The sequence below is a fragment of the Oncorhynchus gorbuscha genome, linkage group LG17 (assembly GCF_021184085.1).
Source record: "Oncorhynchus gorbuscha isolate QuinsamMale2020 ecotype Even-year linkage group LG17, OgorEven_v1.0, whole genome shotgun sequence".
In the NCBI taxonomy this organism is placed as follows: Eukaryota; Metazoa; Chordata; class Actinopteri; order Salmoniformes; family Salmonidae; genus Oncorhynchus; species Oncorhynchus gorbuscha.
In genome coordinates this window covers 44,110,534-44,359,351 of record NC_060189.1, presented here as the reverse complement: position 1 = coordinate 44,359,351, position 248,818 = coordinate 44,110,534, and the positions used below count along the sequence as shown (strand labels likewise).

Sequence of the window (248,818 nt, the reverse complement as noted above, 5' to 3'; positions counted from 1 at the left end):
ATGGTTTCTTTAGCTATCTATTGGCCAATCAAATAAATAAATATGTCCCCAAAAAAAGCCTCATTCAAAATGTACCGTTTCAACACCTACACTTATACCCACACCTATATTTCAACATCAATGAACACCTTAGTCACAGAAGCAGAACCGGTCCGATTGATGGCCAAAGTACTGGACGTGCTCCTCTTTGTGAGACGATCAAAATGCATTTTCATACACCTGGTCTCGTTACCCAGGTGGAACTTCATTAGGTAGTCATTTAAAAATAATGGCCAGCATGGAAGGAGCTGTTTGTTAGAAGTACAGGCCCTTATACTTCCTTACCTGGCGCTCATTATGGACAGACAGAGCGGAAGGAAGGAGAGGTGGAAAGAAAGACAAAGAGGGGAAGTAGGAGAGATGGGAAAATAAAAACACAAGAGGGAGAGAGAAACACAAGCGGGGAACTTTTTTTCATTTGCTTAAATCATACTTAATTAACATATATTAAGTATAATATAAATTATCTGAATTGGAACCATTTTTAATGCATTTAATGTCAATTGGATTTGTATTTTATTAGCATTTAAGTATATTAAATACTGTACATTTAAAATGATCTAAATTGGGACACTTTTTTGTACACAGCACTTGAAGCTAGAAACATACTGTTGCATTCGATACACCACTTTAACAAATCTGGACGCTAAGTATATTCTTAGTATATTCTTAGTATATTGGACAAAGAGCAAAACAAATAGACTTTGAATACACCTTAAGTACATTTGATGTAGGTTCTTATAAATGAGAAATATACTAAAATGGTATTTGAATTACTGTATTTTCTTTACAAAAAAAGTGTACTTATTTATGTTTTTCAAGGTTACTTTTGTCAGATCGTAACAACGATCTGACAACAAGAAACACTGGTTACAGAACATATAAAGGGAAGATAAGTGGTTCCAGCTGGCGTACATTTGAGACAATCAGGCTGTATTTTCTTTACAAAAAAAGTGTACTTAGATTGGGAACCACGAAAACACTGGTTACAGAACACACAAACATGGGAACCACGCCCACACAAACATGGGAGAGAGAGAGAGAGAGAGAGGGAGGCAGTGGATTCATGAACCGTGACAATACCCCCCCCTAGGAACGCCTCTTGGCGTTCCCAGGCGAATTTACCTGTCGATTGAAATCATCGATAAGGGAGTGATCCAGAATGTCCCTAGCAGGTACCCAACTTCTTTCCTCCGGGCCGTAACCCTCCCAGTCCACCAGGTACTGGAATCCGCGTCCCCTCCTTCTAGAGTCCAAAATACGATTGACAGAAAAGGTGGGTTCCCCATCAACAAGTCGTGGCGGCGGGGGAACCGGGACCGGCGGGTTAATGAGTGCCTGAAACACAGGTTTTATTTTAGACACATGAAAGGTAGGATGAATTCTCCTATATGCCGGAGGAAGCTTGAGCCGGACCGCCACCGGACTAATGATCCTGGTGACTCTGAACGGGCCGATAAATTTGGGGGCAAGCTTGTTCGAAACGGATCGGAGTGGAATGTTCTTAGTAGAAAGCCACACTCTTTGGCCAACGACGTATACCGGAGGCTTCGACCGGTGGCGATCGGCCTTAGCGTTGGTGCGCGCCCCCACCCGGAGAAGAGTCTCACGGGCTCTGCTCCATGCGTGACGGCACCTCTGGATGAAAGCGTGAGCGGAGGGAACAGTGACCTCGGACTCCGTACTGGGAAAGATAGGTGGCTGGTAACCTAAACTACACTCAAACAGAGAGAGACCCGTGGCTGCCACTGGCAACGAATTGTGAGCGTACTCAACCATAGAGAGTTGTTGACTCCAGGAAGAGGGATTCTTAGAAACCAAACATCGCAACACTCTCTCCAAATCTTGGTTGGCCCTCCCGGTTTGACCGTTGCTCTGGGGATGAAACCCTGAAGACAGGCTGACACTCGCTCCCAGTAACCTACAAAACTCTTGCCAAAACTAGGACACAAATTGGGGCCCCCTGTCAGAAACTACGTCCATCGGCAGGCCATGTAAGCGAAAGACGTGATCCACGACAGTTACCGCTGTCTCCTTGGCAGATGGTAATTTAGGCAAGGGAATAAAATGAGCCGCCTTCGAGAACCGGTCCACCACGGTCAAAACAACCGTCTTGCCCTGGGAGGGTGGAAGGCCGGTAACAAAATCTAGCGCGATGTGGGACCAGGGTCTCGAAGGGACCGACAGCGGTTGGAGTAACCCATCTGGGGGTCGATTAGAAGTCTTCCCAGTGGCACAAACCGAGCAAGCCAAGACGAAACTGTGAATGTCACGAGCCATCAGTGGCCACCAAAAGCGTTGCTTAACCAAAAGCTAGTGCGGCTGACTCCTGGATGACACGCTACGTTGGAGCAATGCCCCCACCGAATAACATCGGACCGACACCCCTCCGGCACAAACAACCGATTAGGCGGGCAACCGGGCGGAGGCGTTACCCCTTCTAAGGCCGTTTTGACCCTCGATTCAACCTCCCATGTGAGTGTGGAGACCACTAGGGTCCCGGGTAGGATGCACTCGGGAGTGGATGGGCATTCGGAATGGTCAAAAATGCGAGAAAGGGAATCGGGTTTGACATTCTTGGAACCCGGGCGATACGAGAGAGAGAAGTCAAAACGTCCGAAAAAGAGTGCCCACCGCGCCTGCCTGGAGTTGAGTCGCTTGGCAGTTCTGATATATTCCAAATTCTTGTGATCGGTCCAAACTATAAAAGGTACCCCCGACCCCTCTAACCAATGGCGCCACTCCTCCAAGGCTAACTTCACTGCCAACAACTCTCTGTTGCCAATGTCGTAGTTGCGTTCCGCAGATGATAACCGATGGGAAAGGAACGCGCAAGGGTGCATCTTGTCGTCAGAAGAGGAACGTTGGGAAAGAACCGCACCTACCCCCACCTCTGAAGCGTCCACCTCCACCACGAACTGACGCGAGGGATCGGGAGCTATGAGGATGGGAGCCGAAACAAAGCGGCTCTTGAGTTTGGCGAATGCAGCCTCGGCTGTATCGGACCACCTGAACGTCACTCTGGGGGAGGTTAAGGCGGTAAGAGGAGCGACTATCTGACTAAAGTTGCGAACGAAACGCCGGTAGAAATTGGCGAATCCGAGAAACCTCTGTAGGGCCTTACGGGAATCTGGGCTAGGCCAATCCACCACAGCCTTAACCTTGTCAGGATCCATGCGAATACCTTCAGTCGAGACGATGTAACGGATTGTGCATGAAAAATGCATTTCTACGCCTTGACAGAAAGTCCATTCTCCAACAACCTCTGAAGCACTCGTCTGACGTGCTGAACGTGTTCCTGGAGAGAAGAAGAAAAAATCAGTATGTCATCCAGGTAAACATATATGAACTGATCAATCATATCTCTCAGCACATCATTGACGAGTGCCTGGAAAAACGCTGGGGAGTTGGATAGCCCAAAAGGCATGACCAAATATTCGAAGTGCCCTCTGGGGGTGTTAAACGCGGTCTTCCATTCGTCCCCCCCCCTTATGCGAACCAAATGATATGCATTACTTAAATCCAACTTAGTGAACACGGATGCTCCCTGTAACCTTTCAAAGGCTGAGGACATCAACGGTAAGGGATAGGTATTCTTCACTGTGATGTTATTCAACCCACGGTAATCAACACAAGGACGCAGAGATCCGTCCTTCTTCCCCACAAAGAAGAACCCCGCCCCCGCTGGAGAAGAGGAAGGACGAATGAATCCAGATGCCAGAGAATCAGAGATGTATCTCTCCATAGCCTCCCTCTCCGGAACAGAGAGTGAATATAACTTGCCTTTAGGCGGAGACTCACCTGGCAATAATTCTATTGCACAGTCATAGGGACGATGCGGAGGAAGAGAAGCAGCACGGGACTTACTGAACACCTCCTTCAGGTCAAGGTATTCAACGGGCACGTTAGACAAATCCACTGCCTCATCTAGAAACACAGAATCAGACACAGACGAACAAGCAGACACTAAACAGGACTCAAGACACTTGTTACTCCACATGGATATAGATTTATGAACCCAGTCAACTCTGGGGTTGTGTTGGGTGAGCCAAGGGTGGCCGAGAACTAATGGTGCAAGGGATGAGTCCATGAGTAGAAATGATAGTGTCTCAGTGTGATTGCCAGAAGTGATGAGTGTGATAGGTTCAGTGGTGTGAGAAATGTTGGGGAGTTCTTGACCATTGAGAGCGTTGACAGATATCTTGTGCGTGAGTGAGTTGATAGGAATCTGGAGTTTGTGAGCGAACTTGGTGTCCATGAAATTACCCTCTGCTCCTGAGTCCAGTAAGGCTTGGGTGTCGTGCGTGTGGGTGGCCCATCTTAGTCTTACAGGGAGGAGAGTAGATGATGAGGTCTTCTCTGTGGTGACACCACCCGATAGTAGACTCATGCTTACTACCGGGGCCTGATCTTTTACCGGGCAGGAGTGGATAAAATGGCCCGCTCTACCACAGTAGAGACAGAGTCCTTGGGATCTCCGCCTCTCCCTCTCTTCCCGAGAGAGGCGAGCTCTCCCCAGCTGCATGGGTTCATGAGCGGAGGCTGAACTGGCCGTGTTCCCGCCGCTGGCATGCCAGCCCTCCGTGTCGTTATACGGTCTGTTAGGGCATGCTCGGCGGCCAATACGACTCAGACGAGCGTCGACCCTCAAGGCTAGTTCCACTAGTCCATTTAAACTCCTGGGAAGGTACAGAACATAAATCTCCTTCTGGATCCGGTCCTCCAGCCCATGCAGGAACATGTCCCACTGCGCCTCCTCGTTCCACTGACACTCTGTGGCCAGAGTGCGGAATTGGATGGAGTATTCCGATACGGAACGGTCTCCTTGTCGAAGGTCAGCGAGTAGTCTGGCCGCCTCTCTACCCGCCACGGCCCGATCGAAAACCCTTCTCATCTCCTCGGAGAGTGTCTGGAAAGAGGTGCAGCATGGGTCCTGGTTCGCCCACGCCGCCGTTCCCCAAAGAGCCGCTTTGCCTGATAGCAGTGTGAGTACGAATGCTACCTTAGACTGTTCACGGTTGAAGGTCCGTGGCTGCAACGAGAAATGCATGGAACATCTCGTAAGAAAAGCTCTGCAATAGAATAACCCTCTGGTGTCGGTAGCCGTGGCTCTAGCTGGAAATCCGGCTCTGGCGGGGCGGGTTGAACTGCCGGTGTAGGTGGCGCAGCGGAACCCCTCAGATGTTGTAATTGTTGGGTCAGCTGGGATACCTGCGTCGCAATGGCTTGTACTGCCCGACCTGTGCTGGAGACGTTCTCCTCTTGTTGATCCATTCTCGTGATACTGCGGGAAATGAATTCGGTCAGACTCGTTGAACTCGCTGCATCCATGGTCTGGTAAGATCGTTCTGTGACAATACAGAGGCGGATGCAAGATGCAAGCAACGATGGTTTAATGAATACAATTTACATCAGCAACAGGACAGACAGACTGTACTCAGACGGAATCCGACCCAGGGACTAGGACGCTTCTTCCGGATGATAGTGTGCTGAGAAATCCACGGGAGTGTGTCCGGATGGGAAGGAAGGAAGGAGCACAGCAGATAATCCACACAAGGGCGGCGAGAGATGAGCACTGACACACAACACAACCTCAGGGAAGTAACGACACAACACTGGTTACAGAACATATAAAGGGAAGATAAGTGGTTCCAGCTGGCGCAGACAATCAGGCCGAGATTGGGAACCACGCCCACACAAACATGGGAGAGACAGAGAGAGAGAGAGAGAGAGAGAGAGAGAGAGAGAGAGAGAGAGAGAGAGAGAGAGAGAGAGAGGGAGAGAGAGAGAGAGAGAGAGAGAGAGGGAGGTAGTGGATTCATGAACCGTGACAGATATGTGACACGTATTAATGCCAAAATAACATGCAAAACAGGCATGCTCCCCCCCAAAAAAAATTAATAAATGTTTTTTGAAATCTTTTTGCTAAAAATGTGGGGCTGAAAACAGGTGGGGCTCTGTCCTTTGACATTGCAGAGTATTTTGTGTTTACTGTTGACAACGAAAGACAATTAAATCAATTTATTCCCACTTTTTAACACAATAAAATGTGAAGAAATGCGAGGGGTATGAATTACTTTTGCAAGACACTGTACACTTGTAGTTTACATGATCACTGCAAAGCAGAGTTTCATAAAAAAAAAATGCTTTTTCCAAATCCAAGTGTATTTTTAATGAATACTAAATTACAAATAAAGCGATTGAAGTTGAAGACCAGTTTTAATGAGTGTGTTTAAATGTAATGATAGTGAACATATAGTATTTTATTATTTTATTTAACTAGACAAGTATAGTATTCTAAGACTGAAAAAACTTAACAGAAAGTACACTTTAACTTTTAAAAAGTGTGTTGAAGTGTAATGATATTATATTTACAGTATACATAAGATATACTCAAAAAATACATCTCGTATTTGAAGTATATTATTTACATTTTATTTATTTTTTACAGTTGAAGTCAGAATACATACACTTAGGTTGAAGTCATTAAAACTCGTTTTTCAACCACTCCACAAATGTCTTGTTAACAAACTATGGACATCTACTTCGTGCATGACACAAGCTTTGGATAAAAGCGTCTGCTAAATGGCATATATATATATAAGTCATTTTCCCAACAATTGTTTACAGACAGATTGTTTCACTTTTAATTCACTGTATCACAATTCCTGTGGGTCAGAAGTTTACATACACTAAGTTGACTGTGCCTTTAAACAGCTTGGAAAATTCCAGAAAATGATGTCATGGCTTTAGAAGCTGCTGATAGGCGAATTAACATAATTTGTGTCAATTGGAGGTGTACCTGTGGATGTATTTCAAGGCCTACTGTCAAACTCAGTGCCTCTTTGCTTGACATCATGGGAAAATCAAAAGAAATCAGCCAAGACCTCAGAAAAAATTTGGGAGCAATTTCTAAACGCCTGAAGGTACCACGTTCATCTGTACAAACAATAGTGCGCAAGTATAAACACCATGGGACCACGCAGCCGTCATACCGCTCAGGAAGGAGACGTGTTCTGTCTCTTAGAGATGATGCGAAAAGTTTGGTGCGAAAAGTGCAAATCAATCCCAGAACAGGAAAGGACCTTGTGAAGATGCTGGAGGAAACAGGTACAAAGTATCTATATCCACAGTAAAACGAGTCCTATATCGACATAACCTGAAAGACCGCTCAGCAAGGAAGAAACCACTGCTCCAAAACCGCCATAAATAAGCCAGACTACGGTTTGCAACTGCACATGGGGACAAAGATTGTACTTTTTGGAGAAATGTCCTCTGGTCTGATGAAACAAAAATAGAACTGTTTGGCCATAATGACCATCGTTATGTTTGGAGGAAAAAGGGGGAGGCTTGCAAGCCGAGGAACACCATACCAACTGTGAAGCATGGGAGTGACAGCATCATGTTGTGGGGGTGCTTTGCTGCAGGAGGGTCTGGTGCACGTCACAAAATAGATGGCATAATGAGGATGGAAAATTATGTGGATATATTGAAGCAACATCTCAAGACATCATTCAGGAAGTCGCAAATGAGTCTTCCAAATGGACAATGACCCCAAGCATACTTCCAAAGTTGTGGAAAAATGGCTTAAGGACAACAAAGTCAAGGTATTGGAGTGGCGATCACAAAGCCCTGACCTCAATCTTATTGAAAATTTGTGGGCAGAACTGAAAAAGTGTGGGCGAGCAAGGGGGAGATCATGACAGAAAGAGATGTGGAATGTGTAAGACTGCGAGATGTAGGGAGACCGAGGGAGGCCGAGAGAAGCAACGTGATGAGGGGTAAGTAGTAAACGAGAGGCCATCTTACAAAGACATCCTGGGGTCACACTATTCTAAAACGTCCTTACAGTGTCATCGTGTCGAGCAGAGCAGGACAATGACACTAAGATAGTGTCATTGCTCCAGAAGTAACTAAGGGCCTGGCACGAAAAAATTTAGTCCTGAAAAAGAGAGAAGAGGAAAAAGGGAAAGAAGAGGGATAAGTAAGTGAGGTGCGTTTTGACTCACCTCGTTTCAACGCACTCTTATGACGCTCACATAGCCTTAACCTCAACCTCTTTCTCACTGGTCTCTTTTTTTCTTCCCATTTTTATCGCCCATGATTATTTCGCTGTCAGCTTCTCGGTGCTGTCTCCTTACTGTTGTTAGCTTCATCCAATCAAATGCAAGTATACATTTCCAAATGGAGAACGACATAAAGACACTTCGTGGCATTGCATAATACCAGTTCAATGATTCTGAAACCATGTCATCTCTAAACCTCTGTGTTGCATTGCAAAGAGGGTCCAAACAAAGAACTAACATATTGCATCATCGCCTTGTACACTTTATGCAAATAGGGAGTCAACCAGTGGAAATGACTTCAGTGTGCTGCTAACAGCACTGCTTCCTCCACTATCCCTGCCTCTGCTCGTACCAACCAATTAAGCTATAAAAAAATAGTTTTAATTTGATAGTTCCTAGATGTGGAGTGAGCTTTCGGTAAGTTCTTAAAGCTAAAATCCATAGTTGCTACATCCATTTTTGAAATTTGAATCCATGATATTATACCCATTGATTCTTGAAGAATATAACGTATAAATGCTTCATGAGCTTAGATCGATTGTCAAACCCCATCAGAACCCTAAGTAGAAGCTTGTTTTACTCCATTGGTTATAAACACTGTAAATGTAAACAAACACTGTGTAGCCTCAAAACATGGTTACAACTATACTTGTGACATCATGGATGGTCAGTCCTTGCAGATTACCGACCATTTCGAATCCCACCATACCTTCTCCGCTATGCAATCTGGTTTCAGAGCTGGTTATGGGTGCACCTCAGCCACCCTCAAGGTCCTAAACGATATCTTAACCGCCATCGATAAGAAACAATATTGTGCAGCTGTCTTCATTGACCTGGCCAAGGCTTTCGACTCTGAAGCCTTGGTTTCTCAAATGATTGCCTCGCCTGGTTCACCAACTACTTCTCTGATAGAGTTCAGTGTGTCAAATCAGAGGGCCTGTTGTCCGGGCCTCTGGCAGTCTCTATGGGGGTGCCACAGGGTTCAATTCTTGGACCGACTCGCTTCTCTGTATACATCAATGATGTCGCTCTTGCTGCTGGTGAGTCTCTGATCCACCTCTACGCAGATGAGACCATTCTGTATACTTCTGGCCCTTCTTTGGACACTGTGTTAACAACCCTCCAGACGAGCTTCAATGCCATACAACTCTCCTTCTGTGGCCTTCAATTGCTCTTAAATACAAGTCAAACTAAATGCATGCTCTTCAACCCATCGCTGCTTGCACCTGCCTGCCTGTCCAACATCACTAGTCTGGACGGTTCTGACTTTGTATATGTGGACAACTACAAATACATAGGTGTCTGGTTAGACTGTAAACTCTCCTTCCAGACTCACATCAAACATCTCCAATCCAAAGTTAAATCTAGAATTGGCTTCCTATTTCACAACAAAGCATCCTTCACTCATGCTGCCAAACATACCCTTGTAAAACTGACCATCCTACTGATCCTCGACTTCGGCCATGTCATTTACAAAATAGCCTCCAATACACTACTCAATAAATTGGATGCAGTCTATCACAGTGCCATCCGTTTTGTCACCAAAGCCCCATATACTACCCACCACTGCGACCTGTACGCTCTCGTTGGCTGGTCCTCGCTTCATACTCGTCGCCAAACCCACTGGCTCCAGGTCATCTACAAGAACCTGCTAGGGAAAGTCCCCCCTTATCTCAGCTCGCTGGTCACCATAGCAGCACCCACCTGTAGCACGCACTCCAGCAGGTATATCTCTCTAGTCACCCCCGAAAACCAATTCTTCCTTTGGCCGCCTCTCCTTCCAGTTCTCTGCTGGCAATGACTGGAACGAACTACAAAAATCTCTGAAACTGGAAACACTTATCTCCCTCACTAACTCTAAGCACCAGCTGTCAGAGCAGCTCACAGATCACTGCACCTGTACATAGCCCATCTATAATTTAGCCCAAACAACTACCTCTCCTCCTACTGTATTTATTTATTTTGCTCCCCATTATTTCTATCTCTACTTTGCACATTCTTCCACTGCAAATCTACCATTCCAGTGTTTTACTTGCTATGTTGTATTTACTTCGCCACCATGGCCTTTTTTTGCCTTTACCTCCCTTATCTCACCTCACTTGCTCACATCGTATATAGACTTGTTTATACTGTATTATTGACTGTATACTTGTTTTACTCCATGTGTAACTCCCTGTTGTTGTATGTGTCGAACTGCTCGCTTTATCTTGGCCAGGTCGCAATTGGAAATGAGAACTTGTTATCAACTTGCCTACCTGGTTAAATAAAGGTGAAATAAAAACCATTTTTAAAAAATCCATAGCTCTGCCTATGAATTAGAGAGTGGTTACATTTCTCCAGTCCCATCCCTCAGCTTGTTAGCAAAACAGAGGCGGGGCGACGCTTTGTTATTGTTTCAATTAAGGACTCTGTTACGTGCGCAAACTGATAACCTCTTAGACGTCATCTTGCGTACTCTCCATCTCCCTCTCTCCTCATCTCTCCCTCTCTCCATCTCTCCATCTCTCCCTCTCCTCATCTCTCCATCTCTCCCCCTCTTTATCTCTCCCGCTCTCCATCTGACATACAGACAACACACCCCCTCATTTCTTTGTACCCCCAAAACGTCACAGACAGAAAGACATCACACATGCACTCACCAACACAAATAACCTGATATATCCTTGTCCCGTCTCCATTTGTAAGACAATATTTCACTTCATTCTGATTTTTTAGGAAAGCAAGCCAATATGACATAATTTTCCACAGAATTCTACACGGGTAAATTAGGGATTTTGTTATTCAGTGTGTGGATTAATTCTATTGATACCACATTGGAATTTCTGAAAGGAAATTTGGCATTTCTTCTCCTGATACGTCCGCATAAAACAGTTCACATGTGAAAAACGACACAATTCACTTATCAAATGTGAAAAACAATGAAAGACAAACACTATATAAAGTCATGGTGACAGTTTAATTAATGACAGTATAATATGTCTTAGCACCATTAACCAATGTAAACCATGAGTGCCTGGTAGACTTAAGGGAATTGCGTTTGACCTTAATGGATGGTGTTGTAACAGATACCTTTGAGAATGAGACATCAAAAGGTTCTTTCAGGACGTTGATGAAACCTATCCACAGCACAGCTGCAAGAGTATACAAACCCAGCAGAGCAAATACGGATAAACAGAGAGTAGCAGTCTTTCTTGAGCATATAAACCCACTCAGATAATATTGGCAAGGATATTGTCATGCAAAATTCAATTAGCTAAACCATTGAACAGCTCATTGTCTGTCGGAACTGTTGAAGAAGCGTAAAGTCGGTTAAATATGAAAATGAACACCGACCAGACAGGATACATGGTCGGCCCAAATTAGACCCTATTCCCTACATCCCTACATACATATTCCCTACATAGTGCCCTTAATGGTCCCCCGGTCAAAAGTACTGCACTACTAGGGGATAGAGAATAGGGTGCCATTTGGGATGCAAGCCGAGTCTCCTTGTCCTGATCCCTTATCTTTTAATTATCCATGCCATTGTACCCTTTCAAACTAGAGGAGGACAATATCCCTTTATCGCTGCAGCTTTGGTCAACCTTGCTGGGACTCACTGAGCAAGATGAGTCAGTGTAGAAGTCATACAGAAGCCAAAGTAAACTTGAGTGAAATTTAGACCTGAGGTCCGAGGTGTGGTGATGGTTCTCTTCTTTCACAAAGTCTCCACATGTTCTCAAACCTGAAGATGGTATTTTTATTGAAGATTGTATGGTTTGGCAGAACTATCATGTCCATCTTGGACTTGAGTCCATTTTGCTCCACGAAAGAAAAAAAAATCCATTGTCTCGTTTAAAATGTCTGTTGTGGTTGAGGAGGATGCCATTGCATTCCCTTGAGCAGCTCCTCAATCATTTGAGCTTCGTCTGGCCATGCACGCACCGCACACACACACACACACACACACACACCTTAATATCATATCTCGATCAGCCTCTTCTCCTCGTCAGGCTCTGTCTCCGCTGTGGGTGCTGGCTCCTCACTCTCTGCCTCCTGCCCTTCCGACTCTGTCCTTCCAGGCCGGTAGACAAAATGGTACTCCTTGCGAGGTTCACAGTGGTGGAAACTAGACTTGATGGTGAGGGGGGACTCCCCCGGGGCCAGGAGCTGGTAGTGGCCCTCAACTAGTACACTCAGGCTGTGGAATAGAATAGAATAAAATAGAATCGATACTTTATTGTCCATATTGTGAGAAAGGTAAATGTGTCTTTTGCCTACATCAACCATCCCAAAAGCATACACATACACTATTGACAGGCACAGTGTCAGCCGCAGAGCAGCATGCCTGGATGGAGACGTTTTTAGGGGTTAAATGCCTTGCTCAAGGGCACAACGGCAGGAGATTGTACCTGTAGAACTCTGGCTCCAGCACCTCGAACTTGTCAGCACACTGGGCACACAGGTCCTGGGCCGTGGTGGTGGGGAGAACCCCCAGGGTCTTAGTGTTAGACCCCGCCTCCAGGAACGACACATTGATGAAGTCCTGGAATGGGACCAGAGCAAAAAGCGGGAGGACATCAGATATCATAGGAAAATTGTTTTCGTAGTGACAATTACACAATTTCAAAGAATAATCATACAGTCATAACTATCCAATATCCCAATACTGCGGTGACATTTTGTATTGTTTTCATGTGGTGGTCCAAACTGACCTGTACAGATGAGCGTGACACCCGAGCCTTGTTCAGGGTGCGTCTCTTCTCCCAGCGGTGGATAGAGTCCTGGATCTCCAGACTGAGCTGCTGTGTCACCGCCTGCTTGTCATAGTTCTTTATGTGCTCCAAGGCTCCATACGTGGTCGTCAGGTAGTAGGAGCCTGGTGACACACACACAAAATATAGTCACCATTAACAGTGGTACTATCTGTGTGTTTGGGTACAGCAGTTGGTATGAGTGTGTCCGCATGTGTGCTTGCGCGTGGTCTGTGTGTGTATGTGATCTTGTCTGCACCTATGTGTGCGTGTGTATGGCATTTCGTTGCTCCCTACCTTCTCCTAGCTGCAGTGCAGGATCCATCAGCTCCATCATGTACTCTACGTCCAGTAGCAGGAAGGCCATGTTGCTCCTGGCCAGGACGTACATCAGCACTGGCAGGAAGTCATCTACACCAAAGGCTTTTCCTGTTGGCAAGTCAACCGCCATCCCAATCAGTTCACATGACAGTCAGGTATTTGTAAACGTTGGTGTCGTCAGGCAGTAATGATCGCTCATCATCAACTTCAATCTGCACTCTTATACTAGCCTTGATTTCCATGCTTCCTAACGTTCGTTTGGAGGTAGTCGAGGAAATAAGCAAGACTTGGAAGGATGGCATTGTGAGACTACTGTTACACTAGCAAACATGACAAAGATCATTATAATTGAACCACCTAAATCTACCCGGCAACAAAGACAGTGCCTCACCTGGGCAGCCTATAGACATGGACTCATAGATGATCTTGCAGGTCTTGAGGAGCAGATCAATCTTCTTCTGAGGGGAGTACTCAAGGTGGAGGGTCATCAGCTTCAGCTGGATCTAAGATAGATAGATAGATAGATAGATAGATAGATAGATAGATAGATAGATAGATAGATAGATAGATAGATAGATAGATAGATAGATAGATAGATAGATAGATAGATAGATAGATAGATAGATAGATAGATAGATAGATAGATAGATAGATAGATAGATAGATAGATAGATAGATAGATAGTATTCACCCCCCTTGGATTTTTGCACATTTTGTTATGTTACAAAGTGGGATTGAAATAGATTTTTAGCTGCAATATGTAACTTTTTGAGCTACCTGACCAAATGTACATAGAAATGTGTGTAATAGATATGTCATTCTGATTGAAAGCAAGTCTAAGAAGTGGTAGATCTGTTCTATGTGGGCTATTTTTATGCTTCCCTTTCTTAAGTTTAGTTTTTGCGGGGGGTTTTGTACACCAGCTTCAATATTTTGGTTATGGAATATATATTTCACAGCGGTTTAGATGGTACAATGATTCTCTACACATATACTGAAATTAAGAGAACTATTCACATTTTAGCCATGATCCCCAACACCTTGACAGAGCTTGAATTGTTTTGTTTAAGATTAATGGTCAAATGTTGCACAATCCAGGTGCGCAAAGCACTTAGGGACTTACCCAAGAAGACTCACGGCTGTAGTCACTGCCAAAGGTGATTCTACCATGTCTTGACTCAGGCGTGAATACTTATCTAATCAAGGTATATTCGTGTTTTAGTTTATATTCATAATTCATCTTCCACTTTGACTTTACAGAGTATTTTGTATAGATCACAATTAAATCTATTCGAATCCCACTTTGTAGCACAATAAAATGTGAAGAAATCCAAGGGGGGTGAATACTTATGATACCCAGTGTAGATTAGGTCCCAGAGGGGAAATCCACATCGGACAAAAACACACAAGACAAATAGTCAGGAGCCATAGAAAGTGATCAAAGGGTCCAAGCAACGCACTACACAGAGAATCATGTGCCGTTTCAGATGCAGCCCTGTCTACCTTCTCCATGACAGGGATCTCTGGAACGCTGGTGGTGACCCCCAGATCTGTGGTGGTGGTGCCCAGGACCACACTCTGGTTCTCCTTCAGCCTCTTCAGAGAGCCCCCCCTGGAGTGGATGTCCTTCAGGCCGGAGTAGACAGCCTCCCGCAGAGGCTTCAGCACAGCCTTACACAGAGCAGCCTCCATAATCACCTCTGGAGAGGTACAAGACCCAAAACAAACACAGGTTAGAAATAATTGGGGAGAGAGCATGTTGCGGCCACAGTTAGTCTTCTGTGCAGTGCAAATAGTAAAGGAGGAAACTTGAATGTGGCTACTCAATGCTGCTGGTTAATATACTCTCTACGCAAATACGGAAGCCGATTAATTCAAGTGTTTTTGGAACTATTGTCATTTTGCCTGCAATTTTGCCTGCAATTTGCATACTGCAGTTCTTTATGGGGGGGGGGGGGGGGATCTATCCAAATGGTTATTAATTCAGTATGAATATTACCCTCCCTTTAATATATATTGTATTCTGTATGTACACTGTGTAAGAAAACCTGACATTCAGCATTTCATGCTGGAGGCAAAATAAGTTGTATCTCAAAGGGGACTTCTTGTTTAACTGGCAACCCAGTTAGGCCATCAAATGTCAACGGTGACAACGCTCACTAACAACGATGTCTTCTGTCCCTGTTGTAATTTGATAGGTGCCACTACAGAGTCTAATTTACCACGCACAAAGAGAAGACTGGTAATGACAACTGCCTCCTGTTTGACAGGGAATAATGGTAACATAATGGGAACATTTTTGTCAAAAATCTTCAAATGAACATACCCACCATGTCCAGTGTCCAACAGGACAATTAAAGTAAGGAACAAGTGGAACTTTAACCGTGTAAGGAATGGAGGAATGGAGTGGAGTCATTCATCTGTATTGACAGATGCATGTTGAGGATATCGAGGGGAATTATGTAAGCAAGCAGGTACCTAGTTTGTCCTCTGTGTAGACGTTGGGCTCCAGGAGGTTCTGCAGCTCAGTGCTCTGGATGAGGTAACTCTTCAGCTGGGTTATCATCTGCCTGATCTCCTGCAGCAGCTCAGTGCTGGAGCTGTGCTTCCCCATGGTCTCCAGAATGTACACCCTGGGATGTGTATAAGACAGTAGTTTTGGAATTGTTAGTTAGATTACTTGTTGGTTATCACTGCATTGTCGGAACTAGAATAACAAATAACATTTGATTTGATTTGATTTGATTGGGGATAGATTCACTAATTAGTCGATCAAGGGTTTCTGAAGTGATCTTTATTTGATGCCAATTTAAGGGACATTTTCCGTGGCTGGACGGAGATAAGAGTTGAAATGAACAAAATTATGCTTTGAATGAAAATATGTTCGGTCCAAATCAGCCCATCAACTAAGAGATTCTAAAAAAAAATCTTGAGTTGAACTGGTCCGTACCTGTAATCCTTCACCAGGTTCCCGAAGTAGGAGTTCCCGTCCCGGGACAGTTCCACCATCCTCTTCTGCAGCTTGTGGTCAGCGCTCATGAAGTTGGTGAACACACTGGAGAAGTTGACCATGGAGAGGCGTTGCTTGGCACGGTCCAGCATGATGGTCGGGGTCCTTTTCATTGACACCTGGGGTTTGTTGGTTTTTCAATGATAAGTACTTTAATTTACAGGAAAATGTTGTGCAAAATTCTCATACAGTAAGACAGCAAAAGCAGCAAGTGAAGATTGTAGTTAGGATCATGTCAGTTACACAGCGGAGCTGCATAATAACGTTAAATGGGATTTCCTGGGGAAATAAAGGTTGAAAATAAATGAATGAAATGAATATATATACTTTGGTATTGTTGGTCCCAACGGCCCCTCCAGCCTGACTGGCCACCGTGTCGGCCTCCTCCTCTGTGCTGCTGGTAGAGTAAGAGTCATGGTCCAGTGCAGGGAGGGCCGCGCCACCATCAGGGGCGTACAGGGACACATCTGCCCCCCTGGCCTCCATCACCTCCCCCTCGGCGATGGAAATGGCCCTCCGGGCTGGCGAGGGGATGCTGGAGGTCTGGGGTGTGTCTGATGACGCATTGATTGAAAGAAGTCCTCCACCTATCACGTCTGGGGAGAGAGTTGTAGTGGGCGTGGCCTGGGAGGGCTTATTCTTTCTGGGAGGCGGGACTGGTGGTGCGGCCCTCTTCGTCAGAGGGGCTGGTGCAGCCACGCTAACAGCGTCACTGCTGTTTGAAGTCTCTGATGCCCCTTGCCTCTGCAGTGTCTCTGTCTCACCAGCATAGGGCTCCACTCTTAACTCCTTCTTCTCCTCTACCATGTTGGTGGTGCCGTCGATGCACACCAGTGAAGCAACGGGCACTGTGCCAACACTGCCCTCCTCCTTCATCTTCCTCTTTGAGGTTGTGGTGAGGCTCAGGGGGCCTCCTTCTGGCTGGGGCGGCTCCTGTCCTGGGGGTGGGGGACGCTTCTCTGAGGGCACCCGCCGTAGGGGCACAAGTGGTATCCTGTGTGGGGGTGGCCGGGGTGCTGGGTGCTGATGTCTAGCTGTTGCTCCGTGTGGTGACAGATGCTGTAGAGGCTGAGTAGCTGCTACTGAGTCAGTGGCTGTAACTGACACCTGAGACAGCTGAGAAGCAGCTCTCTCTCCCTCCCCACTGCCTTTGCTGCTGTTTCCTTCTCCTTTCTGCCCTAACTTGGTTGTAATTCTAAGAGGTGTGGGTGGTGAGCGTGGGGAGGGGGAATCAGACGTCCCTCTGTTCCCATGCTTAGCCCCCTGTGACAGTAACAATCCCTCAGGGGCATTAGGTGGTCGGGGTGGGGGGCGTTTGAATTTGGGGGGTACTTGGCCCTGCCCTTGGCCTGGGGTGTTCAGGCTCTGGGTCCTGAGGATGGGAGCAACGACGGGAGTGGAGGCCTCCAGGCTGCTGCAATACTCCTCAATGAAGACGGGGTTAACGTACCACAGCCGCTCGTTACCGGTCCCAGCAGACAGATGGATCTCACAGGAGGAGCTGTGACCCCGGCCCTGGTCTACTGGTGTGTCCCTTTGTCCTGGATCCTCAGAGGAACTGTTCAGCTGAGAGCCCCAGAAATCTGACAGGAGAAACATTCATGTTACTCTTATGTTCATGTTACTCTTATGTTCAAAATATGCTGAATCTTTGTTGAATCTGGAGGGTTGTGTTGTGTAGATATTAAAGGAGGAAGCTCGCCTCAATATATTCAGTACAGGACACTTCACTGTCTGAACATCCGCTCACTCACACATCAACACGGTTGTCACACTTCCTCTCTATTTCACCAAAAGGCTCCTACACTTTTATGTTTGCCTTACCGTGAGATAATGTGCCCCTACCCCATAGACACACCAAAGGAAGATACATTCAAAGTACCTGAGCCTAACTCTGATATCGTCTCTATATCTTCATACTTGGTTGCCTGGACGATGACCTCAGGCAACCTCAGAGTGAAGGGGAGAATATCCCTGGAAGAGAATTCATGATTATTCATTTAGAACAAGTGAATATGTTGAGTGCCAGGCTGTAGGATATGAAGTATCAGTCTTGTCTTACCGGCTGACACAGTAGAAGGAGATGAGTTTGAAGATGGTGTCAAAGACCAGGACAGACCCTTCCAGGTAGATCACTGTTACGGGATGGAAAGGGTGGTAATAATGCAAAACTGTATCAATATTGACACTGTATCAATACTGATATTAGATACTGATACTGTATCAATTCCGAAGCAACTGACAGTCATGTAGCAGGGACAGATTGGGGCATGCTCACATTATTTCTCTCTCTCTCTCTCTCTCTCTCTCTCTCTCTCTCTCTCTCTCTCTCTCTCTCTCTCTCTCTCTCTCTCTCTCTCTCTCTCTCTCTCTCTCTCTCTCTCTCTCTCTCTCTCTCTCTCTCTCTCTCTCTCTCTCTCTCTCTCTCTCTCTCTCTCTCTCTCTCTCTCTCTCTCTCTCTCTCTCTCTCTCTCTCTCTCTCTCTCTCTCTCTCTCTCTCTCTCTCTCTCTCTCTCTCTCTCTCTCTCTCTCTCTCTCTCTCTCTCTCTCTCTCTCTCATATCGTGCATAACCATACTATGGTAACTATCAATGTGCAAAGTGAAACTTAAACCCATCCAAGCCACAGACAATAACTATTTATAGAGGGGAGAAAACTTTGAAAGTTGACAGAGATGAGCAAAAGATAACAGCTTTGTTACAAGCACTTCCCAATCCTAGGCCAACACATTTACTGGACGTAGCTGCAAGGACATGCATACCAAGTACATTTCATGCACTCCTTGACAAATATAGATTCTGAACATGCAGATATTGTTATACTGGATACTTTACATATCTGGACATCTCACACACACACCTACCTGGACTCAGGGGTAGACGTAATATCGTAAACGTAAATCGGGGACATTCCAATTATACTGTATGTTGCATTTTGTATGGTATGTATTATGGATTAGGGTTAGGGGTTAGGGTCAGGGTTAGGGTTAGTTAAGTTTGGTATGGTTATATAAGACAGAAGGTTACGTAGAGCAAAAACTAAAGTAGGGTGGCCTGGCTTTATATTTACTATGTTGTCTAGTCTATGATACCAGGCTGCACACACACACACAAACACACACACACACACACCTCCCTACACTGCGGCCGGGTCTGGTGAGCTCAGAGTGTCAGGAAGTCCTGTACTGTCGACATACAGCCCAGAAGAGCAGGGGACAGGAAGTTAGTACCCTCCCCCTCCCCTCTCCACCACAGAAGTCACACATGTCACATAGAGCAGCTGTAATAATGTGTTCTGTGTGTGGATGGATGGGCAAGCATCATGTGTTCTGTGTGTGTGGATGGATGGATGGCCTAGCATCATGTGTTCTGTGTGTGTGGATGGATGGGCTAGCATCATGTGTTCTGTGTGTGTGTGGATGGATGGGCTAGCATCATGTGTTCTGTGTGTGTGTGGATGGATGGGCTAGCATCATGTGTTCTGTGTGTGTGTGGATGGATGGGGTAGCAGGACCAAGGGCTTTAACACTGATATTCCCCATATCTATTTACCACTGACTGTTCACTAGGGTTTGAGGACAGAACACAAACAGACATCCCCTTTGAGTGGGAAACTGTGAAGGCTTAGGGTTAGAACAAAGTTGTTACAAGGTGCATTACAACATTATAGACCATCTCTCGTTAGGATACTCACATGACTTCTCCTCTTTAACCAGAATGTCCTGGACCTGAAGCTCCCCCTGCTGGTTAGACACACGTACTGACAGAACCATGGCCTTCTGGTCCGGGCTTTTGCACACTAAAAAGATCTGGGTGCACAAAGTCACGCTATCAATATCATAAGGAAATATCTCGACAGTGATATTTGTTATGTCAGAAAACGATGTCTGGCCCTTCATGTGTTTGTGTGTGTGTATGTATTTGACGTCTATGTTTGCAAGTCTATGAAAGGGTGTTTGAGTAATAAATGAATCCAAATTTGAGGCTCATTATCCTCAGACAGTAACAACATGTGCCTGTGTGTTTGCGTAAATAGAATTTGTCTGTCACTCACCCCAGGAGTTTCTTTCTTCAGTATAAGTGAGGATTTCTCCTGGGCCATGGCTAACTGCAACCACACAGGACATGTTTTGATCAGCTTCTCCAGGATACTGATGCTAGGTGGTGGGGCTGTGGCTGTGGCTGTGGCTGTGGCTGGGGTTGGGGCTGGGGCTGAGGAGGGCTTAGCTGAAAGAGGGACTAGTGGGGTGGGGAGAGGGGGAGACGAGGGCTTGGTAGATGGAAGAGGGGGTCTGGCGAGAGCAGGGGAGGATGGCTTCGCTATCGAGTGAGGGTGAGGAACAGGGGGTCTCGGCTGGGATGGACCGGAGAGTTTTCGAGTTGCTGAGGGTCTAGGAAGAGGGGGGGAGGAGAACTTTGAGACAGGAGGAACAGGGGGAGAGGAGAAAGGAGATAAGGAGGGTTTTGAGAGAGGATGAATGGGTGGAGTGGGGGGAGGGGGTTTTGCTATAGGAGGTACACAGGCAGAGGAGAGAGGAAGTGAGGAGGGATTTGAGACTGGGTGAGAGGAAAGTGCTGGTACGGTTGGCTCTGAAGAAGAGAGCTCTGGGACTGAAGAGGACATATCTAAGGGGAGAGGAGGAGGAGAGACATCCAAGATATTAGGAAAGGGGATTGTAGAGGGTACTGAGACTTGAGGGGATATTGGTGTGGGGAGGAGTGAAGTGGATGCCTCTGCTAGGGGTTTGTGGAGTGGGGGGGGTACAGTCCTCTGGGACAGTGGCATGAGGGACATCAGTGGTGTCAGTGGAGCCAATGGTCAAGTCAATTTGAGGAGGGAGCGGTTCAGATGCTGAAAGAAGGGGTGGTGTGGATGAGGAGGGTGAGGAGGGAGTGAAGGGTTTAGGGGGAGGGGGTAGAGGAGTCTAAATGGAATGGTGGTGAGGGAGTGGGGTCAGCGGGTGAGACAGGGGGTGGGGGTGAGACAGGGGGAGAGGAGGGTTTAGAGTGGGGAGTCGGGGAGTCGGGGGAGTCATCAGGGGTGGTTCTGAGGAGAGGGGGGTCTAGGTGGAGGGAACGGTGCTGTTGACCCTGAGGATCAGTTAGGGGTGAGGGGGGGTCTAGGTGGGGAGCAAGACTCAGCATTCACCCTATGGAGAGAAGTGAGGGAGAGATTAGATTTCCTTACTAATGTCCCTTAGCCATGAGTAAAGTCTGTTTATATTACCCATGGCTGTGTATATCATGTACTCATTGGTGCAAAAAGTACCTACATGTAATTGTCATACTTGAGTGAAAGTAAATGTAATTGCTAAAATATACTTAAGTTTCAAAAGTAAAAGCATAAATATTTTTCAAGTTCCTTAAACAAGACGGCAACAATTTTTTTTTTTTTTACACTCAGACATCATTTACAAACGAAGCATGTGTGTTTAGTGAGTCCACCAGATCAGAGGCAGTAGGGATGACCAGGGATGTTCTCTTGATAAGTGTGTAAATTGGACCATTTCCCTTTCCTGCTAAGCATTCAAAATATAACGAGTACTTTGGATGTCAGGGAAAATGCATGGAGTAAAAAAGTACATTCATTTCTATAGGAAATGTTGTGAAAAATACAAAAAGTAAAAGTACAGATACCCAAAGAAACTACTTAAGTAGCACTTTAAAGTATTTTTCCTCAAGTACTTTACACCACCGCATGTACTGTATGTGCAGTACATAACGCACCTACGCCTGAAATACTTGGGAAATATCTGTGGCTAACAGTTCCAATGCAAAGAGGACCAAGAACAACGTTTATAGTCGGCTCAAATGTAGTGGAGAGATCATGAAAAAAAAAACATGTCAACCATGACTCATGCATGCCGTCTGCAATCCTCCTCTCCAGTTAGGAACATTTCCCCACATTCTCAGCAGATTCAGCCAATACATTTCCCCCCTGAAGCTGCCCTCTTCTCGTTTTCATCTGGATCCCCCACCCCAACCTCTTGGCAGGCAGCCCTAACTTAATTATACCCTAGAAAGATTTGTGCATGTATCAAATACTATTCGTACATCATATGTTTGCTTTAAAACAATCATGTGGCCAAGGGCGGGGCTATCTTTTGACGCAAGCTTTTCAAAAAAACTTTCGCAAAGTTAGGGTTGTTCAGCTAGAGGCACACAACCAAACCAGTCGCTGAATTCGTGTCTTCTCTTAGGTTCAGAAAAGAAAAGAGGGCGAGGCCTTGAGCCCCGAGTTGCATAGACTAAACGCCTGTCCATTTAGTTTGCCCTTGAAGAACAGATTGTTTCGACTACAGACCCTGCAGACCTTCTAGTTCTACAGCAGATTGTTTGTACATACCCAGCCAGCAAATGCTCCGGTTTCCTTAGCGAGAACAGCTGTTTTCATCATTATTTGTTTGGACGCCAAACCTATCCCTGCGTCAGTCACACACAACTCCACTGGAACAATCCATGTTGGTAGACTGAGAAGTCCTTCTCTCTTTCGCCAATATCCTTCTTCTAATCTTTTCTATTTCACACTGTGTTCCGACCCTAAATCTGTATTTCTCACACTCCAGTCCAGCACAGTTTGCAAGAAGTTAGGTGACAGGAAAAGTATTCCCCCTCTCTCTCTCTCTCTCTCTCTCTCTCTCTCTCTCTCTCTCTGTCCGTCTCTCTCTCTCCCGTCCAGTCCCCCCTCTTTCTGTGTGTCTCTACTTCCTGTCTCTGTGAACTGCAGTGCTGTCAGGAAGAGGCAGATCAGGGTGGTCAGCCTGCCCTCCCCCCTCCTCGGTCCTCTCCTCCACTGCTCTCTTAAACTCCTCCCCCCTTCACACAGCTATACTTCAGGTATGTAAGTTTTAGTTCTATACCTACCCTCTCTTCTCTCCTTGTCCCACTTCTCTCTCTCTCTCTCTCTCTCTCTCTCTCTCTCTCTCTCTCTCTCTCTCTCTCTCTCTCTCTCTCTCTCTCTCTCTCTCTCTCTCTCTCTCTCTCTCTCTCTCTCTCTCTCTCTCACACTCTCTCTCTCTCTCTCTCTCTCTCTCTCACTCTTAGTTCCTCAACAGTCACATCTGGCTTTTTCTTATTTTCTCTGTAAGGAGTTTGGAAACTAAAACTATAACACAGCGTTACGTCTTGATTGGGTTTAGCACAAAGAAGAAGGCGTGTTTTAGCTTAAACAGATCCAGATGCTGACCCCTTTAATCCCCCCTCAAACCCAGATCCAGACACAGGGAATGTAGGGTAGTATAGCATGTGGTCGGTTTCACAGCTGCAAGCACACACACTGCCATTCTCATTCCCCCCTTCTCTTATAACCTGGATCGAGACTTGAAACTATAGTGAAATGCAGGGTGTGCAGCGTTTCACTGCTAGTGCACAATGGCATTCCCCCTTCTCTATCTAGCCTGGAACCCAACTGAGTTCTTCCCTCTATTTACAGCGTTTCACTCTATGATAAAAACGAAGCAATTCAATGTACATCTTTTCTACTCCTCATCTCAATCCTTACTTCCGATCAAACACATGCAACATATTTCCGAGTTGCATATGCCTATGAACTGTAGCTCAGTTGGTAGAGCATGGCGCTTGTAACGCCAGGGTAGTGGGTTCGATCCCCGGGACCACCCATACGTAGAATGTATGCACACATGACTGTAAGTCGCTTTGGATAAAAGCGTCTGCTAAATGGCATATATTATTATTATTATTATAACTGCATACTGTATTGGGAAATCGGTGACTAAACAGATCCCTGGCCATAGATGTCTTGTGTTTGTAATGTAGACTACAGTTCATTTAAATCTTCGCCAAACGACGGTGTAGAACGTCTTGGCGTTTCAGCCAGTGCATTTGCTTTGATTGTTTTTGATTGAGCTGTCACTGAAAAATCTAACTGAGATCGGGAAACGAATGATTTTCCTCTTTTTCTTTATGTCACGCAAGAGCGTAGCCGAGCAGATGCTTCCTGTTAGCAGTGTGTGTGACCTCTTCTAGGCAGTGGGTTAGAGAGATAGGGGGGGGGGGGGGATGTACACACTCAAAGGTTAGAGACTGAACCACAGTGAGCTAGTGCACCATGTGTGATCATCACAGTATGCAAGTTCCCTCTTAAGTCCATCACTCTAAATTAAAGGGCAATTCCATGCCGGCATAGTCCAGAAATACTTTTGATATCACATACAATATTGTTCTGGCAAATCTCACATAATAATGGAATTGGGAGAAAGGGTGTTTAACATGCTTTTTACATTTGTATCACACCCATTTTTTTTTTTTAATCATGACGAAAGTTTAGGCTCTTTTTAGTTCTAAAAATGAAAAACAAACACAGCTGCCACAAATGTAACGCCTTTTGGAGGGTCCGTAGAGTGGGCCGTCAGCTATAGGTGTCACGGATCCCTCCGGAACTGTGTCATTACGCACACCTGGTCCCTAGTCCCATTGATTAGTAATTGTATAAGTGTGATATTTGTCCGTTGGTGCGTGTGAGTACCTGTGCTGTGTGTTTTGGGCTTTCGAGCCCTTGTGGATTGCGCAGATGATTACGGGTCTCGTCCCGTGCATTAATCACTCTGCACTGGTGTTTTTTATTCAAGGTACTCCTCACTCTTTTGTTTTGGTTTCAACAATGTGTTTTGTTACGTGTTTGTTTGGTCTTCGTCCCAGTGCCTTTACACGGCACGCCGTAATTTGGCCTGAGTAAAAAAAACTATTACGTATTCCTGCGCCTGTCTCCCGAATCTCTTCATACCAGCGTGACAATAGGAAAGATAAAACTTGGACACAAGACAGGATATGGAACTACAACAGGACGTGACTTTATTCCATGCTACCACCATCAATTAGTCAATTAGACACAGATTGTTTTATTTTTTTATTTTAATTTTACCTTTTTTTAACCAGGTAAGTCAGTTAAGAACACATTGTTATTTTCAATGACGGCCTGGGAACAGTGGGTTAACTGCCTGTTCAGAGGCAGAACGACAGATTTGTACCTTGTCAGCTCGGGGGTTTGAACTCGCAACCTTCCGGTTACTAGTCCAACGCTCTAACCACTAGGCTACCCTGCCGCCCCTAATTCCAGAGACAGGTCTGGAATTAGTCATCAATGATGAACATCCAAATATCATCCTTACTCCTGTTAGACTATGATCTGTGAACCGTACATGGAACAGACAACATCTTGGTGTCATTATAGTCCTTATAGTGTGCTCTAAAATAGACAATATGTCTATGTACTGGAGAAAATAAATTATCACTTTAATTTATTCAACATGAAAAATATTATCGTTAATTAATAACTCAAAAGTAGCCTTTTTAATTTTGCTTATTTTTTTAACAATAAACTCTTCAAACACATCACATTTACAGAGAGGGCTCTCTGTTACTTTTAAGGAAATTATCAATTTTATACATACAATTGAAGTGGGAAGTTTACATACAGTGGAGAGAACAAGTATTTGATACACTGCCGATTTTGCAGGTTGTCCTACTTACAAAGCATGTAGTGGTCTGTAAGTTTTATCACAGGTACACTTCAACTGTGAGAGACGGAATCTAAAACAAAAATCCAGAAAATCACATTGTATGATTTTTAAGTAATTAATTTGCATTTTATTGCATGACATAAGTATTTGATACATCAGAAAAGCAGAACTTAATATTTGGTACAGAGATCATACGTTTCCTGTAGTTCTTGACCAGGTTTGCACACACTGCAGCAGGGATTTTGGCCCACTCCTCCATACCGACCTTCTTCAGATCCTTCAGGTTTCGGGGCTGTTACTGGGCAATACGGACTTTCAGCTCCCTCCAAGGATTTTCTATTGGGTTCAGGTCTGGAGACTGGCTAGGCCACTCCAGGACCTTGAGATGCTTCTTAATAAGGAGCCACTCCTTAGTTGCCCTGGCTGTGTGTATCTGGTTGGTGTCATGCTGGAAGACCCAGCCACAACACATCTTCAATGCTCTTACTGGGGGAAGAAGGTTGTTGGCCAAGATCTCGCGATACATGGCCCACTTTGCAGAAAAGCATCCCCAAAGAATGATGTTTCCACCTCCATGCTTCACGGTTGGGATGGTGTTCTTGGGGTTGTACTCATCCTTCTTCTTCCTCCAAACACAGTGAGTGGAGTTTAGACCAAAAAGCTCTATTTTTGTCTCATCAGACCACATGACCTTCTCCCATTCCTCCTCTGGATCATCCAGATGGTCATTGGCAAACTTCAGATGGGCCTGGACATGCGCTGGCTTGAGCAGGGGGACCTTGCATGCGCTGCAGGATTTTACTAATGGTTTTCTTTGAGACTGTGGTCCCAGCTCTCTTCAAGTCATTGACCAGGTCCTGCCGTGTAGTTCTGGGCTGATCCCTCACCTTCCTCATGATCATTGATGCCCCTCGAGGTGAGATCTTGCATGGAGCCCCAGACCGAGGGTGATTGACCGTCATCTTGAACTTCTTCCATTTTCTAATAATTGCGCCAACAGTTGTTGCCTTTTCACCAAGCTGCTTGCCTATTGTCCTGTAGCCCATCCCAGCCTTGTGCAGGTCTACACATTTATCCCTGATGTCCTTACACAGCTCTCTGGTCTTGGCCATTGTGGAGAGGTTGGAGTCTGTTTGATTGAGTGTGTGGACAGGTGTCTTTTATAACGAGTTTAAACAGGTGCAGTTAATACAGGTAATGACTGGAGAACAGGTGGGCTTCTTAAATTAACAGGTCTGTGAGAGCCGGAATTCTTACTGTTTGGTAGGTGATCAAATACTTATGTCATGCAATAAAATGCAAATTATTTACTTGAAAATCATACAATGTGATTTTCTGGATTTTTGTTTTAGATTCCGTCTCTCACAGTTGAAGTGTACCTATGATAAAAAATTACAGACCTCTACATGCTTTGTAAGTAGGAAACCTGCCAAATCTACAGTGTATTAAATACTTGTTCTCCCCACTGTATACCTTAGCCAAATACATTTAAACTCAGTTTTTTCCCTGTCTTAGGTCAGTTAGGATAACCACTTTATTTTAAGAATATGAAATGTCAGAATAATAGTAGAGAGAATGATTTATTTCAGCGTTTATTTCTTTCATCACATTCCCAGTGTGTCAGGAGTTTACATACACTCAATTAGCATTTGGTAGCATTGTCTTTCAATTGTTTAACTTGGTTCAAACATTTTGGGTAGCCTTCCACAAGCTTCCCACAATAAGTTGGGTGAATTTTGGCCCATTCCTCCTGACAGACCTTGTGTAACTGAATCAGGTTTGGAGACCTCCTTGCTCGCACACGCTTTTTCAGTTCTGCCCACAAATTTTCAATAAGATTTAGGTCAGGGCTTTGTGATGGCCACTCCAATACCTTGACTTTGTTGTCCTTAAGCCCTTTTGCCTCAACTTTGGAAGTATGCTTGGGGTCATTGTCCATTTGGAAGACCCATTTGCGACCAAGCTTTAACTTCCTGACTGATGTTTTGAGATGTTGCTTCAATATATTCACATCACTTTTCTTCCTCATGATGCCATTTATTTTGTGTGCACCAGTCCCTCCTGCAGCAAAGCACCACCACAACATGATGCTGCCACCCCCGTGCTTCACAGTTGGAATGGTGTTCTTCAGCTTGCAAGCCACCCCCTTTTTCCTCCAAACATAATGATGGTAATTATGGCCAAACAGTTCTATTTTTGTTTCATCAGACTAGAGGATATTTCTCCAAAAAGTACGATCTTTGTCCCCATGTGCAGTTGCAAACCGTAGTCTGTATTCTTTATGGTGGTTTTGGAGCAGTGGCTTCTTCCTTGCTGAGAGGCCTTTCAGGTTATGTCGATATAGGACTTGTTTTACTGTGGATAAAGATACTTTTGTACCGGTTTCCTCCAGCATCTTCACAAGGTCCTTTGCTGTTGTTCTGGGATCGATTTGCACTTTTCGCACCAAATATGTTAATCTCTAGGAGACAGAACGTGTCTCCTTCCTGAGCGGTATGATGGTTGCGTGGTCCAATGGTGTTTATACTTGCGTACTATTGTTTGTACAGATGAACGTGGTACCTTCAGGCATTTGGAAATTGCTCCCAAGGATGAACCAGACTTGCGGAGGTCCACCATTTTTTCTGAGGTCTTGGCAGATTTCTTTTGATTTTCCCATGATGTCAAGCAAAGAGGCACTGAGTTTGAATGTAGGCCTTGAAATACAGGAACATCTCTAATTGACGCAAATGATGTCAATTAGCCAATCAGAAGCTTCGAAAGCTATGACATAATTTCCTGGAGTTTTCCAAGCTGTTTAAAGGCATAGTCAACTTAGTGCATGTAAACTTCTGACCCACTGGAATTGTGATACAGTGGGTTATAAATAAAATAATCTGTCTGTAAACAATTGTTGTAAAAATTACTTGTGTCATGCACAAAGTAATGTCCTAACCGACTTGCCAAAACTATAGTTTGTTAACAAGAAATATGTGGCGTGGCTGAAAAACGACTTTTAATGACTCCAACCTAAGTTTATGTAAACTTTCGACTTCAACTGTATATAATGTACGTTGACATTATAGGTCATTATAGGTCCAATCACAGTCCTTCTGTAGCATTGCACTTTCAGCAAATCACCAGCAGAGGGAATTCCCTTTTAAATGCATTTTCCCATTCACCGTGCTGGTGGTGCTCATAAAATGTATCAAAACTTCAAAAGTTGCAGAGCTCACTCTGACAAACCAGGAGAAATTGGGAGACAGGAGAACATTAGTTATAACCCTTTTAGTTACATTGTACTTGTAATGTAACATTCTTTAACAACTATCTCTGCAATTAGTGTTGTTACAACTTACCCAGTGTCAGGAATTGGCCAGGGTTGTTCCGGTTTTTGGTCACTAGATGCCCCCATTGTGCCTTTTGACCTTTTGTTTTCCCTTGATCCCCATTATTATTTGCACCTGTGCCTCGTTTCCCCTGATTGTATTTAAACCCTTTGTTTTCCTCTGTTCTTTTCTCTGTGTTTGTATGTTAGCACCCAGCCCTAGTACTCTGAGAACTCTTGTTGATCCCGGTGGACTCTCTTGTGGAATTCTGTTTTTTGTTCTTGTTTGTTTGTTTTTTGAGTATCTTTTGAGGCTTTTTGTGCTTTACCTTCCACCTTGTGGATTTACCTTTTTTGTCTTGGAGGATTACCTTTGTTCTGGTAAGATTCCTTTTGAGGTTGTGGAGTTACATGTTTTCCTGAAGAACTTCACTTTTTACTTCATTAAATACACCGTCTCAAGTACTGCTGTGTCTGCCTCATCGTCTGGGTTCTGCCGACTATTCGTGGCTCAGTTGGTTAAGTGACTGTTTCTCACTCCGGAGACCCGGGTTCGTAACCGGGTCCTGACACCCAGGAGCAAGCAACTTAACCCATATGTAAAAATAATAATAATAATAATCCCAGACATGCCGCTATGAAAATATTTTGCCATTTGTAACCCTAACATGTAATACATATTGCTGTTACCCCAAAGACCGAACACCCACATGCCAATACCTTTATATTGATACAATCATGTACCGATACACCCATATCCTACCCTTAAATGCCCTATTTCTTACTTATAGCACCCGGCTCTTTTGCCAATACACCACATCCCTCTTACTTGCCTATCTCAGCCCTGTTACCCACTTCCCATAGGCCTGTATTCCTCAAGTCACCAACAGTAACCCTGTATCCAGCTATTCACTGTACACCTCAACCCTGTTATTTGCATATCTTAATCCCATGAGCTCTGACCTGTATATGCTAATCATTTCATAGATAAACTCAGAGTACAGTGGTATAACACATGTGCCCCATCCTCATTTACTTTTTTCCTACCACAAACTTGTTGCCAGAAATTATTTGAATGGGCAAATATACAGTGATTGAGGTGAAATAAAATGATAATAAAAAATATGTAAATCTGGACCCATTACCTGTAGGAACGTTGTGTATCCCTACACCCCATTACTCATATAAACCAGATAAATCCATGGGCATACTCATATTAGACAGGTCCACCCCAGTGCTCAAGCCTTCATAAAAACCAGGTCTAAACTTGTTTACACCTGCACATCTAACCCAATATAGATTTTGATTTGATAACTGGTCTACTGCTATATGTCCTCCCAAATTGTCATAAAAATACGTGCATTTCAGCCCCAAAATTCATACAGCCATGGTCTACACCTGTACTTCAGCTCCAATTTACCAGGTTTACACCTGTGGTTATGTCTCAATACTCTGATAAACTAGGTCTACCCTTGTGACTATACAGAACAACTCACATAAAACCAGGTCTATGATTGTGCAAGAGTGACTAAATAAACCTATTGAAATTAAATATTTGTTATTACACTAATTCCATATACAGTCGTGGCCAAAAGTTTTGAGAATGACACAAATATTAATTTCTACAAAGTTTTCTGCTTCAGTGTCTTTAGATATTTTGGTCAGACGTTACTATGAAATACTGAAGTATAATTACAAGCATTTCATAAATGTCAAAGGCTTTTATTGACAATTAAGGTCTGGGGAGATTCCTGGCCATGGACCCAAAATGTCAATGTTTTGTTCCCCGAGCCACTTAGTTTTTGCCTTATGGCAAGGTGCTCCATCATGCTGGAAAAGGCATTGTTTGTCACCAAACTGTTCCTGGATGGTTGGGAGAAGTTGCTCTCAGAGGATGTGTTGGTACCATTCTTTATTCATGGCTGTGTTCTTAGGCAAAATTGTGAGTGAGCCCACTCCCTTGGCTGAGAAGCAACTCCACACATGAATGGTCTCAGGATGCTTTACTGTTGGCATGACACAGGACTGGTGGTAGCACTCACCTTGTCTTCTCCGGACAAGCTTTTTTCCGGATACCCCAAACAATCGGGAAGGGGATTCATCAGAGAAAATGACTTTACCCCAGTCCTCAGCAGTCCAATCCCTGTTTCTTTTGCAGAATATCAGTCTGTACCTGATGTATTTCCTGGAGAGAAGTGGCTTCTTTGCTGTCCTTCTTAACACCAGGCCATCCTCCAAAAGGCTTTGCCTCACTATGCGTGCAGATGCACTCACACCTGCCTGCTGCCATTCCTGAGCAAGCTCTGTACTGGTGGTGCCCCGATCCCGCAGCTGAATCAACTTTATGAGATGGTCCTGGCGCTTGGGCGCCCTGAAGCCTTCTTCACAACAATAGAACACCTCTCCTTGAATTTTTTGATGATCTGACAAATGGTTGATTTAGGTGCAATCTTACTGGCAGCAATATCCTTGCCTGTGAAGCCCTTTTTGTGCAAAGCATTGATGACGGCACGTGTTTCCTTGCAGGTAAGCATGGTTGACAGAGGAAAAACAATGATTCCAAGCACCATCCTCGTTTTGAAGCTTCCAGTCTGTTATTTCAACTCAATCAGCATGACAGAGTGATCTCCAGCCTTGTCCTCGTCAACACTCACACCTGTGGTCCTTTTGTGGAAGGGCTGAAATTCAGTAGAAATGTTTTTTGGTGATTGTCACGTCCTGACCTTAGTTCCTTTTTTATGTCTCTGTTTTAGTTTGGTCAGGGCGTGAGTTGAGGTGGGCATTCACTGTTTTTGTTCTAGGTTTTGTATTTCTTCTTTTGGCCTGGTATGGTTCCCAATCAGAGGCAGCTGTCAATAGTTGTCTCTGTTTGAGAACCATACTTAGGTAGCCTGTGTTCTCACTATGATTTGTGGGTAGTTTTGTGTTTTGTGTATTCACCTGACAGAACTGTTTAGTTTCTTCCTTTCACTTTGTTATTTTGTTTCGTGTGTTCAGTCTAATAAATTAACATTGACACTTACCACGCTGCATATTGGTCCGATCCTTCCTACTCCTCCTCAGACGATGAAAAGATTCGTTACTTTGCAATTAAAGCAATTCATCTGATCACTCTTCATAACATTCTGGAGTATATGCAAATTGCCATCATACAAACTGAGGTAGCAGACTTTGTGAAAATTAAGATTTGTGTCATTCTCAAAACTTTTGGCCACGACTGTACTGTATGGGTCTATACATGGCCAATTCTCCCTAAAATATTACTTTTTAAAGTCAAAACCATTGATTTAAACATATGTAAACGCTAAGGGATGGATTGAAATGTACATGATGGGTACCTGGAGAAAAATGGGGGAAGGTCATGCTTTTTCAATTTCAGTCAAGGGGAGTGTTAAGTATTTTTTAAATCTAGTCCCGGGGAGGGTCATGTAATTTGTAATGGATGAAATGTAAATATTTATCAGTGTTTTAGAATGTGTTGATTATTAGGCTATATAAGTGTTAAGTTCAAATCAAGACTCGAATTGAGGGGGTATGAGAGGGTAAGCTATAAGCCTACTTTTTATTAAAGAAAATGGCAAAAAGCACAGGCCTTTTTAGTTTAACATTTTGAAAACCATTAAACAGATCAGATTATATAAAGTGATCTAATAACAGCACTTTGGTCCACGATGATTTACGCTAGAAACAAAAGACCCGGGGAAGACTCCAAAGTATATGGGGATATCATTGTTTTGTTTCATTGACATTCAGAGGCTGAGCTTACAACCTTCTTTAGCCGAGGTGACTGGAAACATTGACTTTGCTTGGGAAGTAATCCAATTCTGTCACTATCAATTGATTAAGCCTTTCACTTTCTGTACAATGGAAGATGTTTAAACCCAGCCAGCTTTTAGGGTGACCTTCTCTCATTGGGTTAAGCCACGGAAGAATAGTAGCCAGCAGGTAAAGCTTATATTTGTCTGCGTCAGTAGGCCTAATCTGTCTGTGGTGGAAAGATAGGCCTAACTTTTGTTTGAAAGCACAATGCTCCGATTCCTAATGAAGTCTCAGGTTGAATTATTTGCAAAACAAGACACACTGATTTGGCAGTAAATAAATATGATAAGATGAACATCTAGGCCTATCTCTCTGTCCATTCTTATCCTGTAATTTTGGTAATATTTGTGGTATTAAAAAAAGATTCTGCTAATATGTCAAATGATGTAGAGGTGCATGAAATGTTTAAAAGGCTATTTTTTTTCTCTGGCCTGCAAACACGATGACAGATTCATGCAGTGCTTTTATTATAAAGATCTATCCACCACTACTCTTGTCCACGGTGGTCTGCGAGCCCACATCCTTCTAGCCTGCAGCCCTTCGCACTATCAAAATTCCTGCTTTGCCATGTAATGTTTTCAAGACGAAGAAGAGGTTATGAAACTGTACTACTAAGGCTCTGGTCTTTTCAATAAGTGAGGGTAAACGGTAGACATGTTCTCTGCTATCCACTTTATGTTTAAAGTATTATTGTGGGTATAGGGGAGGGTCACTTGTTTTTTCATGCGTTCAGGGAGGGTTTAGGTCAAATGTATTTTGCTTAAGGGAGGCCAACCATTTTTATTTTAAGGGGGTCCAATTTTCTCCGTGTAATCCTTACTATAAATAGCGTTCACTCACCATTGGATGAGGCCAAAATTATCTGTAAGATCATCTTGATCGAGTATAGTCATAACCCAACTCAACTTCAATCTAATGACAAAAGAATACATCTCCTATGATTAAATATACACTGAGTGTATAAAACATTAGGAACACCTAGACTTTCCATGACAGACTAACCAGGTGAATCCAGGTGAAAGCTACAGTACGGTCCCTTATGGATGTAACCTATTAAATTCACTTCAATCAGCGTAGCTAAATGGGAGGAGACAGGTTAAACAATGATTTTTAAACCTTAAGACAATTGAGACATGGATTGTGTATGTGTGCCATTCAGAGGAGGAATGGGCAAGACAAAGATTGTGCCTTTGGACAGGGTATGGTAGTAGGTGGCATACGCACCGATTTGAGTGTGTCAAGAACTGCAACGCTGCTGGGTTCTGTCCTGTGTGTATCAAGAATGGTCTGCCACCCAAAAGACATCCAGCCGACTTGACACAACTGTGGGAAGCATTGGAGTCAACATGGGCCAGCATCCCTGTGGAATGCTTTCGACATGGAGTCCATGCCCCGACAAATTGAGGCCATCCTGATGGCAAAGGGGGGGGTTGCAACTCAATATTAGGAAGGTGTTCCTAATGTTTTGTACACTCGGTGAATATAAAAAGTTGGAGCCACTGTATTTTCCCATAAGTCATAAATGTGACTGCTAAGGAATTTTCATATACAGTCTAGTGCCGACAAGTCATTCAAAATTAGCTAATAAAGTCGCTTACAAACATGGTCTATTTCTTAAGTCAGGCAGCTCGAAAATGCAGATGTTTCAGCGTAGCTCAGTGTAAGGGCAGCCGGCGGAATATACAGAGCGTAGGCTTTGGTAATATTCTCTAGTTGCGCCGTGATTGGCTCAGTGTTCTGTCACTCTCCAGAGATGTTCGATCGGGTTCAAGTCCAGGCTCTGGCTGGGCCACTAAGGGACATTCAGAGACTTATCCTGAAGATGGGTGTACTTCTGGAGGATTCTCCCATCTCCACAGAGGAACTATAGAGCTCTATCAGAGTGACCATCAGGTTCTTGGTCACCTCCCTTCTCCCCCGATTGCTCAGTTTGTCTGGGTGGCCAGCTCTAGGAAGTCTTGGTGGTTCCAAACATCTTCCATTTTAAGAATGATAGAGGCCACTGTGTTCTTGGTTACCTTCAGTGCTGCAGAAATGTTTTGGTACCCTTCCCCAGATCTGTGCCTATACACAATCCTGTTGGAGCTCTACTGACAATTCCTTCGACCTCATGGCTTGGTTTTTGGTCTGACATGCACTGTCAACTGTGGGACCATATATAGACAGGTTTGTGCCAAATCATGTCCAATTGATTGAATTTACTACAGTTTGACTCCAATCAAGTTGTAGAAACATCTCAAGGATGATCAATGGAAACAGGATGCACCTTAGCTCAATTTTCGAGTCTCATAGCAAAGGGTCTTAATACTTATGTAAATAAGTTATTTCTGTTTTGAATTTTTCTAAATTTGCAAAACATTCTAAAAACCTGTTTTAGAATAAGGCTGTAACGTAACAACATGTGGAAAAAGGATAAGGGGTCTGAATACTTTCCAAATGCACTGTACAATCACAAAGCCACCGGGATTATGCATTACCAGGACGTGACTCAGAGCATCAGCTGACCAGCTAGCAAGTGTCTTCATTGACATTTTCAACCTCTCCCTGCCCCAGTCTGTAATACCTACATAGTCCCTGTGCCCAAAAATGCCAAGGTACACGCTTAGTTCCTTCCCCCACTCCCTGTTCACCCACGACTGCGTGGCTATGCACGACTCCAACACCATCATTGTTTGCCGACGACATGATGGTGGTAGGCCATGAGAAAGACAAAGGAGCTAATTGTAGACTACAGGAAGAGGGCAGAGCAAACCCCATTCACATCGACTGGACTTTGGTGGAGAAGGTTGAGAGCTTTAAGTTCCTTGGTGTCCACATCACTAGGAACTATCATGGTCCAAACAAACCAACGCAGCGTTGAAGACAACGCCTCTTCCCCCTCAGGAGGCTGAAAATATTTGGCATGGATTCTCAGATCCTCAAAAAGATCTACAGCTGCACCATCAAGAGCATCATGTATCCACTGGACTCTAACCCCACACTCACACATACTACACTGACACTCCAACACACACATTCCTTCACACTCTTCACACATGCTGCTGCTACTCTCATTGTGGGTTAATGGCTCGTAAGTAAGCATTTCACAGTAAGATCAACACCTGTTGTATTCGGCACATGCGACAAATAAAATTTGATGTGATTTGATTTTTTATTGAGAGAGCGCTGCAGGCAGAGCAGGGATCTGAGTGAGTGATAGGAGAAGCACCAGCACGCGTGCACTTCATGACATGCTGTGTGAAAAAAAATGGCCTAGTTTTCAGTGTTCGTGCTACCCGGGATCCTTGGGACGTCCACCCAAAAAATAGATATGTTTTATTGTCACATACTCCAGATAGTACCGTTTTACGAAGCATGTTACAAATACAATTTGACTTGATGAGCTTGGCACCTTAAACATTGTAATGGGTGCTGGACAAAAGCTCTCATGGGATTACATCCTAACTTGATGTTGGTGGGCAAAGACTCTGCACCAAGACAGTGGGTGTTTCTCAATATGCATAATACCGTGCTCCACACTCGAATTCTCCGAGTACGTTCTTGTGAGGACGAGAGTGTGGAGAACGCATAAAACATTACATTTGAGATTACATCACTCTCCCTAGCTACTCTATTACCTCACGCTGCACCTCCCCGTTCACTGAACCTTCTTCCAGCTAGGACAATGGCAACAAAAGAGACTAAATAAGATATACACAAAGCAAACATTTGACTTCATAATTATCAGCTAGCTATATGTGAATTGAAATAATCTAGCTAGAAAGCTAGTTAAGCAGGAAAAAAATGACCTAAGACGCAAGGTAGATGCAACCGATTCTTTGTGGCTATGTAGCTACCTAACAGCAGTAGCTAGCCAGTTCACCTTATTGAATTACTATGGGCTTGCGATCTATACACACTACTGCGGGTATAGTAGGCAGGTTAACATGCCAAAATGAACACAGTATGTATTTATTAACATATCAAGATCAAATATTGTAATCAGGCTACATATGAGATGTGAATGGGCAACATTTCATTCCGAAGTCAGTTTATTTTTCTCTCGCTTCAGCTCAAATAGTGGCCACCATTGATTTCAATAAATTTTTCTTGTTTTTTTTACATGGTTGCATCATAGTTTTGTGCATACTTTCTGTTGAAGCTTGCATACTTTTATTTCCCTTTTGACCTACTTTTTTATGACATGATAGACAATCTGGGGAATCAAGTGTCAAACAAACATGAAGATGGCTAGAGGCAATCAAGATGGCGTGTCCTCGACAAGGGAGGACGGGACGTTACTGCAGCAACCAAGGGGGGGGGGAGCCACACGAGGCAATCACACTGTTATTGGAGACAAACACCAACCCGTTCCTGCTTGGTAGGCCTTCATCAGCCAAAAATGATACTGATTTTAGCCGGGGGGGGGGTACTGAAATATAAAAATCATAAATATAAAATATGTTTGGTATATAATCCACGTGTCATTGTAATCAAATATCAGAACAGTAGCTACAGATACCACTGTAAACAGTAGGCTACACAAATTTAGCTGTTAAGGTGTGATCCAACGCATGCGCAAATCGCCTTCCGCCACTTGTGGAATCATATGACAGGACATGCGCACCATCGACTCTCAGTCCATATCAATGAATTTCAGAAATTGTAAAGATCACGTACGGATAACCTGAAGAAGGAGATTTTTTCCCCACTTGGGAAGCGTAGCAGTAAGTAGCTTTCATCCAGAAGACAACTCATTGTCATTATGTGTTCATCCATCAAATTATCCACATTCGGGGAGTTTTACGCGACTTGTCTGTGTTGTGTGAGAGGAACTATAGCAAGCCTAGCTGGCTTCCACTGCTAGCGGATTTAACAATTACTAGTAGTATGCTGTGTTGGGCTAGCACAACATACTTAATTACAGGAAGACAATGCTTTTAGTGTGTCGGGACGAAGTTTAGAGCATTATAAGTTACTTGGAAAAACTGACACCAACCAGATTCCTGTTGGAACGTTCCACAAATTATACCCACCCAGCGAAGTTAGCAAAATAAAGTTGGTGACAGTTTTTCCAAGTAACTTTTAATACGTACCAAGGTTGCCAACAAACAACGCATACGAAACCTAGCTAACTAGCTGCCGAATAGGCATCAACTCACCGCGTAGTTTATTCTTAATGTTTGTCCATAGGCTACCAGAGTGAGAACAGGCATTTATCGGAATAAACGTGATGAGTGAAAAACGGAATGAGAAAGCCCACTCCCTACCCTGTATCTTATTCTGCCGCTATACAACTTTGTATGCGTTGTTTGTTACCAACCTTGTTAGTTACAACGTTTTTGGAACAGATTCATGTTGGAAGGTTCGACAAAATAATACCCACCCAACTTCGCTAGCTAGCTCACTTTTGCTAGAATACCTAACAACTCCTTTGGTGTTTGGGTGTCTGTTTGCATCACCTTGTTACAGTACAGCTGACCTAACTGTACTTGTCAGCTGATGACCAAGCACGCCCAGCTAGTTACACTAACTGCAGCTAACCCCAATGAACTCATACATGAATATCAGCACAGACACAGCAGTGGAATCACCCACATTGCTACAAGTTTGCAGATAAATGATTAACAGGTGTCATGATCATGAGGTTGTGTTTGAAATAGGGGTCGACTGATTATGATTTTTCAACTCCGATACTGATTATTGGAGGACCAAAACAAAGCCGATGCCAATTTTTATATTTATTTGTAATAATAATGACAATTACAACAATACTGAATGAACACTCATTTTAACTCAATATAATACATGAATAAAATCAATTTAGTCTCAAATACGGAAACATGTTCAATTTGCTTAAAATAATGCAAAAACACAGTGTTCGAGAAGGAAGTCAAAGTGCAACATTTGCCATGTAAAAAAAGAAGCTAATGTTTAAGTTCCTTGCTCAGAACATGAGAACATATGAAAGCTGATGGTTCCTTTTAACATGAGTCTTCAATATTCCAAGTTAAGTTTTAGGTTGTAGATGTTATAGGACTATTTCTCTCTCTACCATTTGTATTTCATATTCCTTTGAGTATTGGATGTTCTTATAGGCACTTTAGTATTGCCAGTCTAATCTTGGGAGTTAATAAGCTTGAAGTCATAAACAGCACTGTGCTTCAAGCATTGAGAAGAGCTGTTTGGATTAATGCTTACGAGCCTGCTGTTGCCTACCACCGCTCAGTCAGACTGCTCTATCAAATCATAGTCTTAATTATAATAAACACACAGAAATACGAGCCTTTGGTCAGTAATATGGTCAAATCCGGAAACGATTGTTTCGAAAACAAAACATTTGATTCTTTCAGTGAAAATACAGAACCGTTCCATATTTTATCTAACGGGTGGCAACCCTAAGTCTAAATATTGCTGTTACATTGCACAACCTTCAATGTTATGTCATAATTATGTAACATTCTGGCAAATTAATTAGTCTTTGTTAGGAAGAAATGGTATTCACATGGTTCGCAACGAGCCAAGCGGCCCAAACTCCTGCATATACCCTGACGCGAATGCGCTTTTTCTTAAATCATCACCCGTTTGTCGAAGTAGGCTGTGATTCGATGATAAATTAACAGGCACCAAATTGATTATATGCATCGCAGGACAAGCTAGTTAAAAGAGTAATAGCGTCAACCATGTGTAGTTAGTTTTTTTTATATACGTTAAGTTTAATGCTAGCTAGCAACTTACCTTGGCTCCTTGCTGCACTCACGTAACAGGTGGTCAGCCTGCCACGCAGTCTTCTTGTGGATTGCAATGTAATCAACCATAATCGGCGTCCAAAAATGCAGATTATCGATTGTTATGAAAACTTGAAGTCGGCCCTAATTAATCGGCCATGCCAATTTTAATCGTTCAACCTGTATTGCCATCAAATTATATGTTGACCAATGGATACCTACTGAATGTAACGTTTTAGCTAAGTGGATTGGTAGTTATATGTACTTGTTGAAAAATGAGCAATTTCTGATAATTACCATCTATAACTTTTACCTGTAAAGACTTGTATATTTGTTCTGATCTGGGATATGAAACCCACAGCTAAATCATTATACTCAGCAAAAATATAAACAACAATTTTACTGAGTTACAGTTCATATAAGTAAATCAGTCAATTTTAAGTAAATTATGCCCTAATCTATGGATTTCACATGACTGGACAGGGGTGAAGCCATGGGTGGGCCTTGGAGGGCATGGGTCCACCCACTGGGGAGCCAGGCCCAGCCAATCAGAATGGGGTTTTCCCCACAAAATGGCTTTATTACAGTGGTGGAAAAAGTACCAAAATATCATGCTTGAGTTAAAGTAAATCTTCCTTAAAAGAAATTCAAAGTCACCAATTAAAATACTACTTCAGTAAAAGTTTACAAGTATTTGTTTTTAAATATACTTAAGTATGAAAAGTAAATAATTTTCTAATTCCTTATATTAAGCAACCCAGATGGCACGATTTTCTTTTCTTTCATTGACAGATATCCCGGGGCACAATTCAACAGTCAGACATAATTTACAAACAAAGCATTTTTGTTTCGTGAGTCTGCCAGATCAGAGGCAGTAAGGATGACCAGTGATGTTCTATTTATGAGTGTGTGAATTTGAGAATTTTCCTGTCCTGCTAAGCATTCAAAATGTAACAAGTACTTTTGTGTGTCAGGGAAAATGTAAGGATTAAAAAGTACATTATATTATTTAGGAATGTAGTGGTGTAAATGTTGTCAAAAATATAAATAGTAAACTACAGATACCCCCAAAAACTACTTAAGTTGTACTTTAAAGTAGTTTTACTGAAGTACTTTACACCACTGCTTTATTACAGACACAAATACTCCTCAGCCTCTAGATATTCTTGCAGGTGATGAAGCTGGAGGTCCTGGGCTGGGGTAGTTACACGTGGTCTGCGGTTGTGAGGCTGGTTGGACATACTGCCAAATTATCTAAACCGACGTTGGAGGTGGCTTATGGTAGAGAAATGAACATTCAATTATCTGACAACAGTTCTGGTGGACATTACTGCAGTCAGCATCCCAATTGTGCGCTCCTTCAAAACTTGAGACATCTGTGGCATTGTTGTGACAAAACTGCACATTTTAAAGTGGTCTTTTATTGGCCTTGGCACAATGCACCTGTGTAATGATCATGCTGTTTAATCAGCTTCTTGATTTGCCACACCTGTCAGGTTAATGGATTATTTTAGCAAAGGGGAAATAATGACTAACCTATGTAAACAAATGTGTGCACAACATTTTAGAGAAATAAGCTTTCTGTGCATAAGGAACATTTCTGGGATTTTATTTCAGCTCATGAAACATGGGACCAACACTTTGCATTTTTATATTCTTGTTCAGTGTATTAGGCATTATAAGAAGGTGGTGAGAAATTGATAAACTTTTCTGTTCTGGTAATTATTACCTATCTTGTACTAGACATCTCAAATCACTTGGCAGACGAATGCATGGACAGGTAGTGCCATATGCTACCTCTGTGTGTAGCCATTGTCATCCTGTCTATTGCCATGTCAGCATGAACAACCTAAGTATGAAAGAAAAGAACAGGACGGAGGGATGTCATGTTGTAGATGTTGAAATCTAACCTGGAGGAACTGGTTTGAGCAGAAGAGCAGGAAATGTGTGTCCCTGTTGTGTTGTGGAGGCATGTATGGATCAGCAGGCTAGGTAAAACACTACAGTAGTTGGGCTGTATGGAGTGGAACGGTGGAAAGATGAATAGGTATGTACAGTAGATTATTGAATTGCAGTTAATCCTCATTGTTTTCATAATCATAAATGTGTGTGTGTGTGGTGTATTGCTGCTGGGTGTAGAGTGACAAAGTATTTTTATGGTGTGAAATTGAAGACCATTTGGTGGATCATAGGGTGATGTAGCAATAGCCTGTGTGTTAGGCTTACCATAAAGAATGAGCAGCAGGGTCGTTCCATGTCATTTCAGCAAGCCTTGACACCCACCATCCGGAAGCATTATTTTGTTGAAAAATAATTTGATCTCTGAGAAATTAAGGGAATTGATTGCACCCAAATTGGCCATTTTTAATTTATAGGATTCATATAATATTAAATCATTTTTCTAACAATGGGTAAGACATGAGGAATCAAACGTGGTTAAAGGTCATTCTACACTTCATATCCAAATAATCTATAAGTAACATTGATTGTTGAGTTACACAATACATTTCTAGATCCTTTTAGGATGATTTGGACATGAATCGTGATGATGCTAATATAGGTACCATTGACACACATGCTGAAAAGTTACCATTTGAAACAGTGGCCAGGTAATACAACCAACGCATGGGTTGCTGTCATACCAGAAGGGTATCCTACGGGTATACTACTCAGGGTTTTCTAAAGCTAACCAGCTTCAGTTAGCTTTACATTCCAGCTCACACTTCATCCGCACTACGACAATGGATATTGATTGTCCGCCTGCCTCTAAAATCTAGCAGGTTAGAGAGGGGAAAAAATAGGATTGACCTAAACATACAGTGGGGTCTGAAATCGACACCCATGATAAAGATCAAAAAGTGACTAAAATACTGAGATGTATTGTTTGCTCAGACAAATGGGGAGATTATATTAATTTGTGCTAATGGGATTGCTCAAAGAAAGATTTTTTTTCAGAAGAAAAGTGTACTTACTATGCCTGTGATATGTGGTTGTCCCACCTAGCTACCTTAAGATGAATGCACTAAGTAACTGTAAGTCGATCTGGATAAGAGCGTCTGCTAAATGACTCCAATGTAACTGCGCGTGCATGTCGCACATCCAATGGCAAACTCTTAATTGATACAACACTGAAACGTCAATGCATGGGTGAGTCAGTGCCACATTTGAATTTGTGCTGAAATCAAAATGAAGAAACCTTCATGACCTTTCACACAGGTTATAGTGTGAAATAGGCTTTTAGAAGTGCTGCCTTTAATTTATTACTAATCCTTAAAGGGATATTTCAGTATTTTGCCAATGAGGCCCTTAATGAACGCGTGGATAACATGTTCATGTCTCTGTGTCCAGTATGAAGGAAGTTAGAGGTAGTTTCACAAGCCAATGGTATCCAGCATCAAAAAATAATAATCACCTAATAGCAGGAACACCACCATCTAGTGGTCAGAACCTTGTAATATTAGGATGTAGAATGGGACATAAACCCAACTATTTATAATATAATAATAATAATATATGCCATTTAGCAGACGCTTTTAAATGACTAATTTCTCAGAACGGGGGGAGAGGACATCACCAAATTCACTGAGAGCACGTTACATAGGATGAAGAAACAATACTTCGAGACGCAGCTACACACTACTTGTCAAACAGAAAACTGATACTATATACTCATTGTCAATTTGAGTGCAATTAATTAGGTTTATTTCACAGATATTATATTTTAACAAAATAATGTTGCAGGAATGCTAATCTTATCTGTTTCTAACAGAAATGATTTCAGAAAAATCTGAGACTGTAGGTGTCAATCCTCTTTCTTGTGCTTTTTGAAGTGGAACGACCCAGCACTCTGAAGAGTGAGACATTTCCTGTCTGTCTGAAATGTGCTGATGTGTTCTTAAGTTTGAGATGGTATCTTTACAGGAATATAGCCTCTCGTTTTTTGAATCCAACTTGAAATTTAGAAGTTCAGCGTTTAGGCCAACAATATTTAGGGAAAGGCTATAGTGTGAAATAGGCTTTAAAAGTGCTGTATTTTCTTTTATTACTACTAATTAAAGTACTACTTTGGTTTGTTCTGAAATAGTTTGTTAGAAACTGGACAGTTTTCTCAATCTCTTAATTCAAAGACTCAATCATGGACACTCTTACTGACAGTTGTGGCTGCTTTGTGTAATGTGCTGTTGTCTGTGCCCAATAATGTTTGTACCATGTTTTGTGTTGCAACCATGTTGTTATGTTGTGTGGCTACTATGCTGTGTTGTCTTAGGTCTCTCTTTATGTAGTGTTGTCTCTCTTGTTGTGACGTGTGTATTGTCCTATATTTATATTGTATGTATTTTTAATGAGTTCTTAACTGACTTGCCTAGTTAAATAAAAGTACGCAGTTAGGCATGTGAAAAGCCAACCATCCCCTTTCCCTGTTTTTGTAGTGTGTGTGTGGGGAAGTTATAGTTCAGGGGTTATTGCAAAAACAGGAAATAGTTACTCTAAGCAGGTCCAAAGGAAAAGGGGGGAGCAGGAGAGGTAGAGCGAGCCCTAGATACTGAACTTCAACTAGACCCTCGATAGGCCTACATCTAGGCTATGCCTGCTGGTCCAAACTGTCAGTACCCCTCTGGTCCCAAAGCATCTTAATTGCAGCGATCTTCCATCAAAGAGCTGGTCAGCATTTCACACATGAACCTTGAACAGAACATACACTACATAACTAAAAGTATGTGAAGACCTGCTCGTCGAACATCTCATTCCATATATTTGTCGATCTCGACAAACTGTTTCTGTATGGACCTTGCTTTGTGCACGGGGGCATTGTCATGCTGAAACAGGAAGGGGCCTTCCCAAACTGTTGCCTCAAGGTTGGATGCACAGAATTGACAGATGATTTTTACGCGCTTTTCAGCACTTGCCGGTCCCGTTCTGTGAGCTTGTGTGGGCCTACCGCTTTCCGGCTGAGCCGTTGTTATGCCTAGAAGTTTCCACTTCACAGTAACAGCACTTACAGTTGACTGGGGCAGCTCTAGCAGGGCAGACATTTGACGAACTGACTTGTTGGAAAGGCGGCATCCTATGACAGTGCCACGTCAAGTCACTGAGCTCTTCTGTAAAACCATTCTACTGCCAATGTTTGTCTATGGAGATTGCATGGCGGTGTGCTCAATTTTTTTATATACCTGTCAGCAATGGGTGTGGCTGAAATGGCCAAATCCACTCATTTGAAGGGGTGTCCACACTATATACACACACAAGTATATCTTCTGCTGCTTTTCTCAAATGCAGTCCACAGGAATAGTGTTGTGATGTCATGTGAGCCATTAAACACTCTGGCTCCGTTCCAATATCTATATGCTAGTTTAGATATTGGAACACACGGGCACTAAAACATGTGACTAAAACCGTCTCTCTCTGTCATAACCCAGTGGAGAATCCAGTGCAGCTTGTCAACACCAAGTGTGACATCCAGTGCTAATGTGTTCCTGACTGTGGCTGCCACGTTACAGTGGTGCCAAACGCATGATCCTAATTTCCCTATCAAGCGCTCCTTATCACCAGCCTCCTCATTGTCAGCATGCTTTCTGCTTAACAACACCAGGCCCTAATGTCACTGACAAGGAACCTGCCTGCTGCTGTTTCCTTTTCCACATTCCAACATTGGGCTGGCAGGAAAATAATCTAATTTGTTTAATGTTTTGCATAATTTCCCTTTATGTAGGCCTAAGTCAAACAATGTTTTTTTATGTAGTTCCATAGTATGCCATTTCTGTCCGCAATCTTAAATGGGACCTTTTTAGACAACTTTTTAAAATGTATATCTGTGATCCTGATACAACCTTATGACCCCCCCCCCCATCTTTTTCTAACTCTCTCTCCTTCTCCACTCCCTGTCCTTTCCCACACTCCTTCCATCCCTCTCTCTCTCTCTCTCCCAGGCCTCAGAGTGTAGAGCTTGGTGTGACAGGAGGAACCTCCAACTTTGACAGCAGCAAAATGGCAGACATGTCAGTGGAAGAGATCACCATGAGGGCCAACCAAGTGACCGATGAGGTACAGCTGCCTTTCGTTTCCATGGGGACACCATAGAAATGCTGGGAATGGGGGTAGTAGGTGTTTACAATTAGCATACATTTTCCACTTCAATTTAACTAGGCTACTTAAAATTAAAATAATGATTGACCTTAGTAGGGAATCAACTAAATGTATTACATTAATTAATTTGTCCCAAGTTTATCATTAGACATGAACAGAATGCGTCCATGATTCATATTTCCTGCAGCCTTCTGAAGAGGCAACGAGAATGTCCTTGTGTGTGGTGTGCGCGGCTACCACTTTGTGTATCTGTTAGCGATGATGCTAATGAAAATGGTAGTGCCGAGCGATTTAGTGCTTTTTGAGGTAAGTTCGATTATTAAAAACTAATCACGGTTTAATTTCGGTTTCTATTATTTTTACATTAATTGCACTATGTATTATGTGGGTTGAATTCTGAAAAACAGAATAAAATAAGTTAATAAAAGTCCCATAATGGTAGTGACTGCCCATTTACTGCTCATCACTTATTAACCATCATTTATTCACATTACTTTAATAGAATATTTGTCAAAATTATTTGTTTAATTTGACATTATTTTATTCCAAGGCATCATCTCATCTCTAGAGAGCTGCTGTCTGACAAAAATCACAATTTCAGTAGTTCAAAGGGCATATGGCATACTTTTATGACTGCTAAATACCAACCATTAATCACTTAGTTGATTTATTTTCAGCTAGAGATACCTCACAAAGCAACTGCTTTCTATCTCTCTTGCGCGTCCTCTTCTCTCAGGCCGTGTCATGACTTGACAGTCCATATAGCTACAAAGTAGCCTATGTTGACCTGGCAGAATGATATCAGGATTGTTTTTCATTAATCCAGTGGGTATCTGTTTCGCAAACTCAACCATCACATGTGGCTTCAACTCAGCTTAACAGCAGCCTTTTGCTAGACCATGCACACTTGAATTAAAGGGTAACCACACCCCAAAATAAAAACGTATCAAAAAGGTGCATGTTGAAGATATTGGAAGAACTGTCCACATGTACTTTTCATCAGCCAACAAGATGAGTAGGCCTAACAAACAGCAAAATAAGTAGCCTATGTCAATCTACTATCCCCCATAGTACAAAAGTTAACCTACTGTATTCTGTGGGAGAAATAAATAACCAAACATAGTCTGGGAAAGTTGTGGGATGCGATAGATCCCAAATGAGTAAAACCACTAGCATCAAAACAACTTATTTAAACAATGTGGCTGACGCAACAGATCAGAACGTTTAGCTTAAAATGTTGATATGAACTATTAGGCAATTTTTTTTCACATTATGAGTTCACCAATACGCACACGGCAGTAGTCTATAAGTGTGAATGTTCCAAAATGCAATCAATTAGCTGAAAAACACCATTCTCAAAAGTGACTGCAAATGAGATTATACATGTAGTTATTTTATTATAAAGGTGCATTTTTACGGTGAAAATGAACTTCCCCAAACTTGAAACTCGCTATATATATATATATTCCAGTTAGGCTCTACACCCCTTGTAAAAAATGATTCATGTATTTTAAATTAAGATGTTATTTGGCCAGTTGTGATACAAAACATATAGGCCTATGGGTTAGGCTACATGAGGTGAGTGACTGATTGGAGAAAGTTGCAAAAATAATGAATGTGCTGTTTCTTTCCTTACGCCACACAATCTGGGCATCGTTCACAAGTGATAGGCTAATATTGTCACCCTTCAGACTATTCTTCATTTAATCTGGTCTTCACATACACCTAAATAATATAGGTGTGAAATTTGTTTTGATTTAGAATGGACCATTATCATGCAAATGTCTCAACTGGCAGTGGGGAAAAACACATGTCTTCTATACACTTAAATAGTGAATGGAGGACTGTTTTCCCGTGGTTTATTTTAATGCCAGCCAGGTAGGCTATACTCCTGTTTGTAAATATAAGCAATGTGCTTAATATTAGAAAAGTTGAAAAATAAATCTAGTAGGCCAAGCCTATAGAAAGCTCATGGGGTCCTCTTTCTTTAGCGGCCATCACTCTGTTTTTCTCCCGCATAGCCTATAGACATTTTGCAAAACATGGGCACTCATTAAGTGTTTGATTACATTTGCATTGATGTCAGAGGGATTAGAGGGACAATGGAGTGCTGAGTACCAGGCAGTTCGCAAGTTTGGTAGGCTACTAATGACCATCCGCAGCATCAGAGCTTGGAGAATGTCGAAATGTGTTGACCGCCGTCAACAAGTGTTTGCAACTCTTTGTGAATTGCAGTATGTCATTCATTAAAAATATATATTTTTAACTGACCCACGGATTATTCTTAAAGAATCCTGTAAGAGTCTGCCAACTTCCACAGGCTTCAAGCTTCCTGTTAAGAGGCATTTTCTCAGCTATCTGTAATACAGGTATGATTGAAGAATGAAGCGGGTGCTAATCAATGGCTTTGCTCCACAGAAAGCCGCAATTGACGACTCCATTGTCAATAGTAGACCCATATAATATCTTTGAAAATACCATACAAGTATCATGGGCTTTTAAAACAATTCAATCTGTTTTCTTTGATCATATTTTGGACCATATTTTCTCTCTATTGGCCGAGGTGAATCGTCCTCACTGCGCGAATAACATCTTTATCAAATGTTTTCATAATTTATCTGCAGATAATCACCAAAAAGCCTACCAGTGCAAATTATGGCGCCAAATGTACGGCTCTCTTACCGATTCGGTAGGCTACTGACGAGTCTCTCTCACTTTAACGTCACTGTCTGACAAGTCCTGATGGGACTTCCATGTTGAAAATACAAACATAATCTTTAGTTTACTTGTAACGCATCGGGACAACACAGTTTTGTCCATTTTACATGATTTCTGAATGGGAAGGATATGAGATTGGCTTTATTCAGTCAGTACGACACCATTTATAAACTAGTCAAGCTTGCTGTTTGTCAATCATAGCACAGTAAGCCTATGCGCCAGCACTTTGTGGCTGAAAATATGAAACGCGCTTACTTAGATTCTAGATTGCTAGAAGATGCATATCGTTCATTCTAGTGGGAGAGGGCTCGGGCATACTTTTTCTCTGACTTGCAAATTGTAAACAGAAAGTAGCCTAGTTAGTTTGTGGGAAAAGTACCCGACTGAAAATGATTGTGTAACTGGCTGTGTAGCCGACAGCCGGCGCTAGTGGAAAACACTGATCTAAGCAAAGTTATTCAGGTCCAGGTTAGTAAAACTGTTCTTTTAACACGACGCCAGGACAGCGGAGTCAATCACCGCCTTCCGGAGACACCTGAAACCCCACCTCTTTAAGGAATACCTAGGATAGGATAAAGTAATCCTTCTCACCCCCCTCAAAAGATTTAGATGCACTATTGTAAAGTGGCTGTTCCACTGGATGTCATAAGGTGAATGCACCAATTTGTAAGTCGCTCTGGATAAGAGCGTCTGCTAAATGACTTAAATGTTAATGTAAATGTAACACTATACTAAATAGTGTGGTCCTCTGACATTTTGATTCAAATCTTTATCTCGTCCTACCAACCTGAATTTCTCTCTCCGTCTTTCTCTCTCTCTCTCTCTCTCTCTCTCTCTCTCCTTGCTGCCTGACTGACAGACTGATACCTATGTGCTGGGTTTAGGACAACATGGCTTGGGGTAAACTGTCACAGTAACCTCTTACTGTACCACACACACACACACACACACACACACACAGTTTTGAGTGGTTCGGACAAAAGGTAAGCTTAGAAATGTGTCAGAGGTGAATAATTTAACTCTGTTAGCTTAAGCCATTTTAGTGAGGTGGCATGGTGTGGCCGCTCAAACTGCTGAAGTCGTCATACCCTGAGTCATCCTTTCTCCTAGTGCTCCTCTGCTGTAGGCTACACCTTTCAGTTTTTCACACTCAGTCCTATCCTGCCTCTCTTGTTGTTATTATTAGGTCCTCTATCTCACCTGACTGCATTCCATCATTACGCCATGTCACCTGCTGCTGCTGCTGTTTTGTGTATTGGTGTGCTGCTGGGAGGGAGAGGGTTCCTGCCTGATTTGAATGATTCTACCTCGTCCGACCAGGCACAGTAAAACTGGGCTCGTCACGGGGAATACCGTGTCTCTTCCTCGCCTAGCTGATTTTAAAATGAGGCCATTGTTGTATTTTAGACCAATAGAACCTAGCCTTTGTGTTTCCTAGACCTTGAGCATCTGCTCATGATTGCCTGTACCCCTAAAAGACACTGACTTCTGTCAGTCCAGCTGTCATGTTCATGCATTCGGAAGGAATTCAGACCCCTCGACTTTTCCCACATTCTTGTTACATTACAGCCTTATTCTAAAATGGATTAAGTTGTTTTATCCTACACACAATACTCCAAAATCGCAAAGCCAAAACAGGTTTTTAGAGATGTTTGCAAATGTATATGAAAAATTATGAAATATCACATTTACATAAGTATTCAGACCCTTTACTCCGTACTTTGTTGAAGCACCTTTGGCAGTGATAACGGCCTCAAGTCTTCTTGGGTATGACACTACATTCTTGGCACACCTGTATATGAGGAATTTCTCCCATTCTTCTCTGCAGATCCTCTCAAGCTCTGTCAGGTTGGGTGGGGAGTGTTGCTGCACAGTTATTTTCAGCTCAGGCTGGGCCACTCATGGACATTCAGAGACTTGTCCCAAAGCCGGTCCTGCTTTGTCTTAGCTGTGTGCTGAAGGTCGCTGTCCTGTTGGAGGGTGAACCTTTGCCCCCAGTCTGAGGTCCTGGGCTCTCTGGAGCAGGTTTTCATCAAGAATCTCTCTCTACTTTGCTCTGTTCATCTTTCCCTCGATCCTGAATGGTCTCCCAGTCCCTGCCGTTGAAGAACATCCCCACAGCATTATGCTGCCACCACCATGCTTCATTGTAGGGATGGTGCCAGGTTTCCTCCAGACGTGACGCTTGGCATTCAGTCCAAAGATTTAAATCTTGTTTCTCATGGTTTGACTGTCATGCTTTTTACTGAGAAGTGACTTCCGTCTGGCCGCTCTACCATAAAGGCCTGATTTGGTAGAGTGCTGCAAAGATGGAAGAACCTTCCAGAAGGACAACCATCTTGGTTACCTCCCTGACCAAGACTCTTCTCCCTCGTTTGTTCAATTTGGCCGAGCAGCCAGCTCTAGGAAGAGTTTTGGTGGTTCCAAACTGCTTCCATTTTATGAATGATAAAGGCCACTGTTTTTGGGGACCTTCAATGCTGCAGACATTTGTTGGTACCCTTGCCCGGGTCTGTGCCACGACACAATCCTGTCTCGGAGCTCTACGGACAATTCCTTTGAGCTCTTGGCTTGGTTTTTGCTGTCAAGTGTGGGACCATTATAAAGACAAGTGTGTGTGTGTGTGTGTGTGCCTTTCCGAATCATGTCCAATCAATTGAATTTACCACAGGTGGACTCCAATCAAGTTGTAGAAACATCTTGAGGATGATCAATGGAAACAGGATGCAGCTGAGCTCAATTTCGAGTCTCATAGCAAAGGGTCTGGATACTTATGTAAATATGAGGTATTTCTGTTTATTTGTAATACATTTGCAAAAATATTCCCTGTTTTCGCTGTGTCATTATGGAATATTGTGTGTAGATTGATTTAATCCATTTTAGAATAAGGCTGTAACATGGAAAAGGGGAAGCGGTCTGAATACTTTCTGAATATTGTATGTATTACTTCTAACATTACTGCTTTGTTCCTCTATTGTCCTCCCCCAGTCCTTGGAGAGCACCAGGCGGATGCTACAGATGGCTGAGGAGGTGAGAAAGATTATTGCCCTTAAGTTATCTAAACTGTGGTCTTTGAGTTCCTGATGTGGTGCTGAACTCTGGTCTTGTCTTGTGTCCACAGAGCAGGCAGACTGGTGTCAATACCATTGAAATGCTGGACCAACAGGGGGGTGAGTCAGAGACACATGGTTCACTTCCAAGTACCAGCTCTGGAACACCATCTTTTGTTAGAGGGCGATTCCACATCAGGAAGGCCCCCAAAAAATATTTTTGTTACAGTGGTTGCTCAACTAAAAGTTGAGATTATGCTGTGGGATTTAGAGGTAATGTGTGGTTTAGTACGGTACCCTGCGCCACTGCTTCAACCCCTGAGGGTTTTGTTGTTTTGTAGAAACACTAGAATATTAAGCTACACTTCTTCAAATCAATCCCATATACTAAGGTTTTAAATTCTCTAGTACAGACAATATTGAAGGCTATCAAATGCTTCTCAAAGATGCCCTCTGGTGGTTAAACTTGCATTAATGGCAACAATGGCTGACAATTAAATAACATGCCCATAGAATATTGCGGCAGCCCGCAAAGGTGTGCTGCGGTATGACAGTGGTTCTTCCTGTAAAAGTTGCATCTCAGATTGTTCTGGTAGTTCTCACATAGACATTTCACTGGGAGGAAGGATTTTTAAATATTCTTTTTACATTTATATCACAAACTATTTTGGGCCATTTTGGGGGTCAAATAATTCCAGATTAATTTTAAATGATTTTATGTAAAACCGAATTCAAATTTCAACAATCTTCAAATTCTGGAATTGGTAATTAGACTGACTTTTTAAATTGTAATTGTAAAACATTTTGTTTAATTTGAATTCAGTGTTTTTACATTTCCCAGTAAATGGAATTAATGCACATGGTATCAAACATTGGCTACAGGATTTGTATACAGTGGGTATCATAAGTATCCACCCCACTTTGATCAAAACATTTCTAATAAATGCATGCCAGTGGAATTGAAATGGATTTAGTTCTGATTTCTTCTCATTGATCTATTCAAAATACTCAAAAAAATAACATATAGCTGTTGTGGAAGTGTTCACCCCTTTTATTAAGGCACGGGTAAAATAGTTACGGAGTAAAAACTGGCTTTACATATCACATAAATTACATGAACCCTTCCTCTGTACATACATGTGTAAGGGCCCTCAGTCAAGTATTGCATTTTAAGCACAGACTCAACTACAAAGATCGGGGAGTGATTGGTAGAAGGGTAACAATAAATAAAATCTGACATTGAATATCTCTTTAAGCATGGTCAAGTTAATAATGATGCATTGGATGATGTATTAAACCACCCAGACACATCAAATTATAGTCTTTCTGAACTGAGCTGCAGAACAGGAAGGAAACTGCTCAAGTGGCGTCACCATGAGGCCTTTGGCCATTTTTAAAGCAGCTGCGGGCTTCAATGGCTATGAAGGGAGAAAACAACTGTGAATGGAGCAACACAATTGTACTTACTCCAGAATAATGACCTAAATGTGAAAAGAACAATTAAAGTATACAGAAGATATTCCAAAACATGGATCCTGTATGCAACAAAGGCACTACAGTAATACTGCATAAAAACACCACAAAGGAATACAATGTTTGGCCTAACCCCCCCCCCCGATACATGTTTCAATATTTTACTATAAATTGTTCCTTTTTGTATTATACTTATGCTAAAATGTTTATTCAATTCTACTGAGCCATTTAACTTTATTTGTCTTTATCTTTTATTTCTTATTGTCAAGAAGGAACCTGCGAGTAAGTATTTCATTGGACGGTGAATACCATGTGTATTCTGTACATACGACTAATAATAAAACATAACTTCAAACACAACACATCACTTGAGTATGTTTACATGCACACTAATAATTCGATATTAAACTGCTTATGGCAGTAGGCAGATTATGCAACAGTCGTGCAAACGCCTTACTTTGCCTACCTTTATCGGCGTACGGTCCAGATCGAAGGAAGCGTACGTCGGTTAAAACACCTGGTTTTCTGCGCCATCTCTCACGTTTATCAGGACATGTAAACGCCTTACTCGGCGTTCCAGCGGTGCGTTTGATCTGCACGTGTTCGAGAACCAGCCAAGTGAAGCCTCCCTTATTTTAAAAGAATAATGGGCAAATATGACACCATCCAGGTGTGCAAAGCTCTTCGTTACCTAAGACTCAGCTGTAATTATTTTTTTTTTTTTCATTTTGGTATTGTGTCGCTCAATGACAACAAAAAAATCACAATGAAATGAATTTTAATCCCACTTTGTAACGCAACAGAATGTGAACAAATCCCAGGGGTGGCGGAATGCTTCTGATACCCTCTGTAGCTATGCTGTCTGATACGCCTGAGGGAATTGAATTCTAATTGGGAATTGTTGGGGATAATATTAAATTACTGGAATGTACCTACAATTGGAATTGAGACGAACCTGGAATTTGAATTGAATTAAATTGAATTTACAGGGAGAGAGAATTTAATTAGACTTTAACATAAATATAATTATTTGTGCACTGTAAATTGACCACCACTAAGCCCAATAAGAAATTGTATTTTAAAAATAACAATTTCATACCTTGATTCCATTTAGATACAAACATATAACTTTTTTGGGGGGAATACTTGGGAACATTTTCTAAACTAATTTTCCTGGTGATTCTACTCTTTTTGAAATTATTTTTTGAATCTAAAAACAAAACATCCCTTTCGGGCAGGTTTTGCCCCGCGGGCCGCTTGTTTCCGACCCCTCATACTGTCTAAAATATGTCAAAACATTTACTAAATCAAAAAGGGTACTTTTTGAGATGGTCATGTTGAATAAATTGAATGTGTATTTCTAAATCTAGACATTCTCCATATTTTAGGGCACACTATAAGGAGTAGTTTTAAAAAGGGCCTAAAATGGCTACTTTCATCGTGATTTGTAAAAAGCATGTCAAACATCCTTCCTCCCCAAAGTCTCTACGTGAGAATTACCAGTGCAATATATTTCTGGTCCTTCCTGTTGTGGAATCGCCCCAGAGAAGACACTGTCATTGATCATCAAAACCATTTTTTTTAAACAACAAAAAACAAGCCAGGTTTTCATTTAAGTCATTTGTTTTTAATGTTGCATTTCCCTGAGCTGGATCTTTTTGACGTTCTGTTTGTGTAACAGAGCAACTGAAGCGTACGGAGGAGGGTATGGACCAGATCAACCAGGATATGAGACAGGCTGAGAAGAACCTGACTGACCTGTCCAAGTGCTGTGGCCTCTGTGTCTGCCCCTGTGACAGGTAGCAAACTGTAACCTAACCTTTCAGCTACCTAACCTCACTTCTGTCTGCTACGCTGGAAATGAGTCATTGTAACTTTGTGTACTGTACCTTCTGTAGTGATCGCTCTCACAGTTTCCTAGCATGTTTTAATCTATCTTCCCCTGAAGTTGTCCCCTGATTTGATTGGCGGACTGAATGACTTTTATTGATCTTGTCCATCAGGGTAACGTCCATAGAGCATGACTCTAAGTACAAGCGAACCTGGGGAATTGGTGATGGTGGCAGTGCAGGTGGAGGAGAGGGAGTGGACAGCTCTGTGGTGTCCACTCAACCGGCAGGGATCCGTAATGGACAGGCCAACCAGCAGCAGTCCATGGGGGGACCTTACGTCAAGAGGTGAGTGAAGCCAGTCAACCATATAATACACACCTAGTTAGAATTTATTAGCCGGTCCCAAGTCACTCTTGCTTCCTTTGCCCTTTTCAATGTTTGCAGATCTGTAAGGTGGCCGGCAACATGGTGGAAGGTCCATCGCTACATTGATTTTACTTATCTAGACCCTTCAGATCTGGTAAAACCGAAGGGTTTAGGGCTATCAAGCAAGCGCAAGAAGTCTCATGAAAATGCGTATGAGATTAGTAGATATTTATGTAACGTGTCCCTTTCTCTCCCCCAGGATAACCAACGATGCTCGGGAGGATGAGATGGAGGAGAATCTGGACCAGGTGGGCAGCATCATAGGCAACCTGAAGAACATGGCCATGGACATGGGCTCTGAGATAGACAAGCAGAACAAACATATCGACCGCATCACAGATAAGGTGGGTTGTCATCATAGACATTTTTACATTTAAGTCATTTAGCAGACGCTCTTATCCAGAGCGACTTACAAATTGGTGCATTCACCTTATGACATCCAGTGGAACAACCACTTTACAATAGTGCATCTAAATATTTTAAGGGGGGAGGGGGTGAGAAGGATTACTTTATCCTATCCTAGGTATTCCTTAAAGAGGTGGGGTTTCAGGTGTCTCCGGAAGGTGGTGATTGACTCCGCTGTCCTGGCGTCGTGAGGGAGTTTGTTCCACCATTGGGGAGCCAGAGCAGCGAACAGTTTTGACTGAGCTGAGCGGGAACTGTACTTCCTCAGTGGTAGGGAGGCGAGCAGGCCAGAGGTGGATGAACGCAGTGCCCTTATTTGGGTGTAGGGCCTGATAGCTGGGCTGTGTTATCCAATCCATACACTGCCTCACTCCTTACGCCTTTATTATACTGCGAGGCTCTCTTTCTGTGGGCTATCTTTTTTTTTTCTCACTAATTGGTCTTTGGACAAATCTGATCAGCTCTGAATAAAATCTGTGATTGAACAAAACACCGAACCGCTGTATAAACGCAGCCATGGATGTCACCAGTATGCTCTGGAGGTAACTTCAGTCATTTAAGTGTGAATTATTTGTAAAACAAAAAATTACAGTTTAGTCTTTCACCTTCCTGCACCTCAGATACCTTAGTCAAGTCTGTTGTATATTTCTCTAGTGTACCATGAGGCTGCCTAACGTTGGCCTCCACTGTCAAGGAAGTGCTACTGTTGCACTAAGTGATGGAAATGTAGACGTGTTCATCCACCTCTCACCTGGTGTCTGTACTGTCTCTCTCTCTCTCTCTCTCTCTCTCTCTCTCTCTCTCTCTCTCTCTCTCTCTCTCTCTCTCTCTCTCTCTCTCTCTCTCTCTCTCTCTCTCTCTCTCTCTCTCAGGCGGACATGAACAAAGCGCGTATCGACGAAGCCAACCAGCGAGCTAACAAGCTCATCAAGTAGACCTACCTGCTCTCCCTTCAGCATCCACTTTGACTCTCTGCCTCAGCTTGCATGTGCACACATGTACAGACTAGTGTTTAAATATACAATACATACTCACACGCACACCTTGAACAAAGATAATCAACCAGCACAAAAATCCATTGAACCACACTTGCCTTCTCTGTAATGATATATGTAAATATGCACACACACACTCTTATTGTGCCTTTTTATGACGAGATGAAAGTCTTCGCCCGGGGCCCAATCCCTAGTATGTGACCCGGTGAATCACTTCTCCAGGCGTTGTGAGATCTGTGCCCATATTTATAAAGCGTCACAGAGTAGGAGTCCTAATGTGGGAGACGTTGCGCAGGACGGGGGACCCGCTCCTAGATCAGCACTCCTACCCTGAAATGCTTTATTTATACAAGCCCTGATAATCTGCCGTGCGTTCTAGGAGTATAACGTGGAACGCCACCTGATTCACAGCCATATGCGTCAGTCGCCCCCCGGAGGTCTGAAGGTGTCACAGCGGCTGTAATCCGCTTCGGGGTTTGCAGGGCAAGGTAGTGAGAGACGACGCTTTAGGTCATGGGTGTCAAACAATTTTTTTTCCCCCGGGGGCCGCATTTGATCTTTAATGAGGTCCGGTTATATTTCCTCACCGTCAAAACGTGCTTTTGGCATTTTCGATGCTCCCTGACTGTCTAGCTTTCATTTTGGTGATTTATTGGCGAGCTGAACACTGTCAAGAAACTGTCTAAATGTAGGTCCATTTAATCTTTACAGTTTTGGTGTTTGTCATTATAAAGTATATGGAGTTTGCCCCCCCCCATCCAGCTGTATGTTTAACACCCCTGCTTTAAATCCTGTCATTTGGTTCCTGGCTCTTGTAATTATTGTAATTGTATCCAATTGTTATTGTTTGAAATTATGTGCCTATTTAATTATTTGAATAAAGTTAGCTTTTTTAAATCCCCCCCCCCCCATTTATCCCCTTTTTAATGCAATGGTTGATCTATTAAGTTCTATGCTGGAAGAATTGTAGCAATACCTCTTTCATCAAGAGTAACAACTAATATTAATGGAAGATCTTAGCATGGTTTGGCACTCAGGCTAGCAGAGTCTGTCTGTTTGTGCAAAACTCCTTGTCCCTCATTTGCTTTACAATGAGCAATGGAGTTGGTAACAGTACAAACATATCTGGGACCAGGCTAAACCTCTGCCACCAATGGATCAAGTGCTGTGCTTCATCTCAATGTTATTTCACTCATTTTCATTTGAACTGCCTCGTTGTCACCTGAGAGAGGCCTTACTGCCTGTTTCTTTGAAAGGGAAAAGTGGCTGTGTTGTAACAGCCTTGTCCCCAAAATGGCTCTTCTGTCAGTAACCTACTCATCCAGAAATGTCCCATCAGTTTCTTTCCTTACTTTCCCCTATAAATATTTGTAAGAAAATGTCAAACAAAATGTTATGTTCTTCTGCATTCAGGTATACTTTTGGTCAGTTATTGGTTTCCTACAGAGTGAACTAAACTGTTATCCAAGGCTGTATTTAAACCAAAGTGACACTGAAGGACTTCAGAGTGTCTTAATATTAGTCGATAATGCTACTGCTACATTATATTTCTGTCTTGATGCTGTTGGTTCAACACCAATGTGGGGTTACCGACTGTAATGTAAACTCAGCAACGGCCTCTTTAAGTTTGAATATGTCGAGGAACACCGCTTGTTCTGTCTGGATGATTGTTTAACATAAAAGTGCCTTTTTTGTTCTTTCTGTTCTGTTTAAAAGTTGTTATATTTGTATAATTCATTAAACTCTTCAGTAAAACCCTGTTGAGCTTTGAATTTACTCAAGCAAGGCACCCTTATGGCGGCTGACCCTGCTGCTCACCTTGCTCTCTACCCAGTGTGTGTGTTGCCTGGGGGGAACATACAGTAACTCCAAACTATCGGGTTATGAGTTTATTTTCAAGTTCACCTCTCAATGTAATAGACATTTTCTGTCAACATTTTGGGATATTTTACATAGCTTGTAGAGAGTAGAAAATGCTGATTAAAAAAAACCACTACACAGAGGACTGGAAGATAAAGACGTTGAGTTTAGTATGTGATGAGTAGATGTGAGGGTGGGAAAGTGTAATGGATGAAGGATCTAGAGGGCCAGTACATTAAAAGGCAATGTGTAGCAGGTTTGGGGTCAATTCGATTTAGAGTGATTACCCCTAAAAAGCAACTTCGCGTTTTGGACACAACCTATATAGCATCAATTTCAGTAAAACATTTATTCTAGTGTCAAAATTGATTACAATGTGACATGTACAGTGCATTCGTAAAGTATTCCGACCCCTTGACTTTTTCCACATTGTTACGTTACAGCCTTATTCTAAAATGGAGTAAATTTGTTTTTTTGACCTCAATCTACACAATACCCCATAATGACAAAGCAAAACAGGGACAATTCTTTGACCTCATGTTTTGGTTTTTGCTCTGACATGCACTGTCAACTGTGATACCTTTGCAAATGTATACAAAAATATATATTTACATAAGTATTCAGACCCTTTTCTCAGTACTTTGTTGAAGGACCTTTGGCAGGGATTACAGCATCGAGTCTTCTTGGGTATGACGCTACAAGTTTGGCACACCTGTATTAGTCGAATTTCTCTCATTCTTCTCTGCAGATCCTCTTAAGCTGTGCCAGGTTGGATGGGGAGTGCCGCTGCACAGCTATTTTCATGTCTCTCCAGAGGTGTTCCATCGAGTTCCAAGTCTGGGCTCTGGCAAGGACATTGAGACTTGTCCCAAAGCCACTCCTGTGTCATATTGGCAGTGTGCTTAGGGTCATTCTGATGGAAGTTGAACCTTTGCCCCGGTCCTGAGCACTCTTTTGATCAAGGATCTCTCTGTACTTTGCTCTTCATTTTTCCCTTGATCCTGACTCGTCTCCCAGTCCCTGCCTATGAAAAACATCCCCACAGCATGATGCCGCCACCACCTTGTTTCACCATCGGGATGGTGCCAGGTTTCCTCCAGACTTGACACTTGGCATTCAGTCCAGAGTTCAATCTTGGTTTCATCAGGCCAGAGAATATTTTGTCATGGTCAGAGTCATTTATGTGCCCTCCAAGCGGGCTGTCATTTGCCTTTTATTCAGGAGTGGCTGCTGTCTGGCCACTGTACCAGAAAGGCCTGATGGAGTGCTGCAGAGATGGTTGTCGTTCTGGAAGGTTCTCCCGTCTCCACAGAGGAACTCTGGCTCTCTGCTGGAGTGAACATCGGGTCTTCGTCTTGGTGGTTCCAAACTTCTTCCATTTTAATAATGATGGTGGCCACCGTTCTTGGGGACCTGTTTCAGAAATGTTTTTGGTACCCGTCCCCAGATCTGTGCCTCAACGCAATCCTGTCTCTGAGCTTTACGAACAATTCCTTCAACCTCTTGGCTTGATTTTTGTTCTGACAACTGTGGGCACCTTATGTAGACAGGTATGTGCCTTTTCTAAATCATGTCCAATCAATTGAATTTACCACAGGTGGACTCCAATCATGTTGTAGAAACATCTCAAGGATGATCCAATGGAAACAGGATGCACTTGAGCTCAATTTCGAGTCTCATAGCAAAGGGTCTGAATACTTTTGTAAATAAGGTGTCTGTTATGCAAATGTTTTATATAAAATGTTCTAAAAACCTGTTTTCACTTTGTCATTATAGGGTATTGTATGTTTATGTATATATGAATCATATATATATTTTTTAATCCATTTTAGAATAAGGGTGTAACTTAATGTGGGCAAAGTCAAGGGGTCTGAATATTTTGTGTAAATAGGTCATTTTGTTTTGGCATTCGATATCACACACCAGCAACCAACCAACCAGCACAAAGGAAGGGGGTATACCTGATACAAAGGAAAAACAAACTACACAAGCAATGTTGGACTGTCAGTCGTCAAATGTATGAGTATATTTTCCTAGTTCCATTATATACTGTACATGTATAGATTTAGGTGATGTAAAATAAAATATTTGAGAATGGATCCCTTTTTAAAATATGTATCATTAACTTTACTAATGTCATTGAGGGAAAAAAATGAAATTTGAATATTCTGATGGTCGATTTCAAATTAAATACATTTTTTTCTGGTTTTTCACATTGCACATCGTTGTCTTTACCCATCTTCAACGCTTTCTGTATTTCCATACATACATACATACATACATACATACATACATTCATTCATTCATTTTGACACATTCTTCCATTATGAATTTTCATACTGTGTGGGTTTTGGAAAAGCAATTTAGATTTGATTGACCCACAATTTTTATCCTCGATTTTCGACAGACTAAACAAGTATTTCTGTCTCCGATTTATGTAATTGAAGATGTTTTGAGTGAAACCAAACAAAGTGTGATAGAATCAGTTGCAGTCCAAAGTAAAAGACCAATCGGGCAGGCCAAGTTGGTCTCGTTTGAGTGTGAGTCCCAGATTCAATCGGATCAAGCGTTTACCGGCAATAGCAGACACTCGCATAGAGGATGTGGATTTGACAAATCTAACACAGTTCCATCACCTACACTGTCAAAACAACCGCTATGCGGAGGTTGGCTAAAGCAGAGCTGATTGAAGAGCCCGAATAATATCACGACACTATAGCACCATATTTAAAAAAAACATGCATCTTTAGATACAGTACCAGACAAAAGTTTGGACACACCTACTCATTCAAAGCTGGTTGAGAGAATTCCTTGAATGACTAGGTGTGTCCAAAATTTTGACTGGTACTGTATATAGATATGAGATTCGATACACAGGTGTTTTAGGTATAGGCTATTTCAAGTTCTCAGCAACAGAGATGGCCACAGTGCTATTCTGGTAAAAGTCATCTTTGAAAGTAATTGAGTTGATTAACATCAGGTAACATTATTGTCTTTCAATTGTGTTACTTTCATCACCTCAGCTAAAACAGTGTATATCATCCAATTTCGGTAATGTTATTTGGCTTTCACAGTGCATAGGACAATTAGTTTGCATACTTGCTGTTGTACTTGTCGTGCATGCAGGTATTGTACTGTGCAGCACTGTACAATGTTTCACTCTCTTTCAGGCAACACTAGGCCTATCATTTAATTAGCTAAAATAGCATTTACAAAGCTCTACAAAGAAAATAGCTACCATACCCAAACCTGATGATTTTATGATATGAGCTCCAAATTTACAAACATTCTTCGGTTGAGTGTCAAAAGAACATTCCTGTGCTTTTAATTAACTATTTAAATGTAGCATATTTTGTCAAAGAGAAAACAAAAAGAGAAAGAAAAAGGTGGACATTTGCGTTGATACACTGGCTTTAAATACACTCCGCAGCATGAGCGTCGGTTTAAATCTAAAAACTACAATATCTCGTGTATTTTATTGTAAAAAAAAAATCAATATTTTAAGGTGATAAAAATCTGTCTTACTGATTGTACACTACTTCTGCCCATGTGACGGAAATATCGTCAGTCAGTCCTCACTTCTTCTTTGCGAACCGACTGAATCCCTTCTTCTCCTTGTCTTTCTTGTCTTTCGCTGGCTCTGTGGTGGTGGTGGTGGTGGAGGAGGAAGGAGGGGGCAAGCTGTGGGCCCGGGCCCCTGCGGACCCTGAGGGTCCTACCTCTTCCTGCGCCAGGGGCTTCACTGCCTTCTCCATCGCCTGGGTCCAAAGATCCAGCTCCTTCTGAAATAACCATTTATGTTCAATATATTTCTTTGAATTTGGGTGTTGGGGTTAAGATTGCTACAAGATTATCGTTCACAATACATCGACAGATGTAACACAGCTGCACAGATACTTGTGATTTAATTCCAGAAAGAGCAGAAAGCTGATCTATTAGATGGTTCAACAGAGCTGTATTTTGCTGACTGATTGATTGACTGATATAGTATAACACGAGTATTTAGAAGTTCATGAAGAACTCACCTTTTCTTTACACTGGAACAAGTACTCACTACCATCGCCAAGCCTGGAAGAGAGACAGCCCAAAATGAACAACATTCAGTTCGGATTCAAACAAAAGGTGCAATTAACGGCGCGTGTGAATCACAGGTGGTTGGCGGCAACTTAATTGGGGAGGACGGTCTTGTGGTAATGGCTGGAGCGGAATGGGCGGAATGGTATCAAATACAGCAAACACATGGTTTCCAGGCGTTTTGATGCCATCCCATTCGCTCCGTTCCAGCCATTATTATGAGGTGTTCCTCCCCTCGGCAGCCTCCGCGGATGTGAACTATGTAAACTGAGAGACTCCGGGATCCTCGCCTCAGTTTGAATACATGCTTCTTCTTCTTGTAGTTGGTCAGGACTTCACAACTGGCGTTGCCGAGCGACAGAGGGTCCTCTCCGTGGTAGGTGGAGCCATGGCTGATGCTCTTGGCGTCCTTGTAGACAGACAGCTGACCAGGCTTCAGCACACAGTACAGGTTGTTCCAGGACCTGTGAGAGGACAGGAGCACAAACACATTTAGCTGGAGGAGACCTTAACCAAGAGACATAGGCATCCCAAGCTTACCCCAAACTATTTGAATGATCTTGCGGTAGAGCCATGAACTTGAATGATATTAATTTGAACTATACTTTATATCCTATCTACTGTAAGGCCTCGATTCAATCCGATCGAGCGCTAACCTGTGTTGGCAGATATCCGAATAGCGGATGTTTTGAGCTGCGGTATGAGCTGACAAATACACTATTTAGACAACAGTATGTAGACACCACTTCAAATTAGTGGATTTGGCTATTTCAGCCACACCCGTTGCTGACAGGTGTTAAAATCGATCACACAGACAGGGAATGTCCATAGACAAACATTGGCAGTAGAATGGCCTTACTGAAGAGCTCAGTGACTTTCAACCTGGCACCGTCATAGGATGCCACCTTTCCAACAAGTCAGTTTGCCATATTTCTGCCCTGCTAGAGCTGCCCCGGGCCAACTGTCAGCGCTGTTATTGTGAAGTGGAAACATCTAGGATCAACAACGGCTCAGTCGCGAAGTGGTAGGCCACAAAAGCTCACAGAACGGGAACGTCAAGTGCTGAAGCGCGTAAAAATTGTCTCACTACTGAACTGCCCCTAGAACATCAGCACAACAACTGTTCGCCGGGGGCTTCATGAGATGGGTTTCCATGGCCGAGCAGCTGCACACAAGCCTAAGATCACCATGTGCAATGCTAAGCATCGCCTGGAGTGGTGTAAAGCAAGCCGACATTGGACTCTGGAGCAGCGAAAACACGTTCTCTGGATTGATGAATCACGCATCACCATCTGGCAGTCCAACAGGAATCTGGGTTTGGCGGATGCAAGGACAATGCTACCTGCCCCAATGCATAATGCGAACTGTAAAGTTTGGTGGAGGAGGAATAATGGTCTGGGGCTGTTTTCATGTTTTGGGGAGGTCCCTTAGTTCCAGTGAAGGGAAATCGTAACGCTACGGCAAACAATAACATTCTAGACAATTCTGTGCTTCCAACTTTGTGGCAACAGTTTGGGGAAGGCCCTTTCCTGTTTCAGCATGACAATGCCCCGTGCAAGGTCCATACAGAAATTGCTAGGTCCATACAGAAATTGTTTGTTGAGACCGGTGTGGAAGAACTTGACGGAGGCCTGACCTCAACCCCATTGAACACCTTTGGGATAAATTGGAACGCCGACTGCGAGCCAGACCTAATCGCCCAACATCAGTGCCCGACCTCACTAATCTTGTTGTGGCTGAATGGAAGCAAGTCCCCGCAACAATGTTCCAGCATCTAGTGGAAAGCCTTCCCAGAAGAGTGGAGGCTCCATATTAATGCCCATGATTTTGGAATGAGATGCTCGACAACTTTTGGTCATGTGATGTATGTAGATGAGCGGCTGCTCTTGTATGTCACAAACCACTCCCTTCCTTATTATCACCACCAAGTTAGATGTTCAAAACGGCAATAGAAAGTTGACTCTTAAGGCATGTTTTCGTGTTCATTTGGACGGGGGATGTTTATCTGTCTAATTGAGGTGTAGACAATAGAATACGTGGCTGCATAGGATTTGTTCCGATTAGAAAGTTGGGTGGAATCATTGCATCCAATGGCAGTGCCCACAACAAGCTAAAGCAAGGAGCCACTCGTGGATTTGATGGTTCTAACACAGTTTTCCCTCTTACACCGCCAAAACAACCCCTGTGCGGGTGTCGGCTAGTGCGGATCTGATCAAATGTAGCCCGCAGTCGAGTGAGTGCAATGGTACCTTCTTATAATACCCCCCAAATGATAAAAAGAATGTTACACGTTATGTGGATAGTCCCATCTATAGATGCTCTACAGACTCACTAAGCTTTCCACTATCTACTCACCCTAGCTCGAACCCTAACCGTAACCCTTATCCTAACCCAAAACTTCACCGTAACCCTAACCATAGCCTCGGCAAGAAGTTGTTAATGAGCAGATAGTTTGTTGATTGTATGGCCTTCTGTAGAGCATCTACAGATAGAACATCTGGTCTATCCAAACAAAGTGTGACCTAAAAGAATAACTGAACTCTACGCAAATCATTTTCTTATCTACCTGTTAGAAGTCTTCTTCCCAGCAGCCTCCAGGTCGTGTTTGCGTCCCAGCATGCCCTCCTGCAGAACAGCCTTAGCACTGAGGGGTTCAGCGGGCAGGGTAGTGGCCCTGATCTCCACCTCCCTGAGGGTCTGTCCAGACACAGAGGCATCCAGCAGCTCCAGAGAGCTAGCCTCCTGCAAGCCAGCCTCCTGCAAGCCAGCCTCCTGCATCTCAGAGAGCAGGGGCATCGTGGAGTCACCTGCTGTCTCCTCCAACTGACCTGAACTTGCCTCCACCACTGCCCCAGACGCAGGCTGGGAAAGGAGTGAGGGAGGGAGGGAATATGATATATATATATCTTCTTTTTAATGTATAATCAATATAATATCCTTATATACAAATTGGGAATAATATTGTCAGAGATGGTCATTTTGTCAGCATACATTAGCTCAGTACGAACCAGTGTCTGCTCTTCAATGGTGTAGAGCTGAGAAGAGTCCTCAGCAAACCCAGTGTCTTCTCTCCTGCTCTCCATCTGTGAGCGCTGCTGCTCCTCTGTTACAATCTGCTGCATCTCCTGCTGCTGCTTCCTCAACTCCAACAGCTCCAACTGTGAGAGAGACACAGACATGGAATGTAGTCATTTTCACCCGCAAATAGAGGTAAGGCATAGATACACTGCACTTGTTTATATGAAAAAATGGAGACATCAGGAAAAAAAACCTGCTTAAGGAGACAAACACCCCCCCCCCCACCTCCCCTCCCAAACACACACACAATCCTATCCACAATATACCGTAGTAAGTCTCTCCAGTGCTGAGAAGCGCTCCTCCCAGGTGGCGGTGGACTTCTCAAAGGCTTCATGTCTCTTCAGCAGTTTCTCCACCTCGTCTACCGTCTGTCCCAAGTCCTTGCTGGACACGTATGGCTCCTGAGCCACTAGCCACGACTCGGCCACTGAGGCATCCCGTGCAAACTGGCACACCTCCAACACTGGGACATAACACAAGACGAGACCAATGTGTAAGTATGCTATATGGACCCAGGGCCTTGTGTTTTTGTGCTCACTCTGATCTATAATAGCGTATCAGGAAGGAGGGGAAAAGGGAGGGTTGTTGTTGTTGCTGTACTCACAGAGCCTGAGCCAGTCCCACCGGTCCTCCCATTTCATCATCATTTCCTTCCTCTTCTCCCTCTGCTGGCTCAGCTTAATACTTATCTGACAGAGAATGAGGATGACAGCAACAGGGATGGTCAGATGAATTCAGTTTTCAAATGAGGTAGAGTCACAAGGTACGGAAATAGCCACATATCTGAAAGAATTTAGTGTAGCCCCAGGCTCTTCCCCAATTCAACTTTACTTGATTGCTTGCATACGCTCTCCTCGCCTCCTTCTCAGAACACATTGGAGGAGAAGATCTGAGGGAAGGGAGAGGCGTGGAGATTTGATATAGAGCCCTGGTGTTCCTCACCTCAACAGAGTCTTTGTGTTTGCGAGCCAGCAGAGCTTTGCCGTGCTCCTCACATTCAGAGAACTTGGGTCCACGCTGGTTGATCTCTGACATAATCCCTTGGTGGTATTTCATCAGCAGCTCTACTGATGACACGTCTCTGAGGACAGAGAGGTAGAAACAACATGCGATCATCTAGCTTTTATCGCTCTATCCTCTATTCCTCCATCCCTCTCCCTTCCTTTCTCCCTTCATCCACTCTCCCCTCCGCTTCCCCAGTCCACTCTCCCCTCCGCTTCCCCAGTCCACTCTCCCCTCCGCTTCCCCAGTCCACTCTCCCCTCCGCTTCCCCAGTCCACTCTCCCCTCCGCTTCCCCAGTCCACTCTCCCCTCCGCTTCCCCAGTCCACTCTCCCCTCCGCTTCCCCAGTCCACTCTCCCCTCCGCTTCCCCAGTCCACTCTCCCCTCCGCTTCCCCAGTCCACTCTCCCCTCCGCTTCCCCAGTCCACTCTCCCCTCCGCTTCCCCAGTCCACTCTCCCCTCCGCTTCCCCAGTCCACTCTCCCCTCCGCTTCCCCAGTCCACTCTCCCCTCCGCTTCCCCAGTCCACTCTCCCCTCCGCTTCCCCAGTCCACTCTCCCCTCCGCTTCCCCAGTCCACTCTCCCCTCCGCTTCCCCAGTCCACTCTCCCCTCCGCTTCCCCAGTCCACTCTCCCCTCCGCTTCCCCAGTCCACTCTCCCCTCCGCTTCCCCAGTCCACTCTCCCCTCCGCTTCCCCAGTCCACTCTCCCCTCCGCTTCCCCAGTCCACTCTCCCCTCCGCTTCCCCAGTCCACTCTCCCCTCCGCTTCCCCAGTCCACTCTCCCTCCGCTTCCCCAGTCCACTCTCCCCTCCGTTTCCCCAGTCCACTCTCCCCTCCGTTTCCCCAGTCCACTCTCCCCTCCGTTTCCCCAGTCCACTCTCCCCTCCGTTTCCCCAGTCCACTCTCCCCTCCGTTTCCCCAGTCCACTCTCCCCTCCGTTTCCCCAGTCCACTCTCCCCTCCGTTTCCCCAGTCCACTCTCCCCTCCGTTTCCCCAGTCCACTCTCCCCTCCGTTTCCCCAGTCCACTCTCCCCTCCGTTTCCCCAGTCCACTCTCCCCTCCGTTTCCCCAGTCCACTCTCCCCTCCGATTCCCCAGTCCACTCTCTCCTCCGTTTCCTGTTGTCTAGTCATTTTGAAGATGTTTTTCTCTGCATATATTCCTTGTGACAATTAAACCCACAACTGTGGTTGCAAATACCTGGCTCCAACCAACAGAGCCATGGGATCCCCTTTCCTCCCCTGTCCTGTTCACCTTAAACTCAGAGCACAGAACAAAGTTTCGCCCGCACTAGCTAGCTAGCATTTATGTTAACAGTCCTGTCACATGAGATTACCGTGGTTTCTCCTGTGTCTCTATCTGTTGTATGGTGCTCTCCATCCAGGCCATGAGGTCTCGAACCATGGTGAAGAAGCGGAACTTATCAGCTGTCTCCTCCAGGCGTCTCCTGCGGCCGTCACAGGCATCCAGCAAGGCTTTCCAGGCCTCCACCACCTCCTTCTCCTGGGTCTGGATCTCCACAGCCTGGTCCCCAGCGTACTGGGCATGCAGACGGACCGCTGTCTCCTGGAATTGCTGCACCTGGTGGGGGAGGAGGAGGGTGGTTGCGGTGGTGAACTTAGATATAGAATCTCTATGGAGGTGATTATGAGAAAGAAACCCTTGTGAGAGCAAAAGTACAAGATGATGTTATAATACTGTTATTGCATCAAATGGTTATTTTATGGAATAGAATAGAACGCTCTCATCTGTGCATAGTCTTCTGAGTTGGGCCTCTGGGGGCTTAATGCTCACAGTGGATTTACAATGCCTTTGGTGATTTAACCTAAAGACCGCATTCCATAGTATGAGTTGGTGTTTGTGTACTGGTTGGTACCAGGGCAGAGATGGCTCAGGTGTGTATAATGATGAGGGGAACCTTGTTTTTGGGGCCAGACCCTGGTTTCCAAACAATTAGAACAGTCTTTACAGCAGATACTGTCTGCTGTGAATTATTAATTTCTTTCATACGAATCCTAACCTTGTGACCCATTCCACACATCTGTTGTTTGTCATGTAGACAAAGGGAGTGTATCTTGCCATTTAAAAGATCTTTGTATCCTTTGTGTCGGGGCTCTCAATGATTCATCTAAGAGTGGTTCGTCGAACAGCCATCGTAACTGCAGAGCACTCACATCATTCACTTGTGTGTGTGGTGTGACATGCTTACCTTACTAATATGTGAATAAAGATATAGTATAACTATATAAGTATAACTCTGACTTGCGTGATGAGTTTGTCTCTCCTCATTAGATAATACAGAAATGAACCACGACAGCCTCGATGTAGAAGACTTTCAATCCCATTTCACATATTTTCTTTATCGTCCTTCGAGACGGATTCGAGCGACTCCAATCACGACTGGCGTTCAGTGTTATTGCAATGTGTTGTTACAGGGAGGCCACCAAGGCATACAAAAACAAATGCTGTCTTACAACTACTCACCTTGAAATAACTTGAAATGTACATGGCTGTACACTAAGTCCTATCTCTAAATCAGCATAACACCTCTTAATATCTTAACGCTGTCTCTCCCATTGACCTCTCAACCAAACTCCAGGCTTCCCAGGTAGTAGAGGGTTAAGGTGTACCTGTTTTCCCAGGGCGCTGATGTCCCTCTCGAAGGCGGCGTGCATGCGGTGGAAGGTATCTGCCTTGCTGAAGTCTTCTCCCAGGTCAGCAGGAATCTCATTATGTTTCTCCTGGATCTGAGCCACCAGCTCCTTCCCATCATCGAAGTACCTGAGAACCACCAGGGCATTCACTGCTGAGCACTCACTGTACCACTACTGTAGTATACAACTGTAATCTGTCAGAAGTCAGATCTCAACCATCTATGAAAGGAAAAATGAAACGTCTTCACTGTCTAAAAAAAAAGACAAATTATTGTCTTGTGTTTGCCTTGTGTGTTTGTCTTGTTGTTTGAGCCTAGGCATACAAAGCCAAAAACAGTGAGGGGCATTCATGTGTCCAGACTCACTTGAGCAGGTCATATGAGGCTTGTAGGAGCTGAGCGCGGGTGTCTATGAGTTCCAGCAGGTCAGCCCAGCTCTCATTGACGCTGTCCTTCCACTCGGCCATGGCAGAAGCCTCTGTGTGGCCCGCCTCAATCAGTTCGTCTATGGTCTGATTCACATAGTCCACACGCTCCTGCCCCACCGTCCCTGTCTCCCGGGCAAAGTCACGGAACTTGTCCCTCAGGAGCTGGACGGTTTAGATTTGGGGAGGGAAAAGAAAAAGGAAATAGTTTCAAAAATACGAGAGCTCAATCATAGAATACTCCATGAGAATACAGAACATTACAGAGAGAACCAATACAAGGTGTGACTTCACATTCGTGCTTGGACCATTCTCCATCCCTTCAGCCGCCTAGAAAGTCCCATTAACCCGATCGCCCCCCCCCCCCTCCCTCCCTGGCCTCTGTATTCGGTATGTATTCCACCCTCACCGTGACATGGTCCAGGTCCTGTCCCATCTCCTGGGAGGAGGCCACCACATCCCTCTCAGCGATCAAGTGCTCCAGATCCTCCACCTCACGGCTCAGCAGGAAGTGATGATAGGCATGGTCCAGCTTCCTCCTGCGGTCCTCTGCCAGGTCCTTCAGACCAGCGTACTGCTTATCTACCTGGCCCTGACGACGGATGACAGACTCACTATCGGGAGGGAGGAAGGGAGAGGGAGAGAAAGAGCGAGTGACTGACAAGAGGAGACAAGTCACCATCATGCATCAAGATGTATCATAGCTGTCTGGGACCCAATCGTAACCACACCCATCACTCTCAATACTGTTACACAGTGAGGAACAAGAGATTAATCCTAAAAAGGGAGGATTCTCCACATGTATGCAACATAGTCTGAGGCCTACAGAGGAGGTAGTGATACTATACTGTAGTACTATACTGTACTATACTGTAGTACCCAAGGTAAGCTGACTGAACCCTAAATATCTAGGTTCCACTCACCCATCAGGGTGGTCCTCATTGAGCATCTTCTGTGCGCGGTCAGCCAGCTTCTGGATGGCGTCTGAGTAGTCATCTACAGCCTCCTTCATGATCAGGTGACGCTTCAACATCAACATGGCTCCCCGCTCATCCTAAGAGAGGTGGAGGGGGGAGAAATGAACACTTTAAAGCCACAATCTTTTATATGTTTTTTTTCAGCCAAACAGCATCCCCACTGCTTGGTTTACTATGAGGGATGAGATTGGACAAATATCACCACTCTCGATTCACCAGTGGAGCTATGGTTGCAAGGACTGACGGTCCATAAGATCAACTTGATAGTTGTAAATATATTTGGAGTACAATGCCTTGGCCTTCTCATCGGCAATCAATGTAGAGTTCCTGCTCTTCTATTCAAATCTCAGCCTCCTCCCCTCCTCTCTCATCTCTCCTCCCATTTCCTCTCCTCCCATTTCCTCTCCTCCCATTTCCTCTCCTCCCCTCAGTCTCCTTACCTTGGCTTTCTCATCAGTGATCATGTATAGCTCCTCCTCTCCTATCCAGGCCTCAGCTTCATCAGCGTCATTAAAGTACTGTTGGGCCAGGTTAGATCCGTTCAGCCTGTCTCTCCTCTTAGCCATCTCATCCTGCAGCCGAGACCACACCTCCTCCAGCTCCTTCACCTGGAATCAGGGACACAATACAGAACAAAAACAGTATCAGTAACAAACCTTTTTCAAAAACCAACCGTTGAAAACGAGCAAAAAATGGGAAAAGGTGGAAAGAACAGAGGGGGAGGAGACGGGACACGGGGTAGAAAACAAGAAGTGTGCACGGGCGTGTGCACGTGCAATCGTGAACATGTGCACACCTGCTGTCCAATATGCTCAGCCTCCGGCCCGCCCGCCTCTGTCGCGGCCGATGCCATCCTCCGGCCACGCTCCATCACCTCATCCACCCGGGGCTGGTGGCCCTCCATCTCCCTCTGTAATGTCTGGTTCTTCTTCAACAACATTTGGACCGCTTGGAGATTGTTGCCGTGTTCGTCTGACATCGCAAGGGGCAACCTCTCCTCGACCCAGAGCTGCGATAGAGAAGAGAAAAGAACAGAACGGTGAAACACAATGTTCATGTCAGCATTTCTCTGAGGAAGCATTCTGACACGTTTCAGGTGGAAACAACAGCGCCGTAGTGGCGATGATGATAATCTGAAAGGCATCCTCACAATCTCATCAGCCAGGTCCCTGTAGAACTGGTGCACGGACTTGGCTGCCTCCAGCTTGCCCCTGCGCTGGGACAGGGGGTTGAGGAGCTGCTGGAAGTCCATCTGGATAGCTTGCTGCTCAGTCTCAAGCTGGTCCTCCCTGCTCCCGGCTAGGCCTCCGTGCTTCTCGACAGCCTTCTGGAGCTCTTCCAGCTCCCGCGCACGGTCACGCACCTGGTTCTCTGTTTGCTAGAGGGGGGGGGGGGGGGGTTAAAGTAGTGGCTGGGTAGACTGGAGACAGAACTTTTTTTTTTCTCAACAAGAAGATTGGAACTCTCCGGCTTTTGGTCCGGAGTCTAAAGTGTTATTGTTTGATCAACCTCCGAAACTGGGGGAGGGACATTAGACAGACACACCCCTCCACACACACACACACCTGGTGCTTCTTGAGCAGGATGTTAGCATTTGTGAGGTCCTTGACCTCCTCGTCTCCTTGTAGCTCCTTCTGCAGCTCAGCCAGCCACTTCTTGATGTCGGCCTGACTCTGGTCAAACAGCTCGGAGCGGTTAGCATCAAACAACAGACGGGCCTTGTCCTCGGCAGTGGACTCCAGCTTGTCCCACAGCTCATGCAGCTTCGCCAGGCGCTCTGTCACGATGGGCTGGAACTCAGGTTTGGCATCCATCAGCTCCTGACCCTCCTGTGGATGAGAAGACGGGACGGCGTGAGAAAGGTCACAGGGGAAACGTTCATACTTGTTATATCATCCATCAGCGTCTGTGGCACATGTATGATAAGTAATATGGATGGGATGTGCACCAGGAATCATTCAAGTAGGCTATATGATTACTGGGATAGACTAGTGTCATGTCCAGTGGGTGTACGTGTACATTAAGCTGCCTCACGATCCACAAACAGAAGATCATGCCTTTTGGGACATTCTGGCTCGCTTTGTATATTACTATTTCAATCCAAAATAAGCATTTCAAGAGAACAGAAACAGAATCCAGTTCAGCTAGATACCTGTGCGAAGAGCAGGGTTGATGTTAAAAATGTCACATGGACAATATTCTTACTTATTACACCATGTGGCATATAGCAAGGATGTGACCACAAGGACACATAGAAACTGATACTGTAGTGGAGCGAGTGTACAGGCTCTGACAGCTCAGTGTAGCTACGTCACTTTGCACCTTGCACCTTGCGCGCGCGCACACACACACACACACACACACACACACACACACACACACACACACACACACACACACACACACACACACACACACACACACACACACACACACACACACACACACACACACACACACACACACACACGCATGCATCCACACGCATGCATTCACACACCTGGTCTATTTTGTTCAGCCAGTCTTTGTTGGAGGACAGCTCAGCCATGAAAGCCTGATGCTTCTTCCACTTGGTGTGAATGTTCCTGTCCCCGTCATACGACACGTCCTGAGCCGTCAACATCTTCTCGTTTATCCACAAAGTGAGCTGGAGAGAGGGAGAGGGTATGGAGAGGAGGGGGAGAGGAGGAGGATGGACAGAGGAATTGAGAGGGGGAGAGGAGAGGATGGAGGGGTGGGGAGATGGAGGTGAGAGGCATATTGAGAAAGGATATAGTTGAGAGGATGGAGAGAGGGAGTAGAGAGGGAGAGGATGGAACGAGGGAAATGGAGACGGAGAGGATGGGGAGAGGAAGTGGAGAGGGAGAGGATGGAACGGAGACGGAGAGGATGGGGAGAGGAAGTGGAGAGGGAGAGGATGGAACGAGGGAAATGGAGACGGAGAGGATGGGGAGAGGAAGTGGAGAGGGAGAGGATGGAACGGAGACGGAGAGGATGGGGAGAGGGAGTGGAGAGGGAGAGGATGGAACGGAGACGGAGAGGATGGGGAGAGGGAGTGGAGAGGATGGGGAGAGGGAGTGGAGAGGATAGAGAGAGGGAGTGGCGAGGTGGAGGATAGAGAGACGGAGATCAACACAGAGTCCGCACAGACAAGAACAGTAGTGAGTAGTAAGACAGGAACACATTTGCTGTATCATGTTACCAAAAAATGAATAAAATATCTTACATCCTGTGTGTTTTGCAGGAAGTGTTGAAGATCACGGTTATCCTTGAGTACCCCTGTAACCTCGTTGGCTTTGTCTCTGTTCTTGTGGTACCTGCAGATCGAAAACACACAGACACAACAGAACAACACGTTAGACTCAGTCCCATATCGCCAAGGTCGTGTTCATTAGGGCACGCAACGAAAAAATGTTCGAAAAGACAACTAAAACGAGCATCTCTTATTCGAGTCCCTTCCTGTTTCAGTCCATTTTTCTCAGTTTGGTGCCTAATGAACATGACCCAGGTCCCCACAACAGAGACTGATGGTAGGGTGTAAACAACACATGCAATCCCCTCTACTGAACCTTTCCAGTTCTAGCCCCATCGCCACACAGTAAAGAGTCTTCACTAAAGACCTTACTTCCACAGCCCCCCCCCACCCCTCCTGATCTCTCAGTATAGCTATCACTACCTCCTCTGGGTTGAAGAACACTCTCTCTGCGATCAATACCCATCCTAGCAGGCACCCGGTGCCCTCCAACCATCTCCCTCCCAGCAGAGTAGAGTGAAGCCGGATGGGATGATAATTGCGTGTGTTAATGGGAGAAGGAGCTCCCTCCCTCGCCTCTCCCCCCTCCACTAGAACAATGTTAAAACTAATTATGTATTGCTGACCTCGCTGACTCAGAATGGCAGGCTAATAGCAAGCTGAACTACTGTACAGTATGTCTACGTCCCAAATGGCACCCCATTCTCTTTACAGTGCACTAGTTTTAGCCAGGACACACAGGGCTCTACGTAGGAAGTACTGCACTATGAAGGGAATGGGGTGCTATTTGGGACACAGCCTATGTGTTTCATTCTCCTCAAAGTGGCAGAATAATAGCTAGCTGAACTACAGTACGTGATTAACACTCACTACTGAGGGAACAGACAAAACAAGTATAGGTCAATAGGTCAGATAAAGTAGAGATTTTCTCTGTGAAAGTTCATTACAATATGTACAGACAGATCCTCTAATAAACCCATGGCTGACATTAGAATTAATTGAATAAAAGAGAGCCATTTGTATTAATTTATAGTTCATAAACTTAAAACGTCTTTTCAAAGAAATCTGATGTCTTTTAGGTGTTTTTTAAATTTATTTTTATTTTAATTAAGCAAATATTAGAGCAGAACAAGATCCAAGACTAACCTGTCATGGATTAGGTCCATCTTATCTTGGACCCTGGGGGAGTAGAGGTTCCCCCTGTCAACCAATTTCTGTCCCCCCTCCAGCATGCTGGCGATCTTCTCTATGTTGGCGTCCATGGTGCAGACGAAGTCCTCGTGTCTCTTCAGGGCCTGCTCTGCTCCGTCCAGGGTGTCAGGCTTGTCCGTGTGGGCCAGAGTGTACTCCTGAAGTAAAGAAATAAAGAATCCACAACCATTACGTTTGGTGCTGACTAATAGACGATAAGCTACATCAATGTACTCTTGACCCACCACAGTCACAAACATAGCATTCAAATTGTCACTTTCTGCTTTACAGTTTTCGATTTTCATTGGGGTTTTTAACTCTATTCATATTCCATGTTTAAATGTTAAAACTTTATTTGCCATGTGTAATGAATACATCGAAAATCATACTCACTCCAGCATTCACAGTAAAACCCACAATAAAAACACAATACAAAGACAACAGGGAAATGGTATACTGTAGTAAAGGGGAAATCACAATATTATTGGTTTATCTTCATACGTATGTAAACTTTTATTTCACTAAGTTAGTAATTAGCTAGGTTTCCATCCAATTGGCGACAGATTTCCATGTGGATATTCTATAATCCACATAAAACAATATGCGTATTTTCCCACCAGAGATGTATTTCCATCAAATTGACTTGTGGACAAAACGGCTGTGGGTGATGACGTAGTGCACATAAAAAATAACTTTTGCAGTTCAATTTCCATGTACAGAATGAAATAAACAACTTAAACACATTTTCAACTCCACTGACGTCACATTGTTTTAAATATATATATATATATATATATATATATATATATATATATATATATATATATATATATATATATATATATATATACAGTGCCTTGCGAAAGTATTCGGCCCCCTTGAACTTTGCGACCTTTTGCCACATTTCAGGCTTCAAACATAAAGATATAAAACTGTATTTTTTGTGAAGAATCAACAACAAGTGGGACACAATCATGAAGTGGAACGACATTTATTGGATATTTCAAACTTTTTTAACAAATCAAAAACTGAAAAATTGGGCGTGCAAAATTATTCAGCCCCTTTACTTTCAGTGCAGCAAACTCTCTCCAGAAGTTCAGTGAGGATCTCTGAATGATCCAATGTTGACCTAAATGACTAATGATGATAAATACAATCCACCTGTGTGTAATCAAGTCTCTGTATAAATGCACCTGCACTGTGATAGTCTCAGAGGTCCGTTAAAAGCGCAGAGAGCATCATGAAGAACAAGGAACACACCAGGCAGGTCCGAGATACTGTTGTGAAGAAGTTTAAAGCCGGATTTGGATACAAAAAGATTTCCCAAGCCTTAAACATCCCAAGGAGCACTGTGCAAGCGATAATATTGAAATGGAAGGAGTATCAGACCACTGCAAATCTACCAAGACCTGGCCGTCCCTCTAAACTTTCAGCTCATACAAGGAGAAGACTAATCAGAGATGCAGCCAAGAGGCCCATGATCACTCTGGATGAACTGCAGAGATCTACAGCTGAGGTGGGAGACTCTGTCCATAGGACAACAATCAGTCGTATATTGCACAAATCTGGCCTTTATGGAAGAGTGGCAAGAAGAAAGCCATTTCTTAAATATATCCATAAAAAGTGTTGTTTAAAGTTTGCCACAAGCCACCTGGGAGAGACACCAAACATGTGGAAGAAGGTGCTCTGGTCAGATGAAACCAAAATTGAACTTTTTGGCAACAATGCAAAACGTTATGTTTGGCGTAAAAGCAACACAGCTCATTACCCTGAACACACCATCCCCACTGTCAAACATGGTGGTGGCAGCATCATGGTTTGGGCCTGCTTTTCTTCAGCAGGGACAGGGAAGATGGTTAAAATTGATGGGAAGATGGATGGAGCCAAATACAGGACCATTCTGGAAGAAAACCTGATGGAGTCTGCAAAAGACCTGAGACTGGGACAGAGATTTGTCTTCCAACAAGACAATGATCCAAAACATAAAGCAAAATCTACAATGGAATGGTTCAAAAATAAACATATCCAGGTGTTAGAATGGCCAAGTCAAAGTCCAGACCTGAATCCAATCGAGAATCTGTGGAAAGAACTGAAAACTGCTGTTCACAAATGCTCTCCATCCAACCTCACTGAGCTCGAGCTGTTTTGCAAGGAGGAATGGGATAAAATTTCAGTCTCTCGATGTGCAAAACTGATAGAGACATACCCCAAGCGACTTACAGCTGTAATCGCAGCAAAAGGTGGCACTACAAAGCATTAACTTAAGGGGGCTGAATAATTTTACACGCCCAATTTTTCAGTTTTTGATTTGTTAAAAAAGTTTGAAATATCCAATAAATGTCGTTCCACTTCATGATTGTGTCCCACTTGTTGTTGATTCTTCACATTTACATTACATTACATTTAAGTCATTTAGCAGACGCTCTTATCCAGAGCGACTTACAAATTGGTGCATTCACCTTATGACATCCAGTGGAACAGCCACTTTACAATAGTGCATCTAAATATTTTAAGGGGGGTAAAAGTAAAAGTAGCATGACTATACAACGCATTCAGAAAATATTCAGACCCCTTGACTTTTTCCACATTTTGTTACGTTACAGCTTTATTCCAAAACGGATCAAATTGTTTCCCCCCCCACATCAATCTACACACAATATCCCATAATGACAAAGCAAAACATGTTTTTAGAAATGTTGGCAAATTTATTCAAAATCAAAAACTTAAACATCACATTTACAGGCAGCGATTACAGCCTCGAGTCAAGCTGCAAGCTTGGCACACCTGTATTTGGGGAGTTTCTCCCATTCTTCTCTGCAAATCCTCTCAAGCTCTGTCAGGTTGTATGAGGAGTGTTACTGCACAGCTATTTTCAGCTCTCTCCATTCATATTTGATTGTGTTTAAGTCTGGGCTCTGGCTGGGCACCGCAAAGACATTCAGAGACTTGTCCTGAAGCCACTTCTGCATTGTCTTGGCTGAGTGCTTAGGGTCGTTGTCCTATTGGAAGGTGAACCTTTGCCCCAGTCTGAGGTCCTGGGCGCTCTGGAGCAAGTTTTCATCAAGGATCTCTCTGTATATTGCTCCATTCATATTTCCCTTGATCCTGACTAGTCTCCCAGTCCCTGCCACTGAAAAACATCCCCACAGCATGATGATTCTTCCACCATGCTTCACCGTAGGGATGGTGCCAGGCTTCCTCCAGATGTGACTCTTGGCATTCAGGCCAAAGAGTTCAATATTGGTTTCATCAGACCAAATAATCTTGTTTCTCATGGTCAGAAAGTCTTTAGGTGCCTTTTGGCAAACTCCAAGTGGGCTGTCATGTGCCATTTCCTGAAGAGTGGCTTCCGTCTGGCCACTCTACCATAAAGGCCTGATTTGGTAGAGTGCTGCAGAGATGGTTGTCCTTCTGGAAGATTTTCCAATCTCCACAGAGGAACTCTGGAGCTCTGTTAGAGTGCCCATTGGATTCTTGGTCACCTCCCTGACCAAGGCCCTTCTCCCTCGATTGCTCAGTTTGGCCGGTTGGCCAGCTCTAGAAAGAGTCTTGGTGGTTCCAAACTTCTTCCATTTAAGAATGATGGAGGCCACTGTGTTCTTGGGGACCTTCAATCCTGCAGAAATGTTTTGATACCCTTCCCCAGATCTGTGCCTTGACACAATCCTGTTTCAGAGCTCTACGGACAATTATATTCGACCTCATGGGTTGGTTTTTGCTCTGACATGCACTGCTAGCTGTGTGCTGTGTGCCTTTCCAAATCATGTCCAATCAATTGAATTTACCACAGGTGGACTCTAATCAAGGAGGATCAATGGAAACAGAATGCACCTGAGCTCAATTTCGAGTCTCAAAAGCAAAGTGTCTGAATACTTACTGTGTGAGTGTGTGGGTAAAGTGTGTGTGCATAGAGTCAGTGCAATAGAGTTAGTACGAAAAAGGGTCAATGCAGGTAGTCCAGGTAGCCATTTGATGGCAGGGAGCTCGGCCCCAGTGATGTACTGGGCCGTATGCACTACCCTATGCACTACCCTATCAATACCTGCGCATAAAAGCGTTTCCACCGCTATTTCTCACATAATTAATCTTACCAACACAAAATATCCCACGTCGTCTAGGGAAATGTTGTTTTGTCGACATTGGGAAAGTTTACCGAAAAATGTGCTGTTTCCATCAGGCTGTGACAGCCTATACTTTATTCACATAAAAAGGTTGGATGGAAACCTGGTTAAGAAAACAATTGTTTTCTTTCAATATAACAACCTGGTATCACAACGTTGGTTTATCTCACCTGGTTGTTGAGGATGGTCTCCACCTGCTTGGCGTCCCTCATGAACTGCTGGAATCCCAGGCCCTGGTCCAGGAAGCCCTTCCTGCTGTCCCACATCTTGTGGAGCTCGTCCCAGCCGCGGTCCAGACCCTTCAGCCTCTTGTCCAACTCCTGGTATTGAGGGTCATCCAGCTGGCCCTGGGTCACCGCCACACCCGTGTCCCTCACCTAACGTAATAATAATCATAATATGCCATTTAGCAGACATTTTTATCCAATCAACTTACAGTATATGTGGCTCCAGCAGGAATCCAACCCACGACCCTGGCATCACTAGCACCACGATCTTACTAACGGAGCCACACAGGATCACATATTTATGTCACTGCCTTGACAACTCTTTGTAAAACTATCCCCACTGTTCTTAACAAACGTTACAACTTGAAACTAACCTTGTAGTAGTCCTCCTCGTGTGTGCCCATGTCATCATGCACGGCGTCATGGAGACTCAGCAGCTGCTCTGCCTGGGGCAGAGTCTCAGGCATGTCCTCGGACGCCACGGACTTCTGGGTCTTGAAGAGCCAGGACTGGAAGTCATCCATGTCCTGCAGGAAGTTCTGCAGCTTGGACACCTCTCCCAGAGACTCCTACAATACAACTGTATTAGTCCATTTGTTATGGAGAAGTGCACCACAAAAATGTGTTTTCTGCTTGTTTCCCGACACAGACATAGACCCAGACACACACGCACAAAGATACGCACGCATGCACACACATACCTCCCGGTCCTTCAGGGTGGCCTTCAGGTTATCCCAGGCTGCGTCCAGCTCGGCTCGTCTAGCCAGGATGTCTGCAGCGTTGTCCGGGTGATCCTTGGCCAGCTGGTCCGCCTCACTCCGCAGGAAGGTGAGCTTGTCTCCGATGGCGGCAAGGTCGCGCTCCATGCCATAGAGCTTCCTCTGGATGGTCATGACAGCGTTCAGATCATTGCCCAGTTCCTGGGTGGATTCGATGACCCGGGTTTTGTCTCGAATCCAGGACTCTGTCTCGTCACACTCCAGGCCATAGTTGTGGTAGCTGAGAGCAGAGTCCACCTTCCGCTTCCTCTCCTCAAACATGGCCTTGAAGGCCTCCCACCTGGAAGAGAAGAGACAGACCAGAGGGTTAATACTAATGTTACTGTAGACTGTGGATCATAATGACGACATGTCCTTTTTGCTACGAGCATATACTACATCTACACATGAACATCACATCATCATGAGTCTCACCTCTTATTCAGTCTCGTCTGGCATTCCTTCACCTCTTTGGTACGAGGGTGCCTGCTGTCCTCAAGCTGCTTCACTGCTTTGTTGACATCATCAACCCGTGACTGGACGTTAGCCATGTCTGAAGAAAGTATACTCAACCTGGGAAGGAAAGAAATTGTAAGCACTAAATCAAACAGTATGTACCAGAGCAAGCAGGTTACATTCAGAGAAGCGGCCGATCCCCCGTCAGTCAGTCCCAACTGTAACCCGCATTTGCAGAGATCTGATACAGATGTGATTGGGGTCAGATTTATACAAATGTAAAAGTACTGTTTAACATTGCTGGTACCTCAACAATATGACATGACGTCATATCTGTGGTTTGTACCTGTTCTGCACCACCTCCAAATCCTCTAGTTTGTCAGGCACATCCAGCCCTACCAGCCAGGTCTCCTTCTCGCCCATCCACAGCTCACAGGCGTCTGTCTCGCTGAAGATGATGTACAGGGCCATGGCATCATCCAGCTTCTTCTGTCGCAGGTCGCACAGGGACATCAGCTCCATGTACAGGTCTCTGATTTCCGTCAGACGCCTCTGGATGTCCGGCGTGTTACGCAGCTCCTCGGGTAGCGCCGCCGCCTGGTCATAGGAAGTTCAGGTTTATTAGCCATATGGAATAAATACATTGGGGAAATCTGGGGAAATCATCAGAGCTCTTACAATTAAAACAGCATTAAAAACAGTAAGATTAATCTGGACGAATTTCAACAGATATACACATATGTGACAACTAGAGGTTAAATCATGATGCTAACATAATCTAGTAGATCCTAATTGTAAAGCTATGTAAAGTATAGTAACACAGGTTTTATAGGCAAGAACCAGCCATTTGGTCAGACAGTTATTTTACCTGTTTGGTCAGAGCGTCAATGGTGGCTCCGTTCTTGGCCACATCGTCCCTTAGGCCTCTGTGTCTCTTCAGCAGCCTCTGGGTGGTATACTCATCATGACCCACTTCATCACTGGTCATCTGCCTCTTGGCATCCAGCAGCCAGGCCTTCAGGTCATCAGCCTCTCCCTGGAACTGAAAGAACCTCTGGGTGTCCTGGAGGTTCCGCCTTCTGAACGCTGCCAGCTCCTCCAGCTGCTGCCACTGCCTCCTCACGTCCTCCATGCGATCCCCGACCTTACGGTAACATTTAAAAAAAATAATGACTTTATCGTCCCCATGGGCACATTGTATTTGTGGCCATGTGCATACATATATTAAAGACATATCATGTATAAACACATGATATAGTTACAAACAAAAGAAATACAGTCAACGTGGGGGGAAAAAAGCTACTTGTGGTGTGTCGAAGTGTCCAGCCTGGATTATTTTATCTCCTTCGTCCATGATCTCCCGCAAGTGGACACGGCGGGCCCCCAGCTCGTCCTCGAAGGCACTGTGTTTGCTCTGCAGAGTCAGCACACTGGTCAGGTCCTTGCCGTAGTCCAGCGAGGAGAAGATGTGCTCCTTCTCCTTGATCCAGCTCTCCAGCTCGGCCATCTAAGATAAAACAAGGTACACTTTGTAGTCATTCATCACAGAGACACTGAAATGTGCATTTTTCTTTATAATAAAAAAGCTGATATATTTTAGAGTCAATTATCACACAAAAAACCCTTGAGGAACACACATACAAACACCCACGGAGAGGTCGGAGGACATGGTCCGCCGCAGTGCGTCGCCCCTGCCGTAGGGCCTTGCTTAAGGGTAAGACCTTTCAGTTGCCTACCTCTGTAGCCTACATACCTCCCAGAAGAAGTTCCAGAGGCGTCGGGACTGCTCCAGTCGGGCGCGGCGCTGGGCTGCCAGGGCACACAGCTCCTGGTAACACAGGTCGAGGTGTTGCACCCGGTCCTTAATCACCTGGGGGTCACAGGGCTTGTAGCCTGGGAGATGAGAGGTCGGGGGAAGATTTAAAAACAAGAGCTATGTTTTTGGCATGATTATGTACTGTGTCTTTCGGGTTAACACTTGACATGAAGGTATCTTTCGGATTAACACTTGACATGAAGGTATCTTTCGGATTAACACTTGACATGAAGGTATCTTTCGGATTAACACTTGACATGAAGGTATCTTTCGGGTTAACACTTGACATGAAGGTATCTTTCGGGTTAACACTTGACATGAAGGTATCTTTCGGATTAACACTTGACATGAAGGTATCTTTCGGGTTTTCATGAAGGTATCTTTCGGGTTAACACTTGACATGAAGGGGTTAACACTTGACATGAAGGTATCTTTCGGTTAACACTTGACATGAAGGTATCTTTTCGGGTTAACACTTGACATGAAGGTATCTTTCGGGTTAACACTTGACATGAAGGTATCTTTCGGGTTAACACTTGACATGAAGGTATCTTTCGGATTAACACTTGACATGAAGGTATCTTTCGGATTAACACTTGACATGAAGGTATCTTTCGGATTAACACTTGACATGAAGGTATCTTTTGGTTTAACACTTGACATGAAGGTATCTTTCGGGTTAACACTTGACATGAAGGTATCTTTTGGTTTACATGTTAGAAAGAGGAAAGAAAGGGAACGGCGATACCTAGTCAGTTATACAACTGAATGCATTCAACTGAAATGTGTCTTCCACGTTTAACCCCTAACCCCTCTGAATCAGAGAGGGGGGGGGCTGCCTTAATCGACATCCTCGTCATGGGATGACGGTATCTCTTGGGTTACACTTCACCTGAAGGTATCTGTGGGATTACACTTAACATCTAGGTATGCTAAAAAAGGATCATGTAAAGTGTTACCCTCTTTTGTTAGATGCGGGTGTACGGTCCAAGTACAAAACCAGTTGCTAAGGAGGGACAATTCAAAGAATAGGAAAGTCGACTTCACTTACTGTCTCCATTGGCAAACTTGAGAGCAGCTGCATTGGCGTTGTGAACTCTCTCTGCCTGCACTGCGATGTCAGCCTCCACCAGAGCATGCTTCTGGAGCAGGTCCTCCACCTCCAACAGGTGCTTCCCAAAGTCAGGAGACAGGAGCCGAGACTGGGGGCATACCACAGGTTCAGGGGTCAGGGTTGAGAGGAAGGAGTGGGGGTGGTAAGGAAGGGGTCAAACATGGCAAAGGAATGTTCTGGCATACAGATGTGGGAGCGTAATTTGACCCGTAGTTTTGTCGCAACAAAATATTACTGCAGAACCGGGATGTGAACGTTTAGTCCATAATGATGCTTGATAGGTGGTTAGGCTAAAGTGCAATACTGTTAATACAACCATGAGTTAGTGCGGGTTTTCAGTGAATTTATGTACATCATGAATACATCTGCATTTCCTGGTGCAGGAAAATACTCAGCAACAAAGGAGTGATTAAATGAAATCCTACATCTGTAGCTATAGCAGGGAGAAAGCTAACATATTCTTCTGTATGAATATAGATTCTAACCTTTAACCAACATGGCTTTTTCAGATTCATAATTTAGAGATTCTGCACATGGCCTATGACAGTGATAGGCAACTAGATTCAGTCGCGGGCCAGTTTTCAAACAAAGCCTCTCTCATATATATATATATATATATATATATATATACACAAACTTTGGGGTCCCCAAAAAGTTTTTGGGCCTACGGACCACCTTTTGCCGACCTCTGGCCTATGATGTCTGGTTCCAATGGCTCAGTGGGTTAGCTAGCAAGTAACACAAGGGTTATAGGTTCGATTGCAGCAGGGGCTAGATAGAGTGAAAACAACATGTACTATATCCCTGTCAATATCTATAATTCTGCAAGTCACCTTCGATACATCATTTCAATGGCCCTACTATTAACAATCTACCTTCATCTCATCGATCCAGTTGATAATGTACAACATCTCCTGGAAGATCCTCTGCAGGGTGAGGTTCTTGTCCAGGCGTGCCCTGCGAGCATTCAATAGTTCCAGTAGGTAATCCCGTAGCCTCAGGATGTTGTCCTTGCGCACGTCGATGCGCTTGGCGTCATGGTAGAGCTCAGACTGCAGCTCTTTCGAGATAGCCACTATGCCCTGGATGCGTTCCTCGTAGGCAGCGATGTCCGTCTCGATGGCGTCGTGCTTCTTCTTCGCCGCTTCCACTGCCGGCAAGTCGTAGCCAAAGTTGTCCTGAAGGGGGAAGGTGGGGGATGTTTCAGAGGCGAAGAGGTTCAACTGTTATGTATGTCTATTTGGAGAAGGAGGGTATTCTGACTTGAGATCTGTAAAGGTTTTCGCTGAATTATTCCACTGACATCAAATGAAGGAATTTCGGTCCACTTATCTCAGCTCTGAATTGGCCCCAAAATGAATAGTGCATGTCTGTTTTGTTATAGACTATATGTGTGCAGGAGTGCTGCCCAAGTGGATATATTACCTGTGCCACCAGTCTCTGGTTCTCCAGTAGCCAGGTCTCTCTCATGGCAGCTTTCCTGTCAAAGCGTCTGGCCATCTGCTCCAGCTTCTCCTGACGAATCAGCTCGTCTCTCAGGACACGCTCCCTCTCATGCTCCTCCCGTTCTAGGCGCTCCCAGGCCTGCAGAGGGCAACATGGTTGTTTAAAGTGCCGGCTGGCTACCGTAGGATTTCGTTATAATAAGTAATTATTCTGTCTTTGTGCTTTGTTAGCTTTGTCAATTAATAAATGACCCATTACTGAATTGACTAAATGTGTCTCCTCCGTTCCTGAATCCCGGCAGACTCAAAATAGCGCCAGTAAGTACGGAACCAGCCCGACTAAATTAAACTTACACTCTTTGTTTCAGTATTACTGAAAACTCAGGTCTCTTACCCTGTTGATATCAGCCACTAGAGCCCCGTCCTTCGGGGTGTAGACCCTCTGGTTGTTGGCTCTCATACGGCTCTGGATTGTGAACAGCAGCATCTCAAGGTGACCTTTCTCCTGGAACCTTGTCCATCACAGACAAAACAATAAACACGGTGTCAGAACCAGAACTTGTTGACCAGCACAGGAGGTTGATGGCACCTTAATTGGGGAAGACGGGCTTGTGGTAATGGCTGGAGCGGGACAAGTGGAATGGTATCAGACGTGTTTTCATGCTAGAACTAGTGTTGCAAACTTGCGGAAATGTTCCCCAAATTCCCAGTTTCTCATTTGGATTCATGGAGGATTTCTAGAAAAACTTGATGTTTTTGGGGAAAATGTACTGGATTTGTGCAACCCTAGTTGGGGTATATTTTATTAAGGCATGCTGGTGTGACTCACTTGGGTGGTTTCTCCACGGTGCGGTAGGAGTTGAACGCTTGGAGCTGCTGCTGGACACCAGTTAGAGAGTTGGCCAGTTTACGGTTGTTCAGGACGATGATGGTCTGCTCTATCCACATCAGCAGGTCTGACGATAGGGTCTCGTACTTGTCAATCATCTTCTCTGTCTCTATGGCATGGTCTAGCACCTAGAGGATGGACACAGAGGGTGAGGTTACCCAAGCGCTTTGGTGTTTGGGTAAACAAAGCAGGCACGGATATACACACTGCATTATTTATCCCATCCTTACCTTGCCAACTCTCTTCCCCTCCACTGCTAGTGCCTTCATCTTGGAGAAGTAGTGGTAGAATGCTACAACATATGTGATGATGGACTTCTCATCTGGGTTCTCCGTGAACACATCTGCAAAACGAACAGACAGTCCATGAAAGCTAGAAGATCACTGGACTCTTTTATTTCAGCCTTGAGTTCAGCTCATAAAGACTAGAAAGGACTGGTTACCCGAACACAGGTAAAGCGTAGTCCTGGACTTAAAAAGCTATTTCAATAGAGATGATCCATTAAGTTTTTTAGTCCAGGTCTAAGGTTTAATCTGTGTCTGGGAAATTGGCCCATGGTTCTAGATGAGGGAACAGGAAATTGTAACTTGCCTTCGGGGTCTAACAGTTTGGTCACGCCAAGCTTCTGCTCTGCTACGTTGAAGGCATTCTGGAGGTTATGGGTTGGGTTGGACTTCTTCAGGCCACCATAGTCCACCAGGTCTGGCCTGAGAGATTGAGTGAGTGAGAGTGAGAGTGAGAGTGAGAGAGAGATTTGCCTGCAGCGAGATCCATCGTAGATGGTATTATACACGGCATTATGTCTCTTCTTACCTGTGTTTGTGTATGAGAGCATTGAACGCAATGCCATCTTTCCAACTGGTGGTGAAGTTGGTGATGTTCACATTTGGATATCTGTAAAAACACAACAAGGACAAAGAGTCAATGTCACGGACTGACCTCAATCACAAACTGATCCCAGTAGTTTAGAGGACTTAGCAGCGTAATCAGATAAACTGATCTCTAATCAAGATGGCGTTATCCAGGCAACCCTGATCATTGATCATTTTGCGGTTCCAATGTCTAAGGGAGTTAGAGCATGGTTGTTGGCAACATCAGGGCTGTGGGCACAGAATTCCACATAGAAGCTCTATGGGTCCTATTCTCACACGGGCCAAACATCCTGAATATATGTGTCTCTGTCAACGCTGACAGTTCTGTTAGCTGCTTTGGATAAAATAGTCTACTAAATAAGACAATTTTTTCAATCTCACCCAGCAGTCTTCATCTGGCACCAGAGTAGCAGAGCGTCCTTGGCTGTGCGGCTTTCCCGTTGGGTCCCGTCTGCCTGTCCCATCTCCACCACAATGTCCTGGATCTGTAGGTCAGGGACAGGCAGGACAGACAGTAACGACAATGGAGTGTACACTAGACCAGATTGTTCTTACTACAGTAACGACAATGGAGTGTACACTAGACCAGATTGTTCTTACGTGGTAGAGGAGACAAGACCTACATAACGAAACCTAAATGTTATGGGGCATGTAGTGTATACATATTGTATATTTGAAAATGGAAGAATGTTTAGGCATAAACTGCCCACATCCTATTTTAGGTTGAAGTACGAAGTGTATATTTTATCAGTATGAACCTATGAAAACAAGGTTGATCAAGTAATGTTTTAATTTATACTAATTGTAACCTTGGTTAAAACTGTTGATTTCCAAGGTTCCTATTTTCCCACTAACTGCACACACACATACACGCAGGCACGCACGCAGGCACGCACGCACGCACACACACACACACACACACACACACAAACACACACAGCTTTTTTTCCCACCAACACACACACCAGAACGAACGAACGAACGCACACACATCCAGACACACCTATTTTCCCACACACACACTGTCAGTAATTAGAACAGTGATTTTATCTGTGAGACATACCGCTCCTCAGAGAGGCTAAATTTAGCACCGCTTTGCTTCTCTCCTCCTCCGTTTGTTCTGATGCTACGTCGGGATGCCGACAGAGGCTAGCTAGTCGTCTCCTCTTTTTCCCTCTCCTCCTTTTTGAAGGTGTGAATAATGCAGCAGCGAGGGCATATTGTTTGAACTAGCAAAGCTAAAAATAACAATAGGCTGTCAAATTGAAAATAAATACTGGATCAGCCTGTTCCCAGATAAAATCATTAAACACACGGTATGTTTTGTTTGGGATGTGGTTTTAGTTCTAGCACCAGATAAGGTCAGCTGTTGGCTGAAACCAGATCGTATACAGCTCCAGCCAGAGGGGATTTACATTGAGTTCTAGTTGATTTTGTAACCAGTGTTGTTGTTATAGTGGCAAGCTAACTCACCAAGCCTAGTGGTCCCAAATCAGTTTGTTCTATCTTGCCACCTAGACATAGAATTTGGCAATACAGAACAAACAGATCTGGGAAGAGGCTAGCAGAGGGTGGTTTAAATTTAGGCCATTTTGTAACCTGTGGTTTTTTGTTGTGGTTGGCTAGAATAAGAAGAATCCTAACTCACCTGGAATCTGAGGATAATGGTCCAGATGAGTCCCAGGATGAGGCGGTGGTTGCCGTCGACGATGTCGTGTGATCCCATGTTCTCCAGATGGACCCTCTGCTCCTTGAGAAACTGCAGGGCCTTGTCCACGTTCTCCAGGCAGTGGATACGCATACGACCCTTAGTGGGCTTGGGCTGGGGGGAGAGAGGGAGAGGATGGGGGAGATAGGAAGGGAGAGGATGGATGGAGAGTAAGGGGCGGAGATAGGAAGGGGAAGGGAGAGGATGGGAGAGGGCGGAGATGGAGAGGATGGAGAGTAAGGGGCGGAGATAGGAAGGGAGAGAGGGAGAGGATGGAGAGTAAGGGGCGGAGATAGGAAGGGAGAGAGGGAGAGGATGGAGAGTAAGGGGCGGAGATAGGAAGGGAGAGAGGGAGAGGATGGAGAGTAAGGGGCGGAGATAGGAAGGGAGAGAGGGAGAGGATGGAGAGTAAGGGCGGAGATAGGAAGGGAGAGAGGGAGAGGATGGAGAGTAAGGGCGGAGATAGGAAGGGAGAGAGGGAGAGGATGGAGAGTAAGGGGCGGAGATAGGAAGGGAGAGAGGGAGAGGATGGAGAGATGGAGAGTAAGGGGCGGAGATAGGGAAGGGAGAGAGGGAGGATGGAGAGTAAGGGGCGGAGATGGAGGATGTAAGGGGCGGAGATAGGAAGGGAGAGAGGGAGAGGATGGAGAGTAAGGGGCGGAAATAGGAAGGGAGAGAGGGAGAGGATGGAAATAGGAAGGGAGAGGGGAGATAGGGGGCGGAGATAGGAAGGGAGGAGAGGATGGAGAGTAAGGGGGGAGATAGGAAGGGAGATAGGAAGGAGAGACGGAGAGGATGGAGAGATAGGAAGGGAAGGGGTGGAGATAAGAGATAGGAAGGGAGAGAGAAGAGAGAGGAATAGAACGTAAACGTGTAGTGTGTTGCTATTTAGTGCAGTGAAGAGATTAATGAGACTGCGACGAGTATTTCCATTCTGATCTGGACATCATCAGATCATGTCATAACAGGGACAGAGAAAGCACGCAGACTAAACACACATACAATACATCATAAATACACATACCGTCCACACCGTCCACGCACACACCCACGTACCAGTTTCTCTTCAGAGAGGACCTCCAGTAGTTTGATGAGCATGCGTCCATCCCTGAGGTCCAGGTACAGGTCAACGATACGGCAGTTGACCCGCGACAGGATGGAGTTGACCCACTTCGTGAAGGTCTTCTTCTGGACCGCCTCGCGCTCATCTGGAGGTAGACAGCAAGAGAACTAGGTTAGACAGTAATAACCTAGGAGTTTGTTTTGTTGGGGTTCATTCGCCCAAGCACCTCTATACCAGTGGAATCTGAACTGTAAAAGAAGTGTTATACTTCTTGCTTTATCCTTTACAGGGAGGGGGTGTACATTATGGAACGTATAATGTCTGAACCAAACCATGCGTTTGTGTGGGCTGTTGCGTCAAGAAAAACTCAAGGCTTGACTGAGTAAGTGTTGAGAACAGACATTAGAATCCACAAGGCCTCTGAGAGTAGGAACATCAACGTTGTTGTGAGTTATGTAAGTTCGAATAGTGAATACCACCACCCACCTGGTGGCATCATGTCTCCCTACTAGTTAAGAGCAGGAGATCACAGTCACACTTTCAAGTCCCCATCAACACACTGTCAGTTTCAAATGGCACCATATTCCCCATTTAGGGGGTCCACAGTGTGTGTGTGTGTGTGTGTGTGTGTGTGTGTGTGTGTGTGTGTGTGTGTGTGTGTGTGTGTGTGTGTGTGTGTGTGTGTGTGTGTGTGTGTGTGTGTGTGTGTGTGTGTGTGTGTGTGTGTGTGTGTGTGTGTGTGTGTGTGTGTGTGTGTGTGTGTGTGTGTGTGTGTGTCCCAAATAGAAGAGTGCAAAATACTGCATCCTTAATGACTTGTACTATAAATGATTCAGGCCCTCAGCCTGTGTAGAACAGAGACAGAGAGAGAGAGAGAGAGAGAGAGAGAGAGAGAGAGAGAGAGAGAGAGAGAGAGAGAGAGAGAGAGAGAGAGAGAGAGAGAGAGAGAGAGAGAGAGAGAGAGAGAGAGAGACAGACAGACAGAGACAGACAGACAGAGAGAGAGGGAGAGAGACCGAGGGAGAGAGAGAGAAAGAGGTAAGAGAGAGAGGTAAGAGAGAGGGAGGCATATAGAAAAGAGGGAAGATAGAGAGAGAGGGAGGCATGGGAAGAGAGGGAGAGAGAAAGAGAGGGAGGCATGGGAAGAGAGGGAGAGAGAAAGAGAGGGAGGCATGGGAAGAGAGGGAGAGAGAAAGAGAGGGAGGCATGGGAAGAGAGGGAGAGAGAAAGAGAGGGAGGCATGGGAAGAGAGGGAGAGAGAAAGAGAGGGAGGCATGGGAAGAGAGGGAGAGAGAAAGAGAGGGAGGCATGGGAAGAGAGGGAAAGAGAAAGAGGCATGGGAAGAGAGGGAGAGAGAAAGAGAGGGAGGCATGGGAAGAGTGAGAGAGAGAAAGAGAGGGAGGCATGGGAAGAGTGAGAGAGCAACACACACTCAGAGAGCGGAAGGGAGGTAACCCCGAGATAGAGGGAGAAAGTAGGAGGACAAGCAGCTAGAGGGAAAGGTGAATGAGAGAAAAGTGGGATAGAGAGAAAATTATACTGGTGGGGACAAGAGAGAGATGTAAGCTTTTAAGCCTGGTCTGTAGAGACCACAATAGGAACATTTTTGACAAAAAAAAAAGAGTCCTTGCTTTTGAATCACTCAAAATGACATGTTATCATTGCTCTCACATCTATTCTCTGCATTGTCAAAATGTAACAAATCTGTCACCTTTGGCCGTGTTATATAGTCCTATATTACATAAGAGACCAGGCAGTATTGTTAAATGAGTCATGTCCCATTCTGTTTCTTGCCTGGTAAATAACAAGGAGCCTACTGCACAACATCCACGTGGTTCACCCCCACCATAATGAAAAAGTCATGACAAATAAAACGCACCATGCGCGTCCCAAATGGCCCCATATTCCCTACGTAGTGCACTACTTTTGACCAGGGCCCACACTTCTCCCATCCAGGCCAGGTCTGTATCAGTACAGGCTGAACTAAATACTACTATGTTGTTTCACATGCTGCTGCTTCCCACTGATTTCCAGCCCTATCCGCACTCTGACTCCAGCGAGCCACAGCCACAAGACACATGACTTATTGATGCTGATGGGTTTTCCCCTGTACACAGGCAGAGCCAGAGAGCCAGAGAAAGAGCCACGCTCTTAGAATAAAAGGTGTTCCCTGTCCCCATAGGAGAACCTTTTGACAAACTTTTTTGGTTCCAGGTAGAACCATTTTGGTTCAATGTAGAACCCTTTCCACAGAGGGTTCTACCTGGAACCAAAAAGGGTTACCCTGTGGGGACAGCCGAAGAACTCTTTTGGAGTGCAGAGCCAGGCTGTTTTCCCACAGTTAGCCTCCTTATATAGCTCTGAATGTGGCTAGCCCAGCAGAGAGCTGAGCTAGCCACATCTAGCAGAGTCAGCCCAGCAGAGTCAGCCCAGCAGAGTCAGCCCAGCAGAGTCAGCCCAGCATAGCCTGAGACCATAGGACGTAAAGAGGAAAGGACTGGTAGCGTTACCTGCGGGTATGTAATCTCGGTTAACCCAGAACTAAAAATCGTGGTTTATGTTTCCGTAGATGTCCACGAGAGATTAGTTTAGCTGGTACGTAGCCTCGACTTGGAATCCATAACTAAATCAACTGTGTTGACGAGCTACTCCATTCGTCATATTAATGTTTGAAGTCTGTCATGAGAGACTATAGCGGGCTCTGCCACCGCCCACGGCTCAACACAAGAGCAGAGAACACAACACACTGTAAACAAGCCAACCAATTGCTTAACCAGCGTTATTCGGGGAGTTGGGTGGACTTCATAAGGACAGGAAATGTAACTAATGTGTCAAAGTTTGTTCACTCAACAAACGTTGCTCACAGTGAGCTGGATGTATAAAAACTTGTCGAGTGAATGTTTCCCGTTGTTAGTCAACACTGAATGTTGGTTCAGCTATATGCCCAAGTGTTGAGCAAACTCACAATCCTTTCACAGCTGGTTACCTTACAACACATTGAATCAGCAAACTCTGCTCAAAGTGAGCTGAATTAGAACAAGCTTGTTGAGTAAAATGAGAAATGTATGTTTGCCCAACACCAAGCAAAACCACGGCCATCGCTATATCATATTTCTCAGCGTGCTCTATTGATTTCCACAATTGTTCGTTTCAATACCTGTGTTTTTGCGTGTACATTGATCGGTTGATTCATTTTATGCTACAGAAGCATCAGTAGCATATATTTTTCTAAACTAATCCAATCTCTTAGCAGTTTGACTTTTTGCACTCGTTACTGAGATGGCTGTTCCACTTCAGAGGCCCTTGCAGTAATCACTCTTTCATGGCAGTCATTCTCAATGCAGGTTGTGTGGGAAACTGGTCAAATGATGTATGTGGTGTAGCTAGCCACTGCATGGCTCTGAATTGTCATAAAGAGTTCTGTTTTGCACCGGGAAATATGCAAATAAGGCACAATAAATTCTCAAGTTGAATTGTATGTTCATGCAACCCAACATTCTAAGTTGAGGGAACATGCGATTCAAACTTGACAATGTGTGTTGGTTCAGCTAAAGTCATATGCCCAAATTCCCAATCCTATTGCAGCTGGTTATTGTACACTGAATGACCTTTTTCCTACAGTGCACAACACAACGAGACAACGGACAGAGCACAGCGCAACACATCTTGCAGCAGTCAAAACAGAGACAGAACAAGCCATTAACAAAACCTGGCGGAGCCCGTGGTCTAGAAGCCCGGTTCAATCCCCACGTCCACCCTTTCTACTATTCTCCCACTTGCCTATCTCACCCCCCCCCCTCACCCCCCATAGATATCCTTCTATAACCAGAATACAACCTGACAACCTGACCAGTTTAGTCCGTTGGGAAGAGTGCTGCAGGAGTCTGGGTCTGGTGTGGAGCATGGTTGATGGGAGGACAGACTGACAGAGACACCGGGGTAGCAGAGGCACCCAGCACAGCTAAGCAACACCCACCCAGGCAGTAGGGGAAATACTTTTTAATGACATCATTTCAACTCGACACAGAAGCCGCCTGAAGGAATCTGGAACAGGAGCAGGGTGAGAGGACAGAGACAAAGTAGAGGTAGAAATAAACAATGCATTGCAGACAGGTACAATGTATGACATTGTTACTCTAGCAGATACACAAAGACACACAACAGAGACAGAATGAAGTAGAGTTGGCGGAGCGCAGCACAACGGAGATATAACACACAGACAAAGACAGAAAGACGGAACACTAACAAACGCATGATGGAATAACAAAAGCATAGGTCATGAATCAATACGAGGCAGGAGAGATGATGAAGACATAAACAGAAACACTGAGAGAGAGAGAGAGAGAGAGAGAGAGAGAGAGAGAGAGAGAGAGAGAGAGAGAGAGAGAGAGAGAGAGAGAGAGAGAGAGAGAGAGAGACAGAGAGACAGAGAGAGAGAGAGACAGAGAGAGAGAGAGAGAGAGTACCAGGTTACATCATGGGTAAGAGAGTTGTGTGCATCAGCATTTGGGTGAATCCAGGGGGCTTTATTCAAAACACTCTGACTTTGAAGAGTTTCACATCTCTATAAGAATCCCCTGAGCCCATTAGACAGCAGCGGCCGGGTTAAATGTTGAAATATACCAGAGAGAATAAATGAAAGTATGTCTCTCTCTCTTTCTCTTTCCAACCTGTCCTCTTCTCTTCCTCCTCTCCTCTCTCCTCCTCCTAATGTGTTTCTGTCATCGGGGAGCTGGCTAGAACAAGCTAACGTAAATTCACAGTGACGGACAACCGCTCTCTTTGAAAATCGAATAACGGAGAGAGAGAAATGAGCAGTTAGGAGAGGAGGAGAAAGGGAAGAGAGGATGGATGGATTATTCAATAGCTGTTCAACACAGTCATCTGTGGCAAATATAAAGTTTCTGAATAGTCCCACAGCTCATCGGGAGAAAAGAAACCAAATGAATATGAATACAGCTAGTGTTTACGTTACGTCACACCACGGTGACGGCAGGCGAAAATAGTTCACGTGAAATCTGAAAGTGGCTAGTGTAACGGAGGGGTGGTAGCGCAGCTAACGAGACAATTCGGTGGACACGTAATCATACATAATCAATCCCGCTCTGATTAAATGGGAACGAAAGGTTACAACAACGGCCTGCCGTGAATGGTAGAGGGGGGGAAAGAAAAACACGGCGTGTCCTTTTTAGGAGTTTGCTCCATGAAATATTCAGATCAAACTCAGCGAACAATTGGGGCATAGCCACTGCTTCCTGGAAAATAAATAAATAAATGCACACACATTAAAAAAAGGGCCACTACAGTGGAAGCGCAGCTCTTTTCCCCCGACTCTCCAGCTCACACGACAGCAGGAACAATCAAACCACCCACATGTTCGCTTGCATCACAAGCTAGACCTCGCCATCAACCCCTCGCCCGCCTCAATCTGTCCCAAACACAGAGAGAGGGATGGGAAGGGCACACAAGGGAACGGTGCTCTCTTTTTTTTACCCACTGTGGGGTTGGAGGTGAGAGGTGGGAGGGACAAATTCCCACCACCACCACCTCAAGACTGGACCTTAACTCTGACCCTGAGCGGTGGGAATGAGAGAGGGTGGGCCGTGAACCCACCTCTACCATCACCACCCCCAGCCCCAGACTGGACCTCGACAGGAACTTGCAGCTAGTGTCCAACCCACTACCAACACCATCACCCCCAGACCAGTCTGGACACCAGGTACCTTGCAGCTGCCTGAAGCGTCCATCCAGGATGGAGTTGAAGCAGATGTTGGAGGTACTGTAGCTCAGCCACCTCGCCTTCTTGATACTCCTGCCAGAGGTGGAGGCGTAGGAGGAGGTGGTAGGGGGCAGAGCGGGGCGCGGGAGAGAGGGGGCATGACGCTGCTGACGCCTGGCGGGGGTACAGTTGGAGGAGGACGAGGAGGAAGAGGAGATGGGGGAGAGACCCAGACCCAGTCTCAGAGGATGAGGTGCTCCAGATCCTGTCTTGGATATAACCCGGAGGGTTCCATTCCTCTCAGGCTGGTTCTCTGGCTCCTGCCTGGTCCTCCCATCGCCCTTAGCTTCCCTCCTCAGGGCTCTGTGGATGGGTGGGGTGCTCCGGCTGCGGCTACTGCTGCTCAGAGTTGCCCGGAGCGGGGTCTCTCTTCCTGGGGTGATGGCTCTGTCCCTGGTGGCCTCTCTGTAACTGTCCCTGTCCCTCCCTAGCGCCACTCCACTGGATCGGAGGTCTGTGGAGGTCTCTCTGTTGAATTCCCGGGTCACCCTGGTCTTCAGGCTGATCTTCACCTCTCGGAGCCGAGGCTGAGTGACGGCACGCAACAGACATGGAGACGGGCTGCTCATCTTGAGTCCTGACCCCAACAATGGAGGGAGTCTGCAGGACCTGGAGTATGGAGCTGGGAGAGATGCTCAGCTCAGCAGCACTCCACTTCTCTCCTCTTCTCTCTCACGCTCTCTCACTCTGTCCTCTTCTCCTGTTCCCTCTACCTCTCCCATATGACTCTCTCCTGTTCCCACCCCTCTCTCTCTCTCCCCTCTCTCTCTCTCTCTCTCTCTCTCTCTCTCTCTCTCAGCTCAACTCGGAGTGGTTCTTTCTCCAGCGCACCAGCCATGCATACAATATGTTCCAGGCTGCACACAAGTGTTCCTGACAAGGCTGTGCACCCCCCCCCTGGCTAAATGGGACGTGTAGGTTGGAGGGCTTATCCTTTGCACATGCCTCAGTGATCATACATTTTAAACAGTGGGTGAACACCTTCATCACAGTGGATCATACAAGGCATTCCCAACCTGAATTTTAGAAGGTTATGACTTTGGATGTAGAGTCGATGTTTGTTGTAGGGTCTAACATGTTGTGTCATGTAAGTGTAATCTCATTATGAACAGCTCAGACAGTAGATGTAGCTCACACTTGGTTTGTCCACCAGCTGGAAATCAACACTGATGTGTAAGAGCTACTACTTCCTCTTTCCATTGCCTACCTCGTTCTCTCTCTCCCTCCACTCTCTCTTTCATTCTCTCCCTCCCTCGCTCTTTCTCTCGCATTCTCTCTTTCACCCCCCCCCCCTCTCTGTCTGTGACAGGACACTGATTGCATTACAGAGACATCAGTGCAGTAACACAACACACCAGCTAGCTACACTCTTAGAGAATAAGGTGCTAAAAGGGTTGTTTGGTTGTCGCCATAGGAGAACCCTTTGAAGAACCATTTTGGCTCCAGGTAGAACCTATTTGGTTCGGGCCTCCCGAGTGGCGCAGCCGTCTAAGGCACTGTGTCTCAGTGCAAGAGGCGTCACTACAGATCCGGGTTCTATCCCGCTGACACGGTCGCCAGTTGGACGGTGTTTCCTCCGACCACATTGGCGCGACTGGATTGCGGGTTCTGCGAGCAGTGTGTCAGGAAGCAGTGCGGCTTGGCGGGGTCGTGTTTCTGGAGGACGCATGGCTCTTGAACTTCGCCTCTCCCGAGTCCGTACGGGAGTTGCAGCGATGGGACAAGACTGCAACTACCAATTGGATATCGCGAAATTGGGGAGAAAAAAAGGGGTCAAAAAATTGTGGGAAGCCTGAGCCTTATCCAAAATGGCACCCTATTTCCATATAGTGCAATACTTTTGACCAGAGCCAATGGGTCCTGGTCAAAATGGCGCAATAAATAGGGAAACGTGGTGCCATTTGGGACTCACACGGGAGGGCAGCTGTCCACATCGCTCACACTGGAGCATTCTGGGAATGTGCAAATGATCCCAGCAACTTTAGGGGTGTGTATGTGTGTGTGTGTGTGGGGGGGGGGGGGGGGGGGGGGTAAGAGAGACTGTACGTATGATAAGTCTCAACTGCTCTGCTGGGAGTGTGTGTGGCTGACAGCTAAACTCAGACATGATGATACAAGGCTCAAAGCTATCAGGTAGACTTATTAAGCATACTGCACAGCATAAACAAGCCTAGATAGTATTCTGCCACTGCCATCTTTCATGTTTTCTTATATGGACAGAATATAGACATTGAAATAGATGAGACATATGGATGGAAATGGAAATACAAGGAGTGGTGGGACTAACATTTGATCCCATGCAGACATGCACTGTAAGCAGTGGTACTAGCTGCTGGTGGCTAGCTAGACCATCCCCAGGCATAGCGTTTTGCCAAGAGGCTGATTCATATAATAGCTGATTCCAAGAGACAGTAGGTGACAGAGAACGACCCATAAGGGAAAAACACCCCAATAACACAACCCAGCCCACATCAGAGCCCTAGGTCTCCCCTCCCAGCTCCAACTCACCTGTTAGGGTTTTGATGCGTGACCTCTCAAACAGCCGTACAGAGCTCTTGTCGTTGTCCAGCTCCTCTTCCAGCAGCTCGAAGCGCGTGTTGATGCGGCTATACTGCTGAGTGATCTCCACGTTGTCGAAGTCCGTGGCGGACGTCATGGCAGCAGCCAGCCTGGCGGTGGGACGGGGGCCGTTGGCTGGGGTGAGGTAATTGGGGGCCGGGGACAGCCTCAGCTGCTCTGGGAGGGGAGGATGAGGAGGAGGAGTGGAGGAGGGAGAGATACAGTAGAATGGACCTCACACAGCAGGACGTCTGAAAGAAGGAGAAATAAAGAGCTATTAGCATTGATGTTTTTTCCATCTTTGATTCACAGACACATGTGTGGAGACAGGGTTTTCTATCAAAGGTCAATGGCTGTATTATGTTCTGGGTATGATATCTGTATTATGTTATGGGTAGAATATCTGTATTATGTTATGGGTATGATATCTGTATTATGTTCTGGGTAGGATATCTGTATTATGTTATGGGTAGAATATCTGTATTATGTTATGGGTATGATAGTTGTATTATGTTATGGGTACAATAGTTGTATTATGTTATGGGTATGAAATCTGTATTATGTTATGGGTATGATATCTGTATTATGTTATGGGTAGGATAGTTGTATTATGTTATGGGTAGGATAGTTGTATTATGTTATGGGTATGATATCTGTATTATGTTATGGGTATGATATCTGTATTATGTTATGGGTATGATATCTGTATTATGTTATGGGTAGAATAGTTGTATTATGTTATGGGTATGATATCTGTATTATGTTATGGGTATGATATCTGTATTATGTTATGGGTATGATATCTGTATTATGTTATGGGTAGGATAGTTGTATTATGTTATGGGTATGATATCTGTATTATGTTATGGGTATGATATCTGTATTATGTTATGGGTAGGATATCTGTAATATGTTATGGGTAGGATAGTTGTATTATGTTATGGGTAGGATAGTTGTATTATGTTATGGGTAGGATAGTTGTATTATGTTATGGGTAGGATAGTTGTATTATGTTATGGGTAGGATAGTTGTATTATGTTATGGGTAGGATAGTTGTATTATGTTATGGGTAGAATAGTTGTATTATGTTATGGGTATGATATCTGTAATATGTTATGGGTAGAATAGTTGTATTATGTTATGGGTAGAATAGTTGTATTATGTTATGGGTAGAATAGTTGTATTATGTTATGGGTATGATATCTGTATTATGTTATGGGTAGGATAGTTGTATTATGTTATGGGTATGATATCTGTAATATGTTATGGGTATGATATCTGTAATATGTTATGGGTATGATATCTGTAATATGTTATGGGTATGATATCTGTAATATGTTATGGGTATGATATCTGTAATATGTTATGGGTATGATATCTGTATTATGTTATGGGTAGGATAGTTGTAATATGTTATGGGTATGATATCTGTATTATGTTATGGGTAGGATAGTTGTATTATGTGTATGCATAAAACAAAATAAAGAACCCAGAAGACTACCTGTTTATGTGTTGTGCATATGTTGTCTGTCAATGGTTATTCTTACTTGTTTTGTACACCAGAGGGCACTATATGTTGGGGTCATGGGTCACTGGTCAGTGTGTGTATATAGGTAGCACAGGTGACCAGGAAGTGTTTGCACAGGTGAGAGGAGAGCACATATAGTTGTTGCCGTATCACAGATATAGGCTTTTAGAATGCATCTCTCTCTGCACCTCTTCTATAGGAATATGTGTTTTGGAGCTATTTATATTTTATATACCCCCAATAAATGAGAATTTCACCCAGATAGAGTAACGTTTGGAAAGTTGATTTTTGCGGACGTGTTATGGACAGCTCTCTCCTGTGCCAGTGGCTTTTCATAGGGAATCACCACTACATGAAGTCTTGCTCAAATATACTAGTGGCAAGTAGTCTAGCGGTTAAGAGCGTTTGGCCAGTAACTGAAATGTTGCTTGGTTGAATCCCTGAGCCAATTAGGTGAAACAAATCTGCCGATGTGCCCTTGAGCAAGGCACTTAACACTAATTGCTACTGTAAGTCACTCTGGATAAGAGTGTCTGTTAAATGATGTTAGGGAAGAGAGAGAAATGGAAACACAAAAACACCTCCCTTAGTATTTAGTATAAAAAAAGACTGCCTGTCCAAAATCTACAATTTCAAACAAAAATATACAGACTAAAGGAAGACATCAAACTGTTCTGAATGTAAAGCAAAAATTCCAAGAGAAGAAATGCTGTAACATACATCCTAGGAATGTATACTATTTTGTTTACAATATTTTGCTGCTATTTAGGAATCACAAGTAGTTCCCTTCACTCCTCAACTCACTCATCCCTCATCAGCCGTGGCCATTTTGAGCCTGACATATCCCCCAACCGTCACAGAGTGGGGTGTGTGTGTGTGTGGAAAGGCGGGTAAAGGTTAGCCACCAAGATAGCTCTATCTTAGTGCACCGTGCCGCTCTTATCACCCCACACAAGGGAAGGGCAACCCCCTATCTGTCTCTACTGGGGAACTTTATGAATGTTACGCACAAACCGCCTTCCTGTGATGCTGTACGGTCAACGTTTCAACTGTAAATGTGGGTCTGTGTGTTTCTGCTGGCTACATCTGGTTTCATGTTAGTGTGGCTGGGAGGCAGGTCGCCTAACAGTAACAGAAAGGTCAATGGTTTGAATCCCTGAGCTGACTCGGCAACACAAAAAAAAATGGGTTGATGTGCCCTTGAGCAAGGCACTTAACCCTACTTGCTCTGGATAGGAGTGTCTGCTAAATATTGTATGGGAATGTGTCTGTACAGTCCAATGAATATGGGAGAGAGTCCTTGTGTGGTGTTCTCCTGTCGTGCAGAAATACTAGATATTAGTACTAGAGAGTCATAATTCAATGCAAATCACAGATATTGTAACTCGTTATGTTTACAATGTGGCCGGCGCCCGACTTGAGCTATGCACGTGCAGCTTGAACCTTCACATAAATCATACACTGAAGTCAACGGGGATTTGGGAGAAAGTTAGTTTTATAACACACAGGCTTTATGTTCCTATTCTTATCTTTGATGATTTCTTATTGTTGCTGCACTTATCGAGAAGGAGCCTGCGAGTAAGCATTTTATTGGACGGTGAATACCATTGTTTATCCTGCACACGCGACTAAAATAATCAAACTTGAAACTTGAAACATACTGTGTCTCAAGGATTCAGCCCAACCCGGCATGATTACTTTGAGTTCTACTCACAAGTTCAGAGGTGTGAGATACAGTCACACTATGCACATTACCTCTCCCCTCCCCTTACACGACAAAGTCAACCTCTGGTTTTAAGGAGATAAAAGGATGACTGGTTCTTTTCCATTCAGAGAAGGGGCCCTGGTTGTGGTTACGTTAGTATACAGTTTTGTTAGTCCCGGTGGATCGAGACTCAGTTTAGCCTTTATAAATCATAATAAAAAAGAGGGAGGATCGTAGAACAGCACTTCCTTTTTTTATTTGTATTTTTTATTTCACCTCTATTTAACCAGGTAAGACCCACTGAGGTTAAGAACCTCTTTTGCGAGGGCGACCTGGCAAGAAGGCAAAACAGGGAAATGGCAGCATGTCCATAAAATATTACCAATAGAAAACATACAAAATACACACAAAAGACAAAGTGTCACAAGTTACAAATACACTTGAATATTACAAACAGCTGCAGATGTCACAAACAGTGTTGTCAATCAGAGTCTTAAAAACAGGCAAGGACTAACTCCCTAATTTCACTAACTATCTTTTGAAGCATGGTCCAGGATGACCATCTCAGTTCGAGCCGTAGGAACCGACAGGGACAACAGCGACTGTGAGCGAAGACTGTATTGAGTGACTGATCTGCTCGGTAAGGAACAGAGATACTCTTAAGGCGCTTTGTGAATTCAGGCCCAGGTCTCCCTCCTCCTCATCTCTGTATCAGTCCCGTGCAGGGGGATGTTATCAGACATAACCCTACCTCCACCCACTGACTAGCAGCACAGGGGATCCCCTTATCACCGCACACACAACCTGGGCTAGCTCCAACAGAGCAGGCATGTCCCTACACTATGTGACGTGCATGTCTGCTGACACCATTAAATCCACTAGCCTAACTGCATGAAACCCAGGACGCCATGTTGCTCTGGGCCAAACTGACAACAGGAGCATGTCATGGCATAGCCTCTCTGGATTCTACATGGCTTGGACAAAGACTACCGCTTCACTGAACTGGCAGCCTCTACCCAGGCACAGCTTAGTTCAGGTGGAGGCAGAAACCGTAGCCCCATTACAGTCCTCACCAATTATTATATCAAAAACACCAGCTGGGTACATTCAGCAAGATACGTCTTTCAATCAATCATCCCGATTGAACAGTGATTAGACCGCCTATTCAAACCTTTTCAAATGAATTTCATGATAGCTAGAGAGGGGAATGGAAATACAAAAACACCTCCCTGTGTGTAAAATATAAAGGCTAACGCAAAACAACCGAGCAGGAACCATGGCAACTAAACTAGAGAACACAGCCAGCCGATGTTCCATCTGTAATCCTCGAGATTTTCTGAGTAGCATGGAAAGTGGCGAGGGAGAAAGGAGAGATGGCAGATGGGGTGTGGCTAGGAGGACTAGCGACTCAACGTGTGGGAGAGTGTAACAGCAACAGCTGGAGTGAGGTCTTGTGTCACATCGCGTCTTCGCACGGTGAAAATCTGGTAGAGGCAAACACATAGTACCGTGTTTTCAGACACAAATGAAGCCTCTAGTACTGCACTAATACGCATACGTATTCAGATGCTTTTTTAGTGCAGAACTAGGCTTAACCTGTGCCAGGGAAGCTGCCCCACAGTGAATAAAGAAAAAGCTATGTCAAAGAGTGTGACAGAGAGAGACAGGAGGGGCAACCATCTACCTTGCTCCCCTACACTCGGGGGACGGTCTGAGATCTGTCATTCCTGCTTCGGATAGATTGTTCATACCTATAGATTGTCCTCTAATGCACAACTATACCTGCCACACAGACAGAGACAACACTACACCATGTACTTTTCATAGACACTACCACAACATAGCAATCTACACATAAAAAGATCCCACTGGGCACAGACGTCAGTTCAATGTCTATTTTCGATTTACATTTGAGTTGTCATGAATTCAACGTGAAATCAACAACAAAAAATGTCACCATGACATTTGATTTGGGTCCAAAAAATCTGCACATTTAAATTAGGGGGTTGAAATTACGTTGCTGGTTTGAATTCCTGAGCTGACTAGGTGAAAACTGTTGATGTGCCCTTAAGCAAGGTACTTCACCTTACTTGCTCTGAATAAGAGTGTCTAATAAAAATCACTGAAACGCAATGGTCAAGTGGCTTCATGTTGATTTTAATATTGAGTTAAACCCTCATTCATTTAGGATATGAACATGACAGTATATTATATTACTATACCATTTGTAGCCTACTAGAATGGCAATACTAAACCCTGTTTGGACCGCCATAACACGTGAGTTTGATCTTGGGAGAGGTTAGGGACAGTATTGGCTGTTCCAAAATAGGGGAGGGTTGTCAAACTTCTGGGGGGCTTTGGGGAGGGTTGTCAAACTTCTGGGGGACTTTGGGGAGGGTTGTATGGTTTTTTATTGGGCACAGGGGAGGGTAGAGAGTTTTCTCCCAGGTTTGCATTCGCTCTTTTGCAGGTTGTACTATATCATTCCTTCCATCCTAGCCAAATGTCTTCATCTGCTTCCATGCGCCTCCCCCATATCAAGGTGTTTTGGTACTACCCTCATGTGCCTCCCCCATATCAAGGTGTTTTGGTACTACCCTCATGCGCCTCCCCCATATCAAGGTGTTTTGGTACTACCCTCATGTGCCTCCCCCATATCAAGGTGTTTTGGTACTACCCTCATGCGCCTCCCCCATATCAAGGTGTTTTGGTACTACCCTCATGTGCCTCCCCCATATCAAGGTGTTTTGGTACTACCCTCATGTGCCTCCCCCATATCAAGGTGTTTTGGTACTACCCTCATGCGCCTCCCCATATCAAGGTGTTTTGGTACTACCCTCATGCGCCTCCCCCATATCAAGGTGTTTTGGTACTACCCTCATGCGCCTCCCCCATATCAAGGTGTTTTGGTACTACCCTCATGCACCTCCCCCATATCAAGGTGTTTTGGTACTACCCTCATGCGCCTCCCCCATATCAAGGTGTTTTGGTACTACCCTCATGCGCCTCCCCCATATCAAGGTGTTTTGGTACTACCCTCATGCGCCACATTTTTCTGCGCGGTAACTTTTACTATACCACAGGTCAACATAGTCTACCAGTCTGTCTGTCCTGCCCACTATCCACTATTAATAGTGACAATAGTGGTAGGTGGACCATTTGTACATATTTGCAATAGGCTATTAGCAATCATACCACACGTGAAAGCATTCAAAGCTGCATCAATTTTCAATATGAATCCACAATAACAACTATGAATAGCTGATAGGCAGTGGAGAGGCCAGGTGCATCACTGTGCATGAAAGAACAGTGAAGACATGAGACACGCAGCTGGAAATGGTCCCCTATTGGATCTTGTTTAGAGACAATACAGGCAGAGCAAGCATTAAGCCTCCTCTCCAATACGAGGGCTTTTCCTCGCGCACCTAGAACGCTTCAATATAGCCTAGATATTGGTCATTTGAAATGTGTTACACTGTATATGTGGCATAAACACAACCAGTCACCATGTTTTCAATCTGATTTGTCTACTTTAAAAGTCTCCTCTGGGCATACGCACATTCGTCCAAAATATCATTCCAGCATCCTCAAAATGGCTTGATATCAACCAGGTCTCCATCCGACCTTTTTATGCAAGTAAAGTACATTTTGGATTAAAAAATGTCACCACATCCTGGGAAAGAATGCAGTTTATCAGGCCAGAGTTTCCCAAACTCAGTCCTGTCCCCCTGGGTGCACGTTTTGTTTCCCCCTGGGTGTACGTTTTGTTTCCCCCTGGGTGTACGTTTTGTTTCCTCCTGGGTGCACGTTTTGTTTCCCCCACGTTTTGTTTCATTTTGTTTCCTCCTGGGTGTATGTTTTGGGTGTACGTTTTGTTTTACGTTTTGTTTCCTCCTGGGTGCACGTTTTGTTTCCCCCTGGGTGTACGTTTTGTTTCCCCCTGGGTGCACATTTTGTTTCCTCCTGGGTGTATGTTTTGTTTCCTCCTGTGTGTACGTTTTGTTTCCCCCTGGGTGTACGTTTTGTTTCCTCCTGGGTGCACGTTTTGTTTCCTCCTGGGTGCACGTTTTGTTTCCCCCTGGGTGCACGTTTTGTTTCCCCCTGGGTGCACGTTTTGTTTCTCCCTGGGTGCACGTTTTGTTTCCTCCTGTGTGTACGTTTTGTTTCCTCATGGGTGCACGTTTTGTTTCCTCCTGGGTGTACGTTTTGTTTCCTCCTGTGTGTACGTTTTGTTTCCCCTGTGTGCACGTTTTGTTTCCTCATGGGTGCACGTTTAGTTTCCTCCTTTACGTTTTGTTTTCCCGTTTTGTTTCCTGGGTTTTGTTTCCTCATGGGTGCACGTTTAGTTTCCTCCGTTTTGTTTCCTCCTGTTTTGTTTCCTCCTGGGTGCACGTTTTGTTTCCTCCTTGCACGTTTTGTTTCCCTCTGGGTGCACGTTTTGTTTCTCCCGCACTTTGTTTCCTCCTGGGTTTTGTTTCCTCCTGTGTGTACGTTTTGTTTCCCCTGTGTGCACGTTTTGTTTCCTCATGGGTGCACGTTTAGTTTCCTCCTGGGTGTACGTTTTGTTTCCTCCTGTGTGTACGTTTCGTTTCCCTCTGGGTGCACGCTTTGTTTCCTCCTGGGTGCACATTTTGTTTCCACCTGGGTGCACATTTTGGTTTAATACCCTAGCACTACACAGCTGATTCAAATTACCAACTCAGCATCAAGCTTTGATTATTTGAGTCAGCTGTGTGGTGCTAGGGCAAAAACCAAAATGTGCACCCAGGGAGGGCCTCAGGACCAAGTTTGGGAAACCTTGTATTAGGCTACATGTTAAATAATGATGAACTTCACAGGGTGGTAAAAGTGCATGGGGATGATCTTGATGCTCCATTCAATAAATATTGAGGGTCTTATACTTGTGACATGTTGATTGGCTGCCATTTGACAAATTAAAACAATCTCTCAATTTTGTCCCTAATAATCTTTTTCTGTTGGCTATTTCCACACTGTATCCTCGAGCTATTGGCTAGAGCGCAAGTGGCAATACCAGGCCACAATCGCTATACCTACGCAACATCTTTAGTGACAAAACCATCAGTTGGCCAAGAGTGGAAACCTAGAGCCCCTAAAGCAGAGATCATCAACTAGATTTAGAAGCCCAAACATATAGCATTTGTTACTAAAACGTCATCATAATTTCAAACATTTGCATAAGTTAACATCTCCTTATTATGTGTGGGAATACTTGGGGAAAGAGTTCCAAAATCAAAATCAATTGGAGCTGACTTCCTTGTGTTTTTAGTGTTTTATCCAACAATGAAGAATAAAAATAAACACAAATGAATAAACATTAAAAACATTTGCCCAGAAAACTTGGGGGGGGGCAAATAAAACTAATTGGCCTGTGGGCTGCAAGTTGGGGAACCCGAAAGACTGTGGAAAAAAGAATAGTATTAATTGAACTTGGTCTAAACCACAGAATTATCACTGACTCAGCCCCCAGGTACCTATCCAACAAAACATGTATTTGTTAGTGTCCAAATCAAATCAAATTGTATTTGTCACATGCGCCCGAATACAACAGGTGTAAACCTTACAGTGAAATGCTTACTTACAAGCCCTTAACCAACAGTGGAGCTTTAAGAAAATACCTAAGAGACTCTAATATTCACTGTTTTAAATATGCGTCTATCTGGTAGGAATACATTGTTAAATACCTGCGCTTTTGAGTGGAACAAAGTACCACAGCAACTCAAAGCCATACCAACCATAACCACTTTTTAAGATAAGGTCAAAAGCTGCCTTATGTGTGAACAGTATATATTTTTGGGATTGTTTCTCTGTAATATGTCTGTATATCTATGTCATTTATATGTAGTTATATACAAAACAAGATAGGGACCAGAAGATCCTGACTTTATTGCGCAATCATGGTAACTTTTAAAAATCGTTGTAATGTGTGTATATACAGTGCATTCGGATACTATTTACACCCTTTGACTTTTTCCACATTTGATTACGTTACAGACTTATTATAAAATGTATTAAATAGTTTGTTTTACCTCATCGATCTAAACACAGTACCACATAATGACAAAGCAAAAACAGGTTTTTTTTTGAAATGTTTGCAAATGTACTAAAAATACAATTCTGAAATATCACATTTACATTCAGTACCAGTCAAAAGTTTGGACACACCTACTCATTCAAGGGTTTTTCTTTTTAAAATTATTTTCTACATTGTAGAATAATAGTGAAGACATCTATGAAATAACACATATGGAATCTTGTAGTAAACAAAAAAGTGTTAAACAAATCAAAATATATTTTATATTTGAGATTCTTCAAAGTAGCACCCTTTACATTGATGACAGCTTTGCACACTTTTGTCGTTCTCTCAACCAGCTTCATGAGGTAGGCACCTCAATGCGTTTAAATTAACAGATGTGCCTTGTTAAAAGTTAATTGGTGAAATTTCTTCCCTTCTTAATGTGTTTGAGCCAATCAGCTGTGTTGTGACAAGGTAATGGTGGTACACAGAAAATAACCCTATTTGGTAAAAGACCAAGTCCATAATATGGCAAGAACAGCTCAAATAAGCAAAGAGAAACAACAGTCCATCATTAATTTAAGACAGTCATTCCGGAAAATGTCAAGAAGTTTCTTCAAGTGCAGTCGCAAAAACCATCATTCACTATGATGAAACTGGCTCTCATGAGGACCGCCACAGGAAAGGAAGACCCAGAGTTACCTCTGCTGCAGAGGATAAGTTCTTAAGCGTTAGCAGCCTCATAAATCGGTAATTAACTGCACCTCAGATTGCAGCCTAAATAAATGCTTCACAGAGTTCAAGTAACAGACACATCTCACCATCAACTGTGCAGAGAAGACTACGCGAACCAGGCCTTCATGGTCAAATTGCTGCAAAGAAACCACTACTAAAGAGAATCTGTTCTTTGGTGTGATAAGTCAAAATGTTCGATTTTTGGTTCCAACCGCCGTGTCTTTGTGAGACGCAGATTAGGTGAAAGGATGATCTCCGCATGTGTGGTTCCCACCGTTAAGCATGGATGAGGTGTGGTGGTGCTTTGCTGGTGACACTGTCAGTGATTTATTTAGATTTCAAGGCACACTTAACCACCACGGCTAACACAGCATTCTGCAGCGATATGCCATCCCATCTGGTTTGCACTTAGTTGTACTATCATTTAATTTTCAACAGGACAATGACCCCAAAACACTTCCAGGATGTGTAAAGGCTATTTAAACAAGAAGGAGAGTGATGGAGGGCTGCATCAGATGAACTGTGTGAATTTAAGGATGCTCCCTCTAATTCTCTCTCTCGCTTTCTCTTTTTCTTCTCTCTGAGGACCCGAGCCCTAGGTGACTCCTTGCTGTCCCCAGTCCACCTGGTTGTGCTGCTGCTCCAGTTTCAACTGTTCTGCCTGCGGCTGTGGAACCCTGACCTGTACACCGAACGTGCTACCTTGTCCCTGACCTGCTGTTTTCGACTCTCTCTACCGCACCTGCTGTCTCTAACACTGAATGATAGGCTATGAAAAGCCAACTGACATTTACTCCTGAGGTGCTGACCTGTTGCATCCTCTACAACCACTGTCATTATTATTATTGGACCCTGCTGGTCATCTATGAACGGTTGAACATCTTGGCCATGTACTGTTATAATCTCCACCCGGCACAACCAGAAGATGACTGGCCACCCCTCAAAGCCTGGTTCCTCTCTAGGTTTCTTCCTAGGGAGTTTTTCCTAGCCATGGTGCTTCTACATCTGCATTGCTTGCTGTTTGGGGTTTTAAGATGGGTTTCTGTATAGCACTTTGTGACATTGGCTGATGCAAAAAGGGCTTTATAAATACATTTGATTGCTTGATTGATTGATGAACTGGCCTCCACAATCACCCAACCTCAACCTAATTGAGATGGTTTGGTATGAGTTGGACCGCAGTGTGAAGAAAAAGCAGCCCACAACTGCTCAGCATATGTGGGAACTCCTTCAAGACAGTTGAATTCCAATGCCAAGAGTGTGCAAAGCTGTCATCAAGGCAAAGTGTGGCTACTTTGAAGAATCTCAAATATATACAAAAAAATATTTGTTTAACACTTTTTTGGTTACTACATGATTCCATGTGTTGTTTCATAGCTTTGATGTCGTCACTATTATTCTACAATTTAGAAAATAGTAAAAACATAAACAAAACCCTTGAATGAGTAGGGTGTCCAAACTTTTGACTGGTACTGTAAGTATTCAGACCTTATACAAAATTGTTTGTTGAAGCACCTTTGGCAGCGATTACAGCCTCGAGTCTTCTTGGGTATGACACTACAAGCTTGGCACACTTGTATTTGGGGAATTTTTCCCATTCTTCTCTGCAGATCCTCTCAAGCTCTGTCAGGTTGGATGGGGTTCATTGCTGCACAGTTATTTTCAGGTCTCTCCAGAGATGTTCGATAGGGTTCAAGTCCGGGCTCTGGCTGGGCGACTCAAGGACATTCAGAGACTTGTCCTGCAGCCACTTCTGCGTAGTCTAGGCTGTGTGCTTAGGGTCATTGTCCTGTTGGAAGGTGAACCGTCACCCAGCTCTGGAGCAGCCGTTCATGTTTGTCACATCCTGACCTTAGTTCCTTTTTTATGTCTCTATTTTGGTTTGGTCAGGGCGTGAGTTGGGGTGGGCATTCTATGATTTGTTCTTTGTTTTGTATTTCTGTGTTTGGCCTGGTATGGTTCCCAATCAGATGCAGCTGTCTATCGTTGTCTCTGATTGAGAACCATACTTAGGTAGCCACCTGTGTTTTGTGGGTAATTATTTTTCCGTGTGTGTTTGTGTGCACCTCGGTTGCATCACGTTCTTTGCTGTTTACCTGTTTATTTTTTGGTTGTTTCAGTTTCACTTTCATTAAAAGATGTGGAACTACATGCACACTGCGCTTTAGTCGATTTATGACAGGGAGTTTCAGGATAGCGAGCGTAACAATGTTTCCCTCGATCCTGACTGGTCTCCCAGTCACTGGCGCTGAAAAACATCCCTGCAGCATGATGCTGCCACAACTATGCTTCACTGTTAGGGATGGTGCCAGGTTTCCTCCAGACGTGACGCTTGGCATTCAGGCTTAAGAGTTCAATCTTGGTTTCATCAAACCAGAGAATCTTGCTTTTCGTGGTCTGAGAGTCATTTAGGTGCCTTTTGGCAAACTCCAAACGGGCTGTTGTGCCTTTTACTGAGGAGTGGCTTCAGTCTGGCAACTCTACCATAAAGGCCTTATTGGTGGAGTGCTACCAAGATGGTTGTCCTTCTGGAAGATTCTCCTATCTCCACAGAGAAACTCTGGAGCTCTGTCAAAGTGACCATCGGGTTTTTGGTCACCTCCATGACCAAGGCCCTTCTCCCCCAATTGTTCAGTTTGGCCGGACGGCCAGTTCTAGGAAGAGTCATGGTGGTTGCAAACTTCTCCCATTTAAGAATGATGGAGGCTACTGTGTTCTGGGAGACCTTCAATGCTGCAGAAATATTTTGGTACCCTTCCCCAGATCTGTGCCTCGACACAATCCTGTCTCAGCGCTCTACAGACAATTCCTTCAACCTCATGGCTTGGTTTTTACTCTGACATGCACTGTCAAATGTGGGCACTAATAAAGACAGGTGTGTCACTTTCCAAATCATGTTCAATCAATTGAATTTACCACAGGTGGACTCCAATCAAGTTGTAGAAACATCTCAATGATGATCAATGAAAACAGGATGCACCTGAGCTCAATTTCGAGTCTCATAGCAAGTACTTTTGTAAATAAGGTATTTCTGTTTTTTAATTTGAATAAATTAGCAAAAGATTCTAAAAAATGTTTCGCTTAGTCATTATTGGGTATTGTGTGTAGATTCATGAGGACATTTTTTATTTAATACATTTTTAACTGACAAATTACATCTATCAATCTAAACTGTGTAGCAGACATTTGATGAATGGAAAGAGACATCTGTTACAAAACACCAAAAAGTTTAATGACATTCATAGATTGTCAAGCCATGCCTTCTGTACTGGGTAGGCCTACAAGGTAGGGAGGGATGTATTTTCTGTTTGCCGAGATTGACATAGTCTATTTATTGTGGTGTTGAAAACGTAAACCATTATATTAAAGCGCCCGAAGTCGGTACACTTTGCTGATTGATTGTGTGGTGCATTGGCACAGAAACCTGTTGGTGAAAGAAATTGTTATATAGTTATGAATAGGCATAAAAATGTTGAAAATCTAATTTCCCCCTAGCTGGTCATTGTGTGCAGCTGGCTCTGATCATAGTGTAGGCCTAATGAAACAGGCAGGGAGAGTGAGCTCGTCGGTGGTGGTGATCCGCGAAACCTCAACTTTCTGGCTGGTAGCCCTGCGTGGCACCGACTGCGCCACAAAAGCATGCTGGTGTGGCCTATATCCACCTTTATAAACACACGGTTATTATTTGTGGTCGTCAATATTATTTTTAGTTAATTCTATGATGGGGAGGGTGTGCAATTATTTTACACTACAAGGGGAGGGTCATGTGAAAATATAATTTATGTTGGGATTGCATTTTTTATGACACCTTGAGTTGGTATGGAAATAGTTTTTTGCCTCAATACTGCCTCCCGCTCATGTAGAGTAGAGTGCATCATGTAAGTAAAAGTATATAACAGTTACATACTCCTAGTGTGGAGAGGAGCACCCAGTCTGTATATTCTTGCAGCAACCGAATTGCCCTTTAAGGAAATAAAATATATATTATATTTTATTATATTATTCTCCATGTGCCAAAGGCAAGGAGTGGAGAGAGCTCTATGTGGCCTTGTGTTGGAAGAGGATAAGTAGTATCCCTCCAGCAGTCAACAATTTTGAGACAATATTTTCGTCTTCATCTCTCTCCCCTCTCTTTGAAAACGATGTAATGTTTCCAATAACACTAGAAAGGATGGGCAGCAAGCGAAGCGCCCTTTGGATTTCTGTCAGCAGAAGCGCGCAGAATATGCATCAAGACCGTTATGACCCCGCATAGCGCGCGCGCCAAAAGTTCACCTAAACACCCGCCTACTTGCCGATTATCGAATTAAATCATTTCAAAGTTAAAATGATAAAATCTGAATAATATGTGTGTCAGAACAATAAGCAAGAAATACAAAACTGAAATGTAGCCAATGCTACAACAGTTTATCCATCGTGGTATTTGAAAGGAAGGGAATGTCCTTCAGCAAGTTTTGCATTGAGCAACAACAGGTGGTAAGCAAAATGTGCCTTTGGTGTCTACATTTAGAAATGAATCGCACCGAAAGACCACTATGTCAATAAATATATTTGTAAACAGTATTCTCAATAATAATCTAACACATAACCATTATCATTTTAAGAATGTAAATAGTTCACCTGTATGAATTTACATGAAACGTTTCGCTGTCAAAGAAACTCACCTTTGCTTGATTTAATCCTGTAGGAAAATATACACTTTCTGATGTCCCTCGAATTAAAAGCCAATTATAATCCCATTGAAGCTTCCCACCGGTACTGGTCACGGCCGTGGACTCCGCACAGAGGGAATGGTCTTGGAGAGCCAGAGGGGCAAGGTGGAGAAAGGGGTTGTAAATATTGCGGTCCAAAAGCTGCGGCCGCGCACACAGCACGCTCATTCCTCATTTCCGTTAGCCAGTGAGCCATCGTTTGACCCATCCAATGTGTTAAAAATAAAGTAGACGCATCTAGTACATGATCTCTGTGCGCAGGGGACAGACATTCCTGTCATGAGCTGGTGACTTTAAATGGCAGCTATAGACACACTTCTGTGTGGTGGGGTGCGCCCCCTCCCCTCCTCTCACCGCCTGGCTGTCGGTCTGGTCTAATTGGAACACATAACAACCTCCGCCCCCGCCAGAAATGTCACCTCCACTACTCTGCTCCCACCGGGTCCTCATTCAAACAAGCCAGTGCTACACTCCAGCAAGCTATAGCAGTGTACCTACAGTGTAGACGCTCCACTATTTAATGTAATGATTCATTGATTGTGGTCAAATTTAAAACATTGTTGATCATGGTCAACATTGCATACCGTACAAATAAATCGGAGGGCGGCAACAATCAACATACACAAGGACATACTATTGAGTAGGCTAAGTTAATACATAATATAATAATAATAATGCCATTTAGCAGACGCTTTTATCCAAAGCGACTTACAGTCATGTGTGCATACATTCTACGTATGGGTGGTCCCGGGGATCGAACCCACTACCCTGGCGGATATGTTTAAGTCTAGGGGCTATAGTCAGGAACTGGACAACAGCCCTGCAATTTACTATGAATATACCTCATATTTACACAGCTAAACAAGTGACAATCTGCAGTTATGTACACATTTTAAAAGATGTCAAGTTTATATAGGAAAATAACACACACTAATTTGCATTTCTTTAGGATTAGAATATATAGTTATTAAAATAAACAACATAATAAAACAAAAATAATTATACATATTGACATGGTGTTATACTTTCATGTCACATAATAGGCACTTGTAAAAATATGGATAAAAATAAAACTCAGTACAAAAAGGTCGTCAGTCAGCTACTTCATTGTTCTATCCCCGGGGAAACTAGATCTTTCATATCAGTTCCTTCTTCTTTGGTTTCCCCGGGGACCTTCTTACTGTGACACTGTGCAGTACAACAACTAGAGCAAAACTAATGTCCTGAACCGTCAACAAAACACATAATATGGCTTTTTTAAAGGTTGGATCTCAAAAACTGTGCATGACTAGCCTGAAGCGTCAACTAATTAACAGATGAATGGGCTTGGTCTATTATTGGCCAACTAATTAACAGATGAATGGGCTTGGTCTATTATTGGCCAACTAATTAACAGATGAATGGGCTTGGTCTATTATTGGCCAACTAATTAACAGATGAACGGGCTTGGTCTATTATTGGCCAACTAATTAACAGATGAATGGGCTTGGTCTATTATTGGCCAACTAATTAACAGATGAACGGGCTTGGTCTATTATTGGCCAACTAATTAACAGATGAACGGGCTTGGTCTATTATTGGCCAACTAATTAACAGATGAACGGGCTTGGTCTATTATTGGCCAACTAATTAACAGATGAACGGGCTTGGTCTATTATTGGCCAACTAATTAACAGATGAATGGGCTTGGTCTATTATTGGCCAACTAATTAACAGATGAATGGGCTTGGTCTATTATTGGCCAACTAATTAACAGATGAATGGGCTTGGTCTATTATTGGCCGACTAATTAACAGATGAATGGGCTTGGTCTATTATTGGCCAACTAATTAACAGATGAACGGGCTTGGTCTATTATTGGCCAACTAATTAACAGATGAACGGGCTTGGTCTATTATTGGCCAACTAATTAACAGATGAACGGGCTTGGTCTATTATTGGCCAACTAATTAACAGATGAACGGGCTTGGTCTATTATTGGCCAACTAATTAACAGATGAACGGGCTTGGTCTATTATTGGCCAACTAATTAACAGATGAATGGGCTTGGTCTATTATTGGCCAACTAATTAACAGATGAATGGGCTTGGTCTATTATTGGCCAACTAATTAACAGATGAATGGGCTTGGTCTATTATTGGCCGACTAATTAACAGATGAATGGGCTTGGTCTATTATTGGCCAACTAATTAACAGATGAATGGGCTTGGTCTATTATTGGCCAACTAATTAACAGATGAACGGGCTTGGTCTATTATTGGCCAACTAATTAACAGATGAACGGGCTTGGTCTATTATTGGCCAACTAATTAACAGATGAACGGGCTTGGTCTATTATTGGCCAACTAATTAACAGATGAACGGGCTTGGTCTATTATTGGCCAACTAATTAACAGATGAACGGGCTTGGTCTATTATTGGCCAACTAATATGTCTTCTCTCTCACCAACACCACTGCGAAACACCAACACATTATAGCATGGTCAGAGATCTGTTTGTGCTGTCTTGTTAATCAACGTTCAGAGAAAAACCCATTGTTCATTATATCCTCAAGCATATGGTTTACTACATGACTCTATGCGAAATTACCAGTATTGCATATATGCAGGACTAATAACATTGTCATTGGGAGACAGTAGAAACAAAGTAGTATGGTACATACAAATCTGACTAAGAAACAGATAAGGACCTATAGACTCAGCTTATATGGTTTTGGGGCTATAGTTTACAGTATGTAACTTAGTGTTAGCTTTACAGCTACCCCAAATAAGTGGTTGCATATTTCTTTCTTCCTTTAGACTACAATTCTTAACCCTTTAAAAGTGCTCACCCTGCTTCTGTTTCTGGTTAAAACATTTTTTTTTTTTTTAAGATGAGGGACGGGCCTGGAGAAATATAACCACTCTAAAAATGCATAGACAGAGCTGTGGATGCAAGGACTGACCATCCGTGATGTCGAAATTATAGTTCTAATCACGTGGTCGAGGCTACAACACCGTCTGTCTACATCTACATGGTTTACAGACATTGGAGTAAAACAAGCTTCTATTTTGGGTTCTTGTCGGGGTAAGCTCATGGGGCATTTCTAAGTTATACTCTTCAAGAACCAATTGGTATATAATCATTCATTTGGAGGTCTGAAAATGGATGTGGACACTAAGGGTTCTAGCTTTAAGGGGAGTGAGTGGGTAAAGTGTGCTGTGCCTTGGGACACTACCATAAGATTCAGAGGATAAGTGGTCTTTATAGTGGTTAGGACTGAGGCTGAGGCCTGTGAAATGGGAGACAAATCATGTTGTATCATAAATCAGTAATTATGGAAGTAGTACAACTGAGTCTCACGGTACAGATAGATTGAATAGAGGAATTCATTTTGAGTTATATATAAATCGGTGTTATTATGAAACGTTTGGGGAATTGTAAACCTTCCGGAGCCTGGGGTCTCTCTGATCAGAAGTTGCAGTAACGCAGTAGGATCTGTTGAATGGGCCACATCTAGGAGCCAGCCCCTCGAATCCTCCCTGACACCCAGTCCACACCACTCAAACTTTAGCAAGATACCATTAAGATTGCTAAAAGCATACATATTAAACACAGATCTACAATTAACAATTTTAAACACAGAATACTCAAATATGTACTGACATACATATATTTATAAAAAAAGAAATGTACATTAAAAAAAAAGCTGCATGATACTTTGTATCACAAAATCAAGGTCATCAGTGCTCTTCATCAGGTTAAAATCAAGTAAATAAATTCAGGTGCAAATTGAAAGAGAGAAGTCACAGATCAGATTCCGGACATAGGTCTAAGTGCTCACTGTTACAACTGTGGCCTTTAACTTGGGGCCTGTTCATTAAGGCACACCGTAGCCAAATGTTTTGAAACATAACACGAAAATGATTATTTCTTATTGGACAAGTCCAGGTAGCCCCTCACTTTTTCAGTCAGTTTTCTTCAATTTGGTGACTAATGAACACGACTCTGGCCAGCTGTCAGTCTCACAGAGAGAAAAGGGAATCAAGCTCTGCCAGGACTGCAGCCTGTCTCCGAGCCACTGTTCCCAACAGCCTCTGTGGGAAGGATGGAGTACCAAGGTCGACCTGAAAGACAGGAGGACAAAAAGTGAGCCAAGGGAGGGATGGAGAAGAGAAGGGGAGGAGAGAAAAGAGAGAGGAAGAGAGACTCCACATTGACATAAGGAATCATTAAGCATATCTGCATCTGAAGTAAGAACTGTTGATGTAAAACAAGATTGATAAATCAATTTTGATGAATTGATTGATAGATTTTTCAGACCACTCTACATTGACATACAGTACACGGGTTCCTGTCTCACCTGCAGCAGGTAGATGACCCTGACAACCTCTCGGCTGTGGCGTGTGATTGGCTGAAGGACCCAGGCGCTAGGCAACATCTCCCCTCGGATTGCCTCCACACTGGGCCGAGGGAGAGACTCCTCGAAGACTGACTGCATGGCCAGCACACAAAGGTCATCCTAGGAGAGAGAAGAGGGCACTGAGTTAGGCTTTTTCCTGACCATGTAAAAAAAGAAAACATGTTCAAAAAAAGGGTGACATGTAGCCTTTTGCTGCACCTATCCGGTGTATGTGACAATAACATTTAAACTCCTGGCTATAGGGCAGTAAGAATCATTGCCCCTGAAATGAAGAGGTTCTCTGTCCCCCTGATTCCACACAGCAAATTCTCCAGTGTTAAATCCACTCTGACAGTGATCAATTTCACACTGGTCCAATGTCTACACGGGTCCACACTTTTCTGTATTAAATTAACCCACTGCTTAGTGCCTTGCCTTTCAAGTGAGTTTACCGCCCATCACTATATTTGTTAGTGACAGAGACATCCATTTTCAGTCCTGTGGCCTTCACCGACTGAGATCCTAAGCTTATTTATGTTATCATGATGTAGAATTCCTATTGGAATCCAGCTAGAGTGGGGATATTCAGCCATTTGAATTTTTATTCACCCACAACCTGCATTCAGAATTACCTTAAGCATCTAAACTGGAACAACCATTTCAGTAACAGGTGCAATAAGTCCAAGTAACAGATTGCATAATTTTAGAAAAATACATTTATATTTGTGTAACATAAGATTAATTAATAAATGTACAGTACATGCAAAAACAGATATTGAAAAAAAAACGATTAAAAAAAATCTACCTGCAACAGCGCATGCTGGGAAATATGATAATGATGGGCAAGGTTTTTGTTTAACACTGGTTATTACCACCAACACTTATGTTCTTTTACACTAATGGGTGTTAATTGAACACTTAAGAGAGTTAATTTAACACCTGAATCAACTCTAGAAATGTTACACTGAAAAATCAACACTAGGTAACACTGGCCAATTTGCTGTGCAGTTAAACATTTAAAACAATTATTGGTAAGAAAGAGCAGTTGGGACTTGGAAGTCAACTGGAGGTCCATTAAGTGTGTAGCTTCTGACCTATGACCTCTGACCCTACTGACCTGTCGTGACTGGGTGCTGATGCAGCAGAAGTCTCTGGGCTGTTTGAGGTGGCAGCAGGACGGGTCTGTCAACAGGTACACTGAGGAGAAACACATGGAAAAGCATGATGAAAATCTAAATTGGATTCTGCATTTCACTTTACTTCCTGGAAGTAATTTGTCTGAACTGAAATGGAATGACTCCGACATGGAAAGATGGTGCATTTGCCAAAACGCCTGTTTTAACATGGGCAGCAGCATTGAAGGCTTTCACCATTTTCAAATAGAGAATTGACCTCAACCCTGCTATACTCCAGCCAGCAGACTCACCCAGCTGAGTGCTGTCATCTAGTGGCCGTGTCCGGGCTGAGTGGATAGCCTTGTGGTACAGGTGGGTCTTGGAGTGGTCTCGGACCATGCTCCACAGGCTGGCCAGGGGCCTCTCTAGCTCCACCGCCCCCAGGAAGGAGTGCACTGACGGACTAGAGGAGGGCTTGTAGAAGGCCTGGACACCTCGCTCTAGCCCCTGGTACCTGAGAGAGAGAGGACAGGGAGGTAGTTAAAACATAGTATCTCATTTATGTGTACCTACAGTCGCGTATAACATGTTTTGCTGACACTTTACTTAAAGCCTGCAGCTGTGCTTGCTGATGTTTTATAACTTAAGGGTGTATGAGCATTTGTCGTGTGTTATAATATGGGTTATGCGGAGTGTTAACCATGTGTTCTCTCAGAAGTCTTTACAAATGAATATGAAAATGACGGGAGGAGAAACCATAGTGCAACTCACCTCCAACCAGCAGCAGCCTTCCCCCTTACTAGGTTCCCCATGTCACCAGCAGCAGCCAAGCGCACCTGGAGGCACAGGTGAGAACAGCACAGCTGTTTATTCTACACAATGTTCACATAAATAGTGTTAACATGACATAATTACTCAGCAGATGGATTTGGTCAGAGCATGCAGTAGATCCACAACAACGGCTGTGTAACAGGTGGATGGCGAGGAGGAGAAGCCATAGAAATAGGATGAGCACGTTCTACTTTTAATGGAAAAGCGTCATGTTCTACCTCAGCCATAGCGCGGCCAAGCAGACAGGATGTGAGGTCCTGATAGGCTGTAGATAAAGAGGAGGCAGAGCCGAAGGAGGCTGTGCGCGGGCGTAGGCTGGTGGGAGATGACGGTGAGGATGACATCAGAGGGTCAGACCCTGACACACCGGGCTCCAGCCGTACATCTACAGAAGACACAGGAGAAGAAGACACGAATGGCAGTGTTTCCGCTGCAGTCATTTAGCTGTGGCGCTGCGCCACGGCAAAATCCTTAGCACCACACCAAAAAAATATGGAACATGAAAGAATATTTCTGGCGAGGCACACTTTGAAGATGCTGGAACTGTCCACCTTTTCCTTTGCAAACAAAACCAGTAATGAACAGACATAGAATAATAGTCTATTTGCCTAGTCGGCTTGTTGTTGTGTGTTCTATTCGAGAGAATCATTCATCTCGAGGCGCATTCAAGTTGCGAGTGCCATCGGCAGGGAAACACATATTCTGACAAGCAGTCAATGGGCAACAATTCTTGCAATCGCGGGTGAAAACAGCATTAACGGTTTTAATGGGGTGAAACACCAACCTACCAACAAACAAACAAAAACTATAATTGTCGTGACTTAAAAAATAGTGATGAGACAGATGACATTTTTTGTTGAGCGAGACTAGTGGCAACCAGGGAAAGTGTTGGGGGGGGGGGTTGCGACATGGAGTGGTTTCTGTGAAAAGTACAGATGGGTGGCAGGTCACCCAAAGTTACCCTAACAGGTCAGCCTACGTTATATTCACTGTGTTTTCAACAGGATGCTAACTATTCTGAACAAAAATGTAAATGCAACATGCAACAATTCCAACGATTTTACTGAGTTACAATTCATAGAAGGAAATCAGTCAATTTAAATAAATAAATTAAGCCCCAATCTATAGAAGTCACATGCGTGGGCATATAAATATGCATCTGTTGGTCACAGATACCTTTAAAAAAATGGCAGGGGCGTGGATCAGCAAACCAGTCAGTATCTGGTGAGACCACCATTTGCCTCATGCAGAGCGACACATCTCCTTCGCGTATGTCACGTTCTGACCTTAGTTCCTTTGTTATGTCTTTGTTTTAGTATGGTCAGGGCGTGAGTTGGGTGGGTTGGTCTATGTTCCGTTTTCTATGTTGTGTTTTTGCGTTTGGCCTGGTATGGTTCTCAATCAGAGGCAGGTGTCGTTAGTTGTCTCTGATTGAGAATCATACTTAGGTAGCCTTTTCCCACTTGTGTTTCGTGGGCGTTTATCTTCTGAGTCTGTGTGTTCCACACGGAACTGTTTCGGTTGGTTATTTCACGTGTCGTTTATTGTTTTGTTGCAGTGTTCGATTGTTTTAGTCAAGAGCATGAACACGTACCACGCTGCGCATTGGTCCTCCGATCCTTGCTACTCCTCCTCGTCGGAGGAGGAGGAAGACAGCCGTTACAGCGTAGAGTTGATCAGGCTGTTGATTGTGGCCTGTGCAATGTTTTACTCCTCTTCAATGGCTGTGCGAAGTTGCTGGATATCGGCAGGAACTGAAATACGCTGTCGTACCACGTCGATCCAGAGCATCCCAAACATGCTCAAGGGGTGACATGTCTGGTGAGTATGCAGACCATGGAAGAACTGGGATATTTTCAGCTTCCAGGAATTGTGTACAGATCCTTGCGACATGGTGCCGTGCATTATCATGCCCATACATGAGTTGATGGCAGCAAATGAATGGCATGACAACGGGCTTCAAGATCTCGTCATGGTATCTATGTTCATTCAAATTGCCATTGATAAAATGCAAATGTGTTTGTTGTCCGTAGCTTATGCCTGCCCATACCATAACCCCACCACGAGCATGGGGCACTCTGTTCACAAAGTTGACATCAGTAAATTGCTCACCCACACAATGCCATACACGTGGTGTGCGGTTGTGAGGCTGGTTGGATGCGCTGCCAAATTCTCTAAAACGACGTTGGTGGCAGCTTATGGTAGAGAAATCAACATTAAATGATCTGGCAACAGCTCTGCTGGACATTCCTGCAGTCATCATGCCAATTGCAAGCTCCCTCAAACTTAAGACATCTGTGGCATTGTGTTCTGTGACATAACTGCACATTTTAGAGTGGCTTTTGATTGTCCCCAGCACAAGGTGCACCTGTGTAATGATCATGCTGTTTAACCATATTCTTGAAATAGATGGATTATCTTGGCAAAGGAGAAATGCTCACTAACAAGGATGTTTTTTTGTGCACAAAATGTGAGAGAAATATGCTTTTTTGTGTGTATGGAACATTTCTGGGATCTTTTTTTCAGCTCATGAAACATGGGACCAACACTTTACATGTTGCATTTATATTTTTTGTTCGGTATAGTTAAAATATCACGTTTAGATCCAGCTAATGATGAGCCCAATAGGGTAAATGCAGATAGGCAACCCCATGCTTCAGCCTATTTGTTTATAGCCATAATGCTGCATCAGTTGGGCTACAGGTGATAATGCTTATTGCTAATAGCATACCTGATAATATGAACCGTGCACAGTCTACATGCATGGTCTAATGTTTTACCAATATATTATTGGGCTCATTTCTGGAAGTGGAAATTCTATTTTAGAGGGTGTCAGCATCATTCTATTTTCATTCATTTTGGAGTAGAACATCATTTTAAAAAGTGACCATAACTGAGATTCAGCTACCTTTTCTCCCCACTGAAAAACTTATTTTTTCAGAGGAAACACTGCTAATGTAGATGCCCCAAAACAAGAAAAACAGTTGAAGCTCCGTTTACTTTTATTTTTTACTTAACACTTATTTTTCTTTAAACTGCATTGTTGGTTAAGGGCTTGTAAGTAAGCATTTCACTCTAAGGTCTACACCTATTGTATAACAGGTGACGAATACAATGGGATTTGACTTGATAAAGGAATTGATGCCAGGCTGCCAAACAGGCTTTAGACCATCAGAAGTTGGAGAGATGTTGTCTCTGCCTTGTGCATGAAGAAAGCGGCTGTTGGTAATGGTAGTCACTCAATCCTTACCTTGGGCAGAGAGCCAGGCACGCTGGGTCGTCACACTCTGAGAACCACAGATGGGAGGGCGAGACCTGACCTTCAGCCCATTTATACCATTATCCGGGACCCCAGTGACCTTGGACCAGACAAAAACCACACAGAGAATTCCTTAGACTCTTTTATATATTTGTAGTTGATTTAAATAGGGACATAAACAAACTAGGACTGTCAAAGTTAACGGGTGGGAAGAGGTGGGAAACATGGTTTCCAGGTGGGGAGGGGGGATGCTGGTGTTGTTTTTCAAGTGGCAGCCCACATGTACCGTAAAGTATGAAATATGAAAGGCAAATATTATAACTGAATGTATGAACATATCGGAATTAATATTATTTTAAATGTTATTCCTGTACCCCCATCTGAAAAAAATATTTTGGTTGAGCTGGTTGAGATAATGCAAAGGTTGTACAAAGCTGTCATCAAGGCAAAGGGTGGCTACTTTGAAGAATCTCAAATATAACATATATTTAGATGTGTTAAACACATTTTTGGTTACTACATGATTCCATATGTGTTATTTCATAGTTTAAATGTCTTCACTATTCTTCTACAATGTAGAAAATAGTCTAAATACATGAAAACCCTGGAATGAGTAGATGTGTCCAAACGTTTGACTGGTACTGTGTATGTTACAATGCAGCTTTACTGTGTTGGAATGGTGTCAGCGTACTCCAAAAACAGAATGATGTGGGTGAATACCGGTCATTAAAAATATTAATGCGAGGTGTCCACTGATTAGCCAGCTAATCCTCCTCAGGAGGATGACATCATCCTCTATGAGAAAAAAGCAAGCCTTTTTTAAACAGTCTGTTTCTGATACGTGTTTGAAGTGGGGGGGTTTCCCTCCAATTTATGCTTTGGCCAGAAGTATAGATTGTGTCTGAGTTAACAGAATATGAACTTTTAAAAAGTGAGATTTTCACTGGACAGTTACTTTAAGTTTGGTTTACAGTAGGTCTACTGTTAGGCTTTACTTCGTAACATTTTGTTTTTCAGGGACAGTGCACATGAATCAACATAACTGTAAGTGTGCCCGTTTTGGGCATAACAAAAGCAACACAAAATGTCTTCAAAAACGCGTACAGTACCTCCTGTGTCAGTGAGGGTCTACTGCCGTCCCTCAGCTGAGCTGTGTTGCCACTGTTGTAGCCAGAGGTTGGTCCAGATGATAGGCTCAGACTCGACCCAGTGCATAATGTACTGCTGCTGACTCTGGTCCGATACCGCAAGTCATCCTATATGTGAATGAATAATCAGTAGACAGAGAAGAAGAAAGATAGATGTTTTAGGAAAACAGCACAGATCAGGGGACAACACACACTACATATACAAAATGATGTGGACACCCCTTCAAATGAGTGAATTTGGCTATGTCAGCCACACCTGTTGCTGACAGGTGTATACAATTGAGCACACAGCCATGCAATCTCCATTGACAAACATTGGCAGTAGAATGGTCTTATTGGAGAGCGCAGTGACTTTCAACGTGGCACCGTCATAGGATGCCACCTTTCCAAAAGGTCAGTTGGTCATATTTCTGCCCTGCTAGAGCTGCCCCGGTCAATTGTAAGTGCTGTTATTGTGAAGTGGGAATCTCTAGGAGCAACAGCGGCTCAGCTCACAGAACGGGAAGCGTGTAAAAATGGTCTGTCCTCGGTTGCAACACTCACTACCGAGTTCCAAACTGCCTCTGAGTTCCAATCTGCATTAATTTCCTATTACTAACAACTCAAATATGAGCCTTCGCTTCTTTTATTATTGTTTTGATTGCACTTAGCTTTCATTTATAGCCTAGTGGCTCATTGAGATGAAACAATTATAATGATAATGTTTCAAGGTAACTGGCAAATTCTAGCACAAAATAAAAAATATAAATAGTGTGTCTCGTTAATCAATAGGCCACGTCAAAATATACCTCGGTGATATTTGGATGTCTGTGACACAGAGACACCAAAAAGATCAAGGCAACAACATTATAGAAACGAGGACAGTGAAAAATCATCGTTTAGCCCCTTTGGATTCGCATTGTCTAAGGAGTAGTGCCCGAATGCTTTCTTTATTTCAGCTTTCATACGATATCACCTTCTCTTGCTGAAATTTGAACATGATCAATAAGAAATCAATCTCTGCCTTTTTTTGTAGAGAGCTTTTTTACCTCTAATTAGAACTTTTGAAAGCTTTTCTTGGTAAGCCATTCTCGTAACTCAAATAAGAACTTCCAATCCATTTTTATTCCCAACTCGATGTATATTTTGGAAATAACAGAGTTCCACCAGGCAGTTTTTACGTCAAAAGAAGGTCATAACATTTGCATTTTTAAATAAGGACTGATGTCAAATGTTTACAAATTATGATATTCAAATAAAATAAAAATGTTATTTGTCACATGCACCGAATACAACAGGTGTAGACCTTACAGTGAAATGCTGACCTATAAGCCCTAACCAACACTGCAGTTATACCTTAATTTAAAAAAATATAAATGAATGTGTTTTCAGGTAGTGTATGGTGCAATGTTCCTCAAAATAGTTTTTCTTAAATGTCAAATGATCCAGGTTCTTCCACCATCTTCAGACTACATGTTGAAATAATATATGACAAAGTGCAGTTTTTTATTACTATTATAGGCATTATTTTATAGGCGACCTTAAGTCGGAATATTGATTAATTGACTCCATGAAATGTGGATTAACCAATTCATGTCGCCTAATATAATGTTGTCAGCAATTCAATCACACCTTTTACCAAAATAAGTATTTTTAATTTAAAAAAATTAATGTACCTTATTCTTAGTCCACCATCCTGTTTTCACCACATTTGGACTATTAATTTCATATTCCTACTCGTCAAGGTCTCCACTAACAGGAATGGTGCAATTTTAATCCCTGACCAGGGAATCATGTTCCCTCCGAGTCCATCGTCAATGGATTCGGAGGGAGGTGACCGAAAGGTTTTATTATAGAATTAATGGAGAAAATAAACTATGGAGTGTGAAAACGAGGACTTCCTGCCGGGACTAACCTTGACCACCTGAGACAGAGCCTGTTGCTGGAGACGTCTCTTCTCCTGCTCTGTCCTCTCGCGGAGCCGTTCCCGTGCATGTGCTATTTCCGTCCTGGCTTCCTCGCGGGCACGGCCGTAGTCACGCAGCAGCTGCTCGATCTCAGAGGGATAATGACCCTCTCCTCTGGGTGGATCTGGGATCCTGGGGAAAGACAGATTTACAATCAATCAATTGATCAATTAATCCACAGATATAACCCTCTTTACAACAGAGACTAAATCATCTGACATTGAAAACTGTTGAGCAATTTAGCACAAAATTATTATTTGGTCTGGATCCTGTCTTACCTACTGCCCTCCAGTTCTTCTTGGCGGAGATGTTGGAGGCACTCTCTGCGTTGGCTAGGCAAGGTTGAAACCCCGGAGGAGGATATGGCTTTTTGAGGAGGGGATCGGAGGTGAGAAGGGGATCGGGATTGAGGAGGGGAATGGGGGTAGTTGTGTTTGCTGGGGCTGAGGCTGCGAGCCCGACGACAGTTCTGAAGCCGAGTGTCCCTCTCCTGCCTCAAACCCTCGATGCTGCTCCGGTGCCTGAAACAAGAGGAACATAGAGAAAAATGTACATTTAAAAAAAACTACCATTTTATAGTTATCTAATTACATCATAATATCAAGAGAATCACATACATAAGGCCTTTTTCTTCCTTAATCACATACATAGGGCCATTTCTAGCCTTACCGTTCATAGAGCTGCTGTTTAGTAGGGACAGCGGATGGTTCCTCCTCCTTGGTTCCTCCAGAAGTTAGGATCTTCAACAGCATGTCTGTCTCGCCCAGACCGTAGTGTAGCTTTGCTTCAGTCAGCTCCACGGTCAGCTGATGAGGGTTCATGTTCAGCTGGACTGTAGCCATGACCTGCTCTCGCTCCTTACGCAGCCTCTCTATCTCCCTCGTCTTCCTGATCTTCTGGAACGTGGACTCTGGACTCAGACTGGACCACTCTGGCTGGTTCCTCTGTGCTTTGTGACCAGTGGGTAGATATATGGCTGGTTTCATTGAACTACTAATCTGTCCTCTGTCAGATGGATGCTGGCTGATACCGGACCAGTTGGTAAACTTGTTGTGCACCGGTAGGTCCTCAGGGAGACACTGGCAATCTCGCTGCTGTGGCGAGTGTTGGAAGTTGGAAGTGTGGGTGACTGGGTTGATGTTCACAAGGATGTCTGTGTTGCACTCACTTGGGGCCAATGACACCGTATCATCCTCCTGAACCTGGACGGTGTTGTCACTGAGAGGGGAATGATCATAAGCACCACTGAAGCACTCTACTGGGCCCTCTGAGGGTCGACAGTGGTGGTTGTCTATTGAATGTCTCCTGTGGCTTAGTTGATCTCCAAAAGAAGAGATGGATTTCTCCTCCTTTTTGGACACATCCGTCTGCCTGAAGGTGAGAGAGGTGTGGTTCAGTAAAGTGACTCCATTACTGCTTAGAACAGAAGGAAGAGAACATCTTGGACTTTGGCTGGTTTTGTGCCATGTGCTCATTTCCCCTTCTTCTTCGTGGCTGACAATTCTGGTTTCATTGTGGATGTATTTATCAATGGACGAACTAAGACTTTCTGAGCGTCCATCAGACCCTTTTGGGCTTGAATTGCTGAGGGCACTCACGTTCTCGAGAGATATTGATCCCGTTGATTTTGTGGTGGACATATCACAAGGCTCCTCACACAGATGAAGGGAGTCATGTCCTGATAGCTTATCATTCTTTGTGAAAGATACACATGTTTTCTGTTCGCTGAAATTTAAACAAGGTGTTGCCTGGCACTCTTTTCGGGGCGAAATGTGTTCTTTACTTCTATTTTGAATCTCAAACTTCTGTTGTTCTTTGAGACTCTGTAAAGACGTTCTACTGCTCTGGTTGGAACCAGCCCTAGGACTTACAGTGAGAATGGGTGAGCATGCGCGATCTGTGGAGCTCGCTTGTTTTATACAGCCTATTCCCGGGTCACTCCTTCTCAAGATGTTACGGCTTTCTGGTCTGAGTATTTCTGACAAATGACTGCAGACTTCAGAGACTCCCAAGCTTTTGGAGAAGGACACTCTCTCAGGTTTGCAGTCCTCGTTGCTTCTACAATGAACGGCAGGATTTGAATGGCTGTGACATTGGACAACAGTCTCCAGAGAAGGCACTTTGTGAGGGACAATCTCTGGTTCCAAGATATATCTTTGGTTAACAGTGGAGCCATTGAGTCGCAGGTCAGGAATGCTCTGAATCCTATCATCTGGCCTGTTCTTGAGTTGATGTTGAAAGGGGAGCTCTTTCTCTTGTGACACATTAAGAACTTCTGAGCCAATCACTTTGACTATCACATTAACTTCATGAGCTTTGCACCTCTCCGTGGACAGAGTTTGGTCTTGAATGGTTGTTGAAGTCCTTTCAGTCTGGATCCCAATATCTACTGCAGTTTGTGTTGAGCAGTCTCTCTTGGTCCAATCTCTGGAGGAGTACAGATGAGATGAATATTTAACATTTCTTATCGGACTATGTCTGAGGCTATCGCCAGACCTCATACCCTGAACATTTCCCAGAAGATCGGAAGTGTTGTGTATCAGCTGAGAGAGATGCTCAGACATGTTTTGAAGGCTGGCCCATGTGGTGGTCTTCCTACTGGCCTCTGTATTCTTCTGCAACACTGGTACCTGAGTGCTGCTCAGTCTGTGATGGTTGTTTCTCCTCCGTAGATCACTATGGTTGATCGTTGTCTTAGTCATGGTTTCTTGAGTCATGGTTGTCTGGGTGCTGTGGTCACATGTGGTGTGTGTTTCAGGACTCTGAAACCCCTTAGACTGAGACTCCTGCTCTGAGGAGTAGACCAACATGATCTCATCTACCTGGCCAGAGCTGTTACCAGGATCTCCAGATACATCATGGCAAGAAGAGGAGTTACAACTCATGGTCCGGATCAGTGGTTGATTGTGATCGTCAATACTAGAGGCTTGGTTAGTACATCCTTTCAGATGGGCTTTGGGGGACGTTTGACCGTTTAAATCTTCTTCCATGCTGCTCAGGGTGCTGGAGAGTCCCTTGTTGTTGGCGTAAGTGCTCAGGTGGGAGTTGAAAGGAGAGTTCTGTACGTTTAAACCGTTGTCGACACTGCAGCATCTAGTGATGCGTTTGTCAGTGGAATCCAGCAGGGGGGATTTGCAAGATATGTCAGCAGCACTTCCAAACACTTGGTTCTTGTAGCACCTTTGGTTTGGCTCTTCTTCTTGCCATTGGTGAACAAAGGGATTGACGTCACTGGAGGCAAAATGCATTGGCGAATCCTGAGGCTTTGGTGTGTAGTGTGACATCTTATTTTCTTTGATACTGGAAGCCATGATTTTCTCCCGAATGGTCCTTTTCTCCATTGCAAGAGTATGTGCTGATTGTCCATTGAGGCTGTGTTCTTTCTTACCAAAACTGATGCCAACTCCAGCTTTATCGTCATATTCGCCCGGGGTCGGGACAGTACAAGCTTCCATATTGTGATTGTCTTTTGACTGTGGTGATTGTCTTTTCACTGGAGGAATTGCTGCACCATTGCATTGACTGACCTCTAATTTCCCATGGGTTTGAGATTCAGGCTTCATTCTTGTTGATGAAGATCTGCTTCGATGCAACCTGGGAATTATTTTCTGTTCTTCGTCTGAGGAAGACTTGAGTGTGGAGTCAGAGGATGAGCTAGGAGGTGCCTGGACTTTGGACCTTCTGAACCTCTTGGACGTTCCCTTTTTGCAATGAACAACGCTACTACCACTGAACTGATGGGGTTGCCTGAAATGAGATGTTTTGTTATTTCCCTTTCTGGACATGATATCTCCGCAAATGTCACCCAATATCTTCATATTAGCATCACTACTTCCCTGTGTTATTTGGGATGTAGAAGATCCATTACTATTCATTTCACTTGGTACGTCAAAGGAGGATACAGGAGACTTTGTCCGTGTTTTTTCTGTCATTGACCCCTCTTCATTGTTTGCCATTTGGCAACCTTTGGTATTGTCCGATGCAAAGTTTCTCACATTGAACTGAGCCTTCAGCCATTTTTCAATATGGCATTTGTTGGGTTTTACAGGGTCGACGATTACACAAGTGTTATGAAATGTGTCTACCTGAGTTTCAGATGAGCACTTTGACTGTGGTAGTTCCTTACTTGTGGCATAAGGGGTGTCTTTTTGGAACTCTTTTCTGACCTCTTTCTCCTCTAGCTTCTGTGATTCACATAAAATGTCACAGTGAAGACTGACAGTCAGAGTTTTTATAGCATCGACAGACTGTGGATTATTTGAGCGTATTTGACTGTTGTGGCGCTTGTCAATGTCTTCTGGTGTACGTTGAAGTCTGCCTTTGTTAGAGAGTGAATCTACAGCTGCATGCCGATCACGATCCTTTAGATCAAGTTGTGCACCTGCACCTGTTGGGGAGATCAATTTGCATTGGTTCTTGTTTTTGCCTTGAACCTCTGAATCCATTATGATGTCCCTTAAATGTGCAAAGGCCTTATTTGGTGGCGTAGTCACTGAGGACATTGTTCCTTGGCAGTTCTGGAGAGGTTGTAGAGCACTAGGTTTCAGGGTTTGCTGAGGTGAACCAGCCTGGTTGACAGTTTGCATATCATTATTACCAAGACAGTTAAGGTGAGGATGATACTTCTCAGGACCTGTTTGTTTCTTTATGTTGCCCATATGTTGAAAAGGGACATCTCTTTCCAACCTTTTCCCTTGAGAAACTAAGCATTCTTTGGGTATGGTGGTAGTGAAAGTAGACCCTGAAGAATGTCCCATTGGTAGCAGTACAGGTTTGTTGATGGATTCAGGTTGCCCTTGGTTGTTCAATGCCAGACTTAATTTGATCTCATGGCTTTTTACAGCACCAGAATTTACACTTGCTTGATCATTTGCTGCTATGGCAGCACAGCCAGAAGCATCCAGACCCTTGTCAACATCAGTTATTCCATGTTTCAGTTGCACCTCTCTTACTTTCTTTCGAATGCTCTGACTTAACTGGGACTCGGAGGGGATCTTTGTCGTACCGTCTGAATCATTGTCTTTGGTAATGACACTTGATTGTTTCATGGAAATGAAAATGAGGGAAGTAGAGTGTCTAAGAACTTTTTCGTGGCTTCGATTTTCCATGTCTGTCATGTTGTCCATCTTCAGCTTCTCAGAACAGATAAGAGACTTTTCTGATGTCGAACAAGAGACAGGCTTAATGCTCCTCAGTGGGGCGGCTACTTGATGATTACTAACTATGTGTAGATCCTTTGGGGAATCACATTTGTTAGGATTACTTGTTGGCAAGGCATTAAGGCTTTGACTACTTTGACTCTCTAGTTCACTGTTACTGTTGTCTCCATCCCCATCTATACCTGACATCCTCATATGTTCCTTTACCACCTCTGAGATTCGCTGGTCTATTGGACTACAGTTACTGTCCTCATGGTGAGGTCCCCATCTACCATTTTCTACATCTCTTCTCTTGCCATCTGAGATCAGATTTTCACCCTGCCTTTGAACTTCTATTTCTTCACTTTGATTTACTTCTCTTGTCTTCATAATAACTGCACTCTCTCCGAAAGGAGTGCCTTTATGGCCATCTTTTTCAATGGTTTTATGGTCACATGGGGAGAAATGTTCTTGGGATATGTGCACAGACACTGACATTGCTGGGGTATCTTGTTGGAAATTATCTTCATTGCAGCCCAGATTTAGTTTAAATGAATCAACTGCAAATGACATTTGTTTGTTTTTTAATTCACTAGTGTTATTTTTGTCATCTGACCAAATAACTTCCTGGCTGTTCTTGACAGTGGAAAATGTACAAAAATCCCCTTCATTGCTCCTCTTTGGAATTTTCAAGCTGCCAATGAAATTGTCCTGCAGGACTTTGTTCCTCTTTCTGGGATTTTTACAAGATGCTTTGAAAAACTCCTGCTCTGGTGACAAACAATTTTGCTCTGTGACTTTGTCTCCGAGATTTTGCAGCAATTTAAACTCACTTTTAATTGATGTGTCTTTGGTATTGCTAGCTTCACAAAACTCCTCCACTCTGACTTCTTCCATGTCTCCATCTACATTGAATAGGTCATTATCTCCAGAAGGATTCTTTGGGGCACTTTCAATGTCCAATGTCTTGTTCAACATGCCACCTTCAGGTTTAGGTAATGTTTCCTGCTGCATCTGATGCCCATGGGACATTGCAGCCTCCAATGTTGACGGGATGCATTGAGTCTTATAGTCAATGGTTGGAGAAAATGCAGATCTATGCAAAGGAATCTCTGATGAGACATCTCTATTTTGATTGTTGCAAAAGCCTGGATCATCAATAGACACCTTCAGTAAAACTTCTGTACTGACTGTCTGCCTTTTAAGATAGTCTTCGCAACATACTGGCTCCTGAATCAATGGTATCATTAAATGTGGCGCTGCCGTTTGGAGGAGCTGAGAATTATGCAACTTCAAAGTATCAGTTGTCCCCCCTGAAACCCCAAGTCTTTGTTCCTCTACTGTGACCTGTTCTCCCTCTGTTCCATCAGTAGATGTGGAGCTATGGGATTCAGTGGATCCGAATACACTCAGAGAGTCCGATAGATCGGCACTGACGGGGCTGGGACAACTGCTGCTGTCCAATGCACAGTGACTAAACACCGTCCTCCTCCTCAACACGGCAGAGTCCCTGGGTACCCTGGGACTATCTGCTGCATCAGTGGAGGACCAGGCGTCTGTAAGCGCTAGCAAACTCTCTGGCTCCCTCACACTACAGCTACTTTGAGAGCGAGGACTGCTGGTCAACATGGTGTGGACGTGCCCAAGCTCTTCACTCAACTTTGATACAGTGTCTCTACACCTGGGTTCTTGCGCTGACTGCTTCTGGTACCGTGATTCCCTTGTCGTTCCGGTTGCTTCATTGACTCCTGTTTTAGGACCGCCATGATGGCTCCAGTAAACCTCTGCAGGCATTTCATTTGGTTTCCCAATGTCTTCGATTCCCTCTCCAGTTCGCTGAATATCTGAAGCCATGTTCATAGTCTTTTCGATCGAAGGATTGAGACCCCTCACCACAGAGTGACTGGGTACTTCCCCAGTCCATCTCTGTGCCAGCCTAGATACAACATGTTTCCCTCTGCTCTCCATGGCGAGTGAGTCCTTTGACATCTGACTGTCTTCGCTCTCTGCTTCGCTCTGGATAGCCTCCTCCTGCTTCAGCTGCTCTGCCAGAGCTGTGGCATAGGCCGAGGACAGGGAGTCCATGGAGAACAAGCTGTCACAGTCTGAGGAGTGGTCACCCTCCCTTTCCTCTTCTTCCTCACTGTCATACTCCTCCCATCCTGCCAGTCCCTGCGGTCTCTGCACCCACCTCAGGATGCTAGTCTGGTTTATCAGAGTCTCTGCACTGTGCCACCGTCTTTGTCTCTGTCGACAATCATGTGAAGGAGTCTTCTGGTCAAGATCCTCACACGAGACAGTTGTTTTCATCATGCATTTCTTTCTGCTCATATTGGCTTCTTCTAAACCTCGGTTTTGTTTCCAGTGAAATCGGCTTGCTGTTTTACCAGTGGGCTTGGTCCTTCTGCTCAGTCCTGATGGTGGCTTTCTAAACACCCTAGCCAACGCAGTCTTTAATCCAGGGCCGATTGAGTGTGATAAGACCTTACGGATGGTCTCCAAGCCCTTTCTACCTCCACGGGGAAGGCTCTTCACTGCCTTACATTGAGCCTTCTGAGTCTGACTGCTGGATTTGCTTACTGTAACTGTTGGTTCCTTCACGATGGCATTACTGCTTGACTGTAAAGTCCCACCATTTTGTGATTGCGATGGGTTCTGATTGTTCTTGAATGTAAATTCAAGCCCACGTTTTGGAAGCAGTGGTTTCCTCTCAGGTCTTTCACGACATGGTGGCTGAGCTCGAGCCTCCTCCTCGTCCTTCACAGGCAGCTTAAGGTTCTCAGAGGAACTGGTTCTGCTCCTCCACCCCTGCTCCTGACTACTGGGTCCTGTTCCTGAGGAGAATGTGTTGGAGCGACTCCTTGTCCTTTCGCGTGGAAGACATTCGTCAGACACCCACTGTCTTGAGTTGATGGATCCAAATGTCAGTTCAGATGGTCTGTTTCTCTTCAGGAAGTGGCTGTTGGGGAAAACAAAACGGGCGGTAAAGAAATGCATTATCCTTTTACACGCCTGTGTAATTCCTTTATACTAGTCAAACATTGGCTTGAATAGATATATTTGTGAGAGACTTCATACTGACCTGAAGATTGGGGTGTGTTGGGGGTACAATCGGGACAGAAGGTCCGATGAGAAAGAATGCCTGCGCAAGACAGGTTGAAGTCCTCTGGAACTTGAGGAGGACACTAGTTCAGGGGAAGCAGGGCTCTCTAGACCTGGTGGCAGGGCCTTCTCCAGCCGCTGCAGTTCCCTCTTAGCCTCTAGTAGATGGCGCTTGCGAGCGATCCTCTCCAGCTGGTAGTGAAGTCTTTTGCGTCGAAATCGGGTCTCGGCGCGCCGCAAGGCGTGATATCGTAACAGCTCCTCCTGAACAACCTTCTTCCTGTTTAGAACAACTTTAGAGGGAGGGGCCACTGTTTGACCACACCCTTCCTCAGAACCTTCCGAACCTTCCGTTAGCAGGCTGTCTAGGATGGGAGCTGGAATAGGATCAGTCTGTACACCAAACTCCTGAGTTCCTTTTTCCTCTAACGTTATAGCTGTCAGACGCTGCTTCTCCTGCAGAATCCACTGCTGGACTGTAGACAGAGGAAACAAATGACATGCATGAATGAAATAAGCACTATCTGCACATACAAACTTTAACAACATATTTTTCAGATCCGCTCCCTTACATATTTTTGGGGGGACAGTGAAGCTAAAAAAAATAATATTCTTTAGCATGTTTTTTTTCACCATATGTTTCACATGAGGCGACAGTCACCTTTTATTTAAGGGTATTTTCATACATATCTGTTTTACCATTTAGAAATGAAAGAACTTTATGTATCTATTTCCCACATTTGAAGGTGTAATAAGAATTTTGACAAATTCACTTACACAGGTATGTGTATTAGTGTAAGTATTATGTGTAAGTAGTCAAAAGTTGAGTATTCGGTACCAGTATTCCTAACACAATGCCTACATCAAGCTTGTGACTCTACAAAGATGTTGGATGCATTTGCATTACGGGTTTGTTGTGTTTCACATTATGTTGTGCCCAATATACATCACTGGTTTATAATGTATTGTGTCATTTTGGAGTCACTTTTACTGTAAATAAGAATAGAAGATGTTTCTAAACACTTCTACATTCATGTTGATTCTACCATGATTATGGATAATCATGAATGAATCATGAATAATGAGGAGTGAGAAAATTAGAGGCGTAAATATTCTACCCCCAAGACATGCTAACCTCTCACCATGCACCCCCCCCAAAATGCTAATATTGGTTATGATATTTAAAAGCCTCCAACTTTCTCACTCATCATTATTCACAATTCATTCATTGTTATCCGCAATCATGGTAGCATCCACATTAACGTAGAAGTGTTGTGAAACCAAACTTTCGATCTTCAAATATGAAACATTTTGGAAAGGGGGATACCTAAGTCAGTTGCACAACTGAATGCACTCAACCAAAATGTGTCTTCCGCATTTAACCCAACCCCCCTGAATCAGAGAGGTGCGGCGGGCTGCCTTAATCCACGTCATCGGCGCCCAGGGAGCAGTTGTTGTTGTGGGTTTAACTGCCTTGCTCAAGGGCAGAACGATGCATTTTTCCACCTTTTCCGGCTCGAGAATCCGAACCAGCGACGTTTCGGTTACAGGCCGAACGCTCTTAACGCTATGCTATCCCCGGGCATCCAAAATGCTGGAGTGTAGAGTCAAATTAAAAGTCCTAGCTTCACTGTCCAACTAGATACATAGGGGAGTGTATAATGTTCTGTGACAAAAATGCAAAACATGCATCTATTTCTCTTCACACCTCTAATGTATCAAGACATGTCTCTACTGAGAGACGGGTCAAATCCACATTCAAGCTATTCTCTCAAAGTATACTGTACATTATGTATTGTACTGAGGACTGTGTGATTCGATGAAGGTGTGCTACGCACTGTCAATGTGTTGTTGTCTCAGATGGGCCTGTTCGCTCTCCAGGTCTCTCTCAGCCCGTCTCTGTTCAGTCTGGATCTCCTGGCGTAAACACTCCACGTACCCCCTTCGCTCCTCCACGTACTTCACCTGGTCCTTCACACACTGCGGCTTGATGGCTGGATCCTCTCCTTCAGCCACACAGTACCCGGTCTGTCCCAGGACCACCTCTCCTCCAAGCCTGTTCACGTAGACATAAATACAAATGAGTGAGAAGTAGGGCCAGAACACAGACGTGACCAAATACCAAATAAAAGCAGAAATCATTCCAATGGAATAGAGATAGTTGAAAACAAATCTTCATCGAGGCCTACACATTTTCAGTAATCTGTTCAAAGGCGTTCTACGACAATTTTACCTCAGCGCAGTGAAGCTTTCATTAAGGACAGAGATCCCTAAAACACTGAGAGCTCTGGCTCCTTGCCTAAGCAGAGTTTTAATGAGAGCTAATGTTGTTAGAGTTTAATGCAGCGTCTCTCCTGTAACCAAGCAACGGCCCAGCCTTGTCTGTAAACAACAAACTATGATTCCACCAAGACACTGATAAAAAAAATGAGAACACCTTCCCCATGCTGGCCCATGTTGACTCCAATGTTTCCCACAGATGTGTTAATTGGACCATTCTTGATACACACAGGAAACTGTTGAGCGTGAAAAACCCAGCAGCGGTGAAGTTCTTGACTCAACCCGGTGCGCCTGGCACCTACTGTACTACCATACCCCGTTCAAAGGCACTTCAATCTTTTGTCTTGCCCATTCACCCTCTGAATGGCACGCATACACAATCCACGTCTCAATTGTCTCAAGGCTTAAAAATACTTATTTCACCTGTCCACCCCCCCCCTTCAGCTACACTGATTGAAAAGGATTTAACATGTGACATCAATAAGGGATCATCGCTTTCACCTAAATTCACCTGGTCAGTCTGTGTCACATCTATGTACATTGTAAGCACTCTTTCTCTGTCGTTCTGTACACAGAAACATGCATGAAGCATTACTAGCCATTAATCCTTTGTACCAGTGGTAGGTTGTACTACATAAAATACATAGAAAATATGTATTCCATGAGTCTACTATGAGAGCTCAGCAGAATCCTTTCAGCACATAGTGTAGTGTAGTTCAGAGATGCTCCTGGCCTGTGCTTGTCAGTGGGTGCTGGTTAGTTTAGATTGAGTGTGTGTGTGTGTGTTCGTTTACCTGGGGTCGGAGGTTAAGGATCGAAGGTCACTGTAGCTGCAGTTCAGTGCACCCTCACTGGCCTGTCAAGAAGAGGATGTTGTTAGGTATCATCATCCCCACCACCATCACTATCATCATCGCCATCATCATCATATTTATGCTCAGGAGTACCCACCCGTCTGCGTTCCCTCAGGACTGCAGCCTCTGCTGGGTGGTTGAACCGGAACTTGTGAACACCTCCAATCGTGATCACTGACCCTGAAGACAGAGAAATACATACCAAAACTGTTACACAGTTGTTGGGCCTCCAAGTGCTACTCTACACACTCCTAGCTGCACAGCTTACTCTGGCACTGTTGTTACTGTAAACTGAAGTGTAACAAGACAGACACTCTTTGACAAGGGATTCAGAAGAGAGTGTTTGAGAACTAGGTGAGGGCCTACCTTGGGCCAGTCTGCAGGGCTCTGTCACCTCCCTGTCGTTGACCATGCAGACACTCCCTGGCAGCGGCCTCAGGGTGACCACCCCAGACTGGTTTTCTATCTCACAGGTGGCGCCGCCCTGGAGGACTGGAGGGGAAAGACATACACTAAGGAACTCCAAAATCAAACGCATTTGAAGTTGCAAATGCTTCTCCAAAAGACATGTACTGCATGCACGAGATCTATCTAATACTCACGTAGGAGATATCAATATGACAGATAATAAACAGAGCACATAGGAGATATCAATATGACAGATAATAAACAGAGCACATAGGAGATATCAATATGACAGATAATAAACAGAGAACATAGGAGATATCAATATGACAGATAATAAACAGAGAACATAGGAGATATCAATATGACAGATAATAAACAGAGAACATATGAGATATCAATATGACAGATAATAAACAGAGAACATAGGAGATATCAATATGACAGATAATAAACAGAGCACATAGGAGATATCAATATGACAGATAATAAACAGAGAACATATGAGATATCAATATGACAGATAATAAACAGAGAACATAGGAGATATCAATATGACAGATAATAAACAGAGAACATAGGAGATCTCAATATGACAGATAATAAACAGAGAACATAGGAGATATCAATATGACAGATAATAAACAGAGAACATAGGAGATATCAATATGACAGAGAACATAGGAGATATCAAACTGACAGATAATAAACAGAGAACATAGGAGATATCAATATGACAGATAATAAACAGAGAACATAGGAGATATCAATATGACAGATAATAAACAGAGAACATAGGAGATATCAATATGACAGAGAACATAGGAGATATCAATATGACATCAGCCTACCTATTTGTGGTTCAACCAGTTTGTCCTGAGGTCCAATCGTGGTCACCCCCTCCTACAACAGAGGGTAGTGAAGAGTTCAGGATGACAGAGGGTTTAAACAGTGGATGGGAGAAGAAAAAAAACATGTCAACAAACGCACGGTTGGGTGTGCCTTAAACAAACATTTCATAACAGAACAAATTACTACCACATGACGTTCTACTACACTAAGCATGACTCTCACAGGCCTCAGAGCCCTACACTTAGGCTTGCTTTCAGGAAAACAATTATTCGTTTACCAAATGCTATCTTGTGGGATCAAAAGGCTAGCTTATGTAACTACAGCCCCACCACAGGAGCAGTATGGATTCCAAGGTGGTTTCTGCTCTTTAAATACAGGAAGTGGCATAATCATCGGCTCTAAAGCCATTCTAGTCTTTGTCAGAATCAGGATAGGCGTAGGTCCACAGAGCCCGTGCCTCACAACGGGGGGGGGGGGGAGAAAAAGAGAGGGGACAGAGTGAAAACGCACCTCGTCTTAACATCGAGCAGTACAAAGAGAGAGAAGGAAGAACAGGGAGGGAGAATCTAGTAGACAAAAAAAAGAGAAACATTTCAGTCATAGAAAGAAGCAAAAGAAGAAGTGTAGTGCAGAGGTACATGTAGAATGGGAGTTCCGTGGACATGTGTACGTGCATGTGCGTGTGTGTGTGTGTGTGTGTGTGTGTGTGTGTGTGTGTGTGTGTGTGTGTGTGTGTGTGTGTGTGTGTGTGTGTGTGCTCGCGCGCGTGTGTGCTCGCGCGCGTGTGTGCTCGCGCGCGTGTGTGCTCGCGCGCGTGTGTGCCAGCGTCCATGCGTATGCACGCTCGTACCGTGAGCTGATAGAAGGTGACCCCGGTGCTGAGTACATCCCGGTCCAGGGAAATAGGGTGTGGTACCAGGGCGTGGATGAGGATATGTGTGTTAGTATCCGAAGGTGTGCCAGCGTCCATATATACCCTGAGGTGATAGAAGGTGACCCCAGTGCTGAGTACATCCCGGTCCAGGGAAATAGGGTGTGGTACCAGGGCGTGGATGAGGATATGTGTGTTAGTATCCGAAGGTGTGTATTATATATACCCTGAGGTGATAGAAGGTGACCCCGGTGCTGAGTACGTCCCGGTCCAGTGTAATAAGGTGTGGTACCAGGGCGTGGATGAGGATATGTGTATTAGTATCCGAAGGTGTGTATTATATATACCCTGAGGTGATAGAAGGTGACCCCGGTGCTGAGTACGTCCCGGTCCAGTGTAATAAGGTGTGGTAACAGGGAGTGTATGAGAAAACCAGCCCGGTCTCTGTTGATATCCACACTGTACTGTTCCAACAGCTCCTTCTTGTCCCGCCAGCTCTCTGACCAGTCCTTCGTCAGCTGATCCACCTGGAGGAGGGAAGATTAGGGTCAGGCAGAGTGGAGAGGAGTCAGGAGCATAGATTGTATAAAAAGGACAAGATGTGGTAATATTTACTATTTACTAAAAATGACGGTACACAGTTCTAGTGGGAAGTCTGATAGATGAGCCTCTCTACCTTTAGTTCGTTCTGTAACACCATGTCGGACAGACTGCCGTCTCGCTCGTCGCTCAGAGAAGGGCTGGGATTCCGCTGCTGTGAAGGAATTACCACAGACATTTTGGTTAATGTTACAAGACAAAGGCAGTAATAACCTAGAATTGAAATGACTTCAAATAGTTTTTTTCCCCCAATAACACCGATTATAAATCCTAGTGAAAACCCCGATCCCGTGGAACCAGTACCATCTCGAAGCTGAGCAGCATGCTCTTCAGCCTGTCAATCTCCTCACGTAGCTCTCTGATCAACCTCACACTGGCATCCTGTCGAGAGGCAAGACATGAGGCAATTACGATGCTCAGACACTAGCACAACCAAACACTCAGAGGCAATGGACTGGAGCAAAGGCAAAACTCTACCACTAATATTGCAGCCCCAACCGGTACTCAAACCCAGGTCCCTACGACTGTCAGTCCGACACCTCTATCGTTACGTCGAGAGGTCATAACCCCTTGACAAGGCTCACTGGGCGGTGGACGAAAGGTCGCGGCAACACACAGCAGAATGCTCAGAACACTCGCCTCGTTGACGCGTGGCTTGTTGACGATGTTCCTGGCGTGAGCAGCATAGCGCAGGGTGCTGAGAGTCTCGTTGTAGCTTCTGCAGGACGGGGACACGGCTGCAAGACACAGGCTTGGGGGTCAGATATATTGTTGGGATAATAACGCTACAGTACCCTCGTTACAACCACTGACTGGACTCATTCAGCAACAACTGTCTTTCTTCAGTGCTGTCGTATAGACAAACGATTGCCCATCGTACATTGCCAAATGACTAAATCATAAGTGCAACAAAAGAAAACGTGATCACTATTTCCACTCCCACTAGTTGACGCAAATGTGCAACGCAATGCCAATAATTCCTCACTCACTGGCGATCATGATGGTCTTGGAGTTTCCTCCCAGGCTGTCTTTGAGGAGCCATGTGAGGACAGAGTCCCTGTAGGGGATGAAGCAGTGTCTTCTCCCTCCTCCTCCTCCCCCTCCTCCCCCAGACAGAGAGCTGGTGTGGCTGCCCACAGTGCTGCCTGCATCGCCCTCACTGGCCACGCTGTTGATGCTCTGACAACTACTGGACATCTGGGAGTTCTGGGCTGGAAAGGGACAGACGTAGTTCAGGATTGATGTTTTATTGGAGATAGCCATACAAAGGGGAGACAAGGGGAGAGTTAGGTTACAGAGACAGAGAAAGGGAAAGAGACAGGGACAGGACAGAGACAGGGACAGAGACAAGGGCAAAAGATGGGGACAATGAGAGGAAAGGACAAGAGACAAAGACAGGGAGAGATACAGGGTCAGGGGGGAGGATTGGGTTAGGAGTAGGGTAGTCTCACTTGGCTAGTCTTACAGAACAGAAGATAAGTAGGGCACTGGGTCAGTGACGTGAGGCACAGTGCTGTACGGAGAGCACATCTACAAATATCAGCCTGTACGAATGAAAGATGTGCATGTATGTACAGCATGATCTGGGTACTGAAAGCTAAGTGGATTCTGACAAGGAGATGGTAGAACACAGATAGGAAGGCAGTACTTCCCAATAAAAAAAGTCCCGTTTAATATTTACCCAGAGCAGAGATGACGATGCCCAGGGTCACCAGGGATTTGTTGATGTTGGATCCCTCAGTGAGTCGGTCTCTGCAGTAGTGGGGGTCTGCCCTCTCGCTGTCAGGCAGAGCAACAACAACACACTGGAACGTCGCATATTCTAGAGAAACGCAACGCTGGAAATGGTACCATAGCGAAAAGCTACCGTGTGATAAAAAGAGACTGCCGGGTCAGTGAACCCACAGTCATGGCAGAAGAGATCCACTAGGAGGCAGCTTGCTCATGGATACTGAGACCTGTATCTGGGATGATTAGGCATCTGGGAATACGCAGGGCTAACCTCTTCAACAAACTCACCTGCCAGCCAGGTCTACCAGGTGGATCTTGCTGACGATCTCTGAGGGAAGGTTATTCTCCAGAATAGCCTGCATGGGGACGAATAAATAGACTGGAATAACTACTGTGACTGATAGATCGGCAGGGTCGTGACCTGGGCGAGTGAATCCAAGTGCTGGGATTGGATTGACGCCGGGTTGGGACCTCACCTGGGTGTACTGGATGGTGAAGATGGCATGGGATCTGCTGCTGGCATCGTGGATGTGTGTTGCCGCGGTGATGCGGTTGGCGATGCCCTCCTCCAATAGCTCCACCGCCTGCTTGTAGTCAGACACTACGTGCTGGGACAGGTCTGTGGAGAGGAGAGGAGAGGAGAGGAGAGGAGAGGAGAGGAGAGGAGAGGAGAGGAGAGGAGAGGAGAGGAGAGGAGAGGAGAGGAGAGGAGAGGAGAGGAGAGGAGAGGAGAGGAGAGGAGAGGAGAGGAGAGGAAGACAGACAGACAGACAGACAGACAGACAGACAGACAGACAGACAGACAGACAGACAGACAGACAGACAGACAGACAGACAGACAGACAGACAGACAGACAGACAGACAGACAGACAGACAGACAGACAGACAGACAGACAGACAGACAGACAGACAGACAGACAGACAGACAGACAGACAGACAGAAAGCAGTTATCAATACCACCTAAAAATATGCAGAGTCATATCAAACAGAATAATAATATTTAATTGAACAACATTGTCTGAGTTGGCAGTGATGTGCGATTAGGAAGTGATGAGGAACTAAGTTACTACAGTGTGGTTCAGCTGAATCACGTCTGGTGTCTCGCACAGCCACAAAAACCCTCCAATAGCTTTTAACTTCCCAAGTGATGAAGTCAGTGGTGAGGAAAACATTTTTGCACGCTTCTTAGACCAAGAGACTTAATGGTGGTAAGGGGTTGGGGGAACCAGATAGAGAAAGAGAGAGGAGACTCTGGAGAACCAAACATTATAATCTGGTCTGTGTGTAGAGTACAGCAATGTGCTTCATGCTGCCACCAGGAAGTGACATCCCTTCCTGTGATGCTCGGGGAGTTTTCCTGATACAGACAATGAGTGGATGTTGGGCTTGAGGGAATAGAGGGAAGAGGGGGAGACGGAGAGAGGGAGAGAGAGAAAGAGAAGTGATGAAAGAAAAAAGAGAGAGAGTGAGAGAGTAAGAAATAGAGAGAGAGAGGCAGAGAGAACGAGAGAGGCAAAGGGAGAGAGAGAGAGAGAGCGAGGGAGGGAGGGAGAGAAAAAGAGAGCGCAAAGTGCAGAGCCTGGGTTCAAGCCGGGATTGCAACTCTGTTATTAATAATCAAAGTTGAGTCCTAAACACAAGGCTAGAAGACTAAGAGGACCACAACATCCCACTAAGACTGACCTCTAAGATAAGCATGCAAACCTTTATCATTACACTGCTCACCACATCTACACAACATATCCACTGAGTTGGTGACTGAATCCTATCCCGCACATACACATTCCTCCCCACACACTGGATCGGTGTATATTTGGACTTAATGGGTATTGTATCTACCATCCACTACGGCTTCATGTAGTAGACACTCGTTCGGTCCCCTCACCTTGTACGTAGGGTCCCTTCTCAGGGTGCTCCCTAACCCGTAGGGAGTCTTTCTTCTTCCGCTCTCTGCCTCGCAGCAGGTCACGGACACGCTCATTATAGATCTCCAGAAAGCTGCAGGTGAAGGAGAGTAAAAATGCACCGTCACAAGGAACTGGCACGACACCTAGATACCAATGTGCGCTCACTGATAGCTGGAGTCAGGCGATCACTCAAGGAGAAACAGGCAAACACGCAGCCCCCTCGTACCTGATCTCAACCCTGCTGGAGTTTTGTCCTTCGGGGAAGGTGGCATCAGATCTGAACAGGCCCTGGAGAGAAAAGATAAACAACAAAATCAATCTGGCGCTGAGTCGTCTTGTGTGATCCACAGAGCAGAAGTAGTACAGCGCTCCTGTGAATAACTTGAATGAACGACTTTTTACTGCCGCATGAGGATTTCGGGTATGAGCCCTGGTTCAGCGTGCATAGGAGCGTGCATAGGAGCGTGCATAGGAGGCAACGTCACGACAACTATACAGGTCCTGGAGATACCAGACAGGTGGAACAGGTCAATAGCCAGAACACTACCTCACGAGACCCTCTAGACTGAATTATGGGACCGATTCCTTTACCTGACAAATCCTGGGGGTCAGGCCCATGGAGTCCTGGGAGGAGAGGAGGAGGAGGAGGAGAGCGCGAGGGAGGAAAAGAGAAGAGTCATTCACTTTATTGGCACTGTGCCTCCAAATCAAATCAAATCACTGTGCCTCCTTTCAACACACAGCAGAGAACGCCAAACGGGGATGTTCCAGATTATATGAAAGGTAACACTGTCCTGACAACACTTTATAAGTGCCGCCGTAATGCATTATACCTGCATAAAGTCAAGCGTTATAACCCTTCCTCACCTGCGTGCCCATCATGGTGTAGGTCTTGCCGGTGCCAGTCTGCCCGTAGGCAAACAGACAGACGTTGTAGCCCTCTGACGCCCCGGCCAGCACCGACACTCCCAGGTCCTGGAACACCTACAGGAGAGCACACAAACACACAACCAGTATGAAGAAAAGACGACATAGTGTCGGGCGACAAGAAGACAACGGACAAGCAGGGTATTCTTAAATTCTATGTGTAAAGGTCGACAGTTAAAGGGCAGAGGTATGGGCGAGAGCAGCTGGCGTCCTCGGTGTGATACATGGTGTCATGGAGTGCTTCTGTGGCTGTATTCAGATGAAGTTCAGCCAGACACAATGCTGAGGAACCCAGCCGGTGGCCTCGGTGTGATTCATGGTGTCATGGAGTGCTTCTATGGCTGTATTCAGATTACGTTCAGCCAGACACAACGCTGAGGAACCCAGCCGGTGGCCTCGGTTGTTGCTTCCCTGCAGAGGTGGACGGGTAAAGGAGCAGAGCCAGGGAAGTGCTAAGGAGAACAGAGTCAGGAGGTCAGCTAATACTGAGAGCAAACACCCTGCTAGAGCTAGGAGGAGGGCCGGGAGGCTGGGTGGCAGGGCGGGAAGCTGGGGGAGTTGAAAGCGAGTCGCCGAGCAGGCAAAAAACCTCTCGAAAGGAGCGTAAGAGCTAAGAGCGCGGTGTCCCTGAGGAGGTCCCATACCTATAGCCACAGAGCCAGTATGGGCACATCGTTCCCCTTCCTCCCCTCGGGCCAGGGAGAGATCAGAGAGAGGGGGTTGAAGGAGTACCCGCCGCCCAGGCCTGAGGACATGCTTGACCCCCAGCAGCCCAGCCAGCAGGCCCAGACCCAGGTAAACACACCAGCAGCAGCAGGAAGTTGATCCAGAGCCAGACCCCAGACACAGCACATTCTCCTTCATAACCACAACACAGAGGATCCGTGAGGTGGGCCCAGAGCCACTGAGAGTTTAGGGAACATTGAGACGGCGTGAGGGGAGGAGTTCTCCCACACTGCTCCCCCAGCACAAACAATCATACAGGTTTCAACACAGTTCCACTCCTCCCTTAGAAGCTCTCAGCCAACGTAACGACCAACAGAACTGGAGCTATACGTTACTGGAGCTATACGTTACTGGAGCTATACGTTACTGGAGCTATACGTTACTGGAGCTATACGTTACTGGAGCTATACGTTACTGGAGCTATACGTTACTGGAGCTATACGTTACTGGAGCTATGGAGCTATACGTTACTGGAGCTATACGTTACTGGAGCTATACGTTACTGGAGCTATACGTTACTGGAGCTATACGTTACTGGAGCTATACGTTACTGGAGCTATACGTTACTGGAGCTATACGTTACTGGAGCTATACGTTACACAAACCCAGAGAAAAGCCCTCGAATGTACACAAAGAGCAGGACAACGTTTTGGTTGGATAAAGCCCTCAATGACCGGGGCGATGTTTTGGGTGGATGACTGGATGCCCCTTTTCATATTTTATGAAAGACCACGTAAAGACCCTCCAGTAAGATTTGCTTAATAACCAAACGGACAGTTTCAACAAGGTCAACATTTGTTTCCGTCAGTAAAGAGGGTCAATATTGACCAGAGAGGTGTAGTCAGCCAGTCAGTCAGCAAGCCAGCCAGACAGTCAGTCAGTCAGCGCACATGGAGAACAAAACAGAGGGCACCAGTAGTTTTATGTCTTAACTGCCGTTGACCACATGCCAACACAGAAACAACCAAACAAGCACACACACAAAGTATCTCAGACGAAAATCAACAGCATCACTACTGCAATGCATCATGTCTCTCCTAACAGCTAGCAGCAGGCCAACACACGTGAGATTTGAGATTGGGTTACGCGATCACTACCAGTAGCCTTGTGTATTATCTAATGGTTTTTCCCCCGCATGTCAACACAGAAACGGTCAAATAACTACAGCACCCAGTAACCCAATAAAGACATGTGTACATGTCTACGTGCCAACAGGCAAACCGTGTCTACGTGCCAACGGCAGTAACAGTCTATCAACGTCACCATAGGATGCCTCAACAGCAGGAGAGAGAAGGAGAGTGGGTACTGGGTAGGCTGTTGTTATCCTACAAAGGAATGCACAACAAACCTATTGCAGTGGGTTTCAACCCACTAATGATTTTATTTGAGATTTTAAAATAACAGTGGGGAGTGTAAATGGTATTTGAAGCTTTTGACAATGCAAAATATTTACAATAACAATAATAGTTCACTGCTAACGTGAACTAAATTTGACCTCCGAGATATTTTATGTTGAAAAAAAATCCTTGAGTCGCGAATGGTGGTCCTCAAGAGCTTTTGACAGTGATTTTGGTGGCCCCCGTGACGGAACAGGTTGGGAACCGCTGACCTATTAGTTTGATAAGGGCACAGAGGGTGGGAGCACTAGTCTGGTCCCAGATCTGTTTGTGCTGTTTAGCCAACTCCATCATGACCATGATGAACATAGGAGGTGGCAAGACAGCACAAACACATGTAGGACCAGGCTATGGGAGCAGTGGTTGTAAATTCAAAGTGTGTTTGTGTGGAAAGTCAATTAGCAGAGCTGCAAAAAAAAGAGTATTCATTACGAATGCTGTGCTGTTGTAGTTAGTCTACATGATGTGTTTGGCTGTTGAAGAAGCTAGACTAGTACATTGTGTGTTTGGTTGTAAGTTATGCTGACTGTAGTGCAGTGGAATCCAGAACACCAAGCTATGCCCCCCTGTAACTCTGCTGCTTGAATAGGGGTTCCCCACCCACACCACAAAGGGCCGTGACACTCCTGTCCCCATAGCATTCGTTACGCTGGACTCTGTCTCTCTCTCCCTCCCTCCTGTCCCCCTCTCTCCACCTCAATCTTGTGCCCTCTCCCCTCACTCCTGTCCCCCTCTCTCCACCTCAATCCCCCCCACCGCACTACTGTCCCCCCTCCATCTCTCTCGATAGATCAAACTCTCCTCCCTATCCTCACTAGCAGACAGAATCAGTAGTAACCTTGTTAAAGCATAAACTCTCAGCACACAAAAAGCACGAAACTCCACATCACCACACTGCTTTCAACTCTTAACTCTTTCTATACTGACCTTGAGTATGCACACACCTCTCCATTTATCACAATGACTTCTACAGGCAGGGAGGTCATTCTTATTGAAGATGAATAACACAGGCCCTGACATCATCTGAATCAGTCTATTGTGTCTCATCATTGTCATATAACAATCCTTTTGGCAGAGGGCTATCCCTGCTGCGGACAGCATCCCTGAAAGACCACAATAGGCTCTCACTGCTCCAACCTACTTTCGCAGAGCCCTGGCCTGGCGGCACAGCAAACTGGGAGGTATGTGGTCAACAAAGCAGACCTGTGTGGTAAGAGACACAGTGCATTATGGGGCTGCTGACTAACTAACTATCCAGATTCAAGCAGGTCATAAAGAGAATTGCCTGCCTGGCCTGGCCTGGCCTGGCCTAGGTTACACAATTAACTTCACACAAACTCTCGCACTATCTGGCTGGCTGCCTGCCAGCCAGCCAGCCAGCCAGCCAGCCAGCCAGCCAGCCAGCCAGCCAGCCAGCCAGCCAGCCAGCCAGCCAGCCAGCCAGCCAGCCAGCCAGCCAGCCAGCCAGCCAGCCAGCCAGCCAGCCAGCCAGCCAGCCAGCCAGCCAGCCAGCCAGCCAGCCAGCCAGCCAGCCAGCCAGCCAGCCAGCCAGCCAGATAGTGCGAGAGTTTGTGTGAGAGTAAATGTGTGTTTGTGTAGGTGTTGCTATGTGTCCAACCGGCCCAGAGGAAACTGTATCTGAATACAATGACTAAAGGCTTGGCGTTTGCTTTCCTTCTCTTGACAAAAACAGAAACAAATACAAACCTGCTTCACAATGAAGGGAGGAAAGCAGAATATAGATCCCACTCTGGCAAGGGAAGCACAGGTCAAAACCATCAGGCCAAACAGGGGGACAGGAAGGGGGAAGCAGTGGGAGACCATGGTGACCGACTGAAGGTTTAGCTGGTGTGTGTGTGTACTAGAGTTCGACCGATTAATCGGAATGGCCAATTAATTAGGGCCTATTTCAAGTTATAACAATCGGAAATCTGTATTTTTGGGTGCAGATTTTTAAAAACATGTTTTTATACCTTCATTTAACTAGGCAATTCGGTTAAGAACACATTCTTATTTTCAATGACGGCCTAGGAACGGTGGGTTAACTGCCTTGTTCAGGGGCAGAAGGGGCAGATTTTCACCTTGTCAGCTCGGGGGATGCAATCTTGCCACCTTACAGTTAACTAGTCCAACGCAATAACGACCTGCCTCTCTCTCGTTGCACTCCACAACTGCCTGTTATGCGAATGCAGTAAGCCAAGATAAGTTGCATTAAACTTATCTTATAAAAAACAATCCATCATAATCACTAGTTAACTACACATGGTTGATGATATTACTAGATATTATCTAGCGTGTCCTGCGTTGCATATAATCTGACTGAGCATACAAGCACACAAGTATCTAAGTATCTGACTGAGCAGTGGTAGGCAGAAGCAGGCCCATAAACATTCATTCAAACAGCACTTTCGTGCTGGCAATACTAAAGTGCCTATAAGAACATCCAATAGTCAAAGGTTAATGAAATACAAATGGTATAGAGGGAAATAGTTCTATAATTCCTATAATAACTACAACCTAAAACTTCTTACCTGGGAATATTGAAGACTCATGTTAAAAGGAACCACCAGCTTTCATATGTTCTGAGCAAGGAACTGAAACGTTAGCTTTCTTACATAGCACATATTGCACTTTTACTTTCTTCTCCGACACTTTGTTTTTGCATTATTTAAACCAAATTGAACATGTTTCATTATTTACTTGAGGCTAAATTGATTTTATTGATGTATTATATTAGATTAAAATAAGTGTTCATTCAGTATTGTTGTAAGTCCTGTAGCTCAGTTGGTAGAGCATGGCGCTTGTAACGCCAGGGAAGTGGGTTCAATCCCCGGGACCACCCATACGTAGAATGTATGCACACATGACTGTAAGTCGCTTTGGATAAAAGCGTCTGCTAAATGGCATATATTATTATTATATTATAATTGTCATTATTACAAATCAAATTTAAAAAATGTAAAAATCAGCCGATTAATCGGTATCAGCTTTTATGGTCCTGTTGAAAAATCATAATCGGTCGACCTCTAGTGTAAACTGTAAAACCAAGTGTTTAGGATCTGAACACACAACGAAACACTTTCCTGTAACACTTTTTAAACACGCCAAGGCATTTAGAATTCCAATGAAAACGCATCAGAGTGTTTAGATTGTAAACCCCAGAACACGTTAATTTGCTGTAACACTTTTTAAACACATGAACATGTTTATTCAGCACAAGGAATTTAGATTTTAAACACTAAACACGGGGGGATTCTAAAAATCTAGGGCGTAAAGCCATATCTGCATATTTCCCAACAGGCCTTTCAAGTGAATGTGAGAGATACCCACCCATGACTGTGTTTGTTAGTGACAGACGTACGGTTGTTGAATTCAATCATTTCTCGTCCTGAAGCTTTCACCAAGTGACTGCATAAGTTAAAGTGTTAATTACAAGTAAGCCCTCTATGACCACATATTATACATTTCATAAGGCATTTAGTTATGGCCTTACTCATCCTCTGTGGTCTCCAGCCAGAGCGAGGAAATCCAACAATTGAAATAATTTATCATGTCATGTTCAGTTGGGCTGAAATGTAGGCAAGGTGACAGACATTCCTAACACTGATGGAATGGAAAAGTCACATCAATTTCTAATGACTAAATGCACTCTAAACAGGACGATGGGCAATGAAACACTAGTGTTTAAAATAGATATAGGTGTTCTCCTGGTCGGACACTGGAAACCGCTGACTATGATGTTTAATCTGGCATTCTAAACGCCTGTGTTTAAGACAAGAACACTTATTGGCTAATCTAAATGCCTAATCGTTAAGTTTTAAACACTGACGTTTAGGTTATAAACGTGTCACGTGTTTCACGGTTTTACAGTGTGTTGGCATGTGTGAGTGCCGTTATGGGGACAAGGAGAGTCCACTCCAGAAATGGGTCAGTCCAAGCAGAGGTCAGATCTGGAGCGAGCCGACCCAGAATCCCCCCCCCCCCTCTCAGGACCATGACGTCTTCTCATAAACAAAGGAAGGGCAGATTTTGTCGCCAGAAGATCTGAACCTGGATAACAGCTGTTTATAAGAGCTTGTTTTGAAACGTGGATACATTTTAGATTGGAAGCCTGTAATGCGTGGAGCGTGTCAATGGAAAGACAAAACAGAACGGGGGGGGGGGGGGGAGATTGGAAGAAGAAGGAGAGAGAGAAAAAGAGAGATGGGGGCAGGCAGCTGTAATGGTGCTTATTAATGGTCTCAGTCTAGTAATCATTGGCTGTGGTGGACTGACTACAGTGGCCGGGTCTGTTTTCATGTGGCCTGCTCTACACCAGCCCCTGGACTGGAAAACTCCTTACTATGCTCTGTCTGTCTGTCTGTCTGTCTGTCTGTCAATGCAAGTGCTCTTCTATGAAGCCACGGCCGAATAACGTCAACGCCTCGCCACTTTCCAGGTTTGAAGAGACAAAAAAAAACCCACCATTTACTTTCCTACTACTACACACACATTACACATCTCATATAGTAAGGGGGATCCTTGGGCTAAAACAGTGGGCCTTGGTTGGGCAATCGGGAAACGTAAAGAAACAGACACAGCAGCCATAATCCAACAGCACCAGGGCCGTATTCACAAAGGAGAGCTGAGCTCGAATCAGGCCCCCCTCTTTCTATGTAATCGTACTCTTAAAAAGGCAAAAACTGATCCTATATCAGCACTCCTACTTTAAGGCTCTTTGTGAATACAGGCCCAGGTCTCACGGTTGGTGCTGCACTCTCGCCAAGACTTGACAGGACAGCTGCATTGGAACTGGAACCTACAACATGGGTCAGTCAGTCCGTTTCAGTCTCCACACATTCCAACTAGGTTGACACCAACGCTGCAGCTGGACCCTGAGCAGATATTAGACAAAAGTCTAGCTTTTGTTTAGCCTGAGGAATACATGCGGTTATTGGAGATGGGAGTCGACTAAACTCGACTCCACGGTTATGGAGTTGAGCGGATACTAGTGCGGCTACTAACCGGCGTCACATAAAAAGGACGTTTTTAATCAAAAACTACAGGGCTATTTTATCAAAACTTCATTTCATGTGACGTCGGAGCTCCTGTACGCCCCCACACTAGTCGCCGGCTCAACTCCATCGTAAATTGTGAAGCTGAGTTTGGTCGGCTAACGTGTATCCTAACTTTCTGAGATATGAGCGAGAGAAAAAGGGTAAGAGGGACAGATAGTGAAGCTGGGGGAGGTGTTGTGGGAGGGGACAGGAAAAACTAGTGAAACACAGAGAGAGGCAGAACGACGACAGAGAGAGAGAGAGAGAGAGAGAGAGAGAGAGAGAGAGAGAGAGAGAGAGAGAGATAGGGAGGAAGAACATTGGCTGGAGTTCAACAGTGTTCTCATTCATTTGACATACTTTGACAGAATTTGTAGGTCAAATTAGCATATAAGGGCAGGGAGGCGGGAGTGAGAGACACTGCGGGTACACAGATAAGCTGTTGGACATTATTCATGCCTGCCTACACATGGGGGGGGGAAGAGAGAGAGAGAGAGCGAGAGCGAGAGAGCGAGAGAGAGAGAGAGAGAGAGAGAGAGAGAGAGAGAGAGAGAGAGAGAGAGAGAGAGAGAGAGGGAGAGACCGAGAGAGAGAGACCGAGAGAGAGACCGAGAGAGAGACCGAGAGACCGAGAGAGAGAGACCGAGAGAGAGAGAGACCGAGAGAGAGAGAGAGACCGAGAGAGAGAGAGAGACCGAGAGAGAGAGACCGAGAGAGAGAGACCGAGAGAGAGAGACCGAGAGAGAGACCGAGAGAGAGACCGAGACCGAGACCGAGACCGAGAGACAGTTGGGAGGATGAGGGGACAGGGATATAGTAAAGTGGAGGGAGAAAACAAAACATTCTTTAAATTTGATGGAACGCAAGTCAGTTAAGAACAAATTCTCATTTACAATGACGGCCTACACCGGCCAAACCCGGACGACGCTGGGCCAATTGTGCGCCGGCCCTATGGGACTCCCAATCACGGCCGGCTGTGATACGGCCTGGATTCAAACCAGGGTGTCTGCAGTGACGCCTCTAGCACTGAGATGCAGTGCCTTCTACCGCTGCGCCACTCGGGAGCCTTAAAACAGCATAGATAAAGAAGGCATTCAACTTTTCAGCAAACATTTCTAACTCCAACTGTCACTGCAACAACTGACACGCTCGACCTTAAACGTATAAATAAAACACTCGCCCATATCTGTAACGACTCTGTTGCTCCTCCCTCTACCGCTTGTTAAAGCAACCAGAGAGAGGGAGCGTTAACGACAGAAAGAGAAAGAGGGAAATAGCCGTGTTAATGGCAGGGTCCAGGGAATGAGAATGTTTAAGCACCCAGAACCCACTCTGGCCGAAAGGTTTTAATGACAGGGAAGGGGAAGGTGGACAGGGAGTGGCTTCCCCAGACTGTAGCCTCCCTTACAAAAAAAACACATATCACATTTCCATTTTCACAAGTTCTGCAACAGGTCCCCAAAAACACAATGGCCTCCATCATTCTTAAACAGAAGAAGTTAGGAACCACCAAGACTCTTCCTAGAGCCTCCTGGACATACTGAGCAAACGGGGTAGAACAACCTTCGTCAGGGAGGTGACCGAGAACCCGATGGTCACTCTGACAGAACTCCAGAATTCAAGAAGGACAACCATCTCTGCAGCACTCCACCAATCAGGCCTTTATGGTAGAGTGGCCAGACGGAAGCCACTCTTCACTAAAAGACACATAACAGCCTGCTTGGAGTTTGCCAAAAGGCACCTAAAGACTCTCAGACCATGAGAAACAAGATTCTCTGGTCTGACGCAACCAAGATTGCACTCTTTGGCCTGAATGCCAAGTGTTACGTCTGGAGGAAACCTGTCACCATCCCTATGGTGAAGCATGGTGGTGGCAGCATCATATTGTGGGGATATTTTTCAGCAGCAAGGACTGGAAGACTAGTCAGGATCGAGGGAAAGATGAACGGAGCAAAGTACAGAGATATCCATGATGAAAACCTGCTCCAAAGTGCTCCGGACCTCAGACTGGGGCGAAGGTTCACCTTCCAACAGGACAACGACACTAAGCACACAGCCAAGACAACATAGGAGTAGCTTCGGGACAAGTCTCTGAATGTCCTTGAGTGGCCCTGCCAGAGCCCGGACTTGAACCCGATCTAACATCTCCGGAGAGACCTGAAAATAGCTGTGCAGCAATGCTCCCCATCCAACCTGACAGAGCTTGAGAGGATCTGCAGAGGAGAATGGGAGAAACTCCCCAAATACAGATGTGCCAAGCTTGTAGTGTCATACCCAAGAAGAATCGAGGCTGTAATTGCTGCCAAATGTGCTTCAACAAAGTACTGAGTAAAGGGTCTGAATACTTACGACCACTACCTTGTATCCTTTTCCCTCTCGCTCTCATCCAACACTTCCCACACTGCCCCTACTCGGATGGTATCGCGCCGTCCCAACCTTCGCTCTCTCTCCCCCGCTACTCTCTCCTCTTCCATCCTATCATCTCTTCCCTCTGCTCAAACCTTCTCCAACCTATCTCCTGATTCTGCCTCCTCAACCCTCCTCTCCTCCCTTTCTGCATCCTTTGACTCTCTATGTCCCCTATCTTCCAGGCCGGCTCGGTCCTCCCCTCCCGCTCCGTGGCTTGACGACTCAATGCGAGCTCACAGAACAGGGCTCCGGAAGGCCGAGCGGAAATGGAGGAAAACTCGCCTCCCTGCGGACCTGGCATCCTTTCACTCCCTCCTCTATACATTTTCCTCCTCTGTCTCTGCTGCTAAAGCCACTTTCTACCACTCTAAATTCCAAGCATCTGCCTCTAACCCTAGGAAGCTCTTTGCCACATTCTCCTCCCTCCTGAATCCTCCTCCCCCTCCCTCTCTGCAGATGACTTCGTCAACCATTTTGAAAAGAAGATCGACGACATCCGATCCTCGTTTGCTAAGTCAAACAACACCGCTGGTTCTGCTCACACTGCCCTACCCTGTGCTCTGACCTCTTTCTCCCCTCTCTCTCCAGATGAAATCTCGCGTCTTGTGACGGCCGGCCGCCCAACAACCTGCCCGCTCGACCCTATCCCCTCCTCTCTTCTCCAGACCATTTCCGGAGACCTTCTCCCTTACCTCACCTCGCTCATCAACTTATCCCTGACCGCTGGCTACGTCCCTTCCGTCTTCAAGAGAGCGAGAGTTGCACCCCTTCTGAAAAAACCTACACTCGATCCCTCCGATGTCAACAACTACAGACCAGTATCCCTTCTTTCTTTTCTCTCCAAAACTCTTGAACGTGCCGTCCTTGGTCAGCTCTCCCGCTATCTCTCTCAGAATGACCTTCTTGATCCAAATCAGTCAGGTTTCAAGACTAGTCATTCAACTGAGACTGCTCTTCTCTGTATCACGGAGGCGCTCCGCACCGCTAAAGCTAACTCTCTCTCCTCTGCTCTCATCCTTCTAGACCTATCGGCTGCCTTCGATACTGTGAACCATCAGATCCTCCTCTCCACCCTCTCCGAGTTGGGCATCTCCGGCGCGGCCCACGCTTGGATTGCGTCCTACCTGACAGGTCGCTCCTACCAGGTGGCGTGGCGAGAATCTGTCTCCTCACCACGCGCTCTCACCACTGGTGTCCCCAGGGCTCTGTTCTAGGCCCTCTCCTATTCTCACTATACACCAAGTCACTTGGCTCTGTCATAACCTCACATGGTCTCTCCTATCATTGCTATGCAGACGACACACAATTAATCTTCTCCTTTCCCCCTTCTGATGACCAGGTGGCGAATCGCATCTCTGCATGTCTGGCAGACATATCAGTGTGGATGACGGATCACCACCTCAAGCTGAACTTCGGCAAGACGGAGCTGCTCTTCCTCCCGGGGAAGGACTGCCCGTTCCATGATCTCGCCATCACGGTTGACAACTCCATTGTGTCCTCCTCCCAGAGCGCTAAGAACCTTGGCGTGATCCTGGACAACAAACTGTCGTTCTCAACTAACATCAAGGCGGTGGCCCGTTCCTGTAGGTTCATGCTCTACAACATCCGCAGAGTACGACCCTGCCTCACACAGGAAGCGGCGCAGGTCCTAATCCAGGCACTTGTCATCTCCCGTCTGGATTACTGCAACTCGCTGTTGGCTGGGCTCCCTGCCTGTGCCATTAAACCCCTACAACTCATCCAGAACGCCGCAGCCCGTCTAGTGTTCAACCTTCCCAAGTTCTCTCACGTCACCCCGCTCCTCCGCTCTCTCCACTGGCTTCCAGTTGAAGCTCGCATCCGCTACAAGACCATGGTGCTTGCCTACGGAGCTGTGAGGGGAACGGCACCTCAGTACCTCCAGGCTCTGATCAGGCCCTACACCCAAATAAGGGCACTGCGTTCATCCACCTCTGGCCTGCTCGCCTCCCTACCACTGAGGAAGTACAGTTCCCGCTCAGCTCAGTCAAAACTGTTCGCTGCTCTGGCTCCCCAATGGTGGAACAAACTCCCTCACGACGCCAGGACAGCGGAGTCAATCACCACCTTCCGGAGACACCTGAAACCCCACCTCTTTAAGGAATACCTAGGATAGGATAAAGTAATCCTTCTCACCCCCCTTCCCCCCTTAAAATATTTAGATGCACTATTGTAAAGTGGTTGTTCCACTGGATGTCATAAGGTGAATGCACCAATTTGTAAGTCGCTCTGGATAAGAGCGTCTGCTAAATGACTTAAATGTAAATGTAATGTACTTATGTAAATGTGTTATTTCAGTTTTTTATTTGTAATAAATGTGCAAAAACTTCTAAAAACCTGTTTTTGCTTTGTCATTATGGGGCATTGTGTGCAGATTGATGAGGGGTAAAAAACGATTTAATACATTTTTGAATAAGGCTTTAACGTAACAAAATGTGGAAAAATTCAAGGGGTTTGAATACTTTCTGAAGGCACTGTATATATATTTTTTGTATATATTTTCCCCTAACCCTACCAACCCTCCGCTAATTGGAGAAACTTAGGGTAGCCTAGTGGTTAGAGCATTGGACTAGTAACCGAAAGGTTGCAAGTTCAAATCCCCGAGCTGACAAGGTACAAATTTGTCGTTCTGCCCTTGAACAAGGAAGTTAATCCACTGTTCCTAGGCCGTCATTGAAAATAAGAATTTGTTCTTAACTGACTTGCCTAGTTAAATAAAGGTATAATAACTTTAAAAATATACATTTTACAGACAGTGTATTTTACAATAGTTATCTTTTGTTTGTTTTAATACCAACCTTCATCTTACCCTCAACCCCTCTCATCTACCCTCAACCCCTCTCATCTATCTCTGAAGACCATCCAGACTAAGTTTCCCCATTTCTTTTTGTTCTTCTTGGAACTTATTCTGTCCCTTCATTGCCTCAAGTTAACTATTTGTATATCTTTTTTTCCGCATTGTCTGAAAGCATTTAAAATTCACTGAAAACATCAACATACATCATCTACATAGCTAAAAACAATGTGATGGCAAAACCAATTGACTTTGAAGTGTGTTCATCAATTTACCCGATTTTGCTAACTGTTACTTTGAACAAAATTAAAACGCAAATATTATTGTAATACTTTTTGTAAATTACAGCTCAATTTGAGCAAAGGACGAATTTGCTTGTAATCCCAGCAAATCCTGCGATCAACTCGATTACATTTTTGAATCGATTGACAACCCTAGTTGACATTAAAATGTGGAAATGCACATGTGAAAATGTATCGGACACGAGTCGGTCGTGTTTGCTCACGGTCACGTGATGAGGTAGCCCCGCCTGCGCCTTATAAAAAATGAGTGTTGTCCTTCATGGTCAAGACGTTGGCTTCTCCTGTGGGAGTCACGGGTTCTAAACCCGCCAGTTACAAAAACACACGTGATACTTATACTGGACTGGAAATATTGGGGAAACACATACAGTATGTCTGTGATTTGTTCACGCGTGTTCTTTCAACAGTGTGATTTTTTTTATGTGTTTTTTTGTATGGCGTAGCTGTCTCATCTGCTATACTCTCTGTAGGGGTACAGTACAGGGGTTTATTCTGGTCTGCTATTACCATCACTGGTCCAGAGAACTGCAAGTATGCAGAGATACGGGCAGCAACATCGTGTGCTTACTAAGATAACATTAAATTAGAATACTTTTTTTTGTCCATCACAGGTGCTCCACTTTTTTTATTTTTTTATCAGGATTTTATAAGTGTCTAAGCAAGACCAAACTATTGATGTCTTTGTGGCTTGTGAGTGTCCGTACCTAGTCTAATAGTCTGCCATTAGATTAAATATGTGTGGGAGTCATGGTTCCTTTGACCAGTCCGTCAGTAATCAATCACTGTAAAGCACAGAGCAGTTCTGCTTCTTCCTATAGACTAACACACAGACCTAGAAATACCAAGAGCATAATCAAGTCATGAACACAGCATGGGGGGAGGGAGGGAGAGAGAGAGAGAGAGAGAGAGAGAGAGAGAGAGAGAGAGAGAGAGAGAGAGAGAGAGAGAGAGAGAGAGAGAGAGAGAGAGAGAGAGAGAGACGGGAATGAGAGAGAGAGAGAGAGAGAGAGACGAGAATGATAAAGAGAGAGAAAGAGACGAGAATGAGAAAGAGAGAAAGAGAGAGAGAGACGAGAATGACAAAGAGAGAGAAAGAGACGAGAATGAAAACGAGAGAGAGAGAGAGAGAGAGAGAGAGAGAGAGAGAGAGAGAGAGAGAGAGAGAGACGGGAATGAGAGAGAGAGAGAGAGAGACGAGAATGATAAAGAGAGAGAAAGAGACGAGAATGAGAAAGAGAGAAAGAGAGAGAGACGAGAATGACAAAGAGAGAGAAAGAGACGAGAATGAAAACGAGAGAGAGAGAGAGAGAGAGAGAGAGAGAGAGAGAGAGAGAGAGAGAGAGAGAGACGGGACGGGAATGAGAGAGAAAGAGACGAGAATGACAAAGAGAGAGAAAGAGACGAGAATGAAAACGAGAGAGAGAGAGAGAGAGAGAGAGAGAGAGAGAGAGAGAGAGAGAGAGAGAGAGAGAGAGAGACAGGAATGAGAGAGAAAGAGACAAGAATGAGACAGAGAGAGAGAGCGACGAGAATGATAAAGAGAGAGAAAGAGACGAGAATGAGAAAGAGAGAAAGAGAGAGAGAGACGAGAATGACAAAGAGAGAGAAAGAGACGAGAATGAAAACGAGAGAGAGAGAGAGAGAGAGAGAGAGAGAGAGAGAGAGAGAGAGAGAGAGGGAAGAGAGAGAGAGAGAGAGAGAGAGAGAGAGAGAGAGAGAGAGAGAGAGACAAAGAGAGAGAAAGAGACAAGAATGAGAAAGAGAGAGAGAGAGAGAGACGAGAATGACAAAGAGAGAGAAAGAGACGAGAATGAAAACGAGAGAGAGAGAGAGAGAGAGAGAGAGAGAGAGAGAGACGGGAATGAGAGAGAAAGAGACAAGAATGAGACAGAGAGAGAAAGAGACGAGAATGATAAAGAGAGAGAAAGAGACGAGAATGAGAAAGAGAGAAAGAGAGAGAGAGACGAGAATGACAAAGAGAGAGAGAGAGAGAGAAGAAAGAGAGAGAGAGAGAGAGAGAGAGAGAGAGAGAGAGAGAGAGAGAGAGAGAGAGAGAGAGAGAGAGAGAGAGAGAGAGAGAGAGAGAGAGAGAGAGAGAGAGAGAGAGAGAGAGAGAGAGAGAGAGAGAGAGACAGAGAATTCCAGAGGTGGAGGAGGGGAATGGGCAAGGGGTCGACAGAACCGCCCATTTCTCGTCTGCCAAACTCACAGCTGCTCCACTAAGTCATTTTTCACAGTTAGATTTCAGCCCAAAAGACGTCATTGGACAGGATCTGAATCTGGAGCTCAATGCTGGGTTTTATTACCAAATGAAGTCAGCTTGGAGCTTGGACCGGGGTGTTTTTGCTCTCCCTCCCTCCATTCCCTCCCTCCTCGTTCTCTCTTCTCCATCTCTCTCTCTCTCTCTCTTTACCCCAATATATTCTCCTCCTCCCCTCTCTCTGTCTCCCTCTCATCCCCCCTCTCTCACTCCCTCTTCCACCCTCCTCTCTCTGTGCTCCAGATGATTCCCGGTTCTCAGCTATTTCCGTTTTCCATCTATTTAAATGCCCCAGTCCTTCAACGAGTTTTGGTTAAATGTCCCATGTTAATTAAACATAGAAGATAATATATTACGCAGTAAGTATACACATCTAACACTTACAAAATGAGTGCTTAAATAAATAGGGCCATTCTCCCTCTCTAGTTCACCACTACCTCAACAGCTGGGCTCCATTATGGATTATATCTCTTATTCCGCTCTGTTCCAAAGCCTAACTCCGTAGTGAATACCTAGGAGCTCTCATTCTCTCTCTCTCTTTCTCTCTCGCTCCCTTCCTCCTCTCACCTTCCCCCTCCTTTCTACTCTCCCTCCTCTCTCTTCTCCAGTTCACTCCTTCTTTCTGACTGAGTGGAGAGCATGCGGTTAAACCTCCTCTGGAGGACACTCCACCAGCCCACTGTCACTGCAGCATATACCATAACAAGTCAACGTCATTGACGCCCCTAAAGATCCCTATAATTAAAGCAGTCAAATGTTTAGTATTTGGTCCCAGATTCCTGGCATACGCAATGACTACATGAAGCTTGTGACTCTACGAACACTTTGGATGCATTTTCTGTTTGTTTTGGTTGTGTTTTGGTAGAAATCACTGGTACATAATGTGTAGTGTCATACTGGGGTGGGTGGCGTTTATTGTAAATGAGAATAGAATAGGTGTCTAAACACTTCTACATTCATGCGGATGCTACCATGATTACAGATCATCCTGAACGAATCGTGAATACTGAGGAGTGAGAAAGTTACAGAGGGGTCAAAGATCACTGCGTGCCAGGGACACAGGAACGAATACGAAACGTTTTAACTACTCTATTTATAAGAATCTTTAGCGGTGTCAATCATTTTGACCCCTGCCTTTTTTGAGAGAAGAAAAACACGACTTTCTCTTTTCCAGAGCAATTTCATTAGTATAAAACAATATTATTTCCACAAATGTTTTTTTTTTGCATAATATACACAGCTCGGCATTTTGGATGATTTACTTTATACAGTCATCATGGCTAAGCTTTATCAAGGGGTGTCAATAATTGCAGACCCCACAGTATGTGTTCCTTTTCATTCTGTGGCATATACAGCACATCCAGACAGTACAAAGCAACACAGCAGAGCTCTAGCAGCTCGGGGTGGTGGGAATAGGGGGGGGTTTGCTCTGGAGCAGTCTCAGAGGGGTGTGGTCGGGGTAGAGACTGGAGGAGCAGGGGTTAAGTTGGAGTTTCCCCTCCCCCCCTCCATGGGTCTCAGATTGACTCAGTCCCTCTGGGCTCAACAGGAAGTTAAGCCAGGAGGACACTGTCTTCTCTGGACACACACGACTACACTACAGCGCTCCGACATGTTGCTTGAGAAAAACACAAGGCTGAGTCGTGACTTTAAAATAGTGCTTGGCACCGGTGGGAGGAAAATGAATCTGACGCTTATCTAAAATGGCAAGACTTTTTAAAATGGAATTAAAGACTGTTGAAATTATAGGTAGGTCTATTACACAAGTGTACTATTAAGGGAGAAAACAAAACTCTATTCTTTTTTTAATGACTAGAGATGAAGTCGGAACCTTAGCCAAATACATTTAAACTAAGTTTTTCACAATTCCTGACATTTAATCAGAGTAAAAATGCCCTGTCTTAGGTCAGTTAGGATCACCACTTTATTTTAAGAATGTCACATGTCAGAATAATAGTAGAAAAAATTATTTATTTCAGCTTTTATTTCTTTCATCACATTCCCACTGGGTCAGAAGTTTACATACACTCAATTAGTATTTGGTAGCATTGCCTTTCAATTGTTTAACTTGGGTCAAACGTTTCGGGTAGCCTTCCACAAGCTTCCCACAATAAGTTGGGTGAAGCTTCCTCACACACGCTTTTTCAGTTCTGCCCACAAATGTTCTATAGGATTGAGGTCAGGGCTTTGTGATGGCCACTCCAATACCTTGACTTTGTTGTCCTTAAGCCATTTTGCCACAACTTTGGAAGTATGCTTGGGGTCATTGTCCATTTGGAAGACCCATTTGTGACCAAGCTTTAACTTCCTGACTGGTGTCTTGAGATGTTGCTTCAATATATCCACACAATTTCCCACCCTCATGATGCCATCTATTTGTGTGAAGTGCAACAGTTCCTCCTGCAGCAAAGCACCCCCACAACATGATGCTGCCACCCCCGTGCTTCACGATTGGGATGGTGTTCTTCGGCTTGCAAGCCTCCCCCTTTTTCCTCCAAACATAATGATGGTTAAACAGTTCTATTTTTGTTTCATCAGATCTTTGTGCCCATGTGCAGTTGCAAACCGTAGTCTGACTTTTTTATGGTGGTTTTGGAGCAGTGGTTTCTTCCTTGCTGAGAGGCCTTTCAGGTTATGTCGATGTAGGACTTGTTTTACTGTGGTATGTGATACTTTTGTACCGGTTTCCTCCAGTAACTTCACAAGGTCCTTTGCTGTTGTTCTGGGATTGATTTGCACTTTTCACAACAAAGTACGTTCATCTCTAGGAGACAGAACACGTCTCCTTCCTGAGCGGTATGACGGCTGCGTGGTCCCATGGTGTTTATACTTGCGTACTATTATTTGTACAGATGAACGTCGTAACTTCAGGCATTTGGAAATTGCTCCCAAGGAAGAACCAGTCTTGTAAAGGTCTACAATTGTTTTTCTGAGGTCTTGTCGGATTTCTTTTGATTTTCCCATGATGTCAAGCAAAGAGGCACTGAGTTTGAAGGTAGGCCTTGAAATACATCCACAGGTACACCTCCAATTGGAATTTTCCAAGCTGTTTAAAAGGCACAGTCAACTTAGTGTATATAAACTTCTGACCCACTGGAATTGTGATACAGTGAATTATAAGTGAAATAATCTGTCTGTGAACAATTGTTGGAAAAATGACTTGTGTCATACACAAAGTAGCTGTCCTACCCGACTTGCCAAAACTGCCAATTGCTCCCAAGGATGAACCAGTCTTGTAGAGGTCTACAATTGTTTTTCTGAGGTCTTGTCTGATTTCTTTAGATTTTCCCATAATGTCAAGCAAAGAGGCATTGAGTTTGAAGGTAGGCCTTGAAATACATCCACAGGTACACCTTCAATTGACTCAAATTATGTCAATTAGCCTAACAGAAGCTTCTAAAGCCATGACATAATTTTCTGGAATTTTTAAAGCTGTGTAAAGGCACAGTCAACTTAGTGTATGTAAACCTCTGACCCACTGGAATTGTGATACAGTGAAATAATCAATAATTGTGCAATAATTGTCTGTAGACAATTGTTGGAAAAATGACTTGTGACATGCACAAAGCAGATGTCCTAACCAACTTGCCAAAACTATAGTTTGTTAACAAGAAATTCGTGGAGTGGTTGGAAAAACGAGTTTTAATGACTCCAACCTAACTGTATGTAAACTTCCGACTTCAACTGTGTGTCTGCGAATGAAAGTCTGGGGAAAGTATGAACTGCTGAGGGTATTAAGTGTTCCGAAACTGCACAAACAACACAGACTTTTTGTCATCTGCCCTTACGACCAGTCCTTAGTATTAGCCTCAGGTCACCTAACACAAGTCGTTTTATTCAACACTGTACTCAAATGTTGTCAACATAAAGCACTGTAAATAGTGTTTCGTCTACATTCTTTGGGACAGAGTCTAGAGAGAAGGGTAGACCTAGCAACTATCTGTGCCGTGTGGCCAGTGAATGTCAGCTCTGTTGCCACTGTCAGAGTTTGTGTGGAACAGCCACACACTTAAAGGCCTCAGAAAGAGGTCAGACTGTGACCCTGCTCCACAAAAGTAAAGAGAAAACACACACACTAACAACAATATATTTCATCTCTATGCCGTGCCCCTGTTGTCCCTCCTCCTCGCCCACCACGGGTCACCAGAGGAATGTAGTGGCAGGGCCACCCCACCAGCACCCTCTGACTGGGCACAACTCAGAGATGGAGAGAATGGGACAACAGAGGAAGAGAGAGACAGAGAGGGAGGGATGAAAGAGTGACACAGACAGAGAGAGACTGTATATAGACATAAGACATTTGCAATGTCTTTATTCTTTTGGAACCTGTGTGAGTGTAATATTTACTGTTTTCCCTTTTAATTGTTTATTTCACTTTTGTTTATCCATTTCACTTGCTTCGGCAACGTTCCCATGCCAATAAAGCCGAGTGAATTGAATTGAGAGAGAGCGAGAGAGGAAAGAGCGCTGTGTTTTGCTCCAGCGAGTGGGCCGTCACAGCTCGTTCACACACACACACACACACACACACACACACACACACACACACACACACACACACACACACACACACACACACACACACACACACACACACACACACACACACACACACACACACACACACACACACACACACACACACACACACACACTTCTCAGGGGAGGAGAGGAGAGACAGCAGAGGAGAGGCAGAGGGGGTAGAGGAGAGGGTGGAGGGTGGAGGAGGGGTGGAGGGTGGAGGAGGGGTGGAGGGTGGAGGAGTGGTGGAGGGTGGAGGAGGGGGTGGAGGGTGGAGGAGAGGGTGGAGGGGGTGGAGGGTGGAGGAGGGGATGGAGGGTGGAGGAGGGGGTGGAGGGTGGGGGGGGGGGGGTGGAGGAGGGGGTGGAGGGTGGAGGGGGGTGGAGGGTGGAGGGTGGAGGAGAGGGTGGAACACTCCAGTCTTCACAGACACAGACCAGAACAAAATCATTGGATCTAGACCAAGCCATGGTGGTCCAAGGCTTTTCCCATGTCATGGTACTTGTCTTCAACACCAAAGGCAACATTGCTTGCATAGCTTGTCCTAAACTGAAATGCTTGTTTGTAAATAAATCAGCCGGGAATCAGAACAAGACAATGCAGAATTCATCAAGTTTGAGTTGTATAAACGGAGGTCCAACTAACATGACACAATGGCCTCTGCTAGTCTGGATCTGAGGGGGTGGGTCTTATTCTGGCTCCTCCTCCCATCAGTACCAGGAAAAACAGTAGCACCCACCAATCAAAGCAGCACAAACAGATTTAATCAGCCAATCACAGAGACATAAAAGAGAATCTGAGGCCCGCACAAATCAAATCAATATCCAAGATGTTTTGTTTCTTTCCAAACACAGTATTATTTCCCCTGGACGTCTTCCTTCAGTTCAGGTTGTGATTCCCCCTGCCCACCCTGTCCACCCTGCCCACCCTGTCCACCCTGTCCACCCTGCCCACCGCCCTCCCTGCCCAACGCCCACCCTGCCCACCCTGCCCACCGTCCCCCCCGGCTGCCTCACACACAAATGCCAGGGTGGTGTTCCTTAGGGCACATCATGACCGTGGAAAAACACTTGATTGGACAAGTACAGATAGTACCTTTCACTCCCATTTTGTGCTTCCTGACACCCACCCCTGCCAACACCCCAAAGGCTGCCCGGGCACGCACATGCCCGATGCCGCCATTCAACCGGCACGAAACCCGGTACAACAACAGCTCAAATAAAAAATTAAAAAACAACACGCAGGACTCCCTCTTACCTCCTCCTGTGAGGCGTAGTGTGGTTCCTCTGGGGACACAGACCAGTAGCAGTAGTCAAAACCAAACTCCAGCACCTTCTCCCTGGAGTCTCCATGGACGTCCTGACGTCCATCCAGCTGGGGGGGGGGGCACAGACAGAGAGACAGTGAGACAACAGATGTCGGTCAGTTAGGGACTCTCAGGGACAAATGTCAGGTTTAAGCTGTACTGACACAATGTGCCCGTTTCGCTGTACATTCAAATCGGGTCTTCAAAATAACGCGTCGAAGCGTATTCTTTACGGGACTGATTCTTTACGGGACTGATTCTTTACGGGACTGATTCTTTACGGGACTGAGGTTACCAGGGTTACAGCCCAGGCAAGAGAACCGGTGTTACCCTGTGTTACTGCTAGAAACAACCACTTAAAATCAACTACAGTGTCAGCATTACTAATGAGTGACTGCCCTGGTGTTGACTGTTGACTAAGGGCCATGCCACGCAGGGGGCAACTGAAGCAGAGCATGTCTCCACACGCCCGGACAGAACTGTTGAGCTGTTGCTCTGGACAACTTTAGTTTACAGCCAACTGAGCATCATTTCACAAGCAGTACTCTCGTCTTGTGCGCGGGACCTTACAAACCGTCGACCTCGTACGTATCTTCACTGTGATATTGTCAAACCTTTCTCTTAACATGTAGATATCGTTGTCTCCGTGTACAGTGCATTCGGAAAGTACTCAGACCCCCTTCCCATTTTCCACATTTTGTTACGTCACAGCCTTATTCAAAACTGGATTTCTCATCAATCTAAAACAACACCCTATAATGACAAAGTGAAAACAGGTCTGTAAAAATGTTTACAAATGTATAAAACATTTTTTTTTTATTTTTTATTATTTACATAAGTATTCAGACCCTTTGCTATGAGACTCGAAATTGAGTTCAGTTGCATCCTGTTTCGGTAAACAGCAAACACTGTCTGTCTATATAAGGACACACAGTTGACAGTGCATGTCAGAGCAAAAACCAAGACATGAGGTCGAAGGAACTGTCCATAGAGCTCCGAGACAGGATTGTGTTGAGGCACAGATCTGGGGAAGGGTATCAACTTTTTTTGCAGCAGCATTGAAGGTCCCCGAAAAACACAGTGGCCTCCATCATTCTTAAACAGAAGAAGTTAGGAACCACCATGACTCTTCCTAGAGCCGCCTGGACACACTGAGCAAACAGGGTAGAACAACCTTCGTCAGGGAGGTGACCGAGAACCCGATGGTCACTCTGACAGAGCTCCAAAGTTCCTCTGTGGAGATGGGAGAACCTTCCAGAAGGACAACCATCTTTGCAGCACTCCACCTATCAGGCCTTTATGGTAGAGTGGCCAGACGGAGCCACTCCTCAGTAAAAAAAAAGCCCATTTGAAGTTTGCCAAAAGGCACCTAAAGAATCTCAAGACCATGAGAAACAAGATTCTCTGGTCCGATGAAACCAAGATTGAAATATCCGTCCTGAATGCCAAGCGTTACTTCTGGAGGAAACGTGGCACCATCCCTACGGTGAAGCATGGTGGTGGCAGCATCATACTGTGGGGGTGTTTTTCAGTGGCAGGGACTGGGACACTAGTCAGGATCGAGGGAAAGATAAACGGAGCAAAGTACAGAGAGCTCCATGATGAAAACCTGCTCCAGAGTGCTCAGGACCTCAGAATGTGGGCGAAGGTTCACCTTCCAACAGGACAACGACACTAAGCACACAGACAAGGCAACACAGGAGAGGCTGGAACCCGATTGAACATCTCTGGAGAGACCTGAAAATAGCTGTGCAGCGACTCTCTCCATCCAACCTGCTATATCTTATGTAATTATGAAGTCAAAGTAATTTGTAGGTTTCAACAAATACTGAATAAAGATTTGTATTTATGTAATTATGGTAAGATTTGTATTTTTGATACATTTGCAAAAATGTCTAAAAACCTGTTTTTGCTTTGCCATCAAATCCAATAATTATCAAATAAATGTTAATTTGTCACATGCGCCGAATACAACAATGCAGTTGAGAAAATATTTACTAAATAAACTAAAAGTAAAAAATAATAGTAACACATAGTAACACGACAAAATAACAATAACGAGGCTATATACAGGGGGTACCGAGTCAGTGTGCGGGGGTACCGAGTCAGTGTGCGGGGGTACAGGTTAGTCGAGGTAAATAGTACATGTAGGTGGGAGTAAAGTATTGTGTGTAGATTGATGAGGAAATTTGTAAACATTTTTAAAATACATTTTAGAATAAGGCTGTGACGTAACAACATTCGGAAAAAGTCAAGGGGTCTGAATACTTCCCGAATGCACTGTATGTACAGCTGACATCACCATCGTTTCAGAACACACTCGGTTTAAGGGGATCAGGTTGAGCAGGGCACATATGAGTAGTTATTTGGGATGCACAGTTGTAGATCAGGGATTCTGCACAGTCTGACAGTAATCAAGTCAATCTTCAATGAAGTTTCTACCACAGCATTAGGCCACACTAAAGCTATTCATTCCTCACAGCCAATTAATTGACTGCAGTGAAAACCTGCTACTTCAGCCATGCACCATTGTTATGATACTAAACAATAGCCTTGCTTCGGATGGCTGATCTGAGAGTGAAACCACATCGCACACAGGCTTAGATATGGTGTGTGAGCTCGCCTCTGTGGTCATTACTCTATCCGTCCGTCTATCTCCATTTCGGTCTCCTCCGTTCCTTCATTCCCCTGCTCTCCCGTCCTTCTTCAACGTTGCCCTCTCTCTCCCATCCGAGCGTGTGTGTGTGTTCACTCTCCTCTTCCCCTCTTTTCACTTTCTCCGTCTTAATCCAAACTGTCCCACTTGCCTAAAATAATTATTCCCATAACAGCAGGACACCATATGTGGCTCGTCTCTTTCACATCATTTCTAAAAACACATATCCTCTCCCTTCGACTAACTTCTGCCGTAAACATCTCCTGCCCCGAACAACCAGCGATAATATTGCAAAGCTGAACATTCACACTCAAGAAAACTTGATTTTAAGTCACTAAGACGGGGTAATAAAGCAGTGTCCTCCTAATTGCTGGATCTGGGAGGCAATAATTATATGGGGGGGGGGGGGGGGGCTGCCACAGATACTCAGTCACGCTACGGAGACGGTTTTAAACCACGTGCTCTAACAAAGGTATGAGGGTTGTAACTTGGGTTGTAACAACTTGTCATCATCCCCCAAACAGCAGAGGCTTTGAGTGTCCCTTTGCCTGTGTGTGTGTTTGTGTGTGTGTTTCTACATGTGTGTGCGTCCCTGTGGGCCCTGTGTACGACAGTCCCTCCCTCTAAGTGTCTCCGAGTGTGTGAGGAGGCAGTGTGTGTGAGGGAGTGTAGGCTCTGCATAATCATTATAAACAATATTGGATTCAGACAGCAAAGGGCCCAGTCCTGAGTGTAAACATCCTGTGTGTAAGAGACACATACCCTCTGGATGCCCCCACCTCCTCGAAACCTGCTGCCCTCAACCTGCCCTACACACATAAACAGTCCGTCATGATCGCCGCCTCAGCTCTGATGTTGATTGAGAGATACAGTGAGGGGGAGTATTTGATACACTGCCGATTTTGCAGGTTTTCCTACTTACAAAGCATGTAGAGGTCTATAATTTGTTTTATCATAGGTTCAACTGTAAGAGACGGAATCTAAAACAAAAATCCAGAAAATCACATTGTATGATTTTTAAGTAATTAATTAGCATTAGTAGGAAAACCTGCAAAATTGTCAGTGTATCAAATACTTGTTCTCCCCACTGTATATTGGCCAATATCAAAGAGCAATAGAACATGGGAATATCATATACAGTATCAGGGGTTCCTCAAGAGTTCTTTGGGAAGGGTGATGGGTTCTTTGTGGAACCACGATGACTCAAAAAACCCTTTGAGCTCTTCGGTGGTTCTTTACAGTTCATAAAGGGGTTCTTTGCTCTTTTAGTGAGGAGTAAAATGTCGGGGTGGCGGCTGATAACAATGTTTTGGGGGCGTAGTTTGAGCACAGCTCTTTTTGTGCAACCGTGAGTGAGAGTGTCATTCCAGTTGATCTCATCTGTTGTGTTATGCCATTCTATAAAACCATGGCCAGTGATGTGTCTTGTGAAAGTGTGGCCTTGTGTCAATTGAGGACAGTTGACTAAATAAGCCAGGGATCCCCAGCTGTTCCAGAAGGTAGCTCGCTTGGTTGAGCTAGCCAATTAACACAATATTAACACCTATGGAAATGGAACAATATAATATGGCTGACCAGAATAAAAACCCCTGTATCGTTCTACAAAAGAACCTTTCAGATTGTTTATAGAACCCACCTTTCTCATTCTCCATAAAGGTTCTATAAAGAACCATAAAAAAGGGTTGTGACTATAGTAGAGCCATTTTCCGCTGTAGTATATAGAACCTTTTTCAGTGGTTCTTTATAGAACCTTAGGAAAGGGTTCTTTATAGCCCCCTTGTGACCATGGTTCTTTATTGAACCTTTAAGAAATGGTTCTATATAGCCCCAAATAAAATAAGGGTTCTGCTTTGGTTACAAGAAAAATAACTCCAATCTGATACTATTTAGGAGACATTTGTGTGTGTGTGGATCAGAGTCACCTGTGCAGTTCCATGCTGGGTAAGAAGCCAGTATAGCACTCACCTTAGTATTCTTTATCCTAACCAACTTGTCCTCCACCTGCACAGCTAGCCTCCCTCCATCCGCACCTTCCCTGTGAAAGGCAGAGCGATAGACATTGTGTTAGTATACTTTCCTTTGTATAGTTTCACGCATTTGCCCACATTAACTACACATTATAATTGCCCAGGGTATAATTGGGGAGACAGGTAACAGATGCGGGGGAAGACGGAAAGTCGTGGTGGACAGACATGACCACGAACTGGTGGTCCTCTGTAGCTGTTAGTAGAGCACGGCACCTGTAAAGTCAGGATAGTGGGTTGAATTACTGGGAACACCCGTACATGAAAAGCATGCACACCTGATTATCAGTCGCGTTGGATAAAAGCGCCTGCTAAAATGACATGTATTATTATATATTAGCTGAGTGTGAGAGGTAATAACATAAACTAATAAAGGTGACAGGCCGTGTCCTTCATTCATCGGCTCTTCTCATCTACCCACGTTACTCAGTTAGACAGGACGGCTACATGAGACCAATCACTAATTACATTAACGGTCGTTGCAGAGACATCGTTTCATCGGCGCTACCTTTTCAAACTCTGTTTTATGTACTTTTTGTCTTTGCGACGTTCAAAGAGGGAGGGGCGGCAGACAAAAATCTAGCAAGCGCTACTTGAGACTAGTGACATGAGACTATTACATGGTGTCAAAGACAATCCCACAAATCTAGGAATCAGAGTTGGAAAAACACTGTCCAGTTCTTATTCAAAAGAAAACAGTCCAAACGGGCCCTGCAAAGAGTCCCCCGGGTGAGAAAGCTTGAGCCATTCCTTGGACAAAAGCCCATGTGTGTGTCTCTCTGTGTGCTCCAGATGTTGACTCTGGACCCATATGATGCAACAAAATGAAATCTGAGGCTGTAGAAGAGTAGAGCTGAATGAGTTTAAAACTCCTTGAGCGACAATGGGGGATTGCAACAATGAGGGACACTGCAATAGTACTTATAACTTCTCTGTCCTTGGTCTGGGTGTGTGAGGCGGGGTAGATAAATCAGACCAGGGATTCTGTTGGAAGTTGTAATAAGCACATGGTCCACCACGTGGGATTCATTTTGCCAACCCCAGCAGCCCAACCCAAAACCACGACAACCCCAAGAGAGACGGCTTCTAACTGGGGTTCGACCAGCACGAATGGAAGGAGGAAGGAAGGAGATGGAAAATAAAATGAGGCCTCTTCTGTTTTGACACAAACTGAAATATTACTCAAATGGATTGACACTTTGTAACACATGTAGTAGCTAGGGCTGTCCTCTCTGTTTCTCACTCTCCAAAGGGTTCACAGCATAGTGTAGCCAATTGGAAAGAGTCGGATTGGCTGTCAGTTGGTCCTTTGAGAAACGTGTAACAGCTTGGGTTCTCCTGTTATCTCTGTGTCACAATGCAAAGCCTGAATGACGGCATGACAGCGACAATTAAACTGTACCGAAGGGCAAAACACTTTTCTATTAACACATGAACACACACACTGCACACACACACACACACCAGCACCAACTTAAATCCCTGTAAAAGACACAACCAGGAAGCATGTATTTGCATGACAGTGAATTTGAGCTATTAAGTCCCCTTTTGTAATGCAAAGCGCAAGGAAAGGATTTAAAACAACCAATGATGTTCAGGCAAAGACGTAAAAAAAAAAGTTTTATAGCTAGGCCTATATTGCTTAGCCAAAGGCAATGGCAAAATACAGTCAACTTAAATTTGATTTAACTGTACAACCCCACCCCCTAAGCACCCCAAAGGACCTTTAACTCGACATACTGTTGTAATTTGGGCTAATAGGAGGGTGCTTGTGGGGTACAGTGCTTACTACACTAGTCTAGCTACCCCAATAAAAACATGTTTATGCCACTGTAAAATAGACACACAAAAAAGTTTTCCCATGAGTGTTTCGCCAACAAATGTTGCTTGTTAGATTGTGATATGAGTGATATAACAAACGGGATACGTATTCACTAGAAGGCAGCACACATTCAGTTGTTCTAACACGGTAATTACAATATTGTTGTTACTGCGGCATATAGATTACTACTTCAGTAATTGCATAATAATGGAGACAATAGATTTTTCAAAATGCCAACGTAAATGTTTTTATTCTGACAGTGTAGCCTTGCCCTATACCTGCAGTCAGTGGCCTTTCAAGAAGTAACCTGCAAACTGAGACCGAGGGTGTATGCATATAAATCATGCACATTTAAGGCATATAGGCGCCCTACATCTTATCATCATGGCATGAAATACATTGTATCAGAAAGTAGGCAAGAGATCGAATGAGCTGGGGCTGCCCAATTCAGTCCAATTCCCATGCGTAGTAACACTGACAACACACAACAGCAGAATAACTCACAGCTATTGTCATCTACTCTGAAAATTATAATTTGCATACGAAGCAAGGCAAGTTAGTAGTCCAACTCTATTGACAGTGAACTCAGAATAGAAGAGAAAATAGGCTGAATTTACCTTGCGTTGAGAGGGCGAACTCGAATGGCGACTTTCACGTTTGCCATAGTTCCGCTCTTGGTAAAGGCGACTAGTTATGCTATAAACACCCCTTAATAATTACATTCACCCGTTAAAACGGGGAAATGTGTATTCACCGTCCGTCAATCAAGACATCGCTCACGAGAAAGAGCCTCTTCGTCCCGACGCTCAACGGACAGTGGGACACACTGAACGCAACTTCCTGCTGCCCTGGAGTCTGTGTGTTGAGACCGAGTGAGGCAAGGCAGCGCAGAGGACGCTTGCCTTGCCATTAGAAAACATGGAGCCTATAAGATTTCACAAGTGCATTAAATTCCCTGATGAAAATGTGTTCATGCAAATACAGTAGGCCTACAGTGAAAGAAAATTTACAATGAAAAGGACCCCCCCCCCCCCCCAATAATATATCTTCATTAGTTCAATCAAAGCCTACTTGCAGAAACACTTCTAACCGTTTAGTCCCAAAGAATACATATTTATTATTTTTCAATATGTGACAGGCAGCATGCGAAAATGTAAAGTTTAAAAGCAGCAGACAATCATGGTACCATTAAGTCCAACGTGAACTAAACATTATTACAAATGCACAGAAAGCATCCATGAACACACAGAATCACGAGTGACGGTTAAAGGCATTGTGTTACACTCTTAAGTGCTTCTGAGACTAACACAAATACATATTTATCTGTGAACATTTAGAAATGACACATTCCTTGGCCCAATAACAAATCATCCCCCAGCCAGCCCTCACCCACTATTGCTGAATGCTGACACATACAGTATCTACTATAATCCTTTCAGACCTACATATGTCTAGGGCAGTAGGGGTCGAGTAGGGATTGGTTTCTCGTGTTTTGTTGTTGACCATTTTTGATTTACTAGTGTCTGTCCATCAAGTTAGTTATTTTATTGATACTGCACCCCTCGTTCTCAGCCTTCTGGTACACCCTTCCCCCTGGCCTATGGCTCCACCACTAGTCCTGAGCAGAAGGACCTTCTGGTTCCCATTTGCACCTCTAAACAGGACAGTGTCAGCCGGTCCCAACTCGCTCCCTACCGCATCCCTTTCGCCCTAACCCTTACCCTAACGATGTTTGTGGCTAGGGCTTAGTCTGAACTGACTGTGGCTGGCTGTACAGATGAGTGATGTTCCAGGTGATTGTCTCCTCTGTTCTGTACACAATGGCTGTTCATCTAAACACGGTCTGTGTGTGTTTAACATCTCAGGAGCCTAGAACGGCACTATGGACTGACTGGCCAGAGTAGTAGAGTTCAGCTACACCTGTCAGTGACATATGTCTTCTAACAGACTGGGCAGTGTTGGCCAACAGACCATGTGTCTCTCAGAGCCATGTGTTTCTTGTTTGTCGTGATGGTTAGTTGGCTCCCTCTACAGGTTGTGGTGAGACCTGCAACATGTCCATGTGGTTCTGAAGCTCAGGCAGAGGAAGGGATGTGGTGGAAGAGGACTGCTGCTGGATTTTCTCTATGAATTCCTAAATAGTGAAAAGAGAGAGTTATTCACAAGCAGGTTTCGCTTGGCTAAATTCTCTTGAACAGTTATTACAATGAGCACCACCGATTTCCTGTTCCACGCAGTGCGGAGGAGACAGACATGTTTCAAGTTTCAAGCAAACAATCACCGTTGGCCAGGGTAACTGTGACAGCTTCCTCCAATGAGAGACCACTTCTTCCTCTCCCAGAATCCCCCGCTCTACCAGCTGTCTGACCAGGAACAGGAAGTTGTCCCACTGTAGAGATATGACAGAGAGCATGCTGGTTTATCTGGGGGGCATAAAACCTGAGCTTCACATACTCACGTCTACAGAATTTTCTATGAAATAAGGTTGACATAATTACATTTAGGATGACATTTACATGTAGGTAATTTAGCAGATGCAATTTTCCAGAGTGACTTACAGTAAGTGCATTCAATAAAGGTAAGTAAAACAACCACATATCAGTCAATGCAAGTAATTTCTTCAATACATACACTACACTACCGGTCAAATGGTCTAGGGTTTTTCTTTATTTTGACTATTTTCTACATTGTAGAATAATAGTGGAGACATCAAAACTATGAAATAACACATAGTATTGTTGAGATTCTTCAAAGTAGCCACCCTTTGCATTGATGACAGCTTCGCACATGCTTGGAATTCTCTCAACCAGCATCATGAGGCTTCACCTGGAATGCATTTCAATTGACAGGTGTGCCTTCTTAAAAAGTTAATTTGAGGAATTTCTTTCCTTCTTAATGCATTTGAGCCAATCAGTTGTGTTGTGACAAAGTAGGGGGTATACAGAAGATGGTCCTTTATCAAATAAGTCCATATTATGGCAAGAACAACTCAAATAAGCAAAGAGAAACAACAGTCATCATTACTTTAACATATGAAGATCAGTCAATGGGGAACATTTCAAGAGTGCAGTTGCAAAAACCATCAAGCGCTATGATGAAACTGGCTCTCATGAGGACCGCAACAGGAACTGAAGACACATAGTTCCCTCTGCTGCAGAGGATAAGTTCATTACCAGCCTCAGATATTGCAGCCCAAATAACTGCTTCAGCGTTCAAGTAACAGACATCTCAACACCACCTGTTCAGAGGCAACTGTGTGAATCAGGCCTTCAAGGTCAAATTGCTGCAAAGAAACCACTACGAAAGGACAACAATAATAAGAAGAGACTTGCTTGGGCCAAGATACAAGAGTAATAGACATTAGACGGGTGGAAATTTGTCGTTTGGTCTCGAGTCCAAAATCTGAGATTTTTGGTTCTAACCGCTGTGTCTTTGTGAGATGTGCTGTGGGTGAACGGATGAGCTCCACGTGTATTTCCCACCGAAAAGCATGGAGTAGGTGGTGTTATGGTGTGGGGGTGCTTTGCTGGTAACACAGTCTGTGATTTATTTAGAATTCAAGGGACAAGTAACTAGCATGGCTTCCAATCTGGTTTGGGCTTAGTGGGACTATCATTTGTTTTTCAATAGGACAATGCCCCAACACACCTCCAGGCTGTGTAAGGGCTATTTGACCAAGAAGGAGAGGGATGGAGTGCTGCATCAGATGACCTGACCTCCACAAATCACCCGACCTCAACCCAATTGAGATGGTTTGGGATGAGTCGGACTGCAGAGCGGAGGAAAAAATCAGCCAACAATCGCTCAGCATATGCGGGAACTCCTTCAAGACTGCTGGAAAAGTATTCCAGGTGAAACTGGTTGAGAAAATGCCAAGAATGTGCAAAGCTGTCAACAAGGCAAAGGGTGGCTATTTGAAGAATCTCAAACATGTTTAACACTTTTGGATACTACATGATTCCATGTGTTACTTCATAATTTTGATGTCTTCAGTATTATTCTACAATGTAGAAAATAGTGAAAATAAAATAACCTCTTGAATGAGTAGGTTTTATAAAACTTTTGACCGGTATTATACATACTGCTTCAACTACATACAGCTGAAGTCAGAAGTTTACATACACCTGCCAAATACATTTAAACTCAGTTTTTACACAATTCCTGACATATAATCAAAGTAAAAATATAATTTCTTAGGTCAGTAAGGATCACCATTCATTTTAAGAATATGAAATGTCAGAATAATAGAGAAAACTATTTATTTCAGCTTTTATATTTTTCATCACATTCCCAGTGGGTCAGAAGTTTACATACACTCAATCAGTATTTGGTAGCATTGCCTTTCAATTGTTTAACTTGGGTCAAATGTGTTGGGTAGCCTTCCACAAGCTCCACACAATAAGTTGGGTGAATTTCAGTCCATTCCTCCTGACAGACCTGGTGTAATAGAGTCAGGTTTTGTAGGCTTCCTTGCTCGCACACGCTTTTTCAGTTCTGCCCACAAATTTTCTATAGGATTGAGGTCAGGGCTTTACGATGGCCACTCCAATACCTTGACTTTGTTGTCCTTAAGCCATTTTGCAACAACTTTGAAAGTATGCTTGGGGTCATTGTCCATTTAGAAGACCCATTTGCAACCAAGCTTTAACATTGTCTTGAGATGTTGCTTCAATATATCCACATAATTTTCCATCCTCGTGATGCAATCTATTTGTGTGAAGTGCACCAGTCCCTCCTGCAGCAAAGCACCCCCACAACATGATGCTGCCACCCCCGTACAGATGAACGTGTACAGATGAACGTGGTATCTTCAGGCGTTTGGAAATTGCTCCCAAGGATGAACCACTTGTGGAGGTCTACTATTTTTTTCTGAGGTCTTGGCTGTTTTCTTTTGATTTTCCCCATGATGTCAAGCACAGGCACTGAGTTTGAAGGTAGGCCTTGAAATACATCCACAGTTACACCCCCAATTGACTCAAATGAGGTCAATTAGCCTATCAGAAGCTTCTAAAGCCATGATATTTTCCAAGCTGTTTAAAGGCACAGTCAACTAGTGTATGTACACTTCTGACCCACTGGAATTGTGATACAGTGAATTAAAAGTGAAATAATCTGTCTGTAAGACGTACCTGTGAGTCGCTGGCCATGAGGACAGCACTGAGTGTCATTTCTGTGAAGAGCAGGTGGAGGGGGGCTGATGAACAACAGTCTCTCCCCCACAGGAGGATCAACTGCTCCAGCAGGACTTTGATTGAACAGCCTACCCTTTGGACTGGTGAGTCTGGTAGTACTGGATCAGGAGACACTGTCCTACCAGGAGACACTGTCCTACCACATTCCTCCTGTGGGGACACCATGGGCAGCTCCCCTGAAACTGTGCATACACACAAATTCAACGATGATCAACATTAGGTCTCATCTGGCTTCATTCCATAATGTATATGCTGTAGCCAACCCTTGTCCTACAGGACATGCACTGAGGGCATGATAACAATGGAGGTCTTGGCAACAGGCAAATTAATGTACACAGTGTACAAAACATTAGGAACAGCTTACTAATATTGAGTTGCACCCCCCTTTTTCCCTCAGAACAGCCTGAATTTGTCGGGAAATGGTGTCAAAACCATTCCACAGGGATGCTGGCCCATGTTGACTCCAATGCTTCCCACAGTTGTGTCCAGTTGGCTGGATGTCCTTTGGGTGGTGGACCGTTCTTGATACACGCAGGAAACTGTCGAGCGTAAAAAGACCAGCAGCGTTGCAGTTCCTGACACACTCAAACCGGTGCGCCGGGCACCTACGACCATACCCTGTTCAAAAGGCACTTAAATATTTTGTCTTGCCCGTTCAACCGCTGAATGACACACACAATCCATGTCTCGAGGCTTTAAAATCTGTCTCCTCCCCTTCAATCTACACTGATTAAAGTGACATCAATAACGGATAATAGCTTTCACCTCCTCCTCATGGAAAGAGCAGGTGGTCCTAATGTTTCATACACTCAGTGCATCTCCCCCCGACCCGGTTTCTAGCCGTAGTCCCAGCTCTCGTCATCTTACCTAGTTTACAGGCTAGTAGGACGGTGCAACGTATCAGCATCTGTTCAGGCATTGGGAATGAGAACTGTGAAGTAATAGGTAGGAGGGAGAGGAGAGAGAATAAATACAAATCAAAAACAAACTTCTAGTATACATGTCTAGGTCTGTGGCCGTCATTACATTCCGCCAGCCGGTAACTGTCATGCAAATGACAGCCGTTATCACGTTTATTTGACCATTATTTAACAGACACGTTTAGCATCTCCAAGCCGGCACACATGCAAATCGCTAATGGCCGCAGTTGAAACATTTGTAAAAGTATTTGGAAAGTATTCACACCCCACATTGTTACCTTACAGCCTTATTCTAAAATGGATTAAATACATTTTTCCCCCTCATCAATCTACACAAAATACCCCATAATGACAAATAGAAAACAGGCTTAGATTTCTGGCAAATGTATTAAAAATAAAAAACAAATATACCTTATTTAAATAAGTATTCAGACCCTTTACTATGAGACTCAAAATTGAGCTCAGGTGCAGCCTGTTTCCATTGATCATCCTTGAGATGTTTCTACAACTTGATGAGTCCACCTGTGGTAAATTCAATTGATTGGACATGATTTGGAAAGGCACCCACCTGAGTATATATAAGGTCCCACAGTTGACAGTGCATGGCAGAGCAAAAACCAAGTCATGAGGTTGAAGGAATTGTACGTAGAGCTCCGAGACAGGATTGTGTTGGGGCACAGATCTAGGGATGGGTATCAAAAAATGACTGCAGCATTGAAGGTCCCCAAGATCACAGTGGCCTCCATTATTCTTAAAATGAAGAAGTTTGGAACTACCGCCCTGCCAAACTGAGCAATCGGGGAAGAAGGGCCTTGGTCAGGGAGGTGACCAAGAACCCAATGGTCACTCTTGGTCCAGTACTACTCTCCCATCTCCTCTTTGGAGATGGGAGAACCTTTCAGACGGACAACCATCTCTGCAGCACTCCACCAATCAGGCCTTTATGCAGAAGCCACTCCTCAGTAAAAAGCCACGACAGCCCGCTTGGAGTTTGCTAAAAGGCACCTAAAGAACTCTCAGACCATGAGAAACAAGATTCTCTGGTCTGATTGAACTCCTTGGCCTGAATGCCAAGAGTCATGTCTGGAGGAAACCTGGCCCCATCTCTACAGTAAAGCATGGTGGTGGCAGAATCATACTGTGGGGGTGTTTCTCAGCAGCAGGGACTGGGAGACTAGTCAGGACCGAGGGAAAGATGAAAGGAGCAAAGTACAGCGAGATCCATGATGAAAACCTGCTCCCGAGCGCTCGGCACCTCAGCCTAGGGGAAATGTTCACCTTCCAACAGGACAACGACCCTTTAGCACACAGCCAAGACAATGTGTAACGGATGTGAAACGGCTAGCTTAGTTAGCGGTGCGCGCTAAATAGCGTTTCAATCGGTGACGTCACTTGCTCTGAGACCTTGAAGTAGTAGTTCCCCTTGCTCTGCAAGGGCCGCGGCTTTTGTGTGTGGAGCGATGGGTAACGATGCTTCGTGGGTGACTGTTGTTGATGTGTGCAGAGGGTCCCTGGTTCGCGCCCGGGTATGGGCGAGGGGACGGTCTAAAGTTATACTGTTATAAATGCAGGAGTGGCTTCGGGACAAATCTGTGAATGTCCTTGAGTGGCCCTGCCAGAGCCCGGACTTGAACCCGATCGAACATCTCTGGAGAGACCTGAAAAAAGCTGTGCAATGACATTCCCCATCCAACCTGACAGAGCTTGAGAGGATCTGCAGAGAAGAACGGGAGAAACTCCCCAAATACAGGTGTGCCAAGCTTGTAGCGTCATACCCAAGAAGACTTGATGCTATAATCGCTGCAACGGTGCTTCAACAAAGTACTGAGTAAAAGGTCTGAATACTTAAGTAAAAGTAATATCATTTTATTTTTAATACATTTGAAAACTTTTCTTAAAACCTGTTTCTGCTTTGTCATTATGGGGTATTTTGTGTAGATTGATGAGGGGGGGAAAAAACACTTGAATACATTAGAATAAGGCTGTAACATAAAATGTGAAAAAAGTGACAGAGTCTGAATACTTTTTGAATGCACTGCATTTATTTTAGGGTTAGGCAGGTCAAAATTTTTTTTTTTTTAAATGTATATCATAAGAACAAGTGTATTCTGAGTCGGCCTAACACACGTTATCTGGCCATGCCTCGGCCTGTAGGTAGTCTGTTAAGATATGCTTAGAAATCCTGTGACATTATTATTTACCGTTTCCCCTCCATTCCCGAGCGAGCGCACACTGCGCATATGTAACGCTATGTTGAGAGTAAAAGTCATCATTTGAAACAGGTCCTATACACTAGATTTAGAGTTACTTGGCAACTTTAGTTGTGAATGACACAAACCTTAGAAAAGATATGGGCTGCATGATGTGATTATAGGGTATTGATGATTTGGGAAAGTTGCAACAAAAAAAGAAGAAGCTGGTGCTCTGTTCCTTGCCTCAGGCTGAACATGCCGTTCTCTCATCAAGTGATCATATTTTCACTATTCTAAATGTAATCTTGTCTTTACTATCATGTAAAAGTAGTTTTAATTTAGAATGGGCCATATATCAAATGGGCAGAAACAGGGGCATGGGAAAAAAGACATGTCATCCACTTGCACCCAAATAGTGAATGGAGGTTGTGCTTTCTTGCGGTTCCTTTTATGCTGGGTAGGCTACTCCGGTTTTACAGCAGAGCAATGTGCATAATATTAGCAGCTGAGAAATTAATATATTAGCACTAGAAAGCTGGGATCCTCCTCTTTCTAGTGGCAACCATCAGAACTCTGCATTCACACAGGATTGCATGTAGAAATGTCTGGGCTCATAAGAACACTTATTTCACTTCACGCGTCAACCCGTTTGAGGAGCAAGCCTCTCACTGCGCGACAGGTGATATTCTACCTAAACTCTATATGGCATGGGCTCTCTAACCCAGTTCCTGCAGCTACCCTGTGCTTCATTTGGGAAAGCAAGCGAAATCTGTTCACGAACATCGATAGTAACATGTTTAACCAATGAAACACATTTAATTAAACTGTTGACAGCCCCTGTCTCGCATCCTCGAGAAACTATTGAAGGAGAGAGAAGAGACGGAAACGCATGGTGGTGAGATATTAATTATGATAATATTTGTTTTTTTAAATACACTATTAGTAGGCTATTCAAGATCAAATACAAATTCACTATAATCGTAGGCTAACTATACTCGGTAAGTGAATGAACCAACTGCATCACCTAGGCTTATACGTTCTCTCCCAGACTCATGGATAGAACATTTGGAGAGTATCATAAGGTAACCATGCCATCCAGTATGCATAACACAGTCCACACTAAAGAGGATTACTAGAGTTTTGTTGAATTTTGGAATAGCCTATAGGCTAGACAATTGTGTACCAAAGACATCTTAAATCTGTTGTATTTAAAAAAAAAATAATTCTGCCGTGCGTAATATGCGGTAGGCTATATAGGCCTATTGTATAACGCCATTTTAATTCAGGCTTTATACAGGCCTATGCATAAGCTTCAATATGCCAATGGGTGTTCTACATGAGATGCCTTAAATGCTTTGCATTAATCATCACCTTAGAAAGCTCTGTCCATTTAGTTGTGTTTGGCTTTGAAACAACATCCACAACGACCACGTTTTCCCCTCAGTTTCCACCTGTTGTTGAACTTCTTTCTTCAGAGTGATCGATCACAGTGAGGTCAAACAATGTAGACTAACAGTTTCAAAAGCATGACACTGTTTTGATGAGATTTTCAATTGTATTTTGCATTGATTGTCAGAGTGGTTAGAGGGACAACCGAGACCTGAGTACCAGGCCATTAGTGACCTGATGATCGTTAGAGAGTTGGGTACTGCCAACGCATCAGTGCCATTCATGTCAAAGCGCACAGATTACCGTGACTCAAACGGTCACGTGGAATTTTGACTGCGGTCATGACTGCAGGTGTGGAGGTAATACGGTCACCACAACAGCCCTATGCAGAACCTCTATCGGAACCATAAACCCATGTTCATTGCGGGAGTATAAAGCATGTGTTAATCAGGACCAAGGTGACGACAGCCTGCGGTACCTTTTTGCAGCTCAGTGTGTCTCCTACTTTTCCCAGTAGAGCGTTCAGCTGTAGACAAGTCAACGCTTCCTTTTCAGACCGCGGGCCTACTGCAATACTCAACACCTCCTGTAGGGGGCACAATCATCCTCTTTTATATTATCATCAATAAGACTGATTCACCAGAACCTCACATAATCTACCATTATTCTGATTGATTTTATGCTCTCATACTTCTATCTATCAAAGTCAAATCAAATTTTATTGGTCGCATACACATATTTAGTACATGTTTTTGAGGCTGTAGCGAAACGCTTGTGTTCCTAGCTCCAAACTAGTGTCTATAATAAGGATAGCATTACATCCTGGTATTCTTCATTCATTAGAATATTACCTTAATCTCTACCAGGACATCAGATGGTAGTGGTGCACTGTGGGGGCAGTCTGGAGGGCAGGATGTCACAGCCTCCTCCTTGCCCATGTCCCGTTTTGGGGTACGTGACTGCTCCTGGGAGACTGCTGCAGCTCCAGCTTTAGCCACAAGACTAGAACCTTCCACACCACTAGCCTCTGGGCTGGGAAGAGACTTCATCACACGGTCAAACTTTGTTTTCCACTCTCGCTTGACCAGGGCTGTGATGTTGGAGGAGAGCCAGCTATAGGCCTTCTCAGTGGCCAGGCGCTTGGTGATGTTCTCAGATGTAGTGAGAACCTGGCGGGAGAGACATCGCATGTTAGCATCGTCAGCAAGGACCGATTTAGCTATAGCTAATTTATTAAGAAAGAAAATGTACCACGAGTGTGATACGTGGTTGTCTCACCTAGCTATCTTTAGACCGATGCACTAACTGTATGTCGCTCTAGATAAGAGCGTCTGCTAAATGACTAGCATGTCAATGTAGACGAGAGTTAAAAGAGCAACGCTGAATAGACTTACAGCGGGAGACGTCTCGTCAGGAAGAAGAACCCGGATGGCTTCTGGACCCTTCTCACTGCAAAACCTGAACGCACAAGAGTCTGTAGTCAAAGCTCCACGAAAATTAGAGTCACACCCCATACAGACCTGGGTTTAAAAATAGTACCATAGGCAGGACTTGCACTTTAGGGACCATTTAATTGGCAAGCTAGATGAATCAAGTTTATAACCACACATAGACGAAACCATGTGTACCTGGTAGCTCTCTCCAGAGCCTCCTGGCCCCCGTCACAGAGCTGAGCACAGATTGAGTCGTTGAGTATCAGAGGATTGGCCCCTGGTGACATCAGCCCCTCCCTCAGCAACCTCTCTCCACCACGGACCAGCTCACACACCAGCGTGACCCTGCAACACAGTCACATGAGGATACTACACGTATCAACACTGACACCTACAAACAGTGGATACATACGATCACTATATTATATGCGAGTGTACAAAACATTAGGAACACCTCTTTCCACGACATAGGCTGACCAAGTGAAAGCTTTGATCCTGTATTGATTACACCTGTTAAATCCACTTCAAACAATCTGGATGAAGGGGAGGAGGCGGGTTAAAGAAGGATTTTTAGGCCTTCAGACATGGATTCTGTTTGTGTCATTCAGCGGGTGAATGAGCAAGACAAAATATTTAAGTGCCTTTGAACGGGGTATGGTCGTAGGTGCCAGGCACACCGGTTTGGGTGGGTCAAGAACTGCAACGCTGCTGGGTTTTTCACGCTCAACAGTTTCCCGTGTGTCTCAAGAACGGTCCACCACCCAAAGGATATCCAGCCGACCGGACACAACTGTGGGAAGCATTAGAGTCAACATGGGCCAGCATCCCTGTGGAACAATTGACACATTGTAGAGTCCATGCTCTGGCAAACTGAGGCTGTTCTGAGGGCAAAAGGGGGTGCCACTCAATATTAGAAAGGTGTTCCTAATGTTTTGTACACTCAGTGTATACTGTTACACACACACACACACACACACGACAGTACCCACTTCATATGTTTGACACAGTTGGATCCCACCCTCTCAGCTACAAACTCCACCGTTCGTCTGAGAGATGGAGGCTGGTTATGGAAGAAGGCTTGCTCCAAATCCACCTTTACAGACAAAGGTGACAACACAGTCAAATCAACATGCTTCCAGAGACACTTTTCTTCCTATTTAGTATGCTTTGCTGGGAAGAGGAGAGACGGTCAGAAAGATAGTAGGAGAGTATCACATAGGCAGTACGTCGGATTGGAACCCGGGGCACTAACCACTAGGCCAGCTACTCCTAGAACCGTACCTGTCGTTTTTGCTGTGACCTGGTGGTGGTGGGGGTACCTCTCAGCTCAGCAGAGGTAGGGGTGATCTTACGGATGAGGCCTCCACCCCTGGCAGAGCTACCGGCCACAAAGGCAGCGAGGAGTTTACGGAACTCACCTGAAAACAGGAGATAGAACAGATAATCGTGTAGAAATAGAATAACTATAGTCTATAGCCAGGGTTGGGGAGGAACGGATTAGATGTAAGGGATTACAAAAACAACGTTAACTGTAATCCGTTACCGGCAAAAATATTGCAATCAGATTAGATACTTTTGAAAAACTAGATGATTACTTTTAAATTGAGAAAAAAATAAAATCTTTGACACTTCTGTTGTTTTCTCAATGACATTCACATCAGCATTGAAAAACGGGGCAAGTTTAAGTTTGTTCCACTGTGACTCGGCTACAGTCCAAGCTGTGTCATCCAATTGTGCGACTGCTGTCGGCATCCAAAGATTATCCAACCTGAATAAAGGCTTGGAGGTACGGATGACAGCAGTGGTGTAGTCTACGGCGATACGGATATCACTTATTATTGATATCAACATAGCGCATTGATGTGAGTCACACAGCTACTCTCTGATTTAGCTATTTGCGCCTTACGGATTGTGGATGGCTGTTCACAAATCTAAATGTGTATTTGAACCAAATAATAGTTGAATTCTTGAAGTTAAAGCTGCCAATCAATCATTCTTCTTGAAAGCAGTGGACAGCCAGTGAAAAATGCACTCTTCCAACAGCTACATAGAACAGATCCCAGCCTATGGAATAAAAGTGGGGCTTTTATTGCTCAATCTAATTCATGCTGATAAAAAAAATCTAATGGACAGGTGCTCAAACTCGCACACTTTTGATAAACTTAACGAGGGGCAATCTGTAGTTGCTACATACATTTTTGGACTTGTAAATTATATCAATGTACAGATATAATTTAATGTAGCAGTAAGTGATGGTTAGAAGAAGCCTACATAACCAACCCATAAAGTAACATTTTACCTCCATATATGGCCAGCTATGTAAACATTAACATTGATTTATCCTGCAATAGATGTCGTTCAATTGGTAACATACATTTTTGTCTTCTTAAAATGCCTCTCAAGGGCAAAGTAATCTAAAAGTAACTGAATGTAATCAGATAACGTTACTGAGTTTTGGTAATCCAAAAGTTGCGTTACTGATTACAATTTTGGACATGTAACTAGCAACTAACGGATTACATTTAGAAAGTAACATACCCAATGCTGTCTATTACTATAAATTACTCATTTGTTTTCTATAGATGTACCCACCCAGGAAAGGACAGCAGGTGTAGAGGAGCTGTTGGTCCACCAGGGGGAGACAGTCCTAAAATAAACAAAAAAACAAGTTAATCAAAACTCATGAAAAGACCGTGGCATTTCGCCTTCAAATGTAATTGAGAAGAGCCATTCCAGTTTACTCACAAGTCCCTGGACGTTGGTCTGGCTCTCCTCTAGCTCGACAGCTACAGCGAAATCAGTAGTGAAGAAAAGCTCCTCCGGGATCACTGGGATCTGGAACAGCCAGCCTAGAACAGCCACCAATAGAAGCTGATTCAGGTAACACACCTCTCCTTCTCTGGACAGCACCATCCGCCTAAGAGACACACACACACACACACACTGGGTCAGGACTTCAGATCACGAGAGAGACGGGGAAACAGAGTTGGAAAGGGAGAAATAGAGGGAGAAGGAGAGAGATGGGTAGAAAGAGAAAGGGAGAAATGAAGGAAGAAACTGGAGACAGGAAGAAGGTAGAAGGAGAGTGGATGAGTGAGAACACATGCAAGAGAGAGTGAAAGCACTAAAAAAGGAGAATGATAGAGAAAGTAACACACACCTGTATAGGCTGAGCAGCAGTCCCAGAACGGTCCTGTAGCAGAGGAGGAAGGGACCGGTGAAGTCCAGCATGGAGAGGAACTCCACCAGCCAGGGCACAGTCAGGATGGTCCGTCTCCTACGAACACAGCTACGCAGGACCGCACACACATCCAGCACAGACATACTCTGAGAATGGAGGGAAGGAAAAAGCACAGAGGAAGGAAGCCACAATCTGGTAAGAAACTAGTACTTTACTGACTTGTAATAAAATAGTTATCTTCCGCGGATGGATGAAAGAATATGCCTCTTCCAACAAGGGTGAGGGTCAGTGACATTTCAATTCAGTCAATTCTGGTTTGAAGTCTACTTCCTGAATTGCTTCCACCGACTACTATTCCAAGTCTGGTGCCACAGTACCTTGCTGCGGAGGCTGGCAGTAGCCTCCTGTATCTCCCTGGAGGGCCTCTCAGAGGTCTGGTATGGCAGGAAGGAGATATAACCCAGGAACTTAGCTAGGAGACGAGCCAACAGCAGGACAGAGGAGAAACGCTGCTTCTCATCCTGAGAGAGAGAGATGAGGTGGCACAGAGAGAGGGCGAGAGAGAGGAGATATGGGAAAGGGGGGTATTAAAACAAGAAAATATATTCTCCACCAAGCCCCATTCTGATTGAGGTGAGAGATCTTGCACCAGGTCTACAGAGTAATCAGTGCTGACCTGTTGTTCCATGTCTCCCTCTCCCTCGGTACTGGAGACCACGGGAGCCAGGACGGACACCTCGTCAAGCTGGAGGAGCTGCTGACACAGACTGTCCTTCAGGTGCTGGTTCAGCTGGCAGCTAGGACAGAGAGGCATGGTTAAGGGTAGACGTTCACCCAAATGACAAATCAGGATACTTCCGCATCTGTATAGATCTGAGAACAATCAATCCGTATAAGATCGCTGCAAAATGCACAAGTAGTGTTTAACACTGCAGGAACCCGATCAATATGATTTGACAATCTGGTAATCTGCAAAATGCGACTGCATTGTATCCAAGCTGGAACACCACTGTCAATCTCACCAGCTTGCGGTCTTTAAGAAGTCCCTGAAGAACTCCTGGTGTCCCGGGAAGGTGGGTGGAGGACAGGGTCCCAGAATGCCTTGGGGCTGGATCAGACGCTCCTCCAGACGCTTTAGACGCCCCAGGCTGTCTGCTCCCAGCATGCCTAGCAGGTCCGCGTCGGGGGTGTCGCCCGGGGAGCCCAGAGCACGGGGACCTTTGCACATCTAGAGGGAGAGAGGGGTGTGAGCGAGAGAGAGAGAGAGCGCGAGTGTGTGTGTAATTGCACCATCCCAATTCCATACCTGCACCAACTGCTTGAGGAAGAGTCTGGCGAAATGAGAGTGGTTTCCAGTAGAGTTCAGTTGACTCACCATTCCTCTGAAAGGAGGAAGCACAACAGCACCACCATTATAACATGACCAATAACAAGGCCTACTCCTATAAAAAAAGACATCACATTTTGCTGGAACCAGAGCCTTTTTATAGTCCAGGAATAGGCTTAAACTCGTTCTGTGAAACTGGCCATTAGTTTGCTACCACTAGTATTGGTCTTACCTGACCCTATTGCCTAGTTCAGCTTCAAACTCCCATCTAGGTTCCTTGTGGAAGTCTTCCCACTCTCGCAGCACCTCGTAGAAAATATCCCTCTGCTTCTTGAAGGTGTGGAAGGCCTTGTCACTGCTGAAGTTGGAGCGGTTGTCAGTCGCAGGCTGGAACGGCACAGAGTGGATGAAGGTGTCAACAGAGGGGGAGACCTGGAAGGGAAGAGAGAGAGGGCTGGGCTCAATTACATTTCAATTCATTGCTTTGCCATTAGGAAAATGTGAATTGCTGTTCACTTCGGAGTTGACTGAAGAGAACGAAACATGAGTGTATTAGTGCTCTTGTCATGTTGGGTTTATGTACCTTGGCTGTGCTGGGGTCCTGGGCCAGAGTCAGTCTGTTCCTCAGGGACGGAGAGAAGCAGGTCACCCTCTCGTTCTCAGCCAAGAGACGCAGGGTGTCTTTGTCCAGGTGAGACACCAACCTGACACAGACAAAGATTGTTTTAACCTTTATTTCGCCAGGTTGTCACATTGATGTCAAATTACCTCTTTTACAAGGGAGACCTAGCCAAGAGTGCAGGTCCGGTATAAACACATATGGAGCCAGACTATCATAGGATTCAAATCTTAAATGTTCAGTATAATATCCCCAGAAAGAAGGAAGAACTCACTTAAACTGATTCTCCAGCACCCTGACAGAGAAGTAGACACAGTTGTGCACCTTGCTGAGGTAGCCTCTTTCCAGGACGTCTGTGTAGATCAAACACAACAAAGGTTTTAGCAAAGTCACATTGTCACCAATAAAACATTAATTAACCCATACATTTAAATAAATACATTTGAAAAAAAGAATAAAAGAAAGAATATTACAAAACTCCATCCATACCGATTACTGGTCATGTTAAAGAATCTCCACCTCTCACCTAACGTCCCCATACTTAGATCCTTGTCCTCTTCCTCTGTGACGGCTGGTGTTCTAGATGTCAGGAGCTGCAGCACAAAGAACAGCTCCAGGAACACGTTGGGAACTAGGTTCTCTGTCAGAAAGAGATAGACCAAACACAACATTAGAATCTTCACCAGAATTAATGTTATTACACAACAGTAATTAAAAAATATATTTGTATTTTATTTTTAAATTGCACTAAATGCACATTACTTCAACTGAAGTACTTAAAATATTTCCAAAAGAACACATTTTGATTATATAGCTAGCCAACCATAGCCTGGTCACAGATCTCTTGTGCCAACTTCTATGATCAATGCAGACAGCAAAAAGATATCTGGGACCATCACAAGAACCAGGTTTACCCCCCTCTAGCATGAAACACTGTCTCCCCCTACAGGTCAAGTACCAGAGATGCAGGTGCAGTAGAGGTCAGCCAGAAGGTCCAGTTCAGAGGTCAAGGTGACTTTAGAGGGGTCAGGACATGACCCCTGGGTGACAGGGGTTATTTTGGAGCCCGATACTGGCCGGAGCCCTGATTTGGTAGGGGTACAGGGGTCCAAAGAGGTGGGTAGAGGGGAGCCCACCTGCTGGGCTCGTTTACACCTACAAAAAACAAGTAACAGATTGAAAATGACAGCAAAGGAACGAATGAGATAATTGAGATTGACAGAGGTAGAAAAAGGACTGGTTTCATGATCCCAAATAAGACTACTCCTGGATTTTTTTTAAACTTTCAATTGAGATTTTCCATTAAACAAATGTTTTGTCCAGGATTTGGCTGACTCTTGTGTTTGGGAAATCAGTCCTAGAAGGTGTGTGTTGTAATGGTGACTGGCCTTCTTAACCCACTTACTTCACTCTCTTTAGCAGTTCTCTCTCCTCCTGCAGACTGAGGAGAGAGTGGGATACGTTCAGGGCCCCAGTGATGCTCCCTTCGATGGCCCCAGTGACTGTCTCTGGGACTGGGGGTGGGCTGGAGGGCCTGGTGCTGAACGGGGTGGAAGTGAAACAGGTCTTCGGTCTGGAGTGAGGCCGCTCTGCACTGACTGGGGTTGGGTTGATCCTCCGAGATGGTTTTGTATGCAGTCTAGTGGAAAAAAAGTGGGGAGGACAGAACAGTATGATAAAAATAACATTGTTGTTGATTGTTTTAGTTGAAGATATTTTTGATTGATCTCTTAATTCACAGGTGAGAACGTTTCATTCAGTGTTCTTAAATTCAATTCAAGGCATAGAACAGAACTCACGCTGGTGATGCATGCGACATCCCCATAGGTGGGAAGTCTTCCAGATTGGATAAATTGAGCTGGACCAGCGTTGTCATCTGAGCCATTGGAGGTGACACAGCTGGGTCACCCATTTTATTAGCCCCTCCTCCCCTTCCCTTCCTCCCACCACCCTCAGATCTTCCTGGCCCCACCTCCTCAGTCTGGAACACACCACGCCCCCCACCCTGCCTTCCCTGCCCTCCCATCCCGGCACTCCTCCTGCGGCCACGCGGCTGCTGCTGGACCCCAAGGCTGAGACTGTGGTGCTGCTGGAGCTCTGGAGGTGACGGCATGAAATCCCCCAAACTGGCTCTCTGGGTGGAGCGGCGCTCTGAGGGAGGGTGCCTGGAGGTGGAGGCTGGAGCAGGGCTCCTGGCTGAGCTGAAGGAAGGACTACTGAGGGCGCTGATCCCACCCAGGCAGTGGGAGCCAGATGGGGGTTGGGTAGTATCCCACTCAGCCCCAGGGGACAGGGAGGGAGTGGAGGAGAATAGCTGTACACGGCTGGCACTACGAGGACCGGTTCCAGGTCCGGTAGATCTGCAGCCCTCCCTATGCTCACTGGAGAAGCCTGGCCCCTGCTGAGAGGGCTGGGAGACCCTGGGTTGGCTGGGGGTCTTGGCGGGTGTGGCAGGGCCATGGGTGAGGGTGGAGCAGCTCTGCTCTCGCAGGAAGTTCAACAGGAAAGGAACAAACTCCTGTCTTTCTATTTTCAGTGGCTTACACCATGCCAAGCTGTCACTGTCCTGTTGTGACAATAACAGTAGGAAGAATGTATGAGAACATCTCAAGAATATCTAGCTTACATAACGTTCGCTAGTTATCTTGAAGTGGTCATCATTAGCTAGCTATCTAGCAATACTTCCCTAAAGAACTAGTTACGTTAGTTGATGACCTGATTTACACCATTCTGAAGATGATACGACAGGTAGCGAGTTGTCAGTTGACTAACAGGTAAGCTATTGATTTCATAACAGTTAGCTAGCAAACTGGCTAGCTAGTCTAGTTTCCATATTGAAAACAGCAGATGAGCGAGCAGTGGAAAAAGTTTTGTTTACATCCGTTCCACGATGACATTTCGCAGCGCACGCAAAACTATTGAAACCAGACCCCACAAAATCCACTTAATCTCGGGTTTGCAATTGTCACTTACCCCGTCGTGTTTTAGCCATTCTACGGCCTTGATAGCTTCCACTTCCTTCTGCAGCAGCGATTCCAAAAGAGCCGCCATTCTGGTCTGAGCAGGCGCCGTCTGGCACTCTGCCTGCTGCTTGGAGTTGGGGGCGGACCAGAATGGGAGCAGGCGCGCGAATGTCGCTACTGCATTGCCCTGGAGCGCGCTCCAGAAACAAGGACAGCATGTCTACTTCCGTCAGATAATTTCCTGCGACTGACAAGTCAACGTTTAAGTGCAAACAGCACTCAAACCGGAACCAATATTACGTAAAAATACTAGGCAAATGGTACATTTGCATTACAATAGTGCACTGTTGCAGACCACTTCTCAAATAAAATAAGTCAAACAGTTTAGGTGTTTTCTGCATGCTGAATGAGTATTTTATTTATAACCAGTTTATAAAAATAAAATACAAAATAATTGTAAACGAACAGAAAAAAACCACTGTACAAGGCATTGATATGGTACAAATGATAAAATAAGCATACATAATTACAGTTATGTACAATGTCGATCCTCCTCTTGTTACATTCTTTCCTTGTGGCTGTACATACATTTCAAAACCGTTACATTGCAACACAGGACTAAAACGTGAAACATTTCAAGAAATATCTAAAACTGAAGTCACACAGGCAATGGGTCTCAACGATGAACATCACTACCCAATACATCAATAAATCAATGTTGTTGTCGTTTTTACATTTGGCCTTTTGGCCCAAAAACACAGTATCTGTGGCCATGAATGAGTACAATCATTGGACCACAGACACAGGTAGGCTATGACACGTGACACCTTCACAATCACACTACCATACCGTCAGTGGCAAATCATAATCTCAGCCCAAAAAGTAACATTATAAACTGGGTGCTTTGAGCCCTGAATGCAGATTGGCTGACAGCCATGGTGTATCAGACTGTATACCATGTGCATGACAAAACATGTATTTTTACTGCTCTAATTACGTTGGTAACCGGTTTATGATAACAATAAGGCAACGGGGGGTTTGTGGTATATGGCCAATATACCACTACTAAGGGCTGTATCCAAGCACTCCGCATTGCGTAGTGCTTAAAAAGAACAGACCTTAGCCGTGGTATTTTGTCCATATACCACACCCCCCCAGGCCTTACTGCTTAAATATACCACTTTTTGTGCAATAATAACAATACAATGCAAATATTAATGAATGGATTGATGATATTTTCCCAAAATCAGCAGCACTTTATTCCTTCAGCACTTTCCTTCTATTAAAGCCTTTAGTGAAGCAATAAGTTACGGTTAATCAATATGACCTTTTAAATAAATACATTGAACTTTTTACAGGTATATATTAAACATTTTGAGCAACTACAGCTGAAGTCAGTTAGCTTATGGAAGTTCCGAATAGAACCTAGAATTGAAAAGATCAGTCACTGCTTGGTGTGGTACTTCTGTATATGTACTGTACATTCGTATCACAATCTCTGGATGTAAAAACAGAGCTTTATCATACACCTTAAAACACCTTCAAACTCATTTCTGATTCCAGAATCCAGACACAGCTCAGTGGTCAAATGGCTATTGGCTACTGCCGGTGACTTCAAACATTCTGTCCAGTCAATGGACAACTTGATTGGATCAAATTGGCCAATAAGAGCAGGGGTGCCCACAGAATGAAAAGCTATATATATCTGAAAGGCAAACACCAATACTCTGCTGGATAAATCATTTCCACAGATCTGTAAAGGCAGGCAAGATGGGATGGACAACACACCTATCAAGGATGGAAAGGGACTCAGGAGAACCCTATACAGTCTATGGAAGAACCTGACAGTAGCTTGGTGGCTAAGCAGTGGAGTGATCCTCAGCACAGAGTACACAAACAGACAGAGACAGTTCAGTCATCCCTTGCTTACACAGCCAAGGAAAGAGAAGATACATGATTTAAGGCGACCGACTGACTGAACACTGTCTGTGTCTAGCCTTGGGATAAGTCATATCATAGCTGCTCTGTGAAACGGTTCCCACTAGATGGGCAGGCTGCAGAAAAACAAAATTAGCTTTTTGGTCTTAATTGAAGGTTAGGCATAAGGTCAGCACTGAGGTTAGGGTTAAGGTTAGGTTTAAAACCAGATTTTAAAAAGAGAACTTGTAGAAATAGGCTAGGGCTTATGACTTTGCAACTTGGCCAGATAGTGACGACGCTGTGCGACAGAGGGGTTTTTCAAGGTTGCCCACATGTTGCATAGATCATCAGATCATGAAGTAATTGATGGGGTTCCCGCTATGTTAAACACTACTTGTAGAGATCTACGTTGAATCAGATCTGTATCAGCTTGTCTGCAATGTAAGCAACCTGGAACACCACCAGGCTGTATGCAGCCAAGTACCAAGACAATCTATCACAATGGACCAAGTAAAACAACTCACTTGACATACAGTACTGTATATCATGACAGAGCAATGGAGTCCATCTCATAGAGCAGTGGTATAGCAGATATCTCCCACTGCATATTGGTTGTATAAGGTTTGGGTGGGAACCAGATTTTCATAGCGTCTTACCGTTTGATGCACAAAACAATTTAGGCAACAGGGATCTTGATCCAGGAGGGAGTTGAATGTCTCTGTTATAACCAAGAAGCTTGATCTTAACATCTTGCCACTTAGCTAGCAAGTTAGGAAACTAAATGCATAGCTGGAGCCCTGAGCTGGATATCATTTATTTGACACATTTTAGATTTCTTATAGCGATACTTAACTTATATATATAAGCAGTGGCGTAGCACGCACCCCCCCCCAAAAAAAAAAACATAAAGTTTGTTGTTTTTTAAACTGTATTAAAAATTATACCGTCGGTATTTCGCCAGCATCCTTTTTCAGGAGTATTACCGAATCAGTCAGTGCAGTAGTCCTAGGATTATGAGCGTTTGGAGAGCTAGAAAAGCAGATCAATGCTGTGGACCAGGTGGGACGATAAGAGTGAAGAGTGATCGAGATTGTGATGAGAAATGTAAAACGAAACAAATTAAATATTCCAAACAAAATACATACGGTACTATCCAACAAGAAAAAGAAATCCCTTTCAGACATTCACAATGCATTATGGGAACTGGTATGCTGCTTACTTTACTGATTGGTTGATTGCTTGGTTTTTCTATTTTCTTAGTAGGCAGCGCATGCAAGGAGTAATAGTGCTGGAAGCAGTGGTTAGTTATATTACAGTATCTTACAAGCAGAGGTGGTGGGGAGAGGTAGCCCGTGTTTCAGTCGGTTTCTGCTATCATTCTACTCCTTGCTACTCCTTTTCATTCCAATGTTGGGCAATAACACGCAGTACAAGGAGTGGAATGTCAGAACAAAACCGGTTCTGGATTTCAGGCTAGAGGGGAGGGGGGGGCTAGTAAGGTAGAAGAAAGGTCAGGTGAGGGAGGTTTTAAATGATAGTGTTCATTGAAAATGTGGTTGGTTCTCAAACAATACATGAACTCTGAGGTAATAGTGCACACAACATACAGTATGTCATTACAAAAGAAACAAAACATTCTCTTGCACATGTTTTTTTTTATCCTTTGGGAAGTTTGAAACACTGATTTGGTATACGATACATGATATTTATATGGTAAAAATAAATAGCATGACATTATTTGACATAAATGTTGGACCTGTCATAACATTTAGACAAACAGGATATCGAAGTTTTAGTTTAAAACATTCCCTTTCTTTAATATTTTAAATAAAAAGGTTCTTTCTTAAAATAATGTCTGAATAAATAAAATAAAACCATTCACTTTGCTTCCTTTCCTTGTGGTGAATAATATAATGTTACACTCACATGAAGAGGACTGTCTTTGAAGCTGGCACAATTTTTGCAGGGGGTCATTTTGTAAAAATGAGAATCATAGCCTACTTTGTAGTGAAACCAGGAGCTGCCCAAAGTGCCAAGGCAAGGCACACATTAAGACAAGTGTTTATCATACAGTAATAACCATTATAACTTAGTGTTGCCTTGTATTCACTACTACTGTTATAACGTTATCAGCAGGCTGTGTCCCAATTCTCCCCAAGTGTGCAGTTCCCTCCCATCCATGCATTTAAAAAAATCGCTGGATTGGTGTAAGCATGGGCAAGGCTAGGGAGGGTTGCCATCATATTTCTTACACCATTACTTTTACGTCCAAGGCAGAAGGGTAAAGAATTAGGACGCAAAGTCAGACTCCATTCTCAAGAGGAGCATATAAAGGGAATCAAGGCCCACTTACTAGTATTCAATCACACACTTACTTTGACATTTAGGTTCCCCCAATCAATCAACACAGTAGGCACAAGTAGGTGTGTGAGCTCACACACACACACACTATACGATTGTATTAAAGGAAGGATCGCTCAAAATGATCACTTCTTTCACTGATCGACTGATTGCTTTAGATGCCTTTGAAATAAAGGACCCTCGCTATACAGTACATCTGAAGTCAAAGATGGAGAGAGAGAGAGAGAGTGTAACTGGTGTGACAGGAGCGTCAAAACAGAAATAAATAGGATCTGTAGATAGTGTACATTTCTCTCAAGGGCTTCATGGCCATACATGTAGGCCTGCTATGCACTGCGCTCCCTAGGCCAGTACAGAGGAAACACAATAGAACAAGCCAATATAATAATGGTTCGTGATTAATACACAAGTGCTCATCCACTGAATTTCCACCATGAGCGTCCATGAGGGTAATCTGAATGAAGTGTGTTCACTTTCACTGAGGAGATGAGGGAAGTAAGTACCCCTACATTTTACACACAGCATGACGCATCTGGAGACTTTTTGCATGAAGTATGACCGCTTAAAGAGGGCTTATAAATGAGTGATTAAACGATGACAAAATGGAAGGAATAAGAGGAGAAAGAGACAAGAGGACAGCGGGGTGTGGGGAGAAACTGAACGGGGAGGAGAGGGGGGAGGGCATTAAGTTCAGTATTCTCTGACAGAGGCCTCAGATCCTCATCATGATCGTCTGGTCTGTATGAACATCCCACCCTCTGCTGTGGCAACAACACTGACCCCCAGGGCCTACTCGCAAAGCATCTCAGGATAGGAGTGCTGATCTAGGATAAGTTTAGTGATTTATTATTATTTACGTACTTCATGAATAAGATTACAATGACATAGGGGACCTGCTCCTACCCTGAGATGCTTTAATAAATAGTCCCAGAGCTTCCTGTGGGCCAGGCTTGGACCAGAGCTGGAGTAGTGGGCCACTATCTGCTGCTCAGCTTGCTGGAGCACTTCCTCTCTCTTTCCTCGCGGCTGCAGACTTTCCCCCTGGGGGCGTGCTGGTGGAAGGGGCCGGTGCGGGCCTGGCGACCGCAGCAAGTCTCCTGGTGGTGAGGGTAGGAGCGCCGGGGAGGAGGGGGGGACCCGGAGAAGCTAGGAGGGGATCGGGACCGACCGAAACAAACCCCTCCTCTCTCTCCCCCGCGGTGTTCGTGGCGGGAGGGGGAGGAGGAGACAGAGCGCTGTAGAGAGGAGGAGCTGCGTGGAGATGCGCTGGAGCTCCGGTGGTGATGGTGGTGGGGGGAGCTGGTCAGGCTACACATGCCCATCCGGGAGCCTCCGTGCTGAGCTGAGGAGCGGCCGTGGTGGGGGGAGCCGCGGACAGAACCACCACCATGACCATGGTGCATGAGCTGGGCCAGGCAGGTAAGGAGGTCTGAGTCGCTGGTGCTGCCCGCTCGAGTTCGGTAACGCCTCAGCCTTGGGTGGAGGATGGAATATGGAGAATGGGTTTGTAACATTTACATTTACATTTAAGTCATTTAGCAGACGCTCTTATCCAGAGCGACTTACAAATTGGTAACTTTAGATATACATTGTAAATTGAGATCATTAAGGCAAAATGAGAGTAATTCAGCTGAATGATTAGTAGCCTCATCCCAGTTCTGTTTGTGTCCAAACAGTAGCATGATAATGACCATAGGAGTTGGCAAGGCAGCACAAACAGATCTGGGATCAGGCTACTATGACAGATGGCATAGACAGGTAATAAAAAATATTAATGAAGAGTTATATTACCTGCCCTCCACTGCAGGGCGACTGGGTGGCTTGCCCGGGGGTGGGCGTGGTAGGTACTGTGCAGCTCGCTCCTGCTCTGTGGCCGGGTTAGGAAGGTTAACAGGGCGAGGGATCCTGCTCTTACGGGACAGGGGGCTGGAGGAGGAGGACAGGGAGGGGGCATCGTCCCCCTGGCGGTCGGAGCGTGACCCCAGGAATGACTCATCGGCCGTCTCCGAGCGGTCCGAGGCGGAGGACAGCTGTTCCCCACGAGGGTGTGAGGCCATCATGGAGCCGCGGTGGGAGAGAGAGGGAGAGGCTGTGGGAGAGGGGGCTGGGTGGTGGCCTCCTCCCTGGTGGTGGTGGGCCTTCTTCTGAAGCAGCTTCTCCATGGCAGAGCCAGGAGTGGGGAGGAGGTCCAGCAGACTGGAGGGTTCCAGGACAGGGATACGGCTCAGCCTGCGGGAGGGGTCCCTACGGGGGGCGGAGGGCAGGGAGGAGGGGGTTAGTGCTGGGTCACTGGTCTCCACCCCATCTCCCTTGTCTGGCCGGGACTGGTCACTCTCATGGTCCTTCAGCTCTGGGAAGGCTCCACTGCTGCCATCCCCCTGGCCGTAAGCTGGGGGAGAGAAATGGCCGTTGACTAGCCCTAATACTGGGCTGTGGGGGGAGCGGGGGGAGCGTGGAGAATGAGAACGGGGAGAATTAGGAGAAACGGGAGAGCGAGGGGAGTGAGGAGAAGACATTCGGCTTGGCACAGGACTGTGGGCTTTGGTATGGGTGTTGGTGTCTCCTCCGTTGACCAGGGTATCTGCCAGGAGGTCATCCAGAGTGGTGGGACTGGCGAGCTGGCTGCCAGGCTGGGTAAAGGTATGGTTAGGGGTGGGCAGGTGCTCCTGGCCCTGGGAGGAGTGGATATCAGCAGTAGCAGTATTATCCTGCGGCTGCTTGGCCTCAGCTGCGGCTTCACCTCGTCTCTCCAGCAGGAGGCAATGTGGAGCACTGTCTGAGCCTGACTGGGACCGCTGAGCTGTCAACTACAGAGAGAGATGGGGAGAGGGAGAAAGACCGACGGAGGGAGAGAGAAATCGAGTCAAATGGCAACATTGTAAGAGATCATGTGAAAAGATTTAATTAAGATCAAGGAAATGTCAGTTAAGTTGTTAGTCAGTATCAAACCAGCAACAAGACAGACCTGGGTCAAATAGTATAGATAATGTATTTTATTTAACTTGGAGTTTTGGGACTATTCCATTGTACCTGGAAAGCTAAACTAAGTACCCCTCAAGTATTTGACACATGTATTTGACCCAGGTCTGCAATAATAACAAAAACATTTACACACCCATGCATGGGACTACAAATGAGAGAAAGAGAGGGTCAGGTTGAGTTTTTAGAAAAGAGAGAGCGAATAGGAGAAGAGGAAAGGACAAAAGACAGAGACAATCACCAAAACAAAAGTTACTGTCACGTAACCTGTTGTCATGGCTCCACATTCTAAACACACACATACTCCAATCAGAAAGCCCCCTGAGCAAGGTTTGGCTCAATTCAGTCAATTCAGGAAGTAAACTGACATTCAAATTCCAATGTTCAACATCGCTTTTCAATCAAGAAAAGTGGAAGTGCAATTTCCGTTTACATTCTAAATTGAAAGGGAATTGAAATAGAATTGACCGAATTCCTTCCCTTGACACGAGGACACATCGATCCGAGCGTGCTCAGTCTGCATCACAATGGTCTGCTGTTCCCTGGAGAGAGCAGCCTGCCTGATGACAACACAACAGCCAAACAAACGCACTAGCAGCAAAAGGAAACAATAAAGAAGCAGAACGGAACAACCAAAAAAAACTTGTAAAAATGGACAGGAAGAAACTAATAGCTGAGGGAGGAAGGTAGGCGGTGTGTTATGGTTAAGATAGAGACGACTGATTGGTTAGTGGCCTCAGGGCGGAGTGGGACGGCGAGATCATCACCTGCTGAAGTTGGGCACGTGTGATGCGTATAACGGAAGGGAACCTGCTGTTGGCGGCACCCGCTGGGATCGCGGGCAGTTTCCTGCGCCCGGTGGGCGATTGGTTACGAGCGGAACCGGGGTGAGGTGGTGGAGGTAGGGAGGCGTGGCAGGAGGAACAGGAGGTGGGACGGAGGAGGTGCTGTTGGTGGTTGGCTGAATAGCTGTGCCTCATTCCAGGAGGGTCCCTTTGGTGCAGGGGGTCCGACAGGGTGGTGAGGAGGGTCTGGGTGTGCGGGCTGGGGGAACGCAGGAGCAGAGGACTGGACGTCCTGGCCAAAACCTCCTCAGGCAGGGACGGAGGAGAGGTGGGGAGCTAAGAGTACGGGAGGAGGTGGGAGAGAAGAGGAGGAGAGGAAGTGTGGAGTGAGAGGGAGGGTGAAAAGAGAGGGAAGGTGGTGAAAGAGGAGAGATGAACAGGTAGAGTGTGGGGAGAGAAATAGGAAGAGTTGAAGGTGTGGAGAGAGGGTAGTGTGGGGGAAATGGGCGGATTGGCATGGAGGTGGGGGTGAGAAAGGAGGAGTATAGCATATATTTAAAACTTTGAGGGAGTGGACGGCGAGGTGGGAGGAATCCTGAGATCTAAAACGTCTCCTTAGAGGAATCGCATGAGTCAGTGTACAATCTATTTCTTCATATAGCACCGTTTGTGAAAGGGTCAACCCAGGACAAGAATTCAAGTGTAGAAAAATCAACATAGCAAATGAAAGTTAATAAAGAGCAAATAATGATATCAAATGCAAATCAAAGTGCCCTTTCAAGCAACAGCCACTCTCAAACAAAACCATTGTCTGAGGAGTATCTGTAGTTTTACCAAGCTCACACAAGAAAAGAAACAAGCTCACATGACATTAGTGATCACAATCACATTTCACTTCAATCCACAGCAAGATGCTACTGTTGACACAGATGAATGAAGCATCCTACCGTGTCTAGTTCTGTGTAAGGTGTATTACACTTTCAGTAAACATTGCATGATATGTCTTTACCTGTGTGAAGTGTGTTACAGTGAGGTATGTAATAGTGAAGTGTGTTACAGTGAGGTATGTAATAGTGAAGTGTGTTACAGTGAGGTATGTAATAGTGAAGTGTGTTACAGTGAGGTATGTAATAGTGAAGTGTGCTACAGTGAGGGATGTACTATAATTGTGAAGTGTGTTACAGTGAGGTATGTAATATAATAGCGGAGTGTGTTACAGTGAGGTATGTAATATAGTGTGTTTCAGTGAACTGTGTAATACTAGTCCATGAGGTCCTTACCTGTGTGAGTACTTCCTCAGCCAGGCCCTCAGCAGGGCTAGTCGGGGTGATGGGGGGCAGGCTTCCAGGGGGGTGTCCCACACTCAGCTCCAGCCTGTCCACTCTAGGGGGTCCTGTCCTGGACCCTGGTGACCCCTGGAGGTTCCCATTCCTGTCCCCATGGACCTGACCAGGACTTGGGCTCCCCCTTGACCCCTGCCCTGCCCCCAGGGGTACCTCCAGCACCTCCAGGTCCTCTTCTTCCTCCTCAGAGGGGCTGGTCGTAGCCTTCGCCCCAGTTCCTGTCCCTGGGGACTCGCTGGGCCTCTCCACCATCACCCACTCCCTGGAGTCCACCTCACCCCTGCCGGAGCTCAGGTTGAGGGCCACGAAGCCTCCGCTGCTGGGTGCCCCCTGGCCTTGCTCCAGGGAGCCAGGGGAGTGAGGGGAGACAGGTTTGGGCGAGCTACCGTTGGTGCCACCACCAGATATGAACTCCTCGTCGTAGTGCCAGACTCGGTCAGAACCACCAGCTCGACCTAGAGCTGTGGCACCAACAGCAGGTACAGACACACCCTGGCCCACCTCAGACCCCTTCTCCTGCTGCTGCTGCCCACAACCCTGCTGCTTCACTGAGCTGGAGAGAGAGAAAGACAGACAGACAGACATTAACATGTTAGTCATTTGGCAGGTGTTCTTATGCAGAGCGACTTACAGTCAGGGCATTCAGAGAAGACAGGACAGGAGTAGGGCTGTTGCGGTGACCGTATTACCTCCACACCTGCAGTCATGACCGCAGTCAAATTCCACGTGACCGTTTGAGTCACGGTAATTTGTGCGCTTTGACATGAATGGCACTGATGCGTTGGCAGTACCCAACTCTCTAACGATCATCAGGTCACTAATGGCCTGGTACTCAGGTCTCGGTTGTCCCTCTAACCACTCTGACATCAATGCAAATACAATTGAAAATCACAAACACTTATCATCTAGGGCCTCCCGAGTGGCACTAGAGATTCTGGGTTCGAGTCCAGGTTCTGGGGCGGTACAGAATTGGTCCAGTGTCGTCCGGATTAGGGGAGGGTTTGGCCGGCAGGGATGTCCTTGTCCCATCGCGACACATTGGTGCGGCTGGTTTCCGGGTTAAGTGGGCATTGTGTCAAGAAGCAGTGCGGCTCGGTTGGGTTGTGTTTCAGAGGACGCACAGCTCTTGACTTTCGCCTCTCCCACGTCCGTACGGGAGTTACAGCAATGAGACAAGACTGTAACTACCAATTGGATACAGTGAAACGGACACTTACTAAAGTGGTGATTCATTCTCAGCATTGTAGAACACCCATTGCATTTTAGAGTTTATACTCAATCCCCCCCAACAAGCCTGAATTAAAACAACAAATTGTGCTGTTATACAATAGCCTAATATACAAAATTCAACAAAACTCTAGTAATCCTCTTTAGTCTGGACTGTGTTATGCATACTGGATGCCCTGGTTACCTTATGCTACGCTCCAAATGTTCTATCCATGAGTCTGGGAGAGAACGTATAGGCCAAGTCGATGATGTTGGTTCACGGATTGCGCAGGGTGGCTTAGTCGTTTGTCTATAGTGAATTTGTTCATTCCTTTCCCAAGCGCGTAAGAAATATATTTAGTTGGGAAAACATTTCTGTCGATGTTCCCAAACAGATTTCACTTAGTTTCCCAAAATGAATCACTAGGTAGCTGCAGGAACTGGGTTAGAGAGCCCATGGCATACAGAGTTTAGGTGGAATATCACCTGTCACGCAGCGAAAGGCTGCTCCTCAAACGGGTTGACGCGTGAAGTGAAATAAGTGTTCTTATGAGCCCAGAGATTTCTACATGCAATCCCGTGTGAAAGCAGAGTTCTGATGGTTGCCACTAAAAAGAGGACCCCAGCTTTCTAGTGCTAATATATGTATTTCTCAGCTAAGTCCCATTCCTGGTTGTAAGTAATAGTGTAGAAGCATAGAGATACAGGGGGTTAGTAAGGGTACTGACCATGCCTCCAGGAAGCGTTCAGGGCTGGGCTTGGCCTCTAGGGTCAACCTCCTGTCCAGCTCAAAGCTGTGGATGTTACGAAGCTTCCTGAGCAGAGGACCACCACCGTCCTGCCCGGAGGCCCCCACCATCTCAGAGTGTACGCGGACAGGAGAGCCCAGACTGGGGTTGGCGTGTGGGCTCTGGAGACCCCCCTGGTTGTTGCTGTGCTCCTCCTCTGTGGCTGCCTGGTGGGGATGGAACCAGGGGATGGAGTGGTAAAGGATATGGGTGTGTGTATACATGTGTGCTGGTGTGTGTGTGTGTGTGTGCGTGGGTGTGTTCACGTGTGTGTGTTTACCTTCCAGACAGCTGTCCTGATGCGGTTGCGGTCACGGTCCAGCATCTCCCAGACGTCAGCTTCCTGGTTGGCCCGGGGCATGCTGGGGGATCCAGGGAGGCGGTCTGGAGGAGGGTTGTTCTCCCCGTTGTCACTGAGCTGCTCGTCCTGCAGCACGTCATCTGTGTTCTCCCTCGCCAGGTCCCCAGGGACCAGGGACGCATTCGCCATTCTGGAATCATAGAGTAGAGGTTACTATGGTGTCACTAACTGACAGCAACTGGAAGATATATCCATTCATTCAACAGGTAGATTCATTCATTCATTCATTCTGTAAAGAAGTGATAGTTGTTTTTAAAACCAGTGTGCGATTGTGAAAGAAACAAAGAAACCCCTAAACCCTCAGTGGACTTTCAAACAGCTAGTCCATGATTCCCAGTCTCTTACCCCATGTGTGCAGGCGTGAGGCGTGTGTGGTGCTGTGGTGTGGTGGCTGTGGCGTTGATGCTCAGAGTGCCATCAGACCCAGTCCTCTCCCAGTCATACGGGTCATTCTCCACCACGTTGTAGGTCTTCATACTGTTGTCAAACACTGACATCAGCAGCTACAACACAACAGGAAGTCACATGATGTCATATCCTGAGATACCTAAAGGACTTGTACGAGATCACTGACTGACTGATACTTAGTACTCCAAGAGGGATCAGACATTCAGACACTCATTGCTATGACATTTTGAAGACAATCCAAGATTATGTAGACAATCACTAATTCTGCAAAAAGACACTGAGTATACCAAACATAAGGCACAACTTCCTAATATTGAGTTGCGCACCCCACAGGGATACTGGTCCATGTTGACTCCAATGCTTCCCAGAGCTGTGTCAAGTTGGCTGGATGCCATTTGATTGGTGGACCATTTCTGATACACACAGGAAACTGTTGAGTGTGAAAAAACCCAGGAGCATTTCAGTTCTTGACATAAACTGGTGCGCCTGGCACCTACTACCATATCCTGTTCAAAGAAACTTCCATTTTTTTTACATACACAATCCATGTCTCAATTGTCTCAAGGCTTAAAAAATCCTTCTTTATTCTGTCTTTATTCTGTAGACAACAATTGACTGTGAGTAGGGTTGTGGCGGTCACAAAATTGTCAGCCGGTGATTGTCAAGCAAATAACTGTCGGTCTCACGGTAATTGACCATTAATTAACATAAACACATTTAGCATCTGCTGGCTAAAATCTACATTTTAACAAGTCTAATAAATCCATGTAACATAATAATATCAAATCGTTATTTGTCACACGGGCTGACACCTTACCGTGAAATGCTTACTTACAAGCCCTTAACCAACAACACAGTTGAAATAGAGTTAATAAAATATTTACTAAATAAACTCAAGTAAAACATGTTTTGAATCAAACAAAGAGTAACACAATCAATTTACATAACAATAACAAGGCTATATACAGGGTAGAGGTCGACCGATTAATTGGAATGGCCGATTAATTAGGGCCGATTTCAAGTTTTCAATACAATCGGAAATCGGTATTTCTGGGCGCCGATTTCTGATTATTAAAAAATATACAGTGCCTTGCGAAAGTATTCGGCCCCCTTGAACTTTGCGACCTTTTGCCACATTTTAGGCTTCAAACATAAAGATATAAAACTGTATTTTTTTGTGAAGAAACAACAACAAGTGGGACACAATCATGAAGTGGAACGACATTTATTGGATATTTCAAACTTTTTTAACAAATCAAAAACTGAAAAATTGGGCGTGCAAAATTATTCAGCCGCTTAAGGTAATACTTTGTAGCGCCACCTTTTGCTGCGATTACAGCTGTAAGTCGCTTGGGGTATGTCTATCAGTTTTGCACATCGAGAGACTGACATTTTTTCCCATTCCTCCTTGCAAAACAGCTCGAGCTCAGTGAGGTTGGATGGAGAGCATTTGTGAACAGCAGTTTTCAGTTCTTTCCACAGATTCGATTGGATTCAGGTCTGGAATTTGACTTGGCCATTCTAACACCTGGATATGTTTATTTTTGAATCATTCCATTGTAGATTTTGCTTTATGTTTTGGATCATTGTCTTGTTGGAAAGACAAATCTCCATCCCAGTCTCAGGTCTTTTGCAGACTCCATCAGGTTTTCTTCCAGAATGGTCCTGTATTTGGCTCCATCCATCTTCCCATCAATTTTAACCATCTTCCCTGTCCCTGCTGAAGAAAAGCAGGCCCAAACCATGATGCTGCCACCACCATATTTGACAGTGGGGATGGTGTGTTCAGGGCTTTCACGCCAAACATAACGTTTTGCATTGTTGCCAAAAAGTTCAATTTTGGTTCCATCTGACCAGAGCACCTTCTTCCACATGTTTGGTGTGTCTCCCAGGTGGCTTGTGGCAAACTTTAAACAACACTTTTTATGGATATCTTTAAGAAATGGCTTTCTTCATGCCACTCTTCCATAAAGGCCAGATTTGTGCAATATACACGACTGATTGTTGTCCTATGGACAGAGTCTCCCACCTCAGCTGTAGGTCTCTGCAGTTCATCCAGAGTGATCATGGGCCTCTTGGCTGCATCTCTGATCAGTATTCTCCTTGTATGAGCTGAAAGTTTAGAGGGACGGCCAGGTCTTGGTAGATTTGCAGCGGTCTGATACTCATTCCATTTCAATATTATCACTTGCACAGTGCTCCTTGGGATGTTTAAAGCTTGGGAAATCTTTTTGTATCCAAATCCGGCTTTAAACATCTTCACAACAGTATCTCGGACCTGCCTGGTGTGTTCCTTGTTCTTCATGATGCTCTCTGCGCTTTTAACGGACCTCTGAGACTATCACAGTGCAGGTGCATTTATACGGAGACTTGATTACACACAGGTGGATTGTATTTATCATCATTAGTCATTTAGGTCAACATTGGATCATTCAGAGATCCTCACTGAACTTCTGGAGAGAGTTTGCTGCACTGAAAGTAAAGGGGCTGAATAATTTTGCACGCCCAATTTTTCAGTTTTTGATTTGTTAAAAAAAGTTTGAAATATCCAATAAATGTCATTCCACTTCATGTTTGTGTCCCACTTGTTGCTTCTTCACAAAAAAAATACAGTTTTATATCTTTATGTTTGAAGCCTGAAATGTGGCAAAAGGTCGCAAAGTTTAAGGGGGCCGAATACTTTCGCAAGGCACTGTATATATATATATATATATATATTTATTTTTTTGAATACCTTTTATTTAACTAGGCAAGTCAGTTAATAGCACATTCTTATTTTCAATGACTGCCTAGGAACTGTGGGTTAACTGCCTTGTTCAGGGGCAGAATCTTGCAACCGCACAGTTAACTAGTCCAACACTAACCATTGCACTCCGCGAGTAACCTGCCTGTTACACGAATGCAGTAGAAGCCAAGGTAAATTGCTAGCTAGCATTACATTTATCTTATAAAAAACAATCAATCATAATCACTAGTTATAACTACTAATCTAGTTTAGCAGGCAATATTAACCAGATGAAATTGTGTCACTTCTCTTGCGTTCATTGCACGCAGAGTCAGGGTATATGCAACAGTTTGGGCTGCCTGGCTAATTGCGAACTAATTTGCCAGAATTTTACGTAATTATGACATACATTAAAGGTTGTGCAATGTAACAAGAATATTTAGACTTAGGGATGCCACCCATTAGATAAAATACCGAACGGTTCCGTATTTCACTGAAATAAACGTTTTGTTTTCGAAATGATAGTTTCCAGATTCGATCATATTAATGACCAAAGGCTCATATTTCTGTGTGTTATTATGTTATAATTAAGTCTGATTTGATAGAGCAGTCAGCAGCAGGCCCGTAATCATTCATTCAAACAGCACTTTCGTGCGTTTTGCCAGCAGCTCTTCGCAAGCACAGTGCTGTTTATGACTTCAAGCCTATCAGCCTAATGGCTGGTGTAACCAATGTGAAATGGCGAGCTAGTTAGCTGGGTGTGTGCTAATACTGTTTCAAACGTCACTCGCTTTTAGATTTGGAGTAGTTATTCCCATTGCGCTGCAAGGGCCGCGGCTTTGGTGGAGCGATGGGTAACGATGCTTCGAGTGTGGCTGTTGTCGATGTGTTCCTGGTTCGAGCCCAGGTAGGGACGAGGAGGGGGACGGAAGTTATACTGTTACACTGGCAATACTATAGTGCCTATAAGAACATCCAATAGTCAAAGGTATATGAACTACAAATGGTACAGAGAGAAATAGTCCTATAAATACTTTATTAACTACAACCTAAAACCTCTTACCTTGGAATATTGAAGTCTCATGTTAAAAGGAACCACCAACTTTCATATGTTCTCATGTTCTGAGCAAGGAACTTAAACGTTAGCTTTTTTTACATGGCACACATTTTTACATGGCACATATTACTTTCTTCTCCAACACTTTGTTTTTGCATTATTTAAACCAAATTGAACATGTTTCATTATTTATTTGAGGCTATATTGATTTTATTGATGTTTTATATTAATTTAAAATAAGTGTTAATTCAGTATTGTTGTAATTGTCATTATTACAAAAAATAATAATAATAAAATCGGCCGATTAATCGGTATCGGGCTTTTTTTGGGGTCCTCCAATAATCGGTATCGGTGTTGAAAAATCATAATCGGTCGACCTCTAATACAGTGGGTACCAGTACCGAATCAATGTGCAGGGGTACAGGTTAGTCGAGGTCATTTGTAAAGTGACTATGCATAGATATTAAACAGCGAGTAGCAGCAGTGTAAAAAAAAATGGGGCAATGTAAATATTTGATTAGTTGTTCAGCAGTCTTATGGCTTGGGGGTAGAAGCTGTTAAGGAGCTTTTTGGTCCTAGACTTGGTGCTCCGGTATCGTTTGCCGTGTGGTAGTAAAGAGAACAGTCTATGGCGGCTGACTGGAGTCTGGGCCTTCCTCTGACACCGCCTAGTATATATGTCCTGGATGTCAGGAAGCTTGGCCCCAGTGATGTACGGGCTGAACCCACTTCCCTCTGTGGTGCCATTAGGGTCAGATGCCGAGCCGTTTCTATACCAGGCAGTAATGTAACCGGTCAGGATGCTCTCGATGGTTCAGCTGTAGAACTTTGAGGATCTGGGGACCATGACAAATATTTTCAGTCACTTGAGGGAGGGGGGGGGGTGTTGTCATGCCCTCTCCACAACTGTCTTGGTGTGTTTGAACCGTTATAGTTTGTTGGTGATGTGGACACCAAGGAACTTGAAACTCTCGAGGTGTTTAGTCCCAGGGAGGTGTTTAGCTTTGTGGGTACTATGGTGTTGAACGCTGAGCTGTAGTCAATGAAAAGCATTCTCAAATAGGTGTTCCTTTTGTCCAGGTGGGAAAGGCAGTGTGGAGTGCAGTAGAGATTGCATCATCTGTGGAGCTGTTGGGGCAGTATGCGAATTGGAGTGGGACTAGGGTTTCTGGCATGATGGTGTTGATGTGAGCCTTGACCAGCCTTTCAAAGCACTTCATGGCTACCGACATGAGTGCTACGGGGCGGTAATCATTTAGGCAGGTTACCTTCGCTTCCTTGGGCACAGGGACTATGGTGGTCTGTTTGAAACATAGATAGGTATTACAGACTCTGCCAGGGAGACATTGAAAATGTCAGTGAAGACACTTGCCAGTTGGTCAGCGCATGGTTTGAGTACATGTCCTGGTAATCCTTCTGGCCCCGCGGCTTTGTGAATGTTGACCTGTTTAAAGGTCTTGCTCACATTGGCTATGGAGAGAATGATCACACAGTCGTCCGGAACAGCTGGTGTTCTCATGCATGCTTCAGTGTTGAAGCCTACACCTTCACAATAAACCCATTATTTATTTTAGACAGGTCTAAAGAAGCGTGATATGAAGAAAATGTGGTCTATTTCAGAAGAAAATAATAGCATATTCTGAGTTGTCCTTTATGTTAGGTCCTTCTCTGGCTTTGTCAGCCTGTGGGCTACACTAGTTCATTTAGCAGACAAGATTTACTTAGAATTCCGTAGCATTATTTTATAGTTTGAAGAATACAATTTAACAAAGCTGAATAAAATAGAAAGGATATTTTCTCCAAATGATTTGAGGGAGTGCGCACATGTGGCTATTCTGTATTGAACGGTTAACAAATAAATTGGTACTCCTATACGCTTAATTTAGAGTTAATGTAACTTTAGGTGTTCTGCAAACTTTGAGCTATATGTTTAGATCTTTAATACATTGTAAGGCTGCATGATGAGACTCTAATGATGATTTGAAAAAAAGTTCCTTGAAAGGCATGAGCTCTGCTTTATTTTTTTGCCCAGGCTGTACACACCACATCAGTCACTCATTCCCAATTTGACAAGCACTTGATAATGCCTAGAATTTCACGGTGGCATCCCATTTGTGTGAAGGTAATGCACCCTAAAAAAAAAATCCATGCCTTCTGCGGCCAGAGGCCATTGTACCCTTCTCGCTGAGTGCTGCGCGCTCCATCATGTGATTGGGTCTTTCTCACAGGCTACAAGTGAAGACAGACACATCGGGGGACGTAACTGCTCGCCTCCTTATCCAATTCCGAGGTGCATATTGAAGATATTGAATGAACTGTCCACATTTACATTTCATCTGCCAACAAGATGAGTAGGCCTAAAGAACAGCAAAAATACTCACCTATGTCGATCTACTATCTCCCATAGTACAAAAGGTCGACCTATTCTATTCTGTGCAAGAAATCAATATTCCATAGTCTGGGACTGCTGTGGGATGCGATAGATCCCAAATGAATATAACCACTAGCATAAAAAAAAAGCTTTTTTACGCAATGTGGCTGACGTAACAGATCAGAACGTTTAACTTAAAATGTTGATCAACTATTAGTCTATTTCTTCACATTATAAGCGCAGCAATGCGCACACGGTAGTAGGCTATAAGTGTGAATATTGCATTAGCAGTAAAACACCATTATCAAAAGTGACCGCAAATGCGATTATGAATGTAATGCTTTTATTATGAAGGTGCATTTTTATGGTGAAAATGATCTTCCCCAAACTTGAAACTCACGCGCTGCTTCTGTATTTCAGGCTCTATCCACTTTAGTCGTGATACAAACCTTATTAAAACATATAGGTCAACGGGCTAGGCTACATGAGGTGTGCGACTATGATTCGAAAATGTCGCAAGAAAAGACATTTCTTATGCTGGGCATCATTCACAAGTCAAAAAATATCATTCACAAGTGATGGGCTAATATTGTCACCCATCAGACTATTCTTGATTTAATCTCGTCTTTACATACACTAAATAATATGTGTGTGACATTTGTTTTGATTTAGAGCGGACCATTATCGTGCACCTGTAATCGAAACAGGGACAGTAGGAAAAAATACATATCATCTAGGCACTTAAATAGCGAATGGAGGACGCTTTTCCCCATAGTTGATTTTCATGCCAGTCAGGTAGGCTATACTCCTGTTGTAAAGAGAAGCAGTGTGCTTAATATTAGGAAAGTAATAAAATAAATAAATACAGTAGGCCTAGCCTATAGAAAACTAATCCTCCTCTTAAGTAGAAGCCTTCACTCTGTTATCTCACGCAACTGCATAGCCTATTGAAATATTGCGCTACATCAGCTCATGAAGTGTTTGATTCGATTTTCAAAGACATTTGCATTGATGTCAGAGTGATTAGAGGGACAATAGAGTGCCACAGTTACCACGTTTGGTAGGCTACTAACAATCACACGCAGCATCAGAGCTTGGAGAAGCCTAATTACCGTGACTAAACGGTCACGTGGAATTTGACTGCCTTCACGACTCGTGACCACCAGCGCGGCGGTAATACGGTCACCGCAACAGCCCTAACTGTGACTTCCTGTATATTGACACACAAGGAACTAACACAGTGCTTAGTTGTAAAACAGTTCAAAGATACAGGTACTGTATACACACACATGCAGTAGGCTCAGGGAGAGAGATATGTCATGCTACCACCCGCCCACACAGTTACCTGATAGTCTGGTTTGGTGAAGTAGTCCAGGTTAGAGATGTGATCCAGGAAGACAGTGAACTCAGCAGGCAGGTGTTTCAGCATGAGCCTGTGGTCATAGGTGTCCTTCAGCTTCCCTACATGCTCCTGGGGAGGGTTCACACATGTTACAGTGGAACTATTTTATATCTATGCACACAGGAGCACGAGTGCATTCATATGCAGTGACGTCAGAGCTGTGACACAAGTTAGTGTTTAGCATTCAAGGTAATGTTGCCACTACGAGTCGTGTACGTCTGTAGCCTGACTATTGTTTCAGAGACTGCTGATTGGTTGGTGTACAGGATGGAATGTTCACGCTAGATGCTTACCTTGTCTTTGATCTTTCTCCATGGCAACTGGCCAACCATGAACTCCACCAGCATGTAGAAGAGAGACCACAGGTCGTCATGCCGACCCATCTCCTTGTTCTTGTGTGCATTGACGGACGCGTAGCGGACTGTACCTCTGAACCCTGCTACTGGTCGTGGCTGGGGGAGAAAGAGAGACTTCACAAGCTGCTGGACGACTAACACAGTAGGAATCTTACATGACAAACAAACAAACACAGCCAGTTTCCCGGACATAGATAGAAACCTAGTCCTGGACTAAAGAAGCTATTTCAATTGAGATTAAGCATGCTTTTTAGTCTAGCAAGAGGCTTAATCTGTGTCCGCAAAAACCGACCCCCAGTGTCTAACCACACAGACTCTTACCGGTCGGACCTCTTGGCAGGAGTTAGTAAACTGGCGAGCTAGACCAAAGTCCAGCATGTAGCAGGTCCTACAGGTACTGGGGAAACGGCCCATGGCAAAGTTGGACTAGGAGAGAGATGGGGAAAGAAGAAGGTAGTGAGATAAAGAAAGAGAGAGAGGATTTAAATAACAACTATGAGTCTGATTCTCTTCACTAACACAGATATACATCTCTTCTTTCCAAAAAGTCATACCCGCTCATAGGGCTGTGGCGGTCATGACATTTTGGCAGCCGGTCTCATGGTAACGGACCATTAATTAACATGAACATGTTTAGCATCTCCAGGCCTCCACACATACAAGCCACATACAAGCCCCTGATGCAGACCGTCCGGAAAAATCTACATTTAAAAAAGCATATTAAATCATTTGAAAATACATCACAATAACTATTTTAGGCAGGTCTAAAGAAACATGACAACATAAAGAGAATGTATTTCAGAAGAACAGAATATGAGTTGGCCTACTGTATGTTATCTGGCTGTGCTCCACGCCATAGGCTGTAGGCTTGTTCATTTAGCAGACTAGATATTTGTATAAGTCCCATGCCATTATGTTATATTTGTAACGATGTACGCTGAGAGTCGGGAAGCAAGTTCAGGGAGTGAATCCATTTAATAAATAAATGAACAAAACAAGAAACACGAACCGTGCACCGACAGGAAACAGGAACAATGACGACTGGGGAAGAAATCAAAGGGAGTGACATATAAAGGGCAGGTAATCAAGGAGGTGATGGAGTCCAGGTGAGTGTCATTATGTGCGTACCGCTGGTGACAGGTGTGCGCCCTAACGAGCAGCCTGGTGACCTAAAAGGCCAGAGAGGGAGCACGTGACAATATTATATGATTGTATAGTAATAAGAATAGAATTGAACCTAGCTGAATAAAATAGAAAGGATATTTTTCCCATTCCGGAGCGAGAGTGCACATATGAAGTGGCTATGTTGAGCATAAAAATTCTAATTTGAAACAGGTCCTATAAATGATGTACCAACGAAATCTTAAAATCAGTATTTTTTGTATGTTTTTCTGCCATGTGTAATATGCGGTAGGCTATGCATTGTATAACAGCACAATCATTATTGACATTTTTTAACGGGCTTGGGATCACATATACAGTATGCCTATGCGTATTGCGTACGCATAAGCTCTAATATGCATATGAGTGTTCGGAATGAATCATCACCTTAGAAAGCGTTGTCCATTTCCTTGCGTTGGGCTTTAACACAACATCCACAACGACCACGTTTTCCACTCAGTTTCAACCTGTTGTTGAACTTCATTCTTCAAAGTGATCGATCACAGTGAGGTAAGTTTTAAAAGCACATACTGTTTTGATGACTATAGTGTTTGACGTGATTTTCAATTGTATTTGCATTGATTGTCAGAGTGGTTAGAGGGACAACAGAGACCTGAGTACCAGGCCATTAGTGACCTGATGATCGTTAGAGAGTTGGGTACTACCAACATGTGTCCTGAGTGCATAAAGGAGATTACCGTGACTCGACAGTCACCTAGGAGTTTACTGCGGTCATGACTGCCGGTGTGGCGGGTAAAACGGTTACCGCAACAGCCCCCCCCCACACACACACACACCTCTGACCCCGTCTCACCGGTTTGATGTCTCGGTGCAGGAAGCCAACAGAGTGGATGCTCTCTATAGCTTCTAGTATCTGTCGTCCCAGTCTCAGGGTGGTGCTGATTGTAAAGGTGCCCCGCGTCATACTCCGCCGCAGGTCGGCCAGGTTACGACCCTGAAGCTCCATCACCACGTAGTTGAAGCGATCATTGCGGCCGCACCCAACAAAGCGACACACGTGGTCTTTACCTGGGGGAGAATGGAATACAATTCAAATAGAGTAGATTTGATAAAACGATCAAGCATAATCTAATCTAACCATCATCTAACCTCAATCTGATACAGCACGTGTATACAGTGGGGCAAAACAATATTTAGTCAGCCACCAATTGTGCAAGTTCTCCCACTTAAAAAGATGAGAGAGGCCTGTAATTTTCATCATAGGTACACTTCAACTATGACAGACAAAATGAGGGACAAAAATCCAGAAAATCACATTGTAGGATTGTTAATGAATTTATTTGAAAATTATGGTGGAAAATAAGTATTTGATCAATAAAAAAAGTTTCTCACTACTTTGTTATATACCCTTTGTTGGCAATGACAGAGGTCAAATGTTTTCTGTAAGTCTTCACAAGGTTTTCACACACTGTTGCTGGTATTTTGTCCCATTCCTCCATGCAGATCTCCTCTAGAGCAGTGATGTTTTGGGGCTGTTGCTGGGCAACATGGACTTTCAACTCCCTCCAAAGATTTCTATGGGGTTGAGATCTGGAGACTGGCTAGGCCACTCGATGACCTTGAAATGCTTCTTACGAAGCCACTCCTTCGTTGCCCGGGCGGTGTGTTTGGGATCATTGTCATGCTGAAAGACCCAGCCACGTTTCATCTTCAATGCCCTTGCTGAGGGAAGAAGGTTTTCACTCAAAATCTCACTATACATTGCCCCATTCATTCTTTCCTTTACATGGATCAGTCGTCCTGGTCCCTTTGCAGAAAAACAGCCCCAAAGCATGATGTTTCCACCCCCATGCTTCACAGTAGGTATGGTGTTCTTTGGATGCAACTCAGCATTCTTTGTCCTCCAAACACGATGAGTTGAGATTTTACCAAAAAGTTATATTTTGGTTTCATCTGACCATATGACATTCTCCCAATCTTCTTCTGGATCATCCAAATGCTCTCTAGCAAACTTCAGACGGGTCTGGACATGTACTGGCTTTAAGCAGGGGGACACGTCTGGCACTGCAGTCCCTGGTGGAGTAGTGTGTTACTGGTGGTAGGCTTTGTTACTTTGGTCCCAGCTCTCTGCAGGTAATTTACTAGGTCCCCCCGTGTGGTTCTGGGATTTTTGCTCACTGTTCTTGTGATCATTTTGACCCCACGGGGTGAGATCTTGTGTGGAGCCCCAGATTGAGGGAGATTATCAGTGGTCTTGTATGTCTTCCATTTCCTAATAATTGCTCCCACAGTTGATTTCTTCAAACCAAGCTGCTTACCTATTGCAGATTCAGTCTTCCCAGCCTGGTGCAGGTCTACAATCTTGTTTCTGGTGTCCTTTGACAGCTCTTTGGTCTTGGCCATAGTGGAGTTTGGAGTGTGACTGTTTGATGTTGTGGACAGGTGTCTTTTATACTGATAACAAGTTCAAACAGGTGCCACTAATACAGTTAACAAGTGGAGGACAGAGGACTTCTTCTTAAAGAAGAAGTTACAGGTCTGTGGGAGCCAGAAATCTTGCTTGTTTGTAGGTGACCAAATACTTATTTTCCACCATAATTTGCAAATAAACTCATAAAAAAATCCTACAATGTGATTTTCTGGATTTATTTTTCTCATTTTGTCTGTCAACACTGTCTGGTACACTGTTGAAGTGTACCTATGATGAAAATTACAGGCCTCTCATCTTTTTAAGTGGGAGAACTTGCCCAATTGGTGGCTGACTAAATACTTTTTTGCCCCACTGTATTTCTACTGGCCATCCAATGTGCTCCACTGCCCCCCCCCCAACCAGCCTCTGACAGCTTGCCCGTGGCCCATGCTGATTTATGGTGTGTGTGTGTGTGCACGTCTCATGGGACTCTGCCGCACAGCCCGACTCCGGCCACACCCTTCAGCACAGGGAGAGACCCCACTCTTACTCTCCCGTACACTCAATCTTTCACTACATTCTCGACCACATCTTCCCTCTCTCTCTCGTCCTTTTCCTCCTCCCATTCCCGGCATCATTATATTTGACGGCGTACAAATGCTCGAGAAGTGTGAGAAGGCCTACCATACACGTTTTTTCTCCCATAAAAGAATCTACAAAGGCTTCATTTTTAGCCTTTCAGTCAATGTCTGTTGAGAAAAAGAGGCTGGAGGAAACATGTTGGGGGATGGGAGAACGGGAAGAGTTGAGCACGTTTCAAGTTACATCCTCTTTCCCTCAGGACGCTATAGAGCCATAATCCTCTAGCACACAACCATTATACACTCACACACTCACACACGGACACACAACCATTAGAAAACAAACATGATCCTTCTCAGACCATTGATTTTCGGCAACGAGCTAAAAAAAAAACTGACAGAGAGGGGAAAAGGAAGAGGGAAAACAAGAAAGAAAAAAAAAGAGAGCAGAGAGAGAAACAGAAAGACTGACAGAGGGGAAGAAGGCCAGGGAGAGGAGAGAGGAAGTAAGAAGAAAACAAAATGCCCCCCAAAGGAACTCCTCTCCTAATTGGTCTGTGGATCTGCTGCTCTGAAGGAGGATTTTATCAGGAGTTTGATTTGAAGTCAGGCTAGGGTCATTTACATTTATAAATGTAACCTTATTTAACTTGGCAGGTCAGTTAAGAACAAATTCTTATTTACAATTGACGGCCTACACCGGCCAAACCCAGACGACGCTGGGCCAATTGTGCGCCGCCCTGTGGACTCCCAATCACGACCATTGTGATACAGCCTGGATTCGAGTGATGTCTGTAGTGATGCCGCAAGCACTGAGATGCAGCGCCTTAGACCGCTGCGCCACTCGGGAGCCCTGCCAACACTTCCTTGTTTTTTCTCTCTCTCTCCATCTCTACATATTATCATTCAGTGTCAGTATCACCTTGCCTTATAAAATAGAGCATGTACCTTTAAGAAAATATCAATTCAATTTATTGAGATTACATTAGGTTGAATGTCTACTTTGAAATTACTACTGGTCTGGTTCGGAGAGGTTGAGTTTAGGGCCGAGGTGGTTGAGTTTTGGGCAGGGAGTATGTGGTTGAGGTTAGGACAGGGGGCTTATGGTTGAGTTTAGGGCAGATGGCTTGTGGTTGAGTTTAGGGCAGGGGGTTGTGGTTGAGTTTAGGGCAGAGCAGGGGGTTGTGGTTGAGTTTAGGGCAGAGCAGGGGTTGTGGTTGAGTTTAGGGCAGAGCTGGGGGTTTTGGTTGAGTTTAGGGCAGGGCAGGGGGTTGTGGTTTAGTTTAGGGCAGGGGTTGTGGTTGAGTTTAGGGCAGGGCAGGGGTTGTGGTTAAGTTTAGGGCAGGGCAGGGGGTTGTGGTTGAGTTTAGGGCAGGGGTTGTGGAGTTTAGGGCAGGGCAGGGGGTTGTGGTTAAGTTTAGGGCAGGGCAGGGGGTTGTGGTTAAGTTTAGGGCAGGGCAGGGGGTTGTGGTTGAGTTTAGGGCAGAGCAGGGGGTTGTGGTTGAGTTTAGGGCAGGGCAGGGAGGTTGTCGTTGAGTTTAGGGCAGGGGTTGTGGTTAAGTTTAGGGCAGGGCAGGGGTTGTGGTTAAGTTTAGGGCAGGGCAGGGGGTTGTGGTTGAGTTTAGGGCAGGGCAGGGGTTGTGGTTAAGTTTAGGGCAGAGCAGGGGGTTGTGGTTGAGTTTAGGGCAGGGCAGGGAGGTTGTCGTTGAGTTTAGGGCAGGGGGTTGTGGTTAAGTTTAGGGCAGGGCAGGGGGTTGTGGTTAAGTTTAGGGCAGGGCAGGGGGTTGTGGTTGAGTTTAGGGCAGGGCAGGGGGTTGTGGTTGAGTTTAGGGCAGGGCAGGGGGTTGTGGTTGAGTTTATGGCAGGGGGTTGTGGTTGAGTTTAGTGTAGGGTGGGCAGGGGGCAGAAGCCAGAGGGCAGGTTAAGTGCAGGTAATTGCTGTCTTACCCTGGAGTTTCTTGAGGACAGCCACCTCCATCTTGAGGACCTGTTTGGGCTGCAGTGCCGACTCCACCTTCAGAGCAACACTGACCCTGGTCAGCAGGTCCAACGCCTCGTAGATCTCCCCGAAGCCCCCACCACCAATCTTCTTTGCCTACACACACATCCCAAGTCAAAACTGCTTGTCATAATGTGGAAAACATAGGCTTCATTATTGTATTTTTCAAATCTTCCCATCACCCTTCCTCTTCCAAACTTCCTCCTTCCCATTACCACAGACATATTTACATGTTACTCCCTCTCTTATCAGTATCCACACATACACACATTTCCCCAACTCCTACCCACACACACACATTTCCCCACCCCCTACACACACACACACACACACACACACACACACACACACACACACACACACACACACAATTGTATGTGTCAGAAGCAGCTCATCTCAAATGGATTAGCAGTGGCAGAGTTACGTAACATCAGTATCTCAGTCAGTACTATAGACAGGAAGAGGAGCCATGGCGCTGTACTTTGTTACTGCCTAGTATTCCTCCCAGGCCCAGTCCCAGCTACACACACACACACACACATGCACGTGCAAGCACACACACACACACACCACGCCCTGGTGGAGCGGAGAGGACAGGGGGATACGGCCACGGCCTGAGTGCTGAGAAAAGCACACCGAGTGGCTATAAATAGCCGCTCTGCTGCTATATTAAGTTCCACTCCACTTCGTGACAGAAAGCTGCATGTGCACTGCACACAAAGGGAGTTGACCCCAGACTGTCCAGGACAGTAGGTGAGACGGAGAAGATAGGGACATAGGGGAGAGTTTAAGCAACGCCTGGAGGACAAAGATAGCCTTGTTGTGAGGAATTGGTGCTTGCAGAGGGGGTGAAAACATGACATAGCTCAAGGGTGAGAGACACACAGACGTAAGCTTACACACACACACACACACACTTACCACTTTCCATCGTTCCTTGACCAGGACAAGCACAGTTAGGATGTCGGCTTGCTCTGTTGCTGTAGCACTCATTCCGCCGGTGGTGGACTCACTGCTGCTTCCTTTCGGCTTTCCCTCTGCGACTCTTGCTACCCACGACCGGCCTTATTAGATTGTGCCGGGCATCAGGACCCCGTGGAAACCTAACCAACAGGCCAGGAGAGAGGCGGAACACACAGAAGACCACCACCACAGTCAACGTACCGTAGCGTTTGCGGCCCTTTCAGACATAGCTTTGATCGACGCTTCCCTCTACAAGGGCGGCATATCGTAGTCAAAATCAAATTGATTTCTAAAGCCCTTTGTACACCAGCGCATGTCAGAGTGCGTATACATGTGTTGTGGATGTCAAGTGCTGGATGCCGGAGGAATGTCAACGAGCCGGTGTAGATGATATGCTGAGGACAACTGAAGTAGGGGCCTTTGGGGGTCTTATGACTGAAACCTGGATATTGACTTCCCGGGTTGAGGAGTAGCCCGTGCTAACTAAGCCTATTTTGTGCTGCATGGCCTAAGTGCAGCTGCCACAACTGCTGCTCCCAGTTGTCTCATGCAAGCGCTCTCTCTCTCTCTCTCTCTCTCTCTCTCTCTCTCTCTCTCTCTCTCTCTCTCTCTCTCTCTCTCTCTCTCTCTCTCTCTCTCTCTCTCACAGCACCACCACACAACCATCATTTATTTAATTCACCTTCTAAATTGTTTCACCGTATATCGAGTAATTAATGTATCCTAAGTCTATATACTGGTGTTAGTTTCCTCTTTTGCCAATATCATGAGTATGTACAGTGCGCAAGGCGCAAGGCTAATAATGTGTTGAGGAAATGTTTGGTGAAGCTGCACTCATTGTGAGGCATTTCAGGTTCATATTTAAATGCAGTATGTGACACTTTTCCAATCTTCCAAGTGCATGCGATGTTCAGAGATACATGAGCACTCGCTGCACTGACGAGAAAGAAGAGTTTTTATTTCCATTTTGCAATGCGTTTGAAGTTCGCGTCTCGGCGCTCTAGGACTTCTTGTCCGCCATGTCTGTGCGTAATGGGAGCGCACACGGGTGAGCGACTGCACGATACGTTTTGCCGCCCGTTGGCCTGCAGAACTATTGCTATGAAATGCATCTATATTCATTCAATTGAAAGTAATTCCCGCTTTGAGGATAAGCCAGGAATGTTTAAGAGCCTAAATGTGGGTATAATGAAAATGCCGTTACATGATGTAATTCCATATGTATGTCAAAGAGCTCCATGATTAACGGTATGGACCAGAGGGAGGGGTCATGACCTGGTATGTCATCTGTGTGGGGAGACTGTCCACAGCCTGGTATACCCCAACCTGCTATAGTTGGTTCGTCGGAGTAGGCCTGATTGAGGCTTAGATTTCCCATTTATATTCAAAACGGTATATTAAAGAGTCTGTTCATTTTGTTAATACCTTTGTAGATAAAGTAAGTATTCATTGGATTTCGTCATTCACCTGGAACAACCTTTCACTGTTAATAAACTGGACACTATTTGGCTGCCTCCTGCTATTTTACTGCCCTTAAGGCTGCTCTAACTTCTGGTCTCTACCACAGTGATGAGAACTTTTCTTCGGCATTCTGTGTGTGGAACAAGTAGGCTGCTCCAGCATTATGCAACAAGGGCGCAGAGCATTCTTTGGTTACAGGACATGACATCAGTGTCAGTGTCTCCCCAGCACAGGAGCACTCCCAAGATGCAACGGGACAGGGCTGGGAGACGTCAGTACAGCACAGGAACAGACACCGCTACATCACGGTGAAATCAAGACCATGACGTCTGACACAATGCTGTTGACACGTTGTTGAGAGTCCGTGGCCTTAGCTCAGCAGCAGCGCTCTCTCTGCTCGCTCTCGCTCTCTCTCCGCCTCTCTCTCTCCCCCACTCTTCCTCTTCCTCCCGCCCTCTCCCTCCATCTCCTCTCCTTCAGACTGCAGCAGTCGTGAAGTCAAAGCACCACTCCATGGATGTCAGGGGCTTTTTATTGTTTTTTAAGAACACAAGATAGTTCAAGTTCCAGATAAGACCAGCAGAGCAGCATTCATTTGGTGTGGTGTAGCGACAGTAGAGAATAGATAAGCGTGTCTGGGAAAAGAGTGATGGTAAGAGATTGGCTGGATTCCCGTCTGAATATAGGCCTAATCAGTGCAGAAGCAGCATGAGAAACATCCATCTTCCGCTAAAACCCTGAGGCAGGAAAGTTGCACAGTCGGGGAAGCCCAACCTCCCTGTCTCTGTGTGAGAAGCCACCAATACAACGCACTCTGCAGTAGCCTACATTTCAAGGGCACAGAGGCTTTATTCCAATCTCCTCCCTCCATGGAGTTTGATACATTTCTGTTAGAAAAACAGCACGAGTTTGTACAGTGGAAGTAGTATCCTCTCTTCAATCACTCCATCTGGGGCAATAATAATTTATTACATTTGTAAAGCGCTTTCCATTTTGACAGAATCACCTCAAAGTGTTCATAAAGCACTATACAAAATACTTTTCTGTGTTTATAATGCATCTCAGAGTGCTGATCTAGGATCAGTCTTGACTTTCAGATCATACTGATCTGGATCGGGAAAACCTGTTCCTAGATCAGCACTCCTTCTTTGAGATGGTTTATGAATACAGGGCCAGAAAGCAGCCTGCTGCCTCAGAGCCAGTTCAGAACCATTCCACTCAGCCAGCAGGTGGCTGGTCCACATGGTTGTGGAAGGAATCCAAAATGGCACCCTACTCCCTCTTAAGTGCACCACTTTTGCAAAAGTAGTGCACCATAGCCTATAGGCTGCCATTTGGGACCTATTTGTGTGACTCACTGATCAACAAAACACTGCTGTCCTGACACTTCTCGATGCAAATCATGAATCCGAATAACACATTGGTTGCAGAGATTTGGTATTAGACCAGTCATCATAAATATTTGACACCCATCTCAGTCTCGCCGTGAATCATGCTGCCTGACTCCATGGCAATTGAACTATTGAAATGTGCTGCCTGTGGCACTGCTCTGCGGAGAACTGGAAGACTACATGACACAGTGATAGAGCAGTAATGATGAAATGACAGATGGATATCTGTTGGATAGGCCTACTTCCATTCCTATGACTCTGAGCAGTCACCCCTCCCCTGTTCGAGGGTGTTGCAGCAGCCTCAGCCTGACCCAGTGGACCAGAGACACCTTCCAACCTATTCCTTATATAGAGCCCGAGCTTTGGTCAAAAGCAGTGGACTACGTAGGGAAAAGGGTGCCATTTGCGACGGCCTCCTCTGGAGATGAAAGGAGTGAGTGTCTTGATTCCCGAGCTGCTGCCGCTGCCACGGGCCTGGCTGTTCAGTCATCTCTCTGTTTAAAGCCCTGGAGCTTTGCCAGCATGGGGATGGGATGGGTAAGCCCTGCTCCATCCCCCCGGCCAGGCCCGTTCCATCTCCACCCAAAGAATGATGCTACAGTACAGAGTGAGTGGGCATGATAGCAGGGAATGATGTTGGGGTCGTCTCTCTCAATATCAGAACCTTACTACAGCGCATGTAGCCTACTGTGTTGATCAATGACTGAATAAAGTAGGTACTGATTGTTTGTATGCCTCTCTGTGTTGTAATGTTCGCCTGCACTGTTGATAAGATATTATTCTCAACTAACTTGTTCTGGATCTCGAATCAGGTGGCATAATAATCATGTCATGGATAACATCTTTTCCACACCATGTTAAGCTATGAATTCAGTACTGTACTACCTGAGTGACAAAGCTGATATGAAAAATGTATTTGCATGTGGATTGTAGCTTGCTGTACATCTCCTCTCCCCCTCCCATGAATGGCATGTGGTCAATACACAATAGAAATGCGCATGACTTTACAGGCAGCTGTTACAATGCAATGACTATGTAACTGGCTAATTGGTGGTTGCAATGTGCCACCTCCGCGCCTGTTGTTGCATAGCGAAGCTGCGTAATTAGCTAGCTCTAGTGGATTTACGATTGCGCGTACACGCACAGCGTACACACGGGCTATGCTAGGTGCCTCTTTGCATTGATTTAGCTATGGGGAAAGCGTTGCGTTCTAGAATATAATCGTACTGCATCTAGCTATGGAACGACCTTGGCAGCGACGCTATACTCCATCAGTCCGTTTCAAATGTAGCTAATGTGGCCTACTCTGTCCCTGTATGTTGACATCAGCTAATGTTCGCTAGTTGTCAGTGTCATCCGATTGCATAGCAGCGGTGTCCATACCTTAGCCGCTCCAATCCTTGATCCGAAAGAAGCCGGGTGTGGTTACTAAAAATCCTTTATGTTTGTCTTGATGGAATGTTGAGACATCGAGTGGAATTCCATAGTGGGTGCGTTATCCATGTGGTGTTGATTCTGCAGCTGATGTTCACACGCACACATGTGAATTTAGCAGCAGGGATTATGAGTTTTATCTAATCGTCCCTTTTCTCCTTCTCTCTCGCTGTCACCTCAGCATCTCTCTCGATCGCTACAGATCCGTGACGTGTTAGCTACTCTTCTCTGATGATCTGCCTGCCTGCCCGCGCGCTCACGATCCTATCCCCCTCGCAACAGCTCGCTATGTGAACGAGCGTGGGCTTTAAAGCGCTAGTGCACGTGTATTATGAATCATGAGCGTGGTCGCGCCCAATATTCTCTAATAATACATTTGTACATTGCGTATTTGTTTGCCCGATAGGAGATGCCCAGCCTTTAGTTACTATTACACGCTCTTGCAAGTGTAGCCTCGTATTAGAATTTCACCACCTCTATTATATTATATTCAATTGTATTATATTCTGTTTTCTTTCATTTTAATCAGGCCTTTTTTCATCAATGAAGATCCAGATATGACAGCATTGTAGAATTTGTTGCATAAGCATACTGTTGTGTGATAACAACATGCTTCCGCACAATATCATGTGTGCTTTGATATTGTCTCTCTACCACATTTTATGAGTCCTTGTATGAATAACCATAATTCACTGAGCATTTGCTAAAAGCTAAGCATTAGATTTGTAAGAATAACATACTTCAAAAGAGCATGAAGATTATGTTAAAAACTGCTCATTTAGATTTGGAGCCAATCCCAACCAATTACATCTCAACCTCTAATTCTTGCCACTAGAACATTGCTTATCTATAAATAAGTATTAGGAAACGGGAATGTGCTAGGTTCTCTCACATGCTGCTTGCACCTATCTGGTTGTGTATGTATTTTAAGAAGTGCAACGAGCAAATCAACAAGAAACTAGGAACAGAGTCAAGAGATTTGGTTTGGAACTGGACCCTAAATTACACCCGCGCAGGGATTTGTGGGAGTGATTCATACAGCGATGACGTAGCCATGCACAACCGGTCAGTATGGTATTTCCTTATAGCTAGCTTTTTCAAAACAATCTGAGAGGACAATGTTTCGTGTGTAGCTCGATCTGGCTATGGTCGCAAATAGAAATCGAACGGTCTGAGTGGCCAGCGGCTCAATGTAGTTAGTAGCTAATATAGCTAGCATAGGTGTGTTGATGTTGCTCTCGCCAGTATTCTGTCCAGTAGATTCCCACCGCTCTTTCGTCACTACAGGATGCTCAAGCTGTTCGGAGCGCTAGTTCTTGTGGGACTAGCACTGGCGTGCTTAGCTTCCTGGGTGCTGGAGAGCTATGACACCTCCTGGCACCCCAAACGGAGTGTTCCGCAGTTCAACGCCGGGGATGGAGAGGAGGCTAGGACATGTCTTCCTCCGTATCCCGGCGGCGAATTGGATAACATATTCTGGTTCGTGCAGGTGAGTGGATCCAGCTTCTAACTCGATTTGCTAGCTAATTGCTAACTAAGTTTTGTGACTGTCAGTGTCAATTGTCAGGGTGACAGCTGTTAGCAAGTAAGTAGCCCACTGGGTAGTAGTGGTCATGTCACAATCTACACTGGATGGGGTCACAGTCCAGTTTCCTTTTTTGGGTGCTGTGCTGTCATGCATGGACAAAGTTGGCACCGGCCAGCCATCAGGTTATAAACTTTGAACCCAGTTGTAACTAGCTAGGTAATAAGTAACATGTTTGTTGACGAGAGGAGGGGATGTACCAAGTGGAATATCTTGTCAAAACGAGCTAGATGATGCCCTAGTTTGTGCTTTTAACCCCTGAATGATGTCCTGTACCCGCACAGGTGTCTGACATTCATATCAGTCGATTCCATGACAAAAAACGAATTTATGACTTTGAGAAGTTCTGCACTAATACCGTTGAAGTGATCCAACCAGCTCTTGTGCTCGCAACAGGTACTTCGGCCATTGCTTCTTGCTCATTAGTTTATTAGCAGCCCCCAAACATTACAGCTCGCAGAGTTTCAGCACTATCACAAGAGCAGCCATGAACCTGAAGTGAGTTGTTATTTCTCATAAGTCACTCCGTCTGTCCACCCAACAGGAGACCTGACGGATGCGAAGACCGAGAGCAAGGTGGGCTCCCTGCAGCATGAGGTGGAGTGGCAGGCCTATCACGACATCTTGAAGAGGTCTCGGGTGCTGGAACGCACAAAATGGATTGACATCCGCGGAAACCATGGTGACTAATATAATATACCTCCTCTGATATTCTCTTACACTTCATGATTTCCAGAATCCACCCCCCAAAAAAAAAAAAAAAAAAAAAAAAAAAATCGGGAAGATCCTATGAACAGGGTTGATAGATTGGTATGGAATTTTACCTCAAAGCTGAGCAGTCAGGACCGTCACTGCTTAATGCCCCTCCATTGATATTGAATCACAAATGCTATTCGAGTTGAAACACGAAATCTCCTACAGCCTAACTGTCCACTACAACCCGTTGTTAAAGACACGTCAAAAGAGCCTTTCTCTGGTTGACATTAGTTCAGTCCAGAATAGATCGTAACAGCAGGACATTTAGGCTATGTGAGTCCCTGTGGTTACTGGTATGGATAGATATTAATCAAAAGGGATGAGGGAATTAATACCAAGGTTAGATACCTTGGCCAGGAGATGGTATATGTTCATTATGTTTTGCAAGGTCTCTCTTACTTAGCTACATTCCTGTTTTTATTATCTTTCTGATAGATGCCTTCAATATTATTTCCTTGGATAGTGTCAACAACTACTACAGGTCAGTGTTCACTCTTGCCTGCTATATCTGGAATGAATGTTGTTTACATGTGTCAAAGACATACAGTAGGCCCTTTCAACTCAGCTCTGGACCTCGAAGCCAGTTCCACTGCGCTTTCTCATTGTTGCCCTCTATTCAGGGATTGATTTATACCTGGGACACCAGGTGAGTGCAATTAATTATCCGGTAGAACAGAGAACCAGCAGGTTCCGGACCTCGTAGGGTCAGAGTTGAATACCCCTGAAATATGACAAGTGTCACTGTGATTTATGTTCAGAGACTCCTACTAGTTATATGACTAGCTTTCTAGCAACCAGCTCTCCAGCTCTCTCTAGTGTAGCTAGTGTGAGTGAGTTGCCTCTCAGCGTTCGCTTGTCTGTGTAACATGAGCACTAGACTTATTAACATAGCTTTATATCTAGCTCAGATAGTTAGAATCAATCTAAAGCCAGATATACAATTTACAAGCTGATTAAAATGATCAAAGCTTGATGATTAGTTGATTATTGGAATCAGCTGTGTAGTACAAGGGCAAAAACCAAAACGTGCACCGAGTTTGGGAGACCCTGCTCCACAGTTTGTAGCTCATTCTCTTTTTGAAACACAGTCTCTCAAAATATGACATCTGTCTCGTGTCTGCATGGTAATTGTTGAGGTTTGTTCCAACATGCACACCACACTGTATGCAGTCACAAATTCTGCCACACAATAATGATGCCTGTTTTTATTCCCAGGAAATACTCAGCCAATCAGAAAGTTGGCTCCTTCCACTATGTCCACAAGACTCCCTTCGGCAACTACTCCTTCATCTGTGCTGATGCAACCATCACCCCCGGACCCAAGCGGCCGTACAACTTCTATGGCATTCTCAACCAGGTACAGTATGCCCCCAACCAGCTTAACACCAGCCTGGTCCCAGATCTGTTTGGCATTACAACAACCATATGAGTTGGCTATACAATACAACACAAACTGATCTGGGAGCAGGCTAGCGCAACAAAACTAAATACTTTCCCACCCTACTCTGTCATTAATTTAAACTTAAGACTGAGACATTACAGTCTATTTGCGTAATATTTTTTTTAAATGTCCTTATGCAACACCATACATTAGACTCAGATGGACCTGTTGGCATCCTTCAGGACTGAGAGCCACAGCAGCAACCAGACCATCTGGTTTGGCCACTACACCACTTCAACGGTCATCTCCCCCTTTCCAGGGCTGAGAGGCGTGATGAGGTAACAGATGTGTGTGAGATGAGGTAACAAAATAATGTTTGTGGGTTTCTGTAAGCCTTCCTTTATGTTAGTCTGCCTCTCTCATTTAAACACCCTCTAAACAGGTTTTGTATAATTAACTAATATACTGTTGTTATAACAGTTCTGGCATAGGTCAGTTTTTAGTTGTAACATAGTTAATAGCATAGTGGAAATGGTAAAATAAGGTTCCGGAAAAGCCATTCAATTATATTTATTGCCAACGCTTTTCGGAACAAGCTCCTTTAAAGCACTATTGCAACACAGTGTCCGAACGTTATACATACTCAATAGCACAGTTATTGAATCCAGTTAGTTGAGATTTTTGTACCATATACATCTGTGATGTAATTGTTACCTGTGTGTGTGTGTGTGTGTGTGTAGCTCGGCTGTAGCGTACCTGTGTGGTCACCTACACACTCTGGGCGGTCTGATGCCTGTACTACACAGCAGACACCCTGAGGGCACCCTGGAACTGGAGCTAGGTGACTGGATGGACAATCGCAGGTAAGTCTATAGATGCATCATACTTTTTACACACTCCCTCAGGCTCAGACAAACACATACACCTGTATTTGTGGTCTGTTTAAATTGTGCTACAAATAAAGTTATCACACCGATATATTCCTTTTCTCTCTCTTTCTCGGTCATTCTGTCCTTCTTTCTCCCCCTCTTTCTTTCTTCCTTCCTTTCTCCCCCTCTCTTCAGGTACAGAGTGCTGGCATTTGACCATGACCTGCTGAGTTTCATGGACCTGAAGTTTCAGCAGTGGCCTGCAGTACTCATCACCAACCCCAAGGAGGCGCAGTACCTCCATCCTGGAGTGGAGCCACTGGGGAGAATACAAAGCTCTACCCACATCAGGTGTCCCTTCTGTGTGTGTGCTTCTCAACCCTAAACCCCATGCCGTGACCTCTAACCTACACCACCATACAGAATCACCATCACCCACTATGCCTTTTTTTACACACATATACCATATCATCTATCTCTCTATTCCATAAAACGATCACCCTTTTCACACTACTCAGCCGAACTGAACTGGTTACACATCCACCACAGCTGCTGGAACTGTGCTGGACAGGGTAATATGCAAAGAAAATATTGGAACCAGTACAGTTCAGCACAATAGTGTGAAAAGGTTCTTTATCACCTACAGTTGAAGTCGGAAGTTTCGATACACTTAGGTTGGAGTCGTTTTTTCAACCACTCCACAAATTTCTTGTTAACAACTATAGTTTTGGCAAGTCGGTTAGGACATCTACTTTGTGCATGACAAGTCATTCTTCCAACAATTGTTTACAGACAGATTATTTCACTTATAATTCACTGTATCACAATTCCAGTGTGTCAGAAGTTTATATACACTAAGTTGACTGTGCCTTTAAACAGCTTGGAAAATTCCAAAAAATGATGTCATGGCTTTAGAAGCTTCTGATAGGCTAATTGACATCATTTGAGTCAATTGGAGGTGTACCTGTGGATGAATTTCAAGGCCGACCTTCCAACCCAGTCCCTCTTTGCTTGACATCTTGGGAAAATTTAAATAAATCAGGCAAGACCTCAGAAAACTCTGCAAGGAAAAAGCCACTGCTCCAAACCTCCATTAAAAAGCCAGACTACGGTTTGCAACTGCACATGGGGACAAAAATCGTACTTTTTGGTTAAATGTCCTCTGGTCTGATGAAACAAAAATAGAACTGTTTGGCCATAATGACCATCGTTATGTTTGGAGGAAAAAGGGGGAGGCTTGCAAGCTGAAGAACACCATCCCAACTGTGAAGCACGGGGTGGCAGCATCACGTTGTGGGGGTGCTTTGCTGCAGGAGGGACTGGTGCACTTCACAAAATAGAAAATTATGTGGATACATTGAAGCAACATCTCAAGACATCAGTCAGGAAGTTAAAGCTTGGTCGCAAATGGGTCTTCCAAATGGGCAATGACCCCAAGCATACTTCCAAAGTTGTGACAAAATGGCTTAAGGACAACAATGTCAAGGTATTGGAGTGGCCATCAAAGTCCTGACCTCAATCCCATAGAACATTTGTGGGCACACCTGAAAAAGCATGTGTGAGGAAGGAGGCCTACAAACCTGACACCAGCTCTGTCAGGAGGAATGGGCCAAAATTCACCCAACTTATTGTGGGAAGCTTGTGTAAGGCTACCTGAAAAGTTTGACTCAAGTTAAACAATTGAAAGGCAATGCTACCAAATACTAATTGAGTGTATGTAAACTTCTGACCCACTGGGAATGTGATTAAAGAAATAAAAGCTGAAATAAATCACTCTACTATTATTCTGACATTTCATTCTTAAAATAAAGTGGTGATCCTAACTGACCTAAGACAGGGAATTTTTACTAGGATTAAATGTAAGGAATTGTGAAAAACTGAGTTAAATGTATTTGTCAAAGGTGTATGTAAACCTCTGACTTCAACTGTATCTCCATACCACAAAGTTTGTCAACAATGTTTCATTTTGGCTCACCTGTCTCTGCAGATGTGTGTGATAATCTTCCCCTATCCTCCTGTATTCTAACCCTGGCCTCTCCGGTCCCCTCAGGATCCTGGCCTTCTCTGATGCCCCGGTCACAGCAGTTCACGTCAGCGTGGACGGGGTGGAGATGGGTGAAGGCCAGTCTGCTGGAGGTCCTCTGTATGTGGTGCCATGGGAACCCTCGCTCTACCTCGCTGGGCTGCACACTGTCACTGTCAAAGTGAAGGTTGCACAACACCCATTACCTCATATCTTCTATTATATAGACATGCTAAGAGGTTGTCAAATGTTTTAAAAAGTTGTTCAAAAGTTAGCCAATGTTTTCTCAGATAGCTACCAGATGTTTTGTTACTAGTTCAGGTGAAGTGGCCTCTCTTATTCTGTGTGCGTGTTTTTGTGTTAGGACGCGGTGGGGCGGTCGACTTTCCGAGAACAGCTCTTCACTCTGGAAGAGGACCTCTCCCCCAGCTTTGGTTTCTTCCAGTCCTTCATCCTGCTCACTGACCACTACATTCTGGTAAGAAGACAAAGCAGAATACTTGATTTTCCTGTCAGTCTTGAGATACGAACGGGCGACCTTCCAGTTGTTGACCTGCCTCTCTGCCTGTACGGTACTTGCTGACTCAAACTCTATAGCAAAAGGTCTTCTAACATTTAACCATCATGTCTTCACCAGCTGTGCTCTGTAGACCTACTGTATAAACGGTCCTGTCTGTCCACAGGCCCGGGTAGCCTTTGTCACAGGGATGCTGCTGAATATTGGAGTGCTTGTGGCGTTCAGGTTCATGCCTCTGCCCTCTGTCAGAGGTGAGATCCGCCAGACACTCCTGTCACGTCAACCATGGTAGTATCAAGCTGGTTGTTACCGGTGTGAAAATGGCCATAGTTATTGTTATCAGCCATCCTATACAGTGAAAGAAAATCTAGGATTTTTGCATATCATTCCACACAACCTCATGTTGATAAATACATGTATTGTCTGTAATACGCAATTTGTTGTCTGTGACAACTCTTTTCATCGATTTGTAGTTTTCAATCTTACCCGTTTTCCTGTGTCTCCCAGGGTCAAGTCTGTCCTCTTGCGCCTGTCTGTCCCTGCACTTGGTCAGTAAAGCAGACACTTTCTACTACTCTCTACTGCTCTTCAACCTCTGCACTGCCTTAGGTGAGTTTCCTACTGGATCCAGAGGACAACCATCCATTAAACTCCGTCTCTTCACCCTGTCAGCCGGTCTCAACTTGCTCCCTACCCCTTGCCTGTGTCCCTTCAACATTTATAGAGCTGTAAGGTGTGAGCCTGTAATCCTTTATTTGATTATACCTATCCAGACCCTTCATATCCTCAAACATCTTAGGGTTAGGGCCAAGGGGAAATATGCCAATTAGCACTGACTGTGTTGTGTTCGTCTACTCACCCTGTCTCTGCAGGTCCCTGGTTCATAGGAGAGTTGATTGATGGTCACAGTGGGGCTTGCTTTGCCTTCGGAGTGGTTATCGACGGACACTTCCTCGAGGGAAGTCTCACTTATGTTGTTGGGGTGGGGCAGGTGAGGAGGCTGGTATTTAGTCAGGATCATTATGAGATGATATTGAGAGATACGGTGTTCATACATGCTCATGACAGGTCTTAGTGCATGATAACTGCATTATAATACGTCATGCCTGGTGGCTTTTAGTAAAGTTCTACCGGATGTATAAAGAAGGGGGAGACTTTAAGGCAGTGGTCCTTTTTCCCTTAAAAAGGGTTACCTGTAGTTGACAACTCTTATCCCTGTGTCTTCCCTCCATTTCCCCAACAGCTGCTCTTCTTCAACATGCCTCTCACCTGTTACCTGTGCTGGATCCTTCACCTGCGTAGTCGTGGTAACTCCTTCCGCTCACACTTCTTGCGTCCGGGCTATCGGTGGAAGACTCTGGGGGTGCATACAGCCATGTTGCTGCTGCTAGCCTGGCAGGGATACTCTTGTTACTTCCTGCTGGAGACATATGGACCGCTGGCCTTCTTCCTGTCCCCAGTCCGCACGTGGGCAGTAGGGATCGCCCTGCTATTGGTCTACCGCGCCTGGAAGGGCCCCGCCCCCTGTCTCCGTGACGACAGCAAGACAACCACAGCCTCTTGACAGTTGCACTTATTTTCTTGATTTTCTTTCTACTGGGGGATTCTCTTAGTTATGGCAAACTACATTGGCTCTACTTTTCTATCCCATATTTGAAACTACTCTTTTGTGCAAAGTTGTTTCTCGCTCTCCCTTCACAGCTACTTTCCCCTCATCCTATTTCCCACATTTTTAAACAGTTTAAAAGTAGTTGTTTCATATGCATGTTAGTGTATTGCATGTGTAGACCACACCCCTATACACAGTCAGCGCAATGAAGGTGTTCGTACAGTGAAGACACTAGTTCAGTATATATTGTGGATAGAATTGATTGTTCAGCCAATGACTGCTGTTCCTCAAAGCAGATTGAAGTCTCTCACAGCTGTATTCTGCTGTGGTAAACGTATGTATTAGTTGCCCACTTGAGACTTGATTTCTAGCGGTTATTCAATTCATAGTGTTGCCTCGGCCAACTGCCACATCACCACTGCCAGAGGATACATATTCAGTCCTGCTCTGGCAGGTTTTGTATTTGGTCATTGCAAACTAGTTATATTTTACATAGGTATAGCAGACCAATCACCCATCGGAGGTAGTTTAAATGTTTATTTTGAGCTCTGAGAATCTGGCTTAAGATATCAGCTGTTACTCAGGAATGAGAGGACTTGAACCAAAAGACTGACCTTTTTATATATTCAATATTAGCTCAGTGGTGAATCTATACAATCAATGCTAAATAATAGCACGGGTGCAATGACCTGAGATTGTGCCACTTTCATTTATTATTTCCTTGATGGTTCTCTATTGAGAAGTTGATTTGGGCAGCTGTGTTATGTATAGAAAGCAGATATTTTGGGGAGTTTCAGACCAGCACTGGGCGCTTGACTTAGACTGAAATAGGTGCTGGTACTGTTTGTATTTAGGTGCCGGAGCGTCACAATATTTGAGCTAATATTCTAAGAGGAACATGGAGCTCAAGCAATAGAAATGTTGAGGTGAGAGCACCTGCCAAAGTCCAGCACTACTCTGGACTCAGGTTGGGGTTCAATTTCTACATTGAATTAAGAAAATTGGAATTTAAGTTTGACTAAACTTTACGGATGTCACATTGCTTGTGGGCGGTGCTATGGTTCAACCCTTGGTGTGGACAGTCTCTTTTTACCACTATCCACGTCCCACTGTCTTCATTTCCCCTAGGATTGGATCGTCGGTCAGGGAGTTGTGGTTCTCCTTTAGAGAATGTATCAAAGTTCGTATTGGTCCCATGTATCAGGGTTTATTAGAGCAATCGCACAAGTTGCCCAATGCTGATTATGAAGTGGAGATTAAAGGTTTTATGACTTGATTGTCCAGAGCTGTACTTTATTCATGGTCAGCTTTAACACCAGAATGTAAAGGGTTGGCTGACTCAGTTTCACCAGCAGTTGCCCCAAGCTAGGTAGGTAGCCTGGGTGCCAGTCTGATATTTTGCCAACTCCTCGTCAGGCCAAACATAATTCCATAAGGACTTTGCATGAGAGCAGAATTAAAACTGGCATCTGGGCAGAGCATTACCACTACTTTGATGTTTGCTGTAATGTTACTCATGAAATAGATTGTGGCAAATGTAAAATCAGATACCCATTTTCAAATTGATCATTGAAATGAAGACGGTTCAGATTTTATTAATGGTTTATAGTGCTGTGAAATAAATTGTTTAGTCAAGTGGAATGAGATCTAAGACTTCATTGAATTCTTTGCAATTTAGCATGTTGATAAATAGACTGTCACAGATCGGTTAAGTATATTACAAAGGTTATAAGAAAAGAGACATTCAGTACAGTGCAACTACAAATCATTTTATTCAGTCCATCCAGTTGTCAGTATAGAAATCAAAGGCAGGAAGTAGTGTGTAAAAAAAAAAAAAAAAAAAGCTTGTGATTCCAGTAGCTTCTGATGGTGCCACCAGGGATTTGAATCAATCTGATATTTTAATGATCTGTTTACCAATGTTTCCTCCTTTCATCATGGAGCAAAAGGCCACTGCAAAATAAAGTAAAGCTCAATTCTCAGGTTTGTGGTAAATTGATTTTAAGATGGTCATTTAAGTGCAACTACACCATTACCAGCGACACACTTACCTCCCATATTCTCAATGCCATTAACTACAGTCTCCAACACCTGAAGGGAGAATGGAGGGACAAAAATCATATAGTGCAAAAAAGATAAGGTACTCTGATATGGGGTGTCAAGCTGAGGGGGAAGGTTGAGTAACCATTTCTGGCAACATGGCACCACTGTTCACCATGTGCTCAAATCTCAGATTTTACCAGTTGTCTGTGCGGTTGGTCCTTGTGGGTCATAATTTGAGAAAAAATATCCAAAGGAAAGAATCATTTACCCAACTTAAGAGCGCCTGTAGGTATATGGTTCTGTCGGCTTGCATCTCGATGCAGTCACACGTAAAGCACACTATGTAAAATAGCTGAATGTAACCGAACATTGCTGACCGAAGCACATTTCCTGTCAATCAGCTGGAAGCGCTTGAGTCGTATTGCGCCTCACCTGGGGTGTAATTCATTAATCGGATTCCATTGCAAAATGTTTCATCTGTTGTGAAAATACAAAAACGACAGAAGAATATAAAGACAAGCGTTCTGAAAGTCGTTTTAATAACTTACCTTTGGATAATTTGTCTCAAATTTCCACCCACCTAAGGGCGAAATCAGCAGACAAAAAAAAGGTAGTTCAAATGAAGTTTATGCAACATTCTGATTTGTAAAGAGGCCGTTAATTGTTTTACTCTACATGTTAAAGAGGGCGGACTGAGACTTCCACACTCAGATTCGAAAGCTATCAAGCAATGTGCAGGCTTCAATCAAAAAGAAAAATCTGACTTGTCAACTATTCTGATTAAGCGACTCAGTTGGATCAGTCAATCAGGAAAATATCAGATAGTGGCCACTGACTTTGGTATTTGATCAGTTTGGTGTTGAAAGCCCCCCCACCAAGTAACAACCTTAAATGTAGCACCATGTTGGTAGAAATGTGCAGAACCCTCGCAAGAGAGGTCTACTAAGTTTTAAACTTCAGAACTTCCAAGTATACAAAACATCAAGATGGCCTCACAGACTTTGCCTTGCCTTGATCTGCCCCTCCCTGACCCACTGACTGAGCTGGATTATGCCGGCTTCGTGTTTCTCCATGTAGTTCAGCACCATGAACCGCTCCCTGGTGGGACAGAGTAGAGCTTTCTAACACCGATGCAGACTGGGCCAACTAGCAGCTCAGGCATCTCAAATGTGTTAGAACCGTTTACAGATTTATCAAATATTTAGTCATACACTTCAAATGACTATTAAAGTATACCAGAATCATATAAAGTACTACTGCAATGCCAAATGTTCCTTCAGTTATCTGAGAGACAGACCATTGAGTACCTGGTTATGTTTTTACTTTGCAGTGCCTCCCTAGTCTCATCACAGAGAGGTGGTGGGTAGGGCACGTCCTTGTTGTACTGGGAGATCTGTCCACAAAGGATAACGTGACCATCATTGTTCATCTGGAGATGAATGAAAGAAAGTGGAATGCGTGTCAGTCACTATCAGGGTGGACAGAGCAAAACTGCTCCATACTCCAACCCTCTCCTCAAGCCCCCCCCCCCCAACATTTCATTTCTTTTACCAGTAAACACCTGATTAAATTAGTCAAAGGCTTGATGATTAGTTGACTAATTGAATCAGGTGTGAGGTGGGTTGGGAATTAAGGTCTTTAAGGTAATTCTGGCAGGAACATGTGTGAGCCATTGTCTTTACACTGTACCACTTAGATGGTGTATGTGTCCCACACTACCATCTCCTTACACGAGTCTCTCCTGGACCTAGTTTGTCATCAAAGTAGTGTAAAGAAGCCCTTAAGCCTTGTTTACATTGGCAGTTTGAAGCGACTGAAATTCTTTTTTTGCATATTCTACTGAAATGCACTCTTTCCTGCAGTCTGAACAGACAATAAAGGACACATTGGATAGGAGACTTTGTGATTTGAAGTCAAACGGAACAGATTCCTGACCATGTGAATTGTCAAATCTGATTTGCCCTGTGGTTGACTGTTTTTTGGCATCTTGTGGCTTGCTAGATACTGTTGAGAAGAACGTGGTAGCCAACTAGCATATTGTTTACAAGCAAATGAGTGAATGTCCTAGAAAGCGAGACAGCTAACATTGCCTAGCTAGTAGAGTGCTGTGGCTAGCCCAAAAGGACTAGGATAATCTTATCCTTTGAGGCTTTAAAAAATAAAGTGTTCTTACACTGATTTTGAAACTGCAACGCAAACTGGAAAACGTCCACGGCAGGCAATGTAGGCAATCTTGCTACATAACTTCCGAGTGATGGGAAGCAGGAGCACCAATCATCCTACACTACTGCACACACCCGTTGTTATTCTGACAACTAGTGTAACCACTTCAGCAAATGATTGCTGTCTGAACACACAAATTGAGTACTATATTAGGTAGAGAACATTGAACAGAAGGCTAGGTCTATAACGCAATTCCGACAACTGCAGATAGAACCACAGTCCCAATCTCTCAATATCCTGTCTGCGTCAAGACACCCAAAGACAGTAAAGCCTGCTTACCTGTGCTATTACAGCGTCGCTTATGGGCCCTCCCACATTGTCAAAGTAGACATCCACTCCATTAGGACAACTTTCTCTCAGTGCTGTGGCCACATCCCCCTGACGGTAGTTGACTGCTGCAGAGAACCCCAGATCCTCCACAAGGACTCTGCACTTCTCATCAGACCCACAGATCCCCACCACCCTGGTACAGCCATCCACACGGCCAATCTGGAGAGCAGGAGGAACACAGAAACCCTGGTAGTCTTAAATTCATCTCTTGCGTCCCATCACCTCACTCTCATAAAACACATTGATGGAAAATGTCAGAGGGACCTTGGAAAGCAAGTGTTTTGGGGGCAAGTATAGAGAATGTGAGGATAGACAAATGGCAACCACCATTCACAAAGAGACCATACCATGTTTAACGAGATCAGGTTACTGTAACATGCTTGCGTTTACCTGCCCAGCTACGGACCCACAAGCCCCTGCAGCTCCACTGACCACCATGGTCTGATTGGCTCCGTCGGTCACATGACCCTTCTCTCTAACACCCAATAGTGCGGTGAGACCAGGCATGCCAACTGCACCCAGGAAGTAGGATATGTGTCCATCAACCAGCTGAGGCTCAACCTGTAGAAAACTTAGATAATTAAAAATAAAAAGTCCAAGAACATAGCTATACTGTACAGGCTCCTTCCTATATAGGCACGATTTCAGAAACTATGGTGGATCTGCTCATCTCAGTAGTATGAAAAGGGCACTAGCAAAAACCCTGTCTTAGGTCAGTTAGGAGCACCACTTTATTGTAATGTCAGAATAGTACATTATTTAATTCAGCTTTTAATTCTTTCATCACATTTCCAGTGGGTCAGAAGTTTACATACCTAGTACTTGGTAGCATAGCCATTAAATTGTTTAACTTGTTAGGGCGGAAACCCGACAACATCCGCTGAAAAGGCAGAGCGCGAAATTCAGAAACATTTAATTAACTGTCATACATTCACAAGTGCAATACACCAAATTAAAAGCTTCACTTCTTGTTAATCTACCACCGTGTCAGATTTCAAAAAGGCTTTACAGCGAAAGCCTAGTCACAAAAACACAGCCATTTTCCAGCCAAAAGTCACAAAAAGCAAACATTGAGATAAAAATTCATCACTAACCTTTGATGATCATCAGATGGCACTAAGAACTTCATGTATGTTTTGTTCAATAAAGTTCATATTTATATCCAAAAACCTCAGTTTATATTGGCGCTTTACAGTCAGTAATGTTGTGCCTCAAACAGCTGAGAGAGCCACATCAATTTACAGAAACTCAATAGTTGTCTCTTTCATCAAAGTTTATGTACAGAGTTATAAATATACTTCTTAATGAAAACGCTGTCAGATTTCAAAAAAGCTTTACGGAAAAAGCAAACCATGCAATAATCTGAGTACGGTGCTCAGACACAAAAACAAGCCATGCAGATACCTGCCATCTTGTGGAGTCAGTAAAAGTCAGAAAAGGAGTTATAAATATTCACTTACCTTTGATGATCATCAGAATGCACGCCCAGGAATCCCAGTGCCACAATAAATGTTTTGTTTGATAATGTCCATCATTTATGTCCAAATACCTCCTTTTGTTAGCGTGTTTAGTAAACAAATCCAAACTCGCAATGCACGGGCAAGTCCAGGCGAAAGTTTAAAAAGTTATTTCGTAGAAACTTGTCAAACAATGTATAGAATCAATCTTTAGGATGTTAACATAAATCTTCAATAATGTTCCAACCGGAGAATTCCTCTTTAGAAATGCAAATAGAACGCAGGTCGCTCTCAGGTGCGCGTGTGATCAGCTCATGCCACTCCGGCAGACCTCTTATTCAATCAGCTCTCATTCGCCCCCACTTCAGTAGTAGCCTCAAACAAGGTTCTAAAGACAGACATCTAGTGGAAGCCTTAGGAAGTGCAATATGACCCCATAGACACTATTTGATAGGCAATGAGTTGAAAACCTACAAACCTCAGATTTCCCACTTATTGGTTGGATTTCAGGTTCTCACCTGCCATATAAGTTCTGTTATACTCATAGACATTCAAAAAGTTTTAGAAACGTCAGAGTGTTCTGTCCAATACTACAAATAACATGCATATATTAGCTTCTAGGCCTGAGTAGCAGGACGTTTACTCTGGGCACGCTTTTCATCCAAACGTGAAAATGCTGCCCCCTATCCCAAACGGGTCAGGTAGCCTTATACAAGTTTCCCACAATAAGTTAGGTGAATTTTAGCCCACTCCTCCTGACAAAGCTGGTGTAACAGAGTCAGGTTTGTAGGCCTCCTTGCGCACACACGCGTTAACAGTTCTTCCCACAAATGTATGGGATTGAGGTCAGGGCTTTGATGGCCACTCCAATATCTTGACATTGTTGTCCTTAAGCCATTTTGCCACAACTTTGGAAGTATGCTTGGGGGTCATTGTCCATTTGGAAGACCCATTTGCAACCAAGCTTTAACTTCCTGACTGATGTCTTGAGATGTTGCTTCAATATATCCACAATTTTCCATCCTCATAACGTCATCTATTTTGTGAAGTGCACCAGTCCCTCCTGCAGCAAAGCACCCCCACGACATGATGCTGCCACCCCCGTGCTTCACGGTTGGGATGGTGTTCTTCGGCTTGCAAGCATCCCCCTTTTACCTCCATGCATAACAATGGTCATTATGGCCAAACAGTTCTATTTTTGTTTCATCAGACCAGAGGACATTTCTCCAAAAAGTACAATCTTAATCCCCATGTGGCTTCTTCCTTGCTGAGCGGCATCTCGGGTTATGTCGATATAGGACTTGTTTTACTGTGGATATAGATATTTGTACCAGTTTCTCCAGCATCTTCACAAGGTCCTTTGCTGTTGTTCTGGGATTGATTTTCACCAAAGTACATTCATCTCTAGGAGACAGAAAGCATCTCCTTCCTGAGCGGTATGACAGCTGCGTGGTTCCATGGTGCTTACTTGCGTACTATTGTTTGTATAGATGAACATGGTACCTTCAGGCGTTTGGAAATTGCGCCCAAGGATGAACAAGACTTGTGGAGGGCTACAATTTGTTTTCTGAGGTCTTGGCTGATTTCTTTTGATTTCCCATGATGTCAAGCACAGAGGCACTGAGTTTGAAGGTAGGCCTTGAAATACAGCCACACCTCCAATTGACTCAAATGTCAATTAGCCTATCAGAAGCTTCTAAAGCCATGACATTTTCTGGAATTTTCCAAGCTTTTTAAGGGCACAGTCAACTTAGTGTATATAAACTTCTGACCCACTGGAATTGTGACAGTGAATTATAAGTTAAATAATCTGTCTGTAAACAATTGTTGGAAACATTTGTGTCATGCAAAGTAGATGTCCTAACTGACTTGCCAAAACTATAGTTTGTTAACAAGAAATTTGAGGAGTAGTGCATGTAAACTTCAGACGTCAACTGTATATGGCCAATATACCACAGCTAAGGGCTATTCTTAAGACCAAACAGAGTGCCTAGATACAGCCCTTAGCCGTGGTATATTGGCCATATACGCCACAAACTGCAGAGGTGCCTTATTGCCATTATAATCTGGTTAGAGCAGTAACAAAAAAAAAACAAAAAAAACTAATATAAATCATACTTGTGACATACCACGGCTGTCAGCATTCAGGGCTCGAACTTCCCAGTTTATAATGTAGGATAGACAAACTGGTGGATGATAAACTAAACCTACCTTCTGTAAGAGCTTTTCATCCATCAAACATTGCGTCTGCCAGTGCCAGTTGAACGAGGTGACCATGTCATCCACAGAGAGGCCATCGCAGCGGCTTAACTCAACCACCCCGACGCCTCCCCCGTCCACACACTCAGACAGCCCCCATGGAGCCAGGTACTCAACGCCTGTGTCTTCGTTCATGCGACATCGCTACAAGACGAATATGGAATGTCATTATGAACAGTGTATTTGTTTAGAGTACCTTACCCATAACTTAACTGGGCACTTGTGAAAGTAAAATGGCTGTTTGTATGCCTATAATTGCATTTCATGCAGGTGTTAACCATGCCCACATCTTTACATAGCCTATATAAAATAGGAAGCTTATCGTAGGTTACTAATTGTCCCATTTTGTTTATTCCATGCACATTTGATATAGTCAGCAAAGTGCAGACTAATTTCAGCTTTTCTTTCCAGCCATGCATCACCATGTAAGGGTCAACAGACAGGAAGAGGGTCCGGACAAGGACTTGTCCTTCTTTCAGAAAAGGTCCTACAACCGCCTCTTCCACACGGAAATGACCAGGGACTGGCTCTCCATCAGTCCCTGTAAAACACAAACACAGAAGAGCCATTTGGCCTACTTATGTGGTTGTTGTATAGTCTATAGTCACATGGATGGAGCATTGGCACGCCAGAAACATTGAAAGAAATTTGGAGATAGTAAACACATTGGCTAGTGAATGGAGGAATGTATAACCCGCCCAGCATACTGTCGACCAATTGCGTTCACGTCGGTGCGTCACAGTTACTAAGCTAATCGTCACTATTCTTTTATTATGAAGTCAGGGTACGGTGGTGCTTTTAAGACAACTCTGAACTTCAGAGTTAGTGTGAGTTTTGTTGCATAAAGCTGATTTTGATATTTTCCACATGGAAAACTCTGAGCTCATTTTGCTACTTCATGCCTAAATGTTGGGTTTTTGAGCAAGTGCACAATTTACTCCTTGAAGGAGTACACTTGGATTTGAATCGAGAACGAAAATGAGCTAGTGTCCAGAACATAACCGTTATTTTAAAATCTTGAGAAACAGTTAAATGTTTTAGTAACAAAAATATCCATAATCTCTAGTAGGATATATACAAGTAATTTGGTGAAGTTATAATTGCTAGTAATAGTTTAAACACATTCCAATTCACATCATGATGTTCAGCGCTTAAAGCCAATCCCCCATGTCCAACACTCTCCCCGCCTGTGAAATTTCAGTGGCTTTTTGCACCTTCACTTAGTTAACCAATCAACTCTTACCAGTTCAACAGCAAGCGGAGGGGGGGGGGGGGTGTGTCTGATCAGAACATAGGAACAAATAAAAAGGGTTCTGCTCTGGACGGACCCCTGGTCATAACTGACTTTAAGTTATGATCATTTATGCAGCAGGTTATGATAATTAGGTTAAGGTTAGGAGAAGGGTTAAGGTTCACTCTGGAAAGAGTCACAAACGCGGTGGTGTTCTCAGTTTCTCTACGACCCCCATAAGTATCACAGGACTCATCTGAAGGTAACCATGCAAAACAAAAGTAAGTATGGAGTTAGTTTTATGCAACAAATAAAAGGGGTTAAAATGTTTTAAAAAACAAATATTTCCTGACCTCTTATTGGGGTGGCAGGTGGTTAGAGCGTTGGGCCAGCACCCAAAGGATCGCTGGATCAAATCCCTTAGTTGACAAAGTACAAATCTGTCCTTTTACCCCTGAACAAAGCAGTTAACCCACTGTTCCCCAGTAGGCCAAAATTGTATATAAGAATGTTCTTCACCGACTTGCCTAGTTTATACCTAAAGGGTATGAAGTCCCCCCACACACAATTTTTCCTTAGCCAAAAAAATGTTGTCTTTTTACCTTACATGACTGTATTTATGGGCTATAGTAGTAAAGCCCCTACACCATTAAACTGAGGTTGTCACATGCGATGAATACAAGTGTAGATGTTAACATGCTTTAAGAAAAACAAATCCCAACAAAGCAGTTAATATTGTAATGAAACAGCAGGGAGCAGGTCTCGAACCATCAATTATAAAGATATTTGACCGGATTTATAAATGTGAAGCATCCGGTTGGTGTTTCCCCTCACTACCACATATGGTGATGAGGAACCCCAGTGGCCGACAGTAGAAGGAATTTGGTCAACATTTCTGCATATTCTCTCATTGATTAAACATTTGATCTCCAAAGTGCCGTTTCCAAAGCTATCATTCTAAAAATTGCGTTCAGGAATGCAAGGGCGAATTGAGATATTGCACACAGGAATTTGAGTAGGTGTTCCCTAACGGAAATATGGCTCCGCCCACCTTCTTGCTTTTTCTGCCCACCATAATTAATTTGACGACTCAATAGCGCCATCTGCTTGCGTTTGGACTAGCACCTATGCTAATTACAGCTATCTGTATGTAAATATTGCAGTGTTTTTATCTTTACAGCTAATAAAATGGACAAGGGACCCAACCAAAGATGTCCGTTTGGAAACCGGTTTGTTTTGTACGCGTTTATTTGCAATCCTACCCTTACAAGAGTTGCAGTCAGGAACTTTTGACGAAGTTATGCTGCATTCACGTACTAGTTGAAACTAGGACAATTTCGACATACTAACTGCTTGAAAGCGGCACGTGTATAACTACAACCAGATAACAAGTTGTACATTTTCGAGTTTAGTTCCGACTTGGGTGTGAATGCCGCATTAGCCGTAACGCCATTAATGCGATGCTAATCATTGACCAGTCGTTTCAAAAAAACTTAACTGTCTCCATTCATACACTCGCTAGGGTACAATTGACCGCTATATGAGAATTATAAAATGTATCACACAGCTGAGAAGTCTACACATACCAGGTCGGGAGTTAAGCACCACTCTCTGCACAAGCAACATATTCTCTCGTCAAAATGGCAGAAGTAAACGTTGTTTTTATTTAAGTCTTTCTTCTTCATGAGGTTTAATGGCGGTTGGCATCCAATAAATGTTGCATCACCGCCACCTACTAGACTGGAGTATAACTCCCTTAACTTATAAGTACAACTACCTTATACTTTGTCATTTTTACATTTAAAAAATCAACAACAAAAAATGTTTCACTAAAAATACCCTACTATCTAATACACTCACAAAAACAAAAATGACCATACACCACTATACCTCTCTGCAGCTGCCACCACAACCTCTATTTTCTGCTACTTACAGTACAGTTGATAACCATTACTATAAAGGGCAACATTCCAATCTTACTGAAACATATATCACTTGTTGGTGTTTCACTCTGTACTGGTACAGATCTACTACTCACACCACTCCTCTCAGGATCCCTCCCCCTTGACCCATCTTCCTCTACTTTCTTCACTGCCTCAGCATACGACAACTTCTACACTACTCTAACCCTGGAAACCTCAACCTGCCTCTCCGAGGCCCCATTGGCACCCCATACAATCAACACATACCACTACTTTCCCCAATGCTACACGTTCCCCTGTCTCATGCTTCATTTTTAAGTAATGGAAAATGTGCACAATTATCAATATATTGTTCACTAGTTATCATACAAAGAATATTCAAAATGATTCTAGAAGATATGTCTTTTTTTCCTAAAGGTCAATGTTTTTTGGTGTATACCCTATAATTTATTTCACTGTACAACATTTTCTTTCTGTTGTGCTGCAATTAAAGGGGCGGGGTCCACTGAACTCAGGAGCGCTTCTAGTTAAAGAGTGGCCAATCAGCTTAAACCCAATCTTTGTTCCATATTGGACATACATACATAATTCCCAGTCCATTGTGTCTACTCAGGACAACTTCTAGTTTCCAAATCCACAGAGTTTTCGCCCAGAGAAGCGTCAGTGCTCATTTTGCAGACCTTAAATAGTGGCCTATCAGCTGAAATGTAGTGTGTTTTTATATTGGACATAACGTTACATATTTCACAGTGCAAAATTATTTTGAACCATAAACGAGGTTAAATAAAGTGTTGCAGGACATCTACTGTGGTCAAACAGCTTCATGTAGAGTGCCTGGACACAATACAGTACAAATATAGCACTGTACAGGAAAAACAATTGATTGTTTGTGTCCATAAAATCAGGGTTCAGTCTGCACTTTTGTTCTGTCGCTTTAACTGTTTACTGACTGACTAATTACAAAACAATAAATTAACTATTTTAGCTTCCTCTTTGTTTGCTTCCAGTTTGAAATAAAACACCATTCTATACTACTCTTGGCTTGCCCTATATTGGAGGTGACAAATTATGACTATTCGGTGAGAAGCTAACTGCTTAAGTGAAACACTGGAAATAATGTGATCAGTAGATGGAGTGTTAACTGACTGGCATACCTGTAAATGACCCACATTATCCTAATGATGAGACGGCTGCAGACTTCACCCATTTAAATCAGCCAGCCTTACTTGCCAAAACGTGCATCAGGTCAAGTGTTCTGGTTAGACAAATAAAATATATTTTTAGTTATTTAATAATATATGCCATTTAGCAGACGCTTTTATCCAAAGCGACTTACAGTCATGTGTGCATACATTCTACGTATGGGTGGTCCCGGGGATTGAACCCACTATTCTGGCGTTACAAGCGCCATGCTCTACCAACTGAGCTACAGAAGGACCATTTATTTAACTAGGCAAGTCAGTTAAGAACAAATTCTTATTTTCAACAACAGCCTAGGAACAGTGGGTTAACTGCCTTGTTCAGGGGCAGAACGACAGATATTTACCTTGTCAGCTTGAGGATTTGGTCTTGCAACCTTTCGGTTACTAGTCCAATGCTCTAACCACTTGGCTACCTGCCGCACCAAGTATCCCAGTAAGATCGTGTTGCTACAGGTTAGCATCATCCCCATTTTTTCCTTCTTAAAATGACAATGTTGATTCAAGCAGTTTGTGCCCACTGGTTTGATACCCATGAGATGTAGAGGATCTTGCATTTTATTTAAAACTTCTGTTTTACTGTTGACCAATTTCACAAAAAGTATTTGATTAATTCAATTCATTGAAATATTTGTAATGAATAAGCTTTTTTGAACAAATAGCATCTCGACTTTTTGAATAAACAATGTTTTTTTTGTAGAATGAGTGTACACTTTGTGGATTTGGAAACGACAAGTGCTCCTGGTATAAGGGCACAAGGCGAGACCCAGATGCAGACATAGGAGGCAGATGGTTAGAGTCCAAGATGTTTATTAACAACCCAAAAGGGGTAGGCAAGAGAATGGTCGTGGACAGGCAAAAGGTCAAAACCAGTTTAGAGATCCAGAGGTACAGAATGGCAGGCGGGCTCGAGGTCAGGGCAGGCAGAATAGAATGGAGTCCAGAAAACAGGGAAAGGTCAAAACGGGGAGGACGAGTAGACAAGAATAGAACAGAACAGTCTGGTTGACTTGAACATACAAGACAAACTGGCACAGTGAGACAGGAAACACAGGGATAAATATACCAGGGAAAATAAGCGACACCTGGAGCGGGTGGAGACGATCACAAGGACAGGTGAAACAGATCAGGGTGTGACACCTGGGTCGAATGGACCCCCTGTTTTTACTGTGATTCAAGGTACAAAAAATTGTGTACTTTGCAGTATGTACACAATATATACAAAAGTGTGTGGACAAAGCTTCAAATTTGTGAATTCGGCTATTCAGTCACATCTGTTGCTGACAGCACAGAGCTGTTGCTGACAGCACACAGCCATACAATCTCCATAGAAAAACAATGGCAGTAGAATGGTTTTACTGAAGAGCTCAGTGACTTTCACCGTGCCACTGTTATAGGATGCCACCTTTCCAATAAGTCAGTTCGTCAAATTTCTGCCCTGCTAGAGCTGCCCCTGTCAACTGTAAGTGCTGTTACTGTGAAGTGGAAATGTATAGGAGCAACAACGGTTCAGCCGCAAAGTGGTAGGCCACACAAGATCACAGAACGGGACCGCCGATTGCTGAAGTGCATAGTGCGTAAAAATAATCTGTACTCAGTTGCAACACTCAGTACAGAGTTCCAAACTGCCTGTTGAAGCAACGTCAGTGCAATAACTGTTCGTCAGGAGCTTCATGAAGTGGGTTTCCATGGCCGAGCAGCCGCACACAAACCTAAGATCACCATGCGCAATGCCAAGCTTTGGCTGGAGTTGAACTCCATTGGACCCTGGAGCAGTGGAAACGCGTTCTCTGGAGTGATGAATCACGCTTCACCATCTGACAGTCCGACGTATGAATCTGGGTTTGGCGGATGCCTGCCCCGATGCATAGTGCCAACTGTAAAGTTTGGTGGAGGTGGAATAATGGTCTGTGGCTGTTTTTCATGGTTTGGGCTAGGCCCCTTAGTTCCAATAAAGGGAAATCCTAATGCTATAGCATACAATGACATTTTAGACAATTCTATGCTTCCAACTTTGTGCAACAGTTTGGAGAAGGCCCTTTCTTGTTTCAGAATGGCAATGCCCCTACGGGCTGCAGAATGAGCAGTGACTTTCCTCTGGGCAGAAACTCTGGATTTGGAAAGAACGGACTCCGCTTTTACTGCGACTCAATGTAGGCTACAGGAAATTGTGTTACACTGCAATACAGTGCCTTCAGAAAGTATTCACATTACTTTTCCCACTTTTTGTGTTACAGCCCGAATTTAAAATGGATTAAATTGAGATTGTGTCATTGGCCGACTCACAATATCCCATAATGTCAAAGTGGAATTATGTTTTGAGACTTTTTTGGTTGCGCTAATTGCAGTCTACATAACCTGGTTCAAGCATTCATAACTTTATCTTGAAGAAGCACAGTTATGCCAAAACGTTGGTGATTTACCCAATAAATTACTGGGAGCTTGTATATTTATTTAACCTTTATTTAACCTTTATTTAACCAGGTAGGCAAGTTGAGAACAAGTTTTCATTTACAATCGTGACCTGGACAAGATAAAGCAAAGCAGTTCGACACATACAACAACACAGAGTTACACATGGAGTAAAACAAACATAGTCAATAATACAGTAGAAAAATAAGTCCATATACAATGTGAACAAATGAGGTGAGATAAGGGAGGTAAAGTGAAAAAAAGGAGCAAAATAAATAAATACAGAGAGAGGTAGTTGTTTGGGCTAAATTATAGATGGGCTATGTACAGGTGCAGTAATCTGTGAGCTGCTCTGACACCTGGTGCTTAAAGCTAGTGAGGGAGATACTGTATATACACAATACTCTGCCCAGATATTTTTTAACTTTTATTTAACTAAGCAAGTTAGTTAAGAACCCATTCTTGTTTACAATGACAGCCTACACCGGCTGGCGACGCTGGGTCAATTGTGCTCCACACTTTTGGACTCCCAATCACAGCCGGTTGTGATACAGCCTGGATTCAAACCAGGGTCTGTAGTGACGCCTCAAGCACTAAGATGCAGTGCCTTCGACTGCTGTGCCACTCAGGAGCATATGAAGTAATGTATATACAATATTTATAGCCATAAATTATTTAATGAAAAGCTGTAAACATACACATTGTTTCACATCCTTTAATAAGACTCATAAACACAATCACGCAATAGGCTATAACCCGCTTCACAGCTCCCATGGAAAAGTCGATGTATTGTAGCTTCATGCTGACGAAAGAGTAGCAGAGGAAGGAGTTTGCATCTTCAGCAATGTTCTCTAAAATGTTACGTGTTACGGTGGTGTGTCGCTCATCTCTGTACCCCACACATAGCCAAAATATTTCTGTCCCACAGTCGAGCAGTGAACTTCAAACACAGATGCAACAGCCATAGATCAGGGAGGTTTTCTAATGCCTCGCAAAGGGCACCTATTGGTAGATGGGTAAAAATAAAACAAAAACTAACATTGAATATCCGTTTGAGCATGGTGAAGTTAATAATTACACTTTGGGTGGTGTATCAATACACCCAGTCACAACAAAGATAGACATCCTTCCTAAGGAAACTCAGGGATTTCACCATGAGGCCAATGGTATCTTTAAAACAGCTACAGAGTTGAATGGCTGTGATAAGAGAAAACTGTGGATGGATCAACAACATTGTAGTTACTTCACAGAATAAAAATATTCCAAAACATGCATCCTGTTTATAATAAGGCACTAAAGCAAAACTGCCAGAAAAATGGCAAAGAAATGTACTTTATATTCTGAATACTAAGAATTATGTTTGTGGCAAATCCTACACAACACTATCAGAACTCAAGAGAAGACCCAGATGCAGACAGCTAGAGTCACAGATGTTTATTGACCCGAACCGGGGTTAGGTAAAAGACAGGTCAAAGGCAGGCAGATGTCCATAATCCAGGGCAGAGTCAATAATGTACAGAACAGCAGGCAGGGTCGGCGTCAGGACAGGCAGAGGTTCGTAAATGGGTCAGAGTCAGACAGGTACAGAACGTCAGGCAGGCTCGGGGTCAGGGCAGGCAGAATGGTCAGAACCGGGGAAACAGAACTTGAGAAAGCAGGGGGACGGCAAAACATCCTGGTAAGACCTGACGAGACAACTGGCAACAGACAAACAGAGAACACAGGTATAAATACACTGGGGATAATGGGTGACACCTGTAAGGGGGTGGAGACAAGTACAAAGATAGGTGAAACAGATGGGGGTGTGACAAACATCACTGAGTACCACTTCATATTTTTAAGCATGGTGGTTGCTGCATCATGTTATGGGTATGCTTGCCATCGGCAAGGACTAGGAAGTTTTTTAGGATAAAAATCAATGGAATAGATTTAAGCACAGGGAAAACCTGGGTCAGTATGCTTTCCAACAGACACTGGGAGACATTCACTTTTCAGCAGGACAATAACCTAAAACACAAGGCCAAATGTACACTGGAGTTGCTAACCAAGATGACATTGAATGTTCCTGAGTGGCCTAGTTACAGTTGACTTAAATCAGCTTGAAAATCTAAGGCAAGACTTGAACACGGCTGTCTAGCAATGAACAACCAACTTGACAGAGCTTGAAGAATATTAAAAAGAATAATGTGCAAATATTATACAATCCATGTGTGCAAAGATCTTAGAGACTTACACATTAAGACTCACAGCTGCCAAAGGAGATTAACATGTGAATACTTATGTAAATGAGATATTTCTGTATTTCATTTTCAATAAATGTGCAAAAATGTATAAAATCATGTTTTCACTTTGTCATTATGGGGTATTGTGTGTAGTTGGGTGAGAAAAAAGTATATTTAATACATTTTGAATTCAGGCTGTAACAAAACTAGTGTCACGACTTCTACCGAAGTTGTTGCCTCTCCTTGTTCGGGCGGTGCTCGGCGTTCGACGTCACCGGTCTTCTAGCCATCATTGATCCTTTTTTCATTTTCCATTGGTTTTGTCTTGTCTTCCCACACACCTGTTTTCTATCCCATTTATTACCTGTTGTGTATTTAACCCTCTGTTTCCCCTCATGTCTTTGTCAGAGATTGTTTTATTGTCAGTGTAGTGTGGTGTGGTTCTTGTATTAGGTGAGCGTCGGGTCCTCGTACCCATGTTTGTTTGTTTATGTACGTTTAGTGTTATGGAGCATACTCCGTGGACTTTATTAAAAGACTCCATTTTACACTCCATTTGACTCTCCTGCGCCTGACTTCCCTGCCACCTATTACACCTATGCATGACAACTAGGAATAAGTCAAGGGGTCAAGGGGCGCTCCCACGATATGCAACTTTTCAGGGAAGTAAGGAACCAATATGCACAGACATTTAGGAAAGCAAAGGCTAGCTTTTTCAAACAAATTTTCATCCTGTAGCACAAACTCCAAAAACTTCTGGGACACTGTAAAGTCCATGGAGAATAAGAGTACCTCCTCCCAGCTTGCCCACTGCACTGAGGCTAGGCAACACTCACCACTGATAAATCCATGATAATTGAGAATTTCAATAAGCATTTTTCTACGGCTGGCCATGCTTTCCACTTGGCTACCCCTACCCGGTCAACAGCCCTGCACACCCCACAGCAACTTGCCCAAGCCTCCCCCATTTCTCTTTCACCCAAATTCAGATAGCTGATGTTCTGAAAGAGCTGCAAACTCTGAAC

General features: G+C 44.4%; 8 protein-coding genes across 22 annotated transcripts; 2 read left to right on the top strand and 6 right to left on the bottom strand.

The window, feature by feature from the left end:
- Positions 1-11,042: 11,042 nt before the first annotated feature.
- On the bottom strand, positions 11,043-23,055 carry LOC124001827 (ras and Rab interactor 3-like). The gene is made up of 14 exons (XM_046308939.1): positions 22,515-23,055; positions 20,223-21,318; positions 19,863-19,977; positions 18,232-18,304; positions 18,052-18,143; positions 16,497-17,752; positions 16,110-16,288; positions 15,638-15,792; positions 14,663-14,859; positions 13,551-13,662; positions 13,136-13,267; positions 12,800-12,963; positions 12,497-12,630; positions 11,043-12,285 (listed from the first exon to the last, which is right to left on the bottom strand). The coding sequence occupies exons 2-14, from the start codon at positions 20,961-20,963 to the stop codon at positions 12,066-12,068; spliced, it is 3,570 nt and encodes a 1,189-aa protein (XP_046164895.1). The 5' UTR covers positions 20,964-21,318; positions 22,515-23,055; the 3' UTR covers positions 11,043-12,065.
- Positions 23,056-37,346: 14,291 nt separating this feature from the next.
- LOC124001507 (synaptosomal-associated protein 23-like) lies at positions 37,347-58,223 on the top strand. 3 transcript variants are annotated; one of them, XM_046308334.1, is made up of 9 exons: positions 41,399-41,527; positions 45,408-45,522; positions 45,752-45,870; positions 51,271-51,312; positions 51,404-51,452; positions 54,487-54,604; positions 54,809-54,982; positions 55,263-55,407; positions 56,341-58,223. In XM_046308334.1, the coding sequence occupies exons 3-9, from the start codon at positions 45,823-45,825 to the stop codon at positions 56,401-56,403; spliced, it is 639 nt and encodes a 212-aa protein (XP_046164290.1). In that variant the 5' UTR covers positions 41,399-41,527; positions 45,408-45,522; positions 45,752-45,822; the 3' UTR covers positions 56,404-58,223. The 3 variants fall into 3 exon arrangements, with proteins under 3 accessions (XP_046164289.1, XP_046164290.1, XP_046164288.1); XM_046308333.1 differs by lacking the exons at positions 41,399-41,527; positions 45,752-45,870 and adding an exon at positions 37,347-37,479; XM_046308332.1 differs by lacking the exon at positions 45,752-45,870 and having other exon boundaries at positions 41,402-41,527.
- A 2,099-nt stretch (positions 58,224-60,322) lies between these two features.
- On the bottom strand, positions 60,323-112,802 carry LOC124001506 (spectrin beta chain, erythrocytic-like). 2 transcript variants are annotated; one of them, XM_046308330.1, is made up of 41 exons: positions 112,449-112,802; positions 97,732-98,033; positions 89,438-89,589; positions 88,322-88,495; positions 87,055-87,158; positions 86,615-86,695; positions 86,393-86,508; positions 86,032-86,144; positions 85,742-85,929; positions 85,307-85,424; positions 84,893-85,051; positions 84,343-84,645; positions 83,405-83,555; positions 82,291-82,430; positions 81,841-82,044; positions 81,406-81,681; positions 80,884-81,134; positions 80,517-80,654; positions 80,025-80,382; positions 79,698-79,892; positions 79,267-79,473; positions 74,931-75,133; positions 73,758-73,848; positions 73,032-73,178; positions 72,097-72,360; positions 71,682-71,909; positions 71,328-71,540; positions 70,972-71,139; positions 70,478-70,608; positions 69,964-70,168; positions 69,496-69,719; positions 69,107-69,257; positions 67,813-68,057; positions 66,418-66,556; positions 66,080-66,164; positions 65,742-65,938; positions 65,406-65,555; positions 64,964-65,259; positions 62,688-62,861; positions 62,349-62,391; positions 60,323-62,105 (listed from the first exon to the last, which is right to left on the bottom strand). In XM_046308330.1, the coding sequence occupies exons 2-41, from the start codon at positions 97,877-97,879 to the stop codon at positions 61,899-61,901; spliced, it is 7,137 nt and encodes a 2,378-aa protein (XP_046164286.1). In that variant the 5' UTR covers positions 97,880-98,033; positions 112,449-112,802; the 3' UTR covers positions 60,323-61,898. The 2 variants fall into 2 exon arrangements, with proteins under 2 accessions (XP_046164286.1, XP_046164287.1); XM_046308331.1 differs by having other exon boundaries at positions 60,323-62,102.
- A 578-nt stretch (positions 112,803-113,380) lies between these two features.
- Positions 113,381-172,005, bottom strand: stard9 (StAR-related lipid transfer (START) domain containing 9). The gene is made up of 32 exons (XM_046309054.1): positions 171,734-172,005; positions 169,236-169,305; positions 164,566-164,682; positions 143,786-143,902; positions 143,510-143,542; positions 143,145-143,206; positions 142,897-143,009; positions 141,486-141,628; positions 141,298-141,365; positions 140,960-141,057; positions 140,268-140,489; positions 139,918-140,015; positions 139,582-139,659; positions 139,355-139,432; positions 139,026-139,205; positions 137,807-137,858; positions 136,917-137,042; positions 136,648-136,730; positions 136,491-136,552; positions 135,255-135,472; positions 133,397-133,892; positions 125,846-133,273; positions 125,455-125,697; positions 125,125-125,308; positions 123,192-123,338; positions 122,074-122,182; positions 119,042-119,208; positions 118,764-118,828; positions 118,304-118,506; positions 117,995-118,074; positions 116,839-116,997; positions 113,381-116,602 (listed from the first exon to the last, which is right to left on the bottom strand). Exons 1-32 carry the CDS (start codon positions 171,778-171,780, stop codon positions 116,501-116,503), a joined length of 11,448 nt encoding a protein of 3,815 aa, XP_046165010.1. The 5' UTR covers positions 171,781-172,005; the 3' UTR covers positions 113,381-116,500.
- Positions 172,006-172,204: 199 nt separating this feature from the next.
- cdan1 (codanin 1) lies at positions 172,205-190,541 on the bottom strand. Its single transcript, XM_046309053.1, has 25 exons — positions 190,343-190,541; positions 189,169-189,935; positions 188,775-189,008; positions 188,328-188,524; positions 187,896-188,009; positions 187,644-187,722; positions 187,334-187,454; positions 186,983-187,182; positions 186,730-186,805; positions 186,446-186,651; positions 186,100-186,220; positions 185,801-185,944; positions 185,403-185,569; positions 184,988-185,159; positions 184,835-184,889; positions 183,524-183,660; positions 183,232-183,335; positions 182,438-182,587; positions 182,204-182,267; positions 181,661-181,978; positions 181,288-181,395; positions 177,176-177,239; positions 176,246-176,490; positions 173,398-173,505; positions 172,205-173,250 (listed from the first exon to the last, which is right to left on the bottom strand). Exons 1-25 carry the CDS (start codon positions 190,418-190,420, stop codon positions 173,131-173,133), a joined length of 4,149 nt encoding a protein of 1,382 aa, XP_046165009.1. The 5' UTR covers positions 190,421-190,541; the 3' UTR covers positions 172,205-173,130.
- A 180-nt stretch (positions 190,542-190,721) lies between these two features.
- On the bottom strand, positions 190,722-228,451 carry LOC124001527 (tau-tubulin kinase 2-like). Of its 5 annotated transcripts, none has more exons than XM_046308367.1 (14): positions 228,322-228,451; positions 217,428-217,609; positions 216,455-216,602; positions 212,370-212,584; positions 210,716-210,820; positions 210,332-210,490; positions 209,982-210,107; positions 202,421-202,578; positions 201,995-202,205; positions 201,655-201,881; positions 199,658-200,273; positions 198,360-198,713; positions 196,405-197,420; positions 190,722-196,086 (listed from the first exon to the last, which is right to left on the bottom strand). In XM_046308367.1, exons 2-14 carry the CDS (start codon positions 217,497-217,499, stop codon positions 195,591-195,593), a joined length of 3,903 nt encoding a protein of 1,300 aa, XP_046164323.1. In that variant the 5' UTR covers positions 217,500-217,609; positions 228,322-228,451; the 3' UTR covers positions 190,722-195,590. The 5 variants fall into 5 exon arrangements, with proteins under 5 accessions (XP_046164323.1, XP_046164322.1, XP_046164325.1 ...); XM_046308366.1 differs by lacking the exon at positions 228,322-228,451 and adding an exon at positions 221,705-222,111; XM_046308369.1 differs by lacking the exons at positions 198,360-198,713; positions 228,322-228,451 and adding an exon at positions 221,705-222,109.
- Positions 210,400-232,477, top strand: tmem62 (transmembrane protein 62). Of its 3 annotated transcripts, none has more exons than XM_046308374.1 (15): positions 210,400-210,536; positions 223,043-223,244; positions 223,625-223,736; positions 223,885-224,022; positions 224,532-224,577; positions 225,312-225,453; positions 225,691-225,815; positions 226,218-226,340; positions 226,542-226,697; positions 228,397-228,556; positions 228,734-228,847; positions 229,053-229,137; positions 229,394-229,495; positions 229,759-229,877; positions 230,130-232,477. In XM_046308374.1, exons 2-15 carry the CDS (start codon positions 223,044-223,046, stop codon positions 230,448-230,450), a joined length of 1,944 nt encoding a protein of 647 aa, XP_046164330.1. In that variant the 5' UTR covers positions 210,400-210,536; position 223,043; the 3' UTR covers positions 230,451-232,477. The 3 variants fall into 3 exon arrangements, with proteins under 3 accessions (XP_046164330.1, XP_046164329.1, XP_046164328.1); XM_046308373.1 differs by lacking the exon at positions 210,400-210,536 and adding an exon at positions 217,242-217,395; XM_046308372.1 differs by lacking the exon at positions 210,400-210,536 and adding an exon at positions 221,762-222,820.
- Positions 232,244-241,738, bottom strand: ptgr2 (prostaglandin reductase 2). Of its 6 annotated transcripts, XM_046308376.1 has the most exons (10): positions 241,625-241,738; positions 239,230-239,348; positions 238,760-238,951; positions 235,482-235,652; positions 235,041-235,250; positions 233,846-233,967; positions 233,549-233,636; positions 233,087-233,118; positions 232,547-232,586; positions 232,244-232,448 (listed from the first exon to the last, which is right to left on the bottom strand). In XM_046308376.1, the coding sequence occupies exons 1-9, from the start codon at positions 241,662-241,664 to the stop codon at positions 232,571-232,573; spliced, it is 990 nt and encodes a 329-aa protein (XP_046164332.1). In that variant the 5' UTR covers positions 241,665-241,738; the 3' UTR covers positions 232,244-232,448; positions 232,547-232,570. The 6 variants fall into 6 exon arrangements, 5 of the variants coding, with proteins under 5 accessions (XP_046164332.1, XP_046164333.1, XP_046164331.1 ...); XM_046308377.1 differs by lacking the exon at positions 233,087-233,118 and having other exon boundaries at positions 233,535-233,636; XM_046308375.1 differs by lacking the exon at positions 233,087-233,118.
- Positions 241,739-248,818: the final 7,080 nt, after the last annotated feature.

What these genes read in the sequence shown, in the direction of transcription:
- LOC124001507 (XM_046308332.1), top strand. Translation starts at nt 41,499, where the DNA reads ATGGAGTGGAACGGTGGAAAGATGAATAG. An exon ending in CCAACCAAGTGACCGATGAG is followed by an intron (nt 45,523 to 51,270) that starts GTACAGCTGCCT and finishes GTCCTCCCCCAG; the next exon opens with TCCTTGGAGAGCACCAGGCG. An exon ending in TGTGTCTGCCCCTGTGACAG is followed by an intron (nt 54,605 to 54,808) that starts GTAGCAAACTGT and finishes CTTGTCCATCAG; the next exon opens with GGTAACGTCCATAGAGCATG.
- LOC124001506 (XM_046308330.1), bottom strand. Translation starts at nt 97,879, where the DNA reads ATGACGTCCGCCACGGACTTCGACAACGTGGAGATCACTCAGCAGTAT. An exon ending in ACGAGGAGGACTACTACAAG is followed by an intron (nt 79,474 to 79,697) that starts GTTAGTTTCAAG and finishes TTATTACGTTAG; the next exon opens with GTGAGGGACACGGGTGTGGC. An exon ending in AGACCATCCTCAACAACCAG is followed by an intron (nt 75,134 to 79,266) that starts GTGAGATAAACC and finishes TCTTTACTTCAG; the next exon opens with GAGTACACTCTGGCCCACAC.
- LOC124001527 (XM_046308367.1), bottom strand. Translation starts at nt 217,499, where the DNA reads ATGAGTGCTACAGCAACAGAGCAAGCCGACATCCTAACTGTGCTTGTC. An exon ending in CCTGCCAAGAGGTCCGACCG is followed by an intron (nt 210,491 to 210,715) that starts GTAAGAGTCTGT and finishes TTTCTCCCCCAG; the next exon opens with CCACGACCAGTAGCAGGGTT. An exon ending in GGAGAAAGATCAAAGACAAG is followed by an intron (nt 210,108 to 210,331) that starts GTAAGCATCTAG and finishes AACCCTCCCCAG; the next exon opens with GAGCATGTAGGGAAGCTGAA.
- stard9 (XM_046309054.1), bottom strand. Translation starts at nt 171,780, where the DNA reads ATGGCAAACGTGAAAGTCGCCATTCGAGTTCGCCCTCTCAACGCAAG. An exon ending in ACACCATGATGGGCACGCAG is followed by an intron (nt 143,543 to 143,785) that starts GTGAGGAAGGGT and finishes CTCTCCTCCCAG; the next exon opens with GACTCCATGGGCCTGACCCC. An exon ending in ACAAGCCACGCGTCAACGAG is followed by an intron (nt 139,660 to 139,917) that starts GCGAGTGTTCTG and finishes GCCTCTCGACAG; the next exon opens with GATGCCAGTGTGAGGTTGAT.
- tmem62 (XM_046308372.1), top strand. Translation starts at nt 222,648, where the DNA reads ATGCTGCTTGCACCTATCTGGTTGTGTATGTATTTTAAGAAGTGCAAC. An exon ending in CTGTCACTGTCAAAGTGAAG is followed by an intron (nt 228,557 to 228,733) that starts GTTGCACAACAC and finishes TTTTTGTGTTAG; the next exon opens with GACGCGGTGGGGCGGTCGAC. An exon ending in ATGTTGTTGGGGTGGGGCAG is followed by an intron (nt 229,878 to 230,129) that starts GTGAGGAGGCTG and finishes TTTCCCCAACAG; the next exon opens with CTGCTCTTCTTCAACATGCC.
- ptgr2 (XM_046308375.1), bottom strand. Translation starts at nt 241,664, where the DNA reads ATGTTGCTTGTGCAGAGAGTGGTGCTTAACTCCCGACCTG. An exon ending in TGTCTGTTGACCCTTACATG is followed by an intron (nt 238,952 to 239,229) that starts GTGATGCATGGC and finishes TTCGTCTTGTAG; the next exon opens with CGATGTCGCATGAACGAAGA. An exon ending in CAAAGTAAAAACATAACCAG is followed by an intron (nt 233,637 to 233,845) that starts GTACTCAATGGT and finishes CTGTCCCACCAG; the next exon opens with GGAGCGGTTCATGGTGCTGA.
- LOC124001827 (XM_046308939.1), bottom strand. Translation starts at nt 20,963, where the DNA reads ATGTCCCTCATGCCACTGTCCCAGAGGACTGTACCCCCCCCACTCCAC. An exon ending in GGTTAAAGAGGAGAAGTCAT is followed by an intron (nt 18,305 to 19,862) that starts GTGAGTATCCTA and finishes ATCCCGTAACAG; the next exon opens with TGATCTACCTGGAAGGGTCT. An exon ending in CTGGAGCCAGAGTTCTACAG is followed by an intron (nt 12,286 to 12,496) that starts GTACAATCTCCT and finishes TCTATTCCACAG; the next exon opens with CCTGAGTGTACTAGTTGAGG.
- cdan1 (XM_046309053.1), bottom strand. Translation starts at nt 190,420, where the DNA reads ATGGCGGCTCTTTTGGAATCGCTGCTGCAGAAGGAAGTGGAAGCTATC. An exon ending in ATGTCGCATGCATCACCAGC is followed by an intron (nt 189,009 to 189,168) that starts GTGAGTTCTGTT and finishes TTTTTCCACTAG; the next exon opens with ACTGCATACAAAACCATCTC. An exon ending in TCCTCAAGCAGTTGGTGCAG is followed by an intron (nt 186,652 to 186,729) that starts GTATGGAATTGG and finishes CTCTCCCTCTAG; the next exon opens with ATGTGCAAAGGTCCCCGTGC.